At 44.0% G+C, this 288,358-nt stretch overlaps 2 long non-coding RNA genes across 5 annotated transcripts; both read right to left on the bottom strand.

Moving 5' to 3' along the window:
* Positions 1-45,834: 45,834 nt before the first annotated feature.
* Positions 45,835-189,697, bottom strand: LOC137550586 (uncharacterized). Of its 4 annotated transcripts, XR_011026940.1 has the most exons (6): positions 189,448-189,697; positions 187,871-188,654; positions 186,433-186,472; positions 97,571-97,921; positions 77,832-77,966; positions 45,835-45,919 (listed from the first exon to the last, which is right to left on the bottom strand). It is a non-coding gene; the product is annotated as an uncharacterized lncRNA (long non-coding RNA). The 4 variants fall into 4 exon arrangements; XR_011026937.1 differs by lacking the exon at positions 45,835-45,919 and having other exon boundaries at positions 77,768-77,966; XR_011026941.1 differs by lacking the exon at positions 45,835-45,919 and having other exon boundaries at positions 77,768-77,966; positions 189,453-189,697.
* Positions 189,698-234,931: 45,234 nt separating this feature from the next.
* On the bottom strand, positions 234,932-236,119 carry LOC137550560 (uncharacterized). The gene is made up of 2 exons (XR_011026933.1): positions 236,051-236,119; positions 234,932-235,523 (listed from the first exon to the last, which is right to left on the bottom strand). It is a non-coding gene; the product is annotated as an uncharacterized lncRNA (long non-coding RNA).
* Between the last annotated feature and the right edge of the window lie 52,239 nt (positions 236,120-288,358).

Here is a 288,358-nt window from a genome sequence, read left to right as displayed (position 1 = left end):
TTCTATATCTTCTTCTTCTTCTATATCTTCATCTTCTTCTTCTATACCTTCTTCTTCTTCTTCTATATCTTCTTCTTCTATATCTTCTTCTTCTTCTTCTTCTATATCTTCTTCTTCTTCTTCTTCTTCTATATCTTCTTCTTCTTCTATATCTTCTTCTTCTTCTTCTTCTTCTTCTATATCTTCTTCTTCTTCTTCTTCGTCTTCTATATCTTCTTCTTCGTCTTCTTATATATCTTCTTCTTCTTCTTCTATATCTTCTTCATCTTCTTCTTCTATATCTTCTTCTTCTTCTATATCTTCTTCTTCTTCGTCTTCTATATCTTCTTCTTCGTCTTCTTATATATCTTCTTCTTATTCTATATCTTCTTCATCTTCTTCTTATATATCTTCTTCTTCTTTATCTTCTTCTTCTTTCTTCTTCTTCTTCTTCCTCTTCTTCTCTATCATTATATTATGTGTCTTGGTTTTCCTTTCTTTTGTAATATTTTTTTTCCTTTATTTGTGGAAATATTTTATTTTAATAACACCATAGTTATATTTGTGTTGATGGCATAATAGGTAGGTAGTGGCACATTGCAAGCCACAGCGCCTTTTTCTGTGTACCCTGGTGGTGGTAAAACACAGACATCAGCAGGAGGAGGAAGTAGTTGCAAGTTGTAGTGTGGTAATAGCTGGTAGGAGAGTGGGTGGGCAGGTGGCAGGCTGGCAGCAGAAAATAGTTCTTCTTCTGTTCTCCCTGGCAGTGGTAGCAGCACACAGACAGCAGAAGCTCAATGCAGCTACAGGAGGAGGAGTAGTGTGTGTCAGGCAGTGTGATGTGACTGACATAATAGGCCCTGGTTCCTAGCGGTGGTACCAGGGCCATAAATAAACAGCATGAGGTTCCAGACAGCGGTCGTGAAGCCCACATTGTGTCTAATACACAATTGGGACAGCACAGTTTTCAACCCGGACACCTTAAAATAATTACAATTTTTTTTTCAAAATAATGCAGGCAGCTATTTTTGAGCGTAATAGCTGGTGGCGCATGGGCAGCAGCACCTTTTAATGTGTTCCCTGGCAGTGGAGACACAGACAGCAGGAAGAAATACAGCAGCAGGCAGCGTGAGGAGGTTGAGTGTGTGGCAGACTGGCAAGCAGCAGGCAGGAGGGCAGGCAGCGAGACATAATAGGCCCTGGTTCCTAGCGGTGGTACCAGGGCCGTAAATAAACAGCATGAGGTTCCAGACAGCGGTCGTGAAGCCCACATTGTGTCCAATACACAATTGGGACAGCACAGTTTTCAACCCGGACACCTCTAAATTAATTACAATTTTTTTTTCAAAATAATGCAGGCAGCTATTTTTGAGCGTAATAGCTGGTGGCGCATGGGCAGCAGCACCTTTTAATGTGTTCCCTGGCAGTGGAGACACAGACAGCAGGAAGAAATACAGCAGCAGGCAGCGTGAGGAGGTTGAGTGTGTGGCAGACTGGCAGGCAGCAGGCAGGAGGGCAGGCAGCGAGACATAATAGGCCCTGGTTCCTAGCGGTGGTACCAGGGCCGTAAATAAACAGCATGAGGTTCCAGACAGCGGTCGTGAAGCCCACATTGTGTCCAATACACAATTGGGACAGCACAGTTTTCAAGCCGGACACCTCTAAATTAATTACAATTTTTTTTTTCAAAATAATGCAGGCAGCTATTTTTGAGCGTAATAGCTGGTGGTGCATGGGCAGCAGCACCTTTTAATGTGTTCCCTGGCAGTGGAGACACAGACAGCAGGAAGAAATACATCAGCAGCAGCAGGTGTAATGTGTGTGTGGCAGACTGGCATTTGGCAGCAGGCAGGAGGGCAGGCAGCGAGACATAATAGGCCCTGGGTCCTAGCGGTGGTTCCAGGGCCGTAAATAAACAGCATGAGGTTCCAGACAGCGGTCGTGAAGCCCACATTGTGTCCAATACACAATTGGGACAGCACAGTTTTCAACCCGGACACCTCTAAATTAATTACAATTTTTCTTTTTCAAAATAATGCAGGCAGCTATTTTTGAGCGTAATAGCTGGTGGCGCATGGGCAGCAGCACCTTTTAATGTGTTCCCTGGCAGTGGAGACACAGACAGCAGGAAGAAATACAGCAGCAGGCAGCGTGAGGAGGTTGAGTGTGTGGCAGACTGGCAGGCAGCAGGCAGGAGGGCAGGCAGCGAGACATAATAGGCCCTGGTTCCTAGTGGTGGTACCAGGGCCGTAAATAAACAGCATGAGGTTCCAGACAGCGGTCGTGAAGCCCACATTGTGTCCAATACACAATTGGGACAGCACAGTTTTCAAGCCGGACACCTCTAAATTAATTACAATTTTTTTTTTTCAAAATAATGCAGGCAGCTATTTTTGAGCGTAATAGCTGGTGGTGCATGGGCAGCAGCACCTTTTAATGTGTTCCCTGGCAGTGGAGACACAGACAGCAGGAAGAAATACATCAGCAGCAGCAGGTGTAATGTGTGTGTGGCAGACTGGCATTTGGCAGCAGGCAGGAGGGCAGGCAGCGAGACATAATAGGCCCTGGGTCCTAGCGGTGGTTCCAGGGCCGTAAATAAACACCATGAGGTTCCAGACAGCGGTCGTGAAGCCCACATTGTGTCCAATACACAATTGGGACAGCACAGTTTTCAACCCGGACACCTCTAAATTAATTACAATTTTTCTTTTTCAAAATAATGCAGGCAGCTATTTTTGAGCGTAATAGCTGGTGGCGCATGGGCAGCAGCACCTTTTAATGTGTTCCCTGGCAGTGGAGACACAGACAGCAGGAAGAAATACAGCAGCAGGCAGCGTGAGGAGGTTGAGTGTGTGGCAGACTGGCAGGCAGCAGGCAGGAGGGCAGGCAGCGAGACATAATAGGCCCTGGTTCCTAGCGGTGGTACCAGGGCCGTAAATAAACAGCATGAGGTTCCAGACAGCGGTCGTGAAGCCCACATTGTGTCCAATACACAATTGGGACAGCACAGTTTTCAAGCCGGACACCTCTAAATTAATTACAATTTTTTTTTTCAAAATAATGCAGGCAGCTATTTTTGAGCGTAATAGCTGGTGGTGCATGGGCAGCAGCACCTTTTAATGTGTTCCCTGGCAGTGGAGACACAGACAGCAGGAAGAAATACATCAGCAGCAGCAGGTGTAATGTGTGTGTGGCAGACTGGCATTTGGCAGCAGGCAGGAGGGCAGGCAGCGAGACATAATAGGCCCTGGGTCCTAGCGGTGGTTCCAGGGCCGTAAATAAACAGCATGAGGTTCCAGACAGCGGTCGTGAAGCCCACATTGTGTCCAATACACAATTGGGACAGCACAGTTTTCAACCCGGACACCTCTAAATTAATTACAATTTTTCTTTTTCAAAATAATGCAGGCAGCTATTTTTGAGCGTAATAGCTGGTGGTGCATGGGCAGCAGCACCTTTTAATGTGTTCCTTGGCAGTGGAGACACAGACAGCAGGAAGAAATACAGCAGCAGCAGGTGTAATGTGGGTGTGGCAGACTGGCATTTGGCAGCAGGCAGGAGGGCAGGCAGCGAGACATAATAGGCCCTGGGTCCTAGCGGTGGTTCCAGGGCCGTAAATAAACAGCATGAGGTTCCAGACAGCGGTCGTGAAGCCCACATTGTGTCCAATGCACAATTGGGACAGCACAGTTTTCAACCCGGACACCTCTAAATTAATTACAATTTTTTTTTCAAATAGATGTAGCTATTTTTGAGCGTAATAGCTGGTGGCACATTGGCAGCAGCACCTTGTAATGTGTTCCCTGGCAGTGGAGACACAGACAGCAGGAGGAAATACAACAGCAGGCAGCGTGAAGAGGATGAGTGTGTGGCAGACTGGCAGCAGGCAGCAGGAGGGCAGGCAGCGAGACATAATAGGCCCTGGGTCCTAGCGGTGGTTCCAGGGCCGTAAATAAACACCATGAGGTTCCAGACAGCAGTCGTGAAGCCCACATTGTGTCCAATACACAATTGGGACAGCACAGTTTTCAACCCGGACACCTCTAAATTAATTACAATTTTTTATTTTTTTTTCAAAATAATGCAGGCAGCTATTTTTGAGCGTAATAGCTGGTGGTGCATGGGCAGCAGCACCTTTTAATGTGTTCCTTGGCAGTGGAGACACAGACAGCAGGAAAAAATACAGCAGCAGCAGGTGTAATGTGGGTGTGGCAGACTGGCATTTGGCAGCAGGCAGGAGGGCAGACAGCGAGACATAATAGGCCCTGGGTCCTAACGGTGGTTCCAGGGCCGTAAATAAACAGCATGAGGTTCCAGACAGCAGTCGTGAAGCCCACATTGTGTCCAATGCACAATTGGGACAGCACAGTTTTCAACCCGGACACCTCTAAATTAATTACAATTTTTTTTTCAAATAGATGTAGCTATTTTTGAGCGTAATAGCTGGTGGCACATTGGCAGCAGCACCTTGTAATGTGTTCCCTGGCAGTGGAGACACAGAAAGCAGGAGGAAATACAACAGCAGGCAGCGTGAAGAGGATGAGTGTGTGGCAGACTGGCAGCAGGCAGCAGGAGGGCAGGCAGCGAGACATAATAGGCCCTGGGTCCTAGCGGTGGTTCCAGGGCCGTAAATAAACACCATGTGGTTCCAGACAGCAGTCGTGAAGCCCACATTGTGTCCAATACACAATTGGGACAGCACAGTTTTCAACCCGGACACCTCTAAATCAATTACAATTTTTTATTTTTTTTTTCAAAATAATGCAGGCAGCTATTTTTGAGCGTAATAGCTGGTGGTGCATGGGCAGCAGCACCTTTTAATGTGTTCCCTGGCAGTGGAGACACAGACAGCAGGAAGAAATACAGCAGCAGCAGGTGTAATGTGTGTGTGGCAGACTGGCATTTGGCAGCAGGCAGGAGGGCAGGCAGCGAGACATAATAGGCCCTGGGTCCTAGCGGTGGTTCCAGGGCCGTAAATAAACAGCATGAGGTTCCAGACAGCGGTCGTGAAGCCCACATTGTGTCCAATGCACAATTGGGACAGCACAGTTTTCAACCCGGACACCTCTAAATTAATTACAATTTTTTTTTTCAAATTGATGTAGCTATTTTTGAGCATAATAGCTGGTGGCACATGGGCAGCAGCACCTTGTAATGTGTTCCCTGGCAGTGGAGACACAGACAGCAGGAGGAAATACAACAGCAGGCAGCGTGAGGAGGATGAGTGTGTGGCAGACTGGCAGCAGGCAGCAGGAGGGCAGGCAGCGAGACATAATAGGCTCTGGGTCCTAGCGGTGGTTCCAGGGCCGTAAATAAACACCATGAGGTTCCAGACAGCGGTTGTGAAGCCCACATTGTGTCCAATACACAATTGGGACAGCGCAGTTTTCAACCCGGACACCTCTAAATTAATTACAATTTTTTTTTTCAAAATAATGCAGGCAGCTATTTTTGAGCGTAATAGCTGGTGGCGCATGGGCAGCAGCACCTTTTAATGTGTTCCCTGGCAGTGGAGACACAGACAGCAGGATGAAATACAGCAGCAGGCAGCGTGAGGAGGTTGAGTGTGTGGCAGACTGGCAGGCAGCAGGCAGGAGGGCAGGCAGCGAGACATAATAGACCCTGGTTCCTAGCGGTGGTACCAGGGCCGTAAATAAACAGCATGAGGTTCCAGACAGCGGTCGTGAAGCCCACATTGTGTCCAATACACAATTGGGACAGCACAGTTTTCAACCCGGACACCCCTAAATTAATTACAATTTTTTTTTTAAATAATGCAGGCAGCTATTTTTGAGCGTAATAGCTGGTGGTGCATGGGCAGCAGCACCTTTTAATGTGTTCTCTGGCAGTGGAGACACAGACAGCAGGAAGAAATACAGCAGCAGCAGCAGCAGGTGTAATGTGTGTGTGGCAGACTGGCATTTGGCAGCAGGCAGGAGGGCAGGCAGCGAGACATAATAGGCCCTGGGTCCTAGCGGTGGTTCCAGGGCCGTAAATAAACAGCATGAGGTTCCAGACAGCGGTCGTGAAGCCCACATTGTGTCCAATACACAATTGGGACAGCACAGTTTTCAACCCGGACACCTCTAAATTAATTACAATTTTTCTTTTTCAAAATAATGCAGGCAGCTATTTTTGAGCGTAATAGCTGGTGGTGCGTGGGCAGCAGCACCTTTTAATGTGTTCCTTGGCAGTGGAGACACAGACAGCAGGAAGAAATACAGCAGCAGCAGGTGTAATGTGGGTGTGGCAGACTGGCATTTGGCAGCAGGCAGGAGGGCAGACAGCGAGACGTAATAGGCCCTGGGTCCTAACGGTGGTTCTAGGGCCGTAAATAAACAGCATGAGGTTCCAGACAGCGGTCGTGAAGCCCACATTGTGTCCAATGCACAATTGGGACAGCACAGTTTTCAACCCGGACACCTCTAAATTAATTACAATTTTTTTTTCAAATAGATGTAGCTATTTTTGAGCGTAATAGCTAGTGGCACATTGGCAGCAGCACCTTGTAATGTGTTCCCTGGCAGTGGAGACACAGAAAGCAGGAGGAAATACAACAGCAGGCAGTGTGAAGAGGATGAGTGTGTGGCAGACTGGCAGCAGGCAGCAGGAGGGCAGGCAGCGAGACATAATAGGCCCTGGGTCCTAGCGGTGGTTCCAGGGCCGTAAATAAACACCATGAGGTTCCAGACAGCAGTCGTGAAGCCCACATTGTGTCCAATACACAATTGGGACAGCACAGTTTTCAACCCGGACACCTCTAAATTAATTACAATTTTTTATTTTTTTTTCAAAATAATGCAGGCAGCTATTTTTGAGCGTAATAGCTGGTGGTGCATGGGCAGCAGCACCTTTTATTGTGTTCCCTGGCAGTGGAGACACAGACAGCAGGAAGAAATACAGCAGCAGCAGCAGCAGGTGTAATGTGTGTGTGGCAAACTGGCATTTGGCAGCAGGCAGGAGGGCAGGCAGCGAGACATAATAGGCCCTGGGTCCTAGCGGTGGTTCCAGGGCCGTAAATAAACAGCATGAGGTTCCAGACAGCGGTCGTGAAGCCCACATTGTGTCCAATGCACAATTGGGACAGCACAGTTTTCAACCCGGACACCTCTAAATTAATTACAATTTTTTTTTTCAAGTTGATGTAGCTATTTTTGAGCGTAATAGCTGGTGGCACATGGGCAGCAGCACCTTGTAATGTGTTCCCTGGCAGTGGAGACACAGACAGCAGGAGGAAATACAACAGCAGGCAGCGTGAGGAGGATGAGTGTGTGGCAGACTGGCAGCAGGCAGCAGGAGGGCAGGCAGCGAGACATAATAGGCTCTGGGTCCAACCGGTGGTTCCAGGGCCGTAAATAAACACCATGAGGTTCCAGACAGCGGTTGTGAAGCCCACATTGTGTCCAATACACAATTGGGACAGCGCAGTTTTCAACCCGGACACCTCTAAATTAATTACAATTTTTTATTTTTTTTTCAAAATAATGCAGGCAGCTATTTTTGAGCGTAATAGCTGGTGGTGCATGGGCAGCAGCACCTTTTAATGTGTTCCCTGGCAGTGGAGACACAGACAGCAGGAAGAAATACAGCAGCAGCAGGTGTAATGTGTGTGTGGCAAACTGGCATTTGGCAGCAGGCAGGAGCCGTAAATAAACAGCATGAGGTTCCTGACAGCGGTCATGAAGCCCACATTGTGTCCAATACACAATTGGGACAGCACAGTTTTCAACCCGGACACCTCTAAATTAATTACAATTTTTTTTATTTCAAATAGATGTAGCTATTTTTGAGCGTAATAGCTGGTGGCACATTGGCAGCAGCACCTTGTAATGTGTTCCCTGGCAGTGGAGACACAGACAGCAGGAGGAAATACAACAGCAGGCAGCGTGAGGAGGATGAGTGTGTGGCAGACTGGCAGCAGACATAATAGGCCCTGGTTCCTAGCGGTGGTTCCAGGGCCGTAAATAAACAGCATGAGGTTCCAGACAGCGGTCGTGAAGCCCACATTGTGTCCAATACACAATTGGGACAGCGCAGTTTTCAACCCGGACACCTCTAAATTGATTACAATTTTTTATTTTTTTTTCAAAATAATGCAGGAAGCTATTTTTGAGCGTAATAGCTGGTGGTGCATGGGCAGCAGCACCTTTTAATGTGTTCCTTGGCAGTGGAGACACAGACAGCAGGAAGAAATACAGCAGCAGCAGCAGCAGGTGTAACGTGTATGGCAGACTGGCATTTGGCAGCAGGCAAGGCAGCGAGACATAATAGGCCCTGGGTCCTAGCGGTGGTTCCAGGGCCGTAAATAAACAGCATGAGGTTCCAGACAGCGGTCGTGAAGCCCACATTGTGTCCAATACACAATTGGGACAGCACAGTTTTCAACCCGGACACCTCTAAATTAATTACAATTTTTTTTTTCAAAATAATGCAGGTAGCTATTTTTGAGCGTAATAGCTGGTGGCGCATGGGCAGCAGCACCTTTTAATGTGTTCCCAGGCAGTGGAGACACAGACAGCAGGAAGAAATACAGCAGCAGCAGGTGTAATGTGTGTGTGGCAGACTGGCATTTGGCAGCAGGCAGGAGGGCAGACAGCGAGACATAATAGGCCCTGGGTCCTAGCGGTGGTTCCAGGGCCGTAAATAAACAGCATGAGGTTCCAGACAGCGGTCGTGAAGCCCACATTGTGTCCAATGCACAATTGGGACAGCACAGTTTTCAACCCGGACACCTCTAAGTTAATTACAATTTTTTTTATTTCAAATTGATGTAGCTATTTTTGAGCGTAATAGCTGGTGGCACATTGGCAGCAGCACCTTGTAATGTGTTCCCTGGCAGTGGAGACACAGACAGCAGGAGGAAATACAACAGTAGGCAGCGTGAGGAGGATGAGTGTGTGGCAGACTGGCAGCAGGCAGCAGGAGGGCAGGCAGCGAGACATAATAGGCCCTGGGTCCTAGCAGTGGTTCCAGGGCCATAAATAAACACCATGAGGTTCCAGACAGCGGTTGTGAAGCCCACATTGTGTCCAATACACAATTAGGACAGCACAGTTTTCAACCCGGACACCTCTAAAATAATAAAAAAAAATAATTTCAAAATAATGCAGGGCAAGCAGCTATTTTTGAGCATAATAGCTGGTGGCGCATGGGCAGCAGCACCTTGTAATGTGTTCCCTGGCAGTGGAGACACAGACAGCAGGAAAAAATGCAGCAGCAGCAGGTGTAATGTGTGTGCGCCACTTCATGTCCCCCTCTCGGCGACAACAGGGGCCAGGAATTCGCCTTCCACCCAAGCCTGGTTCATTTTGAGAAACGTCAGTCTGTCCACAGACTTGTGAGACAGACGAGATCACTTCTCAGTGACGACTCCACCGGCTGCACTGAAGCAACGCTCTGACAGTACGCTGCAAGGGGGGCAGGAGAGCACTTCCAGGGTGTACTGCGCAAGCTCGCTCCAGATCGGCAGGTGCTTGACCCAATACTCCATGGGATCAACAGGGGCAACGCTGTCAAGCCCGCTGAAGGACCTCATGTAGTCAGCCACCATGCGGGTCAAGCGCTGCCTGTGACTGGAGAAGGATGCTGCTGCAGGCACCTCATCTCTAGTCCTTGGCAGCTCTACACTCATGTAGAGCTCGTTGGTCAGAGACAGCAGGCTGTGGTGCGCGTGCGCTTGCTGCTGGTGGATTCAGGCACCTGCTGCTGCCTCTGTGCTGGCTGGACAGTGGGGGTGGATGTCTGAGGGAAGGCTTCCTCCAAGCGCTCAACAAGGGACAGCTGCAAATCCCTCATTTGTTGCACACGGTCTCCTCCTGCAGGCAGGAACTGGCTGAGCTTCCCCTTCAGACGTGGGTCCAGCATCATGCAGATCCAGATGTCCTCCCTCTGCTTCATCTGGATGACCCTTGGGTCCTTGCGCAGGCACCTCAGCATATGGGGTGCCTTAGGGAAGAGTCTGGCCACGTCTGCTGGCACATCATCGGCAGCCCCAGAACCGACAGTGCTGTCCTCCTCTTCCTCTGCCTCCTCCACCCCCGCACCAGTCCAGCTGTGCTCTGCTGCTCCCCCTCATCAGCAGCAAGGTCAGGGACCTCCACCAACTCCAAGCCCTCCTCCTCAGAGGTGGCCTGTGAAGCTGCCTGCAGCTCCTGCTGGTCCAAGGCTGCCGCTCCCTCTTCCAGCAGTGCATACAGGGCCCTGTCCAGCACACACACCAAGGGGGCCCACTCGCACACCATTGCATGGTCCCTGCTTACCATGTTGGTGGCCTGCAGGAAGGGTGCCAGGACTGAGCACACCTGCTGCATGTGCCCCCAGTCCTCCGTGGAGATGATGGACGGGAGGTTGGTGGCGGCACGCCCAGTTGCAGTGATGGAGGCAACTGTTGCTCGTGCAAGGTACTAGCTGACAGCCTGCCTCTGTTCAACCAGACGCTCCAACATCGCCAGGGTGGAGTTCCAGCGAGTTGGAACATCGATCATGAGCCGGTGCTGTGGCAGGTGCAGTTCCTTCTGCACCTCTTCCAGGCTCGCTGCGGCTGCAGGCGAGTGCCGGAAATGACGCACAACCTTCCTTGCCACCTCAAGGAGTAGGTCCATCCCCTGGTAGGTCCGCAGGAACTTTTGGACTACCAGGTTCAGGACGTGCGCCAGGCAGGGGATGTGCGTCAGGTCTCCCCTGCTGATTGCAGCAACCAGGTTTGCCCCATTGTCGGACACCACCTCTCCGACTCTGAGGCCTCTGGGGGTTAGACAATTCCTCTCCTGCTCTCGCAGTTTGGCCAGGACATGGTTCGCCGTCAGTTTGGTCTTCCCCAGGCTGACCAATTCCAGCAGCGCTTGGCAGTGGCAGGGCTTTACGCTGCTGCTGAGGCGGGGGGTTTGGGCTGGTGTGCCGGAGGATGGAAGCGGATCAGAGGAACCTGCTGCAATTCCGCTGACCCTGCATGGTGGCACCACCCACTGCGTTGTTGCTGCTGCTGCTCTGACAGTGCCCGATGCTGCTCCCCCCTCCTCACCCCCTTCCACCAAGCTGACCCAATGCGCGGTGAAGGACAGATAGCGGCCTGTCCCAAACCGGCTGCTCCACGAGTCCATGGTGACGTGGACCCGATGACCCACCGCGTGATCCAGCCCTCTTCCGACATTGGCCATCACAGAGCGGTGAAGCGCAGGGATGGCCGTGCGTGCAAAATAATGTCGGCTGGGGATTGGCCAATCGGGGGCTGCACACATCAGGAGCGCACACATGTCGCTCCCCTCCTGCACAAGGGAATAAGGCAGGAGTTAGGAGCACATGGCCCATGCGAGCAAGCCGTTCAGCTGACGCACGCGACGGCTGCTGGGAGGCAGAACCCTGACCACCCCCTGGAAGGTGTCGCTGAGCAGGGTCTGGCGACGCCTTTTGCTGGCACGGGAATCACTGGAGGGAGCAGAGGAGGCCACTGAGGACTAGCTGCCAGAACAGGCCTCAGTGTCGGCGGCAGGAGTTGCAGAGGGAGGAGGAGCAGTGGGTTGCTGACGCACTCCTGCTGGTGCTGCTGGAGGAGGTGGAGGAGGGCGGGTGGCTGCTGCCGACGGCTTCGCAGTGGTGGCGGGTCTGCCACTGCCAGCTTCTTTCAACTTCATGAACTCCTCATGCTCATGGAAGTGTTTCCCTGCCAGATGGTTTACCAGAGAGGTGGTTCAGAGAGAGAGGCTCCAGAGAGGCTCCTTCCCTCTGCTGAGCTGCTGGCGGCACTGGTTGCAGGTGGCATACTTGCACTCCACATATGGCAGGGTGAAAAAACTCCAAATTGGGGAGGTGAAGTTGCCCCTTCGGCTGGAAGGTGCTGCTGCCGCTGGTCTCCCTGTGGTGGTTGGGGGGGGTTCTTGGTGCGGCTGGTGGCACTGGCAGAACTCTCCGCCTCCGGATCAGCACCCTGTGTGGCCTGCATTCCACGCCCACTTCTGATCCTGCCTATGCCTGCGATGCTGATCCTTCTAGCAAGGCCCCACAGACGCATCCTCCTCCTCCTCCTCAGAGCTGATGACATCCTCAGGATCTGCCACCCAGTCTCTGTCCTTCACCCTGTCATCATCATCCTCCCCCTCCGCAAACATGCCCTGCTGGGATGACCCCACAAACTCCCCTTCTGCATGCATGGGCTGAGGGACAGTCACCACTGTCTGACTGTCCAAAGCATCATCCCCCAAAGTGCCCATCAGCATTTCTTCCTCCTCCAATTCTGCCGCAACAGCACTCCATAGCCCCGCTGTGCTTGGGGATAACAAGAAGGTGCTGCTGAGTGACAGGGTGCTGGTGTTGCCCGCTGGGGCTGGAGAACTGCACTCCTCCTCCTCCCCCCCAGGCAGTGCTGGGCAGCTGCTGCTGCTCTTGCGAACAGGAGTGGTGGCAGGGGTGGAGGACTCGGTTCCAGAGCTAATGGTGGCCTGCTCATCCACCATCAGTTCCACCACAGAGTCTGCGTCCTTCTCCTCAATAGGACGGCTACGACCTGGCGGTGGGAGGAACATCTGTGGCACACGCTGCTGCTGCTGCTGTGTCTCTGCAGCGTGACTCCCAGCTGTTGGGCGTCCAAGGCGTCCACGGCCAGTGGCTAATGGCGGAATAGTCACTGGGGCAGACGCAGAACTGCGCATGGTGGTGGTGGTGGCGCGGCTGCCACGCTCACGACCTCCTCTCTTGCCGATGCCCTTGCTGCCCCTGCCCAAACTGCGGCTGCCAGTGCCAGACATCGTATATTTTTAATATTATACAAATGAAAAAAAAAAGTTATGTATAGGCGGGTGGGACAAGTGGGGTACTTTAATGGGGTAGTACTGGTGGTGGTGGTGGGTGTGTGAGGTGACGGACAGGTGTACTCTACAGCAGAGATCGGTGTAGCGCTAACGAGAGAGTGCGCAGTACGCACACAAAGACCCTAGCTGACGCTGACTGACGGTGTCCCTATACACAGACTACAGTACAGCACAAGTCAGCGAATACACAATAGAAGTAATATAAACAAATAGGACGGGTGTAGCACTAACGAGAGGGTGCGGACAGCGCAGACGTGCACTGCGCACACAAAGACCCTAGGTAACGCGGTGACGGACGGTCCCTATACACAGACTAGAGTACACTACAGTACTAACTAAACAATAGAAGAATCTAGCTAAATAATAGAACAGGTGTGACTAGATTACAGAGAGCAGATACAGGACAGGTATATAGCAGTAAAGCTGGGCCTTGCTAACTACAAAATAGTACAAATCTATCTAAGGCCTCTTGCACACTGCAAGCAATTCAGATTCAGATTCCGCTTTTTAATCAGTTTTTACCTCCGTTTCAGATTCAGATTTGCAGTGTGCAAGGAGCAAACTGCAAATCTGAATCTGAATCGGAAGTAAAAACAGATTAAAAAGCGGAATCTGAATCTGAATTGCTTGCAGTGTGCAAGAGGCCTAACACAGAAGTAGTACAGTAGAGTAGGACAGGTGAGAGCACAGGTAACTAGAGACTAGAGCACAGAGCAGGGCAGGCTGCCTTGCCTAGGCACAGGGCCTAGCTGCTGGCTGCAGCTGCAGCAGCACCACCAGTGACAGTCTCCCTCCCTAGTCCCTAATCACACAAACTAAACTGCCTAAAATACAATCTATCTACAATACAAAGCAATACAGTTGAATATCAAGTGTTGGAGTGTAAAAACACTTGGTTTAGAACACAATAAATGCACTTGCACACAGACAAAAAGCACTGTAGCAATCTCTCAGTACAGTCAGTCAGTAAGTCGCAAGCAGGACGAGTGAGGCAACATGGCGCCCGATATTTATAGAGGGGGGCTTGGCCAGGCTCCCCCTCTGTGATTGGCTGCAGTCAGAGGGCTGGGAGCCCGCTGATTCGCTTGTGAGGACTCGAGGTGACATCTGACGTGACCCTATCCGAGCTGGTGACGCTATTCGAGCTCGGATAGCTAGGATATCTCTGGATAGCACAGCCCGGATAGCTAATACTATTCGAGCTCGGTATTCGAGCTCGAATAGTGAAAAAAGAGCTAGGATATCCGAGTATCTCAGATATCCTAGCTCGGATGAACACCACTGACAACAACAACAACAAAAGAAATGTTGTTCTTTGTAATTTTAACACATACCTAGTTTTTAAACAAGTTCTAATCTAATCTAGTAAACTAGTAAACTAATCTAGTAAACTAATCTAGTAAACTAGTATCTAAAGCCCCATCTACACCATGGGACATTGAAGCGATCCGGCGGCTCGATTAGCCGCCGGATCGCCTCTTCCGCGTGCCCGCCGCGTCCCCGCTCGCCGCGCGTGCGCCGCATTCGATTCCCCGCTCGTGCCCGCTCGTCCCCGCCGGCGCCGCTTATCTCCCGCACGATTCCCTGCCATTGTCCCCTCGCGGGGATCGAGCAGGGAATCGGCGGTGCGAAGATCCGTCCTGCCGGATCTTATCAATCGAGCCGCATCAGCGGCTCGATTGATAAGGAGCATCGCGGCCGCATCTACGCGTGTAGATGCGGCTTAACATAGTACATGTTTACTAGATTCTCCTTATCCTGTTCTTCATCTGTGCTCCACTGCTCTTCTTTTGTAATATTCTTGTTTGATTAAAGAACTGGTGACCCATTGTCCACACTTGTTGCATTCCCTAATACTACTGATTAGGAAGGCATGAGCTGCATATTTACGTTTCCCACTGAAGTTCCTCCAGACCAATGGACCTGTCAGTTTTTATCTAATCTAAGTGTTTTTCCAGGATTCCTTTGGTTCGTTTCACTGAAAGAGCCCCTTAAGGTAGCCATGCACTGGTCGATTTGCCATCAGATTCGACCAACAGATAGATCCCTCTCTGATCGAATCTGATCAGAGAGGGATTGTATGGCTGCCTTATTACTGCAAACAGATTGTGAACCGATTTCAGCCTGAAACCGTTCACAATCTGTGGTGGTGCTGCCGCCGCCCGCATACATTACCTGTTCCGGCCGGCGCGACTCCAGTCCCCAGGTCTCCGCTGTCTTCTCCGCTCTGGTCTGGTCTCCGGGTCCGGCATGCTTCACTTCTTCCTGCCCGGCAGGAAGTTTAAACAGTAGAGCGCCCTCTACTGTTTAAACTTCCTGCCGGGCTAGAAGAAGTGAAGCATGCCGGACCCGGAGACCAGACCAGAGATGGAGCAGCGGTGACCGGGGTGAGTCGCGCCGGCAGAGCAGGTAATGTATTGCCACTCTATTGCGTCAGTCGTCGGGCACTCAAACGCCGCTAGCGACGCGCTCCCTACCTGCGGGCGATCAACGGTAATTTCCCGTACGGAGCATTGACGGGATCGATTTATTTTGGGACGAAATAGATCGAAATTTAGCGTGTAGCGTGAACGATGTGACAGCAGATTCGATCCCAGTGATCGAATCTGCTGTCGATCGGCGGGGAATCGGCCTAGTGTATGGCCGGCTTTATAGTCATTACCTCCACTAGCCAGCTTTGGTGCACTTTACATGTGGGCCAGGGAGAGTGAGGGATAATGCATTTGTATAGGCATTAGTGTGTGCATGAGCCCTCAGATCCAAAAACATCACATTCATCTGTACACAGCTCCCAACTGTCACTTTTTCGGAGGGGCAGTCCCTTTTTGGGAGCCCTGTCCCTCTGTCCCTCTTTCACCCTCATTTGTCCCTCTTTCTATGTAAATATATATATTTCTCTGCTAAAAATGTGTTTGATTGACTCTAAACTTTATTCCCAACCTTTAAATTGATATATTACTAATTTTAAAATGTTACTATGAAGGAACATGAACCAGGATAGTAAGGACCAGTGTGATTTGAATTATAAAACAACATATGTATCTTATGAAATCTTTATGGTATGCGTGACTAGAGGCATGGTGAGGGTGTGGCAGGGGCGTGGCTTAAGTGTCCCTTTTTTCTCATCTCAAAAAGTTGGGAGGTATGTGTACATACTGTATAGAGCACACCAAATGCAAACACACATACTTTGTGCATATGCATACTTTACACACAGTCAGTATCCCTCACTCACTGTTAGCTCTCCCTGTCCTGCAGAATTCTGAACTCCATTATGCTTTGCTCAGAGCTGTAAACAAGGACATCCGAAAGAAAAAGACCAGGCTATCTCTGCCCTCCTTTTAGCCTGGACCTATCTACACACTAGTGGAATCACATGTACAAATGTTAACAGGGGTTACAAGTGAAGACTTTACATATCTCTGCAAACAGTCTCAACACTGCAGGTGGGGAGCGGGGATAACATGTGTATCTATCTTCTAATCATTAATCACTTCAAACAGGGAAAGGGGGAGGAAGGGAGTCTTTGTGAGAGACAGCACAGCAGGAAAAAGACTGTGTGCTTAATTACACCACCAAGCATCCCCTTAGAACTTGCAGCTCTGGTCAAGTGTCTGATAAGTGCCTTCATATGCAGGGCCGGATTTACAGCTCAGGAGCCTATAGGCACAGAAGTTCTGGCGCCCTAAGCCCCGCCTATCAGCACAGGCCACACCCCTAACTCACGCCCCCTTTTCTTACGCAGGCTAATGTAGATATTACCAAAGGCAATTAGGAAAAACAAAAATTTGCTTTCCTAAAACAGAAAGAATTTGCGATAATTCAGGTTGGAGTGAGCTCGAGATGTCTCCCAGGCACCACTGCTGAATATATGCAAATTAACCATTGTACCCTTAGAAGCTAAACACACCTCCAGAACCGCTGGAATGCAATGATGTGTCAGCTTGTTAAATTGTACAGAGCCATAATAATCCAACATGCATACAGACTCTATGGAGTAGGGCTTGTAAACCGAGAGGTACAGACTAACCAGCAAGCTCATGGTCAATTAGAGAATACTAACAATATGCAGATATTGCCAATGACATGCAGAATTTACCAAATGTATGCTATTACCAACAACAAGCAGATAATACAAATCACAAGGAATTAATACAGATAACATACAGTTTCTAATTACAGGCAGATACTAGTGAGTAGATTTTAGTGATGGGTAGATTCTATTAATAGGAAGGTGGAGGTAGGCAATATGGATGGTCTGTGAGTTGATCCAAATTTGGTGGCAATTAGTCTGCTAGTGGGAAGCAGCTGTGTCCTGCCTCCCGTGGCGTAGCTAAGGAGCTGTGGGCCCCGGTGCAAGTTTTACAATGGGGCCCCCCAAGCACTCTATACATAACAATTGATACGGCACACCAAAACCTGCCAATGGCAACTACAGTGTCAGAGGTGCAAGAAGGGGGTGGGGAACAGCTTGTTACTGATTACCCCCAAGCACTCTATACATAGCAATCCCTGCCAATGGCAACTACAGTGTCAGAGGTGCAAGAAGGGGGTGGGGAACAGCTTGTTACTGATTACCCCCAAGCACTCTATACATAGCAATCCCTGCCAATGGCAACTACAGTGTCAGAGGTGCAAGAAGGGGATGGGGAACAGCTTGTTACTGATTACCCCCCAAGCACTCTATACATAGCAATCCCTGCCAATGGCAACTACAGTGTCAGAGGTGCAAGAAGGGGATGGGGAGCAGCTTGTTACTGATTACCCCCAAGCACTCTATACATAGCAATCCCTGCCAATGGCAACTACAGTGTCAGAGGTGCAAGAAGGGGGTGGGGAACAGCTTGTTACTGATTACCCCCAAGCACTCTATACATAGCAATCCCTGCCAATGGCAACTACAGTGTCAGAGGTGCAAGAAGGGGATGGGGAGCAGCTTGTTACTGATTACCCCCAAGCACTCTATACATAGCAATCCCTGCCAATGGCAACTACAGTGTCAGAGGAGCAAGAAGGGGATGGGGAACAGCTTGTTACTGATTACCCCCCAAGCACTCTATACATAGCAATCCCTGCCAATGGCAACTACAGTGTCAGAGGTGCAAGAAGGGGATGGGGAGCAGCTTGTTACTGATTACCCCCAAGCACTCTATACATAGCAATCCCTGCCAATGGCAACTACAGTGTCAGAGGAGCAAGAAGGGGATGGGGAACAGCTTGTTACTGATTACCCCCCAAGCACTCTATACATAGCAATCCCTGCCAATGACAACTACAGTGTCAGAGGTGCAAGAAGGGGATGGGGAACAGCCTGTTAATGATAACCACTATTCAAAGTATCTATAGAAGTGATTATTATGAGCACAGGACCAATAGAGAGCTAATACTGCAGTTGAGGGAGGGCCCTTCGGGGCCCCTCTGGCCCAAGGGCCCGATGCGGTCGCTACCTCTGCACCCCCTATTGCTACGCCCCTGCCTGCCTCCTCACATAGAAACAGCACACTGTTCAGGTATACCCAAGCGATGTCACACTAAGGACTGAGCTCAATCCATACAGGTGACACTTATTATAATAGGAGCCTCATCAGTCTTCAAAGGATACCTTACTCCTAAACGTATCATCAAATTGGCGCCCCGTGTGTGTGTGTGTGTGTGTGTGTGTGTGTGTGTGTGTGTGTGTGTGTGTGGAGGGGGGGGGGTATGCATGTGCTTACTGTGTTTCCCGTGTCCAAGCGTCTGCGTCCGTTTGCCCGTTATCCTCCCGTTCAGAGTCCTGGTCGGCACCCTGTGCCCCTAACATACTATGCTGTGCACGTGCAGTTTGTCTGACGGGTACATCTTGGTGTGACAGTGCGCATGTAAAGCACTTGGAGGTTCCCAGCAAGTGCGGTCACAAGGCGCCCAAGTGGACATACTGTGCATGCACAGCGTAGTATGTCTGGGTTTAAGGGCTCCAACAGGACCCTTAGAATGGGGAGGAAAATAGGCAAACGGAGGCAGACACCGGCCCACGGGAGGTGCAGTAAGAATATGTACAGCTCCCCTCACACACAGACAATTTGAGGATATGTTTAGGACTAAGATATCGCTAAAAGAAATAGCAGGCATTCGCGAAAATGTGGAAAATGCGATGTACTTACCTGTTGCTTCCTCCAGCCCCGGAAAGCTATGAGTCCCTTGCTACAGTTCCGCTCCCAGCTGGTCTCCAAAGGTCCCCACTGTTGCAGATGCCGACCTGGTAAGGTCGTTATTTTCTGAGCCAGTGTGCGGCTGCTCGCGATCACGTAGCCGGGAGATTTGTGTGCAGGTGCAGTACTTCTGCGCCTGCACAGAACACTCCCGGCTACGTGAGCGTGATCCCGCAGGTGCAGAAGATACCAACATCGCTGGGTTGGCATCTGCAACCGAGGGTACCTTTGGAGACCGGCTGGGAGCAGAGCTGTGGCAACAGACACCTAGCTCTCTGGGGCTGGAAGAAGGAACAGTTAAAGAGAGTCTGAAGCGAGAATAGATCTCGCTTCAGACCTCATAGCTAGCAGGGGCATGCGTGCCCCTGCTAAAACGCCGCTATAGCGCGGCTTAACGGGGATCCCTGTCCCCCCAAACCCCCTCCGTGCAGCGGGGGAGCGCTTCCTGGTTGGGGCAGGGCTAACCGCCGCAGCCCTGCCCCATGCGCGTCTGTCAGACGCGTATCTCCACCTCTCCCCCGCCCCTCTCAGTCTTCCTTCACTGAGAGGGGCGGGGGAGAGGCGGCGATGCGCGTCTGATAGACGCGACTGGAGGCAGGGCTGCAGCCGTTAGCCCTGCCTCCAGGAAGAAGAATACGAGCGACCATTTTCCGACCAACTTTTGCGGGGGGTGGGTTGGGGGTGAAGGGACCCCCGTTAAGCCGCGGGATAGCGGCGTTTTAGCAGGGGCACACGTGCCCCTGCTATATATAAGACCTGAAGCGAGATTTAGTCTCGCTTCAGTGTCTCTTTAAGTAGATTGCATTTTCTTTAAAATACATACTTCGTTTAACCCTCACTGATCTCTAGCTGAGAGACTACATTACTTCCTCCTTCTAAAAGTGTCCCCTTCTGAGGCAATCCTATCAAGTGGTTCCCCTCCCCATTTGACACATAGACCTGGCCTCCAGCAGTGTTTTCACAGAGTGACACCTCAGCACTGACCAGCTGTCACCTGACCGGATCAGAGCAGCAAATACATCTGAATAGGTCAGGTGACATCTGTACAGAGCTGCCTGTCACCCTATGGAAACATCACAGGATTGTCTCAGCAGGGGATACTGTTCAGGGGGGGGGGAGGGGGGAGCATTATAGTCTCAGCTAGGAGGGGGGCGGGGGGAGCATTATAGTCTCAGCTAGGAGGGGGGGGGGAGCGGGGAGCATTATAGTCTCAGCTAGGAGGGGGGGAGCATTATAGTCTCAGCTAGGAGAGGGGGGGGGGGGAGCATTATAGTCTCAGCTAGGAGGGGGGGGAGCATTATAGTCTCAGCTAGGAGGGCAGGGGGGGAGGGGGGAGCATTATAGTCTCAGCTAGGAGGGGGGGGGAGGGGGGAGCATTATAGTCTCAGCTAGGAAGGCGGGGGGGAGGGGGGAGCATTATAGTCTCAGCTAGGAGGGGGGGAGCATTATAGTCTCAGCTAGGAGGGCGGGGGGGAGCATTATAGTCTCAGCTCGGGGGGGAGCATTATAGTCTCAGCTGGGAGGGCGGGGGGCATTATAGTCTCAGCTAGGGGGGGGGGGAGCATTATAGTATCAGCTAGGAGGGCGGGGGGGGGGGGAGCATTATAGTCTCAGCTAGGAGGGGGGGAGGGGGAAATCAAAGGTCCCGAGCCTCTCTGCATTATTGATCAGCCACTTACTGTCCCTGTAACTGGCTGCAGATCTCGCTGGCTGCAATACAGATAGCCTGTGTGAATGCACGCTGGTCCTGTCACTGTAATCATGTGATGGAGCAGGAAGGAATGGCATCTGCAAAAGTCCCGGGCACAGGAACACACTGAACCAATAGACACGGGGAGGGGGGCAGAGCTGTAGCCCATCACACGCTGTGCAGCAATCAATCACAGCATTCCCTGCTGCTCTCCCCACCACTCGCCTGTCACTTTACTGACCCTTTGCCTGCACGTGTGAGATGGAAGGGGAGGCGGAGCTTTATGTACTTAGCCTGGCTCTGCTTTCTCCTCCCCCTCCACAGACTTTGTAGTGACTTCGGTAACTTTCTCCCCGATAGCTCCCGGCGGCTACAGAGTGAACAAATAAAGTCAGCCGGAGGACAGTGTACCCCGCTCTCATCTCCCCGACACCCCCGTCCATGGCAAGGCACTGTGTCACTCCGCCCCCCGCTGCCTATGCACGGCACGCAGCTATTCACGCAGGCATGCGTGCAGGCATGGAAACGGTGGGCGGGGAGAGCGGGGTAATGAATGTGTTGTCACTAGCCGCACGCAGCCCGCCCCTCTCTGTAGTTGCAGCCGCGACCGCCCATTATCATGTAAATAAGGGCGCAAGCGGCCGCTATTGCATCTTCACTCATTCAAATTTAAAGGGGACATGACACAAAGCCGCCCTTTGATCAATCAGGCGCCTGTAGGCACGTGCCTAGCGTGCCTTATGGTAAATCCGGCCCTGTTCATATGCTTCACTTTGTTTTATGGCAGTGGATTCTGGGGCTAAGCTGCCCCAGAATCCAACACAAGTAATACATTGAGAAAGGGAATGGGTTCTTTCAGATCAGATCATTGGGTGCACAGATTGGCACACCTGTGTTAATTAGCAGTAACCCAAGCAGTGAGTTGGGTCCCCGATGTGGCGTGTAGCCGATCTGCTACTACAATTAAGGGTTGTAGCTGCAACTAGCAGTCGTTTGAGCACCGCAGCTAGGAGGTTCGGATTAGGCATGGGGGGGGGGGGGGGGGGTTGTGGGGTGGAGTGGGGTATATGGGTATTAAGGTGAGGCATTAGCTGAGGAAGTCCATTTTAGGCACTAGGAGGGGGAATTGGGTGAGACGTTTCACCTTAGGCACTTAAAGGGGGGATTAGGTTTAGGCATTAGGTGAAGGGTTTCATTTTTTGGCATTAGGAGTGGAGAGTTGAAGTGAGAATGGGTGGTAAGTAGTGCATAGTAGAATAGCAGTAATGTAAATTACCGATCTTTTACTAATAGTGGCACTACCCAGCTCCAAACTCTTACAGCGATATATTTTCGGGTTCTTAGACCTGCTCCTTCACTAGTTGTGGAAGCTGTCGTTTTTTGGAGAGCATATCTTAGATGACTGTAGTAGTCTGTTAAATCATATTCTTTAAAAATGCATGTAATAATAGACTACATGCTGGAGATACATGTAAATCAAATTTAGTAACATAAAAATGTTGGTAGGCTGCCAACCACAATACTTATATTTAACCACTTTCTCCTTTGATACAGTATATTTACGTCAGCTGTGGCTCTCTCCAAGCCACAGCGACGTAGATATACTGACCTGCTTGCAGCCCTGTTGTGCAGGAACAGGTGCGCTTCAGAGCGTACCTCCTGGCACTAACAGCTGCAATACTAATTGGTGAAAGGGAAAATGTTCCCTTGTAGCCAATTAGTGACCAACCACCCCCCCCCCCCCCCCCCCGTGGATGAACGATCACCGCTGTAGCAAACAGCGGTGATCCTTCATCTCTCCCCTCGGTGGCCAGATCTGTAAAAAAAAAAAAGGATTAGAAAGCAGCCTGACTCACCTTTTCCTGTTCCAGCGATCAGCCTGCAGCCCGAGCCTCCGATCGCCGATCGCCGCTCTGCACGCAGCCCTGTGATGCTGAATAGCCGAGTCCCGGCTTGATGACGTCATCAAGCCGGGACCCAATAACCGGCATCACAGGGCTGCGTGCAGAGCGGCGATCGGAGGCTTGGGCTGCAGGCTGATCGCTGGAACGAGATAAGGTGAGTCAGGCTGCTTTCTAATCCTTTTTTTTTAACAGATCTGGCCACCGAGGGGGCTGCCTGGGTGGGGGGTGGGGCATTTGGCTGGCTCCTATGGGGGTGCGTGGACCCCTGGTGGGGGGTGTGGGGTAAAATGTGCAGCTGGGGGGGGACAATAAAGTAAGAGGGGGTACAATTTTATTGTATGTATATAATTTTATACTGGGGGCAGATCTGGCTATAATGGTGGGGGGCCCTAATCCAGGGTGCACCCGCTAATCCTGAGGGCACATCTGGCTATAATGGGGGACCACTATTCCTGGGGACACATAGTGACACATGAGGGGCAGCAATCCTGGGGATACATCTATCTATCTATGCTGGGAGGTGCCAAACACAGAGGACACATCGGTGACTGACATCTGGCTATAAGGGGGGGTCTGATACTTGGGACACATTTTGCTATCTATACTGGGGGACATAATACTGGTGACATGTTTTATCTCCTGTGGTACTTTTTATTTTTAAACCGGAATTGATAAAAAAAATTTTCATTTTCCCCTCTTTTTCCCATTAAAATGCATAGAAAACTTTTTTGGTCTAGGGATAAAATACCCGCCAATGAAAGTCTAGTTTGTCCTGAAAAATAACGATACCTAGATCATTTAGGTGTCATGAGTAAGGATAAAGTTATGGCTGATTAAAAAGGGACACCGCTAAAGTGTCAAAACTGCTCTGGTCAATAAGGGGAAAACAAGGTCTGGATGCGAAGTGGTTAAAAGCAAGGCTAGTACTCTAGGCATTGAAAGCATACAACAAAGTATTTAGCTAAGCACTGAAAGGGAAATTGGTTCTTCAGTGTGGGGTGGTGGTATTAGGTTGCATCACTTAGTGACCTTTGCTATAAAAGTCCATCTCCAGAAAGAAAGAAATGTTTTCAGTTTTGGATAGTGCTAGAGCTGATAGTGATAGAGTGAAATGTAGTATGGATGGCTTTCCCATGTCATAGTTCCCCTTTATTCCCATCCTAAAACAGAAATTGGATAATCTCTCCAACAAGGACAGAAAAAAAATACCTTTTGATGTATTGTTGGAAGGCTTTTATTCCTGCCCATTCCTAGTAAAGCTGTGGTGGACCCTTGTACTGGAAATGATGGAAGATATCTGAGCTGGTGACAGAGATAACAATTAAAACCCTAAAGAGGGTTAGAACGTCTGTCTCATATTACATTTATTTCTCTGAATTTAGGAACCCTAATGGCACTATCTTCCTTTTTGGAGTTCATGGTCCCTTAATCCCACATAACATTAATGAGGGTCACTCCTCCTACATCTATGAAACATTATAGAAAACATAACATGAACAGAGATTGAGAGATATCCAAGAAATGACTAGAAGCTCAGGAAAATACAGTAACTGGTTTGCGAGTTAAAGATTATGTGCAGTTATAATGTGTCAGAAGAAGACATATAATTGTAATTTTATGGCATTCTTCCTCCTCTGCTCCCTATCGCCATGTAATAGTCTGTGGTACTTGGTCTGCTGATCCAGAAACCTCTGATCTAGCAGAGCATAGCAACCAGCTTCTTTGTTTAGGCACTACAGGGTGCAGCTTCTAGATTGCAGGTTGCTTTGTATTTGCCTTCCTGTTTGTCTTCCCATTCATTCTAAAACACAAAGCAGTTTAGCATTCAGCAAAGGGAATCCATGTAAACAGATTGCACTATAAGGGACCAAGCAAGTTCTAAAATCAGGCAGTGTAATCATACTCTGATGCAATTGCAGTTTTCACCCACCAGGGCGGAGAGAAACTCGCTTGGATGATTGTCATTTTTATCTCCACTCAAATTCTTTTCCCCTTAGGGCTCGTTTCCACTAGTGCGGCGTGTGTCTCGTAGACGCACGCCGGCATTGAGCGGGTGGGCGGGATCGCAGGCGAATCCCATGAGCCGTGCCATGCACGGCTATGGGATTCGCAGCCTCCGCCGCAAATTCTGCGGGCGGTTCCGGCCAAATCGCTCCCGCAAGCGATTCCGCCACGGCCCCGTCATCCCCTATGGCAGAGTTTCCCCTTGCGAATCATGTGCGGGGAAACTGCAGAATCGCCGGCGAAATCGCCGAAGTGGAAACGAGACCTTAAGGTACGTACACACGGCCAACTTTTTCAACCAACTTGTCGACCGACTTGACGTTTGAACGACAAGTTGGACCTGTGTACGCGCAGTGTGTGTTCGAGCGACTGATAACAGCCGGTTTGCTCGATCCGCTTGGAGGATCAGTTGGGCCAACTGTTTTCAAACAAATGTCAGGTCCGTACGTGTGTACAAATGACTTCTAGTCGTTTGTCCAACTAATAGACATACAGTCGTTTGATCAGTCGTTTAATCTAGTCCATTGTTCTATCCAGTCCATTATCAAGTTGGTTAAACGACATGTAAATTAGGTAATATAGCATATCAGCCACTTTGTTGTTCAGTGTGTACATGACGTTTGAACAACTTGTTGTTTGCACTTCAAGTCGTTCACACGACCGGTTTAAATGACAATCAGGCATAAAGTTGGACGTGTGTGCACACCTTTATACAACTGCAATTTTCTGTTCCAATATATTTTTATTGAAGTAGAAACATAATGAAGATATAAAGTTACAACATTGTGAGGTTCTATGTACAGCTTAATTCAATTGCCATTACATAAGAATATATAGTAACAATATGTTAAGAGGTACAACCGTAATCGTTTGCGTTGGGGTTGTGGTACAGTGTTGTAGATAGGAAGGTATAAGATGCTTATGACAAGGTAAGATGTTAAGCAGTAAGAAGAGCTTATTTTACTGTGGGTTTTTATCATTGTCAAATCACTTTGTATAGTATAGTAACACAGTACTGTTTGGGGAGAGGTAGTATAGAGAGCATGGGTAGTAGTGTGAAGCGAGAGGTGTAAGAGAAGAGTAGGAGAGGAGTAGAGAAAGTTGAACTTGGGGTAGATCCCGCGGTGGAGGGGATAACATAGCTTTCCCTGTACAATTTTTGAAACCATGATATTCTTAAATTCTATAGATTCTGTATATTCGTGCCAACATGTCCAGGTTTTTGAGAACTTATCAATTTGATCATGTGCCGCTAAGACTATCTCTTCTAGTTCTTCGACTCTCTCAACCCTTTGAAGCTATTGTTTTACTGTGGGAATTGTTTTTGTTTTCCAGAGTGCAGGGATGGTAGCTCTGGCTGCTGAAATCAAGTGGGGGAGTATAGATTTTTTGTATTGAGTTGGCGGCATGGGCGAGTTATGTAGTAAGAATGTGTCTGGCTGGTAGGGGAAAGTTTGTCCTGAGATATGCTGGGTTATTCTGTGGACCTCCCTCCAGAATCCGCTCAGAAGAGGGCAGGTAAAGGCGATGTGAAGTAGATCCCCAGGTCCACTTTCGCATCTCCAGCAAGAGTTAGAAAGGCTGGGTAGAAAGTTGTGGAGCTTTTCTGGGGTTCTATACCATTGAGTTAGAAATTTGTAATTTTGTTCTTTAATTCTAGTGCATCTAGTTGATTTGTGTGCGTTTAGGAAAATTATGGACCATTGGTCATCTGGTAGAGGTGAACCTAATAATTGATTCCAATGTTTTTTTGAGGGCATATCTGAGGTCGGTAAGGCGTCTAGCAAGAGGTTATATAGCCATGAAAGAGCATGTCGTTTTTCCCTCTTTGAAATGCATTTCAGGTCAAATTGTGTTAGGCTTGATTTTACTTCCTGCTTGAGTTGCTTGGTGTTGAGGAAATGATGGATCTGGAGGAACATCCACAGGGGCATTGGTTTTTCTGAGTTAGGATGTTTAATTGCTTCCTAAGGTTTAAGTTTACCTTTTGAGATAAAGTGGTGTGCCCGAGGGAGTTCAGTAACTGCCCAGGTTTTTAGGTATGGTGATTCATTGCCCGGGGGGAGGAGGGGATGCCCTATCAGGGGGGTCATAGGCCCTGTCATTGAAGATATTTTAAATTGGTTGCAGCACATGGTGAAAACTTTCTTAATTGCCATTATGAGGGGGTGATCAGTCTTTGCTTCATTTGGAGGTGGTGTGTCTACCCATGGGAGGGCTCCCGACCTAATTCCGCAGATTTCTTGTTCTATAAGTACCCAGTCTTTCTGTATTGGGTGGGTTGTCCAGTCTAGTATTCTGAGTAAGTGAGACGTGAGGTAGTATGACTTTAAGTTTGGTAGACCAGAGCCCCCTTTATCAATTGGGAGGGAGAGGGTTTTGTTGGAAATTCTGATTTTCTTGTGCTCCCAGATGAATTTGTTGAGGGAGCCTTGTACGGATTTGATGAAGGCCGAGGGTAGGTGAATATGCATGGTCTGAAAGAGGTATAACAACTGTGGCAAGATAGTCATTTTAATAGAAGCCATTGTGCCAAACCAGGATATTCCCTTAAGCTTATTCCAGTCAGTGATTTCCTTTATAATTTTGTCTTTTATGGGGGCATAATTGCAGTCGAATAGATTTTCATATTTGGCAGGAATCTTGATCCCTAGGTATGTGATTGCTTTTTGCTCCCCTTTAAAGGGAAATCTCTCTTTGCATAAGGTTAAATTGGTTGAGTTGAGTGAGAGGTCTAGCGCTCAGGATTTGTCGAAGTTAATTTTTAAGTTAGATATTTTCCCAAAGTCTTGAAGCGACTTTACCAAGTTGGGTAATGTGATCAGGGGTTTCGATAAAAAAAAGAGCATATCGTCAGCAAAGGCCGCAATTTTATACTCTCTTTGAGCGATATGGATACCGTGTATGTTGACGTTGGATCTAATTAAGTTCAAGAACGGTTCTAGGGAGAGTACGTATATTAAGGGAGATAGGGGGCACCCCTGTCTTGTCCTGTTTGAAATGGGGAAACAGTTAGATAGTGAGAGATTTGCCTTTACTTTGGCTGTTGGATTGCTATATAGCAGGCCTATCCATGACAGTAGATGGGGACCCAAACCCAGGCCAGACAGAACTGCCTGAATATAGTCCCACGCCACCCTATCAAAGGCCTTCTCGGCGTCGGTGGAAAGAAAGAAACCCTCCACTCGACGCCGAGAAAGCCAGTGAAGAACCCCCACTGCCTTGGTGGTGTTGTCCCTACCGTCCCTGCCGGGGACAAATCCTGCCTGGTCCTGATGGATAAGTTGAGGGAGTAATGGGTTGATCCTATTCGCCAAGATTTTCGCGAAGATCTTAATGTCACCGTTGAGTAGTGAGATTGGTCTGTAGTTATTACAGAGTTGAGGGTCTTTGCCCTCTTTGTGGATAACTGTCACATGTGCTTCTAGCAGTTGCGTAGATGGCAATGTGTTTGCTGTAACACTATTAACCTTCCTGGCGGTAACCCCGCGCAGGAGGTTTTCTCAGGCCCTGCTGGGCCGATTTACTTAATTTTTTTTTTGCTGGACGCAGCTAGCACTTTGCTAGCTGCGTCAGCACACTGATCGCCGCCACCCCCGCGCTCGATCGCCGCTATCCGTCGCGGCGCGCGGCCCCCCCCCCAGACCCCGTGCGCTGCCTGGCCAATCAGTTCCAGGCAGCGCCGAGGGGTGGATCGGGACTCCCAATGACGTCACGATGTTGCTGACGTCATCCCGCCCTGTCGCCATGGCGACGGGGGAAGCCCTCCAGGAAATCCCGTTCTTTGAACGGGATTTCCTGATCGAAGCGGGCGGGGGGATGCCGCTGAGCAGCGGCTATCATGTAGCGAGCCCTGGGCTCGCTACATGATTTAAAAAAAAAAAACTGCTGCGTTGCCTCCTGGCGGAATTTTTTATACCGCCAGGAGGGTTAAAGGCTTTCGTGAAACAAAGAGCTAGATCTTTGGCGAAAAGCTTATAATATTGGGACGTTAGTCCATCAGGTCCTGGGCTCTTTCCTGATTTTAGGCCTTTAATAACGGTTAAAAACTTTAGTTGGTCAATGGGTTGGTCTAGTTTCAGAATAGTTTCAGTGGGCAGGGGGTGTAGTCTATGTTGTTTTAAGAAGTCTTGGATTTGGGTCTGCTTGCCTGTAAGGTCAGGCTTTTTGGTTAGGGTAGAGGTTATACAGACCCATATAGTAATTTCAGAATGCTTCTAAAATTGCGGGGGTAGTTGTCAGAATTCTAGCGGTTTTATTTATGCAGGAAAAACTGTCATATGTGTATGTATATATAAATATTAATGATCAATACAGTCCTTCTAAAGAAAGGAATAGTTATTGTTAAACCCTATATAATAGAATCTATTACTTTGAATTACATGTAAGCTGTATTCTACCCTTGAAAGATGAGACAGTAAGACATTCTCGTGAGATTGTTATGGTTCTGGAAGAATTGTTGACGTGCTCTAGTCTCAGAAAGCTGATAACACATGATGTTTTGGGAACAAGTTATATAAATATTAAACAAAGAAGGTGTTTTCCCAATTAGTTAAAGATGACAATGATGCCACCTAGTGGTCTCATATTCTTATGAAATCAACATTATTAATAGATTGTTATTTGTTATGAAACGCTGACCTCTGCCGGTGGACATTATATTTATTTTATAAGAAAGACAAAAATATAGACATTGATTTTATATTATTAAGATTTAATGTGCAATTATTCCTTATATGATTCATTGTTTTAAGAAGAATTATATAATAAGCTTTATATTTAAATAAGTATATTAGAAGCCCTGTATGTTTTAATAAGCCTTACATTGCTGAAGGCTCTCACAGGTATGGTTACAGTGTCAACCTGACCAATCTCATGTCTGGGGAAGTACCAAGACATTCCAACATAATTAGCAGCGAACACTTTATCAGAAATGCGTCATGAATGACATTGTTTAGTCTCCATGTCTGGGTCACCCAACAGACAAGATGGCTGTTGACGTCCATTTTTAATTAAGTGTGTCAGAAATGACCCTATATCAAATGTCAAGCACTCCAAATGACGTAAATTCCCACAAGATAAGGTAATTAAGAATTTATAAACAATAATATTGTGACTTAGGTAATCAAAACATGATAAAGCATTGACGCACGAAAGCTTTAGCCAATCAGAGTCTGGGATTCAGGGAAAGTCCAGATTAGGCAGCCATATTGCCTCCAACCCCTATAAAAGTAGGGCCTGAAAGCTCATAGTTTGCAGAAGCCCACCAATCTCCTGAGAAGACACATGAGGCAGAAGCTACCTTCCCACAAGTGGTTCTAGATGCTGAAGAGATGACAGAGAAGGGGTAATATGCTTAATATTCTGGTGATTTACTTTCTGGTGATTTACTTTATTAATTTTTCAGCATTAAGTTCTGTTAAGATGTTAGCAAGAAGTTTTTAGAAGCTATTTTTTATGTTATTTCTTTAAGAAGATTACTACAAGTTTTACACAGCTACTAGATACACAGCTATTGATACAGATGAGACTACTTTTGATCTTATTCTACATAACACCACAGTTATATTCTTTTTTGAATGTACTTAGAAGATTGATGATCGTTTGGCTATAAAGGCCTTGATAAGATGGAATACTGTTATAAGGAAACACTACATGGAACTGTTCATATTTTGTATATATGCTGTATGATAAGCAAATACAATTTTTTATATAAAATTATACACTGAGTGCTCTGATTCATTTCAAGGTATACCGTCAATCTATAATTACTGTTATAGAGGGTTCAGACCCCGCTATGCCGGATTTATATGATGGCAACGCTTTAAGGGCTGGTCCTTTACTGAGTTAGCAATCATGAAAAAGGCAAAAACCGCTCAGGTTTTTGACAGTTGGCGCCCAACCGTTGATGGTTATCTTGATTGTTATCTTGAAGTATACTTTCTATGGTGGAAATATAGACCATAGTTTTCTATCGCGATAAGAGAATAAAAAAGTACTTATATACTCAAATATAGAGTTGGATATGCATATGAAGCATCCAAAATCTGAAGCAAAGAAGGAAGATATTCTTATGCTTTAAAATCTCATAGAAGAGAATTGCTAATGAGCACACTCAGTTTATGGTCTATGAAAAGACTTAGAAGAGAAAATAAATACTTTGGCCTATTGAACCTAAGAAAAGGAATAGCGCTACATGTATTTTTCTGGCAAAATGAAGCAGATTATATTGGAGCAGCATACTGAAGCAGAGTATATAGCTATACGTTGTGAAAACGACTACCTTAGAAGTGCAGAAAACTTTTTGAAACAAGCTCAGTGAAAAAAAAAAGGGAGAGAACAGTTTTTGTCAAAGAAATTTTTTTTTATATATACGTAAGAGATTCTACTATCAAGAAGATTAACATTGTTTTTTTTATACTAGAGAATTGAACATACTTTGTGATGAAAGCAAAAGCTCCTATAAATAACTTTTTTGAAAAAAAAAAAGAGAGAAAAATCCTGTTTTAAAGATGTATGGCTCTTTAACCACTTGCCGACTGCACGCTTATACCGTGCGTCGGCAAAGTGGCAGCTGCAGGACCAGCGACGCAGTACTGCGTCGCCAGCTGCAGGCTGATTAATCAGGAAGCAGCCGCTCGTGCGAGCGGCTGCTTCCTGTCAATTCACGGCGGGGGGCTCCGTGAATAGCCTGCGGGCCGCCGATGGCGGCTCGCAGGCTAAATGTAAACACAAGCGGAAATATTCCGCTTTGTTTACATTTGTACGGCGCTGCTGCGCAGCAGCGCCGTAAGGCAGATCGGCGATCCCCGGCCAATCAGCGGCCGGGGATCGCCGCCATGTGACAGGGGACGTCCTGTCACTGGCTGCACAGGACGGATAGCGTCCTGTGCAGCCCAGATCTCCCGGGGGAGCAGGTAGGAGAGGGAGGGGGGAGAATGTCGCCGCGGGGGGGGGCTTTGAGGTGCCCCCCCCGCAACATGCCTGCAGGTAGGAGCGATCAGACCCCCCCTGCACATCATCCCCCTAGTGGGGAAAAAAGGGGGGCGATCTGATCGCTCTGTGTGGCCGCGGATCTGTGCTGGGGGCTGCAGAGCCCACCCAGCACAGATCCAAACAAACAGCGCTGGTCCTTAAGGGGGGGTAAAGGGTGGGTCCTCAAGTGGTTAAATGTAGAAGACTACAGATACAAGACAAGTTACAGCAAACATAAATGAGATGTAAGAAGATGTTTGCTTTTATTTTTATTTTTGTATTATTTTTATGAGAACAATAATCTTTAGTGTGTGGTTAGCACTAAATGGTAAACACTAAATATGGTCAGGACCCTTGGTGTTTTTAATTCTAGTGATAAGGTTTCTAGCATTTTTCTTTTTGAGTTTTCTAGCAAGAAAAGTACCTATTTTGTTGTCCCATTCATGGAGCACTTTTTCTGAGTGGAGTATGGTGCTTTTAGCTTTTCTGTTGAGTGTTTTTTTGAGCTCCGACCTTTTGTTTTGGAGTTTGCTCAGGATTTCTTCATTGGAGTTTTTCTTGTGTAAAGACTCTAGTTGTGAGATTTCTTTTAGGAGATGTAATAGAACGCGGAAAAGCTGCCGCATGTACTGACAGCAAGGCGGTTGATTCCGCGTCCAGCGCGGCGGTTTGCACGCAGCAGCGTGCGTCTGGTGTGGCTGGGTCTGTTAGTTCATACAGATTGAGGAATACGCGCGCACGTGCTGAGAGGCAGAACCTTTATGACAACCAAGGAGGGATCAGCTGACCAGGTTGGTCAGCTGACCTCAGAGCAAGTGACTATTGGTTGATCACTGATGCGTGGCGCCGGAGAGTGCCGCTCTATATATAGTTACTGCTGGTCAGTCTCAGGTTGTCTGCCGTTGCGAACACTTACGTGGAAGCACTCAGACCTTAGTCAGATCCTACAGTGTGTTAGAACCAGGAGGACCTGGGAATTCACACTGAGCCAGATTACTTCTGTGTATCGTTGTGTTATACTTCAGACTAGTTCCAGGGTGTCGAGACAACGGACCTCACACCCAAGATTATGGACTCTGTATTATCTTTGTGTTATACTCCAGACTAGTTCCAGGGTGTCGAGACCACGGACCTCACACCCAAGACTAGGGATACTGTGTTCCATCATATTATACTCCAGACTAGTTCCAGGGTGTTGAGATCACGGACCTCACACCCAAGACTACGCATTGTTTTGATATCTGTTATGACCTATTGTATTTCTGACTATCCTTCTGCTTTCTGATTCTGTACCTACGCATATCTGATTATCTGTTGCCAACCCTGCCTGCCTTTGGATACCGAATCAGCCTTCTGTCTCTGTACCTTGTCTGTCCGTGTGTTGCCGACCTGGCTTGCCCGACCTTGAGAGCTATCTCTCTCCATTAAGAGATAGTCTCCAGACCTGCTAGTGACATCCACCTTTCAGGTGTCACTCACTTACAGGTCCTTCCTACTTTCAGCCTGGGGCTCCACCCCTTTGGAGGTCTCAGGCTGCTGGAAAGTTTTCGCACTTCCCAGAGGGCGGTATCGATCATACTGCCAAAGACCACCTGCTCCTCGGGTGGTCCAACTCAAAGTCATTACTGTTGCACCAAACACTCACACTATATAGGTCTTGTAGTGTATAGAGGCGCCCCACAAGGATATATAAGTAATCCTCTTCCTTATTCTTTTTGGAGCAACAACCTATGCAGCCGTGTTAAGGATAGCACCCCTTCTCCTCCACAGATACAGTAACACGTTCAATCACAGCGCCAGGGATTACGTTGTCACCATAGGAACTTCAATCCACCTCCAGAGACCCCTCCTGTGTTTTGGGTGCTGTATTGTGTGCTCCCAGCAGCCCAAAAAATCAGAAAAGGAGAAAGTACTCTCAGTGGATATTCATCAGACAAAAAACTTTATTGGAAGTGATAAAAGATATTTTGCAGTAAACACTCACATCATGAGGGTCCTACACCAGTTAGGCTAATTACAACAGAGAAAGAACATGTGTGCATCAACCAAGTGAACCTGACAAATCTGGCTTTGCAAATTTGGCCCATTGGCTAATCACGAGACATTGCTCATGCAAATAAGCATTTGCTTTCGCATGCCTAAATATGCAGGGTCAAAAACCAAAAACCGCAAAACAATCGCCCTGCGGGAATTAGTTCATGCTATATAGCACTATCCAGGGGCGCCACGAGGAGGCTTCCCATTGCCCCCATACAACCGGGGGGCCGCGGGGGTCCCAGGCACTCTCACCGCCTGGAACCCACACAGCGGCACCCCGGAGGTGAAGGCTGGGGGGTGCAGGCGATCTCCACAGCGTGGCCAACGCCGGGAAGAGCCGCCCGCACACACCTCCCAAGATTAAAAACAGGCACTCACCTCAACGTCCATTGCGTTCTGCTATATGCGCATAACCTGGGCGCAACACATAAGGGGCGGACAGGCGCAAATAGCCTGCTCCAGGGCTCTCACCTCCTAAAACAAGCCACTCACTACCTGCCCTCAGAGAAAAGAAATGCAATGCTAATTACAACAGAGAAAGAACATGTGTGCATCAACCAAGTGAACCTGACAAATCTGGCTTTGCAAATTTGGCCCATTGGCTAATCACGAGACATTGCTCATGCAAATAAGCATTTGCTTTCGCATGCCTAAATATGCAGGGTCAAAAACCAAAAACCGCAAAACAATCGCCCTGCGGGAATTAGTTCATGCTTTATAGCACTATCCAGGGGCGCCACGAGGAGGCTTCCCATTGCCCCCATACAACCGGGGGGGCGCGGGGGTCCCAGGCACTCTCACCGCCTGGAACCCACACAGCGGCACCCCGTAGGTGGAGGCTGGGGGGTGCAGGCGATCTCCCCAGCGTGGCCAACGCCAGGAAGAGCCGCCCGCACACACCTCCCAAGATTAAAAACAGGCACTTACCTCAACGTCCATTGCGTTCTGCTATATGCGCATAGCCTGGGCGCGACACATAAGGGGCGGACAGGCGCAAATAGCCTGCTCCAGGGCTCTCACCTCCTAAAACAAGCCACTCACTACCTGCCCTCAGAAAAAAGAAATGCAATGCTAATTACAACAGAGAAAGAACATGTGTGCATCAACCAAGTGAACCTGACAAATCTGGCTTTGCAAATTTGGCCCATTGGCTAATCACGAGACATTGCTCATGTGCCTGGGACCCCCGCGGCCCCCCGGTTGTATGGGGGCAATGGGAAGCCTCCTCGTGGCGCCCCTGGATAGTGCTGTATAGCATGAACTAATTCCCGCAGGGCGATTGTTTTGCGGTTTTTGGTTTTGACCCTGCATATTTAGGCATGCGAAAGCAAATGCTTATTTGCATGAGCAATGTCTCGTGATTAGCCAATAGGCCAAATTTGCAAAGCCAGATTTGTCAGGTTCACTTGGTTGATGCACACATGCTTTTTCTCTGATTATAGTTAGCATTGCATTTCTTTCTTCTGAGGGCAGGTAGTGAGTGGCTTGTTTTAGGAGGTAAGAGCCCTGGAGCAGGCTATTTGCGCCTGTCCGCCCCTTATGTGTCGCGCCCAGGTTATGCGCATATAGCAGAACGCAATGGACTTGAGGTAAGTGCCTGTTTTTAATCCTGGGAGGTGTGTGCGGGCGGCTCTTCCCGGCGCTGGCCACGCTGGGGAGATCGCCTGCACCCCCTGGCCTCCACCTCCGGGGTGCCGCTGTGTGGGTTCCAGGCGGTGAGAGTGCCTGGGACCCCCGCGGCCCCCCGGTTGTATGGGGGCAATGGGAAGCCTCCTCGTGGCGCCCCTGGATAGTGCTGTATAGCATGAACTAATTCCCGCAGGGCGATTGTTTTGCGGTTTTTGGTTTTGACCCTGCATATTTAGGCATGCGAAAGCAAATGCTTATTTGCATGAGCAATGTCTCGTGATTAGCCAATAGGCCAAATTTGCAAAGCCAGATTTGTCAGGTTCACTTGGTTGATGCACACATGCTTTTTCTCTGATTATAGTTAGCATTGCATTTCTTTCTTCTGAGGGCAGGTAGTGAGTGGCTTGTTTTAGGAGGTGAGAGCCCTTGAGCAGGCTATTTGCGCCTGTCCGCCCCTTATGTGTCGCGCCCAGGTTATGCGCATATAGCAGAACGCAATGGACGTTGAGGTAAGTGCCTGTTTTTAATCCTGGGAGGTGTGTGCGGGCGGCTCTTCCCGGCGCTGGCCACGCTGGGGAGATCGCCTGCACCCCCTGGCCTCCACCTCCGGGGTGCCGCTGTGTGGGTTCCAGGCGGTGAGAGTGCCTGGGACCCCCGCGGCCCCCCGGTTGTATGGGGGCAATGGGAAGCCTCCTCGTGGCGCCCCTGGATAGTGCTGTATAGCATGAACTAATTCCCGCAGGGCGATTGTTTTGCGGTTTTTGGTTTTGACCCTGCATATTTAGGCATGCGAAAGCAAATGCTTATTTGCATGAGCAATGTCTCGTGATTAGCCAATAGGCCAAATTTGCAAAGCCAGATTTGTCAGGTTCACTTGGTTGATGCACACATGCTTTTTCTCTGATTATAGTTAGCATTGCATTTCTTTCTTCTGAGGGCAGGTAGTGAGTGGCTTGTTTTAGGAGGTGAGAGCCCTGGAGCAGGCTATTTGCGCCTGTCCGCCCCTTATGTGTCGCGCCCAGGTTATGCGCATATAGCAGAACGCAATGGACGTTGAGGTAAGTGCCTGTTTTTAATCCTGGGAGGTGTGTGCGGGCGGCTCTTCCCGGCGCTGGCCACGCTGGGGAGATCGCCTGCACCCCCTGGCCTCCACCTCCGGGGTGCCGCTGTGTGGGTTCCAGGCGGTGAGAGTGCCTGGGACCCCCGCGGCTCCCCGGTTGTATGGGGGCAATGGGAAGCCTCCTCGTGGCGCCCCTGGATAGTGCTGTATAGCATGAACTAATTCCCGCAGGGCGATTGTTTTGCGGTTTTTGGTTTTGACCCTGCATATTTAGGCATGCGAAAGCAAATGCTTATTTGCATGAGCAATGTCTCGTGATTAGCCAATAGGCCAAATTTGCAAAGCCAGATTTGTCAGGTTCACTTGGTTGATGCACACATGCTTTTTCTCTGATTATAGTTTACACCAGTTAGGACCCTCCGCGGCTAAATCGCTTCCCACCTTGTGGTACTCAGCAACAATGCGATCACAGATGCATGGCCCGCTCTCGTCCCGACTAGTTTCGGCCTCTCGCCGTCATCAGGGGATGATCTCAACATACCCCTACATCCACCACTGGACACCTCTAATGGTAAAACACTGTTCTCCTGCAAAGCAATTAAGAGAATAAAAGAAAAGCTCTCAGACCCTTCTCTGATAGATGTGTGGAGAGCTCTGAATCCCCAAAACAAAGACTTTACGCACTACTTAAACTGTGAAGGATACCCCTGATGACGGCGAGAGGCCGAAACTAGTCGGGACGAGAGCGGGCCATGCATCTGTGATCGCATTGTTGCTGAGTACCACAGGGTGGGAAGCGATTTAGCCGTGGAGGGTCCTAACTGGTGTAGGACCCTCATGATGTGAGTGTTTACTGCAAAATATCTTTTATCACTTCCAATAAAAATTTTTGTCTGATGAATATCCACTGAGAGTACTTTCTCCTTTTCTGATTTTTTGGGCTGCTGGGAGCACACAATACAGCACCCAAAACACAGGAGGGGTCTCTGGAGGTGGATTGAAGTTCCTATGGTGACAACGTAATCCCTGGCGCTGTGGTTGAACGTGTCACACTATATAGGTGTCCAGAGGTTAGTTATACTTGGATTATCGGTGATTCTGAAGATCATCAATAATCAGGTATATATCTGTATTCTTGGTGATACTGCAGATCACCAATAATCAGATTCTCTCTGTGTGCTGACACCGATTGTTACAGGAGAGAAGGGCGAATTTGTCTTTCTTTTTTCTAGCTCCTAATTTGATAAGCTCTCCTCGCAGGACCACCTTGTGAGCTTCCCAGATGGCTAGTGGAGAAGCTTCACAGTTTAAGTTACATTCATGTAGTCTGAAATAAGCTTAGAGATAGAGTGGAAGGCCTCTGGATCCTCCAAAAGCTCTGAGTTCAGTCTCCAATTGAATTGTGAGGTTTTTAGGAAGGGGATTCTTAGTTCTAAAAATACAGGCGCATGATCTGAAAAGGCTATAGAGCCTATGGAGGCTTTTTTAACATATTCTACATCTAATTGAGTAATGAAGAGGTGGTCTATGCGCGAGTATTTTTCGTGAGGAGCAGAGTAGTGCGTAAAGTCTTTGTTTTGGGGATTCAGAGCTCTCCACACATCTATCAGAGAAGGGTCTGAGAGCTTTTCTTTTATTCTCTTAATTGCTTTGCAGGAGAACAGTGTTTTACCATTAGAGGTGTCCAGTGGTGGATGTAGGGGTATGTTGAGATTATCTCCCCAGATAATCATGCCTTTGGCGTAATCTAATAATTTGTTAGTGAGGTAAGTTAGAAATGATTCTTGTTTGTTGTTCGGGGCATATACAGAGACTAAGGTAATGTCCCTATTACCCAATGTACATAGGACAAAAATAAATCTGCCCTCTGGATCTGATAGGTGGCTTTTCACCTGGAGTTCACAGGATTTGTGCAGTAATATTGATACTCCTCTTGTTTTCCCTGCAGGCGAGGTGGAGTGGTAGCCTCTAGTGTAATTTTTATCCCTCAAGTAAGGGGTGTATTTGTTTGAGAAATGCGTTTCTTGGATCATTGCGATCATAACTTTTTGGCTTTGGAGAAGATGTAGTAAGGATGAACGCTTCTCTGGCGTGGTAAAGAGACTCTGAAGCGAGAATAAATCTCGCTTCAGAGCTCATAGTTAGCAGGGGCATGTGTGCCCCTGCTAAACCGCCGTTATCCCACGGCTAAACGGGGGTCCCTTCACCCCCAAACCCACCCCCGCAATAGTTAGTCACAGAGTTGGTCGTGATTTATGTCTTCCTGGAGGCAGGGCTAACGGCTGCAGCCCTGGCTCCAGTCGCGTCTATCAGACGCGCATCGCCGCCTCTCCCTAGCCCCTCTCAGTGAAGGAAGACTGAGAGGGGCGGGGGAGAGGCGGAGATATCCGCTGACAGACGGGCGTGGGGCAGGGCTGCGGCGGTTAGCCCTGCCCCAACCAGGAAGCGCTCCCCCGCTGCACCGAGGGGATTTGGGGGTGAAGGGACCCCCGTTAAGCCGCGGGATAGCTGCGTTTTAGCAGGGGCACACATGCCCCTGCTATCTATGACGTCTGAAGCGAGATTTATTCTCGCTTCAGACTCTCTTTAAGGCCATTGACATTATGTGATGTGACAGTCCAGGAGACTGTGTCTTTATTTTTATGCGTCATTTTGGGTTGAGAGGGTTCACCGCTCCACCAAATCGTTCCTCCACCGCAGGAGAGAGTATGAAAGCAGACAGATAAGAAAAAGAAAGAAAGGAAAGAAAAGAAAAAGCAGAGCGATTGCATAAGTTGGTGTGAGTTTATTCCGGTAAAGATGAGAGAGTAAGAGAGACAAATTCTCTGAAGAGGGATAGAGTAACAACAACGGTGTAGGCGTACCACAAAGTGGGCCGCCTAGTACTTAGACCGAATGGAGGTCAGTGCAATAAACTACACTGTTTGGGGTAGTAAGGTGACAAGAACTCAGTGAGTGGAGCTCGAAGAAATTACTGGTGCTACCCCACATCTTAAACCACGGTTTTGTTTTGCTAAATAAGAGTAGGAAGTCAATACCGTATTTTTCGGACTATAAGACGCTCCGGACCATAAGACGCACCTAGGTTTAGAGGACAAAAACCAGGAAAAAAATATATATACTAAACCTGGGTGCATCCATGGTGCAGGGGCATCTTGTAGACCTTTTCCTCCCCAAGCTCTCCCCACCAGCTACAATAACTAAGCTTCAGTGCCCAGCTACACTAACCCCTGCTGCCCCCACCATTAGAAGTACCCTACACTAAAGCCTGATGCCCCACCAGTAACCTTGCACTACACTACACTACACTACATTACACTAGTCCCCAATTACCACTCCAGTTACTACCCTACACTACACTAACCCACCACTACTGCCCCACCAGTAACAATACACTGCATTAAACTAGCCCCTGCCTCCCCACCAGCTACAAAAACTAAACACTACAACTTTTGATCTCACCTATCCAGCTGTCCATCCATGCACTCCTGTCCTTGATGTCAGCTGTGATGATCTTGACTGGCGGAGGAGCAGCAGCACAATCATGACATCCCTTTATGAGGGTACGATCTCAGTGGGGGCTTCAGGGCTGTCTTCATGTATTGCAGCAGGGGGAGGCAGAACTGGAGCGATCCAGGGCCACTTGCAGCGTTGGTCATCTACCGAAGTTGTTGATCCTCCTCCATGCCATGCTGGTCTCGTGCTGCCGCCGCCATCCTCCTCCTCCATCCATGCTGGTCTCCGCCTCTGGCCAGCTCTCCAATGCACCTCCATGGCTACTTTCCAAGTTCCTGCACGGTGGCGGCAGCGTGGCGTTAGACGGGAGATCGTAGCGGTAGTTATGACTACCGATGCCTCAGTACTTCCTTCCCCAGCATGAGCGTCAGACGTCATTAGGGGGCGCTAGTTAGTAAACCAGGAAGTACTGAGGCATCGGTAGTCATAACTACCACTACGATCTCCTGTCTAATGCCACGCTGCCGCCGCCGTGCAGGAACTTGGAAAGCAGCCATGGAGGTGCATTGGAGAGCTGGCCAGAGGCGGATGATGGCGGCGGCATGGACGTGAGACCCGGATGGAGGAAGATGATGGCGGCGGCGGCATGGACGGGAGACCCGGATGGAGGAAGATGATGGCGGCGGCATGGACGGGAGACCTGGATGGAGGAAGATGATGGTGGCGCCGCCGCCACCATCATCTTCCTCCATCCAGGTCTCCCGTCCATGCCGCCGCCATCATCTTCCTCCATCCGGGTCTCCCGTCCATGCCGCCGCCGCCATCATCTTCCTCCATCCGGGTCTCACGTCCATGCCGCCGCCATCATCCGCCTCTGGCCAGCTCTCCAATGCACCTCCATGGACGGAAGACCAGCTTGGAGGAAGATGATGGCGGTGGCGGCGGCATGGACGGAAGACCAGCATGGAGGAAGATGATGGCGGCGGCGGCATGGAAGGGAGACCAGCATGGAGGAAGATGATGGCAGCGGCATGGATTGAGGACGGGCACAAGGGAAGAATGGCGGCGTTGAGCCAGGCTGCGAGGAGTAGGAAAGGTGATTGATTGCACCGCACAGCACGCAAGCACAGAGAACCCCAAATAGTAAAAAACTTTTTTTTTTCTTTCAACTTCTGTACTATTTTTTTTCTACATTCGGACTATAAGACTTTTGGGGGAGAAAAAGTGCGTCTTATAGTCCGAAAAATATGGTAATTATGAGGTGTAGTGCTAATTTTATATGCAGATAGAGTGAAGCATATCGGTGGACAATTCGGTCCTATGGCCATCTATATTTTGCTATTAGGTGAGCTATCATCTTCCCTCTGCTGAGGAAATGTAGTACTCTTTGTGCAGTGAGATTAACAAAGCATGACTAGGGAGTATTTTATTGACTGTGCAGCTACCTCTTAATTCGGCATAGATGGTGGTTGTTTATGTCTAAGAGGATATATTTAACATTAAGCATTTCTAGTCATATAACTACTACAGCAAAACAGATTGAACGTTAAACTTTGCAGATTATGGCAACTGTCCAATTAAGCGATGAAGCTTATATAAAGATGCTCAATGTCCATTATTAGAAGTTGTATTCGGCACAGTCTATAGTGGAACGGGGATAGTCAGTAGCATATGGTTATAGAAGATACATATGTAGATTGGCTTTTTTTCTTTTTTCTAACTTAGATAACATCAGGATAAATCAAAACTGGGATTAACAGGATGAAGTATTTTCAGAGAGGGAAGTTATAACTGACATGAAAGAAGTTGAGTGGTACAAAGTTCTAATCTAGCAGGCCATAGATAATGTCATTGAGCATAACGGGGACTGTTGCTAAGCCTAGATGAATGGGTTACCGTACATCCCTCAACATGGGGGTGTTCAGGACACAGGATCGTCTTGCGCGATGGATGTCTGTTCGTTGTCGCTGCCTCCTGCTTCTGAGCCATCAGCATTTGGCGATGGGTTCTGTTCACCGAGGTCAGATGATTGGCTTAGGCGTCTTCTGCGAGAGTGTTGTTGGAAGCTCTGTTCGCTTAAAGAGGAACTCCAGTGAAAATAATGTAGTAAAAAAAGTGCTTCATTTTTTACCATAATTATGTATAAATGATTTAGTCAGTGTTTGCTCATTGTAAAATCTTTCCTCTCCCAGATTCACATTCTGACATTTATTACATGGTGACATTGTTACTGTGGGCAATTTATTTAGCTGTTTCTAGCTGCTCTGTCTGTTACAGACAGCTAATAACAGCTATTTCCTGTCTCTGAACATTGTTACATTGTGGCAGTTTGCCAGCAGTACCGCGGTATTCAGAGCCTCTTGTGGGAGGGGTTTCAGCACAAAATCAGTCACACAGCGCCCCCTGATGGTCTGTTTGTGAAAATCATTGTCTTTCTCATGTAAAATGGGGTATCAGCTACTGATTGGGAAAAAGTTCAATTCTTGGTTGGAGTTTCTCTTTAAGGAGCGGTCTCGCCATCTGATTGCTCCCGGGCGCTCCATGGTTGTTAAGGTAGGTGGGCCGTCGTTTGTGGTTAACGGTTGCCAGTCCGGTAGCTCCACTGTAGGTATGTTAAGTGCTCTGCAGAAGTATTCCAGGCCTAGCGGGTGTTTCAGATTGACTGTGTTCGCGCCCTTTGTGGCTTGAAGGCAGAAGAGGAAGCGCCATCAGTACGTTATGGCATTCTCTCTTAACACTTGGAGAAGCGGTCTTAGGGCCCTTCTTGTCTGGAGTGTGATAATGGATAGGTCTTGGTATAGTTGTATTGTGGAGTCATTAAAATGGATCTCATCTTGTTCCCTCGCCTTCTTCATTATCTCTTCTTTAACCACCCTGGCGTTCTGATTAAATCGCCAGGGTGGCTGCGGGAGGGTTTTTTTTAAATAAAAAAAAAACTATTTCATGCAGCCAACTGAAAGTTGGCTGCATGAAAGCCCACTAGAGGGCGCTCCGGAGGCGATCTTCCGATCGCCTCCGGCGCCCAGAATAAACAAGGAAGGCCGCAATGAGCGGCCTTCCTTGTTTTGCTTATATCGTCGCCATAGCGACGAGCGGAGTGACGTCATCGACGTCAGCCGACGTCCTGACGTCAGCCGCCTCCGATCCAGCCCTTAGCGCTGGCCGGAACTTTTTGTTCCGGCTGCGCAGGGCTCAGGCGGCTAGGGGGGCCCTCTTTCGCCGCTGCTCGCGGCGAATCGCCGCAGAGCGGCGGCGATCAGGCAGCACACGCGGCTGGCAAAGTGCCGGCTGCGTGTGCTGCACTTTATTTGATAAAAATCGGCCCAGCAGGGCCTGAGCGGCAGCCTCCGGCGGTGATGGACGAGCTGAGCTCGTCCAGACCGCTCAGGAGGTTAAGTGCAAAGCTGTTCAAGCAGCAGATTATGTCGCGGGGCGGTCCGCCCTCTCTTCCCCTGGGGCGAAGTGCCCGGAGAGCTCGCTCAATCTCTATAAGGGAGTCCTTAGGTCTCTTGAGTAGTTGGTTAAAGATGGCGGAGACTGCAGAGAGAATAAGATCCTGCGACACTGCCTCCGGTAGGCCTCTGATCCTTATATTGTTCCGGCGACCTCTGCTATCGAGGTCTTCTAATTTTTGTTGGAACTCGAACGTCTTGAGGTCATGCTGGTTGGATTTAGCCTGGAGGTCACTTACTTGGGAGCGAGTGCCTTTCTCTTCTTTCTCTAGAGTGTCCAGCCTGGTGTGTATATGCGACACTTCGTCTCTCAGGTCCGCTATAGCGGTGGAAAAAGTTTCTTTGATATCATTCGCTATTTCTTTCATCATGGCGACAGTAGGCATGTTGTTTAACTTTTCCATCACCTTGTGAGGGTCAGAGGATCCTGATGAGAAGTTCTCCGACACACTGGGAGGAGAGGGCGCCATATTAGGCTGGCTGCGACCTGGGCCCGAGTTCTTTTGTGCCCTGAACATCACGGGTACTTGCTTGGAGGGTTGTACAGAGGGGTCTCCCTGAGTTTTGGGGTCCCCTGATGTCTTCTTGTCTTCCTTCATGTTTAGTGTTAAGGCTGGAAACCGGGTTTTAGTGGGTGCACGAGAGGAGCTCTTTCAGCAAGCAGCCATCACAGAGCGGTGCCAAGCCACGCCCCTCACAACTGCAATTTTCATGCTGGGCAAACTTGAAAGCAAATGAGTGAGATCTTATCACTTGCTCGAAGAAGGTTATACTGTATATTCCTATCACTCACTTACTGTAGGCTTGTATGTGTGTGTGTGTTTTCTTCATAAAATTAAAAAAATAAATAAATAAAAAAAACAACTTAGCTCCACAAAGCTTTTACTAACCCTTTGTCCCCCATGCAGGTTAGAGTAGCCAGGATGGCTGAGCTGAGCCGCTTGGGGCTCTGCCATACTAGCTTATACCAGCCCACATAATACATAATAAGCACCCTCAGCTCCGTCGCCGTCCAACCACGCAGCATCAACACCATTGGGACTACTGCCACATTACTGCCCCCTGCTTGTTAATGGCTTTTGATGAGTATAAAGTATATTTTTGAAAAATAAAGAGCATAACGCTGTAAAACATGTTAAGTAAATCTATTTTAATAGGAATTTAAACAAAACAAACAAAAATGTTGATTCTGTAAACATAAACACTCATTCATACCAGATCTGTATCCTCTAGGTTTTGGAAACAGATTTTCTATAGCTGTGGTTTCCCATGTTGGCAGTTTCTGGGGCCATCAGGATAAGCAGGTTTATAGATTGTTGATGTGGGAGCCAATTGTATCAAATAGATCTGGCCACAACGGTGGGTAAGTGGTTAGTGCTCTCATCCTGCTGAGTCCTTAGTTAGCTTCCCTCTAATAAGTCCTAAAATGGTAAAATGTGGTAGGAATATTAGATTGTAAGCCTCTTTGTCGGATATTAGGCGATATTACTGGCTCTTTGGACTCTGTATAGTGCTGTGCACTAAGTCAGCACTGCAAGTCGCATTTCCGATTTCTGATTCCGAGTTGTGATTCTGAATTGTGATTTTCACTGGATGCTAGCAATGCAAGAAGAAGAATAGTTACATAGTTACATAGTTATTTTGGTTGAAAAAAGACATACGTCCATCGAGTTCAACCAGTACAAAGTAGAATGCAGAAAAAAACAGCATGCAAGACCTTTTTTTTAAAAGCATTAAAAAACGTAATCAGAATTGCATGTAAAATCACATTAAAATTGTAAATCGGAATCACATGTAGTGTAAAAGAGCCCTAAAAGAAGCCTGACACAATATAATTTAGACAAATATGTATTTTAGACTGTTGTTCTCTAGTTACCATATATATATGTGGGATAAGCCCTCTTGCGCATATGAAACTCCCCCCCCCCCCCCCCTCACTTTTGGGGCCAAAAGTTATGACTTGTCAAGTGGCTAAAACACCCTCCCCCCACCCCACATGTGCCACGATCGGCCCCTATGCAGAGTTCCGATCTGTAGTGTACCGATGCTTACAATGTGCGCCTACGATCGTGCTTTAGCATGTATAGCTCCTGTCCTTTACTCTGGCTTGCTTCGTCTAGTGTCCACTGCATCTTCTGGACTGGCTACAAGAGCCCCAGGCTCACTGTTATGTGACCGCAGTGAGTCTGGAGCTCTAGTGTCCAGTTCAGAAACCTGCCAGGAGCACTAGAGGAAGCAAGCTGGAGCGAGGACAGGTTAGCTTTCCATGCATCGCAGCACACTCTGCATAAGGGGCCCCTGCACACATCACCAGTGTATAACCCTATGGATCAGCTGACCCCCTCACTTTAATGTAAAAAATGTGGCCTGTCTGTGGTGATAAATGGTACTTGCAAAATATTATAGCCTATCTATGCTTTTATTGTTTTTGTTCCTCTCCTTCACTATACTCACAGGGGCTTTCTTTTTAGTCTGCTTTGGCACCTAGAGGTGGGGCTGAACCGTAGGAGGTAAACAGTGAGGTTGGTTAGAAGGAAGAAAAAGGACGAGTTATACAAAAAAATCATGGACATAGGCCCTAATTGTAATGGTCCGCCAGAACAGCACTACGTTGTATGGTTTCCGTATCCAGCTCCTCTTTTCCATAAACACCTCTTTTAATATTTTCTGTGTGTATTCTTGTTGGGGCCACTAGGAAAGGGGCTGACATTTCCATGTAAGCTTTCCACTGACATCTTCACCCTGCAGGGAAAACAAAATCAGCTGTGAGAGGTTTGTGACTGGCGGTATCAAGCAGTACAAGTAGATACAAGCATTCGCTGAAATGTCAAATGAACTAAAGCACTGTCCATATTAAACAGTAGTCTGTGTTTTTGTGTGTTTTATCAAAGAAGAATTCTAGACTGAATTAAAGAGACATTTGCATACAACAGTGTAACGATCGGTGAAGCACAGAGAGGATCTGATTACCGGTGATCTGCAGTATCACTGGGAATACAGATGTATACCAGATTACAAGTGATCTGCAGTATCACCGATAATCCGATATACCAGCTAACCTCTGTTCACCTGAGTAGAGTGTAGTGTTTTGGTGTAACAGTAACACTTTGAGGACAAGCCTCAGCGCAGTCAGGAGTACTGCACGGATTCCCTCCGCAGACCTGGACTCTCCAAGACGGGGGGAGTCAGGCAGACGGTAGGAAGGATAGTCTGAAAGTAACCCTCTGGAGGAGGTGTCACTAACAGAACGGGGAACCGCCTCTAACAGTAAGGTCGGTTCTCGGGGTCGGACAAGCCAGGTCGTACACACACACGGACAGATAAAGTACAAGATCAGGTGGCAAAGGCGGAGTCTAAGTACAGGCAGGGTTCGGCAACAGGGTATCAGAAATATCGAAGTACAAGATCAGGAGGCAGAAGCAGAGTCTGAGTACAGGCAGGGTTCGGCAACAGGGTATCAGAAATATCGAGGTACAAGATCAGAGTTCAGGAGGGTAGTCAGGCAGGCAAAGGATCATAACAAATAATCGCAATCAAACTAGTACTTTAAGCTATCAACAGAATCTAGCTAAGTGTAGGATTACAGCTCCAGCTGGTCCCGGCACACTTGCGGATCTGACTACGGATCTGGGTGCTCCCACATATGTGATCGCAACGCCAGACACCAGAGAAATGTCCAGCTAGCAGTATATATACACCACCATCTTTTCAGCACCTCCCTAAGTGCTGGACCAATGAGGAGTGTAGCCCGCTGACTCACTTCTGGCTGCAATATATATCCTGCCTCTCCGCGCGCACGCGTGTCCTTCTGAACCTGAAGGGACTACGAGTCCCAGCCACAACAGCCCCGCTCTGCGGAGTCTCCGCAGCGGGGACGCGTGCGCTAACCGCCGTGCCTGACGCGGCGGTTATTCCGCGCTCCGCCATGCCCTGCACGGGGACAGCCGCCTCAGACTGAGTGGAGGCGGCTGCCTCCCCGTGCTTAGCCCCATCGGGCGCGGAAAGAGCCGCCTGCCGCTGACTCCTGGTGGTGGCTCTTCCGCGAATTCTGACAAACAGGCATTCATTGAGTTGTTATACCACTAAATGTAATTAATATCATCAACTTTGGTCTGCCAGTTCTAGGTGAACTTTTTTTTTGGTACCCTGAGCACAATATCCTGGATAACAGTTGTAAAATACATCCCTCTACATACTGTACCTTATTTGTAGAAATAACTGTTGCAATTGCTCAATAGCATACTTCTTTAGAACATGGACTTCTAGGGGCAGCAGACTAAAACAGGACCTTCTTTTCAAGATCCATATGGGTGAATGGACATTTTGGACTGATTCTCTAACACTTTTGAAGGATGTGACACCAGGGGCCATATGCAATTAACTTTTTCACCTGAGTTTTCTCCATGATGATATTTTTAAATTTGTCAATACAATGCATTTTAAGCCATCAGAAAGCAAGAAAATGCTCGAAATAATTTTGATAGTCCTTTTTTATTTACTTTTTGGTACTTTTTTACTTGAAAAGTGCTGGAAAGTTATTTTAATTTGAAGATAAAAAAATATCTCCTAGGAGAAAACTCAGGTGAAAAAGTGAATTGCATATGGGCCCAGGGGCCATATGCATTTCCCTTTTTCACCTGAGTTTTCTCCTAGAAGATATTTTTTCATCTTCAATTTAAAATAACTTTCCAGCACTTTTCAAATTAAAAAGTACCAAAAAGTAGGTGAGAAAGTACTATTAAAATTATTTTGAGTATTTTCTTGCTTGCTGGTGGCTTAAAAGAAATTTTATTAGCATGTTTAAAATTATCACCTAGGAGAAAAGTCAGGTGAAAAAGTGAATTGCATATGGGCCCTTATCAATAAAATATCTCCTAGGACAAAATGTTAATTGCATATGGCCCTGGCCCCACAACTTGTTCTCCTGAGTTTTCTCATAGGAGGTAATTCTCATCTTGTATTTAAAATAATTTTTCAGCACTTTGCAATTGAAAAAGTACCAAAAAGTAGGTGAAAAAGTATCTTAACAATTATTTTGAGTATTCTCTTGCTTGCTGGTGGTATAAAAGTATTTTATTGGCAAGTTGTGAAAATATCACCTAGGACAGGGGTAGGGAACCTATGGCTCAGGAGCCAGATGTGGCTCTTTTGATGGCTGCATCTGGCTCACAGACAAATCAGTAGGGGTTGATTAACTAAGCTACACTGCTCAAGCAGCGCAGCTTAGTGTGGCAGCAAGTAAAACTTTCAAAGTAGTCACGCTACTGCTGTTGCGTGTACTGCTAACTTACTTGCACTCCCCCAAAATGAACAGCTGCTCCAATTGTCCCACTCTTCATCCTGTCAGGTCCAGTGACTTTGTAGGACGAGATCTCCGCACTTTGATTGGCCCAATAGACTGCCTGTCACTTGACAAGCAGCCTATTGGGCCAAAGTGCGGGGATCCCGTCCTACAAAGTGAATCAACCCCCAAGTCAGCTAGCCAATTGTAAAAGCTGTTAGTTGGTATTTCTCTACTGCTGAAACCCAAGAGAAGCTAAAGACGTGTCTGACACTTCCCCTGCCGGGCAGATCAACTGTATACACATCACCATGGCAACAGGGACATGAGCCCTCTGCTGCACAGGTGCACAGTCCCAGTTTGAAACATATTGTATGGCTCTCCCGGAAATACGTTTTAAAATATGTGGTGTTTAGGGCTCTCTCAGTCAAAAAGGTTCCTGACCCCTGACCTAGGAGAAAACTCAGGAAAAGGGTGAATTGCATTTGGGCCTAGGGCCCTTACTCAATTTACTTTTTTTCTAAGAGATACTTTTTCATTTTTTGTTTAACCACTTCACAACTGAGGGGTTTTACCCCTTGAACACCAGAGTAATTTTCACCTTTCAGCGCTCCATCCATTCATTCGTCTATAACTTTATTATTACTTATCGCAATGAAATGAACTATATCTTGTTTTTTTCGCCACCAATTAGGCTTTCTTTAGGTGGGACATTATGCCAAGAATTATTTTATTCTAAATGTGTTTTAATGGGAAAATAGGAAAAAATGTGGGAAAAAAATATTATTTTTCAGTTTTCGGCCATTATAGTTTTTACATAATGCATGCTACTGTAATTAAAACCCATGAAATGTATTTGCCCATTAGTCCCGGTTATAAAACCGTTTACATTTTGTCCCTATCACAATGTTTGGCGCCAATATTTTATGTGGAAATAAAGGTGCATTTTTTCAGTTTTGCGTCCATCCCTAATTACAAGCCCATAGTTTATAAAGTAACAGTGTTATACCCTCTTGACATAAATATTTAAAAAGTTCAGTCCCTAAGGTAACTATTTATGGTTTTTTTTTATTGTATTTTTGTTTTGTTTTTTTAAATTACAAAAAAAAATATTGGGGAGTGTGGTGAGGTAATGAGTTAATTTATTGTGCAAATTTGGACAGAGGCGCCAGGCAGGTTAAAATGATCTAAAAACAACTAAAAAGGAGGAGTACAGGTGGACTTACCTCCTGAAATGATGGACAATCGAGATTGTTCAAATCGCAAATAACAATTTATTTTGGCACTCCGCAACGCGTTTCGCAGGTATAACCCGCTTCATCAGGCAGGGAGTGCAAGCTCAAAAAGGTCCAATAGTGGCAGAGGCGCATTGCCACTATTGGACCTTTTTGAGCTTGCACTCCTTGCCTGATGAAGCGGGTTATACCTGCGAAACGCGTTGCGGAGTGCCAAAATAAATTGTTATTTGCGATTTGAACAATCTCGATTGTCCATCATTTCAGGAGGTAAGTCCACCTGTACTCCTCCTTTTTAGTTGTTTTTAGATCATTTTAACCTGCCTGGCGCCTCTGTCCAAATTTGCACAGTATATAGTCCACCTTGGGTGGAGGGGACTGTCCCCTTCTTTCTATCTACAGAGAGCGACTTCTTAAACCTTAGTGGGGTCAGGTTCTAATATTCCCCACCTGCATTTCAAGTGGTTGCCTATGTGGTAACCCGTGTTTGTGAGTATATCCACATCTGTTAATTATTTCGCCAACAATTGTTAGACTTACTGCACTATATTGGGCTCTCGGTTTTTCTTTTTGTTTCAAGTGCATTAATTTATTGTGTAATCCAATATATTTGTATGTGTACAATGCTTTAGGGTGTAATTTACTATTTGGCCACAAGATGGCCACAGTGAGTCTGTTTACATGCGACCTGTAAGCGTCCGGAAGGACGCTTACAGGAAGCAGTAGGAGGCTGGGAGAATCACAATGATCGCGCTGTTTCTAATAGAAGCAGCGGATCATTGCGGGGGCTTAGATCAACGAACGGGAATGGATTTTCCCGTTCACTGATCTCCGGGCGAGCGGGCGGCAGCGTGCAAGAGCGGCGGGTGCGCGCGCACATGCGGCGGGAGCACGGTCAGCGGCGGTAGCGCGGAAGGTACGGATTTCTCCGTCCCTGGGGGTGAAAGGATGGAAAAAGGGACGGAGAAATTCGTACCGCCGGGGGTAAAGTGGTTAAAATACCTTTTCAAGAGGCACTGGATGCAGTCCCGCTGAGCTCCGTGACTGACCGGGAATCTATCGGCAAATTACTGCACTTCTGGCCGTGCTAGGCTAACCCCTAGTAGCCAAGAGCCTCTGGGATATGTCAGAGCCAAAGAAGAACAAGAAAAAGAACAAATCTGCGCACTCTGAAGGTCCGCTCCCGAAGCTCCTTGCATGCCAGCAGAAAGACAAGGCTTAAGATGGCCGCTGCTTCCTCCTCCCAGGCAAGTAGCGCTCCCCCGGAGGATCTACCCTCCCAGCCTAGCACCTCGCAAGGGGGGCAGAAGTCTGACAACTTGGCTCTACTTAACTCGATCCACAAGCTGCTTAAAAAGGAGTTGAACGCGGCTGTCTCCGCCATCAACACCCATATCCAGGAGCTCGGTGATAGAGTTAATGTGGTGGAGCAGAGGCTGGATTCCTATGCCGACGCCCTGAAGGAAGACAAAAGCAGGCTGGACGCCCATGATGTTCGCATGGACCAGTTTGAAGCCAGGCAAGAAGATCAAGAAAATCGGGCACGCCGCTCCAACATTCGCATTAGAGGGCTGTCTGAAACCTACACGGATCTCTGTGCTGTAGCTCTCAACTTATTCACAGTCATGCTCCCTCAAGTGGACCAGACCCTGTTCTGGCTAGACAGGATACACCGGGCTCTTGGGAAACCTCACTATCCTAATCTGCCTAGAGATGTAGTGCTCCGGGTTCCACTATCATGAAACGAAGGAACAGGTTATGGCTGTCGCCCGCAACCTATCCCCACTCCCCGGGGTGCCGGACGCAGTTCAGCTGTACGCAGACCTCTCCGCTGACACTGCAAAAAAGAAGGTCACTACGTCCGATATCGCAAGCCTTGATCTCCGAGGGTGTCCGTTACTCCTGGGGTTTTCCGTGTGCCCCACTCTTTACCCTGCAAGGAACGAGCCACCGAGTGACCACCGTAGAAGATGGAAAGCAAATCCTCCAAGCTGCCAACATAAGGGTGCAGAGCGAGACTCCCACAGAGACACCCAGAGTCCAACGCCCGGAGAGAGTCTGGCAAACCGTCGGCAGCGGGCGGGGATCGGCCCACAGCTCTCCCTCAGCTTCACCGAGATAAGTACTTTGAAGGGTTTCCCCCCTCTCCTGATTTAATACTCTATTGATTGCTGTGCTAATCCGATTGTGCCGATCTGTGACGTTTTAGGTCTCTGTGAGATACCCGTACTTCTATCCTAGGGATGTGACTTTTTGCTGTATGTTCCCTCTATGAAGTGAGGCCAACCTGCCATGTTTATGACCCATACTTTCCTTTTCCCACAGGCTCTTAAACAAGAGCCCCGACCCACCTTTCTCAGGCTACCAACTCTCATTTTTTAGACTGACATGGTGACCGAGAACCTTCCCTCGTGGTCTCTGGACCTATCTACATCGTTTTGCTGCATGATCAGGCACGTCACTCTCCCATGTTCCATGCGTTGCTCGTTGGCTCACTGCTGAAAGTTGCTACCCTCTCACAAACCTACAGATTGGCACTGTTCATTATGCATAAGCAAAATCACTGCTCTACTCCGATCCTCTGGATGTGCTCGCAGGATGCTCCTACATACCCAAGATGTTTTCAACATGGGGCACTCTACTATGATACAGCATTGGGAGACTGGAAGTGGCTAGTCTATACACTTTAATCCTGCTTCATTAGCAACCACTAAGGTTGCCCACGTGTAGCTGCTTACTATGACTTATATTTGAGATGAATACTATGCACCCCTATGTTGCTTAACCCTTCCTTTCTTTCCTCCCCCCCCTCCCCCCTTCTCTATTCTCCTTCTAACCCCCTCCCCACCCCTATGCATCCCTCTTCTCCCCCTCTTCTCCCCCTTCCTTCCTTAGACCCATCACCCCAGAGCTCAAGCCCAAGCTTTTCCAACTCTGGACGCTTTGGTACGGCTAGAAAATTCAAATCTTCTTGTAGCTGCCGCCTTCCCGGTTAAGTGATTCATGCTGTCCTCACAGTTTGGTGGATTTGTGGGAGGAACTGGTTCTCCTTCCCTCTCACAACTCGACCAGGCCTTCACTGGCTCCACACCCAGTTGTTACACAGAACATTTTATTTCTGTGTTTATTAGAATCTTACTGTTTCTGTTAATGTTGCTGTTGACTTGTTACTTATTTATCTCTGCTCATGTTGGGACACTGCTCATTTCTGCTCCCTTAGTTGACCTCTTTCTCACAATATCATGGACTCCCTGAGGTTAGTTTCCCTTAATATAAGGGGACCCAATTCCCCTGGTAAGCGAAGGAAAACCTTCATAACCCTACTCCGACACAAACCAGATATCATATGTCTGCAGGAGACACATTTTACCGCCACCTCGTGCCCACGTTACTTTCATAAACACTACCTGACCTTTTACCACTCCCAGGCCACTAAAAAGCATAGAGGAACCTCCATCTTTATCAGAAACACACTCCCTCTAGTAGTGGAAACAGTTGATTCAGATCCAGAGGGGCGCTTTTTCTCCATCAAAGGTACCCTAAACAACAAAAATCTCTACTTGATTAATAGCTACCTACCACCTGAAAAGGCCTTTCGCACCTTTTGTGACATACAAAAAAAACTTGAGATTGGCCCCAACACCATCTTTGTTTGGTGTGGGGACTTCAATTTCACACTGAATGAAAAGCTAGACAAGTCCAACCCTTCTACTGATAAACTCTCCAAAAAGCAACGCACTGCTCTTTCCAGGCTATTAGAGAATAATTTCCTTGTCGTTGTCTGACGGGAGCTTTATGACAGCAAAAGGGGATACACCCATTTTTCTGAAATCCACAACACCTATGCTAAAATAGACCACGTTTTAGTGACCTCATCCCTAGTTCTCTCACTACAGTACCTGAGGCATATACCCACTAGCCTTTCAGATCATGACATTCTCCTCTTTAGCATAGATCTTCATACTAAGCCTCTTCAACGTCCTTGGTGGAGGCTTAATGAGTCTTTAGTTGTCAATCAATCTACTAGGCAAGATATAGCTGAGCATCTAAACCATTATTTTTCCTCTAATTGCCCCTAATATGCAACGCGTTTCGCAGGTTTGATCCCGCTTCATCAGGCAATAACAACGGAGCAATAGCATATGTGGTCAGTAGAAGAGCCAGGCACCTCTGCCTGGCTCTTCTACTGACCACATATGCTATTGCTCCATTGTTATTGCCTGATGAAGCGGGATCAAACCTGCAAAACGTGTTGCATATTTGGAGTTCATAAATAAAATATATTGACTGTCTTTACTACAGTCGTTGTGATTCTACTTGGAGGAGGTAAGTCCACCACTACCTCCTCTATTTACCAAGAATTTGGTTTTTAAGCTCATTTAGCTTCCTTTTATCCTTATGGCGCCTCTGTTCTCTTGCATAATATTGAGTCCACCCTGGGTGGAGGGTTGAACCATCTTTTTTCTCATCTACAGAGAGCGACTTCTCATTCCTGAGTGGTGTCAGGAAAATCTCCCCACCTGCCTTTACAGTGGTTGCCTAATGGTAACCCTGGTTTGTGAGTATTACTATTTACTCTATCTAGTAACCATTTACCAGTACATATTACACTATTGGGGCTCTTGGTGTTCCTTGTTTTTATTTTTCCTCTAATGATGTGGATGATAACTCTCCCGTAACCCTCTGGATGGCTCATAAAGCCGTCATTAGGGGCTTCCTGATAAAAACGGCCTGTAACATCAAGAAATGTTCACTTGAAGAGCTTCACAACCTTCGCTTTAAGCTCCTTCGCCTCCAAAATATCCACCAGCAAAATCCTACCCTTTTTATCCTCAAACAAATTAGAGATACCAGGGCCCAGTTAGATGTCCTTTTGGCAAAATCAGCAGAGAAAATGTTAAGATTCACTAAAGCAAGCTATTATAGATATGTTAACAAGCCTGGACTTATGGCTTGCTAGAAAATTACAAAATCAGCAAAGAATTAACACCATACACAAAATTAGGACATTCTCAGGCACTATCACAAGCATCCCGGACTCAATCTATGAAGCTTTTCATAAATACTATACTAATCTCTACAGCAATAAACCCACAGCATCGCGAGGTGACATCCAAGAATTTCTAGCCTCCTTGAATCTACCCACCCTTACTTCAGATGCCTCTAAGTCTCTCAATAAAGCCTTTTCAGAGGAGGAAGTCGAGGATGTTATTAAAAAGCTTAAACTCCATAAATCCCCAGGCCCAGATGGTCTTAGTGCCTTGTACCACAAAAATTTCTCAGCTATTTCAATCCCCTACTTAAAGAGACACTGAAGCGAGACTAAATCTCGCTTCAGGTCTTATATATAGCAGGGGCACGTGTGCCCCTGCTAAAACGCCGCTATCCCGCGGCTTAACGGGGGTCCCTTCACCCCCAACCCACCCCCCCCGCAAAAGTTGGTCGTAAAATGGTCGCTGGTAATCTTCTTCCTGGAGGCAGGGCTAACGGCTGCAGCCCTGCCTCCCAGCGCATCTATCAGACGCGCATCGCCGCCTCTCCCCCGCCCCTCTCAGTGAAGGAAGACTGAGAGGGGCGGGGGAGAGGCGGAGATACGCGTCTGACAGGCGCGCATGGGGCAGGGCTGCGGCGGTTAGCCCTGCCCCAACCAGGAAGCGCTCCCCCGCTGCACGGAGGGGGTTTGGGGGGACAGGGACCCGTGTTAAGCCGCGCTATAGCGGCGTTTTAGCAGGGGCACGCATGCCCCTGCTAGCTATGAGGTCTGAAGCGAGATCTATTCTCGCTTCAGACTCTCTTTAACAAAATGTTTCAATGTACTAAGAACTAAACCCCTAAGCTATCCCGAATTTCTTGATGCTCACATCTCTATCATCCCTAAGGAAGGTCAGGATCCCTTAAATACCAAAAACTACCGGCCCATAGCCCTTCTCAACCAATATTATAAAATTTTAACTAGTATTCTAGCTGTCCGACTCAATGCCCTCTTACCGTCCCTAATTCAGCGAGACCAGGTAGGCTTTATACCACACAGGCAAGCCTCAGACAACGTCCGTAAAACCCTCAGTGTACTCCACCATGCGTCTCAATGGGGTCAGCAATTAGTCACCCTTGCCTTAGACATCGAAAAGGCCTTCAATACAATATCTTGAACATTCTTGCTAGAGGTCTTGGCTAAGGCAGGTATTTCTGGGCCCTTTGCTCACCTCATCAGACAGCTGTACTCCTCCCCCCAAGCTCGTCTAAAGCTACCCAACACCTCATCTACCCCAATAATCATTCAAAGAGGTACGTGTCAAGGCTGTCCCCTGTCACCAGCCATTTTCGCCATGGTTATGGAACCTCTGGCAGTAGCGATACGCCACAACCCCGATATCCAAGGCTATAAAATTGGCAAAACAGAATACAAATTAAGTTTATTTGCCGACGAAGTGCTATTAACCCTCACCAATCATGCTGTTTCCATTCCAAATTTGCTAAAACTACTTAAGCAGTTTAAAACGTTGTCAGGTCTTACACTGAACTATGACAAATCTGAGGCAATGATTAGCAACTTTCCTCGGGGTATGGGTAACTTTATTAGTAGTATCTTCAAATTTAAATACCAACCCCATTACATCAAATATCTAGGGGTCCATATCCCACACGATACATCACAAATTTATAAGTGGAATTACTACCCCTTACTCAAGACTCTCCACAATCTCTTACTTTCCTGGGCCAGTCACAATATTTCTTGGGCAGGTAGGGTTACTGCTGTGAAGATGACCCTTCTACCCAAAATTATGTACTACTTTCACACTCTCCCTATTGATGTTCCCAAGAGATCCCTGGCTCCTCTACAGACTCAGATTTTTAAATTTATTTGAGCCAACAAGAAACCTAGAATTAAACAAAATATGATGCTGCTCCATAAAAAAGAGGGAGGCCTCTCCGTCCCAAATCTCTACAAGTACTACCTTGCAGCACAATTGGCAATACTCCCCTCGCTTTACGCAGGGGCTCATACCCCTCGTTGGGTAGACCTGGAAAATAGCCTATTACACCCCTTAAGTTGGAGAGGGGCTCTATGGTCGAATACCGTGGGTTCTACTTTAGGCAGCTCAGTGTCTCCTTACACCCAGCACTCTCTGAGGATCTGGAAGAGAGTCCGGTTTAAATATCCCCTTCAATCGCGGCCCTCTCGGCTGGTAGAGTTCCTGAGTAACCCAGACTTCCCAGCAGGGCAGGACGTAGCATTATTCAAATGGTGGGCCCCGAGGGATGTAACATGTTTTCACAAGACACTCATGAAAGGTATAGTCCCTACAAAACGAGTGCTTTGTGAGCTTCACAACTTACCTGCTGCTGAACTCTTCAGGGCACATCAGCTTTATCATTTTATTACCTCACTAGCTAGACCTGGGCAAGAAATCAAGGCAACCTCCTTTGAACTCTTATGCCTCACTGACCCGTTACGCAAGGGCACTTTATCTCTATTGTATACTATCTTTAATACTAACCCTCTAAGCTCCAATTTTCGCTTCCAAGAAGACTGGGAAGCAGACATTGGCACACCACTCTCTGACGACCAGTGGGTCCAATGTTTCGATACCTTATCAAAGGGTAGTCTATGTGTAACCGACATGGAGGTTGCCTTGAGAGTATTGCATAGGTCATACCTTGTTCCTCAGAGACTGCATGTGTTTAACCCAGATAGATCAGCTTTATGCTTCAGAGGTTGTACCAACACAGGTTCAATCTACCACATATGGTGGTCCTGTCCCATTGTGGCTAAACTATGGAGGAGAGTAATATGCAAAATCAACTCAACACTCTCACTCCATCTACGAACTGACCCAGCTATATGCCTTCTGGGCTTACAACCTGAAAAGATGCCCCACTCCCAACACAAACTCATACAGTTCATTATGAATGATACCAAAACCTACATTGCTTCGCAGTGGCTCAAGCAGACCCTGTCCTTTCAATGCATACTTACCCGTGTCCATACCACCATGATTAACAAAAAGATTAAAGCCAATCTCTGGGACAGGACTCACCATTTTGAAAAAATCTGGCACCCTTGGATCCAGCTGAGCTCACCCCCTGGGGTCCAGAACGCCTTACAGGCATTATAATTCCTTCTACTTTTGAGCAGTACCTTATTGATACAAAATCCCCTGAGTCCCAATATGAGCAGTGTAATTTTTCTCTTGTTAAAATTTTTGGTTTTATGTCCTGGTTTGCATATCACATAGTTAACAATTCCAGACCTTTTAGCTACATGGGTTGGGAACCCGACTGGCTAACCCCATCGTCAGATGATTTCATCAGCCTTTTCCTGCTACGTCTTTTAGTTAAAATACCGCTATGACATGTTGTAATAGATATTATGTATCATTTGGAGTATCCCAGCCCATCCCTTTAAATGATTATTTCTTCTCTTAGCATGTCTGGAAACTGTTAATTCGGATACTGCTATTTTCGACTATGTGTAACATGTGATTACGTTATCTTTTATTATTTTATGGCTTTATATGTCTCCTTATGACTTTGTTGCTACTTAATAAAAAAGTTTTTGAAACTAAAATACCTTTTCAATACTTGAAAAAGTATCAAAAAGTGGGGAAAAAAGTACTGTGATAATAATTCTGAATATTTCCTTGCTTTTGCTGGAAGTGTAAAAGGCATTTAATAAATGTGTGAAAATATCACATAAGAGAAAACTTCATAGAAAATGTGAATTGAATAAGGGCCCAGGGCCATTATTCAATTCACTTTTCCTCCAAAGTTCTTTCCTATGTGATATTTTTACACCTTATCAATAAAATGCCTTTCAAGCCACCAGCAAACAAGAAAATACGCGTACCAATTTTGACAGAACTTTTCACCTACATTTTACTTTTTCACTTGAAGAGTGCTGCAAATTTTTTTTTAAACAGAAGATTAAACATTATCTGTTAGGAGAAAACTTAGGAGAAAAGGTAAATTGCATATGGCCCCAGGAATGTTAATTAGCTCCTGGTATTGCTCTTTAGTTTACACAAGAAGAACATCTACTAAAAATATGGCATATTGACTTAATACAATTGAGATATTAATAGTATATTGATCGAGAAAAGCTGTTATCTTGCAGTTCACTGTGAACAGACACATAGGAGAATCAGCAAATGTGGTTCTCAAGTGACATTGCCCACAGTCTGGTGCTACATTGAACAGCACACAGCTAGCAATGCCAGTGGTCAGATCGATATTCCATCAGATGTCTGTGGGCATCTGACAGAATATCGAGTGGTCCAAGGTGGTACCCAGGTAATTGGTCAATGTTAGCCAGATATTGAATGTTTATTGGATCTAAAACTCATCTGATGGTGTATGGTGGGAACTAAAGTACATACAGACAACAGATCTCTGCAGTTTTAAATGATCTCTTGTAAATTCTTCAAGTGACAGAACAATGTGAACTAACTAAACAGTGATAGACGAAAAGGGAAAACATTCTACTTTGCTTATACTTTGAGACTTGCAGCGCTATAACCTAAAGAAGAGGGTTGTGTCTTGGGAAACACATTGTTTTCCTGCTTTGTTAAAGATTTGTCTGCTTTAATAAGTACATTGGAAGTAAGTAAATTTTTGCTTGCACTCATTTAACATGTGGATAAAAAAACTATTTCTGATAATGGTGCCCCCTATCTACTCTAGCAGTGATCCAATCTATGTTCTAGAGAGTGTCAAAGAGTATGGAGAGTGTCAAAACAGAAAACACCATCTGCAGCCAAGTGGAGATGAGTGGATTTTCTCTGCAAGCCTGAATAGTGGTTGGCAAAACATTTTTGTGAATATATTTTCAGATACCCTCCCACCGCACCTTCTATTTTATATATAATAATGATACACTTCTGGCGTCTGGTTTTACTGACTTTGACACCTCAAATCCTCTGTATCAAGGTGCTTTGTACCCAGGCATTGGGTCCCGAAATGAAGGTTGGAACAGAGCCTGCTTTTGGCAAATAGATCAGAGTATATGCTCAAAGAAGGGGCCGTGTGACAGTTCTCACACCTTGTGGGATTCACTGTCTGCTGGCATTTCATTGTTTTGGATGAATTGGAAAACATCCACTTGATCAGATGAAAGTGCTTGTGAAGGGAATTTCTCATTTTTCTCTGTACACGAATAGAACAGTAATAGATGTTGAGAATCTCTGAACGCTATTACCATAATTGTAAGAAAGTAATCTTGAATATTTGGAAAAATTTAGACAATGTTAGCTTGTTACAGAATGAAATCAAGCATAAAAAGAAGTCATTGTTAATGTTAATCAGGGCCCCAGAATAAAATATTGACCAAGTTGACTGAAACATCACTATTAGTTTGCCAAGTTACCTTCTGCTGGCTAGATAGTGTACTGGTTAAGGGCCCTTTTCCATTGGCGAAGTGAGGTGAATGCGGCTACCTCGCCACATCGCATCACTTCCGTTTGCCGTGCGAGAATTTTCAGTATGCTGCAGATTCTCGAATCGTCCGCACCGCTCCGCATAACCAGCATGCAATGGCAACTGTTCCATTGCTGTGCATTAGTTTCAGTTCGGCAACGGTGCAATGCGGCTTTGTAGTCACATTGCACCGCATGTAGTGGAAACAGGCCCTAAGGGCTCTGCCTCTGACACAGGAGACCTGGCTTCAAATTTCATCTCTTCCTGTTCAGTAAACCAGCACTTACTTAGTAAGGTGTCCTTGGGAAAGACTCCCTACCACTGATACTGCCTATAGAAAGAGCCCCTAGCGACTGCAGCTCTGGCACTTTGAGTCTGCCAGGAGAAAAGCTCAATACAAATGTTTTATGTCTTGTCTTTCTCTTCTAATGTATGTCATGTAATACCTTCCCATGAAAATGCTGAAAAACAATAAAGCTCCCTGTCTTAAAACACATGGCAAATTATTTAAAGTAACCTTGCATATTTTTTTAAACTCTAAAGCCGTTTTGAGTAAAACCTCACTAACTCCACTTTCCCCTTTAACCAAAACACATTCCAAATTGTGGCAGTATTAAATTTGCTGATTCTGCTCATCCCCATTCTTTTTCATCCTTTTCCAATCTAAGATAAACATTTTGGATGTGTTTTACTTTCAATTCTTAAATAGTTTGTGCTGGAACTACATGTTATATTGACTTTTTTGTTATATACAAAAGAGCTTTCTTTTAGGTTTATATTAATCTACAGTGTGAAGCACAGAAGTACTTCTATACTGCAGACTGTTTATCCATGGTCTGTTGTATAATGGGTTTAGTTATGATATCCAGGGTATCGTCATCATGAAGGATTGGATAAATAAAGCTGTTATTGTTCTGCAAACAAAATTCCAGTAATCCTTATGACTCTGCTTAACAGGGCATGCAGGGACAGTTTGAGGAACACCTTAGCCATTTTATTTGTTTCATCTTTTTGTACTATTGGAATATTTCTCTCTCTTAGAAGAAATAACAGTTTTCTCTCCGCATTTAAGAAAGTTGAAATGTGTTTCTGAAAATGATGGGACAGCCTAACAATGGAGACACAAGAACCCTTGAGCACTGAAATAAAGGGGTTATCTGTCTCCATCAGCACACAGGCACCTCTGAGTGAAAACCTCTGGCCAACAATAAGATGCTTCCATCTGTTGTGACAGTTTCTGTCAGATTTAGTTCTCTTGAAAACCGTGTGTGAAAGATCCACATTTTGGAGGGATTTTTATTCTTTAACAGCATACAGATATCAGAAAGCACACAGTACTGGCATAGGCTTAGTCCAGTTTTTTGTCTTGTTTTGTTATTATTCCGATAATGTTTCTCTCCCCCTTGTGACGAATCCTCCCTCACATCAGTGGCAGCTGTTGGTGCCTGCACAGCACCCACTGACATGGCATAAAATAGGCTGTATCAGTAACTGTCATCTCATACCAAGGGGCATATTTAGGTATTGCTCAAAAAGATGAGAATACGAGTCTCTGTGTGTGTGTGCCTGTTGCCTGATGCTTACCTATTAAGTCTTTATTCACACAAACAGAAATGGCGTTTTCTTGGATAGTCCGCTGCCACCGCATAACACATCAAAACCACCAATCAAGTTTTGTTCTAGCGTTCACCTACCAATCAGAAATGTACTGCAGTTGCAGGAGGTAGGTCAATAGTGAGTGCTGGAAAACCATCAATGACCAGGTAAACACTGGGATCTAGAAGACATTTACTTCCCATGGAACACTGCTTGTTGTGGCAGTCTGGCAGAGTTATGGCTGAAGGGCTTATTCAAAATGAACACTTTGGTGCTTGTTTTCCTATCAGCAAGGTATATGCTTCTCAAGAGTAAAATCACTGGGAATATGAATACTAAAGCACTCATTTGAATAAACCCTAATTTAAGCACTTATGTGGTTTGAGACAGTATATCTAGGTCCTGCAGGACCTCAGCTCCTGCTCAGGGATGTAGGTATTCATCTATTGTGGCAGATGGCCGCCGCTTGCTCTGGTTCCCATTCATTGATCTAAGTCCCCATCTCAATGATCGCGGGCATCAATGAGAAGCTACGTTCATTGTAATAACAGAAGTAACACGTCCATGCATTACATCCTGTTAGCGTAGTTACCTTAGGGACTGAACTTTTTTTAATATGTATGTCAAGAGGGTATATTACTGTTATTTTGTAAAATATGTGCCTGTAAATAGTGATGGATGCAAAACTGAATAAAAATGCACTTTTATTTCCAATTAAAATATTGGCGCCATACATTGTACTAGGGAAATATTTTAAACGTTGCAATAACCGGGACAAATGGGCAAATAAAATGTGTGGGTTTTAACCACTTGCCGACCGCACGCTTATACCGTGCGTCGGCAAAGTGGCAGCTGCAGGACCAGCGACGCAGTTCTGCGTCGCCAGCTGCAGGCTGATTAATCAGGAAGAAGCCGCTCGCGCGAGCGTGCACCCTGATCTGTGCTGGGGGCTGCAGAGCCCACCCAGCACAGATCCCAACAAACAGCGCTGGTCCTTAAGGGGGGTTAAAGGGTGGGTCCTCAAGTGGTTAATTACAGTAGCACGTATTATTTTAAAACTGTTATGGCCAAAAACGGAGAAATAATATTTTTTTTTCCATGTTCTTCTTATTTTTCCCATTAAAATGCATTTAGAATAAAATAATTCTTAGCATAATGTACCACCCAAAGGAAGCCTAATTGGTGGTGATCACCCATCACCACAGGCCCCTCGTTTTGCCATCGCTATGATGGCAGAGCTCTGTGAGCTGTCAGGAGCAGATTTCATTGGCTTCTGAACCCGTGAACACTGTGAGCCAATCTTATTGGGGCCCGACAATTTGTAGATTTGCCACTCGGTTATAAATTCGGTGCCTAGCATGGTGCAAACAAAATGGTTAGTGGTGTTTGTTAAGATGTGTTTAAGGGTATGTTAGGTGAACGTCCATGTTAACGGACCTGAAAACCCCTGAATTACACCCTAGCTGTTTTCTGTTCTCCTGTCTTTTGGAAAAAGAATGTTGCTCACATACATTCATTTTTAAAAAGTGATAACATTATAAGGTCCACAGAAATATTCTTTTTGAAGCTTTAGAAGTTTCATACTTTGAGGTTCTTGACAGAGGCAATGCTCTAAGGTCATTCTGGTCCCCTACAGCCTCCTGTCTCTGTGAACACTGGGAATGAAATGCAGCACAGAATCTTTATCACTGCACTGATAATAACCGGAGCAGCAATAGACATGAAGTAAAAAGAGTAAATGAAGTGATTTGACTGCTTAAAGGAACACTTAATTTATGTGCAGCATTTTGATTTGTTAGAGAATAACTAAGACTACATTTCTGACAATCTGCCCTACAGAAAGTGGCTGGTGAGGGCTTCCTAATTAAGCACTTTAATAATGTTTAGGGCCCTTTTCTACTGGCTGTTTTCAATTTCATTTTTGGATTGCATGCGATTAACATAGTAGTCAATATGCTCCTTTTCTGCTATGCAATTTTACTTTGGGCCAAACGCAAACGCACTTCAAGCCATATTTTTCCTGTGTTTGAGATTTGGTCAAATCTGTTTTTTTTTCTGTCAGAAATCATAAATATAATGGCACAGTCAAATTTTGGACACGTTATAATTGGGTCAACACGTGTGCAACGTAATAACATAGAATTGCAATCACATCGCTTTTGTGATGCTGATTGTGCTTTTTAGTTCAAAAGGATGCGTAATAATGAAGATGCAAAAGCAAAAACTTAAAGTGAACCTTAACTGTCGAGGAAAAAAAAGTTTCACTCACCTGGGGCTTCCCCAAGCCCCCTGCATCCGTCCTGTGCCCTCGCAGCTCTTCGAGCATCCTCCAGTCGCGTCTGGGACTGGAGGACACTCGAGGAACTGCAAGGGCACAGGACGGATGCAGGGGGCTTGGGGAAGCCCCAGGTGAGTGAAACTTTTTTTTCCTCAACAGTTAAGGATCACTTTAAAACAAAACTGAACCTGAGACGCCTGTAACATATAATGCACCCTAATATGGATGAAACAGGGACAGGGTGGAAATACTGAAAATTAACCAAAAGAAAAGCCAACTCTAATGTACCCCTAAACAGTGCCAAAAGAAAAGCCAACTGTAATGTACCCCTAAATAATGATATAACAACATACTTCCTTCATAGAGAAATAAGTAAAATTTTATTTGTGGACGTGTCCATTCATTAAAAAAATATAAAAATAAGATCACTATGGTTTTCTTTTTAATTAATGATTGGATACTAGTTGCTTTTTTCTTTTGGTTAGTAATGATCAAGTTGCTGCTAGACAGGTAAACCCACCTCCACCCTGAGCTCCTACCCAGTAATAAGACAATGTAAGTTCTTGGATGAAATGTTATTGATGTAAATGAACTACTGTGCTCTGTAAAGAACTGCATCAAAAAACCTTTGCTATATAAATAAGTAAAAATAATAATAAGGCTGTGTGTATCGGTGAAATACTGTGTCGGTGAACAATACCCCAACAATGGAAATCTGACTATACATTGGCTGTGATGTGACATGTAAACACACAATGGCAGTGCGTTCATGTTTTATGCAGCTTTTACTCTGTATTATTCAGGGTCAGATAGTTTCTAGGTCAGTTGGGGGCTGTGGGCATTGAAGGGTCTTTAGTTCTACACAGTATAAATCTTTTGCTTCTACCTCAGGGGAGGAGGATGGGGAGAGCATGCCACTTTATATCATGCTGGAAATTTACTGGGTTACGCACAAACGAGCAAAGATGTTCACTGGTCCTTTCTTTTGCTGAATAAGTCAGATCTTTCATCTGTGCAGATTTTGGGGAGGGAAGAAAGTGCTATCATTCTTCACAATCATCCAGTGGAAAATCATAAATGTCAAGTCCAAACATCCTAAAATCATAAATCTGAATATGTTTAAAGAACGTGGAATGAGTTCTTTCATTACAAAAGATTTGGCAAGGCATCCTTTGGCATACCAGCTGTTGCTTAAACACATCTGTCACAGTGCTACTCAGTCTACATGCTTAGGAAGTGAAGTTAATGCTCCCGTGGGGAGTGGCTATAATATATAATGACCCAGAAATCCACTAGTGACATCTTCCTAAATATTGCTGCTTGCATGACTGTGTTGCTGATCCACAGCCTTGGATACTGCCTGTATCTCTAACCTAGGCAAGTATACAAATCAGATGTTCTAACTCCACTAGCTGCATGCTTGTTTGTGACTTGGAAACTACTGAAGCCAAAAGATGAGAATGACACCTGGCAACTGGCATTGGCAGTCCCCATATTTCTGTTTCAAATGTTTTTTTTTCTCATTACTAATCAACCATGACATTGGAAACAAAGAGAAAATAAACATTTTGAATATCAAAACGAAATGTTTTGTACAACCACAAACCCTGAGAAAGCATATTATAACTTTCAATTATTAAGTACATTACTTGTTTATCGTTTAAAAAATCTATGTACGTTACTTGTCTTTTCTGCAAACATGGGGGTTGATTCCCAAGCAGCCTTATGCTGAAACACATGGATTTACATGATATTTTATGCAACTAAACGTTTACACGTGTAAGGTCTTACCGCTCAATATGTAATGCCTGTTAACTATATAAAGCATAGCTGTTGTCACCTTATCGGCTTGCTTGCCTATTATTTTATATAGTTAACTAGCCATTAGGACAGTTATATTAACAGGATATAGGTTGTAGCCTCCCTTTTTTTCTCTGCTGTACTGCACATGCACAGGGCCATGGCCACAGCTCTGTGCATGCACACTATGGCAGCACACATGGACGCAGACACCTGGCCTTTCATTAGGTTGGATATTCTAATAAAGTTTAAGTGGTAAGACTTAACACACATAAACTTTGCCTTGTGTAAATCTATACATTATGGCATAATGCTGCTTTACGAATGAACCCCCTAGTATCATATCATAACACTCCTTTATCTTTACAAGTCACTTATTAAATTAGACTACAGTCATTTGAATATATGCTATGCATTTATGAAAAAAAATCTCCCTTGCTATAGCAATTTGATTTGTGAAATGTATCCAAGGATCTGAAGTCAACAGATGCCGTGTTCAATGTAGTATCAACATCCTTTGAAATGATAAGTAAAAATGTAACTGCTACTTTACATTGACAATTTGCAATTGGTTCAAGTCTCAGATTAAAATGAAAAGCAATCACTTAAAGGACAAAAGACACTTAAAGGAAAACGTAAATGTATGTACAAAAATCATGGGCATTAAGGGTCATTTCACCCAGGAAATGTTAATTGGCAATCCACCCAGCTCACTACTGCCTCCAACCTGGCAGTAAAGTGGTGTGGAGTGTCACAACAACATTCAATATAAATGGATGAAACCATGTGTATAGCCCATCTAAATACTGCTAGGTGGATTGTTTATTAGCTCGCTGCACTGACTGGACCACATTGGTATGGACAGATGTTACTGGGATAGTTGAATATTGTGGACAGTTGTGGTAAGTGGGAAGAGCAGAATAGTGTGCCTTGCTTGGAACCATATCCTGCTTGCTACATTTACTGCATCTAATATTGTCTGGTGTCTGTTCAGTAAAACAATGTTAAATCTTGGCAGGTACCAGCAATCTCCTACCCTGGATACCTGGACCTGAAACCAAATGTACTTATGTGGAGGGATAGAGAAGAAACATAGTTGCCATTAGCTTCAACTACTTATGATGAAGGAAATTAAAGATGCCAGGGACTGGAAAATACAACAACAAAGACTGCAGCCAATGTTTAGTTTGACTCTAGTATACGCAGCTTAGATCAACTTTAAACTGGCACTCTATTCAAAATATTCCGTTTTAAATGCTGGGAATACACGGGTCGATTCTGAGCTGATAAGATGGATTGATAGATAATTTCTGACATGTCCGATCATGGTTCGATCGTTATGCAGCTTGATTCATCATTGAAGTGAATTGAAAAAAAAATAAGAAAAACGAGCGGAAGATAAGAGAATCGAGCAGGCAAAACAATCGGGCGCAGAATCGAGCGCCAGAATGGACCCGTGTATTCCCAGCATAAGATTGGGACATAGTGATGAAAGGGATATCATTTTGGTCACATTATAAATGCTAAATATGTTGGGGAGATTTCCTTTGCTTCACTGTAAAAATAACTACTAGGGGTCAGTGATTAGCTTCAATTACAAATTCCATGCAAAATTCTCTGATCTAAAGATTAACTAATTAAGCCCAGTGACATCTGATTAATTAGCTGGTAGTTGATTAATTAACCAGCTTGATTGGCTCTATTTCAGGTCAGTGGAAAATGCAATTTACAAGGAAAGCCAGAACTGAAGGTCAGTCCTACTTCAGAAACTGTTAGGATAATTCGACAAGGGAAAAAGGTTCTGAACTGCATAGGAACTACTTACCTGTGTACTGATTTGGATTTGTTTGCATAGAGGTGAATTGGGAATTTCAACAAAATTATCCTCAAGTATGGAATTTATCTCATGCAAATCCTGACCAGGATTGGTCATCATCATTTAAAGTTGTGACTCAAGCCAAGCTTCTAAACAAGTCAGGTCTTCTTGGAGCCCGCTAAAACCCACGCAGCGCCTGCTTTGGGCACTGCCATAGACGTAATGTTATTACTATGCTGGAGAAAAAAATGTAACTTGGGTACTGGCAAATTACGACTCCAGAGTACAGGCTAGGTCAGTAATAGGCAAACTTGGCTCTCCAGCTGTTAAGGAACTACAAGTCCAACAATGCATTGCAGGAGTCTGACAGCCACAGTCATGATTCATAAAGGCAAATGCATTGTGGAACTTGTAGTTTCTTAACAGCTGGAGAGCCAAGTTTGCTTATCGCTGGGCTAGGTAATCAGTATGGGAATATATTTGTTATAATCCCCTACTTTGCCTAGCGCAGGGAGAGACGTCTCTCAGCTTCTCCTGTTGCCCAGCGCAAAATGTCATAGCCATAAGTACGCCTTCTGAGTGCAGATTGTACTGACTGTTGGGGTCTGCTTTCTGATATGATAGCTTGCTTGGCACTTCATTGAGCAGCATGTATTGTCCTATTGAAAGAATGGAGAATAAAGATTATAAGTTCTTTTGCTTGAAAATAGAACCATGAGACCCCTTTTACACTTAATCAATTGGTGTGCGTTAGTACGCGTTGGTACGCGTTAGTACGCATTTTTTCCATAGCAGTGCATTGGGAAGGAGATTTCAGTTAAAATGCGTTAAGTGTAAAAGGTGCCATAGGAAAACATGGGCATTAGTTTGAAAATCAGTTTTCTTTCCGTTTTAACTGAGAGCAACTGATTAGCTGCTTGCTGAGCACCGGAAGTCATTCTCTTTGATATTAGTCTACTGTCTGTACTTAGCATAAAGTGTGATCCCCAAAAATATACGGATAGGTTAATTAGTGTCCCCCCCCCCTTTCAAAACAAAGAAAGGCCCTCAACTACAATAGGAACATAAGGCAGTGATTGGCTATGGTTGGGATAAGACTGTGAGCTCCTCTGAGAGACAGTTAGTAACTGCCTATACACACTATGTAAAAGCAATGTAGAAAATGTCTACGCTATATAAAAACACAAAAATTAAATTTATTTATTTATAAGTGTTATACTTATTCTTGAGTGTACTTTAAGTGTCTTACATGGTGACATCACTGACATATTCAGTAAAGCATTATTCAGTTTTTTCATCTTTAGGTGATATCAATTTATAAAGCCTTGTATAAGCTGATAGAAAGTAGCTAAAGGGTGTAATTATCACTGTTTAAAAAATGTGCTTCTAAAATATTTTCTTTTTTATTATGTTTTTGATGCTGAGCGGTTAGGAATAATTAGTCCTACAATACAATCAACAGTGTTTCTCCATTCCTTCTATAATATACTATACATCTATCAGAAAAAACCTCACAGACCCTACAAAGCAATAAGGATGGTAAGAGTTATTAAAAGAAATCAGAGATGAAGATACATACAAGTTTTATACTTACCTTGGGCTTCCTCCAGCTCCATGTGCACGGATCGCTCCCACGCCGCAGTCCTCAGTCTTTTGTATCAAAGGTACTGGGTCCCGTAAGTAAGTCCAGTTTGCGCAGTGGGCTCCCTCCGCCTCTCCGGTGGAGAATAGCACTACTGAATATTATATCAGGGTTTTATACCGCTTTAACCACTTGCCGACCGCCCACAGCCCATGGGCGGCGGCAAAGTGGACGCCTAAAGGACCGCAATACGCCTTCAGGCGGCGCGTCCTTTAGGCATGCCGGGGGAGCGATCGCGTCATTGATGACGCGCGCTTCCCCCGGCAACTGGCTCCGCCCACCTGCCGTAACATCCCGCCGGCCATACGGAAGCGCCGGCGGGATGTTAACCCCGCGATCGCCGCATACAAAGTGTATAATACACTTTGTAATGTATACAAAGTGTATTATACAGGCTGCCTCCTGCCCTGGTGGTCCCAGTGTCCGAGGGACCACCAGGGCAGGCTGCAGCCACCCTAGTCTGCACCCAAACACACTGATCTGCCCCCCCCCGCCCACTGATCGCCCACAGCACCCCTCAGACCCCCCCCTGCCCACCCCTCAGACCCCTGTTTGCACCCAATCACCCCCCTAATAACCCATCAATCACTCCCTGTCACTATCTGTCAACGCTATTTTTTTTTTATATCCCCCCCTGCCCCCTGCCCCCTCCTGATCACCCCCCCCACCCCTCAGATTCTCCCCAGACCCCCCCCCCCAGACCCCCCCCCCTGTGTACTGTATGCATCTATCTTCCCTGATAACCTGTCAATCACCCGTCAATCACCCATCAATCACCCATCAATCACCCATCAATCACCCCCTGTCACTGCCACCCAACAATCAGCCCCTAACCTGCCCCTTGCGGGCAATCTGATCACCCACCCACACCAATAGATCGCCCGCAGATCCGACATCAGATCACCTCCCAAATCCATTGTTTACATCTATTCTCTCCTCTAAACACCCACTAATTACCCATCAATCACCCATCAATCACCCCCTATCACCACCTGTCACTTTTACCTATCAGATCAGACCCTAATCTGCCCCTTGCGGGCACCCAATCACCCGCCAACACGCTCAGATTGCCCTCTGACCCCCCCCTTATCAATTCGCCAGTGCATTAATTACATCTGTTCTTCCCTGTAATAACCCACTGATCACCTGTCAATCACCTGCCAATCACCTATCACCCATCAATCACCCCCTGTCACTGCCACCCATCAATCAGCCCCTAACCTGCCCCTTGCGGGCAATCTGATCTCCCACCCACACCATTAGATCGCCCGCAAACCCGCCGTCAGATTACCTCCCAAATGTATTGTTTACATCTGTTATCTTCTCTAAACACCCACTAATTACCCATCAATCACCCATCAATCACCCCCTATCACCACCTGTCACTGTTACCTATCAGATCAGACCCTAAGCTGCCCCTTGCGGGCACCCAATCACCTGCCCACACGCTCAGATTGCCCTCAGACCCCCCCCCCCCCCCTTATCAATTCACCAGTGCATTAATTACGTCTGTCCTTCCATGTAATAACCCACTGATCACCTGTCAATCACCTGCCAATCACCTATCACCCATCAATCACCCCCTGTCACTGCCACCCAACAATCAGCCCCTAACCTGCCCCTTGCGGGCAAACTGATCACCCACCCACACCAATAGATCGCCCGCAGATCCGACATCAGATCACCACCCAAGCGCAGTGTTTCCATCTATTCTCTCCTCTAAACACTCACTAATTACCCATCAATCACCCATCAATCACCCCCTATCACCACCTGTCACTGTTACCCATCAGATCAGACCCTAATCTGCCCCTTGCGGGCACCCAATCACCCGCCTACACGCTCAGATTGCCCTCAGACCCCCCCTTATCAATTCGCCAGGGCATTATTTACATCTGTCCTTCCCTGTAATAACCCACTGATCACCTGTCAATCACCTGTCAATCACCCATCAATCACCCCCTGTCACTGCCACCCATCAATCACCCCCTGTCACTGCCACCCATCAATCAGCCCCTAACCTGCCCCTTGCGGGCAAACTGATCACCCACCCACACCAATAGATCGCCCGCAGATCCGACGTCCGATCACCTCCCAAGTGCAGTGTTCACATCTGTTCTCTACCCTAAACACCCACTAATTACCCATCAATCACCCCCTGTCACTGCTACCTATCAGATTAGACCCCTATCTGCCCCTAGGGCACTCAATCACCCGCCCACACCCTCAGAATGCCCTCAGACCCCAGCCCTGATCACCTCGCCAGTGCATTGCTTGCATCTATTCCCCCCTCTAATCACACCTTGAGACACCCATCAATCACCTCCTGTCACCCCCTAGCACACCTACCCATCAGATCAGGCCCTAATTTGCCCCGTGTGGGCTCCTGATCACTCGGCTAAACCCTCAGATCCCCCTCAGACCCCCTTCCGATCACCTCCCCAGTGCATTGATTGCATCTATTTTCCCCTCTAACCACCCCCTGAGACACCCATCAATCACCTCCTGTCACCCCCCTAGCACTCCTATCCATCAGATCAGGCCCAATACAACCTGTCATCTAAAAGGCCACCCTGCTTATGACCGGTTCCACAAAATTCGCCCCCTCATAGACCACCTGTCATCAAAATTTGCAGATGCTTATACCCCTGAACAGTCATTTTGAGACATTTGGTTTCCAGACTACTCACGGTTTTGGGCCCGTAAAATGCCAGGGCGGTATAGGAACCCCACAAGTGACCCCATTTTAGAAAAAAAGACACCCCAAGGTATTCTGTTAGGTGTATGACGAGTTCATAGAAGATTTTATTTTTTGTCAAAAGTTAGCGGAAATTGATTTTTATTGGTTTTTTTTCACAAAGTGTCATTTTTCACTAACTTGTGACAAAAAATAAAATCTTCTATGAACTCGCCATACACCTAACGGAATACCTTGGGGTGTCTTCTTTCTAAAATGGGATCACTTGTGGGGTTCCTATACTGCCCTGGCATTTTAGGGGCCCTAAACCGCGAGGAGTAGTCTAGAAAACAAATGCCTCAAAATGACCCGTGAATAGGACGTTGGGCCCCTTAGCGCACCTAGGCTGCAAAAAAGTGTCACACATGTGGTACCGCCGTACTCAGGAAAAGTAGTATAATGTGTTTTGGGGTGTATTTTTACACATACCCATGCTGGGTGGGAGAAATTTCTATGTAAATGGTCAATTGTGTGTAAAACAAATCAAACAATTGTCATTTACAGAGATATTTCTCCCACTTAGCATGGGTATGTGTAAAAATACACCCCAAAACACATTATACTACTTCTCCTGAGTACGGCGGTACCACATGTGTGGCACTTTTTTACACCCTAAGTACGCTAAGGGGCCCAAAGTCCAATGAGTACCTTTAGGATTTCACAGGTCATTTTGCGACATTTGGTTTCAAGACTACTCCTCACGGTTTAGGGCCCCTAAAATGCCAGGGCAGTATAGTAACCCCACAAATGACCCCATTCTAGAAAGAAGACACCCAAAGGTATTCCGTTAGGAGTATGGTGAGTTCATAGAAGATTTTATTTTTTGTCAAAAGTTAGCGGAAAATTGATTTTTGTTTTTTTCACAAAGTGTCATTTTCCACTAACTTGTGACAAAAAATAAAATCTTCTATGAACTCACCATACTCCTAACGGAATACCTTGGGGTGTCTTCTTTCTAAAATGGGGTCATTTGTGGGGTTCCTATACTGAACTGGCATTTTAGGGGCCCTAAACCGTGAGGAGTAGTCTGGAAATCAAATTTCGCAAAATGACCTGTGAAATCCTAAAGGTACTCATTGGACTTTGGGCCCTTTAGCGCAGTTATGGTGCAAAAAAGTGCCACACATGTGGTATTGCCATACTCGGGAGAAGTAGTACAATGTGTTTTGGGGTGTATTTTTACACATACCCATGCTGGGTGGGAGAAATACCTCTGTAAATGACAATCTTTTGATTTTTTTACACACAATTGTCCATTTACAGAGTTATTTCTCCCACCCAGCATGGGTATGTGTAAAAATACACCCCAAAACACATTGTACTACTTCTCCCGAGTACGGCGATACCACATGTGTGGCACTTTTTTGCACCCTAACTGCGCTAAAGGGCCCAAAGTCCAATGAGTACCTTTAGGATTTCACAGGTCATTTTGCGGAATTTGATTTCCAGACTACTCCTCACGGTTTAGGGCCCCTAAAATGCCAGGGCAGTATAGGAACCCCACAAATGACCCCATTTTAGAAAGAAGACACCTCAAGGTATTCCGTTAGGAGTATGGTGAGTTCATAGAAGATTTTATTTTTTGTCACAAGTTAGTGGAAAATGACACTTTGTGAAAAAAACAATAAAAATCAATTTTCCGCTAACTTTTGACAAAAAATAAAATCTTCTATGAACTCACCATACTCCTAATGGAATACCTTGGGGTGTCTTCTTTCTAAAATGGGGTCATTTGTGGGGTTCCTATACTGCCCTGGCATTTTAGGGGCCCTAAACCGTGAGGAGTAGTCTGGAAATCAAATTCCGCAAAATGACTTGTGAAATCCTAAAGGTACTCATTGGACTTTGGGCCCTTTAGCGCAGTTAGGGTGCAAAAAAGTGCCACACATGTGGTATCGCCGTACTCAGGAGAAGTAGTACAATGTGTTTTGGGGTGTATTTTTACACATACCCATGCTGGGTGGGAGAAATAACTCTGTAAATGGACAATTGTGTGTAAAAAAAATTAAAAAATTGTCATTTACAGAGATATTTCTCCCACCCAGCATGGGTATGTGTAAAAATACACCCCAAAACGCATTATACTACTTCTCCTGAGAACGGCAATACCACATGTGTGGCACTTTTTTGCAGCCTAACTGCGCTAAGGGGCCCAAAGTCCAATGAGCACTTTTAGGCTTTACAGGGGTGCTTACAAATTAGCACCCCCCAAAATGCGAGGACAGTAAACACACCCCACAAATGACCCCATTTTGGAAAGTAGACACTTCAAGGTATTCAGAGAGGGGCATGGTGAGTCCGTGGCAGATTTCATTTTTTTTTGTCGCAAGTTAGAAGAAATGGATTCTTTTTTTTTTTCTTTTTTTTTGTCACAAAGTGTCATTTTCCGCTTACTTGTGACAAAAAATAATATCTTCTATGAACTCACTATGCCTCTCAGTGAATACTTTGGGATGTCTTCTTTCCAAAATGGGGTCATTTGGGGGGTATTTATACTATCCTGGAATTCTAGCCCCTCATGAAACATGACAGGGGGTCAGAAAAGTCAGAGATGCTTGAAAATGGGAAAATTCACTTTTTGCACCATAGTTTGTAAACGCTATAACTTTTACCCAAACCAATAAATATACACTGAATGGGTTTTTTTTTATCAAAAACATGTTTGTCCACATTTTTCGCGCTGCATGTATACAGAAATTTTACTTTATTTGAAAATTGTCAGCACAGAAAGTTAAAAAAATCATTTTTTTGCCAAAATTCATGTCTTTTTTGCTGAATATAATAAAAAGTAAAAATCACAGGAGCAATCAAATAGCACCAAAAGAAAGCTTTATTAGTGACAAGAAAAGGAGCCAAAATTCATTTAGGTGGTAGGTTGTATGAGCGAGCAATAAACCGTGAAAGCTGCAGTGGTCTGAGTGGAAAAAAAGTGCCTGGTCCTTAAGGGTTAGAAAGACTGTAGTCCTCAAGTGGTTAAGGACAAACAGGGCCGGATTTCCGCACAGGCCCCCTAGGCCGGTTCCTAGGGCGGAAACCTGCCGACAGGAATGCTGGGGCGACTGTCGCACACTGTACACAAGGCAGCAGATCAGCTGTCCCGTCTCTGCTACGAACTGCACGGAGGAAAGCGCCCCTCCCCTCCTTTCCTCTCTCTGCTCTGACACTGAGGGAGGAGGGGCTGAGCAGCGAAGCCAAGCCGGGAGATTCAGTTTCAGGAAAAAGACGGGCGGCTACTCTCAGCACAGCAAAGGTATCTGTGCATGGTGGCAGTGTTGTGAGAGGGAAGGGAGGGAGGAGAAGTGTCTGCAGAACAGACTAGAAGCACGCTGTGACCAGCTGGGAATGGGATCCCTCTCTCTCCCCCTCCTTCTTCCTTCGCAGGAGCAAGCTGCTAAAACAGGGCTGCCTGGTGGTCCCCTCTGTCCTCCTGTAGCCTGGCTTCATCTCTTCACTCTACGCAGCCTTGTCATTCCTTTCATTGGGTAGAATGATTTCCCTTCTCCTCCCCCCACAGTCATTTGTCTTTGCATGCCCTAGCACAGCTATTCACACTTGCTCCTTTTCTTATTGCACTTTCTGAGATCAGTGGTTCACCCTGTTTTTTAAAGGATATTGAAGTTGATTTATGAAATGCTAATGTGCTAAGCCGCATGGGTTACACCAGTGAACGCACGCTATCAGCGTAGCGAGCGCTCTTGGCTAAGCGTGCTTCTTTGAAGTACAGTGCGATGGTATATAGCATGACCGTCATACTTTACTAATGCGGCTGCTGCTAATGTAGCAGCGGCCGCACTAGTAAAGTATGACGGTCGTGCTACATACCATCGCACTGTACTTCAAAGAAGCACGCTTAGCCAAGAGCGCTCGCTACGCTGATAGCGTGCGTTCACTGGTGTAACCCATGCGGCTTAGCGCATTAGCATTTCATGAATCAACCTAATTATATCTATGTTTGAGCAGCAGCACTTTCTCCCTACAGCTACTTTATATGGATAAAAGCAGTTTTTAAAATTGACTACAAACTTATTACACTTGTTTTTATCTAATTGATGCAGCCTGATTAGTTTGCACTGCTCTTAGTACTTATGGGTTCTTGTTAAGGTGCGTTCACACCTGTTACTGTCACCTGTCCGGAATCAAGACCCAATCCCCTTGGGAAACATCGCTGGGCTGGACCGTACAGATGCGGGTCAGCTGTGTAACTGACAAGGCATTCTGTTGTCATGCAGGGGGGTAGAGGGACAACAAAGCGGCACGTGAGTGACGTCACACAGCAGGCGGGGGAGTGGCATACATCTAATCCTACCATAGTCATAGTCTAATGTCCTACATTATTATTATTATTATGTATTTATATAGTGCTAACATCTTCTGCAGCACTTTACAGAGCACATAGTCATGTCACTGACTGTCCTCAGAGGAGCTCACACTCTAATCCTACCATAGTCATAGTCTAATGTCCTACCATATTATTATGTATTTATAGAGCTCTGACATATAAATGCTCACAATCTAATCACAATCTAATCCTATCATAGTCTAATGTCCTACATTATTATTATTATGCATTTATACAGTGCTAACATTTTCTGCAGCACTTTAAAGGACCACTATCGTGAAAAAACTAGGCAGTTAATATCTGACTGAACCGACAGGTTTTGAGCCAGTCCATCTCCTCGTGGGCGATTCTCAGGGTTTTCTTTGTTTTCAGCAGCATTTCCTGAACAGCAGTTGCAAAGTCTAACTGACAAAATAGTGTGCAAGTCAGTAGGGAGGCTAGCTGATATCTTACTATTTTGGCAGTTAAACTGCTGTTCAGGAAATGCTGTTGAAAACAAAGAAGACCCTGAGAATCTCCCATGAGGAGATGGACTGGCCCAAAACCTGTCGGATTGTAACTGCCTACTTTTTTCGCGATAGTGGTCCCCATACACACACATTGAATTTCTAATTTGATCCCCTGCAGATTTGTTCACTCTGATCAAATCAGATGGAAATCAATTCCTTTATATTTGATTGAATTTGACCAGAAATCGATCTAAAGTATCGATCAAACAGGACGCCTGGGTCAATTGGTGGTGGAGCAGGAGTGGCAGATGATTGATAGGCCATTGCATTGCATTATATCAAACAGTGCAGCGTTGGGGTTCGATCAGTTTTCAATAGATAACCTGCTGGAATCTATGAAAAAGTAATGTGCTGTGCTGTGTGTTGTAGGAATCAATTCCTTCTAAACTGATTCCTTTCAGCCGAAGGAGCCGATCGCTTTGGAACATTGGGTAGAAATCTATAATTGTATGGCCAGCTTTACTCTAACCTGATACTTAATTTTAACCCTTCTCCCATAATGCTATTCTCAAGTTCCTAGCCTCAACCTAAATTGCCAAAAGGCCTAGCTTTTAATCTTTCCTAAGCACTTTTTTTTTGTAAGTACCTAAACCTAATAACCTGATCTATTAGTATTTCTAACCTCCCCCCTTTTCTGTGGCCGATAACCCTATCCTAACCACGTTGTTGTCATGGGGCGGCTGGAGGTAATGGGCCTTGGGCGGTAAAGAGTACAAATCCGGCCCTGAGGACAAAGGGCTCTTCCCCACCTCCAGCTCCCAGGAGGAGGTGGGTAGAATATTATTGGGTGACTTATGGTGCTATTTGGTCATCACTTTACCTGTTATAAAGAAGCAACCAAACTAACCCAAGTAAATAAGTAAAATAAATATTTCTGGCGCTCCAACTATTTAATACAAAGAGAATAATAATAATAATAATAATAGTAATAACAAAGACAAACAGTGTGTTTAAGTACTTTAATAAAATAAATATACATGACTTTAAAGTATTTTTCTTCTATCCAACCTTGTAGTCCATTACTTTTTTCCAGGTACTGTATCTTTTCATCTTCCTTGCTTGATTGGAGAAAGCCAGCCCTCACTGACCTACAGCCCTAGTATATGTGAAGCTGTCGCCAAGGCTTCCCATTTGTCCATTCATCTGCAAGAATGTGATGAAAAAAAACAGAAAAACACAGAATAAAAAAACGGAGAAAATAATAGGAAACAAACAGGGATTATGATCCTTGATTTTAATGAATTCCTTCAATACCAAGTGTGTTTGTTTTAATAAAATATTTTTCGTACAGTGTTTTTTTTTAAATGTGTAACCGTTTTAGAGAAAGTAGGTGCAATATGTTGGGCTGTGTCTTTTGGTAGTTCTGTGCCGGGTTATTTGGGCACTGGTGTTTTCCGGGCACAGCAGTGAAACAATTAGTTTCCCAACAAATCTTGCTTCAAATCCACCACCTAAAATAAAATACTATACTCCCTCCATGTTGTAGCAATGTCTCTATTTGTCTCATTGGTACATAATTCTGCACAAAGCAGGAAGTAAAATGTATTGCTCTCTTTGCACTTTTTTTGCTGGGTTTGTACCAATTACATATTCATTCTAGCTGTCACAATGGCACATAAGTGGATGTTTAGAGGAGAGGTTGGAGCAACCCTAGAATATGTTAAGGTAATGCAGATTGATAAAATAGCTCAAATATATACAGGTCACTTTGAGAGGACTTTTTCTTCAGTAAAGTAAAGAAAAGTCTATAAATTAACAAATAAACTTTAGCAAATAGGTCATTAAGGCTAATTTATAAATAATAATGGTCTAAAAAGGTCACATTACCAATTTAATGAATATTAATTTGAAGTACAGATATGAAGAAAAAATGTTAAGACAGTAAAAGTAGATAAATAATAAAAAAAATGTAATCACTTTTTACAACATATTATTATGTCTTAAAAACTCAGATATGGCAAGTAGATTTATTACAGGGTATGGTTAAAGCCCTAGTTCATGGTTGAATTTTACTAATACTTTTTTTGTATATAAAAGAGAAAAAAAAAAGTTTATTTTACATTTTAAAATGTAAAATACCCAGTGCACTGAGTAATCCATCTTCATTCTCTTTTGTAGTGACATGTCGCAGGCTGCTCACTCCTTCTCCCTACAGGCAGTCAGAGGCGCCCTCTCCCTCACATGACAGGCTGTCTGTAGGGAGGTATATTTTTATAAGACAGAGAATTTAGATCTACTTCATCACTGAGGTCCCCATATGAATAAAAGCACATGTGAAGTGAAAGGGATATGGAGGCTGACATATTTATTTCCATTGAAACATTGCAAATTGCCTGGCAGTCCTACTGATCCTCTGCTTCTAATACTTTTAGCCATAGACTTGTATGAGCATGCCAATCAGATGTTTCTGATTGAAGTATGACTACTTAGCTGCATGCTTGTTTCAGACATTACAGCAGCCAGAGCCATCAGCAGGACTGCTTAGCAACTGGATGTAATTATCTCACCTTACTAGGCTGCTTTCAGGAATGGACAATCGGCTCATGGCAGGCGATTGGCATCTCTGGCATCGCTCTTTTGTGCCCCAGGGGGAATGAGCCGTGTCACACGGCTGTCCCCAGTACGGCGCTGCTGCTGATCGCAGCGCTGTACTATGTAAATAGACGGCGATCACGCCGTCTAACAGTCTCCCGAGCGGCAATAGCTCCATCCCCCGAGAAGGAGATGTGCGCGCACCCTGCGCGCGATCTCCTTCAGTAGCCGGCTCCAGGACCTGATGCCAATTGGCGTTAGGTGGTCCTGGGGCTGCTGCCGCGGCCACGCCCATCGACGTGGAGCGGTCTTCAGGTATTTAAAGAGTTGTACTTTCAACTTCCTAAAGGGAGGGGCAGTGAATAGCCAAGAGATGAAGACCAATGACTCAGAGCCCCATTTTTTAAAAGACAACTGAAGTGCAAGAAATAAGGAGACTGCCATATTTATTTCCTTTTAAACAATACAAATTGCCCAGCTGTCCTGTTGATCCTCTGCCTCTGATACTTTTAGCCATAGACCCTGAACAAGCATGCAGATCAGATGTTTGACTGCATTTGCCGCATGCTTGTTTCAGGTGTGCAGACACTCCTGAATAAATATGGCAACCTCCATATCCCTCTCACGTCAGTTGTCTTTTGAATATAATATTTTTGTATTAATCATTTTTAAGGTAATTTGAAACCATTCTACTTGTTAAAAAGAACAAACAATTAAAACAAATAATCCCTGAACTGTAGATTCCAACTACATAGAATTGCAAGTTACATATTCTAGGTAACGTAGAAATCTGTATTAGTATCAGTTAGTAGGTAGTACCAGGGCCAGGCATAAGCAGAGGCGAGAGAGGCCCGAGCCTCAGGGTGCAGTGTAGGAGGGGGCGCACTCACTCAGCTATCATTCCCCTATTGGGTTTGAAACAGAGAGAAATAAGGAAAGTGGATACATGGCAGTGACTGAAAGCCAGATAACTAGAGATTAAAGTGAGCCTCCAGACTAAAAATCTACTCAGCAGCACTGAAAAGGCTTGGTGTTTCTTTAACAGTGTCACAGCATCAGAACTTTGTTTTTCTTACCAAAGCCTTATTTTTAGCTGTGCAGAAGCTAAGCACTGCCCCATCAAAGAAAACTGCCCAGGCATTTTTCCCCTGACGCTGTGCAAAGCATAATGGGATTGCTGATGTTGTTGTTCTCATTGCCTAGCAACTGGGAGGGGTGATCAGATCACAGGACAGTTGGAACTGTGTCTCATGCTCCCTGTCACCTCCTTTCAACCAAAAAGATGGCTGCCCTCATGAAAAAACAAACATTTGCCTGTTCTTTTAAAACAGGGTGGGTAAGAGATTATACTACCTATCTATTTTAATTAACATAACTAATGTAACTTAATGACAGTCTGTTTGTTTAGGCTGAAGTTCCTCTTTAAGGTGTTGGGGGCCTTGGGGCGCCTCTTAGTCTAATAGCAATCAGTGTGTGACGGCTGGGGTGGGAGGGATGGAGGGGCGCACTTTGGTGTCTCAGCCTTGGGTGCTGGAGGACCTTGTCCCGACTCTGGTAGGTACATGCATCATGATAATGTTTTGGGGTTGCTAACAGTCAAATATTAATTCACGTGGAAAACCTGATTCAAGAGTATTGCACAGAACAGTATGTACTCTACAAGGTCACAGATGATTAACCTCATCTTCAGAATGCGTTGAGTAAGTTTGGAAACGAGACTCACACTGCACACTTTATGTCAAATCACATTGTGATCCCCCTGCCCTCATAAGTAGCATTGTACACTGGGATGGTTTAATTAATACATGTTTAGGGTAGAAGGCAGTACTAACTTTCAAAGCATAAAAGAACATTCATCTCAATAAAATGATTTCATATTTCCCATGGGAGTCTGTATCTCTCACATTCAATATTGCTGCTTCAGGAGTTAATACCAGAGGAGTAGTAAGTATGATGTTTATAAATTCTGAAGTTTCAGTCCAGTATATTTGCAGTTTATGAAAGTATCAAAACATATGCATAAACTCCCCAGGTCGGGAACCACATTTAAAGAAGCTGTAGTTTCCTTTCTAAACATTTACTTTATCGCCGTATTGTGAATTAGATGCAACATCTTGTTCTGTATAATTCGCTCCGTGAATGAAATGACTGTTTTTCACATAAAACCGTCCTATGGTTTCCTAATCATCATATGTAACCCTGGGAAGCTTTTGTTGCCATTTCAGCTTGATTTTATATTCTTGGTGCTCTGTTTTTCTCTAATAAAACACTATAAAATGAAGAGATTAGTCTCTCTACTTAAACAAGTTCTGTGGGGGGTTGCGGAAGAGAAAAACGGACACTTACCTTGGGCTTCTATCAGCCCCGTGCAGCGGTAATGTCCCACGCCGTCCTCCTCCCATCTGCCGTTCTCCGCCGCCGGCCCCGGTCTAAGCGGCATGCGATCCAACTGCGGCTGCGCTACAGTGGCCGCGCACCCGCTCGCTTCCGCCTGCGTCATCGGAAGCTTACTGCGCAAGCGCAGTACAAGGCTCCGTTGTACTGCGCCTGCGCAGTAAGCCTCAGATGACGCGAGCGGAGGCACGGCAACGCGCATTATTCGTCTGTGTGTCAGACGAATAATAGCCCGGTGCCGGCTGCGGGGAATGGCGGATGGGAGCAGGACGGCATAGGACATTGCCGCTGCAGGGGGCTGATAGAAGCCCAAGGTAAGTGGCAGTTTTTCTCTTCAGAAACCCCCACAGAACCCCTTTAAAGCACACTTGAAGTAAGAGGGATATGGAGGCTGATAAATTCATTTACTTTTAAATAATGCACATTGCCTGGCTTTACTACAAAAAAAAATAATTGAAAAACAGCAATGACTGCTAACAAATATTAAGTTTGCAGAAAATGCTTAGGTGAAATTCGGACAATGGTAAATGAGTGTGTGCTTTTAGGTCAGTGTGCACGCTCTAGCCATGCGTACTAAAAAATCCTTCTTTTTTCTGTAGGGTGTCATATGTCAGTAGGAATTTTAGTTACTTTGATAAGTCATTATTGGCTTTTCCAAACTCAAATATGAGTTTAGATACTGAAATGTAAGCATTTTAGGGCATTTCCCAGAGTGCTCTGGGGCAGAAGGCTGCGTGAGATTTTTGCCTAGGCGAAGCATCTCTGAGAGGGTGGGGTTAAATACCAATGTAGAACAATATATAGTTATAGGAAGTGATTCTTATGCTGAAAAACTGAAAAATTACCATAAAAGTGCTTCAGTTGATGATGGAACCAAAATAACATAAAAATGGGTATCTTGACTACTGGTAATTCTTTATGTTCTGCTGTGAGTCGTTACAGGTGCTCTTTAAGTTGAGAGCCCTACTAAAGGATTGTTGTTGCCAAGAATTGCACAATGAAATCTGTTAAATTCTGCAAAATAATTGTCAGCACTGTGTAATGATAGCTGTTATAAATTCCATACAGTGGTATTTCCCTCAGTGTTCCCCTTTATTGTAAAGAGTACTATTTAAAACCACTTAAGGACCGGGGCTGTTCTGAGTGAACTGCGCTGTGTGGGCTCTCCAGCCCGCAGCGCAGATCGTGTGCAAGGCAGGACGATCAGACTTCCCCCCTTTTTTCCCCACTAGGGGATGACCTGCTGGGGGGGTCTGATCACCGCCGCTCCGTGTGACCGAGCAGGAAGGGGGCTCTTCAAAGCCCCCCTCCGCAGCGTTTTCCGCCCTCCCTTCCTCTCCATCCCTCTCCCTCTCCTTCTGATGTGCGCAGGACGGATATCCGTACTGCGGCGGATAGGATAGGCTTCAGCCTATTAAATGACGGCGATCCCCAGCCAATCAGAGGCCGGGGATCGCCGATCTCCGTCACGGCGCTGCTGCGCCATATTGATGTAAACAGCGGGGATTTCTTCCCCGCGTGTTTACATTATGCGTGCGAGCTGCAATCAGTGGCTCGCACACTGTTCACGGAGACACCCTCCATGAACTGGCATGTTTCCATGCAAAACCACAAACGACCAGGCGCCACCTATCGGCGTTAGCTGGTCGTTAAGTGGTTAATGCAAGCTTTCAGTGTTTGTCAAATACATAACACTTATTTTCCTTGTTAAAGTTTCTTATATATACGTATAAAATAAAAATGTAATGCCAATTACCAATCCTTCCATGTAGAGATATAATGCAAAGTATCTGAAATCAGTAAATGTATGATGCCAGCCTCAGTATGAACCTACTATGCACAAAATGTGTGATGGCAGCTTCTGTATGAGTAAATGCACAGCTAGGCCCTGTTGTTTCAATGCAGCCACTGGCTACACATCACATTCATTCCCAATACCATTTCCACACCAATAATCTGTTAGCAGTGACAGAATTGGGTCTAGCTAACCTGGGACCTAAGGAAACCACTTGAGTTGCCTTGTTCCAGAAGAGCAAATGAGGACAGAAACCAATGTAAGTAAACTGTTAATGCTATATAGGAAGCACTGCAACGATTCAAGAGTCATAAGAACCAGACAGGAAGGAACCTATGGTGGCTAGATGTGACAGGAAGGAATATACAATGGGTAGAGTTGAGAATATCTGGGCCTCATATTCTACCAAGCTCAGCAAGAGGTGTTTCTAGAATAATAGCTTACTGTCAGCAAGAGCATTTTAAGCAGTGGGGTGGCCATTTTAATGTGTTTCTTTGTGTGTAGGTGACAGGTAGATATAACCTTCATTAGAATTATGGAAGGCTTGTTCTCATGGCAAGGCATGGGAATTTTGCTGCTAATTATGACAGATTATGATCAATGAAAATTCTTTAGCATGACCTTGTATACATAGGGAATGCATGCCCTCTACAGCCTTGCTGATTCCCTACTGGTAGGGCCTTTAGGTATGTCTTGCTTGCAAGGAACACTACAAAGGTCCTCTAGAAAGGAACCAAGCACCTGTCTTACTCTAACAATAACAAAATTTAGCAGGTAGCAAAGCACAAAACAAATGAAACATTTGCTATAGGCTTGAGTCATTATTATCAGATATAATGTATTGTTAGAATGTCAGCTATAAGTACAATTTATTCAATAGAATACAATGTATTGAACATACAATGTATTCAATACAATAGTATTCAATGCAATTTTATTTATATGTGCAATTTATTTTTCTGAAATTCCCTGAGACTTTATTCGAGAAGAATGTGTAATGATCCGCTCAGCTGGCTGCACAGGCAGACAGCTGTTTGACCATTCCTTATGTCTGGGAGATGCAGGTCTCTGGAAATGAGACCTGGCTTCATCTTGCAACTTTCAGAGTAGCTTTGCTGAGGGATTTGCATACATGCAAATTGCCCAGCTGTCTCCTTTGAGGGCTGGCAGTATAAGAGTCTTTTGCTCCCAGAAGGCTTTGCTGGTCATGATGGTTTGTTAACACACTCCTGGAGTGTCAGCCTTCCCTGTTGGATTGTTATAGTTATCTTAGAGTAATCCTGGGAACTGCACTAGGCAGCTCCTCTAGTGCAGTTAGCCCGCTTATCTGTTTTGTCTATGTTGCCTCTCTGCTGTGATTGTCCTGTCGCCAACGGTGGTCGATAGGAGATCGCCCTGTCTGTCTGTGGGTGCTAACCAGTGCAGCGGTTGCTACTGGTAGCCCCTTCTGTTTCATCTGTCTTACTAGGATCGCACCAGCCTCTAGGGGTAGCGGCTGTGGATCCTTCTGATCTGCTTTCTTGGAGTATAGCTGGAGCAGCGGTTGCCATCAGCTATCTCATCTGCCTGTCTTGCTTGGATCGCACTAGCCCCTAGCGGTAGCGGCTGTGGATCCTTCTGATCTGTGATCCTGTCCCTGAACCCGGATTGCACTCGCTCTGGCGGAAAGAGCAGTGGATCTTTCCTATCCTGTCCCTGAACTTGGATCGCACTCGCTCTGGCGGAAAGAGCAGTGGATCCTGCTAAGCTCTGTTGCTTTACTTGGATCGCACTCGCTCTGGCGGAAAGAGCAGTGGATCTTTCCTATCCTGTTTCCCGTCCGTCTGTCTGTCTTGTCTGATACGAACGCTTGCGGTAGGCTCGGTGAGGTAACCGTTAAGCAAGCGCTCGCGTTCTCTGTTTCATGTTTGGTTGGCGGGGGCTAGTTAGGCGTGCTTGTCTCTGTTGCGCTTAACGTGCGGAGACCGCGCTGTAAACGCATTCGCTGTTGCGAATGAGTGCAGTGTTCGTAGCGTTTTTTATTTTCCTTATCTTCTCATTGTATGATTTGCTGTGCCTTTGCTACTCTTGTGCCCTGTGTTGCTTGCCTTGTGTCACCTCTGGCAATCGCCTCTCTCGCGATTGCGTTCCTACTTCATTTCTGCTGTTGTGTGTGCACCGTTGCAGGTTGGCGACTAGATTGGTGCACACACATACATTCTGTCCCTGTGCTCATTCTCATTCGCAATCGCTTCTCTTGCGATTGTGTTCTCACTTGGTTTCCTCTGTTGTGTGTCCACCGTCGCAGGTTGGCGACTAGATTGGTGGGCATACATACATTCCTCCTATGTGCTTATTCGGTCTTGTGTCGCTGTTAGCAATCGCCATCTCTTGTGATTGCCTTCTCGCCTGATCTTCATGGTTGTGTGTTCATCGTCGCTGGGTGGCGACTAGATTGGTGGACACACATACACTCTGTCGCTTTACTCTTTCTTTAAGGGCTATCTTGCCTTGCGTTTCTTCCCTTCGTACAATTCCTGTCTGGCGTCTGTGGCAGGGCAGAGGATCTGTTCCTCTGCACTCCACAGCTCCATCTGCCGACAGGAATTTTCCTCTACAGGTGCGTTGCACCTTTTGCTGGGTTCTCTCAAATTATACGCTTGTGGAGGATCTCCGCAGTGTCAGCGCGCGTCCTGTGCGCTGACCACGGAGAGAATTCCACAATCGTTACAGTATGACCAGCCAAACCGAAATTCCCAGTGTAGAGGGAATTTCCGATTTGTACAATTTGGTCAAATATGGGTCCTGTATCTTTAAGAGGTTTAAGATACTGGAAACCAGAGATGAGTTCATATCAGAAAGTTCCAGATTCTTGGCAAATCCTGAATTTCAGGCCACCAATATTTCCACTTGGAGTGGTCAGATTGCTTACAATCTTTTCCAAGGGAATCTGTTTGTGTGGGTTGATGAGTATGCCAGACACAAGAATCTGAGGCATAACCCTCGCAGGTTTCGGCTCATGTGTTCTCTCGCAAGCTTAGAATTCCCATGCCAGGCTATTTCTATGAGTTTTCTCCTGCAGTGCAAGATGCTGATCAGATTAGTTTATGCAACACCTCTCAGTCGTTACCATATTCTAATGAGTGGGTGCTTGCAGGCCAGTCTGCTGATTCGGCTTTTCAGCCAAAAAATCCGTTGCCCATAGCAACTATAAATAAGGAGGTTATTTCTGTCAAGTCTGAAATGTGCAAAACCAATTAGTATGACAATCAGTTCAATGTTTCTGTTGCCACTTCAGGTTCTAAGCGGATGCAAGAGAACTGCCTTGATATCTCTCTTGCATTTAAACAGCAGACATGCAAAGTTGCTAAAAAGGAAAAAACTAAAAACCGCAAGCATCTGAATAAAACACTCCCTATAGATGTTGACAATGATGTTGCTCAGTCTCCGGGTTTATTACCCCAATCAAAAGCTTTTGTGGATCCTTTAATAGGCAGAATTATTTTCTACATTAAAGGAGTAAGAAAGTCTATGCATGTTCCTGACCCCAACCCTTATGAGAGCTACTTACCGTATTTTTCGGACTATAAGACGCTCCTGACCATAAGACGCACCTAGGTTTAGAGGACAAAAACCAGGAGAAAAAAAATATACTAAACCTGGTGCATCCATGGTTCAGGGGCATCTTGTGGATCTTCTCCCCTCCATCCCACAGTTATTATGCCCACCCTGTGCCTTCTTTGTATTTCTTGTTATGCTTTGTTCCTCCTGGGTCCTCCTTTGCCCCCAGATGACCTCCTCTGTCCCCCTGATGATTGCCTCTATCCCCCTGTGTCCTGCTTTGCTCCTTGTCCTACTACCGTATGTCACTGTGTCCTCTCTGTTCCTTGCCACTGTCTCCTTTTCTCTGTCTCTGGTGTCCCCAGTGTGCCATCTGCCACCCTGTGCCCTCCTGTCACCCCTGTGTGCCATCTGTCCTCCTGTGTGTGTCCCCTTTGTGCCATCAACCCTCTGTGCCCCCTCTGTCTGGTGTCCAATGTGCCATCTGCCCCCCTCACCTCCTGTGTCCCCAGTGTCCTCCATTGTGTCATCTGCCTCCCTGTGCCCTCCTGTGTCCCCTGTCTGGTGTCCCCAGTGTGCAATCTGCCACCCTGTGCCCTCCTGTCACCCCTCTGTGCCATCTGTCCTCCTGGGTGTGTCCTCTCTGTGCTATCAACCCTCTGTGCCCCCTCTGTCCGGTGTCCCATGAGCCATCTGCCCCCCTCACCTCCTGTGTCCCTAGTGTCCTCCATTTTGTCATCTGCCTCCCTGTGCCCTCCTGTGTCCCCTGTCTGGTGTCCCCAGTGTGCCATCTGCCACCCTGTGCCCTCCTGTCACCCCTCTGTGCCATCTGTACTCCTGTGTGTGTCCCCTCTGTGCCATCAACCCTCTGTGCCTCCTCCATCCAGTGTCCCATGTGCCATCTGCCCCCCTCACCTCCTGTGTCCCCAGTGTCCTCCATTGTGTCATCTGCCTCCATGTGCCCTCCTGTGTCCCCTGTCTGGTGTCCCCAGTGTGCAATCTGCCACCCTGTGCCCTCCTGTCACCCCTCTGTGCCATCTGTCCTCCTGGGGGTGTCCTCTCTGTGCCATCAACCCTCTGTGCCCCCTCTGTCCGGTGTCCCATGAGCCATCTGCCCCCCTCACCTCCTGTGTCCCCAGTGCCCACCATTTTGTCATCTGCCTCCCTGTGCCCTCCTGTGTCCCCTGTCTGGTGTCCCCAGTGTGCCATCTGCCACCCTGTGCCCTCCTGTCACCCCTCTGTGCCATCTGTCCTCCTGTGTGTGTCCCCTCTGTGCCATCAACCCTCTGTGCCTCCTCCATCCAGTGTCCCATGTGCCATCTGCCCCCTCACCTCCTGTGTCCCCAGTGTCCTCCATTGGCGGTCGCTGAAGTGGCCCTGGCTCGGCCTCCCCTAGCTCCATGTCACCCAAGTAGCGGTCAGGTCGCACCACTATCACGGCCGGTAGCGTCCGGAGAAACCGCAGGATACAGGTTTCAAGCATTCAGGTACACACGGCCAATCGAGGGAACGCTGCAAGCTGTTTAACGAGGTCTTCGGGACCTCCGTGCAGCTATCCAGTCCCTCTCGCTGCGGCTCCAGCTGATACTGCCTTGCTATGTGGCGAATCAGGGGGAAGCGCTGTGAGCCAATCACGGGGGAGCCGATGGTTTTGGAGGCGGGACAATGGCTCCGCCACTGGGCCAATCACTGCACTCGCTGCAACTGAGCAAGTGCCATTATTGGCCCAATAATGGAGCCATTGTCCCGCCTCCGAGACCATCGGCTCCCCCGTGATTGGCTTGCAGCGCTTCCCCCTGATTGGCCACATAGCAGGGCAGTATCAGCTGGAGCCGCGGCGAGGGGGACTAAATAGCTGCACGGAGGTCCCGAAGACCTCGTTACACGGCTTGCAGCGCTCCCTCGATTGGCCAAATGGAGGCAGAGACGGCAGGATCAGCTGGAGCTGCAGCGCGGGGGACTGGATGGCTGCATAAAGGTCCGGGAGACATCATTGATCGCACCGGTATATACCATACCAGAAGGGGAGGGGGGGACGTGCGGTGAGAAAAACTAGATTAAGACTAGAAAGACTAGATACACAGAAAGGCAGATGGCACACGGGAAACCAAGGGTAGACTCGGTGAGACACATTGCAAAGTAGAACAGAGGGGGCATTTATGGTACCTTCGGACTATAAGACGCACTGTCTTTTACCCCCCACTTTTTAGGGAAGAAAAAGTGCGTTTTATAGTCCGAAAAATACGGTAGATACCGGGTTGTTTGAGCCCCCATTTGCTCCCTGGGATATTGGAGCTTTGGTTGAGGAATTCGAAATGGATTGGAAGGCGTTTTGCAATTTCTATATCGCAGAAAGCGCAAAGACGCTAAACGCTTGTATAAATTCCGTGTACACTTTGATAGATTCTGATGAGTGTGACAAATGTTTTGTGGATCCAGTGATGTATGTGTGGCAGACGATTTTGGGTGAGTTGCACACACACCAATCAATTGATTCCAATAAAGAGACATCGTTATCGGATGATTGTTCCTGGCTTTCTGGGGTAAAGCATGTGAGTCTAGACATTGTGCGATCTGAAATGAATGGGTGTACCACTGTGGTTGGTTCCTGTGCGAATCCTAAAAGATTCTCTCCTAACTGTGTGCAGTCTGAATCGGTGCCATGTAATGCCTGTTTCTCAGATGTTCCTGCAGATTGTGATCAACATGAATGTGTCAGTTTTCTCAAAGTTATGTGGGATCCCTTGTCATTTAAAAACAGATCTTTAAGATCTTCCATCTATGATCCTGCTATGGGGAAAATTCCTAAACTAGGCAGCATCAAAAGTAAAACGAATATGTCAAATAAAGTTTCTCCGGTTGTTTGCGCAACTTCTTCTGCTACTGAACCTATGTCTCACTCTGTTCACGCCTGTAAGGGCCTGTTGCTTGATGACAGTTGCTCCAGTGTGTCTGTCCTGAACACTTTACAGTCTGGTCTGCAGATTGCGGAGGCTTGCACTATGGAAGCGGCAGTTTCACAACCTAAAGCGATCTTGGATTCGCAAATTTTGCGTTCTGTCTCCTCGGATTCGTCATTGTTAGCCGAGTCTAAGGGTGAGACAGCGCTTTGGTTTTGCGAATCTGTTACTGGGGAATCTTTGCCTTGTCCAGAGAAGATCTCTGGGAGCCTGCTCCGTACCATGAATAAAACTATGATGTACAATCGCACTGACCTTTGTGAGTCCCTTTCTTGCTCAGATGCAGGTGCTAACTCTCCACCCTGTACTCTGGATGAGTCGGTGTTGCCTTGCATGGAATCGCCTGTAGTGACCCTAGAGGCTCGTCTAGGTATTGCTACTATTCTCACCTGTTTTTCTGCCATTTTGGAATTGCAGTCTAGTTTAACTGCTATGCAGAATTCTGTGTACAGTAAGATTAGAGTTAGGGAATCAGTGTGTGTTCCAGTAACTATTCCCGTGCATCCTGTTCATGAAGATAAAATTCAGTCTCAGCGGATTGTAGAACCATCCCTGGGAGATTTGCTCTGTCCGCAAAATGTATCTGATGTTTTGCCCTGTAACATGGATAGTTCAGAATCCGTGAGTTCTGTGTCAGAGAACTTGGAAGACGATGCTCCTGAGCTTTTTTCTGTTGATCTGGGGGTCTCCGACTTGCTCCCAGGGGGTGCAGAATTTTTAGGAGATGCCTCCTGCCCCTCAGATCCGTCTGAGGCTTTGCCCACTTCTGTAGGCATTGCTGTTGTGCTGACTACTTTTGCAGCTCTTGTGGAGTTTCACTCATGTGTAATCAATGATATTACACTCACAGAAATTTCTGAATATAAGTCTGAGTCTTCTTTTGAAAGACCAGTGCCTGTGACCTCCACTCGTGATGATTTTCTGCCTGGTCCTGGTGTTGGTCTTGTCGTATCGGACTCTGAGGTTCGCAGTTCCCCGACGTGTCCTGAGGTTTCTCCTGTGCTGGTGTACCCCGATGTGCTCTGTGACCCAGAAAGCCCCAGTGTGCCTCGGTTACCAGCATGCTCAGATGCTTCCTCGGTGGAGACATGCTCTGATATTGCCTGCCTGCTTGCATGCCCAGAAGTGGTCCCTGAAAGTCCTGATCTTGATGGGTGTCCTGGTAATTCTGAATCCGGAATAATCATAGGCTTCATAGGGGTTCTTGGTAGTTCTCCATGTGAGCCTGGTGAGTGTTCCGGCCTCTTGGGATCTCTGCAGAGCTTCAAAGGGTTCTGGAAGATTCCAGGAGAAATTTTGCTTGGTACCCTGGATAGGATCAACAGTGGCTTTGGTGTTGAAAGGGACACTTCGAACAGGTATTGTGGCAGGTTTGGTATTTTCGGACGCTCCGTGGAAGGTGGTGGGTATTGTCTGGAGGGTGTCGATGGCTTCTTCTCTGGCATTCACAGTCCTGATGGGTGTTACACTGAGACTTGTAGTACTGATGGGCATGTTTCGGTGGCTTCTGCTTCCGATGAGGTCGGTTTCGGGTGGACTGACTCTGAAATTGGGCCTTGTCGGGCTGTCCCGACCTTCATGAGTCTTCAGTTAGAGTTTTGTGGAAATACCAGTTTTGAGGGACATTTGGAATCCGTCCCTAGAGGGGGGGGGGGGGGGGTACTGTAATGATCCGCTCAGCTGACTGCACAGATAGACAGCAGTTTGACCATTCCTTATGTCTGGGAGATGCATGTCTCTGGAAAGGAGACCTGGCTTCATCTTGCAACTTTCAGAGTAGCTTTGCTGAGGGTTTGCATACATGCAAATTGCCCAGCTGTCTCCTTTGAGGGCTGGCAGTATAAGAGTCTTCTGCTCCCAGAAGGCTTTGCTGGTCATGATGGTTTGTTAACACACTCCTGGAGTGTCAGCCTTCCCTGTTGGATTGTTATAGTTATCTTAGAGTAATCCTGGGAACTGCACTAGGCAGCTCCTCTAGTGCAGTTAGCCTGCTTATCTGTTTTGTCTATGTTGCCTCTCTGCTGTGATTGTCCTGTCGCCAACGGTGGTCGATAGGAGATCGCCCTGTCTGTCTGTGGGTGCTAACCAGTGCAGCGGTTGCTACTGGTAGCCCCTTCTGTTTCATCTGTCTTACTAGGATCGCACCAGCAGAGCTGGGACAAGGTCCTCCAGCACCCAAGGCTGAGACACCAAAGTGTGCCCCTTCACCCCTTCCCCCCCAGCCATCACACACTGATTGTTATTAGACTAAGAAGTGCCACAGGGCCCACAACCTCCCCAACACCTTAATATCTAGTTATCTGGCTTGCAGTCACTGCCATGTATCTTATTTCTTTCTGCTTCAAACACAATTAGGAATGACAGCTGAAGGAATTGTGCGCCCCCTCTTACACTGCGCCCTGAGGCTGGAGCCTCTCCAGCCTATGCCTCGGCCCGGCCCTGCGCACCAGCCTCTAGCGGTAGCGGCTGTGGATCCTTCTGATCTGCTTTCTTGGAGTATAGCTGGAGCAGCGGTTGCCATCAGCTATCTCATCTGCCTGTCTTGCTTGGATCGCACTAGCCCCTAGCGGTAGCGGCTGTGGATCCTTCTGATCTGCGATCCTGTCTCTGAACCCGGATCGCACTCGCTCTGGCAGAAAGAGCAGTGGATCTTTCCTATCCTGTCCCTGAACTTGGATCGCACTCGCTCTGGCGGAAAGAGCAGTGGATCCTGCTAAGCTCTGTTGCTTTACTTGGATCGCACTCGCTCTGGCGGAAAGAGCAGTGGATCTTTCCTATCCTGTTTCCCGTCAGTCTGTCTGTCTTGTCTGATACGAACGCTTGCTGTAGGCTCGGTGAGGTAACCGTTAAGCAAGCGCTCGCGTTCTCTGTTTCATGTTTGGTTGGCGGGGGTTAGTTAGGCGTGCTTGTCTCTGTTGCGCTTAACGTGCGGAGATTGCGCTGTAAACGTGTGCGAATGAGTGCAGTGTTCGCATTTAGTTAGCGTTTGTTATTTTCCTTATCTTCTCATTGTATGATTTGCTGTGCCTTTGCTACTCTCGTGCCCTGTCTTGCTTTAGCCTTGTGTCACCTCTGGCAATCGCCTCTCTCGCGATTGCGTTCCTACTTCGTTTATGCTGTTGTGTGTGCACCGTCGCAGGTTGGCGACTAGATTGGTGCACACACATACATTCTGTCCCTGTGCTCATTCGCAATCGCTTCTCTTGCCATTGCGTTCTCACTTGGTTTCCTCTGTTGTGTGTCCACCATTGCAGGTTGGCGACTAGATTGGTGGACATACAGACATTCCTCCTCTGTGCTTATTCGGTCTTGTGTCGCTGTTAGCAATCGCCATCTCTTGCGATTGCCTTCTCACCTGATCTTCATGGTTGTGTGTTCATCGTCGCTGGGTGGCGACTAGATTGGTGGACACACATACACTCTGTCGCTTTATTCTCTCTTTAAAGAGAACCCGAGGTGTGTTTAAAGAATGTTATTTGCATACAGAGGCTGGATCTGCCTATACAGCCCAGCCTCTGTTGCTATCCCAAACCCCACTAAGGTCCCCCTGCACTCTGCAATCCCTCATAAATCACAGCCGTGCTGTGAGGCTGTGTTTACATCTGTAGTGTCAGTCTCAGCTGCTCCCCCGCCTCCTGCATAGCTCCGGTCCCTGCCCCCGTCCCTTCCCTCCAATCAGCAGGGAGGGAAGGGATGCAGGCGGGGACTGGAGTTCTGCAGGAGGCGGGGAGAGCAGCAGACTGACACTATAGAGATAAACACAGCCAGCTCTGACAAGCTGTTTGTCAGCAGCGTGGCTGTGATTTATGAGAGATTGCAGAGTGCAGGGGGACCTTAGGGGGGTTTGGGATAGCAACAGAGGCTGGGCTGTATAGGCAGATCCAGCTTCTGTATGCAGATAATATTCTTCAAACCCACCTCGGGTTCTCTTTAAGGGCTATCTTGCCCTGCGTTTCTTCCCTTCGTACAATTCCTGTCTGGCGTCTGTGGCAGGGCAGAGGAGCTGTTCCTCTGCACTCCACAGCTCCATCTGCCGACAGGAATTTCCCTCTACAGGTGCGTTGCACCTTTTGCTGGGTTCTCTCAAATTATATGCTTGTGGAGGATCTCCGCAGTGTCAGCGCACGCCCTGTGCGCTGACCACGGAGAGAATTCCACAATCGTTACAGAATGTGATTCATTTAATAAGGTGATTGAGTTGTAATTCTCTAATCAGTCTACTGTGATCGCCTAATCACAGCTCATTAATGATTGCTATTTAGGCTGAGGACTTTGTCACACTTTGTGCAGTGCCATCTGCTAACTTTAATGCACTACTCATAGTATGCGATTTGCATGGAGATATGAGAGTCTCTAAACTTTCACATTGTTGATCACACATGCTGTGCATTGTAGTGAGATCTGTTATCACGGTTGCTCTGGGAGCATTCCTCGCATGCACAGTACTTCTGTGCCAGCACAGAAAGCTTCCGGCCACAGGAGTGCGACTGTGAGTGGTGCGACCACGCACTCGCGCAGGCACAGAAGCGGCCAACCTCGCCAGGTCGCCGGCTGCTATGGAGGGGACCCCAGGACATCGGCTGGGAGCAGAGCTGCGGCGAGGGACACATAGGCTGCCAAGGGTTTGAGGAAACCCCAGGTAAGTAGATCTGTTTTTTTTTCTTTAAATGCCTGATATTTCCTTTAAAAATGGGTATCCCTAATAATTTACTACATTGTACTAGATGTCACTATAGTAACGTTTCTTGCTATAGGTATAGCCTAGTACTGTCACAGTTGCGCAATGACAGCTGCAGTTCCAGGGTATAAGGATTAGTGTTAGGGGATAGGGTTACAGGTTAGTGTTAGGGCTCGTTTCCACTATTGCGGTGCAGAATCGCCTGGATTCCACCGCTGTTGAAATTGCATGAAATAGCATGCGGATGCGAATTTTTGCGCGTTTTTTGCCGCGCATAGGTGAGGGTATATGCGAATTTAACCATGTCACTGCCTGTTTGAATTACATTGGTACCTATGCGAATTTGCATGTGAATTCGCATGAAAATTCGCATACCATAGCCGCATGCGAATTTCCTATTAAATACATTAGCGGCGATTCGCATGCATTCCACTCGCAGGCTAATTCGTTGGCTCTTTTGTGCGTTTTTTTACCGCTGAAAAACACGCACCTCAACAACGCTACAGTGGAAACAGGCCCATCCACTTGCATTACATGTGCGAATCCGCATGCATCCAACACATGCGGATTCGCGATAGTGGAAACGAGCCCTAAGGCATAATTATAGAAGGGTTAAGGATATGGTAGGGTCAGGTTAGATTTCATAGTGTTAGGAGGGTGGGGTTAATTTAACATTAGAAGGCAACTGCAACATCCGCAGACAAATTACCGAAGCTAAGCCATTATTAGAATATAGTTAACAATATTCAAAGTAATGGCAGTCCTGGCGCTCAAATTAACAACATGCCCCTATTTTAATTGTATGCAGTACCACCATATATAAATGAGAGCCCAACACCCCTCTAAAAGACTAACCGTAAATAATACAGATGAAAAATGTGACTTTATTGACCACTAGCAAAAAAAATTAACTAATATAGGTGAATTAACTACACATATTATGTAATAAACTTGCACATGAAATAATACAGAGAGCCCCAAACAAACAAAAAAAAACTAAATTCTGCACCCAATGGTTGTGGTAGTTCACAATGACAAATAAGAAATACTGGATAAATATCCATAAGTGTGATCTAAGGTAATGTGTTAAAGCCAATCTGAGATGAAAAACTAACTATAACAAGTAACTTGTCTATATATCTTATCTAAAGTTTACACAGCAAATCTAGCTGCAAACAGCTTCAACAGTTTATGATTATTTCTTCCTGTGATACAATGACAGCAGCCATGTTTTGTTTGTCACATTACACACAGGCAAGCTGATAGAATCTGCAGCCCTCAGCTCAATCCCCTCTCCTCCTCCCTCCTCCCCTCTGCCTCTGAAATCTTTGGCTAGTAACCTCTTCCTCCTGCCCAGACTGAGCTCCCATAAGCCCTTGCTACTGCCAAGGCACTCTGAAAAGCCGTGGGTGAGGCTTGTTTAGTTTATAGGGAATTAGAGTATTAAAACAAAACAAAAAAAAGTATTTGGCTTGAGGAATGCCCTATAAAATATATGTAAGGAACACAATTATGCAATGAGTTAAAGTTTATCTCGGATCCACTTTATGCAATACACACAACCCAGTCACAGATGAGTGACAGAAACAATCAAGGAGCAGTATGAATCCAAATTCCTTGTAAGAGAGATTGACCACTTCAGAAAGACAGCATAAGTTAGGAAGTCATGCAGCACTAAACTGAAGCTACATTCAGAAAACTGCACCCACACATATGAAGCCAAAACACAGCACTAAAATCAATAGGCTGAACCACAGGGGCACAGTGGGGGTTAAAGTGGAACAAATAATATTGGTATCTGATGTAAAATAATTACTTTATTGTGTTTAGATTTTTTTTTCATACCAATCAGGTTCTTTAACTCTCTGACCAAAGAATGACCAGTGAGAGTTACAGAGAAGTAGAGGAAGCAGTGTTGTCACATAATTGCTTGGACCAATCAGAGATCTCTATTACTGGACTTTACATCTGACAACAAACATGGACTTGGGCTGCTATTAGTAGCCCGATCCCAGCTTTATGAAGCAGTGGGTGAGTGTGGGTTTGAAGAAGAACAGGACTTACACCCAAAGGTAGAAGGAATTTGCGATAATTCAGCTTTAAGTGAACATCTGTGGTTACCCACAATGCACCGCTACTGAATATGCAAATCATCTCTTTATGCCTCTGAAGCCAAGCTTGCATCCCGAACCGCTGGTGTCTAGCAAGCCTATAGCTTTAAATTTTACAGAGCTACACCAACCCCACATGCAGACAGCCTGTTTCAGACTTTTGGTCCTCCTCACAGTTTAGCTTAAGCCTCATCTACACGGTACAATTTCCCATAAGATCGGATCTATTCGATAATTTCCAACCAGTCCAATCGGATTGCGTTAGATTTTGCAATAGATTTTGGGTACTTATCAAAGCAAAATCTATCGCAAAATTTATCTGAAACAATTTGGACGTCTACACACGATGCCATCTCTTACTAGATCCATCTAATAGATATGTATATCTGTAGTTTGCAGTAATAAATTCCAGACAACTTATAACAATGTTGTAGTGTCTGCTAAAATGATTGACACATATATTGGCCGGGGGGGGGGGGGGGGCAGGCTTGTTTTTTTCACAAAAAACTTAAGTGGCTACACCTCTTTTATCAGCTTAAGAAGCTGGTTAATCTGATAAATTAGTGTCACCATAGAGATGTTGAACATTTGGGTAAAGTCATAGCTTGGTGAATCAAAACATTCATCAATATTTAGAAATCTTTTTTCTTTTGAATAACTTATGTAAAATATCTATGATATGCTATAATATCTTATCTAACAATGAATTATCTTATAGTATCTTATAATTGTCTTACCTGTGGTATTGTAAACAGATGTGCAGTTGCTTAAAACTATTGTCTACATAAATCCCATGATTTGATGTTTTCTGCCAGTGGCCTTCATGGGCTGCCCGGGATCGCTCCTATGTCACATGATGTCTTGCATACATCTTCTTACCGAATACCTCAATGGTTTGGCATGTTGTGTTTTTGTTCAGGTGGTATCCTTAATTGCATAATATTTTTATTTATCCCCACATTGCCTGGCTTGTTTGATACAATGTAGATTGTTGCAGGCATCTTGTTTGCTTCTTGGCAGTTATTGGCAGCTGATGTTATCAGTGCATTGGGCATCTTCTATGGCTTCTACATGGTGACCACATTCACCTGCAATAAAGAAAATGAACATGATCTTCTGATTACAACTTATAACTTGGTTTTGTACAACACACTTATGATAAATTGGAACTTCAGCTCAAACATGTCAGAAGGCTTAGAATTTCTGTAAGGCTTTTATTGCTGTCTACATTTTAGTTTGGGGAATTTCCTCATACTTCCTGTTACAGTGGCAGATAACTGCTTGCTCTACTTACATAACAGATGTATTGTATTGTCCACGTTTTGATTTCAGTGAATTTTATATAGTAAATAAAGAGAATTCTGTTTCAGGCATCTTGGATTCCCTCTGACTGAAGCCAATACTGATGTAATTTCCTTCCTTACTTTTTTCTCTTATATTCTGCTCTGCCATAGCTAGCTTGCTTTGTAAACATGTGAGCAAAGCAAGATCAGATTTCAGCCTTGTGTCACACTGAACTGCCCTCAGCCAATGAGTGAAGAGCAGGAATGTGGGAGGGGACATGATTAGCTTCCTTCTTGTCGGCAATGTACCAAATAGAGCCAGTCTGACTGAGAGAAGTTTTATTAGAGCAGAAACTTTTCTGATTAGATTGGGATGGTGCAATGCAGGGTAAGTGAGCAAAGAACGATCCGCAACCAGACAAAGGTTGAAGGAAAAGCTGGTATTCTTTATTGGAAACTCCACATGACAAGTGCAGTAAAACCACAGGTTGAACTGACGCGTGTCGGGCCTAAAATCTGTCCTTAGTCATAGTCAACTATAATTTGAATCAGATGCAAGATACTGTGTCTAACCTACGAATCTGTCCACAAAACCTGTCCAACCTACATTTCTGATCTTACTCAGAGGTACACACCTAGCTGCTCACTCCGCTTCTCGAATGAACTTCGCCTGACCGCCCCCCGCATCACCCAGTCCCATGCACACCTCCAGGACGTCTCAAGAACTGCTCCAACACTATAGAACCCCCTACCTGCACCCATTAGGGCAGCCCCCTCCTTCAACATCTTCAAGAAGGCCCCCAAAACTCACCTTTTCACTCTGGCCTACCACCCCTCACAAGTGCTCTAAACCCGCACCTGAACTCTGGTCCCCTACCTTTCGTGTCCCTACCTCTCCCTCTAGATTGTAAGCCTTTGGGCAGGGTCCTCCTCATTTTGTGTCCCACCTGATCATGCACCTCCATTACTGTGCACCCATGCTATGCATTTGAGTGAACTCAACTTGCCTAATCTCCATGCTCCATCCAGTGACTGACTAAGCATTACCTGGTACTCACACTATGGTGTGTGATCTGGTTTTCTTGTATTCCTGTATTGTCATATTGCTGTATGTCGCCCCTAAATATTGTCTGTATCCCAAACTAATGTCCAGCGCTGCGTAATATATTGGCGCTTTATAAATACAATAAATAAATATTGCACTTGTCATGTGGGGATTCCAATAAAGAATAGCAGCTTTTCCTTCAACCTTTGTCTGGTTGCGGATGCTTCTTTGCTCACTTTTGTGGATCGACCTGGCTCACCAGATCCTGCACCAAATGGTATGATTTAAAGGGGGTTGAGCATACATGAACTTTCCCCTCAATGCAGGGTAAGGCTGCAGGCTGCATAATGAACACAGAGCAATGGGTAAATGAAATCATAAAGAGGTAGATATTGTATCGTGCACAGGACAGCCACGTTGTCTCACTGAGGGAGTGCAGTTGCCAAGGCAGTAATCAGATTTCAAAAAGCAGAAGAAAGGGCCTTGCACATCCCTTATAAAACTTCACTTTTAATTATATCAAATAAAAAAGACATACTTTACATATCCAGTAAAATTCAATAAAGAGAGGTACAGGCAGGTAGGGAGGTCGACAGCCGTTTCGCGCCAGCTACATGCTGTGGCGCATCATCAGGACAACCCCCCTTGTGTAGAGTCTCCCCTTATATAGGCACTTACCCCTAAGGATGTGGAGCAGCTGTTCGCAATTGTCCAGAGTCGCGTCCGCCTATGGAGCGCACGCTGTAAACTGAAACGGGCGCCATACCTTGGTGCTTCCGCCCAGTGAGACGCACGGCCCGTACGCGTCACTTCCGAAAGGCCTCTACGAGTCATGCCATGGTATTTCCGCTTGGTGGTACGCATATTCTATACGCGTCACTTCCGGCGGGTTCCTCATGGCATATAGCATCAAACTAATGCGACCAAGTGGCGCATCTGCCCAAAATCCGCGTGAACTCCCAAAAATATCCACCAGAGGGCAAGAAATAGTAATATTGGCTGACAGTTAAACAACCGGATCTCCTCTGCCATCAAGTGGCCAAAAATTAGAATTTAAAGGCTACATATTGATCTATAAACATTACATAGGCAGATGGACATTTCGAACACGCCTGCTCCACATACATGCCACATAATCACATAAGATCGTAAACCAATCAACTAAACCATCCATAATGTCTAATTAATTAAGTACCTTTTTGGATTCAGCTAAAGTCCATCCCCATAGGGGAGAGCTATCTCATCAAATATAAATATTCATTTAGAGAGCAATGGGTAAATGAAATTTGATTTTGTGGCTGACAATCCCTCTTTAAGGAGGGATTGATCTATAAGGTCTATAAGGTCAAATGGAGCACAACCAGAAATTAAACAGTGTTTTAGTGTTAAACAGTGTGCTGAAGTATTTCTGGGGTTTTTACTGCTATTTGTGTCCTTGTTGAGTAGATTGAGAAGATCCAGTGACAGCGACATCAAGAACATGATTTAAAGCAAAGTCTCCACAATAGGGGCATAAGCTATAATACAAATTGAAAGATGTTCTTAACCATGTGTACTTTACCCAAAGCTTAAAACACATATGGTAGTTGACAGAACCAAGCTTATAATCTGTGTGGTGCTTTCAAGGCAAGGAATACCATTACATATCAAAACGAAGTGATCTCTAAATTGGCACACATGAAACCAGTGGACGACACCTACTCCTCAATGACAGATCTATCAGCTGCAACCTGCGTCAAGGTCAGTCTCATTTTGGAGTCTCTATGCAAACAATGGATGCTATCATATCCTGCTCAAACGACGACTGCCTCCACAGTACAACACATACCTGAATGGATTAGAGTCAGGACTTGAGGGTGAATCTACCTGGAGGTTGCCCCCTGGGTAAGATGCCCTAAACCTCTTTGTGTGCAGGTGACAGTAGCTTGGGATGCCCTCAAGACTTACGACCTGAGGAGCTCTTAGGCTGGCCAAGTAAACACATGGAAACTGAAGGTGTTCCCCAGCTGGTACATATGAAGTCAGCGCACAAATCTGTCATCATAGCTCTGCCAGTTTTTCTAAATGTTCCTAAACATTAGCTCCTGCCATTTGATTTACACCATACAGTATATTTGTTGTTGCCAAACTGTCTATATAAATGTCCATGTAGAACCTTGGCCCAGATTAATTGATCTCTACCTCTTGATAAATATCCAGGCATTTACAACTGCATACCCAGCCATTCAGTTACAACAACTTCCTTTATAATACAATCACCTATATACATGTATGCGTTTTCTGATTTGAGTGCCTGTTCTCTGCTTCATTTTTTTATAATGCTATTGTCTTTCCTTTATAATACTGTTGTCATATTGAGAGGGTTCCCAAACTGAGGCGAGTTTATTGTCTTCAGGCTATGGCACGGATGCATTTTTGCACAAGTATGACAAACACAACAAGCAGCTCTGCACAAGGATTTATCTTTGACAGACATGGCAGGAACAGTTCTGTGCCCCCACCTCACCTCCACCCCCACTCCTCCATCCCATCTCATCGTGAGAAAGTGGTGAGGACATGTCATCGGGAAACAAGGCTCTTTTCAAATTCATATTCATTTATCCATGCACTCCGACTGAGCTGCAAGGAACCTAGCGAGGGAGAAAAGGGGGGTCAGCAGAGGCAGCAGAGGGAAGAGAGTGGGGGATGGGGCAAGTGGGGAGAGGTATGAATAGGATCTCAGACACAACAATGACATTCATAGTTGGATTGAGCAGACACAATAAGAGCGTCCTGAGTGTGTTAGGTGGACAAAATGGCTCCATCCCAACCCTTTTTCTCCCCTTCATTATATAATGGACATGCATTGTATGCTGCCTTCTCTAAACAGCGAATGAGCCTCATGTTTGTGTAACTGTTGGGGACAGCGTCAGGAAAGATGCGTCTTTTGCAAACCGTTAGATTGTTCTTTTGGTCACTGCCAGCAACTCAAAAAGAAAAAAAAGACAACAAAAAACTTAATGCATGAAAAAACACCTATAAAATGGTCATTCATGGCCTATGAAACATGGGAGCAATGCCATAGTGATAGAACGAATAGTCTTACTAAATAAGTGTAAAGTCAGTCAGTTGATGAGACGTCATATAAAGTCCAAGAAGGTACCTGTAATTGGATTGTCTGCTATGGGAATGCCACACTGCTCTCTGTCTTAGCTTTTTGTGTTTCATTCCTTTTCAGTAAGCATAAATGGTTAATGTTTGAGTGAGAATATGTGAGTTTATTTGTGTGGATAACATACAGTACATGACCTTGTGTGCATCTATGAAGGTTGTCATTGAATATGCCGCTACATATGAGTGGTCAGGGGTTATCAGTATATTTATACACAGCACAGTGGCTAAGACGGGCCTTTAAGGTTCTAGACTGAAGTCTCAACATAGTTACAACCTGTGTGGATTTTATATATTCTCTTCATGTCTGCCTGTATATGCCACAAACACGTCATGATGTAAAACATTTTGGTAAGGTGATCAATATTTGGACCCATGGCTCCTAGGTTGTGTATGAGAGTGCTTGCATGAGCATAGCAGGGACATCAGATACATTCATTTATTTATTTATGTATTTATTGTATTTATAAAGCACCAACATATTACGCAGCGCTGGACATTAGTTTGGGATACAGACAATATTTAGGGGTGACATACAGCAAAATGACAATACCTGAATACAAGAAAGATCAGATCATGCAGCACAGTATGAGTACAAGGTAATGCTTAGTCAGTCTTTGGATGGGAGTATGGAGATTAGGCAAGTTAGGCTCACTCAGATGTATAGCATGGGTTCACAGTAATGGAGGTGCATGATCAGGTAGGACACAAAATGAGGAGGACCCTGCCCAATGGCTTACAATCTAGAGGGAGAAGTAAGGACACGAAAGGTAGGGGACCAGAGTTCAGCTGTGGGTTTAGAGCACTTGTGAGGGGTAGTAGGCCAGGGTGAAAAGGTGAGTTTTGAGGGCCTTCTTGAAGATGTTGAAGGAGGGGGCTGCCCTAATGGGTGGAGGTAGGGAGTTCCATAGTGTTGGAGCAGCTCTTGAGAAGTCCTGGAGGCTACATTATATTATAAACTTAAAGGCAATATGACACTATGATAAGGAAAGGAAATCATTAAATAAGAATGCCTTGGATTCAGACTCTTGAGCAACTTCAAACTGCATAAATTTGCATACAATGTTTGCATAATCCTGCATAAACTTGGAATTATTTGTATCTCATTGACCATCCCTATTGATAACCAATAGGTAGCTAATTCATTGGTTCTTTTTTCTATTTCTGGGTTATTCAAATATGTTTAAAGGGCTGTAATGAGAGAAATATGGAGGCTGCTATATTTATTTTATTTTAAACAATACCAGTTTCCTGGCTATCCTGCTGATTCTCTGCCTCTAATACTTTTAGCCATAGACACTGAACAAGCAGGCGGCAGATCAGGTGTTTTGACATTTTTGTCGAATCTGACAAGATTAGCTGCATGCTTGTTTCTGGTGTGATTCAGACACTACTGCAGCCAAACAGATCAGCAGGACTGCCAGGCAACTGGTATTGTTTAAACTTTAAAAGGAAATACATTTAGCAGCCACCATATTCTTCTCACTTCAGTTGTCCTTTAAAGTGGTATAAAACTCTGACATAATATTCATTAAAAACATGTTTTCCTACTTTTTATATACCATACGTTTATCATATTTGCTTTTGTCCATAAGTATTATTATTCATTTAGAAATTACAAGTTTCCAAAGTACACTTTTTTTTTGCTCTGAGAGCAGACTTTGCATTTTATTCATAACTGCTTGATTCATCTTCTAATGTAAGCAGAAATGCTTTCTGATTGTCTGACTGTGTTCAGGAGAGTCTGTATTGTCAGAGAAATGTTTACATTCCTCACTTGATACAATTAAGTAAACACAACATAACATTATCTCCAGTTCGGATGTGTCCAGCTTTCCCGGCAGGGAGCTTCTAAGTCCTGTGCTTAACCCTTTGAATACTGTTCTAGTAAAAAAAAATGGTAGTAGTATATAATATACTGTAAATAATCTATTAGAGCAAAGAAGAAATGCTGGGTTTCATTCCGCTTTAAAGTGTACCTGAGACGAATCAAAAGAAAAGTTTTATACATACCTCCAGCCCTCTCCGCACTGACTGTTCCTATGGAGTCTTCCTCCGCCACCTCCTTCTCTCGGTAAAAGCCCCCTAAATTTGGCCAGTTGGGGGCCAGTTGGCTGGGAGCGTTCTGCACCTGCCTAGTCATAGGTGCAGAGCTCTCCTGGCCACGGGAGCGTGGCAGGGTGTGCGCAGTGCTCCCTGACTGGCCACGCTAACGGGGCTTCTAACAAGAGAAGGCAGAGGAAGATGTCATGGGAGCGATCGGTGCAGAGGAGGCTGGAGGAAGCCCCAGGTATGTATAAAACATTTATATCAATTAATATCAGGTTTCCTTTAAGTTAGGTCTGGGGAATAATTATTATAAGTCACTGTATTATTATAAGTCACTGTATTTCACAGTACTTTCCAAAGCAATTTTCCATCCATTCACCATGGACTGAAGACTGCAATGTGTATCACACAGGATGGGGAGGAGCTTTTGCTCCTCAGCCCACCACTTCCCTGCGCTCTTTATCATGTGATGCAGCGTAAGCAATTACATAGCAAGCAAATCCTATATTGGTCATAACCCCGTCAGAACATGAAAGATCAGACATTGTAAAGCCGCAGAGCCTGTGGTCAGCTGACGAAAATCTTTTGAAAATCTAATGCTGGGCACACGGCTCGATTTTGCTGCACGGTTCTCCAGCTCGATCGATTCCCCGCTCGATTCTGCAGGCGATTCTCTTATCTTTCACTTGTGTTTCTTATCTTTTTGCATTGTCTTTTCCATGCGGAATCGAGCAGCGGGAGATTGGACATGTCGGAAATTATCTATCGAGCCATCTAAATGGCTCAGAATTGAGCCGTGTATTCCCAGCATGAGATCTTCTACTAAGATTCCAGAGTCACCAATAGCTAACCAACATAAGACTCGATGCAGTAATATTGTTCAGATGGTAGTATCAGTTTTTCCTGTTATTGTTCAGTAACAGACAGCAGCAAACTTTCACTTTGTAGGTTTATAGCTGGAGCAGAACTATGTCAGGTTTTGTGTGACAAGGCAAAATGCCTCTAAGCGTATTAGTGAATATCCTCAAAACAACTTGCTGTGAATGTCATACTTATAAAATAAATATTACCATTACCATTAGAGGCATCTGAAAACCTGACCTCTTGTTATAGCAGTCCAGTGCTGAAAGGCCCCTGATTCAGTTCTTGAGATGTGGCTGCTTGCTGTGGGTCAGTCAGATAACAGCTATTATGTTCCAGCGTGCCCGTGTTTATGTACTGCATACCCTTCCCAATACTGTGCTTCATAATTATAGGGGCTCTGCTGTGTGCTGGACCACTTTGTGTATTTCACTTTAGCTCCGTTTTAAGTGTTATAAGGATGTGAACTTTGCACAGTGTTCTAGGGTAATGTTAGTCCATTCTTTCTAACAGCTTTTATCCAGATTGTTCAGCTTAGTTGAATGATGTTTATAGACTACTATTTTTCAAAGGTGTCTCTCAAATGCACTGAGAATCTATTATTGTTTCAGCAACCATAGACAATAAACTACGACAGGTACCAGATGATGAAGATGCTGGCTCTGATTCAATAAACAGTTATGGCTTTTCTCACAGGAGAGGTTTCTGCAAATGATCAATGATATACCTTTTTTAAGGTAAATGCCCCCCAAAAGTGCTCAGCATAAATTATCCTGGATTAAATTAACACACTGAAGTAAAAGTTTGCCAGAAACAATGAAAAGTAAAATAGGAATGGCTTATGGTCAGCTACAACCCAGATAGAACATTCTGGCCAACATTCAAGGTATTCACACCTTAACCACTTTATCCACCAGTACAGTATATCTACGTCCTCTGTGACTTCATCTAAGCCACGAGGATGTAGAGATAAGTCTTGTAGCAGAAGCCCAGCTGTGCACGAATAGGCTTGCTCCTGTGCACACCTCTGGCACTGACGCAGCACTAATTGGTGAAAGGGAATATATGTTTCCTGAATCAATAAGATTGATATTTACTATTAAAAATACTTTTATTTTCTCAAATCATAGTGAAAAATGCACCCTGTAGCAATATTTAAAAATCAAATATCTTCAACATAAATTGTGACAGGAACATAATCTAAGTTTTGAGATAAACAGTAGAAAAAGCCAAACAAAATTTGTGTTTTTTATCTACAATAGCCCTTTTTATTTTTATACTGGAATTGGTAAAACTGAGAAATAATTTGTTTTTTCAGTTTTTATCCTCCTTTTCCCATTAAAATGCATAGAAAACAAAATTGTTCAAGGGAAAAAATGACATAAAATGAAAGTCTAGTTTGTCTTGAAAAAAAACCTATTATATATTTAATTTAGGTGTCATAAGTAGGGATGAAGTTATTGCTGATTAAATAGGGACATAGCTAAAATGTAAAGACTGCTCTGGTCCATAAGTGGGAAACAAGGTCTGGATGTGAAGAGGTTAATGAATGCTGTACCCTCAGTAACATAGAGTATGCTGCATGCTGGTTTTCCTCAGTAGGGACTGGGAAATTTGTCAAAACAAAAGAAATTATGAATGATGCAGGAAAGATCTGCAGGAGAACCTGTTCTACTCTTCTTCAAAACGTAGCAACAATTTATTTTGTAACAGGGCAATGCCCCCAGAAACAATGACAAAGTGTGCATCAATTAACTGCAAACAATTAAAAGGTGATTACTAAACAGGCGCATCTGAGAATCTATGGTATTAAGTGAACAAAAACAGCTTAATTTTAATTTTGTATACGATTTTACAAAATCAACATACTTTAAAGGACAGGTCCGAGGTAAAATAAAAAAACAAGATCTACTTACTTGGGGCTTCATCCAGCCCTTGGCAGCTGATCTGTCCCTCTGATGCCGACCTCGCCAAGTTTTCATTAGGTGATATTTTACATTGTATCAGCAAAATGCCTTTCAAGCCACTAGCAAGCAAGACAATAATCAGAATAATTTTGACAGTACCTTTTAGTACTTTTTTAATTGCAAAGTGCTGAAAAGTTATTTTAAACAGAAAATGAATGTAATCTCCTAGGAGAAACTTTGGAGAAAAAGTGAATGGGATCAGGTTCTTTCTTTGCTAAGTTGTTAGAGGATACGGTATATAGGGTTGGACTTCAACATCTTCCATCACACCAATTAGCATTTTTAAAATGGGAATCTAGTAAAAAATATTTCATTTTATGGTTCACAAAGTTTTTGGGAGTCAAAAAGCAAAATATATTGGTGATGGTATGTACATGCTCATGTTGGCCAGCAATGGGTCAGTCTATCAAACAGCAGCTGCAGATTTCTATGGGATTTTAGCCACAGTCTGATTGAAATCTGTCAGAGCTGCAGCACAATGCACTGCCAATCTATACATCATTCACTTGAACTGTCACTAAATCAATCAGGCATTTCCACAGCTTCCTGTCACTCTTTAGATCAACGTACCATCCACAATCAATTGAACTTTATTGATCAGTTCCTGGAGAGTAAAGAGATGTGAAGTAGTGTTGGGCGAACAGTGTTCGCCACTGTTCGGGTTCTGCAGAACATCACCCTGTTCGGGTGATGTTCGAGTTCGGCCGAACACCTGACGGTGCTCGGCCAAACCGTTCGGCCATATGGCCGAACTAAGAGCGCATGGCCGAACGTTCCCCGAACGTTCGGCTAGCGCTGTGATTGGCCGAACGGGTCACGTGGTTCGGACCCGAACGCGCTCTGATTGGCCGAACTGTCACGTGGTTCGGGTAAATAAATACCCGAACCACGTCATATCTCCGCCATTTGTCTGTGGGTTTAGCTTTGGGTAGGCAGGCAGGGTAGTTCGCGCTCCAGCCACGCTAGCCAGGGTCCCCCCCAGTCATTGTGTGTCACTGCTGGGAACAGTAGTACACCGCTCGTTCAGCCACACTATATAGCATTCTGTGTACTGTTCTGTGTCTGCTGGGAACAGTGGTACACCGCTCGTTCAGCCACACTATATAGCATTCTGTGTACTGTTCTGTGTCTGCTGGGAACAGTGGTACACCGCTCGTTCAGCCACACTATATAGCATTCTGTGTACTGTTCTGTGTCTGCTGGGAACAGTAGTACACCGCTCGTTCAGCCACACTATATAGCATTCTGTGTACTGTTCTGTGTCTGCTGGGAACAGTAGTACACCGCTCGTTCAGCCACACTATATAGCATTCTGTGTACTGTTCTGTGTCTGCTGGGAACAGTAGTACACCGCTCGTTCAGCCACACTATATAGCATTCTGTGTACTGTTCTGTGTCTGCTGGGAATAGTGGTACACCGCTCGTTCAGCCACACTATATAGCATTCTGTGTACTGTTCTGTGTCTGCTGGGAACAGTAGTACACCGCTCGTTCAGCCACACTATATAGCATTCTGTGTACTGTTCTGTGTCTGCTGGGAACAGTAGTACACCGCTCGTTCAGCCACACTATATAGCATTCTGTGTACTGTTCTGTGTCTGCTGGGAACAGTAGTACACCGCTCGTTCAGCCACACTATATAGCATTCTGTGTACTGTTCTGTGTCTGCTGGGAACAGTAGTACACCGCTCGTTCAGCCACACTATATAGCATTCTGTGTACTGTTCTGTGTCTGCTGGGAATAGTGGTACACCGCTCGTTCAGCCACACTATATAGCATTCTGTGTACTGTTCTGTGTCTGCTGGGAATAGTGGTACACCGCTCGTTCGCCACTGTATAGCATTGTGCTCTGTGTCGCTGCTGGGAATAGTGGTACACCGCTCACCCGTCACTGTATAGCATTGTGCTCTGTGTCGCTGCTGGGAATAGTGGTACACCGCTCACCCGTCACTGTATAGCATTGTGCTCTGTGTCGCTGCTGGGAATAGTGGTACTGTATAGCATTTCTGTACTGCCACTGTACTGCTGCCAGTCAGCGTGTACTGTAAGGATAAGTGAAATGAGGAAGAAATCCGGTGAAAGAGGGAGGGGCAAGGGAAGAGGTGTTTCCCCTGACGGTTCACGTACAGGCCACAGGGGAGCACCCAAGAAAACCCACTCAATACCGCCCATGTTGTCCAGGACAACAACCCTCACAAATCCAAAAGAACAGGACCAGATAATTACTTGGATGACCTCTCAAGCGTCCAGCAGTGGGTTAAGCAGCACCAGCACATCACGCACGAGGTCCGAGTCCTCAGCCAGTTACAAGGAGCCAGTGGGCACAAAGCTGACACAACCGGCAGCGACACCACGCACACAACTGCCAGATAACCAGTCCGATGAATTACCTCAGGACACAATGGGGTATTCGCAGGAGCTATTCCCAGCCCAACAAACTTCCACCTTTCAAAGGTCAATGGAGGAACAGCCAGAAATGTTGTGCCTGGATTCACAACCGTTAACTGTGGGAAATGCACCGCGCACTGAAATACAAGGCGAGTCCGAAGAGGACTCGGAAACCCAAATCCCAGAGCAATTTGGGCAGGAGGGGTTGCAATTGCAGGAGGTCGGCCGACAAGATCTGGAAGACGACGTTGGAGTGTGCTGCGCAGAGGTTGTTGTGGGGAGCTCTACTCCACGGCGGTGGCCCACAATGACATATGACGAGTTTGAGGAGATGGAAGAGGAGGGTATGGACAATGTGGACAGAGACCCAGATTTTGTTTGTGAACGAGAACATCGCCGTCGTAGCAGCAGCACAGATGAGTCTGTTGAAGAACACACTGCTGCACGAGTTCGCCTTGTGCCACAAGGTAGGCGGCGCGCAATTTCAGGCACCACAAGCGTGGAAGTTCAAGTGAGAGGCAAAAGAGGAGCAAACAGAAATCGCCAGCAAGGAGGCAGGTGCTCCAAAGTCTGGGCTTTCTTTGAAGACTGCACTGAGGATGTTACCATGGCGATTTGCAAGGTGTGCAAGACCCGCCTGAGCAGGGGGAAAAATATTAACAACCTCTCCACCACCAGCATGAGCCGTCACATGCTATCCAAACATCCCACTCTTTGGGCAAACGCGTCAGGACAGGGTACCAGAAACAACACTGCCTCCCTTGGGTTCACCAGACTCACCACCAGACCCGCCTCAGCAGCAGCAGTAGCCCAGCCATTGCGTGGTTCACAACATTCACAAACATCAGACGACGCTGACACTGTCACTTTCCGGAGTAGTGCTCTTGAGGTCTCCCAGTGTTCATCAAACACAACAACCAACAGCCCTTCCGTGTGCAGCGCTACGGTTCAGTTGTCTGTGTCGGAGATGTTTGAGCGCAAGAGGAAATTGCCAGCAAATGACCCCCGGGCCGTGGCAGTAACAGCCAGCATAGCCAAGCTTCTGGCCTGCGAAATGCTGCCATATCGATTGGTGGAGACAAACAGCTTCAAGGGCATGATGTCAGTGGCCATCCCACGTTACGTGGTTCCCAGCCGCTACCACTTTGCACGCTCTGCAGTGCCTGAGTTGCATGAGCACGTGGTCAGCAAAATAACCCGAAGCTTGAAGAATGCCGTTGCCTGCAAGGTTCACCTCACCACTGACACCTGGACGAGTGCGTTCGGCCAGGGTCGATACATCTCCCTTACCGCGCACTGGGTGAACCTTGTGGAGCCTGGCAGCGATTCCTCACCTGCTACGGCACGGGTGTTGCCCACGCCACAAACAGCTGCACCGCCGTCCCTCCCACTGGATAACAGCAGCACCTACCTCTCTGACTCCTTCTCCTCCAACGCATCTCAAAGCTGTACCTCATCCGGAAACGCTAACCCAGCAGCAGTAGGATCGTGGAAGCAGTGCAGCACAGCTGTTGGCATGCGTCAGCAAGCGTTGCTGAAGCTAATCTGCCTTGGGGATAAGCAGCACACAGGGGAGGAAATTTGGAGGGGAATAAAGGAACAGACGGATTTGTGGCTGGCACCGCTGGACCTGAAACCGGGCATGGTTGTGTGTGATAATGGGAGTAATCTCATTCGCGCTTTAAGGTTGGCTAAGCTGACACACATCCCTTGCCTGGCGCACGTGATGAACCTAGTAGTTCAGCGGTTCCTGAGGACATACCCAGGCGTGCCCGATCTGCTGTTGAAGGTGCGTCGAGTGTCCAAACATTGTAGAAATTCCAGTACTGCTTCGGGGGCACTCGCCAAGATGCAGGAGCGCTTCAATCTCCCCCACCATCGCTTGCTGTGTGATGTCCCTACGCGCTGGAATTCTACGCTGCACATGCTAGCCCGCTTTTGCGAGCAGAAGAGTGCAGTGGTCCAGTACATGACGGCGCAGTACCGAGGCGCATCCGGCCAGCTGCCAAGCTTCTGTGGATCCGATTGGGCCAACATGTTGGACCTCTGCCAAGTCCTCCAAAATTTTGAGCAATCCACGTTGCTTGTGAGCAGTGACAACTCTTCAGTCAGCATTACCATACCACTGCTGTGTTTACTGAAGAGGTCGATGTTAAAAATCAAGGAAACAGCTGTCATGATGCAACTGGGGGAATCTGAAGGAGAAAACGATCAGCGTGATGGTACCAACATCAGGCCATCCGCCTCAGGGAACGCTGGCCCCAGCAGCTATGACGAAGAAGAGGAGGAGGAACAGCTGGAGTTGGAGCAGGAATTTCATGCCACCACTGACGAGGGCCAGAGCGGTGCACGTTGGACTTCCACAATTCAACGCGAATGGTCAGCAGAAGCAGACCAGGAGGAAGGTGACGACTATGATGCATCACAACAACTATCACAACGCTCACAAGAGGATGATGAGGATTCTGGTAGGACTCTGGCACACATGGCTCAATTCATGCTAGACTGCATTGAACGTGACCCACGCATTGTGCGCATTCTGGACAACACCAATTACTGGGTTTATACCCTTCTGGATCCACGGTACAAACACAATGTTCCAAAACTGCTTGAAGAAAGAGTCAGACAGGTCAAAATGGAAGAATACCAGCAGGCCCTTGTGGAGACTTTAGAGAGGAGATTGACATCCTCCCCCTCCTCTAGCCAGTTGTACGCAGACAGACTGACTTCCGCAAACCCAGGACGACCAGGAGGGCAGCAAACAACGCAAGCCGCAGCTAGTACCCAAAAGGGAATGGTATCGGCAGTGTCCTTGGAGTGGGAAAATTTTCTGACACCCATGCAGCCGCAGCCCACTGAACAGCAAGCGTGCAGATCCACCTCCAACACCGATCGCCTGGAGAAGATGGTCAAGGACTACATGTCAGATGGCGTAGCTGTGTCGAACCATCCATCTGCACCCTTCAACTATTGGGTATCGAAGCTAGACACCTGGCACGAACTGGCAATGTACGCAATAGAGGTGCTGGCTTGCCCGGCAGCCAGCGTTATGTCGGAACGCTGTTTCAGTGCTGCCGGAGGCATCGTCACAGATCGGCGTATCCGCCTCTCTACAGAAAATGCAGACCGTCTGACTCAAATTAAAATGAATCAATCCTGGATTGGAAATGACTACGCAACACTCCAGGACCCCAACCAAGTAACATGACCAATGAACATCTGGGATGGTGTTGCGTTTCCGGGCCCTGTTTATTGAACCTCTCATCTGTATTACATTTATGACTGCATGGCGGCAAAAAGCATTGCTGCTATATCCGCACGCTTTTTGTCCACATGCAAGGCCTGGGTTGTTGTGTCTCACAAAGCGTGGCCTTCTCCTCCTGCGCCTGCTCCTGTTCCATCACGTCTGCTGCTGCTGGGTTAGCGTTGCCGCGTGGTCCCTGTTTATTGAACCACTTATCTTTATTACATTTATGACTGCATGGCGGTACAAAGCATGCTATCCGCACGCTTCTTGCCCTCATGCAAGGCCGGGGTTGTTGTGTCTCACAAAGCGTGGCCTTCTCCTCCTGCGCCTGCTCCTGTTCCATCACGTCTGCTGCTGCTGGGTTAGCGTTGCCGCGTGGTCCCTGTTTATTGAACCACTTATCTTTATTACATTTATGACTGCATGGCGGTACAAAGCATGCTATCCGCACGCTTCTTGCCCTCATGCAAGGCCTGGGTTGTTGTGTCTCACAAAGCGTGGCCTTCTCCTCCTGCGCCTCCTCCTGTTCCATCACGTCTGCTGCTGCTGGGTTAGCGTTGCCGCGTGGTCCCTGTTTATTGAACCACTTATCTTTATTACATTTATGACTGCATGGCGGTACAAAGCATGCTATCCGCACGCTTCTTGCCCTCATGCAAGGCCTGGGTTGTTGTGTCTCACAAAGCGTGGCCTTCTCCTCCTGCGCCTGCTCCTGTTCCATCACGTCTGCTGCTGCTGGGTTAGCGTTGCCGCGTGGTCCCTGTTTATTGAACCACTTATCTTTATTACATTTATGACTGCATGGCGGTACAAAGCATGCTATCCGCACGCTTCTTGCCCTCATGCAAGGCCGGGGTTGTTGTGTCTCACAAAGCGTGGCCTTCTCCTCCTGCGCCTCCTCCTGTTCCATCACGTCTGCTGCTGCTGGGTTAGCGTTGCCGCGTGGTCCCTGTTTATTGAACCACTTATCTTTATTACATTTATGACTGCATGGCGGTACAAAGCATGCTATCCGCACGCTTCTTGCCCTCATGCAAGGCCTGGGTTGTTGTGTCTCACAAAGCGTGGCCTTCTCCTCCTGCGCCTGCTCCTGTTCCATCACGTCTGCTGCTGCTGGGTTAGCGTTGCCGCGTGGTCCCTGTTTATTGAACCACTTATCTTTATTACATTTATGACTGCATGGCGGTACAAAGCCTGCTATCCGCACGCTTCTTGCCCTCATGCAAGGCCGGGGTTGTTGTGTCTCACAAAGCGTGGCCTTCTTCTCCTCCTGCGCCACCCTCCTCCTGTTCCATCACGTGTGCTGCTGCTGGGTTAGCGTTACCGGTCCCTTTTCCTGGAACCTCTTATATGTATTACATTTATGACTGCATGCCGACAAAAAACATGTTACCTGTGCAAAGAAAACAGACATTTCCCGCATTTAAAAGACAGTTTTCCCTTTGAAACTTTAAAATCGATTTTCTCAAAAACTATAAGCTCTTTTTGCTAATTTTTTTTTCCTCTTGTACCCACTCCCAAGGTGCACATACCCTGTAAATTTGGGGTATGTAGCATGCAAGGAGGCTTTACAAACCACAAAAGTTCGGGTCCCCATTGACTTCCATTATGTTCGGAGTTCGGGTCGAACACCCGAACATCGCGGCCATGTTCGGCCTGTTCGGCCCGAACCCGAACATCTAGATGTTCGCCCAACACTAATGTGAAGTAAAATTAGACGAAACTGATCATTTACAGCATACAGCAATCCCACGGCACAACACTTTGCAAGGTCGCAATATCTTTCTGTATTAGACTGACTAAGAAGATCATAAAACATTTCAATTACCGTATTTTCCGCCGTATAAGACGCACTTTTTCTCCCCAAAAAATGGGGAGAAAAAGTCCCTGCGTCTTATACGGCAAAGGCAGGGAATCCCCGACTTCCAAACCGCAACCCGCCGCCACGTCGGGGATTCCCTGCACTGCCCCGTGTGTGCTCATTGCTCCCCGTGTGGTCCGCAAACACCCGCCGCCGCTTGTGACTATGTTCCCCCTGGGTGGTCCACAACTGCCGCGTATATGTCCGCAAACACCCGCTGCTTGTGTACAATTCCCCCCTCTGTGGTCCGCAACTGCCCGCTTTGCCCTGACATGTGTCGCCGCTGTCCCCGTGTAAATAGCTGGACCCCGCTCATCTTACCGAAGTCAGTGCCTTCTGCGGGGATCGGAGACCCGCTTGTACCATCACTTGTGTCGCCGCTGTCCCCCGGTGTAAATAACTGGACCGCGCTCATCTTACCTAAGTCAGTGCCTTCTGCGGGGATCGGAGACCTGGCTTCACTTCCGCACTTCCACTCTAGTAATTGCTTCTGCTGCGTCATCAGCAGAAGCCTTCACTAGGGGGAGCCGCGTGTGTGAAGCCAGGTCTCCGATCCCCGCAGAAGGCACTGACTTAGGTAAGATGAGCGCGGTCCAGTTATTTACACCGGGGGACAGCGGCGACACAAGTGATGGTACAAGCGGGTCTCCGATCCCCGCAGAAGGCACTGACTTCGGTAAGATGAGCGGGGTCCAGCTATTTACACAGGGGGACAGCGGCGACACATGTCAGGGCAAAGCGGGCAGTTGCGGACCACAGAGGGGGGAATTGTACACAAGCAGCGGGTGTTTGCGGACATATACGCGGCAGTTGTGGACCACCCAGGGGGAACATAGTCACAAGCGGCGGCGGGTGTTTGCGGACCACACGGGGATGTACACGGTAGGCAAAATGGGGACACCTAGGGACAGAATGACACACACTAGGGACATAATGAAGACAGCAGGACACGTACTGGGGACATACAGGGAACACCTGGGGACAGCAGGACATACACTATAGGGACAGCAGTGAACATTCCTGGGACAGCAAGACACACTAGGGACATACTGGGGACAGCAGGGTATATACCAGAGACATACTGGGGACAGCAGAACACACATTGGGGACTTACTGGGGGCAGCAGGGGACATACTGGGGACAGCAGATCACACATTAGGGACTTACTGGGGGCAGCAGGGGACATACTGGGGACAGCAGGACACACACTGACATACTGGGGACAGTAGTACACACACTTGGGACAGAAGGGGACACAGTACGACACCAATTGGGGGAGAACATCAACAAGACGCTCCTGGAACATGGACGCACCAGGTTTAGTATATTTATTTTTTTCCTTGTTTTTTGCCCCCTAAACCTAGGTGCGTCTTATATTCCGAAGCGTCTTATACGGCGCGAAATACGGTAACTGTTTTAACTTTTAACCACTAAGAAAGTTAAATTCTTAAAATAAAATATGTGAAGATTGAAAAAATGTAAAGATGAAAAACAGGAGTCTAGTTTATATTTGCTGCCGACACACTTTAAAGTATTAGTGGCCTAGGTATTTATAAAGTTTGGGGCCAGCAGATAAGTGGAGTAATAACATTATTTTTTGCTGAAATATTGTGATTTCTCAGATTACCTTGTTTGGAAAAAGAGGCATTTAGTTTAAATGAGCGTCAGTGTTATCAGAGTTCCTACTTATCGCTGATTGCCAAATAATAGTAACAATGCTAAAATTTGTATAATGCTTTTCTTCTGTCAGACTCAAAGCGCTTGAGAGCTACAGCCACTAAGAGCACATGCAATAGGCCACTAGCAGTGTAAGGGCCCTTTTACAAGTAATGCGTTGGTTTGCGTTAGTACGCATTGGTATGCGTTTTTTCCATAGCAGTGCATTGTGAAAAAGCTTTCAGTTAAAATGTGTATAGTGAGAACTGCGCCATAGGAAAACATAGGCATTACTTTGAAAATCAGTTTTCTCTGTTATAAATGAGAGCAACTGATTAAGTGTAAAAGGGAGTCTTGCTCAATGACTCCTTCAAACCCTGGTCTCCAGCCACTACTGATCAAGCATATTTATGTTGTGATCACAAGTTTATGGGATGCTGAATGGCATTCACCAGTTTCATTGTAATGAGACTTTAGTTGCGCAGTATGGAGAGCAGGGATGTTTTGTTCAAGCACTCTGTTTGCTACTTTTGTGGCAGATCCACACTTTAATAAATAGTGGTAGCCAGTCACAATGCAAATCACCGGGACACATACAGCTTCTTCTTCTAAAGAGAATTGACAGGAGAGGCTGGCAATCTATCACTCCAGGTTAATTATGGTACTGGCATTCAAGTACAGATTGTCACAATAACTAAAATGTGATCACCTTCATATAGTGCTACAGAAGTAACCATTATATTCATAAATATAGATTTAAAAAGTAGGAATCTGAATTTAGATCTCCTTAGTTTTATAAATAAGACCTTTTGTGCATTTATAATTAAATGTGAATATACAGTTCAAAATAGGAGCATACATTGCATTACTAAAATTTGTTTTTTGTTTAAAATACTGGCACGTACCTCTACATCCCCTATTGCTACGCCACTGGCGGGAGGCATACAAGTGAGGCAGCCAAACACAGTATAGCTCCTTGCTTTAGTGCCAAAGTATATGTATACATGCGGATATATATATATATATATATATATATATATATATACAGGATTGCATTTGTAGAAAAAACTTCTGCTCTTAGGAAAACTTTTGAATCCGTTCTTGTCTAAGTGAGATCAGATTAATGTATGGATTACTGAAAGGTTGGCAAAATAAAATAAAAAGTGTGTAATTGGATTCACATGCGCTGTTCCCACAGCAGGGATCAGTTACTTTTGGCATTGAGGATTTGAGTGCTGCACTTCAACTTGGGGGTGTACAGGTTTTATTTTTGATTGTGCTTTTTGGTTAATGTAGAGGTTAGGGATAGGTGCTGGGTTAATGGAAGTGGGTGGGATCATTTTTATTCTGGGGGGAGGGAGTTTGGAGATAGGGTAGAACATGGAGGGTAAACAGAAATTGGGGAATGATATTTCTAGGGTGGGAGTCTCTAATGTATTGTTGCCAATGTATGCTGATATTCACATTCTATTGCAGTGTGCTGATAGCACCAATGCTGGGAAAATGTGATGCATGTTGTCATAAACTTAACAGTAACAGCTTCAAGCAGTATTTTAGCAGTTTATGGAGGTAACATGAGAATTATCACTGAATGAAAAGGTGGTGGATAGCTTGGAAAATTACAGTATATAGTCAGTATTTTTCTGTGGCAGAGCAGAGACAAATGCACTGCAGTGTTCACATAGTGGCTACTATTGTCAACCAGTGATGCTCACCGACCAGCTAAGACCTGCATCAGTTGCGTCTGTCCTCCTGCAGGCTAAGTACCTCTTTATCAACAGGATTTGGTAATGCTGAATATTTTGTGCAATGTGTACAGGTCAATTTAAAGAGGTACTGCATATTGCATTAAGTGAAAGAATTTCCTAACATATACAGGTTGTTGCATTGCATATAGTATATTTTATCTTGCTTCTAATCAGAAAGATTGCCCCTGTCTCTGTGTGAGTGTGAACAGACTTGGCGCAGGCTTCCTCTGTTCTTCCCAAATTTGTGTACTTTGACAGGAAAATGTTCCCAGTCAGAACCAGTTTATTACATTGCCTCTAAAACCGTCTTTTAAAGCAATAGCAAGGTGGAAAAAAAACCTGATGAGATAAAAAATTGTATTGATTCTCCTCCTAAAAATTACTTTTTAGCTATCCCACAGTTGTATTTTTTATTTAAATATAATATAAATGTATTTTACTATTCCATAGTCTCTGCTCAATGACACAAGAATGCCATTTTATCTCTTCCCTGCTCTCAGAAGCCCTTTTATGCCAGGAAAGTGTTTTATGGCTGTAATTTCTTATTAGTTAGGGCTACGTTATAGTCCGGCCAGGTTCCGACTGGACAGAAACTGTCACTTGCATACCTGATGTTTAACTCTTTCAAGCAGAGAAATAAAAAAAGAAACACAGCCTGGTTATTTGTGTGCTTAGCACTATACATACACTTGTCCCACAAAATTTGGTACTTTGTATGGCGCCACGGAATATGTTGGCACTTTATAAATCAATAATAATAATACACAAAAAGGAAGTTGCAGAGCATGCTGGGTTGTCCTTTTTGCTTCTTTACTTCCCCTCAGACTTAACTAATGCAGCCTGATTGGATGAAGCCTCTTTCCCTCCTGTTTTCCCTTCCCACACCTCTGTTCCTCTCTGGCCAATATTTCTCATGCTGAGACAATGCACTTTCGATAGTGAAGGGTGGGCAAATCAGGCAGAGGAGAGTAGGGCAGGAAATGACCTCTGGATTGGCTTCAAAATAGCCACACTTAAAATGGGAAATGCTAAGAAGGATTTTCTCTTTTTTTACTGTAGAAAAATCACTAAAATGAAAACATGGACAGTGCAATACATATGTTATGTAAGTAGAGCAAGTATTTATTTACTTATATATGTGTTTTTTTCTGAGATAGTACGGCTGACAGATCCTCTTAGAGTGGAACTAAACTTGGAACTTCTGATCTAAAAGATTAGCCACAAGGAAAATATCCTCATTACAATTGATGGAAATCCTAAAAAAATCCCTTAAGTTTTAACTTAGTTTCACTTTGTGGGGAGCACTATAACGGTTATGACTCAGTGTTTACTGTTTTGGGGAGAGCTGCCTAGGCAGAGCTCCTGCAGTCTATTCACAGCTGCAGATAAGAGCTAATTAGATACTTTTATCTGACTAAACAAAAACAGAACACAGAGCAGAACACTCCCAGTGATGTACGCAGTATGCCCCAATTTGTGGAGTTACATGGGAATCTAGTGAAGGATCCAGGTGGCGAAGGAGGACAGTGAGGGACCAATTAAAACGGGGCTGGAGGAAGCCCAGGTATTTATAATTTTTTTATTTTTGTCTCAGGTTTACTTTAAAGACTTAGAGGCTTCCATGGCTCCCTAAGGTTAATATACTTTCAATTACTGTATTTTAACGTTTAATAAAAGTTCATAGTGCATGTATATAGAGTGGGGTATACTGTATTAGCTAGGCCTATTTATAACATTGAGTCTCAAGCAACCAGAAAGCACACTTATCCGGCATCTGCTGATCCCCGTTTAACTTAGACTCTACTGTATTTTTCAAAGTTAATCTGTGTTGGTATGTAATAATATCCAATGCCCACATCCTGACATTGGCCTGCCTGACCCGCCCCGATCCTGTCCTAGGATGGGCCCAGAAAAATCTGGTCACTGTATAGTCAGGTAAGGATGGCAATTCCTTACTAATGTTACACGATGATCTTAAAATCCAGGGCAAGCTTGCTGGATCTCATAATATCTCCACTATTCCTCAATCTCACAGAACCTTAGTGTCCGCTGTGCTGAGGCCACGGCCTGCTCAGTTACACTCCATTTCTCTACTGAAATAATGTTTGAATTTCTAGCACAATGTAGCTGAAAGTGACAAAAGCTCTGGATGTGTGTCCAGAAGCCTTGTGTACAAGCCTTCATTGTGCTCCTCTAAAACTCATGCAAAAGACATACTAGGGAACATAGCAAAATGACTTCCCACCACTCTGTCTTGTACAGACAAAAATGCCTCTCCCACTTCTCAAAAGCAAAGCAAACACAAAAGACTTGTAGTGTGCCAGGCAGGAACAGGAGGAGGGAACTCAGCAGGTTGTAAAGGACGGGACTTTTTAGGGTAAATAGACTAACATCATCATAATTAGTGAGGAGAATTAGAGGCCTACAATAAAGAAAAGCCTGCTAGAGAAATAAGGATTACACTGGGAATTGTCTGCAGTTAATTAACAAAGTCATCTTGTTTAACGCACTACAAAACAACTCTGTTTTTATTACACACTCATTATAAGGTAATCAAATTTACGTACAACCTGTCAGTGAATGGGACTTGGCTGAGGAAGGGAACAGGGCAGTGTTGAAGCCTGGAGCACATGCAGCAGCATTACAGAAAAATACCGCTTCTGCTCAAGTGCTGCTAACCAGTTTAGGTAGTGATGTGCACAGTGCAATTGGGCCTGATATTTATATTATTTTTAAGAAAAATGTGCAGCCAGTATCGTACAGAAAATCCAGATCAGAAAGATTTTTGTGCAAGGTGGCTGTCACAAAAGACCTGTGGTGAAGTGGAAATTAGTGTCACATTTCTTTGGTATATGCATAAAATAAAGCCACGTATCGGCATTGATGGGGACACAGACTGTGTATATATTAGTGATGTGAGCCAGGCTGACCTCAGCGGGGTGAGATGTCGTTTGGGCGTGAGAAAAACTCTGAGACCCTTTTCACAGCTGTTCAGAGCATCCCATTGAAGCTAAGGAGAGCAGAGTTAACCGTCTCCCCTCCCTACCTCTTCCCATTCATTCTGCAAACCCCCTTAGAGAAATCCTTAAAAATACACCTCATTACTCAGCGCCGGTTGTATTCAATATCCCGCAGTGCTCCTGGTATCTTAGTGATTCCCTGCCGCTTCCCTCTGTTTTTTAAATCTATTTTCTGGAGGGGATTGCAGGGATTCATCTAGAAATCCATCATGTGGCCTCTGGTTATGGTTATCTCCTAGTTTAAAGAAGGGTAGACTTCTTATCATGAGAATTAAAAAAGATGACTTTATAATCCTAAAATAGATTGAGGAGCAGATTCTATTAATTACATAACCACAAACAGTGGTTTGGATTTCATGAAAGCTCTTTTGCTGGTGATGTGACATATCGATTGTAAGCTCACTTAGACAGGGTCCTCTCTGTTACTATTGTGTCATGCACTCAGGATTGTTCATGTCTGTTAGTTTGTATTGTACAGCTGCTATTTTTTTTTCCTCCATAAAAATCAGACAATCTTCCTCCACTTTTCCATCCTCGTCCTCATGGCAAAAAGGGGGCTTGGTCACACAGGGTACACACCCCTAATAGGGTACGGCCCAGCTTGTGCGAACATTTCAGTGTTCCTATAGTGCCCCCAAGCTTTTAAGGACCCTCCAATGAGCCTTCCAGTAGTGTCTCCATCTTTCCTGTGCCTCTAGAGGGGTTACAATGTTCTCAGTGCCTCCAATAGAGTACCCTGCCTTCCGGTGTCACAATTAGCACCCCCATCTACCCCAACATTTTGAGGAGCTGTGAGGTAGGTTTAATAAATCCTTCACCGGTGTGGAGTAAAGCTAGAATGATTGCTTCCAGGAACCAATCAGGATCCTTCATCATGGCACCTGCTCTAGTTTTGCATCAGTTTTGCTCTGATTTTTTCCTGCACTGGTTTTGATAAATATTATTTTTTAAGCTTGGTTAAGCTGTCATTTTGTTGAAGACCAAAATGTCAAAATGCAGTCTTCAGTAACATGGCCACAGCTTATAGCTTATGTTCACCTTTTGTGGAAGAACTCTGCATTTTGACATAGTATTTAGCAAAATAGCCACCTTAGCTCATAGCACAATCTATACTCTATACAATAAACAGGGGGCTTAATAACTTGAAAGGAGTGGCAATAAGTTGCCTGTCCAAGTGACACATGGAGGGGAGGCAACCCTTAGCTACATAATATGCTGCAGCGGGATAAGTAAAGAATAGTAATACAAGTAATAATAATTTAGACATATTTTAAGCAAAGCTTTTAATGTTCACCAATGTTTTGTAAACTGACACTGTAGGTTAAAGTTCATCAACACTATTTCTTTACCATCCACCCCTACCTCTCCCAAGGAAGGGTACCTCCCCTTAAAAGTCCCCCAAAGTTTGAGCAATAAAGTAATGTTGGGGCTTTTGAGCAGGTCTTCATTTGCTTGTGCTAGTGGTATGCCATGTCATCACAGCTACCTGACCTCCTGCTGTCACTTCTGGGATGGAGCATGGCATTCATGCAACACACCCTCTTCTTTTGCCACCAATTACTTTTACTTGCCAAGTTCCCCAAGTGTATCAGTTGGCCATGCGGAATGGGGAGGAGGTGTGTGTATGTGGGGGGGGGGGGGGGGGGGGGAGGGCTGATCAAATGGTGCAGTGGGGACTCTGGCAACATTGGATCACTATAAGTGTTTTTGGAATGCAAAGTGGGATGTTTTTGAAGGGAGTGAGGTCAGGACAGTGCAATTGGAACTGAAGTTCCTCCAAGAATTATAGCTGTTCAACCGGTGGGGCCACATGACTCTTGAGGTTGATGGGGGTTTGGAGGTACAATGACAGGAGGTGGAAGGGATTAGTTAAAAAAAAATGGGATAAAAAGTAAAAGTAAACTTTCCAAATCACATTGCAGTTTAAATAATAATTTTCCCTTTGAGCAAAATTTTGAATAAACACTACTCATGTCTGTGGCAGAATCCCTCCCAAAAAGCCACTCATATATCTTGAGCATCTCCAAATAAAGCTTCTAATGTAAAAACGGTAGAGTAGGATCTTCCCAGTTCTCCATCTACAACAGCTGCACAGAGACAAGAGTGAGGAGTGCTTATAGCCTAATGTGACAGGCTATTAATCAGCATGTGCATAAATAGATTTAATAGCAGTGCCCAGCGAACTCCAACGGATATTTGCCCAGTATATTTTACAAAACCGTGGCAGGATTTTAAATATTGTTACTTTCAGCATGGTAGAAGCAGTAGAGTATTGTACTGTGTTAGCCATCAATAAAAGTAAGAAGTTTTGAATCAGGATGAGGTAAATAAAAAGTAAGCTTTTAGCTAATAAGCCTTCTTCAGACTTTGTTCCTGTATAGGCTTATTAGCAGAAAGCTTACTTTTTATTTACCTCTAAGTTAGCCAATAAATCATGATTCAAAACGTTTTGCAAATATTGTTACTGTGAGACTTCTATATGCTAGGTTGCACTAATTTACTCTAGATCTGTTTTAAGTGCTGGTACCAAAAAGTACCTCTAACATTTCTTGACAATCCAAATACTTTCCTGTGCACTCAGTCAGTCCACATTTTTAGATTCATAATGAAATGAAGTTTAGACTATCTGTTTTTGAGATACAGCCCCCTCATCCAGTTGCCCACAAAGGGTTGCGAACATCATTATTCAAAGATGAAGTGCTCTCATTGGATTGTGAGGACAGAGCTCATTTGCCATTGTAGAATTGTCCCTTCTCCCCTCTCCATTGAACAGTACACAATGCTCAGCCATATCGGAGTGACGTGTCTGCACAACACTGGTACCCAGAACTGTTGCCCATAGCGATCTGGCCCTGATTGCTATGTGCAACAGTTATTGTGCATGTGTATGCAGTCGGTAACATCAGACTTATGTGAGACTTATCTCCAAACTCAACTTGAGTGGGTGACTCAACACATTAGAAGGTCAAGATTAAAAAATATGCAAGCAAGTAGTATTTTTAAATGGAACAAAGCAGCTTCTGTAGCTCTCTCTCAACACCAGTCATAGTAGTGAAGACATATAAATAGCCAAATACATTTTCTGCTTCAGCAGTTGAGTAAGGACTGGAATATATAATTATACATAATACATACATACCGTATATACTCGCAAGCAAGCCGACCCGCATGTAAGCCGACCCCCCCACTTTTACCCCAAAAAACAGGAAAAAATGATTGACCCTCATATAAGCCGGTGGTAGGAAACGCTGGCCGCGTGATCCCCCCAGTATGTCCCAGTATAGCTAGTATAGTGCCCAGTATGGGTAGGTAGTGCCTCAGTATAGCTAGTATAGTGCCCAGTATAGCTAGTATAGTGCCCAGTATAGGTAGGTAGTGCTCAGTATAGCTAGTAAAATGCCCCAGTATAGCTAGTATAGTGCTCAGTATAGCTAGTATAGTGCTCAGTATAGTGCTCAGTATAGCTAGTATAGTGCTCAGTATAGCTAGTATAGTGCTCAGTATAGCTAGTGAAGTGCCCCAGTTTAGCTAGTATAGTGCTCAGTATAGCCAGTATAGTGCTCAGTATAGCCAGTATAGTGCTCAGTATAGCCAGTATAGTGCTCAGTATAGCCAGTATAGTGCTCAGTATAGCCAGTATAGTGCTCAGTATAGCCAGTATAGTGCTCAGTATAGCTAGTATAGTGCTCAGTATAGTGCCCCATTATAGCTAGTATAGTGCCCCAGTATAGCTTGTATAGTGCCCCAGTATAGTCAGTATAGTGCCCCAGTTTAGCTTGTATAGTGCCCCAGTATAGCTTGTATAGTGCCCCAGTATAGTCAGTATAGTGCCCCAGTTTAGCTAGTATAGTGCTCAGTATAGCTAGTATAGTGCTCAGTATAGTGCCCCATTATAGCTAGTATAGTGCCCCAGTATAGCTTGTATAGTGCCCCAGTATAGTCAGTATAGTGCCCCAGTATAGCTTGTATAGTGCCCCAGTATTGCTTGTATAGTGCCCAATATAGCTAGCATAGTGCCCCATATAGCTAGCATAGTGCCCCATATAGCTAGCATAGTGCCCCAGTATGGGTAGGTGGGTGGGTAGGTGCTGTCCCTCCCCGCTCCCCCCGCGGCCGCCACTGCTATTAACTTAGGCGGCGCCGCTTCCTCTATCCCCGTCCTCCTCCGGTAACTAATTCACAGCAGCGCGCCCCTCGCTGCTGTGATGACGCAGGAAACCATAGAGAGCGGTTCCCATAGTAACGGCCGCTCTCTATGGTTTCCTCCGTCATCACAGCAGCGAGGGGCGCGCTGCAGTGTGAATTAGTAGTTACCGGAGGAGGACGGGGATAGAGGAAGCGGCGCCGCCTAAGGTAATAGCAGCGGCGGCCGCGGGGGGAGCGGGCCGCCCACTCATGACTCGCAAGCAAGCCGACCCCCCAACTTTTGGCCCACTTTTGGGGGTCAAAAATTCGGCTTGCTTGCGAGTATATACGGTACATTGCTAAACTTGAAATAAAAACTAGTCCTAAGTGACTGCAGACTATTTTGAGTGCCATTCAGACTGTGATATTTGTGTATACTGATGACAGCTTTGCATACTTCTTTGTAGAAACCATTGTAGGTTTTGAATGGTGTCATGACTTGTAATCTAGACGTTACCCTATTTGGGGAATTCAAAAACTTGCATTTTTCATGCAATTGCTATAGTTTCCCCTCAACAGGAGATCCTGGCCCAAATGCAATTAACTTTTTATCTTGAATTTTCTCCTAGGTAATGTTTTAACATCTTTTAGACCACCAGCAAGCAAGAAAATATTCAAAATATTTTGACAGTACTTCTTTCATCTTCTTTCTTGTACTTTTTTGAATTGCAAGTGCCGAATAGTTATTTAAAAGAGAAGATGAAAAATTATCTCCTAGGAAAAAAACTAGGAAAAAAGTGAATTGAATAAGGGCCTCTGTGTCTTTGTCAATCACCAGTGTGCACACACTGTTGAGCAAAGCAAACATTATTATTACTATAAAGCATTTACAGTAGTGACATCTTTTGTAACACTTTAGAGAGTGCATAGTCATGTCAGTAAGTGTCCCCAAAGGAGCTCACATTCTATTTGCTTCCACAGTCATCGTCTAATATCTTTACCGTAGTCTACTGCAAATGTATGGGTGAACCCCATCATGTATTAGCATGTTTTTGGGATGTGGGAGTGCCCAAAGAAAACACATGCAAACATGTACAACATCAAATATCATGCTGAGAGTGTCCATTTGGAGATATGGACCAGGGACTGCAAGGTGCGAGTGCTATCCACCACACTACTGTGACCCCTGGATCCATGTTTGCACAGTTGTTGCTAAGAAGACAGAAACAAAAGTCCAAAAGCGAGTCAGCACCGTCTTAAGTAGAAAAATAGCTCTTTTATTGGTAAAGAATTAGAACAGCATGATGTCAAGCATCTGTCAGCAGCGACAGCTCCGCTGTTTCAATAAAAGAGCTATTTTTCTACTTAAGACAGTGCTGACTCGCTTTTGGACTTTTGCTACATATATGGTCTGATGTGCACAGACCATAGGGGTCATAGCACGTCTGAATCTAATTCCCCTATTGGTGCTTGCCACACACTGTGGATCTAAAAAGACAGAAACATGCGTCAAATTAATCCAAACCAGTGCAAAAAGAATTGATGCAAAATAAGACAGAAGTTCAGATCAAGTCTATTCACCTGCTTTCAGGCATGGTTAAAATGGGGCCCTGGGCAAAAATGAATGTGAGGCTCCTTCAAATTTTAGTGTACTGTAATGACAGTATAATGCTGACCTCCACAGTCTCTGGCATGTGGGGGCCCTAAGGAGCTCAGTCAGTTGGCCAGTTTGACACTATGGAATACTGCCTGCTCTCCACTTTTGCTATACTTTTCTTAAGATCATGGTTGCAGGGCTGATTACACCTTAATGTCTGTACCAGGCTTTCCACCCACAACATATTGCTTAGATTTCAGGAGAGCATTCTACGATGCTGTGACCTTCAGTGACCATGAGTTGCATTTCTTGTTTTTTTGCTGGAACGGTAATGCTCAGTGGATTAGATTGAATCACATTTTCTAAATATTTACAAAGGAAATGTAGAGTTATTTTAGAGAACAAAGAGGAAAAGTGGGAATGTTGCCCAAAGAAAACAGCGAGGTTCTTTCTTTTATTTTCAAACACGTACTAGAATATGGTAAATTGAATATAAGTGGTTGCTGTGGCAACACCTGCACTCTTCCTTTCCTCCTATCTTTTATAAAGTATGCATTTTACACTAAAGCTGGCTCACAAATTGAACCATGTTTGTTTTCATTATACATATGATTTCTTAGTTTAATGCATCAGGAACACTGATGTGTTTGCAAGCCAGCATTTATTTTAACTAGCATTACAAATAGTTTCAGCACTACTGCTGACTGGACAGGGCACAAACTAGAACAGCCCTTTCCTACTGATCTGCAGTTCTCCCTTGACCTTTCCCCGATGCCATGATATATATTTTTTTGACAAAAGCAAGAGGATTACACACCTTTTCATGCTATGTTCTGCAGGGAAGGTTAGGCAGTGTGCCACAAGCCAGTTACTGTCAGGAGGAATTAGGGGGATATAAGTGTTCCCACCCTGGGATCTTTTGTGCATGATTGCATCCAGCAAATAGTTAACACCCCCCTTACTCAGTGTCCCTGTGAACCCCTAATGCTGAGGGAATGTGAAAGGTCTGGAGATATCCACTACTAGAAGATTTAGCCCAACACAGGATAACAAAAAATTGCCGTGTGTATCTTGCATATATAATACACAGTCCTCTGAATCAGTATACAGTCATTTTATCAATAGGGCATGCCTGTTCTTTATTGCATTGGGCAGTTGTGGAGTGCCTGGTTGTGGAGTGAGTGGCATGCAATTAACAGCCATACTATATAGCTTTGTACTGCATTGTGTGGTACAGAGCTAGTATATCAAGTGGTGGAAGGTGATTATACTCTGTAATCAAGATAACAAGGTAAATGTAATAAGATAACGAGTATTGGTTTATTTTATATTGAAGAAGAAAAAAAGAAAAAGTGTTTCTGATTGTGTGAGTCAATGGAGAACTATACATGTATATATATATATATATATATATATATATATATATATATATATATATATATATATATATATATATACATATATATATCCTCATGCTTCAAGCTCCATAATGTGTTGTTTATTTTCTCATCTCCCCACCCAACAATGCTTCAGTGTTCTCCTTCAGATCTCTGTCTGACAGTCTCACGTTTATCTTTTCTTGCTTTGATCCTTTTATCTTTTACAGTTCCGTCCAGATCAATCATTTAAGAGAAAAAAAAATGTGACTAATTTTTTTGCTACCTGCCATCTGCCATCTTAGCATGTGACTAAAGTGTAAGCTCATTAGATCATTCATTCTCCACCCCAGGATCATAAAGAAAGAGCTGCAGTTCACACAGCCGAATATTGTTTGAAATATTTCCCATCCTCCCCTCCCCAGGCCATGCTGAACAGCATTTTATATAAGTGGCATCTATTCATGGACACATTTAGGTACTTAAATGTCAGACTCTGCAAGGCAAACCCATGTTTACCCTGCAAATCATAAAAAAATAAAGATCAACTATATAACATCACACACTATAAAATGAATCACATGCCTTCTGGAAAATTTAAAGCTGAATTTATATACCAGTAAAGTTGTCTTAGTGTAGATAAAATAAGACACTGAAAAAATCCATGTGTTTAAAAATGTAAGATACTTATATAAACCACGCCTCATTAAAAATATGATAAAGTGCCCAGCTAAAATGTGACAGTAAATAATAACCCCATTAGATAGAATCTTGAAATGTGACCTGATTTTGTATCTGCAGACTGAAATGGGAGGTTTAGCGTCTAAAGTTGAAATTAATTTACTATTATGTATGCATGTCTATGCTCTTTGAAATACATCTGTTCTTGCATCTGTCTCATTGTCAGTACTTCAAAATCATTTCTATGGTTCAAGCGGAAATTCAGGATCACGAGTTGAAAAATTATGATCTCAATCTCTTTGAAAGAAAACCTTTATAGTGCAAAGAATAGGGTGGTCCCTATTTATATTGCCTTTTAATTAATACTACTTTCCTGACTGTTGTCCTGATCCTCTGCTTTACAATGCTTTCTATATCACTGATCTATATTGAGAATGAGTAGCAGGAGTTCTTATTTCATTGGCTGCATGCTTATTTCAGTTGTGGCTCCACCAACAGACCCCAGGATGTTAGCATGGCAGCCCTAGCACTATTTAAAAAAGGTAATAACCACGGCAGCCAGGGCGTAACTACAGGGGATCAGCCCCAGCAACTGCAGGGGGCTTAGAGTTGTAAGTGCCCCAACTACTACTCTACTCTCTCGGATGAGGTGTTTTTGTGGCTACACTTATTATGGGTGTGAAGATTATGATGTCCACACTTGTTTTATGTCCCTTGCAAGATGCCCCCCAGACTGTGAGGGTCACCAGTGGTAGGCAATGGTAAGGGTGTGAACATTGGGGGCCACATCACTGTTTTGCTGGGGGATCCAATGATTAGTAGTTATGCCACTGACGGCAGCTTCCGTATTTCTCCAAGTTCAGGCTTTCTTTTAGACACATTGGGCCATATGCAATTCTCTTTTTCACCTGAGTTTTCACCTAGGATATAATTTTTCATCTTTGATTTTAAATAACTTTCCAGTACTTTTCAACTAAAAAAGTACCAAAAAGTTGGTGGAAATGTACTATCAAAATTATTTTAATCATTCTCTTGCCTTCTGGGTGCTTAAAATGCATTTTATTGAAATGTTTAAAGAACTGAAAATTAAAAGTCAAAATAAGCATACACAAGTCATACTTACCTTCCATGTAGTCTACTCCTCAGTGTCTTTCTCCTGTCCTGCTTCCTATTTGTTCACTGTGATCAAAGGAATTTTCCGTCCTCCATTTTGAAAATGGCCATTACCCATAACAGCTTTCTGGTCAGCACACTGTTAAACTGTAACATCGCCCACTTGAGCCATAGGGAAACATGGACATTACCTGGTACATCAGTTTTCTTCTCAGCTGTAACTGACAGCAACTGATATTTTACTGACAGCAACTGATATATTTCAGATCTGACAAAATGTTGTCAGAACTGAAAGGGATTATTGTCAGAAGAAAATGGAGCGCTTCTGAGAGGAACTGATGGCAAGGTAACTATGTAATGTTCATTTGAAGTTACCTCATGTGTTTATTTTAAATATTTTTACTCAGAACAGGTTCTCTTTAAAAATATCACCTAGGAGAAAACGCAGGTGAAAAAGTGAATTGCATATGGTCCATTATATCCCATATCAATTGCATAGTTATGTTAATTCCATTGTGCCAACTCCTGAGACCTGGAGGGAGTGCTCGGGGTTTGAGGACATGTGTGTTGGGAAATCTAGACCAGAGCATGATCTATCAAAAATATATCATATTCTCTTAGAGTTAGTACCCAACCCTTTTAAAAAATATATGTTCCCAATGGGAAATAGATCTGGGAAAATTCTTTCCTGTTTATGAATGGAAAAAGTCATTGAGCCTGACCCACGGGTCCTCTATATCGAGCATAGTCCAAGAGAGGAACTACAGAATATTGACTCGTTGGTTCCGTACTCCAGTTCAAGTTAGAAGATGGCGAGGGGGAAATATGGATGCTTGCTGGAGATGTGGCCAGTGAGGGGGCGATTACCTACATATGTGGTGGCATTGTGATAGGGTGCAAGGACTATGGGAAATGGAGTTTAAGTGGTATGAGGAAATTAATTTGTGCCAAATAGATCATACCCTAGAAATAGCACTATTATCTATGCTTCCAGGAACAATTAAACAAGCAAAGTAGTCAATCCTTGGCCATATCATGGCATCAGTGAGGTACCTAATTGCCAAATATTGGAAGGGGGAGGATGACAGCATGGGGAAAGCAGAGTTGGTAGATGCGGTAAATAATATAATGAGAATGGAGGAATTAGTATTGTCCGCACAAAATAGGGGACAAGAGTTTTCAAGACAATGGTCATCTTGGCTGGAGTATAGGGACAGACTCTGATACACGAAAATCTTAACATTTAGGTTTCTATTGGAATTCGCATAGGGTTGGCCCTTTTTTTCTTTCTTCTCTCTTTCTACTTCTGTCCTGTTTTCTTTGGGGTCTATGGGAGACAGAGGTTTTTAATATAAAGGAAAAATATAGATCTTTGTGGAACATGAGAAGTCCTTTTTGAACAATTAAGGTTATTAATGTGATGAGACCAGGTCATTGTATAGGAAGATATTATTGTATTAACATAATGTTTTCCAGGCTTTTGCTTTAGAAGGATGTACTCATAACTGAAACATGAATGGTTATTGTACAGATACGATTATCATCTAATAAAATAGTGATTTACAAATAAAAATATCTATCCCAAGATGTAAAGGGACAGTCCAAAAATGCAGTGTATTTGAATGACTCTACTAATCATTTTAGATTGTACCGATCAGCAACCACCCCCTCCCCCCCAATAAATAACACTAAGGAGTGCCTTTTGCACTCCAAAACTGACCTCTCTACACCCTCACAGACCTTCAAATTTCCCCCAATTATGTCACATCACTTCCTTCCAGGTCTCCAGCAATGGCACGTCAACGTTAGATTAACCTGGAGGTTTGTGGAATGTGATGCAGGAGTGTGTGCATCAGTACAGTCAGAATTGGAAGTGGCAAGGAGAATTATGGCAATGCGCTGTAAGGGCGGGGTCATGTAGTTCACAGGTGAGTATGGAGGAGGGGTTTGAAGGGTGTACACATGTTATTGAGCTGCTTAGGGACATTGAGGAATAATATATATGATACCTCCAGCAACTACAGCTTTGACTCTCTACTTGGCAATGCTTATGATTCTGTGAGATTGGTCAGTTATATAAGCAAGCTTTGCTAATATTTCATGTGTGCAACTTATAAATTTGGCTCTTATGATTATGTTGAACTGAAAAAGTTACTTTAAGCAGTGATGAAATACTTCATAGAACACAAACTGATACTCACTTGAAAGTATCTTATTTCCTCTAAATGTTATTGTTTATTTATTAGGATTTGTTAGTGGTTTCCTCACTGACCAGCCTCTAGTCAGCAACCGAGGGATGGGAAGCTCAAATTTCGCTGACCACATGCAACAATAAATAAATAAATTAAAGTGGATCTATAGTGACATATGAAAGCTGCTATTGCTGACCTCCTTCTAAAAATGCAAATGAATTAGCTGACATGAGATATTGTCTGCATCCACATATTCCAAGTCACACACCTGCAACAAGCATGCATACAATTTATTTAGGTACAGTTAAGCCAAATGGATGAACCATTTTCTGGATGACTGATTGAGTAAGTATTAAACACTCAGCTTTTAAAATTTCTCATTATACGAACCAACCCTTTCCATCTACAGCAAAGTCCCTGGTATCCAGCACAGGCAGGGATCGGCAGGTGACAGATACATGTGCATACTACTTGCCTGAGCAATCTGCCAAAAAAGCACAAACCTTTCTCCCTGTGCATCTTAAAGAGAAACTGTAACAAGAAAAACTTCCCCTGGGGGGTACTCACCTCGGGAGGGGGTAGCCTTAGGATCCTAATGAGGCTTCCCCCGACCTCCTCTGTCTCACAGGGGTCTCGCTGCATCCCTTTAAAGCCGGCCCGACAAATTCGTCAGCCTGTTCAATATTTACCTTTCCAGGCTCCAGCGGGGCGCCGGAGACTTGTTCCTGCGCAGTAAAAACGGACCCGACTGAGATCGGGTATTTCCGTCTACTTCAGAGCCGAAAGCCGAAACAGCACCCCTGCTGAAGCCTCGACGTCCGAAGGAGCACAGCGGGACCCCCGTGGGACACAGGAGGATGGGGGAAGCCTCGATAGGATCTGGAGGCTTCCCCCTCCCGAGGTGAGTACCCCCCAGGGGCCGTTTTTCTTAGTACAGATTTTCTTTAAAATACAGATTATCCAGCGCCATCTTCCACCCTTCCTGACGCTCCTAGTGGCTTTTCTGGTGTCCTCCGTGCGATGCTCCCGGCGTGTCACCTGACCCTTGTCGGGTTACGTGACACACCAGGAGCCAAGCACGGATGCCAGAAAGCCTCTAGGCTCAGGAAGGTTAGAAGATGGCACTAGACACTCGTTGAGTATTTATAGCATAAAAAATAACCCAAACACAGTCTCCATTATCCCTTCAGAAATGCTGGTTAGATGAGACTTCTGGTTGCCTGAGTTTTTGGATAATGGGGACTTTGCTGTTAATGCCAAGTTCTTGGTGAAATCCTTAGGTAAATAAGTAGTTACTTAACAATTCAGCCTCCATCTTCTGGTGGACTCCAATTTATATGGACACCATAGTCCTGTGCAAGTCACGGTCCTGGGCCCTCTACTTTTACATAAATGGACTACTTTAAAATTAGCATAAGGCATGGCAGGCTAGTTTGTGGATGGAGAGAAAAGAGCTTGTTTGTGTGGTCATAAGATTGCTTGGTCACATTTGAATTTAATCAAGTAGCCAGTGTTTGTTAATTACAAATGCTAATTCTTGTATGGATGGAAGAATTCCTTGGCCCATAACCATTTTGTTTAGAGCTGGGCTTTAAAGTGGGATTGTCACCATAAAAATCAAATTTCAACAGCAACTGGTCTGACTGTATTAAGTGATGAAGATGCTAATCCTGCATTCAAAACTTTCAAAACTTTTTCTGCTGTTATGGTTTGGAGTTATCACATACCTTAGGAGCACTGGCCCTTTAATTGCTATTGCCATTGACTGGCAAAACAGTTGCATGCTGGGGGGTCTTTTTATCTATAATATATTCCTCCTTTCCTTTATTTCCCTCTCCTTCTAATGGCATAAGACAGTTCACTTCCTAGTATATACCTCAGTGGGAGTGTTTGAAGAGTCTGGGAGGAGGGCGGGTAACAAATACAAAATTAGCAAGAGGAGGAAAAAAAAGAGGCAGGAAATTATGTCAGGATTAGCTTCATTCAAAAGTAACCAAGATGGAAACTGTCTAGTATAGGATTCTCTGCTTTTCCTTTACAAAATTCACAGGAATCATAATGTGGACAGTGCAATACATCTGTTATGTAAGTAGCACTAGTATTTATGTACGTATATACGGTATGTGTTTTTTATTTCTAGGTTAGCATGGGTGTCTCTTTTTCTTTAAGGCATGTATTTCTTAACAGGTAGGGAGGACATTTGCACTGAGCAATAACACTTGCTCGGTAGGATTGCACTATATGGATGACAATATTGCTGGAATTACAGATTTTTGCATATGAGTTGTGGGCATTTAGCATTCAGGTAAAGCTTTGCCAAAATATTGTGTGGAAATAGCCCTAAATGTACAGGCAATCATATTTATGAAAAAGTAAGATGTGTTTCTACCTAGAAAATCCCTTGATAAAAAAATCTTTGAGGCTGAAAGGAGCTCATCGATTTCTTTGCAGCATGCTTGATAGTTGGAGAATAGACAGATTTTAAGCCTTTCATTGGATGAAAGATGTATAGTGTGTGTTTGTGACCACAGAAAGCATCTGTCTTGGAAATGTATAATTTTCAGTGGGAAAAAATATAGAATTAAACGAATCATTGATGAATCAATGCATATGCAAAGGGTTCCTTTATAATTATCCATTATTCACATGTTTTGTATAAATTATAGTATATTGCACTTACATTGAAACACACAATAAAACTGAAGAGAGAGTTAAAAGACTGCTTATTAGAGTTTATGAACTACGGTAATAGATCACATAATTGCAAGGCCAGGTAGATCTGTCAATTCTCATCTATATATATAATAGGCTAAGTGCCTCAACCTTCAAGCAAGAAGAAGAAGTAGCGCCCTGCCCCCAGGGCCGGTCCAAGCAAGAAGAAGGGGCCAGTCCAAGCAAGAAGTAGAAGAAGTAGCGCCCTGCCCCCAGGGGCGGTCCTAGACTTGCCGCCGAGCTGGAGGGGGTAGCGTGCAGGAAGGGGGTATTGGGCACAGCGGCGGGGATGGGGGTCAGACCCCCCCCCCCTCCCTCACTTGGGTCCCCCATCTGAGTTTCCCCTCTAGCTTAAGTTCAGCAGCCGCCGGGCGGGGATGACTCACCTCTTCCGCGCTCCAGCGTGCGTTCCACTGTCCTCACTTCCTGCAATGCCGTCCACTTACAATACAGTGGGCGGCATTGCAGGAAGTGAAGACAGTGGAACGCTGAAGAGGTGAGTCATCCCCGCCCGCTGCCTCTTACTAATAGCGGCTGCTGCTGAGCTTAAAGAGAACCTGTACTGAGTAAAAATATTTAAAATAAACACATGAGGTAACTTCAAATGAACATTACATAGTTACCTTGCCATCAGTTCCTCTCAGAAGCTCACTATTTTCTTCTGACAATAATCCCTTCCAGTTCTGACAAGATTTTGTCAGATCTGAAATAGATCAGTTGCTGTCAGTAAAATATCAGTTGCTGTCAGTTAAAGCTGAGAGGAAAACGGATGTACCAGGTAATGTTCATGTTTCTCTATGGCTCAAGTGGGCGATGTTACAGTTTAACTGTGTGCTGACCAGAAAGCTGTTATGGGGTAATGGCTATTTTCAAAATGGAGGACGGAAAATTCCCTTGATCATAGTGAACAAATAGGACGCGGGAGAGGAGAAAGACACTGAGGAGTAGACTACATGGAAGGTAAGTATGACCTGTGTATGGTTATTTTGACTTTTATTTTCAGTACAGGTTTTCTTTAAGCTGGAGGAGGAGTGCAGATGGGGGACCCCGGTGAGGGAGGGGGGTCTGACCCCCCCTCCCTGCTTCTTACTAATAGCGGCGACGGCTGCTGCTGAGCTTAAGCTGAAGGGGGAGTGCAGAGGGGGGAACCAGGGGAGGGAGGGAGGGTCCGACCCCCTCCCCGCCTCTTACTAATAGTAGCGGTGGCAGCTGCTGCTGAGCTTAAGCTGGAAGGGGAGCGCAGATGGGGACCCAGGTGAGGAAGGGGCGGTCCGACCCCCCTCCCCGCCGCTGTGCCCAATAACCTCTTCCTGCCCGCTACCCTCTTATGCAGCGTATTCTACGCCGCGGGTCCGCTAGTATACTATATAGGACTAATCAGATATGTCAGAACAATCCATTCATGATTGAGGCATTTCAGCTAGCGACTGCCAACAACTTGAGCTTAGAGTATGTTTGTTCATCTCTACTGTAGCAATATTTGTTATATTATTTTTTAAAGACTAACTTAAATTGCTGCCTGTTGGGTAAGTAGCTGGAACTTTTACCCCACGGAACTGGAATCCAAAGTTTGAATCCCACCAGGTCAATATGTGCATGGAATTTGTATTATTATTATTATACATTTCTATAGCACAGACATGTTCAGCAGTGTTTTGCATAGTTTATAGTTATGTCACTGTCTTTCACTGCCTACCATAGCCATGTACTAATGGCTCTATCAGAGCCTATGGTCAATTATAGGGGGAACCAGTTACCTTATCAGCATGTTCTGAGGATGTGGGAGGAAACTGGATTTCCTGAAGGAAACCCACATAAACATGGTTAGGTCATACAAACTTCATGCATCTGGTGTCCTGGTTCAGATCTAAACCTTTGACCCCCTATTCACTGCACCATTCTGCTGCTCTATGTATTTTTCCATGCATTTCCTCTGTGTTCCAGTTTTGATAGCCCCAAAACATATTGCTATGTTGAAGGGACTTAGAACTGATCATAAACTGCAGTGAAAGCATCATTGTGTGCTGTGAAAGACGTGTCAGCAACAATATATAAATACAGGGATAATAAAATAAACACACAAACTTACATATAAAAATCATCACAACAGAAGCCAATTTGAAACTAAATGATCTTTTCATTGCAAAGCACTGTAAAGAAGCAACATCAAGGTCTACAAGGGGTTCAACAAGAATTGTGGAAAATTGTGTCTCAAATAGGATACTCGTAGAGTTAACCCCCCCCCCCCCCCCCCCAAAAAAAAAAAAACATATGCACTAGGAGTGTGTTAGACATAAATAGGACCAACTTTAGTATAGACACACTGCAGGTTGTGTGGACATTTGGCAAAAAAGTTCCTTTGCTGTGAGTAGGAGGTCTATAGAGAAATGTCAGGTATAGAGGAAGAGAATCATCCACAACCACAGGCATGGACTGTACTTTCAGCTTTTTTCTGTCACACAAATATCTAAGTTTTGCATACATTGCAGGGCATTTGGCATTCTTTTCAAGTATTCTATTCTTATATATGTGAATGACTGAGCACTACATAAATGACAGCAATATATGTACTAAATGTTAACATTTCTGCTGATATCTTGCGATTGCTTATATGTGACTGTATTTAAAGTAATAACAGATCTTGCGATGTTATAGCTGTGAAGTAATGTTGATTTAAATAGCTGAGATTTAGATAGAGCTCTTCCTAGTTTGTGGATTATAAACATAAACATCCTGCTTCTGTAAAATATTGAGAATAGAAGGGATCACTTTGCATGTACCCTCCTGTATCGCACATGTTCTTAGATGATCCCACTGTTTAATATGCCTGTATTTTACACTAGGGATCATGCCTTTCTCCCGTATACTGCACAGACATTTTTGCCACAGTAGGCATTTTCCCTAGCTAAAGTAGGCTCTGAGGAGAAAATATCAATACTTTCTTGTTTGTGATACAGAATCCAGAAATTAGATTTCCATCAGTGGTGACTGGTGAGAAGACATGCATACTCTTATTTACTAAGGCTAAAGACCAATGCAAAAGTGCAGTAATCTGCAACAAATATTTAGCAATTATCATTCACTGTGCTGGATCTTGTAAACGGATGAGATACAATTTGTCACTGTTGAAGTGGAGTGGATAATTAACGTCTAGTTCCATGGAAACAATTCATGTAGCTTTGCACAGTGTGGCAACAGCTTTTATTTCTGTTGTCCACTAAGAGGACAGAAAGAAGGTAAATCACAGGAAGTGGATACATCTCTCTTATAGGAACAAAGACAAAAGTACATAAAATGTATGAAATGGAAGCCCACGTTTATATCACCCCCAGACACACACATACACACACCATTCCCTGTACCTTGGTCTACAAGGTTTCATACGCAAGCCATAGAAGTCCCAGAGACAGAAAAGGAAGGAAGATATAGCCACTGTGGACACATCTTTAAAACTCAAGAAAGGTTCTAACCTCTTTCCACATTATCCAGAACTAAAATCATTCCACTAGACATCCATCCAATTCAATTCCTAGTTCATATTTTTGCTGATCTGCCCTCTTTTACATTTTTCCTGTGATTTAAATGATTATCTCTTGTGCTCACTTAGTCCACTCACTTCCTTTCCTACATTGAATGCACTGGCAAGCCACTAGTGCAGCCTTTCTCAACCTTTCTACCCTGGACCTGGAGGAACCCTGCAAATAACTTTTGGATCGCAAGGAACCCCTGCAAACATTTTTTTGATCACGAGGAACCCCTGTATTTATTTTGCAGGTGGCATAGTCTTTAAAAGTATGTGTAGCTGTTTATTTCACTGCCCCCTATTACACTGCCCCTCATTATACTGTCTTCTGACCCCCATATTGGTGCTTATTGTTACAGTACCCCCTATTATAGTGAGCTCCATTATACATCCCCACGATGGGGGAAAATGCCAAGGAACCCCTGCAAAGTGCTCAAGGAACCCTGGTTGAGAAAGCCTGCGACTAGTGAATAGAAATAAGCTGTGGCCAATGCATGACACCCACAACACAGCTCTTCCTCTGGCTTTCTGAGCTAATAATAATCTGATAATCTGAACATTTGTATAGCGCTTTTCTCCTGTTGGACTCAAAGCGCTCAAGAGCTGCAGCCACTGGGACGTGCTCAAGAGGCCACCCAGCAGTGTTAGGGAGTCTTGCCTTGAACTCCTTACTGAATAGGTACTGACCCTAGCCAGGATTCGAACTCTGGTCTCCCATGTCAAAGGCAGTGCCCTTAACCAGTACAGAGCTGACAGTGGACATAAGGCTGTCTCATGGTGAAAGAGAATATGCCCCCCCTTCCCCCGCACATGGGCCCAGTTGTTGCTATGTCCCTGTTCTGCTGCGCGTCCCTGACAGGAAGGGTGCCAGTCTACTGTAATCACCTGATTATGCTAAGGTTTTACAGAAAGGACTGGCTTACACAAAAAGAAGTAAAGAGTGGTACACAGTGCTTGGAACAGCTGTTGGACACTTTGGAACATGGAACAGAGTGGCCTGTTCAGTGGAAATCAGTGGGACTCCCCATCTCCACCGCCTCAAAAAGCATCAAATGCTATTTTTTAATGGTTTTGCAGGACTGTAGAGTGGAAGAGGAAATGCAAAACAGTGTGGGTACCACTCTTTACTGCTTTTAGCCAAGACAAGACACAACACATAACATTTATATCATGCTTTTCTCCTGGTGGACAATAGGCGATTTAGAGTTACAGCCACTTACAGCGGCTCCCTGGGCAACTATGATCATTAGGGAGCTGGCCCAAAGACTCTTTACTGGTCTACATACTGGCTTTAGCCAGGATTCAAACCCTGATCAAAGGCTTGAACACTATATCAAAGACAACACCCTTAACCAGTATGCTATTCAGCTGCACCTAGTGTGGAAAGAACTAAAAGTGAGTTATCTGAGCACTTCCATAGTTGTGCAAATTCAACAATCTTAAGAAAGGCTGAACTTCATCAATCTAAAGAAGGTGCCAGGGAGGAGTACATACTTGCTCTGTGAAGACAATCACACATAGAGGGAGATGAGAATTCTAGGAAGTACTGTGCACCAAACAGTGTACTATGTGGTTTGCAAGGAAGCGCAGTTTGCACTTCTCGATAAATATCACAGCTGCGCATTAAGATTAAAATGTATTGTTAACAGTATTAAATTATAATTTGACTTGTATAACACTGATTTATATTGTATATTTTATGTATATTTCACCAAATGCTAATGAAGAAGCTTGTAACTTTAGATTACATATATCACCTTGAGAACACACAGCTGGCTCTGATCTTCCATTGAAAATACATTTGGTAGGAGCATTGCTATTACTTCTTATCTTTTGTGTAATATGGGATATTTGTCAGGATGAAGGGGTGTTCTAGAGGCTGCTCATATTTCTTATTATCTCCTCAGCCCTCCAAAGTCTTCCTGCTGCTGCTGGGGACACAGTATGGCAACCAAAATATAATATTATTTAATAACAGCCCAGAAGACAGCTGCTAATGCTTTGATGAAACGGGCATAACATAAATCCAATGCTTTATACATACTTAACCCTGTCAGATCATTTCATTTCCTATCTTTTGGAGAAGTTTGGGGGAGAAGAAAATCTTAATTTGGAATTTTGCATATGAGAAATTACTAAATGAATTCCTGATGCTTCAATAGATGAATTGTTCCATTGATGACCTGACATAAACAGCATAGATACAGCAGCTTCTATGTTGTACTGTTAGGCTGAAGCATCTGGGACCATCCTTCCAGACAACGTTCACATGCCACAACTGATGCATTTGCTGGAGGCTCTGTCATCATGATTGACTTGTCTGTTCTCACCCATGGATTTGCTTTCAGTATACCAAGATGCCTCAGTTAGAGATAACCGAGATGACCAATGTGACAGACGAAAGATGCCATGCTGTATATCAGCAGCACCATAGTGGAAACAGGGCACGGCTGCTTTTAATTCTATTAAACACGCAATCTTACATCATAGGTCAAATGAGGCATTATTCACATCAGCAACAAAAGAGAGATCAGCTTTTATGAGTTTTTGTATGATCAAGGTTATGAAATCTGATGACTGACTGGCTGCTATCTAAACCGTATACTGTTTTTTTTATCTTATCGATATACACAGCGCAGTCTTTGCATTTATTTAATAAAGCAGTGCAAAGTTCCACAAGCAAATACCCACAGAAGCCAATCAGATTTCATTTCACAGTAGTTTGATGGGAAATAAAGGAAATTGCAAAAATTGCTATGGGTTCAGAGCCGCTGTCTAGTGATGGAGACCGCTATACAGGATGATTGCTGGGAAGAGAGGGACGCTGTGCTTTCTGCATGAGATGGGTGGTGTTGCCCCTCCTAGCAGGAATCTACTGGAGATTGTCCTGCAAAACATATGGCACATGCATGGGATACAAGTCCCAGAATAACAATTACATTTCTAGCTGTCAACCACCGTATCTCTTTTGGCGCAAAGTCTGTTCCTGATACTCAGAGATTAGCCCCCCAAAGTGCTGCATTTCCCAGCTTGCTGGTTTAAGTTGTGACTTAGGGCCATATGCTCCTGAGTTTTCTCCTAGGAGATCATTTTTCATCCTCTATTTAGATTAACTTTTCAGCACTTTGCAATAGAAAAAGTAACAAAAAGTAGGTTAAAAAAGTGCTGTCAAAACGATTTTGATTATTTTGTTTGCTTGCTGGTGGTTTAAAGAGTATTTTATTGACAATTTTGAAAATATCACCTAGGACAGAACTCAGGAGAAAAGGTGAATTGCATATGGCCCTTAGATTCTTCTTCTAATGACATCTCTGCCATTTTGTTTATTGAAGGTTTTGCCAAATCGTTTTTCATTTGTGTGACGTGATGCTGTAATAGATCACTGTACATGTAGCTGGTGTATACTGTACTATGCAGCTTTCCAATCTCAGCAGTGCTGGCTGCAGTTACTGAAATTAACATCTAACCATAGACCTGCTTACCTGACCTCTCCTCTGGCCACTGCCCCATCACTAGGAGGTGAAAGAAGATAAGGAGACTACAAAAAGGGGGTTGCATGGGTGGCAGGGGAACGATAAGGGATGGGCGTTTACATGGCCCTACCTCCATGACGAGAGACCCAACTGAATTTGTGGACCCACTGGGGCTCAGAAGAGTCCTGTTAGTGACAGCAGCCAGCACTGATGAGGTGATGAAGATGCATAGTATTGTAGCCTTTCCTCTAGGTACAAGGTGAGCCACTACATGATGGCTTTTAGTGAACTTCATCAGAAGCAAAACTGGAGCTTGCACGTTTCATTTACTGCATTATGTAGTTACCAGTCATGTCATTTAAGCAGTTGATATTCAAATCGCTGTGAACTGTTTGCTTTACTATTTTGCATGTCTACTTTTCCATCTTAAGAAAATTACATCATATTACACAATATACATGCACATGACTGCATTAACAATAATGGAAAAAAGAGTTACTAAATAAATAATTTAACCATTTGCACCCCTCCCCAAGCTATACCAGCTCTGTCTCCTAATTATATGAACTGGTAATAATGAGAATATCCCCTCAATATCCCTGTTGGGGTTCCCCATATAATACCAGCATGCTATACATATCAGCAGTGGGAGTGTGACCCTAAAACAGAGGGATTATATACCCACCTCCTTCATTCCAGATAACCTAATTGCCTTGATTTTGGGGCATTAGAGTTGCATTATAAGTCCTCACTCTTCTTACAAAGCAATCCACAAGTGAGGAGGTTTAATCAGCAGTGGATACCAGGGCTCTGGAAGGGAGGAGAAGGCTGTGTCATTCCTCAATTTCAGAACCACAACTCCCCTGCTCACAGGAATAACAAGAACGTATATGACTTGGAGGCAGTGGGTGCTGCCTCCAAGTAATATAAGTCAGCTTCAAATTATTATTTTATAAAATTAGCATATAAAATTATTATATTTTTTTTTGGGGGGGGGGGGGGGCACAAAGGGGGCATGATAGCTGGCTGGTGGGGCCCATTTAGGTAATCAAAATCAATGTTTGTATACAAGCCTAGTTTATTGGCTATTTTAAAAGAAAAACATAACACTTTCAGCTTGTAAGGCTTCTTCAGACTCCTGTAGACTGACAATGTTAGAACATACAATCAGAGGGGGGTAAAGAGATTTTTTGCACATAAAAGTGTCATCCAGATATCTTAACTGCAAGGGATCTTGAAAGGATTGTGAGGTATTTATGGCAAATAGATAAGACCCTTGGTTTACTTATTGCCTACATAGACTCAGGCTGACATGGAGAGTTTTTACAAGCCCTAGCCTGGAAACTGTTAACTGTATGTTACTGAGCAGGGAGGGGGGTGCAATCGGATGGGGGGGAAGTGATTCCTGGGGGGGCAGGGCCCCAACGTGCCCAAGTGCAGGCAAGTAGGATCTTCCCTTGTTCATTACTAGCTCCTATAGCCAGGGAAGGATGGGGGGTCGGGTCTGGAATGGTTGGCGCAGTGGATATGTTTAAATGTTCTGTGTCTTGTTTAAATGATGCTTCATACAAAAGCGTGTAAAGCTAAATAATAATAATAATTCCAGTATTTGTATAGTGCTTTTCTCCAGTCAGACTCAAAGCGCTTGCAAGGCAGCCACTAGAGTGCACTTAGTAGGCGGTAGCAGTGTTAGGTAGTCTTGCCTAAGAACTCATTACTAAATAGGTGCAGCTTACTAAACAGGAAGAGCCAAGAATTGAACCCATGTCTCCTGTGTCAGAGACAGAGCCCTTAAAGGGACTCAGAGTTCAGGGTATAAAAAAAATTCATACATACCTGTGGCTTCCTCCAGCCCCATATGCTCTGATCGTCCCCACGCTGCCGTCCTCAGTCTTCTGCGGAGCCGGTACCGGGTCCCCGCAGTTCCCTCAGTCACAGCCAGCCAGCTGCTGGAGAGATATGGCGAGGGCGCACTTCTCTCACGCCAGACTGGCTCTTACTGATGAGTGCAGGGACCCGGTAACGACGCTGCAGAAGACTGAAGATGGCGGCGTGGTAGCAATTGGAGCTTTTGGGGCTAGAGGAAGCCGCAGGTATGTATAAATCTTTTTAATACCCTGAGCTCTGGTACACTTTAACCATTACACTATCCAGCCACTGCTAGTAATGCATAGTAATATACAAGTAATCAACCACGAGGCAGAGATCACATTCGATCACTAGATGTCTCTTAGACAGGAAGTGAGAGGTATTGTCCCCAACAGGAAAACTTTATACACAATATTCTGCTTACTGCAGTTTAGTGAATATATCCCTGTATCCAAAATGTAACAAAATATGTACAGTATAAGGAGTTTCGCTTTAACATACAAACTTCACAAATTATGACAATGAAAATGTATTCAACCAACGATAGTACATTTGACCCTAATGTGAAATAGATATACATTTGGGTATTTGAGTAGGCATTTGGGTATAAAACTGTTTATTTTCAAGAAATCTTTCGTAATCTAAACACTGTAGAATAAACTTGAAGAATCAGAATTTTTAGGAAGCAGGAATTCAAAATACAATGCTATTTTTTAAAACAAATGTTAGTGGTTTACTTTTTTGGTTGACAGGCATATTTGCTTTTTCTTCGTATCAATTTATTTCTTTATAGGATGACTCATTTTAAAAGCACACAGCTTAAAAACATACAAAAAAATAAAAAAAACAACCCCAAAAAACACCTCCGGGATTTTAACAAAGCCAGCTTATTACAGACAGATGGTGTTGCCAGGATACCCTGTTTGGTTATAATGAACTGCAGAAAACTAATGACACTTTTTCTAGCTGCTATTTTAAGCAGGATGCTACAGCCATGTCTGATAAGGAACACATTAGACTGAAGGAGAGATTTTACACACTGTACACATTGTGTTGCGATACCATCACAGTGGTGCTGAAAAGTCTCATTGCGCATTAGACATGGGGTGTGACCATACAAGGAAGCATACTTCACTGCCACTGTAAACGGGCATGTTGTCCAGTAAACGCTCTGCATGGTGTATGTTACTCAGACAGGATAAACCACACAGCACCCTATGTGAACATACCATAGGTATATCATTGCATCGCTTTGGGATGTAATGATATTGTCTGTTGCGACGGAATGCAACTGATTCAGTGTTAATGGACTCTTAAAATGCAGATATTTATCTATTGGATGCAAGAAAACCTAGAAGAATTATGTATCACTTTCACTTTTTTATTTATCACTTTCTTGTAGCTACAATACGGTTAAAAAATAAATAAATGGCATGTGCCTCTTTAGTTAGCATCATTAAAGATAAATTGGTACTGGTTATTATTTTTATTATTAATTTATATAGTGCTCATACATTTCCTTCAGCACTTTACAGAGACCATTGAACAATTCCTGTTGCTAAGTTTCAGTTTCTGCAGTGCTTACAATTTACAGTCCCCAGTACATTTTAGAGATAGGTTTTTTTAGGAACCCTGCCAGTTTATGTTTTGGCTGAGATAGACTGCTGGATGGGACACTAAACAGACCTAAAAATGGAATACTGAAAGTACCTGGGGCCCACCGTTAGCCGGTGAGGTCCCTTTGGTATCCTCTGGGTCCCCTCCGTTCTCCCACTGGCAGCTCCGTTAGCTGTGCAACCCAGGTGAGAGTCATGTACAACTGCACATGCATGGCCTGTCAATGCGCTAGTCTTGTCACGCAACCGTCGCCATTGTTGTGCACATGTGTGGTTCATTATTTTGAGAACTGCGCATGCGTAGGACGTTCATGTCGACAGGCACTTGATCAAGATGGCGCACAGATGTGCATTTGCGCACTACTCCAGGCAGGGTCACGCAGCTAACAGAGACGCCAGCACTATAACACAGGGAACACAGAGGTTGCCAAGGGACCTCACCGGCTACCGGATAGAGGAAGCCCCAGATACGTTCATTTTTTAAGTCTGTTCAGGGTTCCTTTAAGTGTTACAAGGCAAGTCATTTTTTTTACAAACAGCCAACAAAAGGAATTTAATAAAATATGTTTCTCACTACCTTTTTGGCCATAGGTGTAATTTAATATGTGGGTTTATATAGGGGAAACAGTAATGATTGAGCAAGACATTGCCCTTGATTCACTAAGCTTATTTCCTGTCTTTAATAACGTTTCTGAGCTGTTTCTAGAGTTATCACCATGGTGATAAGTAACGCATGTAGTATTCACTAAACAATTTACCTCAGGCAAACCTAAACTTAACTCTTCTGTCTTTAAGTTAAGCAGAGATCTCCTTAAAGTTAATGTTTCAATCCTTAAAATAACTACAGAATTCTAAAGTTAAAGACAGGCTGTTAATTAACTGTATGTGAAAATAACTACAGAGGGGGTAACTTAAAGAGGAACTCCAGTGAAAATAATGTAATAAAAAAGTGCTTCATTTTTACAATAATCATGTATAAATTATTTAGTCAGTGTTTGCCCATTGTAAAATCTTTTAAATCCCTGATTTACATTCTGACATTTATTACATGATGACATTTTTACTGCTGGGAGGTGATGTAGCTGCTGCATGCTTTTTTGGCAGTTGGAAATAGCTGTGAACAGAGTTTCTTGTGGGAGGGGTTTCACCACAATACCAGTCATACAGCGTCCCCTGATGGTCTGTTTGTGAAAAGGAATAGATTTCTCATGCAATAGGGGGTATTAGCTACTGATTGAGATAAAGTTCAATTCTTGGCCGGAGTTTCTCTTTAAGGACTGAAGTGATAAGATAACTCTCTCACTTTGAAAACTTACCTGAATAAGGCAAGATCGATGTGTGGCGGTACGATTTCTCTTGCCTTATTATCACCAGCATGATCTTAGTGAATTGAGGCCTTTGTCATTTGCAAAAATAGTTCTCCCAGTATATTCTAGATAGAAGTGTCTGAAGATGCCCATAGACATGATATCATTGGTAAAAATCAAAGGGTTTCGGCACTGTTGGCAATGCTGTTATACAGTATTCCAGCACAAGAATGCCAGGTTTACTGATGAACTGTCGACTGTCTCATCTATATGAGCCAATCATTGTTATGCTGTGTGAGCATAACTAATGTTCTGTACACTATACTAGAAGATCCATAAGAAAAAGCAAGCAACACTGCACACAGCTGCAATCATATGACATTTAGGGTTGGTTTACTTTGAATGCACGGTGCCAGCACATAAGTTGCCAGGCAGATGTGGTGCCAACATGATGTAATGGCAACACATATGTGGCAGTGCAGGATGCAATGTTGTGCACATTTTCAGTGCACAGTGGATCCATTGCCATTACATTGAGAAAGGCAGGGAATCTGCCCGGCAACAGATGGTCCATCGCATTTACTGTAAACCGTACATGTCTTCCATTGTGTAGCAGTTGTGATAGCTTTCCACTTTCACAGCCACAGGACTAATGACAGATGATTCCACATTACACTATGGGTGAGTTTCTGATTGCATAATAACATGGACAAACATTATCCATACATCTATTAACTTGTTAGACTTGTTAGACTGAATATTAGTTTTTAAAAAAGCAATTCCTACATATCTGTCAGTGGCAAACGGGAACATGCATCTTATCCACCTGGCTCACATATGTAGCCGACTACTAGATGATGAGATTGCTGGTGTGTTTACTTTTAATAAATATGTTAATAATGGTTTCAGTAATGCAGAGGTTCTCCAAGATTTGTGGTGAACAGATGGAGAGGACTTCTGTGCCTGTTTAATCATTCCTCTTTAATTCTAATTAATACTGAATTACAGTTTCAAAAGAGGAAAAAAAAACGTGACTTTCAACATGACTTTTCACATCTTTTCCTTTTGTGGCTTTCTCAGCCAAGACATTGCATCCGAGAAAATTATTGTCTTCACTCTTCACATACTAAAGAGTACCTGAAGTGACATGAAGCTCGCAGAGATAAACTTGCTTGTGCACCTTTTCTCTTTTTTCCACTATAAGACTAGGTTCACAGTGGTCAGTTGCATAACGCACAGGTTATAATGAGTGGGAACTGCAATGGAGACTGGACATAGACGTTAATACAAAGGCAGCATGCAGCAAGTTAGAATAATGCGATCAGTTACAACACAGTACTGTGAACAGGCCCATAGAATTGTATGGGCAGTGAGCTGACATGTAGAATCATTTTGCAATGCAACTGACCACCTGTGAACAGTTATACTGAGAGGCCATAAAACTTGTATGTAGCTGTGAAAAACACTACTTACAGCAGAAAACATAACAATTTCAATAAGTTATCAATACTCTGTATGGAAGCTGAATTAACATAAAGTGTCACAGCAGTGAGACAGTGCAATCATCAAACCTAGTTTTTTAAACCTTAAAACTAAACAAGACTAAGGGACTGACTGACGGCCGCAGTGTTAACCCCCCCTAACGACCAGGCTGTTTTTTGCTGTACTGGTCTGTGCAGGTTTTTTAGCCTCCTGCACAGCCCAGCAATGGAGCCCAGAGATCGGACTCATCTCCTTTTTTGTCCCTAAGGGGACATGCCGCCTGAGGTGTCTGATTGCTGTGGCGATTTTTTTTTTCGTTTTTCTTTCTAGGAGGCTCTCTCTCCCTCCCTCCTCCCTCCTCCACTCCGTCTTCTGAATTGGAACAGGCCGGCGATACGTCCTGTTCCGCCTCTCATAGGCATCAGCCTATGAGAGGATGGCGATCCCCGGCCAATCAGAGGCCGGGGATCGCCGATCTCATACAGCGCTGCCGGGGACCGCAGCGATGTACGGATGTAAACAAAGGGGATTTCTTTCCCCTTTTGTTTACAAACAGGCTGATAGCCGCGACAGGCAGGGAACGATCGCGCATGTGCGCGACCGTTCCCTGGAAAACTGCAGCCCCAGGACTTGACGCCAATTGGTGTTACGCGGTCCTGGGGCTGCCGCCGCGGCCACACCCATCAGCGTTAGGCGGTCCCCAAGAAGTTAAAATTACAGATTTCTATAGACACAATTCCTTTTTTTTTCCGTTTACTTTCACTTTACATTCACTTTAAAGGTCTGTCACAGAAAACACCATTGTATCTGTTAACTTTCTACTAAATGGACATTTACTTTAACTTCTGTCAGATAAGAGAAGCATTGGGGTATATTCATTAACTGCGGTAAGCAGAATTACATGCATAAAATATATCCGTACAATGAATAGAGAGCATAATGCATTGCATTTAATGTATTGCATTCTGCTCTACTCTTGTGTAGTAAGACTTTTCGCGCATTATTCTGCTTACCACAGTTTAGTGAATATTACCTATTGGTTCTTGTAGCTATAATGGATAGAAGAACATTATTATTATTATTATTATTATTAAGTATTTATGTTGCGCCGACATTTTCCACAGCGCTGTACAGAGTATATTGTCTTGTCACTTAACTGTCCCTCAGAGGGGCTCACACTCTAATCCCTACCATAGTCATATGTCTATGTATGTATCATGTAGTGTATGTATCATTGTCTAGGGCTAATTTAGGAGGAATTAACTTATCTGTTTGTTTTTGGAATGTGGGAGGAAACCAGAGTGCCCAGAGGAAACCCACACAGACATGGGGAGAGCATACAAACTGCACGCAGATAGTGCCCTGGCTGGAACTCGAACCGTGGACCAGCGCTGCAAGGCGAGAGCGCTAACCACTACGCCACTATGCTGCCCGTTTAGGGAATATGCTGGCAACTATGGTCACAAAGCAAATATTCTAGTAAATGTTAGACGGAACCAACTGAAGGGTAAAAGTGAACATACACAGAAATGTTCTAACTTTTAGAAAATTGTGCACCTGTACTGAAATTTGCCTTTTAGATACTGTTTCCTTGCATCAGCTAAATAAGCTTAAATCGGACCTGGAATCTTGTACAGGACAGAAGGAAAACATAGAGAAATGCACCCTGTATGTATTTAGAAAGTTTAGCCTGTCTAATTCTGCCTCATCTGTGACTATTCACAACTGTAATTTGATCTTTCAGCGGTGTCAGCTGGCTGCCTTGGCAGAACAGGATGTTAACCCTATGTCTGCTTCCATGAAAGCAGGAAGTAGACACAATGCAGATTTATTGCAGGATTTTTATCAGCTGTAGCAAAGAAATGTTTTTCTTTAACGGTCATTATGCTGCTGTTTAGCTGTTAGAGCAGAGAAGTTCTGAGTTCAGGTCTGCTTTAAAGGGAACCTAAACTGAGAAGAAAAACAAAAATTTGCTTTCCTAAAACAGAAAGAATTTGCGATAATTCAGGTTGGAGTGAGCTCAAGATGTCTCCCAGAGCACCACTGCTGAATATATGCAAATTAACCATTGTTTACAAGCCCTACTCCATAGAGCCAAATTAATCCATACCATGCACTGATGAGGATCAAACAATCCGAAACAGTCTGTATGCATGTTGGATTATTATGGCTCTGTACATTTTAACATGCTGACACATCATTGCATTCCAGCGGTTCTGGAGGTGTGTTTAGCTTCTAAGGGTACAATGGTTAATTTGCATATATTCAGCAGGGATGCACTGGGAGACATCTCAAGCTCACTCCAACCTGAATTATCGCAAATTCTTTCTGTTTTAGGAAAGCAAATTTTTGTTTTTCTTAACATCTTAGTAAGGGGGCTTTTAGGACCATTGTAGTCCCTTACACACTCCAATGAGTTCTGGGTCACCATGAGCTTACTGGTTAGTCTAAACTGAGAAGGATATGGATTTTTCCTTTTACAATAATACCAGTTGCCCGACTCTCCTGCTGATCCTGTGTCTCGAATACTTTTAGCCACAGCCCCTGAACAAGCATGCAGACCAGGTGCTCTGACTGAAGTCAGCCTGGATTATTAAGTAGCCAGAGGAGCCCTCAAGTATTAATTAGTTAGAGGAACCTCAGTACAGTGGCGTAGCAATAGGGGTTGCAGAAGTCTTAACCTCACGGGACCCTCGGGCCAGAGGGGCCATGTAGAGCCCTCCCTCAACTGCAGTATTATCTCTTTATTGGTCCTGTGCTTGTAATAATCACTTCAATGACAATAATCATTAACAAGCTGTTCCCCATCCCCTTCTTGCACCTGACACTATGTTGTCCTTGGCAGGTTTTGGTGTTGTAATGTATAGAGTGCTTGAGGGGGGGAGGGGGCATGTAAAACTCGCACTGGGGCCCATAGCTCCTTAGCTACACCACTGCCTCAGTGTTAAGTAGCTAGAGGTGTCCCTGACTGAAGGGAGATCTCATCAGTGAAATGCCGAGAGCTACCTCACATTTACACTCTCATCAGGACTCTACTTAGGGAAGGAAGGGAGGTGGCACTCGGGGAGGGGAGTGAGGCACCTTTCCATCATCAGGAGCCTTTAGGCATGTGCCTATAGTGCCTTATGGTAAATCTGGCCCTGCAGTCAAACCAAAAGGTGGAGCTCTAAAAATTCTTGAGAAAAAAATTGTGATTTTTGTTTTTTAGTATGATCCTCATTAAAAATCAACATGGCATTTTTCAGTACTAAACATACTGAAAGACACAAAAACAAACAAAAATTCACTGTACATTCCAATGAACTCTCAACTAATTCTAGTGGATGTAAGGAGGGGTCAGTGTATGTCTCTCAGCGTTCTCAGCAAGGTATATATGCATCGTGTCTAGTTGTTTTCTTTTTTTTTTAAATATAGAAATCATTCAAGTTAGTTGTTTCTGCTGAAGTTTCCATTTATAAAAGTATTAGTTGTAACTGATGTGGCTTGCTTGATGAGATCCGTGATGTTGCTCTCCTGCTGGCTTTCTGGTGCAGACAGAATTGGTTCATACGTTCGGTTGTCTAGCTTTATGAAAGGTGTATACTCATACAGCTAGGTAACCAAAGACATAAACCCATTCCAAACCAGGCGACGTCCATGGATCCAAGTCATCCAAGATGTGTGATGCCAAGTGCAGCTCTGAAGATCCTCTGTAACATACATGTTCTTTACTTATTTACCCAGATGTAAATGATTTACTCAGCGCAAACCTGAAGTGAAAATAAACTTATGAGATAAATAATTGTATCGATAGAGCTAATCCAAAAGATAGCTTTCCTGGAATCCCTAATTCTTTGTTGCATTTTAAGGGTTAAAAACCTAGGTCTGAAGTTGCAGCTAAATGTAATGTCACACTAATATGGCTGCTGTCAATTCAGCTCCCACACAGAGAAATGATGGCCTGTTGAACTTTTCCTCACCATCTTAGTATTGCATGTGTTTGCACAGCCATGCAGAGGTTTTATAACTTCTAATTAGTTTTCCACTGCACAGATAATGCACTAGTTTATTAATGCTTGCAATGACAAAATAAAATAACAATTAGAAGGAACTCAGGCAATTACAGTCTTCTTCTTTTACTGTCCACCTTAACTGTAAAATTCACAACCACTGTATGATATTTCCAAAAGGAGAAGCTTTTACAATTAGGATATGCATAAACTCCACCCCCATATGCTTGCGCTTGCACCTTGTGATTGGCTCAGACTCATTGCAGGGTGTGGCTCCTGTTGCACACAACCAGAAAATGGTATGGCAGGTTGCACTAATGACAAGATGTAGGAAGATCAGTAAGTAAGGTATTTGCATGTGTTTTAAAGAAGTCACTTTATTTTTTCTTTTAAATTAAAGGAATACTGTAGGGGGCTCGGGGGAAAATGAGTTGAACTACCTGGGACTTCTAATGGTCCCCCACAGACATCCTGTGCCCGCGCAGCCACTCACCGATGCTCCGGCCCGCCTCCTGTTCACTTCTGGATTTTCAGACTTTAAAGTCTGAAAACCACTGCACCTACGTTGCCGTGTCCTCACTCCCGCTGATGTCACCAGGAGCGTACTGCGCTGGCACAGACTATACTGGGCTTGCGCTATACACTCCTGGTGACGTCAGTGGGAGCGAGGACATGGCAACGCAGGCGCAGTGGTTTTCAGACTTTAAAGTCTGAAATTTCAGAAGTGAACCGGAGGCAGGGCCAGAGCATCAGTGAGTGGCTCCGCGGGCACAGGATGTCTGTGGGGGACCATTAGAAGCTCCAGGTAAGTTCAACTTATTTTCCTCCGACCCCCTAGAGTATTCCTTTAAAGCGGAATATAACCCTGCATTTCAACTTTGCTCTAAAACATTATTTACAGTATATTATATGCAACCAGCATTTTTTTTTTACTAGACCAGCATTGGAAGGATTACACACAGATTTAAAGTTCCTGGAGATTTCTGCAGACGCATCCGAAGCTGACAAAGATACATTTTGTTTACATAAATGTATCTAAGTGTTGAATGTGACTCACTTTCTCAGGAGCTGGAGGACAGCCAAAGAGTGTGTAACATTTCTCAATAGATACATATAACTAAATAGAATGTAAAAATCTGAACTTCTGCATATCTCTCCCGGAACCTTAAACCTGTGTTTAACCCTTCCAATGCTGGTCTAGTAAAAAAAAAAAAATGCTTTTTGCATATAATATGCTGTAAATAATGTTTTAGAGCAAAGTTGAAATGCAGGGTTATATTCCGCTTTAAAGTCCACTTTGAGACTTTCCAAATACTATGTGTTTATTTACTTTGCAGCCCAATGTTTAGCTTTGACATCTATTAATATATAAATGTGTCTTATTGCTGTTGATGGGCAGAACAAACATCCATAGCACACCACCATCCTTTGTTATTGGCAACGTCCATAAAGCTACAGTGGTAGGTTGACATGTTTCAAATGATTTATAATTCGTAAAGCTTCAGCTTTCCACTATGGTTTTACAAATTTGACCTATAAAGAGTATATTCATTGACGGACACTGGTGTGTTGTGGTCTTTTGTTTCTACATCTGATCTGATCATTCACTGCGTGTTCCGCAACACAACTTACTAGCTAGACTGCAGGCTTTCCCTAGTACCTGTATAATTGTCCCCACCCTCCACACTGCTCAACTGTCTTGTGTTCTTCTGCCCAGCCCTTTATCATGGATGACGTCATATCTGGCACTACATCTATAGAACTAGATTCTACTCTGAAATTAGTGAGAGCATTACCCTCCACTATGAAGCTCAATTCACTTGATCCGCCTCATCTATTCCCCATCCTGGGAAGCCCTGAAATAGCATCTAACTTTGCTGTAGTGTTTTGTTTTTTTTCACAACTAGAGGCTGTTATGTCACATAAAGTTTGAGCATGGTGAGATATGACTTCCTGAAAGAGGTATGCATCTGAAGGTAAAATTCCAAGCAGGTTATGAATTAAAAACATACTCATTATTTTGTACTCTGAAAAATGTATTTTGTTGTGAAGCAATAGACTGTTGTATATTGGAATTGATTGTAGTATATGAACAGGAGAGGCAGTCTTATTTACAAGTCCAGATTACCACAATTCGAGAATCCTTAAAAGCTCCTGAGCCCTTGGAAAAATATACTGAGGTAAATTATAAGTTGAAAGACAGTAATGCAGAATGATGCTGCTTTTACACTTGGTGGAGTGCGGTCTATAACGATGACTGGGCCCCCAAGCCTATAAAGACAATGGGCCAAATGCTATTCACTTTTTCACCTGAGATTTATTCTGGGTGATATTTTCACAACTTGTAAATAAAATGCCTTTTAAACAACCAACAAGCAAACAAATACTCAAAATAATTTTGACAGTACTTTTTCACCTACTTTTTAGTACTTTTTCCATTGTAAAGTGCTAAAAAGTTATTTTAAATCGAAGATAAAAAATGATATCCTAGGAGAAAACTCATGGGAGAAAGTGAATTGCATATGGCCCAAAGTATTCACTTTGTCAAAGTGTACAGAAATACCCCCCTCCCATCAAAATTAAAGAGGCACTGTAGTGACGTATAGTAGAATGAAGTAAATTATTCCTGATATCCATTTTTACGCTACTTATCTTTGTCTGAGCATCAGAAAAAGTCCTATATCTATACATTGCTGTATATTGGTTTGTAACGCCCTCCCAGTGGTATTTAGCCTAGGCTGTTTATCTATGCAGATTTCTCCTCCCAGAGCATTCTGGGAGACCAGGTATTTTTTCTACTGACTTCGGAACAAACAGTAAACAAACATTCCTGGAATTTAACTACAAAAACTGACAGTCTCAGGTACACTTAAGGGGCCCATACACCTAACAATTTTCCAGCCGAAATACGGCCGTTTCGATCACAGTGATCGAAACGGCCGTGAAATCACTGTGCACACCGCTGACCGTCCGAAGATTTCCGTCCAAAATCCATCGTTCCCGTCGACTCCCGTCGATCCATCCGTGCGGAAGATTTTTCTAGGGTCGGGAATGCGTCGATAGCGGACTTGGAATGCCTGACGACCGACGCAATACAGCGGAGATACATTACCTGCTCCGCCGGCGCGAGTCACCGCTGTCACCTCCCAGCTCCCGGCTGGCATCTTCTCCCATCACCTTCCGCATCACGGCATCAGTGTATAACTTCCTGTGTCACTGCAGTGACAGCGGAAGTACAAATAGAGGGCGCTCTATTTGAACTTCCGCTGTCACTGGAGTGACAGAAAGTTATGCGCGGATGCCGATGGGAGAAGATGCCAGCCGGGAGCCGATGCGAAGAAGATGCCGGGACCAGGCGGAGAAGAAGACAGCGGTGGACCGGGGGACTCGCGCCGACCGGAACAGGTAATGTATGCAGGGGTAAGGGGGGGGGGGGGGGCGGCAGCAGCGGCAACTCCACAGATTGTGATCGGTTTCAGGCTGAAATCAATTCACAATCTGTTTGCAGTAAGGTGGCCATACGATCCCTCTCTGATCAGATTCCATCAGAGGGATCTATCTTTTGGTCGAATCTGATGGCAAATCGACCAGTGTATGGCCACCTTTAGATTTGTTTCTTACTAGATCCACTGCTCGTTCTGTTAAAATGCAGTGCAGCAGACTGAAAATAGAAAGGTGCAATATGGCAATGATTTTCTATGGGCCTTTTCGCATTAATCCATTTATGGCATGTCCCTCATGTCCTTTCCACAAACCTGATCAGTGACAGTGGACTGCACTGCCATTCATCAGATGAATGGGACCTATCTTCTCTGGAGTGGCATTAGACCTGCAGCAGACACCAGAGAGGAATAGCGCATCCTTAGTCTGGCATCATGTGGACTGAGCCATGATGGACAGCAATTAAAGCTTGTCAGTGATTTTACCTTTTTCATACTCTTCAAAAAAATGTTTGGTTTGTTGCTCTCTTTTCACCTTAAGGCTCATACACACGCTCAACAAAAGTCTTTTAAATGCACAATTATCAAACAAGTTTTGCTGTTGAAACAAACCAAAAAAATTGTTTGCTGTTCTTCAAACAACTAATAAGACGCAGCTCAAGTCAATCCAACTGTTAGATTGATGTTTGTTTAAAAAGATTTTTGTTGAGCGTGTGTATGAGACTTTAGGCCGGTTACACACTCAAAACGTGCAGGAGAACAGCTCCTGCAGGCATTGCGGCGTGTCGTCGGGAATCTGCGGTGCGACACTGAGTAGCAGCGGTAGTAGTTAATTTACCCGAAGGGGAAGCGACGATTCCTGATGATAAAATGCGCCAGGATGCGTCGTACCGCAACGTATCGAAACGCAGCGTCGGGTGTGAAAGGTAAAATGAAAGTCTATGGACTTTCCTTTTACATTGGTTAACGCAAAGTATAGCCTTTGCGTTAAAACGCCGAAAGAGGGCTCTGGTGTAAAAGAGCCCTTAGGAGAGATTTCCATGCTTCTTGTCTGTACAGGAAATGATTGATGTTTTACAGATAGAGGCATAGAACTGCAATAAAATCCACAGGAGTTTTTAGTGCCTTATCACAGAGTTCAGAACTACAATTATTTCCTTTTCCTAGAATTAGGCTTTAAAGAGAACCCGAGGTGAGTTTGAAGAATATTATCTGCATACAGAGGCTGGATCTGCCTATACAGCCCAGCCTCTGTTGCTATCCCAAACCCCCCTAAGATCCCCCTGCACTCTGCAATCCCTCATAAATCACAGCCGCGCTGCTGACAAACAGCTTGTCAGAGCTGGCTGTATTTATCTCTATAGTGTCAGTCTGCTGCTCTCCCCGCCTCCTGCAGAACTCTAGTCCCCGCCTGCATCCCTTCCCTCCCTGCTGATTGGAGGGAAGGGACGGGGGCAGGGACCGGAGCTATGAAGGAGGCGGGGGAGCAGCTGAAACTGACACTACAGATGTAAACACAGCCTCACAGCCTGGCTGTGATTTATGAGGGATTGCAGAGTGCAGGGGGACCTTAGTGGGGTTTGGGATAGCAACAGAGGCTGGGCTGTATAGGCAGATCCAGGTTCTGTATGCAGATAACATTCTTTAAACACACCTCGAGTTCTCTTTAAATTGGGCCTTAAATGACACCTGAAGTGAGAGACATCTGGAGGCTGCCAGTTGTATTTCCTGTTAAGCAATACCAGTTGCCTGGATCTCCTGTTGATCTTCTGGCATCAGTAATGTCCGAGTTACATTCCTGAAACAAGCATGCGGCTAATCCAGTCAGACTTGAGTCAAAGCCTGATCTGCATGCTTGTTCAGGGTCTATGGCTAAAAGTATTAGAAACACAGGACCAGTGGTACAGCCAGGCAACTTCCATTGTTGAAAAGGAAATAACTATGGCAGCCTCCAGAGATCACTCTAACCTCAGTTTCCCTTTAAATGTAAAAATAATGAAAAAAGTGATAATAATTTCTGTTTGTGCAGCTAATTATTAAAGTAGCGAAAAACATGTTTATAACAGTCTACACTAAAACAGAGTACAGTTGCCATGGTTGCAAAGACATTCACTTTCAGTGTGCTGTCAGTTCTGGAATTTTAAGCCTGGCTACTACAAATTGAAATGGAAAGATATTTTTTCATAACATTAAACTACAAAAAGAATTGTGCAGCACTGATATACTGTACATTTATAGCATTTTTTTAATGATAGTTTGCTTTCACTTTAAGCCTGGAACATATATGCCAGGATCAGAAAACACTGCAGTCTTCAGGGATCTGCAGCCAGTGAGTTCTGGTAACTAGGCAATAAACATGAACAGTCTGCCTTTCCAAGCTTGCACATACAATACCGTGAAAGAGGGAGGGGTAAGAGCAAAGAGAAGTGCTTGCTGTAACTTTTGGGAAAACAATAACAAGGCATAACGTTTAGCCAGGCCAGTTATTTTCTTCCCTGAGCAGAGCTGGAACAGATGCTTGAGTGGCAGGGGTTCACCTATCAGATACTTGCCCAGTACATGGTTTGGGCATCTAACAACTTTGCAGAATGTTACTTTTCCTCTCTTCTATCTTCCATAGCAATGAACACACCAACTTGGTCTATTTAATTTTGCCCGTGTATAGCAGAATTGCTATCTGCAGTGCCCTGATCACACTCTACATGTGACACTGAAACTCCAAGAAAGGCGGCCTTGTGCTTCTGAGATACTTCTGATCCTCCCGAAATCCTCCTGCAGATGATCGGCATTTGGCTGGTGGAGTCAGTAATCACAAACCTTCAGCACAGTGTCTGCTTCTTGTTCTACAAGGTCACTTTAAAATAAAGTCGATATGCAGCATTGTGGGAGCTTACACTGCAGTCATGGGTCCAGAGATAGACAATGTCAATGCCGGTAATTTCATTACAGGTGCTACACCATCTACATTTAGCACATGCGTGTCTGAGGACTCTTTTTTTCATCTGACTAGTATACCAAAGCATCCACTCATGTCAAAGGACTACCACCATTTTTTTTCTCATTTAAAAAATAAAACATGATAATCTAAACAGAACTGAACAAGAATCTAGACTGTTGCAGCCACCTTATGCTTTTTCTCACAATGTCCATTCACTGATACATCTTCTCATGCCTCTCAACAATAATAAATGCCTGAGTGCTTCTCATCTCCGTTGAACCCTCATTCATGTCACATTCCTTTCTCTTTTATTTGTCTCAGCATATCCATTCTTTCTTACTAATTCCCAGCTTCCAAAAAATCTATGCCTCAACTGACCTGACCTGCAGACACCGAAACTCTCAATCTCTACCACAGGCTAGTGACATTTATTACATGGCGTAAGATAGATGGATAGATAGATAGATAGATAGATAGATAGATAGATAGATAGATAGATAGATAATATATGGTCATAGCTTGAAAATAAAGCAAACACATATCATCATTTTGTCTTTTGAATTCTACTTCTTTTCCCACAGAACTGTACTATGCAGATATGTTAATATTTTAATTAAAATATTTACTTGCACAACACATTTCATATAGTTCAATATTCAAACATTGCAGTAAATTCTGCCACAGCTGAAACCTATTCACAGGACTTGCATTTACTTCAATAAACCTTTTACATTTTGTGTCGCCCCCCCCCCCCCCCCCCATCGCCCACAAAAAAAAAAAAAAAAAATAATCAGTAAATCCAAACACCAGACAATAATTGTAATACATAGCAAATATGATTAAGTAGAATTATCACAATAATCCACAGAATACTATTTAAGTAAACCCCAAATGATTACTACCCTGCAACATGCACAAGTATAACAGATATATGATGATGAAATTGTATTACTTAAATGGCCCTGTATCAAGCAGACGTTCTCAGACAGCTTATCATTAAATATTATAGGAAATACCTTTTGCAAGTTTTGTTTAAAGTTGTTATCTAAGTTGCAGGCAGAGGCAGATGAGCCGGAGAGGGGTAACACTCCATGACTGAGGCTTCATTTAGGAGACTAGAATGACCCTGGGAAATTATCACTGCTACTCCTTCCCCCACACCCCTAACATTAACATACATCCCAACCCCCTCCTCCTTTCTGTGCATTAGTTCAAGAGAGGGGCATGGCCAATGTGGCCCATTCTGGGCATATCTCCATTCTCCATATAAATGATAAGACTCTTGCTAGAGGATCAGATGAAGGCCTTCTCCCCTTCCATGGTTTTGGGATCTGGGAAAGTCTGGGACTGAAAAGAGGTTTTGGGAATAATGCTGAGCCGAGTCAAACATTTGAAAAGGCCACATCCTGAGAAGGGTAACCCAGACAGGGGCTAGAGGTCATTCCACCAACAGAGTGTCATGATTATACCACACCATGCATGCTTCCCTATTCATCTCAGCCTAGGGATGTGAATGTGGCTGTGGGCTTACTTCCATGTGCATAAAGGAGGTTTGGGAAAGTGTTTATAAGCTGCTCCCTGCACTTTGACTGCATAATCATACTGGTCTAATACATCAGCACTTACAAATATCATGGATTTCATTTACTCAGTGCCCTACTGGGGATATTTACTAGAGGAAACGCAAGCACAATATCAAGTACTTTCCCTGGCAATGTAGATGTACTGCTTGTATTACTTTTGCAATTATACCTATGCTTACTAACTTGGATGACTTACCTCCAAATTCCTGAACCTAGCATCTACCAGGAGATTTATTTCCCTCTATTTTTGGTAAACTGCCTTCTTTTGTACTATATTGTTTCCTGTATGATATTGTGCTGAAGATAGTGATACCGATAATACCAAAAGATTAGAATTGCCAAACAGTATTTAAATGTACATACAATCAAGTGACATAAAAAAACCCTGGCAATAGCACTGTGAAAAAATACTGGATAACTAATTTACAAAAATAAAAAATAGTAGATGCTCAACTACAGATTTTATAGTTCTTTCTATCGCTAGCGTTAGTTTCCTTTTGTTTGAAGTTCCTGATTTTAAGCTGCTACTTGTAGGCAAAATCCTGACTCTAGTCACCATGGTAACAGTCTGGGAATCCTAACAAGTCGAATGCTGACAAATTTTGCATTCTATTGTTCTTGCCTCATTTTGGACCAAATACCAGGGAAAAAAGCATAATAGATGAAAAGATGGTCGTGTCATGCATTACCCATCCCACAGATGTGATGGTAATGCCATAAATAAATGCATTTCTTTACCGCCCTGTAACTCGCAAGCCTCATACAATGAAATTTGAGAAGAATAATCATGATGCCTAGTAAATTATTTCCTTAATATTACAGAAAATACATGTGAAGTTAAATTACTAATAAGTCTTTAGAATTACATTTAAAAGAAAAAAATAACTGCTGTGCTATAAAATACTTGTCGTGGCTCAATAATGACATTTTACTATAAATGTCCTGTAAATCATTATATGGTGAAAACTTGTCTTTATTCAACATTGTAAATTGCCAAATGTAATCCTATATTTGTGTAATGTACGTGTGCACACATGTGTAGCGACACTTGTCTCGCTCAGTGTTCCTTCTGATTTATAGAAGACAGGAAAATATAATCTATAGCACATTCTTATTAGCCCAATGTCAACTCAGGGTAAACTTGATTTAAATAAACAAAAATCACTGATAGCTCTAATTACTATTACCGGTATTATTGCTGCTGTTATTATTGCTACTACTATATGTTATTGTTGTTATTATTACTACTACTGTATGTCTTTTTTCTGATACTGGAGGGATTATTATAAATACATAATGTACTATTCCATTTAGGGGAACAGGGTTGGAGCACATAGGAAACAGCAGAAAAATGTGGAGAATATTGTTGTACAGCACAGTGCAATTTTGGGGTGAATGGAGCAGTCAGGTAAGTTTAATACTAAATGTGAAAATATGTATTTTTTGAATAACAGTATTAAACTGACCTGAATTCAGTTCTATAGGTTGGATATTAGTAAAGACCACAAAACAGAGATAATTATGCATTTCTCTCCAATCATGTAATTAACTGTCAGCGTGTGGAATGATAAAAGTGCCTGGAAGCTCAGCACCAACAGAGATCATATAGTTTTCATTATTTTTTGGTAATTCTATTAATTTCTGCTTCTTGATTTGAACGGACAGATGCCGGTTCTGTTGTTCTTTATATTAGTCTCCCAAAAACAAACCATCACAAGTTTTTATATAGGTGGATAGAATAAAATATTAGCTCCATAAATGTGCAGGCTTGCCAAACAGAATTGAGTAAAACTCATTTTCTCTCCTTTTAAATTAATGGAAATAATTCTCTAAAATGCTCATTTATTTTGAAATTGTTTGAAATAGGAATCAGCTTGTTGTTTAATCAGACACTATCATTGTCATAGATTTACATAGTGCCAGCATATACCATGGTGCTTTACAATGCCAGTGGCATAAACATATGACATAATCAAGGGTAATCCAGACAACATACACATACATGCCGTGGGTGAATTCATTATCACTGCATTGGGTTTATTGTTTAAAACTATAGTGACGCAAGGCAACTAACAACAAAATAAGAAGATCACCAGGTTTAAAAAAATAGCCTGGGTAATATAGAAAAATGGAAATAGGAAAGGAGGAAAGGCAATGCATCAAACTAGCAATTCCCTTTACATTGCCTGGAAGCACACTGTGGGAAGGAGTAGATGTAGCCATCTAAGTAGAATCAGCTCTGTTTCACTGCATCAGTCAGCAATGCATGTCTACTGGATAGAAATGTTCCAGGTCAACATATAATATCTATACAACGTACACTGTACAGACTCCTGGCCAGTATGTTCTGTCACATGAACACAAATGAGATCTGTTACCTAAAGAGGACAATATATAAAGTATCTTCTAAATATGATTTGATGTTATGTGCTTAGGGCTGTATACCCCCTCCTTTACATCAGCAGTATTTCATAGGGGGCCTTACAATACATATGTAGTATACAGAGTGCAGTACATACACCCAGTATACACAATAGTATATAACATTCATGGCACTTACAAAATAAGACAAGATTTTGGAGTGTGTGTATAGCCATTTTTTTCTCATTGCTTATCCTGCCGGTGTATACTGCTGCACAATTTCTCTTTTTGTGCTCTCAGTGGAAGTCTGTTGGGCTTCTCTGTATATCTGAGAACAATGAGCTGTGTATGCAGCCTGCCTTATAGACACATAAGGAATGAATAACAGCGTACAGCACTAGAGGGAACACCTAGCAGAACACCTAGCACACCTGGACTAGGCTTCCAACATTGCCATTAGAGGAAGGAGAACATTAGAAACACATCAACAATTCTTTTCAAAGTAATGGTGTAAAATGTATTGACAATGTGCACTCTAAGGGCCTATTTCCATTTCAAAGTGTAAAACTGTATGTGTTAAAACGCTTACATTTGCCATATGGGTTTTTAAAACGCACACATTTTTTATGTGCCTTTTTTCATGCATTGCATTTTCCCCCCTTACTATAGAGTTCTACATAGGACAATATCCTTCTCCGGGTTTTTCTTCCAAAAAACACATGTGAAAAATACATACACCTAACGATACATGCATTTTCCATTGAAATCCATTATAGACTAATCACACGTGAAATGCAAACGCGTCCAGAAGATTGCTGCATTGATGGGTATCACTTTCATTTAATAAACAGTTTGAGTCTCTCACCAGAAAGTAGATGCCTGGCCAAGAACAACATGGGAACATGGACAGGCAATGCTTTCCATTTCAATGGAGGCTCTCATGGCTCATGTCCTGACTTCCGGAAGGCCACAGGAGACCACTGATTCTGCGCAGTATGGCTGTTTACCACCTGGGCAGAACGTGATGGCATCTAGCCTGGCAACTCAGGCTGCGGCAGACATACTAACCTGAAGAATCACAATTTTCAATCCTTCAGCTTAGTAAATCAGGCACTAACATACAAACAGTGGTATTACATACTGCCAATACCGAACATAACAATTCTAGAAGACTATCCAGATATGGCAAGTGTTCAGTACTACACAATAACAAAGAAACTGGACAAAATAGAATTTGTGGGACAGCAGCAAGATGTAAAACATCACTCCCCAATAGTAACATCGTCATTTAACAGAGTAACCAAGCAGCTCGGGGTGACCCAAACCACTAGGAATGTTTAGGGGGAGAAACGAGACCGAAAAGCCCTCCTACTAATAAGCAATGCTTGGTGAAATGAAATTTGCCTTCCTAAAACAGAAGGAAACTTGTAATAATTCAGCTATAAGTGAACATGTACTGATGAGGGCCAAAAGCCCGAAACAGGCTGTCTACATTTGGGGTTGATGTGGCTGTGTAATATTTAAAGCTATAGGCTTGCTAAACACCAGCGGTTCTGGATGCGAACCTGGCTTACAGGGGCGAAAATATATAATTTGCATATTCAGTAGTGGTGTATTGTGGGTAACACAATGTTCACTTATAGCTGAATTATTGCAAGTTTCCTTCTGTTTTAAGAAGGCACATTTCACCAAGCATGATCATTTTTGTTTTAGCCAGAAAAGTCTCCAACTTCAGCCAACAATCAGTTCATGACACCAAAATAAGAAACACAATATAATATATTAATAAGATTCATAGAGAGCAACAAGGCAGAAACCATTGCTATAGTATGATAATCTATGATCTCCCAACCAAACAAAAAAAGAAAATTCTTGGATGATTCCTCAGCATTCTGCGATAATTTTCTATGGACATGAAAGTCCAAAGTGAAACACTTTGTACAGCAATACAGATTACCCAGCATGCTCATGGTGAACCAGAACTCCTAGGTGTGTGTAAGGGCTACAAAGGACCACACGGCCTCTCACTAAAATGTTATGCAAAACAAAAGTTTGCCTTCCTAAAACAGAAAGTATTTGCTGTTATTCAGATTGGAGTGACCATATGATGTGTCCCACGATGCATCACTGCTGAATATGGAAATCATCCTTTGATTTTGTTTTGTACAACACAGATTCTATTATATCTAGTATAAGGGAAATAAAGCAGACTGCAGTAAGAACACTGCACTAAAAAGTGAACATGGTGACGGTGTGAGGATAATTTGCTGGCTTATTAGGGCATGTAATGTTTGCCGTTATTGATGGGACCCTGAATTTTGTATTTAACCTTTTATTTTTTAATGAGAATGCCTGATTACTTGTCTATAAGCTAAAGCTTGATGCAGATTTATGCTATGCAGCAAGACAATATAATCTAAGATGCTAAAAGTAAAAAAAAGCAAGCATATATCTGAAAGACGGGAGATACAAGGCAAGGCTAAACTTTTGCCCTATTCAAAGTCCTGACTTGACCCCAACAGTGATATTATAGCAGGACTTAAAACAAGCAATTCAGGCAAGAAAGCCTATTATTGTGCCTGAATTAAAGCAGTTCTGCAAAGAAGAATGAGCTAAAATTCCTCAGCTCAAATATAAAAGACTGATATGAGATTATCTTTTTCTTGCACTTCTTGTTGCTAAAGGTTGTGCAATTAGTTACTCAGTTTAAGGAGGCAGTCATTTTTTTCACATTGATGATAGAGTTATTGCAAAATATTGTTCCTCAAATAAATTAATAATGAAAAAAAAAGTGCTGTGTGTTTATTCATGTTTGAAGTCTAGAAACTATTCTGAGTAAAGTAATTTGCAGTGATGGGGAAAATCAGGAGTGGTCCAAATACTTGTTCCCATGCCTGTATGTAGATACGGGGAGATAGTAAAATGGTGTGTAAATTCATGAGAATAGTTTCAAGGGACTCTTTATTGAGAGAAAGGCTGCTTCTCATTCCTTTTAAACAATGCCATTTGCCTGGCTGACCTGCTGACTCACTGCCTCTAATACTTCCAGCCACAGACCCATAATGACTAAGAACATTAGGTAGGTTTTGTGATTAAATTCTGCCCATATTAGCTGCATGCTTGCTTCAGGTGTACGGTTCAGACACTACTAACCAGAAAGATCAGCAGGACCAGGGTCGGACTGGGACACCAAGGGCCCACCGAGGAAGTTTCAGCCTGGGGCCCGCCCGCCCCCTTCTCCTCCCCCCCCCCATTTTGGGCTCACATACACATGTACTCTAGAAATTTTGTATGACTTTATAGTAGGGAATAGATTGTGAGCAATTCTGAGGACAGTCTCCAATAGGGATGTGTCTAAATGCGGCGCACGCAACTAAATGGGTGTCACCACGCACTGGAACATCGGCGTGGTCATGATGAGTCATGGGCAGACTTAAAAAAAAATACAAAACACAAAATAAGTAGCGGTGTTATTCACAGAGATTAGGTCTGACCAGATACATTTTAGATAAAATATTCAAGTAGTTCCATGCCTCATAATTCATCAAGTAGTCAAATGGCAGAAGATACCCCCACAAAATGCAATCAGGTTGGTGGCAGATACCCCCACAAAATGCAATCAGGTTGGTGGCAGATACCCCCCACAAAATGCAATCAGGTTGGCTGCAGATACCCCCACACAAAATGCAATCAGGTTGGCTGCAGATACCCCCACACAATGCAATCAGGTTGGTGGCAGATACCCCCCACAAAATGCAATCAGGTTGGCTGCAGATACCCCCACACAATGCAATCAGGTTGGTAGGAGATACCCCCCACAAAATGCAATCAGGTTGGCTGCAGATACCCCCACAAAATTCAATCAGGTTGGTGGCAGATACCCCCCACAAAATACAATCAGGTTGGCTGCAGATACCCACCACACAATGCAATCAGGTTGGCTGCAGATACCCCCACAAAATGCAATCAGGTTGGCTGCAGATACCCCCACACAATGCAATCAGGTTGGTGGCAGATACCCCCACACAATGCAAGTCCCCCCCAGCTTGGAAGGGGGGGCAGCGGGCACAGATCAGCAGGGAAGCCTCCCCCCCTCCCTCACCTAGGGCCCCCCCTTCCTGCGCAACCCCCTCCTCCAGAAGTGCAGCCAGCAGCGAGCGGAGAATAGCTTACCGAGCTTCAGATGATGCTAGCTCCGCTCCGCTCCGCATGCCGCTGCTGGCCTGCTGGTCTCTGTCTCCTGTAGTGACGCTGTCCAATCACGCTCTCGCAGGAAGTACTGCAAGAGCGTGATTGGACAGCGTCACTACAGCAGACAGTGAGCAGCAGGGCAGCAGCAGCGGCATGCGGAGCGTAGCTAGCATCAGGTTGGTGGCAGATACCCCCACAAAATGCAATCAGGTTGGTGGCAGATACCCCCCACAAAATGCAATCAGGTTGGCTGCAGATACCCCCACACAATGCAATCAGGTTGGTGGCAGATACCCCCCACAAAATGCAATCAGGTTGGCTGCAGATACCCCCACAAAATGCAATCAGGTTGGTGGCAGATATCCCCCACAAAATTCAATCAGGTTGGCTGCAGATACCCCCACACAATGCAATCAGGATGGCTACAGATACCCCCACACAATGCAATCAGGTTGGTGGCAGATACCCCCCACAAAATGCAATCAGGTTGGCTGCAGATACCCCCACACAATGCAATCAGGTTGGTAGGAGATACCCCCCACAAAATGCAATCAGGTTGGCTGCAGATACCCCCACAAAATGCAATCAGGTTGGTGGCAGATACCCCCCACAAAATGCAATCAGGTTGGCTGCAGATACCCCCCACACAATGCAATCAGGTTGGCTGCAGATACCCCCACAAAATGCAATCAGGTTGGCTGCAGATACCCCCACACAATGCAATCAGGTTGGTGGCAGATACCCCCACACAATGCAAGTCCCCCCCAGCTTGGAAGGGGGGGCAGCGGGCACAGATCAGCAGGGAAGCCTCCCCCCCTCCCTCACCTAGGGCCCCCCCTTCCCGCGCAACCCCCTCCTCCAGAAGTGCAGCCAGCAGCGAGCGGAGAATAGCTTACCGAGCTTCAGATGATGCTAGCTCCGCTCCGCATGCCGCTGCTGGCCTGCTGGTCTCTGTCTCCTGTAGTGACGCTGTCCAATCACGCTCTCGCAGGAAGTACTGCGAGAGAGTGATTGGACAGCGTCACTACAGCAGACAGTGAGCAGCAGGGCAGCAGCAGCGGCATGCGGAGCGTAGCTAGCATCATCTGAAGCTCTGTATCTATTCTCCGCTCGCTGCTGGCTGCACTTCTGGAGGAGGGGGGTGCGCGGAAGGGGGGGCCCCTAGGTGAGGGAGGGGGGGACGCTTCCCCCCCTCCCCACCGCTCTGTGCCCAATTCCCCCCCTTCCAAGCTGTGCCCCCCTCCCTCTTAGCTCTGGGGCCCCCAGGAGGCGGGGCAGTCGGGGCCCACCGATGGGACCATCGGTGGTTCGGTGGCTCAGTCTGAGCCTGAGCAGCACTGCCAGGCAAATTGACATTTTTAAGAGGAAAGAAGTATGGAATTATTAACATCTGGTTCTGATCCAGCTCTGAAACATGCCTGAAGAAGAAACTTAAAGTTTCAAGAGCTTGCAAAGACATCTTGTACAGTTAGTCATTAAAGGTATCACCGAAACAACTTTTGTTGTTATGTCCTCAGATTCTCCCTATAACTAACACCAGAGCACACGCAACTGACATGTCATTGAGGACCTCCAATCCAGAAGTAACGGGCATGCACCTTCCCACTGTTACTTTTATTCTATAGCTGATTGCTGCTGCCTAGTATTTTGCCTATATGGAAGCTGCAGTCTTGTTGGTGATGATTATGTACATGAAATGTTCATATCAGTCTGTCAAGCAAAATTATTAAAGGCACCATGGTAAAAATAAAAAAGGGAAAACTGTAAAACAAAATTACACATAAGTTCAGCATTTACATATAATACTGAAAGCTGTGTGTGGTAAATGTGTGCGGTCTGTCACCTACTATGTGGGATTTGAGGACTCTGGCAGGGCTGGTGCTGTAGTTCCTGTCACATTGTGGACTGTTTCATGACTTTGTACTGGTTTCCCATACTGGACCCTTTTTTGTTTTTATAGATCGATCTGTGAGGTAAACCGGGGAAGGAGAGGTACATACTAAACGCTTACGCATGTTTGGAGGGTCCTTACAACTAGAACAGTAATACAGTAAATCCTGGCAAGAACCATGGAAATACCCCTTGAAGCAGGCTAAGTCATGTGGAGATAGAGAAAGAGGATTATTCCTCACACTTGCAGTCTTGCCTACAAGACTCAACTGTGGTAGTACACATGTTATGATAAAGACCACTGCCTCAGGTAACTGAGAGTGCTGCAAGACCATTTGCATTGGTTCCATTGCTCTCCTGCCCCCCCCCCCCCCCCGCCACCTTGAGTTAGATTGATTGAACTTTCTCCTATATGAGAACTAGCTATGGTTTTAAGGAAGAGTCGTGGGATGGTCTTGGGGGAGGATGCCGCCAGAACAGACTATTATATTTTATGATGTCTTGTTAACCTCTTGCCGCCCGCATCACGCCGGGGGGCGTGGCCGCGGCGGCAGCCCCAGGACCACCTAACGCCGATTGGCATAAAGTCCTGGGGCCAGCTAATGTAGGAGATCGCGCAGAAGCCTATGACAGCCGATCGCCGTAATAGGGTGGCTGCGGGGAGGGAGGGAGGGAGGGAAGGGTTTTAAAGAAACAGTTTTTTTTTTTTTAAACACGAACAATAATATTTATTATTAAAAAAATAAACATGGGGGGAGCGATCAAACCCCACCAACAGAGAGCTCTGTTGGTGGGGAGAAAAGGGGGGGGAATCACTTCTGCGCTGTGTTGTGCGGCCCTGCAGCTTGGCATTAAAGCTGCAGTGGCCAATTTTACCAAAAATGGCCTGGTCACTAGGGGGGGGGGGAGGTTTAGCCCTGCAGTCCTCAAGAGGTTAAAGGGGAACTTCAGCCTAAACAAACATACTGTCATTAAGTTACATTAGTTATGTCAATTAAAATAGATAGGTAATATAATCTCTTACCCAGCTTGTTTTAAAAGAACAGGCAAATGTTTGTGATTTCATGGGGGAAGCCATCTTTTTCATGGGGGAAGACATCTTTTTGGTTGAAAGGAGGTGACAGGGAGCACAGAGTTCCAACTGTCCTGTGTCCTGATCACCCCTCCCAGCTGTGCGTCAAATCTAAAATTCAAAATTTAAAAAAACAAATGTGCGCCAAAACAGCAGAAGGCGAACAGCAACATCAGAAATCCCATCATGCTTTGCACAGCCTCAGGGGGAAAATGCCCGGGCAGTTTTCTTCTGTGCAGCTATAAATAAGGCTTGGGTAAGAAAAACAAAGTTCTGATGCTGTGAAACTTTTAAAAAAACACCAAGCCTTTTCAGTGCTGCTGAGTAGATTTTTAGTCTGGAGGTTCACTTTAATGTTATGACAACACTGTTTGGTTGTATTGTATCCCAATGTTGGCAGCGTTGTAACTCATCGACATAATCTCAATAAAATTTAACTTTCAAAAAAAGTATACCTGTTACAAACCTTGGCAAACCAAACTGAACATATAATAAAATACATTAAAGAGCATGTGGACTGAAAGCTGTATGTCAAAAACTGCATTGGGTTCTGAAGGAATAGGCAGTTAGGCACATTTTGACCTTATAGTAAAAAAAAGGCCAACTTGCACCCCACTCCTACTACCAACCATGCCTTATTGTTGGCATTATTGTCAGTTTTCTGCACAATACAGACATTCTGGAACTCCGCATAAGTGTTTTTACATAAACTCTGTGTGTGTTTTTATCATATGATCACTTTTTTTTGCCAAGTATTGTGACAGGTTCACCTTTAGTGCATACAGGATGTTTATATAAATATCTATCCTGCTGAGGTGCACATGCACGGCGGGAGCATGGGTGGACATGCCTGCACATTTATACCCTTCAGCCCATGATATGAAGCTTATCGCAGAGAGACGAATCCCGCATGTCACAGAGTCCAATCGGTCCTTTGCTACTGCTGAAGAGGACCAAGTTACATTGATGAGGATAGAATTCAGCGGCCGTGATAACTCCCATCAATTCCTCCATGTTAACAAGCTTAATATCTACAATATTAAAACTTCTATCTGTAGTTTCTAAATGCCATAAATGAACTCACAGGTCATCAGCAGAAAGGTATTGGTGGTTAAAGGAAATTGATCATACATCAAGAAATATCAAAGTATTGTAGAGCACACTGAAGTAAAGAAATGATTGTTTAACTTGTTCAGCTACACTTGTGCTGAAGGAAATCTGAAGCCTGTAGCTGACATGTTAGAGCTCTAAGGCTGGAACCGCACATGCCCATGTGGAAAATGGGAACATACACACACATGTTTATGTACAAAAAGTAAGTTTTTTTCCTGTATGTTAAAATAACGTTCAAGTGTGAACCATCCCGTTGACTGAAATTTTTTTTCAGTTGTAATGCGATTTTGCATGTGGAAAAAAGCGTGCGATTTTGAGAAGTGTGGTTCAACCCTTAAAGCTTCTTTCCTGTAGGGGTGAGTCACAGAGATTCCCCGCATGCAAATTCAGACAGTGAATCACAGCAAATTTAAGTGTGTGGAAAAAACTGAAGCCTGGAGCAGCTTTTTGGACTATGCATCCAAACCCTTATAGCCAATTAGCCATGTATGGCACGGCGAGAGGGATTCGGATACACAATCACATCAGCACAAGTGCCGATGTCCGTTTCTTAGTGTGGTTCCTCTATTGCTTTCAGCTGATCACATCCAACATCCACTAACGCAGTGCAGCCAGTGGTCATGCATGCGCCACCTAGTGTTAATTAATGGGGAGCTTTGGCCTACAGGAAGCAGAAAAAAGACTATGGTTAGAGCTCCAACATGATAAATAGGCACTCGGCAAGGTAGAACACACACCACTGCACTGTGGGTAACAGCATCTCTGGATAAGACATGAAGTGCAGTAACTAGCACTATGTCTTCTGTATGTTTTTATTTGTAGCCTTTAGTTTATCTTAGTTTTGGTCAGCTGCTCGAGTGATTCTCCCCAGTACTACAGTAGACAGCAAGTCTCCCCTAGTCTGCTACTAGGTTGTTTTTTTTTTTTTTCTAAAACAGAATCACTGAGAAGTAGGCATTTGCAGTAATCTGAATAACCACTGGGAAATTGTGAATGTTTATCCTCCTGGAACAGATCTTTTCCCTGAAAGTAATTATGTTGTCTTCCCACACAGCTCTATGTACTTCATCTGTGTGTGTGACTAAAAGGACCCACGCAGTGGCTGTATTTTGTACTTCCTGACTTCAATGCATCTTATTTATTCCAATTGCACTGATAACTTACATAGAATGTCCTTAGCTTTCTGAGAAGCTAATTAGTCCCTGTAATCAGTTACCTTGTCATCCACTTAATATGGTAGATGGAAATCAGAATCAGAAGCCAGAGAAACAATTTTTCAGATAAAAGGAATGTGATTGGGTAATTTTTTAAATTTTTGACTGAACAGCACTTTTATTACTACAACTACAATCTGAATATGCATCTTTTTTGGCTAGTGTTTGACCAGAAACTATGCAAAATACAAAGCAATTCAAACACTGGACAATGGTCTATGCTGTTTTGCTTGCCAACATTATCAATGCAGGTTTACGGCAATAGATGCATAACATTGAGAATTCAGATTCCAATCTATTCTTTCTTCATGAGGGAGCTTCTTTTAAAGCTATTCTAGGAAATGCTATAAACCCAATGTTTGTTCCAACATTAACTGCATACTCCATATCTTAAAATTCAGCATTCAAACACCACATTTCAGCTCCACCTCACATGCTTTGGAATCACTACATGCAGATGCCTGTGCATACAACCTATACTGTGAGTCTGTGATAGCACTCCTAAAACAATGAGAACTGCAGGGATTGTTGCCACAAAGGCTGTAATGCTGTCTCTCTGCTAGTGCAGACAAATGGCAGCAAAGGTGAACCCCCTGGAGTGTAGGCCATAGTCCATGGAATAATCCTGCAGAAGCTTGCTAGGAAGTAGCAGAGTCTCTGCAAGGGCAGCAACACAGGTCACGGTTCCTCTATGTTGGTGGCAACTCTCCCAGGCTATGAAGGAAACCTCTCCTTCAAAGCAGTTTCTATACTAAAGGATGAGTGATATTAAGAGCAGGGATTTACTAATGGAGATATAACGTAAGGATTTATTTATTATTATTATTATTTATTTAAATAAAATCTGTTCTTATGCGCTTTGAGTCCTATAGGAGAAAAGTGCTATAGAAATGTTATTGTTATTATCTTAACATATACCTCTAAGACATTACATACATTGAAAGTAAAAACGCAATGCATTCTGGTAAATAGGAACACTACAATGAGCTTCTGGCGAACCACAAAACACACAAAATTAAATCCACAAGTGGGAAGGAACAAGCCCATACAGGAACTTCTAATAGCAGTCACATTATAGTTGGGTTACACTGTACATAGCAATGCACATGTTACAAAGGAACTGTAATGAAAATACTATAGTTAATAAAATGTCTCTTTTTAAATTTACAATATTCTGTTATAAATGATTTAGTTAGTGTTTGCCCATAGTAAAATCTTCCCTCACCCTGATTTACATTATGACATTTATAACAGGTGGCAACATCTTTAGTCCTGTCAGGTGCAGCTCTGTGGAATGTTCATTTACTGAAAGTTCCAAAGCCAGTAGAAAATATACCTGGTTACCCAGAATGCTCCAGGATGAGAATTCCACATAGCTAAATAGCCTAAGCTAGGCATCACTGGGAAGGCGGGGTTATACACCAATATACAGCAATATATAGCTATAGGAAGTATTTCTGATGCTCAAACCAGGAAAATGACTGTAAAAGTGGGTATTGTAAATGATGTACTGCATTCTACTATATGTCACTACAGTGCTTCCCTAAAGAGAGACTGTAGTGAAAATAACATAATGAATAAAATTGCTTAGTATTCATTTATTAATTATTTAGTCAGTGTTTGCCCATTGTAAAATGTTTCCTCACCCCAATTCACATTCTGAAATTTATCATGGCATCTTAAGTCCTGCCAGGTCATCTCTGCCGAATGTTTGTTTACTGAGCGTTCTAGGCACAGAAGGAAATACTTGTTGGAAAAAGCTGTTATTTTCCACAATGCAACGAGGTTCACAGATAGGAAACTGTCAGGGCCATGGCCCACAATGTCAGCCATACAGATATCCCGTAGATCTATTTGAGGAAAGGTAAAGATTTCTCATAGGAAAGGGGTATCGCCTACTGAATGGGATGAGGTTCAATCCTGGGTTAAAGTTCCTTTTTAACCCTAAATCACTATGCTAAATAGTCTGGCTTTAACTGAGTATATAAATGTAACCATCAGCATTACTGCTCGTGGTTTGTTTCATTTGACTAAACATTCTTGTCATCTTATCAGCATGCACTATACATTTTAGAAAACATGCTGGACACAGAGAGAGTTTTCTGAAGTTAGGCATATGCAACTTTCACCACAAGCAGCACCTCCCTAATGGGAAACCATTAGGGAGTAGCAATTATTGTATCACCTTCTGCTGCTCAATCTCAATCAGATTTGTGCTGAAATCACTTTGAAAACCAATCAAAGCATTACTACCTATAGCTTTGCATCAATCAGCGCAGTACACAGCTATGTTGCTGCCGATCCCCCGCTGCTCCTCCACGCACTCCACTGATAAAAACAACGGCCAATCAACTGTCAGTCAATATTTTTATCAAAAATGAATCATTTTGAATTTACTTTTGTTAGATTCATGCATATAACAAATTGAGCGTCTAATCAGTGAAAAACATCTCACGTCGCTGCTCCATTGTGTCAGGTTATATGTGCCATATTTTAGCAAAATAGAAATTGTTTTTTCTTACTAAATATAATAAATTCGTGGAACTCAAATGACAATATATGTGTTGATATTAACCGCCCCGCCCTTTTTTACTACTGTTTTTAAGTACAGTCAGTAAGCTGCTGCTGTTATTGACAATTTCTTGGCCACAATATTAAAATCTACATGGGATATAATATTGGTTTTCATATTGCTAAATATGAGAAACGGCGTGTTGGCAGTTGAAGTATGGTTATTTAACAGCTGTATGCTGATGATAGCCTTGTTTTATACAATCTTTATCACCACCATGTCTACAGATGTCTTTGACAATGTCATTTTGGATGTTGATGTTCTTGTCATTTTTTGCATGATCTGCAGCACACATGCCCTCTAGGGGCATTTCTGCACAACACCTTTCTGAAGTCACCATGGAAACGAAGTCATAGTAATAGATTCTTGGAAACAGAAATATTAAAAAAGTTACCATTATTCTGGAAAAATATCCTTTTTGTATTCACATATTTGCAGTAAGCTGTGAAGAATTTCCTAGAATGTGTACCATGTAGTGGATGTATGGCCCATGTCATGTATAAACTGTAATTATAGAAATGTAAACTGCAGGATAAGGTGTTAAGAATGGATTGAACAACATAAAATAGATACGGTAATAAGACATTTATGCCTTTACATTCCTTTTTAGTAAATGTAAAAGACAGAATCTTCCTTTCTCTACATGAAACTACTTTACAAAGCCATTTTAGCTAGCAAACCAGTAGAATTCATAAGTGATACTGAAAAACACATCTTGATTTAGTAAAAATAATAATAAAAGGGTTTACATGAAGCAAGGGATTGTGGACAGTTGACATGGACTCTGGTGCCCAGTAACAAGTCTACGAAGGAGTTAATTTGGATGCCATTGCTTTGATCCAGTGTTGGGGATGAATGTAATGAAAGATGAGTATCGGTTAGGTTTACCAATTAGGGCAAGGAGTCAGTTAGGACAGTTAGTGAATAGGGCTAAGTTAGGGTAGGGGGAGGTTAAAGAGGAACTCCAGTGAAAATAATGTTATAGAAAAAGTGTTTCATTTTTACAATAATTATGTATAAATGATTTAGTCAGTGTTTGCCCATTGTAAAATCTTTTAAGTCCCTGATTTACATTCTGACATTTATTACATGGTGACATTTTTACTGTTGGTAGGTAATGTAGCTGCTGCATGCTTTTTTGGCAGTTGGAGACAGCTGTAAACAGCTATTTCCCACAATGCAACAAGGTTCACAGACAGGAAACTGCCAGGAGTACCACGGTCCTCAGATTTCTTGTGGGAGGGGTTTCACCACAATATCAGTCAATAAGCGTCCCCTGATAGTCTGTTTGTGAAAAGGAATAGATTTTTCATGTAAAAGGGGGTATCAGCTACTGATCGGGATAAAGTTCAATTCTTGGTCGGAGTTTCTCTTTAACTTTAGCCACGGACCCTGAACAAGCATGCAGCCGATCAGATGTTTCTGACATTATTGGCCTCAATTCACTAAGATCATGCAATTCACTAAGATCATGCAATTCACTGAGATCATGCAATTCACTAAGATCATGCACATAATAAGGCAAGAGAAAACTTGCCACCACACAGTGAAAGATTTATCTTATCTCTTCATTCCTTAAAGTGAATGGGAACCGAAATTTAAATAAAAATGTCAGATACTCACTTAAGGAGAGGGAGGCTCTGGGTCCCATAGAGCATTCCCTCTCCTCTCCCGGTCCCCGCTGTTGCGCTGGCTCCACTGTAGTGGTATTCGACGTTTTCAGTCAAATACCGCTGTTTCCCCGCCGAAGGGAGACTTCGGAAATGCTTCAGGAGCCCGAGTGCTCCTGAAGACGGGCCACTCTACACTGCGCACACACGAGTGCCCTCTATGACGCGCTCACACGTGCGCAGTATGGAGCCGCCTGTCTTCGGGAGGACTCGGCTCTAGAAGTCCCCACAGAAGGGATTTGGACGGGGGAGCCAGCACATCAGGAAAGGAGAGAGAAGGCTCATTAGGACCAGAGCCTTCCCTCTCCTTAGGTGAGTATCTGACTTTTTTTTTATTTTGTTATCGATTCCCATTAGCTTTAAGTTACCTCCTCTGTAATTAAGTTACCTCATGTGTAGTTAAGTTACCTCCTCTGTAGTTATTATGTAGAATTTTGGAGTTATTTTAAGGATTGAAGAGTTAACTTTAGAGATCTCACCTTAACTTTAGAGATCTTAACTTAAAGACAGAAGAGTTAACTTTAGGTTTGCCTGAATACTACCTGCCTCCTCACCATGATGATAACTCTAGAAATGTTATTAAAGACAGGAGATAAGCTTAGTGAATTGAGGCCATTGTTAGATATGGCAAGATTAACTGTATACTTGTTTTCAGTGTTATTCAGACACTACTACAGTAAAATAGACCAGCAGGGCTGCAAGGCAACTGGTATTTGTCAAGAGGAAATAATTATGGCAGCCTCCATATCCTTCTCACTACAGTTGTCCTTTAAATCCAAGCTGTACTGAAATGCTAACACTTAAAATCTATCAGCAGGTAATGCAATACATATGTATCAGTTTTTCAAGGTTACCTATAATCTTCAATGATCTTCAGCCTGGAGTTGCTTTGGTAAGCCAAAACAATGATATTCTCCATTCCTTTGACTGTTGTATTCCAGTGTAGTCAGTTATATGCATAATCTCTAAGTGCATAAAGTTCTGTGTTGAACTGAATGCTGTGCCCAGTCTGAGATTCACTGTTATTGGGCTGTTTCAACATGAAAGAAAATTCTGCCACTAACTTGGAACTGGAAGTGCAGATAATAAAACTAGCTTATTATGCTTTACTAGGCCTAAGGCCAGTTTAAAACAGGCGCTAGGCTGTGGCCCACCCCACCACGCTGGTCTCTCTCTTTTAAAATTATCCGCTCACCACGGCACTTGCCCAAGCACTTCATGCACGCACCTGCCCGGCCCCCTTCGGGACCCGTGGGCTTCTGCCGCGCATCATTCCGCCCCAGCTCTCGGCAGTGTCTCTGAGTCCCTCCGTGCACATGCGCAGTGCAAAAAATCACTGACACACAGATATGGGACGCAGGGACACTTGCGTTTTATTGTATAGGATGTTCTACTATTGGAGGGTTTAAAGGATACCAGAGTTGAACATTATACTAAAAACGGGGGGAGCAGGCATGTATCAGGTGCAGTCCACATGCCCACCGCTCCCCCCGTTCTCCTCTGTCCCCTTCCTTTATAGCGTAATTCCTCCGTGGCAGCTGAGTCCAGGTTGCTGGAGTTGGGCGGTATTGTGCAGTGGCCAGGAGTGCTCTGCGCATGCGCATGACGGCACAATGACGTCATTGTGCCGTTGATTCTTAAGTAGTGTGTATATATTAAATACAATCTTTTGTTTCGGTCTGAATCATCTTAACGAAAATATCATTGGCTAAAAATTGTACTATTAATGGGCACCTTTAAACCTATAACTGCTCCACAAGTCTGTACATCTGGTGGATGCAACCATGCTCCACCTGCTGACTGCAAGCGGCCGGTAATATGAATCATTCATAGAAAATAAACTATTATATTAACCTGAATAAAAAAACAAAAGGCCTTTTTGTTTTGTACTCAGTGTCGGACTGGGAGCTGGAAAAGCTGAGAAAATCCACTTGCTGGCCAAACAGCAGTAATTAGGTGTTGCTGCTCACAGTGAAGACTTGCTGCAGGTTTCTATTGGGAGTGACAACACAGGGTTACTGCTGCTTGGCCAACAGGTGGATTTCCACTTCCCAGTACAACACTGTTTGCACTCAACGTTATAAAAAAAAAACTATTGTTTTTTTAAAGACATTTTTTTAAAACAGAATGACTGTCACTGACAGGTGCTTTATTGAGAATGGCATTGCTCAGTAATAGAAGCTTTGTCTTGAGGGACAGTTGCCACTTGATGGCACTATTCTGTTGTAAAGGTGCCCATACATTAGAACGAATATGGGCAGATTCGACCAAGAGACATATTTATCTCTAATCGAATCTGATTAAAGATAAATTTGTCTCTAATCGAATCTGCCCATACACTACAGACCGATTCCCTTCCCATTTCAGCATGAAATCATCAGGGAATCGGCTGAGCCGCCGGTTCCCCCCCCTGCCGCCGCCGCCGCAATGTATAAATGTATGTTGTGTAGTGCATTTATACATTACCCGTCCTGAAGCAGCACGCCAGGTCCATCCGTCCATCTCGCCGGGTAAGCCGCATACACGCCAGCGGCGCATAGCGTCTGACGTCAGCCGCTATGCGTCTTCGTGATATCAGACATAGCGCGGCCGGCGTGTATGCGTAACCCGCTGAGATGGACGGATGGCTGACACCGGACAGGTAATGTATAAATGCACTACACTACATACATCTATACATTGCGGCGGCAGCGGCGGGGGTTTCATAATCTCGTCGCTCGTTCACAATTCGGCCGCCATACCGCAGCGCACCCAACCAACCAACCTCGGCCCGACATTTTCCAACATGCGCGATCAACTGCGCGGCCAATTTCTGTCCCGAAATTGGTCACTTTGTCAGTCGGGCATGCACTTGGCAGCACCAATTTTGATCCAATTCGATTATAATAATCGAATTGGATGGTCGCTTGGTTGGTTGGTCGCCTAGTGTATGGCCCCCTTAAGACTGATCTCTCATCCAACTAGCCTGTGCTGACACTTTCCACTGAGATCAATCAGTTTTAAATCATGATTAGTGCAGGGCTGGTTGTAGACTTTTTGCTGCCTGAGGCAAACTTGTAAGGATGAATACCCCCCCCCCCCCTCCCGATTAGAAATGATTGCACTGCACCCAACAATTTACTCTGCTTTATTTAATGTTCTCACATGACATGCTGCAGCTCAACACAATAGCACACTGGCTGGCTGTGAGTCTGTGACAAACAAACTGCTCACCCTCAGCCACTCCATTCCTCCTCAGGAAGGTACACACAGTACAAAAATGCTGCCCCTGAAATCTCTGCGCCTGATGCAAATGTTTCACCTCACTTCATGATAGAATTGGCCCTCGATTAGTGCAGTGACCTAGGACACTATTGTATACCGTATATTCCGGCGTATAAGATGACTGGGCATATAAGACGACCCCCCAACTTTTAGAGTTAAAATATAGAGTTTGGGATATACTTGCCATATAAGACTTACCCCTCTTCCAACATACACCAAATAAAAATGTCATATACTGGAGCTATGTATGAACAGATACTGTTGTTGTACAGTCTGTGGTACCCAGTATATAGCAGTATATAGTCAATTGACTGGTTGGATTGGTCAACTCTCCCTCTCCCTAAGTGGATTGGTAAGCTCTCTTTGTCTACCTATTTATCTGAGCGGTATGCAAGAATAGATTGCGCTGTGTCCATAAAACACGCCTCTTTCACTTGTCTGGCCCACCCTCGTATCCCATTTATCTCCTTTTTTGCCTCTCAGATCTCACACGTGCGCCTGCGCCGCTTCACTACAGTCCTCAGCAGCAAGATCTGAGAGGTGATAACAGGATAGGACGTATCGTCCGGCATCAATGACACCCGGCGTATAAGACGACCCCCCAACTTTTCAGAAGATTTTCAAGGGTTAAAAAGTAGTCTTATACGCAGGAATATACAGTATTTGTATAGTGCTTTACAGAGTCCATAGTCATGTCAATAAATGTATGTTAGAGGATCCCATAATCCAACCCCTACCACAATCACAGTACAATGTCCCTAACATAGGCTAAAGGCCAATTGTAGGGAACCAATTAAATTACCAGCATGCTTTTGGGAGGAAGTTGGAGTGCCTGGAGGAAACCCATGGAAACAGAAGGAAAAAATACAAACATTGCTGTAAGGTGAGAGTACCATCCACTGTGCCACTGTCCCTCCCACTTACTGCTTTCAATCCCCCAAAAATTAGCCTCAGGGTGGCAATGTTGATGTTTTTTTTCACCATTGTATTTAAATATCTATTTTATAGAATGGTTACATAGAATTGTCCACCATTTACACATTTTATCACATTTTCTACAAAACTGATCAAAATTCAGCAATCCAAAGAAAAGTAGATCATTTCCACAAATACTCAGAAAAGTTAAATGATTTGGTTCTATCATGTATGGCCATCTTTACACTGTGGGGAGAAGATGAGATTGTGAGCCCTCCAATGGACATATAATGACAACAATGCATTGTAGTCTGTAAGGGGCTGCAGAGAATGCCAGCACAATATGAATTATTAGTATAATAATTACAGTCATTCTTAGCATTATTAAATTCAAGATTTATGTCACTGTCATAGTCACCATTATTGTGTGTCATCATGCGCTATGTTGTATATTATCAAAGCAACCAACTATCCTAGAGCATGTAAGAACACCTATCTCTTCTGCAGTCATGGGAAACTGACGCTATGTACATATGCGATTCTATCACACATCACACTTTGTTGCTGTAAACATAAAGCGGCAACATAGTGGCATAGAGTAGAATGCAGTCAAATATTCAGGATGCTGGTTTTAGCATCAGAAACACTTCCTAAATCTATTTATTGCTGTATATTGGTATGTAGCCCTGCCCTTCCAGTGATGCTTAGCCTAAGCTCTTTAGCTATGCAGCATTCTCCTCCCAGAGCATTCTGGGAGAACAGGTATATTTTGTACTGGCTTTAGAACTCTAAGTAACCAAACATACAGCAGAGATCACCTACCAGTACTAAATGTGATAAAGTTTGGAATGTAAACCTGGAAGAATTTTACAATGGTCAAACACTGACTAAATAATTTATAAATTAACATTGTAAAAAATAAGCAATTTAATTAAGTTATTTTCACTACAGTTCCTCTGTAAGCCTTATAATACCCTCAATTCCCATTGCTTTTAACAAATATTAATAGATTTTCGACAGTTTAGGGAATGAGCACTATACATATATGCTGCTTTGCTGTACCCATGGCAGATTGCTATGACATTGTGGGGCTGCTGTGTACATGCTAGATTATCAGCTAATATGGCCCAAAACAGTCACCTCGGCTGAGCTTTCACTAGTGTATGTGCACAGGAGGTTTTACTGAAGAACACAACGAGCAAATGATCTAACAAGTATGTAAAAATACTTCAGTCTCTCTCTTCACATACATACAAACTGAAAAAGAATGGTATATAAAACAGAAGGACAGAATCAACCTATCAGAATCCAAATACCATGGTCAAAGGAAGCCTGGAAGTACACCTACTCACAGCTATGCTATCAGCAGTTACTATAGAGACATGAGCTTTCCGGTGATTGGAAAATTGGACACACCCCCTGCGCTGCAAGCACCTGAAAGGTCCAGACAGTTGTCATGTGAGTGCCTTATGCAAATAACATCCTAGAGTCACTATTTACCTATTAACTAGGCATGCAGGAGTCTAAAGCAGGATCAGCAAGAGATCATAAAAGAATCTCATAACGTCTTATGGTGACTGCTGTAATTTAGCTCTATCTGATATCCATTTTACTACATGCTACTTCCCAAGGCTCCTCCATGTGCTAATTTGATTACACTTTTCTTGCACATACTGTACATGTTATATGTGACAGTTAGGGCTGCCAATAGGATATCACAGGGGGGACATTAGTATGGGGCCTAAGATGAGGGAGATGAGGCTGGGGCCCAAACTGTGTAAGTGCCACATGGGCCCCATCTGCAGTTTGTGATTGGCTGCAGCCAGGATGTGCGCCCGTGGGAGAGGGGGCGGGGGAGTGTGTGTAATGTGAAAGCAGACCAGCAGATCATCAGCGTAGAGTTCATAACTCACCTAACTCCACAGAGTGGGAGTTCTCTCTTTTCTGCATTCCTCTGATCATTCTGCAGATCTCTCTAATGTGGAGGGGGCCACAGACTGTTTCACCCCCCCCCCCTCCACATTAGAATTTAAGGGGGGGGGGGGGGTGTCTGATTAAAGAGAAGCACTGGACAATTTTTGTGTGGAAGAGGGCAGCAGCTTTTCCCAGCATGGGGCCAAGAAATTTCTCATGGCGACTTTGGTGACAATACTGGGTCCAATAGCAGCAGCATGATCTGGCATGGTTTTGGATACGTCCTTGGCGTTAATGTGTTTAGAAATCATGGATTTACAGCTGAATAAATTATCATTCTCAATTTCTTGTGATAGGTGGAAATAATCTTATGCGTGTAGCTTTCTAAAGCCCTACCAAAATATAATGAAAACAGCTATTGCAAGCTCAAAATCTGAATGTAAGATAGAATAATAAAATGTGTTTATCATCAAAACATACAGTCAGAGGTAAGGATATGAACATAATCAGTCATTTTAATTGGAGAAATGTGTGAAATTAAGTGCTTAGGAAAAAAAAAAACATTAGTCCACAGAAAGGCTTGCATCTGACATAAAGCATTTACCGTAATTTCTTTTTTAACTACCACAAACTCAAAAATGCAAGCTAATTGCATTGAAGTTAACACATTTTGCTAACTGGTGTAGAACTTGTCCTGCATGCCAAGTCAAGTCCATAGTCAAGCCCACATCACCAGGATTTGTGGTTTCAACACCTTCAGAAGATTCTTGTATGTGATTGTTATTGCAATCCAAAACTTTAAGACACCACAATAAGAACAGCCAACTAAAATGTAACAATGAACTTTCCCAATGATTTATATATATTATGAATGTCACCCATGACCATGAGATGACAGTTGATGGACCCAGCCATTTTCAGATATATTGGGTAACAATATCATACCTATATAGGCAGAATTACAGTAACTCCTGCAACCTGCTGGCCAATTATGTGGGTTAAAATTAAAAAAACCAAAGCTGCTCTGATCTCTTTTATTCTATCTTGAGATTTTAATGCACTGGTATCATATGTCTTTTGTTTACTGCCCTTCCTTGTTTATAGCTATAAACAGGAATACTGAGCAAGGCCAGGCAGCATTGTTTATGTCAGTGTGCCAGCCAGTAACACTTTTAAATTACGCTAAATTATTTGTATCTCATACAGGCCTGATGTGAGGTAAAACAATAAGCAAGGCCTTTACATGCAAGAGCCAGCTACATACTATTTTTCCTTTTGCTCTATTTCTCCCTATTTTAATACTCATTTTTTCCAGCCTTTTCTCTAGGCAGATTATCATAGAAACGTGTAATAGTGAAATGCTGAGAAACCCTTAGGACCTGTGCACAGTGCTCAGTTGCAATGCAGAATAATTCTGCATGTCAACTCACTGCCCATACAATTCTATGGGCCTGTTCACTGTACTGCATTGTTACAGATCGCGTTATTCTAACTCGCTGCATGCAGGCTTTGTATTAACATCTATGTCCAGTCTCCATTGCAATTCACACTCATTATGATGCGTGCGTTATGCAATGCACCACTGTGAACCTAGCCTCAGGGAATGTAAAAAGGTTGGGTAAAAACGTGATATTCTGTTATACCGACGGCTTTCATTATTGTGATCTTAGAACAACATGAACATGCAATGCAAACCTAGCAGGGCAACAGAACGATAAACAGATAATGATAATAACAGGGGCAACATAATCAAGGCTTGAATTAAATGGCACCTTACATCACTCATCAGTGGTTTTATTTTAGCATTAGCAACATAACTGACACTGTGCATACATTAAATAGCTGAATTCAGGAAATACGGGGGTGAGATTGTGCAGGATTTCCAAGGGCCCTCAGGCTTAGTCCTGGAAATGATGTATTTGTAACATCTCATAATAGCAACTACGTCTCAATCTGAGATATAGCATGGCCAAATCACAACTAGTGCACATAGAATTTGTTCTGAGAATTATTTTTATTTTATTATATCTGTTGCCTTGTATACATTTCTCACAATGTAAACTCAGTCAATTGTATCAGTAGGAATAACCTATATTTTACTTCATTTATGGAAAGCGATCTTTAGATGCAGTAGCCATGCCCACAAAGCTATATGTAAAATTGCTTTAGCTAAAAAAGTAAACAATGGGCTTTGTAGGCTGCCTGAAGATGTACATAGCTTGATGGATAATTCTACAAACTGAGAGTTTAAATGGCTCTATCTATCTATCTATCTATCTATCTATCTATCTATCTATCTATCTATCTTATTGTCAGCTTACTAGACCATTTTTGAAACAGTACAACATTGTGCAAAACATGGAGGTCCAACCAGATCTTTTTAAATTTTTCTCTAAAATCTACAACCATTTCTCTCCCCTAACTTTGACTTTTGTTTTTGTCTTTAACTAAAATGATTCTGAAATCTCTATAAAAAGCAGTGACAGTCACTGAACTAATTTCATGTCTTGAGCTGTCACTGCTGGTCCTCACTCGCATATGCTAATACCAAAATCCAGCTATCATCAAATGTGATGAAATTCTTGCCCAGCGATTGGCTGAACATCACTTGGAAAAGGAAGGAGGGATTGACAGGGCAACCAGGCATTCAACCAGGCAGCAGTGCAGCAAGACAGACCTCTAGTGATACAGGGAGGTATAGAATTAATTGAGTGACCATCAAAGCGATTAGAATAATTTTCGTTAAAAATAGAACTCAAATAGAAAACAATTTATTGCAGTCACTGAACTCAATAAATACTGATCAAGTACATCTTTATATACAGCTAGCATAAGTACGGTACCTGATTTTGTTTTTATATTAGCTTCGTGTAATCCCCATAAGGCAGCTCACAGACAGGGAGGAAGGGGCCTAGCACTGCAAGCCAGTCACTTCTACACTGCACAGTGCTGTTTCTATAGCAGTGGGAGCTTAGTTGTAGGAGGGGCGAGCAGAACGATGACTCATCCATGTGCTGCCTACTTGTGGACCAATCCACAATGTTCTATAATCTAGGAACCAATCAGCAACGTTATTCATTACTTGGACTGCGCTTACAGAAGACGAAATCTAATTGGATACACGGAGTTACTGCACAGCATTACTTAGCACCTTGGTGCTGGCCTTCTTGCACCTGGCTATAAGATGCTTGATTAGAGATATCATTATGGTTATGCGCTGGAATACATGTCCTCGCCTATAATGTTGGTTGTCAGATTGTATATGTTAATAGCTATGTACATATACAAGAAAAAAAAATATCAGTGGACTCATTCACTAAAATATTAATAGAAGCAGCTGGTAAAAGTCATCCTCAGTCACTGAATCAAGTCTGTATAACTCAAGTAAGTGCTGGGTTATTGTATGTACATAGGTAAATACTGATATGTTTACCCACACGGACTCACACAGTATAAAAGGCATGGCACAAGTATATAACACCACAGAAGAATAAATGGGTAGTGCAATTTCCTTATAAAGTTGTACATTGAATTACCGGTACCGAATGCAATCTATTTTTATTGCTCATATATAATTGTTAATCAGGGTTATCTGTGGTTTGTTCACATATTGCAGTACTGTGGTGTGCATCAGATATTTACCCATGTCACGTCAGGTATATATGTGCAAACAGCAGTTATTTACTTGTCTGACAGATGTGCACTGTTACTAACAAACATATTATTTGCTCTCCTTCCCGTACTTTCCATAGGAATCCTTCACCCACATGGCTTTAATAGTACTAATATTAATATAATATTAATAGCAAAGTGCCACTAGAAAATTATACTTTAGTCTTTTAATCTCTCTCTCTCTCTCTCTCTCTCTCTCTCTCTCTCTCTCTCTCTCTCTCTCTCTCTCTCTCTCTATATATATATATATATATATTTACACACAGTACATACATACAGGTAATATACAGTATGTGTAGGTACATGCATGCCACATGGTTCCATTAAATACAGGCCTCTTGTAGTGTAACTTGTAGTACAGTGGATATTGAGATGAGTATTTAGTTGTTTATTCAGTTTTTTTTATGTTGGTAATAATAGAGGGGTCCATTCTTTCCAAACATGTAACTAAAGCCTTACCTTGTGGATCTGGAAATGTCCCAGTGCTTGTGTGCTTGACCTAGGAGAAACCAGACCAAATATTATTTTAATATTTTCCATCAGATCACCATAGGAACATTTGTTTGTGTTACTGTTTTTATTGTTGTTAACCCAACACATTCTTTGTAGTTTCTCAAGAAATAAAACATGTTTCCTTAACCCAGCAGTAAATAAAATATCTGGGCCTTACAATTTACAACAGAATGCCCTCACCTGGAGAAAAAAATAAACATATATTATATATATATTTCATATCTGCTGTATTTGAATATTTAAATTTTTGGATACAAGTCAGGGGGGGGGGGTGGGAGTGAATTGCTAAATAAATATTGTACACATATTGATATAATGATGCTATTAATCGTATGCTATTCTCTAGAAATATATTTCAGTATTATACTACTGACCACATATGAGATCTGTAAAACTGAATAAAAGTATAAGTATTAGTTTCTTGTTTTTTTTTTCTTTACACAATTTAAATAAAACATCATGACCTCTGATTTCCAATGTATTCACTATGTATTGCCTGTTTGTAAAATTCATGAAGATCACATCAAGGCCTTCTAGTTTCATAAAGTCATGTACTTTTCATCCTTTAGAACTTTTAAAGTATAATGGTTATGTGTTATGTTATGTTATGTTCTGTGTAATAATGAATGTCATGTAAAGAGAAATAAACAATCAGACAGCTGGCACCCCCTACGTATCTGTTTATATGCGTATGCTTTAGATAAAATGTGTACTTACTGCAGACACCCAACTAAGAAACTCAATGATGGCTTGAGCCTAGGAATTAGTGCTGGTGTTAAGCTTTAAAAAGTTAAGTCTGGCAATAAAAGAGTCCTTTGTTTCCCCGTTTTTAGCAATTCCTGATTGATTAATTTCACAGTGTAAGCTCTCCATCTTCCCCCTGCAGACAGAGAATCAGCCCAAATAGAAAGGGGGATTCAAAATCAAGTTCAGTTTGTCCAATTAGCATGACAATGATGTCTGAGGGGAGAGAGGTCTCTTGAGGCAGAGGGTCTGCAATGAATAGGCTTTACTGGGGACATTTTCCCAGGCTTTACAACAATCCCACAACTGTTTGTTTTGCATGGTAAACGCTTTATTATGAAGTTTGTCTTTTAAGAACAAGAAGAATTGATCATCGGTATACAGCTTGGGCTGAAAAGACTTACACAGGGAGTAAGCAGGAGGCCAGACTGCAAATGTGAGTAAGTTCAATGATTTAAAAAAATAATAATAATAATAATTAAAAAAATAAATTATATATATATATATATATATATATATATATATATATGTATATATATATATATATATATATATATTTAAAATTGAGAATGCGAGGATGAATAGTTAACACATGGAGTTACTCAGTAAAATAAATCAAATGCGTATTCATAACACTTACTTGCAAAAACAGGTTTCAAGACAGCATCGCTTCATCTTGTAGATATGGACCATAAGACAATATCAATAGAAAACTATTTCATAAAGGATGCTAGCGGGCTATTCACAGACATATCCTCTGTATAGGCAGGGGATGAGTGAGCTGGTCCCCAGCCTGGTGCATGGTGAGATGCTCTGAGTGGGGGGAGGGAGGCAAGCCCCTCTGTTAACTTATTTGTAATAATTTGATGTCTTGCACTTATTTTCTCACGGCTCCCACAAGAGGTGTCTGGGATTCAGAATCAGCCCAAGCTGTTGCAGACGTGTGCAGAAATCCTAAGAGAGGTTCCCATTCATTGTCCAGAGTGCATTGATATCTATTGTGTGGGCTCTGCGTGATCTATTTTGCTTTTTATTCACGCCTTTTAGGTACCCCCCTACTCAAGAGCATAAGAATATCTTATGAGATCCCATTTAACTCCAGGAGACAGCGAGACAGCAATAACAAAATCCCACTACCAGCCTGCGTAGAAGAACATCCATTAAACTTGGAGATGGAGTAGACTTCAGCAGCAGCACAGATCAGACACTGTAGAAGGCATGTCCACGTATATTTTTCATTCGTCTTCTGCTATGGAGGTTTGTAAAAAGACGACAAGCTATTGATCACCCATGCTCCGAACTGCCATAACTTACACCTGGATGAGTGCTCTTTCTTAGGGTGGAATTAAAGTTGGTGGTACTTATCAGGAATGTCCTGGATCCTAGGTGAGGTTTCAGCCGAAGACAGTCTTGCACGGTGCTTCCTGTACAGAAGAGACAGTTGTAAGACGAGGCTAGTGCTGAGAGCCCAGTGAAGTGAGTGCAGAGGACCAAGTAGCTGACAAAGCAGAGAGGTGAGATGTTGACAGTGCATGGAGATGTCATGGTAATGTGGTTGGCTGCTGCCTGTATAAGAAGGTGTTTAGAATGCATTGAAGTAGTGCAAGAAGGTGCAGTGAAGGAAAGCAGTGAGGTACTGGAATTCCAGTGGCATGTTGAGATTGGACAGTGCAGTGTATACAGTGGGGGTGGGGCAGTGAAGCTGAAGATGCAGGTGTTGCAAGTGAACTGGCAGGTTGAGAATGAAGTAATGAGTTGAGAGTGCTGTGGGTTGGAGAGGAGAATGCTGACAGTGCAAGGAAATGGAGTGAATACAGGGAGAGAGAATGCCAGACTACATAGGAATTAGGAAAAAAGAACAGAGCTGTAGACATCATTGTCTGGTTTACTAGTGCTATGAATGGTCTGTGAATGCTGTCAGATGTAGATAGTGGAAAGATGAATGAGCAAGCTTATTTGCATGCCACGAGTTTGGCACTGGCAGTGAATGAAGTGATGGAAATGAAGATGCTGCCTTTCCATGTGCATTGAGGTGCCTGCTTTCTCTCGTGCAGGGTGCTAGCTTGATCAGGGGACACGAGTGCTGTTGGCAGTGTGCTGAATGCTCGGAGCTGATAGCTGCAATGTACAATGCAGTGACATGGATGAGCACACAGATACGATGTGTAGTGTGTAGATGCAGTTTGATAATGCTACAGACAAGAGATGCTCGCTGACCGTACGATAAAGCGAGAAGGATGCTGGAGGATGTATCCAGTGCGATGGGATGCTAGAGGATGCGAGCAGTGGACTGAGATCTCATCAACACAGGCGATCTAGCAGCTGAACCCTTTTAACCCTCTCTCAGCCGCATGCATTACCCCCATGTCTTGGAAGACCAGAATGTTGGGCTCCCTGCCCTACAGCCGCTCTCTCTCTGCCGAACTCCTGAAGCCTCACACCTCATTGGGATCATCCGAACATCCATTTTGGAAATGGAGAAGAACACAAGAAAAAATTCCCCCTTTTTTGGTTTCTCCTACTTGCCTACACGCAGTGCTGTGTCCTGACGTCAAACCCCAGGATAGGTCAGCTGGATACACATTTTAATGCATTTTACTTCTCACAGGGAGGGGGCATCCTCATTAACCCGCGGACTGTGTGTGTTTCACTGGAAAGAGGATAAATGGGCACTTATAGAGATATTTTCCCAAATCACCATGCAGTAGTATACTGTAGTAAATTCCACTGCTTTTTACTGGTAAATGTGAGTTTTCAACATATAAATGAATAGAAATATGTACACACTCACACCCACGCATACACATACACACTAGCATACACATACACACTAGCATACACACACACACACACACACACACACACACACACACACGTACGTACACACACACACACACACACACACACACACACACACACGTACGTACACACACACACACGTACACACACACACACACCTAGGCTATTTTAAATATACAGTGGATGTTTAGTCAAACAAAGTTTTCCTCCTGACCAAGTAAGGTGCCCACTACTAATGATACAATCTTATTAAATCTATGTAGTAGAAGGGTTACCAGAGTGAATGCATTTTGAATAAATAAGTCTCTTAAGTTATATAAAAGTGGTAAGTGAGCACCTTTATTCTAGGCGAGCACTGGACTAACATCACTTTGTAATGCTTAGTATATGTTGCAGTTCTTGAAATGAACACAGCTGCACAGACCTAAGTGAAAAACCTTTAGCAAATCACTTCACAGCACATACACACACAGGTATGCATATATCACATGTGCCTATACCCATAGACATATCAGTACACCAGCACACACACACACACTCACCTCCCTTTGTACGTCTTACATATATTACCCATAATACTTTATGTATGTGTACCTCATTACATATCATTACATATAACATGTCTGTGTACCTTTACACATCACTATACTTCAATTGTGTTTGCACCTATACCCACATAATTCACTCATCATACATTATATATGTGCACCTCATTATATCTCACTTGTTTATGCACTTACACACACTCACACTCCTGTACTTCACACCTCTTCATGTCTCATATGCATGGGTACCTCAGTATGCCCCTACACACACGCACGCACGCACGCACGCACGCACACACACACACACACACACACACACGCACGCACGCACACACACACACACACACCTGTACTTCACACCTTTTGTGCCTCATGTATATGTGTAACTCATTATATATCACTTGTCCATACACACACACACACACACACACACACACACACACACACACACACACACACACACACACACACGCATCGGAACTTCACAATTTGTTATGCCTCATATACTGTATGTTTGTGTTCCTCATTATGTATTGGTATCTCACAATATCTGTACCTCTTTTATCTGTCACTATACCTCACATGCCTGTGCACCCATACACACATAAACATATAAGCATGCACACAGATGCATGGGAGCACACTCACACAAACACACACACACCTTAATGTGTTTCATACCTCATTACACCATCTTTATGTATACCTCAATATATATCATACCATTATACCTCAGTCGTCTGTGTACATCAAGTCCCATTACACAACTCTATGCCTTATACCTAATTATCATATACGTCAGTGCTCTATGGAGCTCAATTTGTCTCATTATATTGCACAATCACTGTGCTTTATATTCCATCAGCCAACTATTACATATACTTCTTGACTTGTTATTACCATAATATCATCAGAAACACCAAGTGAGTAAATACTTTGCAGAGGGGCATGGGGCAATGTGGAATGGAACATCTCTAGATTTTTACCTGCACTGATTTTCGTTACACAACCAAAACCCATATAGGCAGAAACAGCTCAATTCAACTGATATGATTATATTACATCCCTATGTGTAGGTGTAATGTTTACAAGGTTGTTCTGGTCTTCTTTTACATGTCCTGTCCATGTGTTCTCTGTATAGTGAATAGCACCACTAAATGCCTTCCATATGTTAGACTACAGATGTGTCTTCTCTGTAAATTAGGGGGATTTTGAGGATTTACCTATCTATTGATCTATCTATCTATCTATCTATCTATCTATCTATCTATCTATCTATCTATCTGTCTATCACCTGTCAATCATTTCGCAAGTCTATCTACATATTTTTGTGTGTGTTTGTATGTACATATTATTAAAATTACATTTTCCCTTAAATTATGTTTTATGCTTTATTACTGAGGTGAAATATTTACATTTTGCAAATGACAATATTTACAGTAAGAACAAACAATACATATAAAGTAATAATAATTTGAAAACAGTGTGAGGGTTGTTTCAGTACCTCATACAATGGCCATTTTAGTGATTATATATTTATTCAAATTTCCTGGCTATGTGTTGGAGAAGGTTATTGACTAAACTCTCTCAGTATTGTGTGTGTTTGGCTAAGAGGTGCCACCCTGCCAACTCTACATGAGCCCCTCCCCCTTCCCACAGTCCCTTTGATGTGTCCTCTTGGCAATTACTTGGCTCTGCTGCTGACACATGCCATAGGGATGGGATTTTTCCAAGTATTTCTTTGAGAGAATAGGATTTTAAAAAAGACATCTATCTTCTCACTGGGCAACATATCACTGAGTCAATTTTGCTGCTGCTAAAACAAATGTATATTTTTTTAATCATAATAATATGCTATAAAATATAAAAATTAAGATATATATCAACTTGATCAACCTTGTATTGGCGTGCCTTGCATTCTCTATAGGTTCCACTAAAGCACTATCCACAGAAATTACAGTAAAATAATCATGTGTTAGATCACATTATTTACAATGCAGGGGTCTAATTTATCCTTGCAGGCTATCTTGTTCAAAAACTCCAGTCTAACCTTCTCCATCTCCCTCACAGTCTGATGTATCAAATATGATGAATAATGAGGAATAAACCTACTTTACTATTCAAAAGCCATCAGAAGAGTATTTTGATATTCATTGAAGTTGAATCAGTGTTAAAAATGACTGTAGAGTGTAATGACATTAATGAATAGTAAACTGTGGAAGTTTAACCCAATGTTGACAGGTTTATACTAACTGGTAGATACAGCCCTAAACACTCAAATACATAATTATAGAAAGGCTTATTCATAAGAAAACACTTTTAAGCATGTGTGTGTTCATGCAAATTACATTTAAGGGATCCTTAGTAAATACACGCATGAGTGTAGCTAGTATGGTTATATATACAGAATGGAAAGTATTTTTTTTTTTTAAAGAAGTGTGGTGAAGGGTAGTTTTTCTGCATCAGAAGCAACTGACAGTCCACTGAGGAAGACTTTGGGATACCATAGCTAGTACAAATGGTAATATGCCCTATATTTAGGGTTACACTATTAGCAGCTATACCCATTTTGCTGCCAAGAAATTATAATAATGATAATAATAAAGGAAATACCTTGAATATGTCTATATTTATACATTTTACAAATAACACATAAAAAACAATGAAGCTGATTCACTTACAATAAGTACAGTGAATTTAAGGTGTTTGCTTGAAGCAGTGAATCATGTAGGCGAAATTATAACAAAAAACAACAATGGCTGCACATAATTGGATATGTGCCACTTGTATATGAGTATAATGGCATTCAAAAAATGTAATATACAGTATAGCACAGTAGTTAAGATCTACTAAAGTCTTGCCCAATGCAATCAGTCAGTACTAGACTTTACTGGGTATCTTATATGGCACAGGAGGTTCCTTGATCAGGTAAACCTGTAATCTTATAGAAATCACCCTTATTTTTTTAATTAGTAAACAAATAACATTTTACACAGTGGAACATATAAATAAACCTTATTTGCTCTGTTTGATTTTATTATTGACACATGTAAAGAATACATAGAAAATAAACTGAATTATGAAATATAAAAATAAATATAAAGCAGCTGTCAATTTTTTTACGTAATTGACCAAAAATAAAAACTTGCTCATAAGTGTATACATTTACCATATATTGTAAAAAAAAACATATATCAAAATTAAAGATATTGAATCAGTCTATATCTGTCTGCAAGGTAACTAATGTATTTAATATGAAATAAATGTTTCTTCATACTGTATGTGTAAGTTCTACACGTTTGTTTTAGATCAGTAGAAATACATCACTGAATATACAACAATGTACAGTTATAATTATTAGAAAGGAATGAGAGGCTGAATAACTAGTTGGGTTACTAGTTGGAATAATCAGCATTATTGTGAGTATTTATTGTATGTATTCATTTATATATTAAAAAGGACAGGTTCCGGGTTATGGGATGCTAGACATCAGTGTCTGAGCTCTGCCAGTAAATGCTGCATTGTGTGCTTGGTTCAGAGGTGCCAGCTTGCCAGCCCTGTAGGACTCCCTCCCCCTTGCCCCACTTCCCTGCAAATCCCCTCTTGGCAATTACTTGGTCCTATTGTCGGCACATGACATACTGATGTGGCATGCAGTTATTATCTACCTCACATTGCTGAATTTTTTTCAAGTACTTCTATCAGTAGATGGATATTAGATAAAAAATGCATATATCTTCTGAACAACATAGAATCTATAAATGATGGTCTAGCAATAACATATATATTTTATTAGTCATTAACATGTCTAACATTTGTATCATTCTTGCACTGGTGTACCTTGCTTGCTATATAGATTGCTAAAGCAATATATGGATTCTATGAAGTCATTGCTCATCAACATTAATACTTACAAAATGATCCGATCAAACACATTTTGCCAATAGCTTCCCAATAACTCCCATCTCACTTTGAATCAGGTAAGCACAGGTTAATCTTATCATCTATGACACTGTAAGTGTGCAATCCAAATGAAAACTAAAAATATTGCTTTATGTATTACTGTTTTATTTATCTGATTTATAAGAAACTGTTGTAAAGATGAATACATGAATACAAAATTATCAATAAAACATTAAAATGTAAGCTTTATTTCCATGAATTCCAGTATGTATCTTAAAACATGTAAGCCTAAAAAAACATATAATTATGTAAAACCTAATTCAGAAGAAAATATAAGTAAATCATTCTAGTATTTGTTGAAGACCTGTTTTTACATTTACACTATAAATGGTCTGCCTTGCTAACAAACAAAATAAAAATAATCATTTAAAGTGACATTTGTAAGAAGTAAAATCAAACAGTGTAGAGCGGTCAATTCTAGCTATGTTAGCTTGAGGCATTTGATAATAGAGGAAATGTTTAAAAAAATATTTAATGCTTGTCACTTATAAACAATATATTATTATTATTATTTCCAACTATGGGACATGTAAAACAGAAAAAATATTAGTTGTGCATAAAACTTAAAAAAGCGTATTTTACAGTAAATAATGTGCTAAAATCTTGCTCGATTTATCCAGAAATAGAAATTACTATCTGTAAAGGCTTGGTACATTTATCCAGTACTAAAAATGTTTTGGTTATCTTTTTCAAAATCAAGCCTACCTACAACAAGCATATCACCTGAATTAATGTAATCACTGTGAATATCATTTTACAGAGTGTGATACAGCTGTTTATCTGTGTATGTTGAATGAAACCTTTATTTTCATTTTAACTTTTTAGTTACCTTGGAGATATATAGCGTAGCCGTATGCACATATATATTGCCATGTTAAATGACATTCTTACATAGATGTACTTCTAAACAAATTGTTATTTATCATCAATGGTTTTTTTAATTTCTAATGATATTGTGCTTGGATTGGATCATTTTGTTGACCCAGCAGCAAAAAAGGACAAACAGCTATGAGTTTAAATTATTATAAGTTGCTGCATCTTTATGAATTGTTTATAAAAAGGGCAATGATTAGTTGTATCTTTTTTCAATGGAGCTGTGAAAAACCTGTACATTTGCATGTTCCAGAAAATACATGAACTTCTTTTTTCAGCTTTTATTTCTGAACTACACATGTTATAATGGTTAGGTGCTGGTTTACTTAGATATTTAGCCATGTAGCATCCTGCCTTCCCACTGTAAATATGAACAAAATTATCTATCTACCGGTATCTATCTATCTATCTATCTATTTATTTATCTATCTATCTATCTATCTATCTATCTATCTATCTATTTATCTCTCTATCTATCTATCTATCTATCTATCTCTCTATCCATCTATCTATCATTAGTATTTATATAGTGCCAACATCTTCAGCAGTGCATTACAGTGTATATATAGACTTGTTACTAACTGTCCCTCAGAGGAGCTAAACAATCTAAATGCCTACCATAGTGTTATGTCCATCCACCAATTTTAGGGGGAAGCCAATTAACTTATCTATATGTTTTTGGGATGTGGGAGGAAAACAGAGTACCCAGAGGAAACCTATGCAGACACGGGGAGAGCATACAAACTCTGCGCAGATAGTGCCCTGGCTGGGATTTGAACCGGGGACCCAGTGCTGCAAAGTGAGAGCCCTATCCACTACACCACTATCTATCTATCTATCTATCTATCTATCTATCTATCTATCTATCTATCTATCCACCTACTTAGCTATCTGTAGGCATGTATAGCAAAACTACCAGTCACATACCTGTTCCCTACATGATGTTATATTGCATATTGCCCATATGTAAATAAGTGATATTTTTATGATATCATTTAAACTGAATAACTGGGCAGTTAACAGACCTACAGACATAATAAATATGAAAGGGGCAGATTCCAATGCAATGTGCCGCTATCAGTCTTTTTTATATACTTATTTTATTCATTTATTTATAAAAATGGTCAGTTTCTTGGCAAGTTATTCATGGCTATGTGAAGCTACTTATCAGTGACTGAACTCTGCCAGCATTGTGTGTTTGGCTAAGAGGTGCCAGCATGCCAACTCTGCATGAGCTCCCCTCCCCCTTTCCTCACTCTCCTGCAAATCCTCTCCTGGTAATCACTAGTCTTATTGCCGACACATGCCATAATGGGAATACTCTCATTACTTTACCCCAAATCTGTGGAAGGTGGAGCAGATTTTCAGAAATAAAATGCAGACTTATCTGCTCTGAGCAATATATGGTCCTTCTCAATTTCTTCTTGGTTTTTTGGTTATTATTTTCTGACATATACAATAAAGTACACAAATGATGATGAAAAATGCCTTGCTTTCTGTATTTTGTATTAAAGCAACATATGACATGTCATGTCATTGCTAATTAAATAAATACTTATAAAGTGAATGAGCATCTCATCAGATATTTCATGTGTTCACTGTTTATGTATACTTTTAGCCTTCCAAGCGATGTCCTCCGATAGTTGCTGCTGCACTCTGTATCTTGTCTAGCCACCTCCCAGTCAAGGTGGGCAATGGTTAATCTTATCAGCTATGACATGCAAATTGCTCAGACTGCTGCTTGTCTGGCTGACTGCACCATGTGACTTTATTATACAAGGAGCTCCACTTGATTTGCATAGATATTCTGTATCGTATAAATTATTCAGCAGGATTGGCTAGATTTCCCTCATTAGGGTCTAAGGAGGATGCTGCACACTACAGTTAAAAAAACAACAACAGTAAAGCAAGTGGGTTTCATCCCCAAAAAATGTGTTGTCTATATAATGCTTTCTGTTATACCAAACGTAAAACAAAACAAAAAAACAACAATAAAAAATGTATATGTCTAAATATGTACAGTATAGTAATACACATTTGTAAAGTAGAGATTGCTTCTTATGTTTTACAGTCTTCACTGCTCTGTTATGGATTTTACCCTTCTGATGTAAGAGACTGGCTGGCTTGCATGCTTACCATGTATCAGTACAGGACATATTACAGAATGTAAGGTTCACTAAACATTTGTGAGCCATATAGTCTTCTGAATGCAGCTTCCGTCAGTAGGGCAAATATTCATGACGATAACATTTTGCCAGTACAACTGACTAAATAAAATTAGTAGAAGCAAATGAATACATAACAAATCCAGTATGTCTAGAGTTAAAACTAACGTATATGGTTTTTTACTCTTAAGGCGAAGAGGGAAGAAACAAAACTGTCATTAATTATGCTACCTCCCCTCCCCCCTAATAAAATAATACTCCCAGCATCATTCTTAAATATTGTATTACGAATGCAGTAATACCTACAGTAACGTGATTCATGGGATAATAGTTTTCTGTATATTTGTGTGTCCTACTTGTGTGTATTTGTTCACTATATGTATTCATGTGTGTAAGAATGTTTATACATTTATGTTGGGGTTTTATCCTTTTATTTATTTATTTATTTTATATTTTTATGCTATCTTTAGAAGACACAAGTACCCTGTATTTGACAGTATACACTTTATTGAGATGTTAAGAGTCTAATTAGACCTCTGATGTCCTTACAATGCTCAGCCTCTGCCCCCCTACCAGCAGTTTTGGAGACACAGGTGTGGAGGAGGCACAACTATGAATTTTCTAGAAGTGACTGGGTGACTAGAAATCATGTCTGCATAAGTAAACTTGGCACTAATAGAATAAAACAAGCTTGTTTTTAACATTTTGGTTGCCATTAAATATTGTAAACATCCTTTATCAGGGATAGGATTTGGTTATTTCAGAAAATATTATCTGCAGATGTGTGATAATTACAGTATTGTTCCTTCACGGCTGACAAGGCAGCACCAGTTTAACCCACACTGTATACATTTGGAGTTTTGTGACTATCAATGAGTGAAAGCTGTAAGTGAAAAATGATGCTAGACTTGAAGCCTCTATCCTGCCTTTAAAAAAATATTCTGAAAACACATTACACTCTACTGTGCCCAGTCTGGTATAGTAACCTTATACTGTAAATCACATATGACACAAATAAGGTTTTTACATGTGCGTTTTACAGAACTCGTGTTTTATATGTTATTCACGTAGGAACACAATTGTTATTTTTATATTCAGACACAAGATGGCAAAAAGGTGAAATATACTTTAAGTCTGCAGGAAAGTACTGGCTAATGCAGTGAGGAATAGTATGAAATTCTATATTTTACTACTGAAAACATAGACATTCCTGTTAGACCGTGCATGTATGTATGAAGCCCCTTTATAAAGTGTAAACAGACTCTACATCGTGAGATAATGGTATAATCCCAAGTTCTTATACTCACATTAGAGGTTTGTCTCACACATATATAGTACACACACTTTTTCATCCTGTTCTATGCTACATACCTATAGGGAGATACATAGCTGAGCTCTGTCACCCAAGGGATTGGACACTGACCCCTGCCAGGCAACAGTGCAGCCATGATGCTGTACATACGTGACAATGTGTGTGCTGCTATGCGGTGTACACAGCCATGATGCTGTAAATACCGCTGACAATGTATGTGCTGCTATGCGGTAAGGTGGGGGCGCAATGACCACGTGCGACAGAGCAGTTTCCGGGGGATGGGGTATTGGCAAGAACAATGGCATCATGCAGTGTCATGACATGGTGGATCTTCGGAAATTGCCATAGAATAGTTGCAATGGAGCTGCAGTCCACATTTCGACTAAAGGCCCATATCCATGTTAAGGTTGGTGGAACAACAAAATCAGTGATAATAAACAACAAATGACGTATCGTTCTGATTTTGGCGGATGTGTACAGTCACTACGTCATTTGTTGTTTATTATCACTGATTTTGTTGTTCCACCAACCTTAACATGGATATGGGCCTTTAGTCGAAATGTGGACTGCAGCTCCATTGCAACTATTCTACTCCATAGAACTATAGTTTAGAATTACTATATCCAGTAACAGAGAAACTGAGTAAAACCCTCGGTCAAAGGTTCAGTGTATAAAAATAATAGGCTGGGAGTTCATCCCAGCCTTTAATTGGTTGCTTGTTGTGATAATGTGGTACAGTATAAGCAAAATGTGAGCAACCAAGGGTGGGAAATAGCAGACTGCTACAAATAATCTACATGTTATTTTGATATTTTCTGGTAAAGTTACCACTTAAATGAAACAAAATGCTACATAAAACTGGATAGAGGATACATCCATCAGGACTCTATTTTGGTAGACACACAACTACTTAAATGTGCCGCTGTTTAATTTGCTACTTAAAGGGATACTGTAGGGGGGTTGGGGGAAAATGAGTTGAACTTACCCGGGGCTTCTAATGTTCCCCCACAGGCATCCTGTGCCCGTGCAGCCACTTACCGATGCTCCGGCCCCGCCTCCGGTTCACTTCTGAAATTTCAAACTTTAAAGTCTGAAAACCACTGCGCTTGCGTTGCTGTGTCCTCTCTTCCCCTGATGTCACCAGGAGCGCAGACACAGACCATACTGAGCTTGTGCTATACACTCCTGGTGACGTCAGCGGGAGTGAGGACACTGCAACGCAGGCACAGTGGTTTTCAGACTTCAGTTTGCGGACACACGATGTCTGTGGGGGACCATTAGAAACCCCGTGTAACTTCAACTCATTTTCCCCTGAACCCCCTACAGTGTCCCTTTAAATGTGCCCATTGTGCCACTGTTAGTCCCAGTAAAGTCACGGGAGTGTGCATTCCCAATCGCACTTCCTGGCTAAGAGCATTCTGTGCATGTGCCATTTGATATGACTGTAACTGCACTAGTGCAGAATCCTCCTTGCTGATCAGGGGTTGTGTGGCTGCGTGGATTGCGGATGCCACTGCACTGCAATGGAGGGGCCCAGACCAGCACGTGGGAGCTAACAGACTAAATAGGATTGAAGGAAGCCCCAGGTAAGTGTAAATCATAGCTTTGTTTCCAGTTTACTTGAAGTGCAGGGCACCCAGTTCCCTACACCATTCTCCTCTGTAGTCTACCAACAAGCTGACTGGTACCATTCCAATGCTTATAGTTCTGTTGCTCAACTCATCCACCTCTCCACTTGCTCCTCAGGTGTAACTTGTTTGCCAATCCTTCCACGGACTCCAGGGCATTCAGAGAATCCAGATCTATCTTCTAACTCTTCTCTATTAAGCTCTCTACAATCTTTCCTGTCTATATATTTCCTTATTATTGACATTGTCACTTAACCGTCCCTCAGAGAGGCGCACAATCTAATCCCTACCATAGTTATATGTCTATATATATATATATTGTGTAGAGTATGTATTGTAGTCTAGGGCTAATTTAGGGAGAAGCCAATTAACTCATCTGTATGTTTTTGTGTGTGGGAGGAAACCAGAGTACCCGGGGGAACCCGCGCAGACACAGGGGGAACATACAAACTCTGTGCAGATAGTGCCCTTGCTGGGATTTGAATCGGGAAACCAGCACTGCAAAGCGCTTGTGATAATACAAATCTATACCATCATGGTAGGTGTATGCTAGTATACTTTTTTATTATTTTGTTTTCTGATATATATTTATAATACATTTTAAATGTTAAATTGATATATACAGCCTAAGGTATCATCTTTAAAAGTGTTAGATGGTGTACAGATTTGGACTCTGTTAAGTCCAGTCAATGTCTTCCACATCAGGCTCAGTAAAGCATTTCTTTATGGGCCATGTTTTGAACAGAAAGGTATTGTCTTGCTGAAGCAGTAAAGGAATAGGACATTCATTATGATGGAGTAAGTAACGCACAATGAAGAGGCCAGATGCAGTAAAGCTGTTTGAACATTGCAGTTTTACTGCATATGAGCACCATCTCCATATTAGTGGTGAACAGTACAAAAAAATAAATAAAATGTGCAAAGGGTGCCATTTTGTGCAATAGTTGAAGTCAATGCAGTTTGCATTTTAAACTTCACTGCTTCACAAACATATGGGGGTTGATTCTTTAAACCGTGCTATGACAAATAGCACGCCTTATCAGAGATAGCACGCCTTATCAAAGTTAACACGTATTATCAAAGTTAACATGCCTTATCAGAGTAGCATAGCGCTACAAACGTATGCATGCTAATTGGCAATGGCACCCGTCCTGCCCAGAGCCCCTGCAGGTTCGTAGCGTTTGCTATACTACTCTGATAAGGTGTGTTAACTTTGATAAGGTGTTTTATATTTGATAAGGTGTGTTAACTCTGATAAGGCGTGCTATTTGTCATGGCATGGTTTCGTGAATAAACCCCATGGAGTAATCCAAAGGGTAAAGAGGAACTCCAGTGAAAATAATGTAATAAAAAAAGTGCTTTGTTTTTACAATAATTATGTATAAATGATTTAGTCAGTGTTTGCCCATTGTAAAATATTTTAAATCCCTGATTTATATTCTGACATTTATTACATGGTGACATTTTTACTGCTGGCAAGTGATGTAGCTGCTGCTTGCTGTTTTGGCAGTTGGAAACAGCTGTAAACAGCTATTTCCCACAATGTAACAGGGTTCACAGACAGAAAACTGTCAGATGTACCTCGGTACTCAGAGCTTCTTGTGGGAGGAGTTCACCACAATATCAGTCATACAGCGCCCCCTGATGGTCTGTTTGTGAAAAGGAATAGATTGGTCATGTAAAAGGGGGTATCAGCTACTGATTGGGATAAAGTTCAATTCTTGGTCGCAGTTTCTCTTTAAAGATACATAATTTTAATTTGTTACCGAGTATTCCTATTAGCCCAATGAACCAAAAGGTATGCTCAGCCTCACATAAAATGTTGAATTTTTCCGCTGATTTCTTGTTGATCTATGATGTGAAACACTAATTTGCCCGCTGACACGGCTTCTGATCTATTATTAAGAAAACAGAAGGGTAAAAGAAAAGATGGAAAGAACACAGAAGATCAGAAAAGAAGAGAATTGGTATTCAGCTGAAAATGCACAAAGAAGACAGATGTATACAGAAAAAGGAGGTGTCACAATATATACTGTACGTATACAGAAGATGGATATAATAATACAGAAGGATATAATAATGCAGAAGAAGAAAGAATAATACAGTTAAAAACAATAGCGTAGCAATAAAAATAGATTTAACAATAGTCTAATACTTGATGTAATAATAATATTTTTTCGTTCTTTTCTCTTAAAGAACAAGTGACACCCAAACTAACCTAGAAATAAAAAACACATATATAAGTAGATAAATACTACTTCTACTTACATAACAGATGTATTGTGCTATCCACGTAATGATTCCTGTAAATTTTACAAAGTAAAAGCAGAAAACCCTATTCTAGGCAGTGGCCATCTTGCCAAGCTAATGTTGACATCATATCCTCCCTGACTCTTGTTTTCCCCCCTTCTCTTGCTCATTGTGTACACATTAGCTGCCCTCCTCCCAGAGTCTTTTTTTTATTTACACATCCAATCACTGAGTCACCTCAGCCTTGCTTGTAAACAAAAAGTGATCAGCTAGGCAGGGAAATAAATGGAAGAGGAGGAATATATTATAGATAAAAAGAATTCCCAGCATTCAAAAGAACTCCCAGCATTCAACTCTTTGGCACTGTTTGGCACTAGGGCCAGTGCTCCTAAAGTATGTGATAACTACAAACCATAACAGCAGAAAAAGTTTTGCAAGTTTTGAATGCAGGATTAGCATATTTATCACTTAATACACTCAGACCAGTTTCTGTTGAAATTTGATTTTTATGGTCTCCTGTCTCGCTCCTCCCCTTTGCTTCTAAACTGCTGGAACGTCACATCCATTCAGAATTGTCTGCCTTTCTCTCTACCAACTCCGTACTTGACCCCTTTCAATCTGGATTCCGCACACACCATTCCACTGAAACTGCCCTCACGAAAGTTGCTAATGACCTACTGGTAGCTAAATCCAAAGGCCAGTTCTCCATTCTAATACTCCTTGACCTTTCCTCTGCCTTTGACACGGTTGATCATGCTCTGCTTCTGCAGACACTGTCATCTTTAGGAATCAAGGGACAAGCACATTCCTGGATCTCCTCTTATCTCTCTGGACGCTCTTACACTGTCTCCTTCTCTAACACCAAGTCCTCTCCACACCCACTGTCTGTTGGTGTACCTCAAGGCTCTGTTCTTGGGCCACTTCTTTTCTCAATCTACACCCGTGGCCTGGGACAACTAATTAACTCTTTTGGCTTCCAGTATCACCTTTATGCGGATGACACCCAAATCTATCTCTCAGCTCCTGACCTGTCCTCACTACTATCCAGAGTCCCCGACTGTCTACGTGCCGTTTCTGCATTCATGTCCTCCCGCTTCCTCAAACTCAACATGACTAAAACGGAAATTGTGATTTTTCCACCATTGCTATCTACACCCCCACCAATTGCAACCATAACGGTAGACAACACCCCAATAACCTCAACCACTAAGGCCCGCTGCTTGGGGGTTATACTTGACTCAGAGCTCTCCTTTAAACCTCACATTGCCTCATTAACCACCACCTGCTATTTCCAGCTCAAAAATATATTCCGTATCCGTCCCTTCCTCACACAAGAGGCCACCAAAATGCTTGTTCATGCCTTAATCATCTCCCGCCTAGACTACTGCAACACCCTGCTCTGTGGCCTACCAAAAAACAGGCTAGCTCCTCTCCAATCCCTTCTAAATGCAGCGGCCCGCCTCATTCACCTTTCCACACGCTCTTCTGATGCAGCCCCACTGTGCCATTCTCTCCACTGGTTACCCATTACCCAGAGGATCCAGTTCAAACTCCTGACTCTAACATACAAAGCCCTCCATGAGTTGTCTCCTCCATACATCTCCTCACTAATCTCAAGATATTGTCCCTCCCGCAACCTTCGCTCCTCCCAAGAAATTCTCCTGGCCTCTAAGCTGATCACCTCCTCTCATGCTCGCATCCAGGACTTTACACGAGCATCAGCCCTTATCTGGAACTCTCTTCCACAGCCTGTACGTCATGCTCCAAACCTGGACATCTTCAAACGCACTCTTAAAACACACCTTTTCAGACAAGCTTATAACATTCTATAGCCCTTTATTTACTTATTTGTCACAATGTAATCAGAGGCAAAGAATCACTGCCTCATCCATCCTCCACCCCCTTACCTAGTGTGTCCCCCACTACCCATTAGATTGTAAGCTCGCAAGGGCAGGGTCATCCTCCTAATGTTTACTGTTTTTGTAACAATATTTGTGCTGCTTGGAACTCTGCTGTATATTTGTTAGTTGTATCTATGTTCCCCTTGTCGTCTTATTGTGCTTTGTAAAGCGCTGCGGAATATGTTGGCGCTATATAAATAAAAAATAATAATAATAATAATATGGTGACAATACCGCTTTAAAGAGAACCCGAGGTGTGTTTAAAGAATGTTATCTGCATACAGAGGCTAGATCTGCCTATACAGCCCAGCCTCTGTTGCTATCCCAAACCCCACTAAGGTCCCCCTGCACTATGCAATCCCTCATAAATCACAGCCATGCTGTGAGGCTGTGTTTACATCTGTAGTGTCAGTCTCAGCTGCTCCCCCGCCTCCTGCATAGCTCCGGTCCCTGCCCCCGTCCCTTCCCTCCAATCAGCAGGGAGGAAAGGGATGCAGGCGGGGACTGGAGTTCTGCAGGAGGCGGGGAGAGCAGCAGACTGACACTATAGAGATAAACACAGCCAGCTCTGACAAGCTGTTTGTCAGCAGCGTGGCTGTGATTTATGAGGGGTTGCAAAGTGCAGGGGGACCTTAGGGGGGTTTGAGATAGCAACAGAGGCTGGGCTGTATAGGCAGATCCAGCCTCTGTATGCATATAATATTCTTCAAACCCACCTCGGGTTCTCTTTAAGAGACTCAAAGAGCTGTATAAAAACATTATGAAATATCATAGTTTCCAGAAACGAAATGGGTTACAAATATTTTTTTTGAACACATCCAAGGATGGAGCCTTTAAGACTGTGACAGTGAGTTCCATAGGGTTGGGACTGCATGTGATAAAAGCCTGTGTACTTGTATATGTCTTTAAAGAGAATCTGTAAGAAAAACACCCCCGCCCCCTGGGAGGGGGAAACCTCTGGATTTTAATGAGGCTTCCCACATCTTCCTAAGCCTCAGGAATCCAGTGCTGGCTCCCTCGAGAATACAGCTGACAAGGATGCTGGCTGGGGCACAGAAGCGCCTGCACCTTCCCCAGCTTTAGTGCAGGCACAGAAGCAGCTTTCCGATTGGGCTCAGGCAATAATAGTCGAGCCCGATCAGTCTGTTCTACTGCGCAGGTTCTGCAAGTTGCCTGTGCAGGAGAGTGGACCCGATCGGGCTCGGCTATTTTTGCCTGACCACGAATGGAAAGCCACTACTGCGCCTACACTGGATCACAGTAGGCAAATATTTACCTCCCCCAGGTATCTTGAACCCAGGTTATTCAATGCTTTAAAAGTTAGCAGACCAATTTGAAAATAGATTCTACATTAATGGGAGCCAGTGGCAGTGGAGAGTTTTCAAAACTAGAGTGATGTTTACAGCATTGGTGAGAAAATCTGGGAAGTGAGAAATGTATGAGCTGCTTTATACAGAAATTAGGTTCTATTGCTCACCTCTGAATGCTTTTATATTCTTCAACTACAGGATCTTCTCAAAAAATTAGCATATTGTGATAAAGTTCATTATTTTCTGTAATGTACTGATAAACATTAGACTATCAGGAGATTTTGGAGCACTTCATGCTTCCATCTGCTGAAAAGCTTTATGGAGATGATGATTTCATTTTTCAGCATGACCTGGCACCTGCTCACAGTGCCAAAACCGCTGGTAAATGGTTTACTGACCATGGTATTACTGTGCTCAATTGGCCTGCCAACTCTCCTGACCTGAACCCCATAGAGAATCTGTGAGATATTGTGAAGAGAAAGTTCAGAGACGCAAGACCCAACACTCTGGATGAGCTTAAGGCCGCTATTGAAGCATCCTGGGCCTCCATAACACCTGAGCAGTGCCATGGGCTGATTGCCTCCATGCCACGCCACATTGAAGCAGTAATTTCTGCAAAAGGATTCCCGACCAAGTATTGCGTGCATAACTGAACATAATTATTTGAAGGTTGACTTTTTTTGTTTTAAAAACACTTTTCTTTTATTGGTCGGATGAAATATGCTAATTTTTTGAAATAGGAAATTTGGGTTTTCATGAGCTGTATGCCAAAATCATCAATATTAAAACAATAAAAGGCTTGAACTACTTCAGTTGTGTGTATTTGAATCTAAAATATATGAAAGTCTAATGTTTATCAGTACATTACAAAAAATAATGAACTTTATCACAATATGCTAATTTTTTGAGAAGATCCTGTATATTAGATAATTAAAAAAAGAAGAGAGCATAGTGTAGCGTACATGGCTGAACTGAACGGCATAAGGCTCTGCCATACAGAATTATGTAACTATGTGCCCCCAGACATCACAATTAAGTAGTCTGGTGCCCTCAGAAACTAATGTTAAGTAGTCTGGTATCCTCATAACAGAATTAAGTAGCTTGGTGCTCTAATAAGAAAAATAAGTAGCTTGCTACCCCAGAACATAATTACGATAAGTAGTCTGGTTCCCTCATAACAAAATAAAGTAGCCTGGTGACTTTCCTAAATAACAGAATGAAGTGGCCTGGTACCCCCCTAAAAGTAATAAAATAATTAAGTGGCATGATGCTGCCCCACATAAAACTATAATGTTGACTGGTGCTGCATAACTGCAACCCCTTCCCCAATAGAAGAATAAAGTACCCTGGTGCTACCCAACCCTTCCACCACAAAAGAAACATGAAACGAGAGGGATATGAAGACTGTCATATTTATTTCCTTTACAATACCAGTTGCCTGTCTACCTTGCTGATCATTCTGACAACAGGCATGTGGCCAATCTTGTTAGATTTTTGTCAGAAGCACCTGGCCTTCATGCTTGTTCTGAGTCTATGGCTTAAAGTATTAGAAGCAAAGTATCAGCAGGACTGCCAGGCAGTTTGTATTGTTTAAAATAAATAAATATGTCAGCCTCCATATCCTTCTCACTTTAGGTTCACTTTAAAGTAAAGAAAACACAAAAACACCAGTATACGCTGTTCAACTGCTGATTATTATTATCTCAAACTTGTACAAAGTTTGTAGTGCTTTCTTCTCATCTTCTTGTCCAAGGCACCCCTGGCCTGCCCCAAAAAGCTGCTTAGACATGATCTATGTCAGTCAGTCCCTGTCATTGTTATGCTTTTTACAACCTCTATATGTACAACTGCTCAGAAGCTGATGCCACTATATAAAATAATAATAATTTTCATATCTCTGCTTCTGCCAGAGGTTCAGAGGTCTGGACAAAGCAGAAAGTAAAATTGTACTCATTCCATTCAAGCCCTACAATTATTATTAGTTTTATTGCAATATATGTAAAATATCTCAGCTGGGCATCTTTTAGGTGAACTCCAAAGTGTCAAATCTCCTAAGAGTTGCTGCTATAACTCTGTGATGTGACGGTGAATCATAGACAGAGGCGTAGCTATGGGGGGCAAGGGGGGACATATGTCCCTGGGCGCAGCACTGTGAGGGCACTCAGCCCGTCTACCGCACCCCTACGTGCATGAGAGTTTGCATATCGGCCGCCCGAAGTGCACCCGCTTCTCCCCCTCCTTCCCTCTGCAAATGAGCAAGGAAACATTGATAATGGCAGATGACTCACCGGCTCCAACGTCATCTCTCCTTTGCAGTGGCATCATGTGACAAGAGACGCCGCTGTTACCAAGGAGATTATGCTGGGTGCGCTGCAGAGGAAAGATGATGTCATTGCCGGAACGTTGAAACCGGTGAGTCTCTTGCTGTTATTAACCCAGCTGGCTATCTAAAGGGGGAGGGGTACGTCTGGCTATCTATAGTGGGGCACATCTGGCTATCTGAATGGGGTAAAGGGTCCCAGTTAGCTATCTAAACGGGGGGGGGGGGAGGAGGAACCTCTGGCTATTTGAACAGGGGAAGGAGGCACATTTGGCTATCAAAATCCATGTTTTGCGCAGGACTGTCAGAAGGAGGCTGCAAAAACGGTCTCCCTGGGTGCTGAAAACCCTAGCTAGGCCTCTGATCAGCAATAATAGCCTAACCAAAGTTCTAGACCTTCACCACTTTGTTTAAAATTAAAGGATAATCTTCTTTGACTTCCACGTTAATGTATGTGGTGACTCAGTCACCCCATCTGCGCATTAGTGCTGTGATCCATTTTTTTCAAGCTACAGTAAATTGTGTGTCAGAAAACAAAAGGCACACGGTTACAAAAACAAAAGGTTCATGTATACACTGCTAGCATAAAAGCCATATGCTGCAGAAAACCCACAAAAGACACAGTAGGAAGTACTGCTTTTCGCCTACTTCCAAAAGCAGCTACAATTACTTCAGCCCTCTATAGCTACTTATATACAGCTTTCCATTTTCTTAGCATTACAAGAACCCATGCCTGGATCCTTTAACTCTCCATGAACTTAGTGGGAAGTAATGATTAAAGTCCATAACTATCAGTTCTTTGCTATCTGCACAGTGATGTTTCAGAAACTAGGATGTGTGTTTGGACCTTCTAAGCATGTTTTGATGAAATATTTATTATAAAGGGAGATCTTCTTGTGAGTTTGAGAATAGAAAAGGCATTCTTGAGGTGAACGGTGGTTTGCCAATCAGAATACAAAAAAAGCACTTACTCATGCAAGAGTACAGAAACAATGGAAATATGTGGAGTTCATGTCTATGTATGCTGTTCTGCCTGGTGATACAATTCTGTATGCTATTAGCAGGCCTGAACAGGGCAGTTTCTAGGCTAAATTGCACCCAGGGCGAGGGTGTATAAATTGCTCCCCTCTCCCCCCGTGGCCCTTGGACTCGTGAACCCATACTACGCCCCCAGTATAGGTAGTCAAGCATGGGTGCCCCCAGTATAGGTAGCCAGGCATAGGTGTCCCCAGTATAGGTAGCTCGCTATAGGTGCTCCTAGTATAGGTTAGCTAGGTATAGGTGCAGCCAGTATAGGTCAGCTAGGTATAGGTGCCTTCAGTATAGGTCAGCTAGGTACAGGTGCCTTCAGTATCTGTAGCTAGGTATAGGTGCAGTCAGTATAGGTTAGCTAGATATAAGTGCCTTCAGTATAGGTAGCTAGGTATAGATGCCTTCAGTATAGGTAGGTAGGTATAGGTGCCTTCAGTATAGATAGCTAGGTATAGTTGCAACCAGTATAGATAGCTAAGTATAAGTGCCTTCAGTATAGGTAGCTAGGTATAGGTGCAACCAGTATAGGTTAGCTAGGTACAGGTGCCCCCCCTTATAGGTGATAGTAGGAGGAGCCACGGCCAGACTGAGACTCAGCTTCATGGAGAGGAGTCCAACTTCTCCCTCCCTCTCCCCAGGGCCCACCTCTGTGCTTCCCCTTTTTGCAGAGTAAACGCAGCGGGAAGCCTCTTATGCTCAACTCACCTCCCTGCCCATTCCAATCGCTGCTCACTTGCCGCTGATCTCTGTCTGCATAGCCGCTGATACACTCTCTACTTCCTGCTAATCAGGAAGTAGAGAATGTATCAGCGGCCATACAGACGGAGATCCGCGGCAAGTGAGCAGTGATTGGAACAGGCAGGGAGTTGTGCATTTAAGGCTTCCTTCTGCGCTTACTCTGCAAAGAGAGGGGAGCTCGGGGAGGGGGGGGGGATCGGGGAGAGAGAGGGAGAAATCGGGCTCCCCTCCACGCGGCTGAGTCTCAGTGTGGCCGCGACTCTCCCCTCCATCACTGTGCTCTCTTCCCTCACCGTGCTCGGGGTGGTCGCATGCCTGGCCCGGCCATAGAAACGGTGCTGGGTCTGAATTATTAAAGATGAGTTCACACTGTCAGCAGCATTGATGATCTCTCCAACAGAGTCCTGCACACCTGCTTGTGCATCTTTGTACAGGTTCACATGGGCAGACATGACTATGTCCTGTGGACGTGGTCTGCTTACTATTATTATTATTATGTATTTATGATTCGAGATCATCAGTGGGATGCTAATAATTCCAGCTTGCAAGCAAACGTATCCTATTTAGGACCAGAGACTCTGGTCCTTTAAGGATCAGAGGTTTTTTTTATAATTTTTACACTGAGCCAATCACAGCGATCAGTGGATCAGGAGCCAATGAAAACGTCTCCTAAACGATGCACGGAGCTCTGCTGTCTGGATGGTCCAAAGAATTCCCTGGTCTTCCAAAGCCCCTCCATTACTGCACTGGGACCTCTTTTGCTGTCTTTGACGTTAAAGCAAAAGAGCGCTTGCGGCAGTGCTCCCCTTCATTGACGCAAGTGCACATTACAGCCTGCACCTGCTCAGCATCATAGAGCCACTTGTACACAGCTTTTTTCTCCATGCATGAGGAGCTCCATGCTACTGCGCAGGTGCGGCCATCTGTGCACTGTAGGCACGCTTGTACATGGAGGGGAGTGTGGCCACAAAAAAGGTTGTGGTCAGCAACAGAGGGGTTGTGGACATCAAGGAAGTCTCTGGAGCATCCAAATGCTTCCCCAACTGAGGTAAGTATACAACTTTTTTTCCTTTAAAGAGACTCCGTAACAAAAATTGCATCCTGTTTTTTATCATCCTACAAGTTCCAAAAGCTATTCTAATGTGTTCTGGCTTACTGCAGCACTTTATACTATCACTGTCTCTGTAATAAATCAATGTATCTTTCCCCTGTCAGACTTGTCGGCCTGTGTCTGGAAGGCTGCCAAGTTCTTCAGTGTTGTGGTTCTGCTATGAACTCCCCCTTCCAGGCCCCTTTATGCACACTGCCTGTGTATTATTTAGGATTAGAGCAGCTTCTCTCTTCGTTCTTAACTTTTACAAGCTGGATAAATCGTCCTCTGAGCTAGCTGGGCTTTCACATACTGAGGGAATTCAGACAAGGGCAAAGCTGTTTGCAGGAAGAAAAGAGCAGTCTGAAACTTCAGTGCATGAGAGATGCAGGGGGAAAAAAACACACAAATGATCTCTTGAAATTCAAAAGGAAGGGTGTATACAGCCTGCTTGTGTATGGATGTATTTTCTATGTGTGGACATACTGTACATCAGCCTACTTCCTGTTTTGGTGGCCATTTTGTTTGTTTATAAACAAACTTTTTAAAACTGTTTTTAACCACTTTTAATGCGGCGGGGAGCGGCGAAATTGTGACAGAGGGTAATAGGAGATGTCCCCTAACGCACTGGTATGTTTACTTTTGTGCGATTTTAACAATACAGATTCGCTTTAAGCTTCAGATTTATTTTAATGTATTGTGTATGCAGCTTGGTCCATTAAAGCATGGCAGGAAGTAAACTGGATTTGCCCAGCTCCAAAGCCCTCGCACAATTTGCATGCAAGCCAAAATTATTTGCATCACTAGTCTAAAGTCTATTTTGTTGGTGGAACCAATTAGCTTATCACTAAGTGTGCAGAAGGAAACTGGAGTACCCAAAGGAAGGCCACACAAACACAGGGAGCACATACAAACTCCATGCAGTGTACTGGTTAAAGCGGACCCAAACCAAACATTTTTTTAATTCAAAATATTTAGTTGCACCACTCTGACACATACAAAGTTAAATAAACACTCCTTCAAGCCTATGATCATTTCAGTGCATGCTTTTCACCCTTCTCTTTTTATAACTAGGGTTATACAGGTGGCAGTCATTAGCAATTCCTCCATTGCCGGACACTATCTACTCCACCAGTTTGCCGGATTCTGTCCCAGCAATATGAAAGGAAGGGAGGGGATTCTCCAATAAATGTAAAATATTTTATATTTGTCATCATGCAGCTGAAAAAAGGCTGCTATTTATTAATATAATTTAGAAAATAGATTTTATTTCTGAAATCTTGTATTTTTAATTTGGGTCCACTTTAAGAATAGAACCTGGGACATTGCAAGTTTGGAAGGGGGAGCTTTCGCCCTCTCCTTGGCAATGGATTGTTCAGATAAACGACACTCTCAAACTTGAGAAAATGATATAAACTCATAGGCTCTGCCCACAGAAATTCGAGAAACTACACATCTGGTTAGACATGCCTTAAACTGGTCAGAAGTAGGATTGGTTTATAATGTCTTATATGTTAATTATTTGGTTTATGTTATTGTTTTGTCTTTCTTATGCAAGATTAATGATAATTATAGTCAGGGCCATCAGGGCTACTACATAATATACTGTATCTCATGTTATCACATTCACTCGGTTCTGGTGCTATATATGACAAAGATTCATGCAAGTGCATTTCCTCTTTATTGTTTTTCATCTTGTAGTACATTGCAAGGTTCAAGTTGCTGATTAAAGGGAACCTAAACTGAGAAGGATATGGATTTTTCCCTTTAAAATAATACCAGTTGCCTGACTCTCCTGCTGATCCTGTGCCTCTAATACTTTCAGACACAGCCCCTGAACAAGCATGCAGATCAGGTTCTCTGACTGAGGCTAGGTGCACACATAGCAAAAACGCTAACTTTGCAGAAAACGCTGCGTTTTTGCCACTAATGGAAGTCTATGGGACGCAGGTACAAACGCATATAAAAAACGCATATGTGTTTTATATGCATGTGTTTTCAAAAACGCTGGTTTTGTTGCATAATATGCAAAAACGCATAAAAAAACACACATAATGAAAGTCAATAGGAACGCAATGGTATGCGTTTTTCATGTGTTTTCCATGCGTTTTTATATACGTTTTAAAAAAAATTGGTTTTGTGCTGTGTTTCCACTTCCTGTTGTCTTCCTATTGATTTGCATATATGGAAATATAAAAGCGCATGAAAAATGCATGTATATGCGAACCGCAAATGCATTAAAACACATGCAAAATTTTTGAAAAACGCATCTGCGGTAAAAAACGCAAAGGCAGCAAAAATGCACAAAAACGCACACAACAAAAAATGAAAACATGACAAAACGCAGCCTTTATATATACTATATATACTACATATACCTATATACTGGCAAGGCCACAAACGCATCTGCTGATCTAAATTGGTCGGCCATATGATCTGGTTTTAATGTTTTATGAAGGTGTTATGAAGAGTTTATCGTCAAGGAAACTGTAAGGGACTTTGATATTAATGTGAACGGGAGACTTTATATTGTTTTAAGATTTGGGGTAGTGTGAAGCACTACCTTTTGAAATTGTGTTGTTGAGCGCCATGCCATTTTCATATTAATAATAGGCAGACAACTAGCATTTTTATATGTATGCCAGCAATAGCTGCCACCATCATTTCTCAGTATAGGTATTTTTAGTGTTTATATTGTATACATTGCTGGGACTTTTAGGTATATTATAATATGCATTTTGTTCTGATAAGATCTTTGCAGCATGGTACACAGAAAAGACAAGCAATTTTTATTACCTTAAATCTCTTGTTTTTATTTTAATTGCTGACTATGACCAACTGCACCACTGCCCCCCTCTCTGTGTATTCTTGCATACATTTATTAGCAAGGGAAAGGATGCAGATAGAGTGTGCTGTAACTCATTACAGCAGTGCATGAAAAGGTCTATATTTAATGTGTCTGCAGTTTATAATTGCATACTAATTACTATGCAAATGAGATAGCCGCATTTCCATTATTCATGACAAGACTGGAGGATGAAAATAAAATGCCCTGATGTGAAGGAGGTGGGAAACCAGTGGAACATGCTAAACTTCCCCACTCCTGGGATATTTCCTAGCCATTTCATTTTATATGGCGCAGTGGTGGCCAGTGATCCCTGACATCTTGTTTACTCAGCCTTTGCATAAGAAATATCCATTCGTCATACATCTGTGTCAATGTTAAAATGCCCTTGACCAGGTAAAGGGATGCAAAGTGTGAAGCTACCTTTGAAAAGTCATTTCCCGTGCCTCTTATGCTGGATACACACCATGAGTTTCCGCGTCGCATCCGGCCGTCGATACGCGTCGATTCGATTATTTCCGAACATTTCCGAACGAATTTCGATGATTTTTAGATTGAATGCCATGTAAAGTATGGCAAATCGACCTAACGATCCATCGAAGCTTGAATCAGACATGTCGGAAATAATCGAATCGACGCGTATCGACGGCCGCATCGAACGTGGAAACGCATGGTGTGTATCCAGCATAAGACAGGAAATTGTAGACAGAGCACAGCCTTTTTTGCTGCATTACAACAAAAGCTGAATTTATGGAATGAAAGTAGACATAGGAACCATTCATCACCACGCTTCAGAATCAGAGTTATAGCTAATTCCTTCTGAAACACAGTTCATGAACCAGAGTCAAGTGATATCTCATAAATATAAGATGGCAAGTGCTTTTCCACCCTAACTTTCTCATCTGATTAGTGAATTGATCTACAGTATTTATCAAATGGACTATTAAATGGGAACTTTTGGGACTCATGTACATTTGTGGAACCTTTGCTCTGTCAGCTGTCAACAGCCGGTTTGGACCAACAGCAACCCAACTCTGATTGGATGCAACAGAACAATTCTGACTGGCCACATAGCTGGCAATCAGTTATTTAAAAGCACCCAATCAGAGAAGGTTCACTGGCACTCATAGTCAGCTGCTACTGTAGAATATAATGTGTGTTTACTATGTATACTACTAATTATTATTATTACATTATATTATTATATTGTAACTTACAATTATGAAGTATTACTTCTCCTTATTTACCCCCAAGAACTAGGCAAAACAATACCATCCCAGATCCCTGGCAGATACTAAAATTCTCTGCATCCTTGCTAAGGGCTATTTACCACTTCCTGACTCCCACACTGTTAACACTCCACTGTCCAGCCATGGTCATCATTGTCATGTTCTGGTGGGAAGGGTCCTCATTTTATAGCTGTGGAGGAAGAATTTCCTGTCCTTGTGCTACATGGGATTATCACTCGACGGTCCCAGGCAACATGAACCTTATATACTCTATACAGCCATATCTAACCTTATATACTCTATACAGCCATATCTTGCCTCATAGTTGCTTTATATATGCACATAACTGCACTAGTGGCACTAGCACTGTGCATTCTACTTCCTGTAAGCCTACTAAAGCACTTCTCCTTTGCTACTACCAGCTCACAGAATGGGAAACAGTTCTGACAAACCTTATTCCAGCTTTCTTCTGCTCTGTGGCACTCAACTTGAAGACGTATTTCAGAGAATTTGACTAGATGAACTGGAAAATAATTCCATGGCTTGAAGGTGTTTTTATTTGTGTAACATCATCTAGTAAAGTACCTCTTCACGAAGGGGTCAGCGATTCCTGGTTGCTGAGCCAGCTTTGTAGCACTTACATTGTAGTGAGTTCATGTGAGCTCACTGAAACTATCCTGAATATCTTAGGAAAATGCAGCAACAAAAGAAAACAAGTTTTAATCAAAGATAAGCTATATTTAGCAAGGAATATGTGAAAATGTTAAAAGCTTAAAGGGGTTCTTTCACGAAAAAAGTAGGCAGTTAAAAAATGTGACAGATGACAGGTTTTGGGCCAGTCCATATTTTTAAGGGGGATTCTCAGGCTTTCTTTGTTTTCAACAGCATTTCCTGAATAACAGTTGCAAAATTTAACTGACATAATAGTGTGCAAGTGATTAGGGAGGCCGGCTGGTATCTTGCTATATTGGCAGTTAAACTGTTGTTCAGGAAATGCTGTTGAAAGCAAAGAAAGCCCTGAGAATCCCCCTTAAAAAGATGGACTGGCCCAAAACCTGTCATCTGTCACATTTTTTAACTGCCTACTTTTTTCGCGAAAGAACCCCTTTAATATCTGCGTTGAATTCTGATATGACAATGCAGACATGAACTTGTTCCTTTGGCACATAGTCATTTCTCTGTAGAGTCCCATTTTCTGTGTTTTTGTAGCTCACTTGAAATTGATGATTGTTATGACAGGCAAGAGTTTAGAATTGGGAAAGCCAATACCCACCTAGTGATTTTTCGGATGATTTTCCCGACGAATGGCATTTTTCTCTGTGAATTCCTGACGTGGGTATAAGCGCGTGATCACGCAAATGGCGCCGCTCCCCCGCCTCCTCTATATCCAGTCAACGGGATGGAAGAGACGCGGGCGGGGAGCGGCAATATAGAGGAGGTGGGGGAGCGGCGCTGAATGGCACCACAAAGGTAAACAGTGTGCTAGCGACAAGGTGCATGTCGCTAGCACGGCGGTTTTTATTACGGGGGACAGCAGAGAGCAGGGGGGGCCTGGGGGCACACTATACGGTAACAGAGGCTGGAGATAGTATGCACAACCAGCCTCTGTGCCCTACTAACATTATTAAATCCCACCTCGGGTTGTCTTTAAGTGAAGCCCCCAGAATTCGACTTCCCCAGAATCCCCACCACCGAAGATTGCAACGTTGATACCGAGAACACTGTGTTCTCAGTAGTGGCAGGTGTTAGGCAACCAGGTATGCCCCTAGATATTAGTTTTCGATAGTCAGAAGTGCCCCCAATAGTATTAGGTGGCCAGATGTGCCCAACAGTATCTTCTAAAAACACACAAGTTTATAAAAACAAAAGATTCTCCTCAGTCAGCAATCAGAGTAACCACCAGTTCTCAGATGTGCTGCATTAAGCAGGGCTCTAGCCACCTTATGTTAGGCTCGGTTCACATTTGTTTTAAAAACATATCCTTGGCTCCATTTTGTGGCCTGGACCAAAACCAGAGCCATGGATACAATTGTTAAAAATAGCGTCCGTCTTCACCCACTTCAAAAACGGATCCGTAGGCGATCTGGGGGATCCGGGTTGAAAAACTGAACGGAGAGTCCGTTTTTTCACGGACCCTGGATTCACGGAGGGGTAGTAAAAACCAATGCAAAAACAGATCAGCTTCGGACACAAAAACAGATCCGTTTCCAGTGTCCCAGCCCTGTCTGTGGGTGGGGAGTGGGCTGCCATGCTGGAGGGGGTAGCAGGCAGGAATGGGGCAGCGGGCACAGCGGTGGGGAGGGGGGTCGGCCCCCCCTCACCTGGGTCCCTCCTTCCCCACTCCCCTCCAGCTAGTTTCTTTTAAAATCAATCCAGTAGCAAACAGTGACCGGGGAACTTACGCACTTCTATGCATTCCACTGCTCGCCACGTCACTTCCTGCAAGCCGCCCTCTGTACCTGGGCGGCATTGCAGGAAGTGACGCGGCGAGCGGGGAACAAGGAAGTGAGTGAGTTTCCTGCTCGCTGCTGGATTGATTTTAAAAGAAACTAGCTGGAGGGGCAGCGTGGAAGGGGGACCCAGGTGAGGGGAGAGTCCGACCCCCTCCCCACCGCTGTGTCCACTGGCCCCCTTCCTAACTGCTACCCCCTCCAGTTCGGCATTCCCCCACCCACAGGCAGGGCTGGATCCGGACTGAAAACGTATGCTGCAAAAGGGCAGCATTTTGAAATATGCATCTATTTGCGTTCCGTTTTTTTTGAAAACCGGACACGGATCCACGGGTTCCGTTCTGCAAACGGACAAGTGTGGCCCAAGCCTTACTGTTCCTCAAATATATATCCCGAGAGACAAGTAATAGTGCAAATTACAAGTTTACATACATCTCCAGCAAGTTCTCCATGTGTAATTTCAGCATGTTTGACTGGTTAATTAAACGACAACTGAGAAAAACAAAGAATTGTCCGCAGGGATGGAGCCGGACTTTCCTAGCGCTTTAATTTCTTCAGTATCCTGTCAGCCTGCATATTAAGTAACATAACTGAATAAATATACCTTAGATTCCAAGATGTTTTCATTTCATAGGCTCCCAGAACAGAAACTGAACTCATATGACGGTGGCCATTATAATGCTTTTTACTCAGTTATACATTTAATTTTTTTTTCATAAATTATCTCATGTAGACATTAGATGTCTTGTTATATACCATTTGAATTATTTTGAATTAAAAAAGCTTTATCTTATGAAAGATATTTAACGGTGAATAACTATGATGCTCAGTTAGAAAGGTTGTTTGGCTTATATTAAAATTACACCCAAAATAATATATCCCCTTTAAAGTGGGACTGAACTCATGCACAGGACACAAGGAAAACAGAGAGAAATGCACCCTGTGTGTTGTTAGAGAGAAGAGCCTGTCTAATGCCCCTCATCTGTGACTAAGCACAAGTGTAATTTGATCTCTCAACTGTGTCAGCGGAGAAATTCGGCAGTCTTCAACAGATACAGCTAATATGTAAACACAGGATGTTAACCCTTTGTCTGCTTCCATGAAAGCAGGAAGTAGACACAGTGCAGATTTATTGCAGGAGAAGCTGTAAGCTGTAACAAAGAAATGTTTTTCTATAAAGGGATCCCGAGGTGAGAGGGATATGGTGGCTGACGTGTTTTTTCCTTTTAAACAATACCAGTTGCGTGGCAGCCCTGCTGATGCTGTGTCTTTAACCACTTGAGGACCCACCCTTTACCCCCCCTTAAGGACCAGCGCCGTTTGATGGGATCTGTGCTGGGTGGGCTCTGCAGCCCCCAGCACAGATCAGAGGGCACGCAGAGCGATCAGATCGCCCCCCTTTTTTCCCCCCTATGGGGATGATGTGCAGGGGACATCGCCGATCTGCCTTACGGCGCTGCTGCGCAGCAGCACCGTACAATGTAAACAAAGCGGATTATTTCCGCTTGTGTTTACATTTAGCCTGCGAGCCGCCATCGGCGGCCCGCAGGCTATTCACGGAGCCCCCCGCCGTGATTTGACAGGAAGCAGCCGCTCGCGCGAGCGGCTGCTTCCTAATTAATCAGCCTGCAGCTGGCGACGCAGTACTGCGTCGCTGGTCCTGCAGCTGCCACTTTGCCGCCGCACGGTATAAGCGTGCGGTCGGCAAGTGGTTAATACTTGTAGCCATAGACATTGTTTATAAGGGAAAAAATATGGCAGCCTCCATATCCCTCTCACCTTTGGCTCCCTTTAAAGGTTATTATACTCTTGCTTATCTTTTAGAGCAGAGATCAAGTTCTGAATTCAGGTCCGCTTAACGCAAGTGATTTCTTGTGTTGTATTGTCACATAAAAAAACATATTACAGATGAAAACATGATACATGTGCAACGTTTGAGTTTGACAGGCAGACATTGTAAAGTAGAAGAAAAGCCTTGTTTTGCTGTAGTGCAGTGCATCAGAGACTAGCTCAGTGTTTCCCAAGCTTGTGTTCAGGTCATGTAAGAGTCTTATCTATGATGATGGTAAAGTGACACACAAAACTTTACTGGATTGAGGTGTGAATGGAGCACAGATCTCTAGTATCCATATTGTTTCATATTTGTCTAAAGAAAAAAAAGAAGTTGTTGAGTTATGAAATTACTATTTTGGAAGAAACTGACCAGAGAAAATGATAGATTCCCAGTAAAACCTAATTCTGCAGGGTGAATGTAGCCACGAGTGTGCGGGGGACTTCAGGGTGGAGGAGAAAGGACAAGAGCTGAAGTCGAAAAATCAATTTTCATTAAAACATTGATAAACCAGATTATAACAACTTCATGGTCAATTTATAAATAGGTGTTAATGCTGCTAAAAGTTATCAGTGGCGTAGCAATATGGGATGCAGAGTGTGCGACCACACCAGGGCCCTTGGGCCAGAGGAGTCCACTTGGGACCCTTCCTCAACTGCAGTATTAGCATTTCAATGGTGCTATGCTGGTAATGATCACTCCTATTTATGCTTTGAATAGTGATAATCATTAACAAACTGTTCCCCTCCTCTGCTTACACCTCTCATGTGATGTCCATGGCAGGTTTTGTTGTACCATATGAATTGTTAAATATAGAATACTTGGGGGACCAAGTGTAAAACTTGCACTGGGGCCCAACGCTCCTTATCTATGCCACTGCGTTTCATTATGATTAACCGCTTGAGGACCACAGGCTTACACCCCCTAATGACCAGGCTATTTTTGCAGTTTAGCACACTACAGCTTTAACAGTTCAGGGCCACACAACTTAGCACACAAAAGAAACTTGTCTCCTTTTCTTTCCACCAACAGAGCTTTCTGTTGGTGGCATCAGATTGCTGTTGTGATTGTCATTTTTTTTTCAATTATTTTATTGTTGTTGTTTTTTTTTTAAATAAATTTTATTTTTTTCTCCCTCTTTCCCTCCGTTCCCCCCCGAAATCCAATCAGCATAAGAGGGATCGGTTTGTGAGCCACTCGATGGGACAGCTCAGTGACAGAGCTGTCCCCCGTACAGCGCTGCAGTAGATCGCAGCGATGTACATGTAAATGACAGCTTACCAACCACGATCGTTCCATGTCTCGGCAGGTAACAATCGCACATGCGTGCACGCATTCCCTGCTAATCTCCGCCCCCAGGACTTGATGCCAATCGGTGTTAGGCGGTCCTGGGGGAGCCACTCTGCAGCCGCCAATTGGCGTGAGGTTGTCGCAGAGTGGTTAATAACTAGCTGTGATTTCTACAAAACCTGGCAAGGGATTACAAGGTGTGCCTTTTGTGGCCTTGTTGTCAGCATATTATGTACAGGCCTATAATTCAGGTATACAGCAGGGATCCTTTTATCTATACTGTTCAAGGGTATGGTAAACTGGAGGGTTGCTAGGGAGGGTATGTGTAGTTTTGGTACTGTTCATTTAGGTTGTGGTTTGTAAACCATTAGCTTTATTGCAAGATGTAAATATGGAGGATATTCATGCGCTCAGGTCGGGGATCAGTCAGATATCGCTGTTGCTATTGGCCAAGACATCTTGGCTAAGTGTCATCTAGCATGTGTACGGTAGATTGATGGTCAGATAACTTACTGATTTTACAGATAGCTTCCAAGCATTACCACTGCTTACACATCAGTCACATTACTGTGGGATTAGCTTGCTTTGGTAATCCCTAGATATATTTCTATTGCTTGTTTCCATCACTTCAGATACCCATACTTGAGAAAAGCACTTGGGGAAGCAGAAAAACTCCATTAATTGCTGCACTGGAATGTTGTGGGGTGAAGTTTGGTGGCTAAATAAAGGATCAGTGGAGAAACAATAATACATTGTGATGTACCAGCATAGGTACCTGCTGAATAAGGAGGAAAAGTCATAGTTGGAAATTTGACCATACGTATATACTTTACATCGTTATAACAGAAAACTGTTTTAAGAAGCTGGGCTATTTCTAAGCCTCTTACCACCAGAAGTTTATGCAGGGGTGTTTTTAGGCATAGGCATTCCAGGCCTCTGCCTGGAGTGCCATTGATTTTTGAGGGGGACATGCACCTGATTAAGCCCCACCCCCACATTAAGCCCTACCCAAACTAAGCCACACCACAAACAAAGCCACGCCCCCATGGTTGCTGATGCCTCCTTCTGTCCCTCTTTGTGCCTCCTTCTGTCGCATTGTGCCTCCATCAGTCCCAAGTGCCACCTCTGCCCCCTTATGTGTCCCTCTGTCCCCCTGTGCCTGCTTCTATCTCCTTTTGCAACCTTCAGTCTCCCTTTCCCACCTCTTTCCCCCTGAGCATCTAGAGATTTATTAAGGTGAAATGTTGCCTTAGGCAAGCAACAACTTTGGGCCTATTCTTGATAGCCACCTAGCTTTTTTGGCAATATGTGTTGGGGGCTAGCATAAACCAGGACCCTAGACTCTCTTCAGGCCCTAGGCACATGCCTAAGTTGCCTTGTGAACGATCTGGCTCTGTGTGCATCCCTCTGTGCCTCCCTCTGTCCCACTCTACCTCCTTCTATCCCCCTTGTCCCCTTGTCCCACTATCGGTTCCTGCCCCCATCCTGCGCTCCTCCAGTCCAGTGTGTAAAGGCAGAATATAGTGCAGCAGAAGCTGTGCTCTAACCTCCCCTCTGGAGACCAGTGCTGTGCCTGTGGGCCCATCCTGTCTGTTTTCTGCTCTCTCTAGTGCTGGCACCTCACTCTCCTCTCCTCATGTAGCATGTAACAACACTACGTGCAGTAGGTGATACTGGGCACTAGGACGAGTGGTGAGCAGACAGGCGGAAGCACAGCACTGGACTTCAGCGGAGAGGTGAGAGCACAGCTTGTGCTGCACTATACTCTGCATTTACACACTAAGCTGGGGTAGTGCAGAAAGGCAGTGTGCAATGAAATGTATCTCGGGGACTCCCAGTATTGTACATCCACCCTATACGCAGGGCCGCCATCAGAAATTTTGGGGCCTCTCACACATCATCAGGCCTGCACCCCACCTCCCTGGGCCCACCCACTGGTTGCTGTGCCCGCCCACTAGCCACCCCACCCCGTGTCCATGCGCGCAGTGCGCTGCGACGAAAAATGTGCATGGCTCAGACACTGAATAAAGCAGCATGCACAGTGTGAGCAGCAAAAAGTGGGCGTGTCCATTGCATGTTGTGTGTGAAGCCACATACAAGCAAAATACAAGTAGTCCCCTGTTAACAAAGGAGATAGGGACTTGTAGGTCCGTTCTTATCCTTTATCCATTCTCTTTTGTCCCCCTCTTTTCTTCCTGTGCCTCTTTTGTCCCCCTCTGTCTCACCTCAGTTTGTGCCTCTTTTGTGTCCCTCTGTGTGACCTCATGTTCCAGTCTCATCTCTTTTCTCCCTGTGCCTCTGTTGTCTGCTTCTGTCCTCCCAGGGCCTCTTTTATCCCCCTGTGTTACCTCTTGTCCCCTTCTGTCTCAGCTCGACCCCCTGCCCTAGCCAGGTATAGGTGCCCCCAGTATAGGTATCCAGGCATAGGTGCCCCCAGTATAGGTAGCCATGTATAGGTTCCCCTAGTATAAGTAGCCAGCTATAGGTGGTGCCCCAGTATAGGTAGCCTGGTGAAGATGCCCCCAGTATAGGTAGTCTGGTATAGCTGGTGCCCCAGCATAGGCCAGCAAGATACAGGTGCCCCCAGTATAGGGGCTAGATTCGAAAAGCCATGATAACTGTTATCACGGCTGTGAAAAAGTGCTTTGCATGCCTCTTAGTGCGTTTTCACGTGAAAAAGGTTATTGCGCGCAAAAATTGCGTGACTGTGGACTGTTCACGCGCAAAAAATTTGTTATCGTGTGAATGCGAATTTTTGCGCGCGATAACCATTTTCACGCTAAAACTCGCACAAAGCACTTTTCACAGCGTGATAACACGGCTTTGCGAATCAAGCCCTAGGTATTGAACAATAGGTGGTGCCCCGGTATAGGTAGCCTGGTATAGTTGCCCCCAGTATAGGTAGCCTGGTATGGGTGGTGCACCAGTATAGATTAGCCAGGTACAGGTACCCCCAGTATAGGTAGCAAGCTATAGGTGCCCCCAGTATAAGTAACCAAGTATAGGTGGTGCCCCAGTATAGGTAGCCAGGTACAGGTGGTGCCCTCAGTATAGCTAGCCAAGTATAGGTGGTGCCCCAGTATAGGCAGCCAGGTATAGGTGGTGCCCCAGTATAGGTAGCCAGGTACAGGTGGTTCCAGCCCCAGTATAGGTAGCCAGGTATAGGTGGTGGCCCAGTATAGGTAGCCTGTAGCCAGATATACAGTAGGTGGTGGCCCAGTATAGAAAGTCTGCTGTAGCGGGCTCACTCATCTGCTCCCCATGTTGAAGCGCTGATGTCACTCTTCTCTCAGTGCTGGAACGTGGTGTGCTGGTTAGTGAGCCACAGGCCCGCAGCCAGCACATGCGGCCCTTCCAGCATTTTGGGGGGGCCCAGGGCCCCCAGAAGCCCTGGGCCCCTCACTGTAGTATCAGTTGCCCCCCCCCCCCCCCCCCCCCTCCCTGATGGCTGCTGCCTATACGGCACATTTATATAAATGTGTGTGTTTTTTGGTGGGGAGGTGGTGACACAGGACTTCTTGCCTGGAGTGACAAAAAGTCTCGAAATGCCCCTGTGTTTATGAAAAGGTCTAGTTCCGGCCCTCACTTTTCCATCGCATTCTTGAACAGAGAAGTCACATGAGGGTTTTTACATTTTGAGTACATACAAATATATGATTGGATGTACAGTGTGTATGATGTGGGGGTTATTCCTTTAGCCTGCATTTAAAAACAGCGGCAAGCAAGCACCTACAGGAGGGCATTAAAAATTGTAGATGTGCTTTGACCCATATGTATCCCTGCATGTCAAAAACTGAAGCTTGATTGGACTTACGCCTACATTAGGCATAGCTGAGATCTTTAGACTCGTTCATGATATGTATTTTACAATGCTATCTAAAACACCATGCTATAGCATGTCTACAACTGCTACTAGAAAAAATTATAAAAACAACCAATCTGATTTAATATAATAAAAGTGCTTAGTGACTATTTGCATGTTCACAGAGAAGTAGACATCATTTCCATCATTTCATTTCCTATTCTAGTGAAGTGAACCAACTTTAGGGATAAGAAATTCCATAACTGAGTATTTTATCTCTTGTGACCACTATGCGTGTGTATTATCTCTGTAGGTTGGTAAAAGGGTTAATAATCAGTTTGGGGGAAGGGTGACGGAATTATTTAGTCTCATCAATCAAATTCTCGCCTCTTTCATAGCACTCCTGTAGCCAGACATGAGACAGATGTTCCCATGTTGTACTGAAGAGTGTCTAGACCCTATTAGAATTTCTGTACAATGGGGATCCAAGAAGTGTGTCTCACCCTAAACAAAGAGAGGGCAGAGGCCAGCCTGTCCAGCAAGCTTGGAATATTTCATGATAGTCTTTCTATTAAACATCACCATCCACGGCCACTAGAGTAATATTTACAGTGATAAATCATGTGACTCTGTCCACCGTCACTGAGCTGCAGCACAAGCATTACTCTACAGTACAGAGCATTCCTCCAGTATGTCTGTTCATTTACTCAATCAGCTGTCCGAATGGTCATGCTCACCGTTATACAGAACGGGCTCATTTCCCAGACAGTCTACAGGGAGTGCAGAATTATTAGGCAAGTTGTATTTTTGAGGAATAATTTTATTATTGAACAACAACCATGTTCTCAATGAACCCAAAAAACTCATTAATATCAAAGCTGAATATTTTTGAAAGTAGTTTTTAGTTTGTTTTTAGTTTTAGCTATTTTAGGGGGATATCCGTGTGTGCAGGTGACTATTACTGTGCATAATTATTAGGCAACTTAACAAAAAAAAATATATACCCATTTCAATTATTTATTTTTACCAGTGAAACCAATATAACATCTCAACATTCACAAATATACATTTCTGACATTCAAAAACAAAACAAAAACAAATCAGTGAACAATATAGCCACTTTTCTTGGCAAAGACACTCAAAAGCCTGCCATCCATGGATTCTGTCAGTGTTTTGATCTGTTCACCATTGCGTGCAGCAGCAACCACAGCCTCCCAGACACTGTTCAGAGAGGTGTACTGTTTTCCCTCCTTGTAAATCTCACATTTTATGATGGACCACAGGTTCTCAATGGGGTTCAGATCAGGTGAACAGGGAGGCCATGTCATTAGTTTTTCTTCTTTTATACCCTTTCTTGCCAGCCAAGCTGTGGAGTACTTGGACGCGTGTGATGGAGCATTGTCCTGCATGAAAATCATGTTTTTCTTGAAGGATGCAGACTTCTTCCTGTACCACTGCTTGAAGAAGGTGTCTTCCAGAAACTGGCAGTAAGACTGGGAGTTGAGCTTGACTCCATCCTCAACCCGAAAATGCCCCACAAGCTCATCTTTGATGATACCAGCCCAAACCAGTACTCCACCTCCACCTTGCTGGCATCTGAGTCGGACTGGAGCTCTCTGCCCTTTACCAATCCAGCCACGGGCCCATCCATCTGGCCCATCAAGACTCACTTTCATTTCATCAGTCCATAAAACCTTAGAAAAATCAGTCTTGAGATATTTCTTGGCCCAGTCTTGACGTTTCAGCTTGTGTGTCTTGTTCAGTGGTGGTCGTCTTTCAGCCTTTCTTACCTTGGCCATGTCTCTGAGTATTGCACACCTTGTGTTTTTGGGCACTCCAGTGATGTTGCAGCTCTGAAATATGGCCAAACTAGTGGCAAGTCGCATCTTGGCAGCTGCATGCTTGACTTTTCTCAGTTCATGGGCAGTTATTTTGCGCCTTGGTTTTTCCACACGCTTCTTGCGACCTTGTTGACTATTTTTAATGAAACGCTTGATTGTTCGATGATCACACTTCAGAAGCTTTGCAATTTTAAGAGTGCTGCATCCCTCTGCAAGATATCTCACTATTTTTGACTTTTCTGAGCCTGTCAAGTCCTTCTTTTGACCCATTTTGCCAAAGGAAAGGAAGTTGCCTAATAATTATGCACACCTGATATAGGGTGTGGATGTCATTAGACCACACACCTTCTCATTACAGAGATGCACATCACCTAATATGCTTAATTGGTAGTAGGCTTTCGAGCCTATACAGCTTGGAGTAAGACAACATGCATAAAGAGGATGATGTGGTCATAATACTCATTTGCCTAATAATTCTGCACTCCCTGTATATAAGTACAACCTAGTTAAAATATGTTTTTTGTCCAATCTGTTAGCGATCGACAATGGGATCGATCAAGAGCAGTGTGGATACAGATAATAATTAGGACAGCTGACATTGGGAATGAAGGGAAAATTGAAGCATTCACACCGCAGGGGTACAGGACTGTACTCACACCTGGCTCTGTGCTCTGTTAAGTTCCACAGAGATGCTTCATGCTCTGTACACACACTGCTGCTACAACTAAAGTCAACTGTGGCTGGGAAAGAAAGGGGGCAGTATTGTGAGCTGCAGCATATACCTGCAGATATTCTGGTGTCTCAACTTGTGCATGGCCCCAGATACTGCACTGGCCCTGGTCTGAGGGGGGATTCTTGGCAGCTGTAACCCCCCCCCCCCCCCCCCTTGCGTTTGCCTATGTGCTAGCCATACAGACATACATAAGCAGGGCCGGTTCTAGACTTTTTGCTGCGTGAGGCTGACGATGCGTCCCCACCCCCGATTTGGAATGATTGCACAGCACCCAACAACTTACTCTGCTTCATTTAATGTTCTCCCATGACATGTAGTGGCGTAGCTATGGAGCTATGGGCCCTGGTGCGAGTTTTACATGGGGCCCCCCTAAGCACTCTATACCTAACACTTGATACGGCACAACAAAACCTGCCAACGTCATCCACAGTATTAGAGGTGCAAGAAGGGGATGGGAAACAGTTTGTTAATGATTACTACTATTCAAAGCATCTATAGAAGTGATTATTACCACCACAGGACCAATAAACAGGTAATACTTTGGTTGAGGAAGGGCCCTATGGGGCCCCTCTGGCCCAAGGCCCCTGATGCGGTTGCTACCTCTGCAACGCCTATTGCTACGCCACTGATGACATGGTGCAGCTCAACACAATAGCACACGGGCTAGCTGTGAGTCTGTGACAAACAAACTGCTCAACCTCAGCCACTCTATTCCTCCTCAATCAGGATAGCAGTGCCACCTCCTCCTTTCTGCTGTGCAAGTCAAATAAGACACTACTGCTCTCCCCCTCCCCCCTCCTCACTCACTGTCAGACTCCTCACAGAGCACAGCAAGCTGCTTTTCCCCGATGATGACCTCTTCACCTCACTCTCATCTCGCTTCTCCTCTGACTCTGACTGCATGCTGTAAGTGTAAACATAGTACAAACATGCCTGTAATCTCTGCACCTGATGCAAATGTTTCACCTTGCTTCATGAGAGAACCGGCCCTGTACATAAGCAAGCACAGTCACCTGATTGGACAAACAATCCATATCTCCCTGTCGGTATTCGTTTCACTGCTTTGCAACACTTAGTTTCACACAGAGGATTTTGACCTGTATGAAAAACAATGCAGCTACGGATATCTTTGTACTGATCAATGTAATAGAAAAGCGATGTAACCAGTGGGGTAACTACTACAGCACTTGAGACCCCCATGACGGCAGGGGAGCCTGCAGCAGAAGACTCATACCTGCACCAGCAGTGCTGCTGGAGCCTCTCATCCTCTCTTCAATGCAGCCTGTCAGTGTGTAGCAGCATTCCTCCGTAGGCTCCCGATGTCACATTACTTGCATTCAAGAGCTTATGGGGGAGATGCTACCACACACTGACAGGCTGCATTGAAGAGGGGACAAGATGATCCCGCACTGCTGGTGCAGGTATAAGTGTTGCACTGCACATCTCTACATGTTGTTCAGTAGGGAAAGACAATCATGCATCATGCGACTAAATCCCCCCACCCCTTTGCATTGATGATAATAGGGGGTAGCGGTGGAATACTAGTCAAGCCACACTTGCTTGGGGATGGGGGGATATTTATACACTTACCACACATTCAGAGGGAGGGAGTTTAGGGGATTTGACTTTACAAATGTAACATAACAATATCAAATCATGGAGCTGAACAGTGTGTAAAAGGTTATAACTTTATTGCTGCAAACCTTCATACAAACAGAAGCCCCCACATGGAATTGCGGCTAGCGCTCCCCCGTGTCCCCATCCTATAAAAACAGAAATCAACAAACACTGCTATACTGAAACAATTCCAGATTTCTCTAAATCTGTCCTCAGACCAGGTGGCTTAAAGTGCACCTGTATGGAAAAAGTGCCCCAATTGGTATTTTAATACACATAATCCAGAGGATTCTACCGTCCTCCTTCACTGGCCTGTCCCAGCGATGTGTCCTCCAGAACACCGTCAATAAACCCTTATTGACGGCTTGCGCATGTGCTGTAGCACAAACCTGATCGGGCTTGGCTTGAAGCCCAAGCTGGTCCGTGCTCCTGCGCAATGTGCGATAGAGGAGTGCTCACTATTGCAGCACTCCTCTATCGCAGATTGTGCAAGTGACTGCACCAGCCTGCAGAGGCTCTATTCTTGTACTGTTCTTTGGAACTATGGATATTTGTCACTAATAAACTTATCTGATCAAGTGGTGTGATGGCTGATAGCTGCAGAAATATGTTGAGCAAGAGAGGTTGCTTTCTCAGCAATTGCATTTGACAGAGGAAGCCATGCAGGAACAATTGCCAGGTGAGTGAATAGGGTGGCCTGTCAGTCCTCATCTAGGCCCGGATTTACCACACAGGAGCCTATAGGCACAGATGTCTTGGCACCTTTGACTTCACCCTCCATGAACCTATAAACCCCCACCAGACTGCACCAGACGTGTGCTGGCTGTCCCAGCTGTCACTTCTCCCTTGCACATCATAGGTAGCTACAGGTATTAGGTAGCCAGAAGTACCCTCAACAGTAAGTAGCTAGAGGTGCCCCCAAGTATTAGGTAGTTAGAGGAACCTCAGTATTAAGCAGAGGTGCCCCTGACTGATCTTATCAGTGGAATGCCAAGAGCAGGGTCAGTAACCTCTCATTTACACTCTTATCAGGACTCATAGGAAAGGAGGGAGGGAGGCGTTTGGGAAGGGGAGTGAGCCGCCTTTCCATCATAAGGCGCCTGTAGGCATGTGCCTACATTGCCTTATGGTAAATCCAGCCCTGTCCTCATCAGAGCCCTTAATCTTAAAGCATTTACAGGGTTGCCCCCATCTTGGCAAGCAGTCATAAGGGGCCTCTCAGTCTCTGTTAGCAGGCATGGGTGATTTTGACTCAGCTCTCCGGTCTCCACCGACGATCTACCTTCTCCATACGTCCTTGTCTCTCTGTATGATTACAGCACCCTCTCTCGTCAAGTAAACCACATGACGAGAGAGGGCACTGTGGTCATAATTACGAGGACACTAGGAGGAAGGTAGATTGTTGATTTGGCCCCAGAAAGGTGAGTCACTGCTCTGGTGCTCTGCATGGTACTCTGCACTTTAGAAGCTGGCACTCCGTGGCCAAGGAAACCATTGAGCCCCTCTGTGGCTACAATACCCATAGCATCTGCCATGGTGATCCTTACACCACAGCAAAAGATGTAGGTGGCCCCCAATATCTGCCAGCAGGCATAGGTGGCTCCCGATATCTGCCAGCAGTCACAGCTGGGTCCCATTGCCAGCCAGCAGTTATAGCTGTCGCCTGCCGCCCCAATATCTGTCAGCATACATAGCTGGGTTCCAATATCACTTATTTGTAGGTAGCCCCCAATATCTGTCAGACTTCTCCCAGCACCTAACTATGCCATTCATAGCAGCACCCATAGTGACCTCCCACCCCCTGCACCCATACTGACCTCTACCTTCTGGGACCCACAGTGATCTCCCCCAAAGGACACACAGTGACCTCCCTTTCCTCCAGCACCCATACTGACCTCTACCTTCCACAGCACCCATAGTTACTTCTCCCACCAGCACCCACAGTGACCTACCTTTCCCCCAGCAACCACACTGACCTCTACCTCCCCTAGCAGCAACTATGCTATTCATAGCAGTACCCACAGTGATCTCCCACCCCCTGCACCCACAGCAATCCCACCAATATTCAGCACCCACATTACACTCAACCAGTAACCCCCACTATAACAAGCACCCAGTACTTGCACTAAGCACCCTGCATCCAATACTCACATCCAGCCTCAATATGGCACTTAGTACTTGCATCAAACAGCCACATGACACCCAGTACCTGCACCCCTTCACCCTATAGCTGGCACATAGTACTCACACCCACATGGCACAGTACTTGCACCCAGTCCCAACATGGCACTCACTACTCACACCTGCACACCACCTTCACATGGCACCCACTATCTGCACTCACATAACTAGTACTAGCACCCAAAGTACCTGCACTCAGAACCCACATGACACACAATGCCCACCCATAGCTAGTACCCAGTGCAGGCATGGCACCAAGTATTTGCACCTATGTGATACCCAGTACCTGCACCCAAGACCCACATGTTTCATCTGCAGTAGTTCCAGTTGCACTAAGCCTCCACTTGGTGCCCAGCACCCACACCAAACACTCACATATGACATCCAGTACTTGCACCCATAACTCACAAGGGACTGAGTACCTGCAATCAACACCTACATGATGGTTGATACACACCCATACAGCCAGAATCCACATGACACCCTGTGCCAGCACCCAGAACCCACATGGCACCCAGCATCTGCCTTTAGCACCCACATGACAACTAATACCCCACTAGCCACTAGCCAGCACCCATCACCCATATGTCACCATGTACTCACTCCTAGTATCCACTTGGCACTCAGTATTTGCACCTAAGACCCACATACCCCCATAATCAACACCCACATGGCACAGTACTCACACGTCACCAAGTTCCAAAGCCATTATATGTGCCTAGTACCAGTCCATGGCCAGCACCCAAATAGCTCCTTGGTCTGAACCCGTATGAGACTCAGTACTCTCCCATGGCACACATCCAGACCACACATGGCACTCCCTACTCACATGGATCCCTGTACCGAATAGCAATCACATGGCACCCACTATTGTTTATCACCATCTGCTACTCATTCAGCACCCAATACTGCACAGCACCCACTGCAAATAAACACACAATACAAACTGGACCTTGGTACCCAAAGCAGCTTGACACAGACTTTACTTTGGCATCTCGGCACCCACTGCAACTTAGCACAAAGTGAACTTTTGCGTCTTACCATCTACTGCATCTGGGCACCCACTGCACCTTGGCACTTACTGCAGTTTTGCATCTACTAATGCTTAGCAACCACTGCATATTAGTAACCACTTATTTGCCTGAAAAGAGGATTGGGTGCTGATCAAGAGGGACAGAGGTCCCAGTAATGAAAGGCGAGTCTGTGCCTCCAGTGTGGGCTCCACTGTGCCCACTCTAACCCACTAACAGTGGGCACCTATCACTGCTGATTTGAGGGTGGCAGCACCAAAAGAGTTGGTTGGAAGGAGACACAAAGTCTGCCTGATACTGCTATAAAGGTGTGTGTGTGTGTGTGTGTGTGTGTGGGGGGGGGGGGGGGGGTGTTAAGACTGCCTTATGCTTTCTGGAGAGGGGGTATTACATACACAATTTAGCACGATCTTTCGATTTCAAATTTGAGCACCACACCCTTGAGGATCCTCTGCACGGCCCTGCCCCTTCCTGCAGCACCCACACTGACCTCTACTTTTCCCATCAGCCACCCCTTCCCCTCATAGCTGACACCCAGTACTCACACTCACATGACACCAAGTATCTGCACCCAGGCCTAAAATTGCACCCAGTACTCACACCTGCACACAGCTTCCACATGGCCCCCACTATCTGCACCAAGCACCTACTTAACACGTACCCGCACCCAAAGTATCTGCATTCAAAACCCATGTGATGCCCAAAGCCCACTCATAGCCAGTACCCACTACAGGCATGGCGCCAAGTATTCGCACCCATGTCACACCCAGTACCTGCACCTAGCACCCATATGACATCCAGTACATGCACCCAGATCTTACATGGCACCCATCATCTGCATTCAGCAGCATGACAATCAATACCCCCCTAGCCAGAAATGATGCGGGGGAGGGGGGGGGAGCATGTGGGGGAAGGCATTGCCAGGCCCCTTTTTTAAATTTGAGCACCCCCCACTTAAGGACCCTCTGCACGGCCCTGGATGTCATAACCGGCCCTTAATATCTCCCAGCAGTCATCGATGACCCTAACTTTTGTTCAACAGTCATAGGTGACTCCTAATAGCATTCAGCAGTCATAGGTTCATAAGGTGACTCCCAATATGTGTCAGCATTCATAAGTTACCCCCAATATCATCCAGCAGTCATAGGTAACTCCAAATATCAGTCAGCAGTCATAGGTGGCTCCAAATATCTGTCAGAATTCATAGATGGCTCCCAATTTCAGCCAGCAAACAATTAATATCCAAGGCAACCCCTACCTCTGTCAGTAGTTAGCAAGCTGTAACACATTCTGGGGGAGTTAAGATACAACAGGGCACTGGAAAGCAGGGAGATTTGGGGTACTTTGGTTGTGTTAACTACCCCCCCCCCCCCCCCCGGCCAAATAGTTCCAGTCCTCCCCTGCAAGGTCTGTGCTAGGCTGACAAACAAGGTCATTCAAATTTGTGTTGGTAAAGACTACTGTTGATTTAAGTTATAGTAAGTAGCTCAGCTAGTGGCAAGGTTTTTCTTCACGTTTTGTTACCTGATTTTCTGTAAGCATTGTAGACAGTCTGGAATAGTCTGTACAGCACACAATACAACTGGTGATGGCGAATCACAGGACTGCCTTCAGATGTGTTTGGTACTGTGCCGGTCCCAGAAGGCAAAGAGGCAAACAGTACCCGATACCTATTCCAAAACGTTACTGGGGTTAGAGCTAGAGACCTACGTGGTCTAAATGTATAGGCCTTTACCTGACTGACACCTACAAAGCCATTACCTCCATCTGACTCACCACCCTTTTTTTGGTGGGATTCGTGCCCTCCAGTATTTAGACCAACAGCCCAACCTCATCTCACTTTAACCATTTCCCTGTAAAGTTCCCACTATAAGGTTGTTAAAAAGGATAAAGGTAAAACTTTTTGTACATGAACAATGCCAAATAGAGGTGTACATTTTTATCGTATTTATTTTTTTACATTCACCACACTTATCAGTGATGGAAAATCGTATAATGTCTGTGTTACTGCTGAGGAGAATGTTACTTATTTCTTGTCCTTGTAACTTCAAGGTCTCTGAGTGAATTATAATGTAAGGCCATAGTATCATACTAAAAGGAAGGGAGAGACAGTAACATACACAGCTTAGTATGCAAAGCTGTTACATGTATGACAATGTGAAATGAATTTAAAGTGGCTGCTTGCATGCAGTTACTCACAGAGTGGTGTATTTCTGACAGGAAACAACACCTGTAGTTCAGTACATGGGCCCTTCAACATTTTGTTTGGGTGTATGCAAGACATATACCTGACACAAGAAGGTCTGTTTCCCTAATGAGGAGGACCCTAAGAGATCCGGGGCACTTATGGGCACTCCAGCCAGAAAATGGGTGTGGCCATACACCATAATGTGGGTGTGGTCATGGTTGGAGCCAAATTACATGAACTTAACAGCGGTCTAAGTAGGCCTGCTCAGCAAAATATTGGATGAAGCCCCCTTCTCCATTGATAATAAAAATTGCACCACAACTTCCCAGCATGCTCCCATAGAAGAACCACAGCTCCCTGCATGCCCCCATAAAGGCATCACAGCACCGAGCATGGCATCACAACACCCAATATGCCCACATAGAGGCACCATAGCACCCAGCATAACCCCCATTGCTGTGTTGCCATACTGGGTGCTATGGTGCCTCTATGGGGCACGCTGGGTTCTGTAATGCCATGCTGGGTGCTGTGTAGTGCCATGCTGGATGTTGTGGTGCCTCTGTGGGACATGCTGGGTGCTCTGTGGTGCCATGCTGGGTACTGTGGTGCCTCTAATCTGCCTGGGGGAGATCCGGGGCACCCCAGAATATATAAGGTGCACGTGCCACTAATCTTTTGGGCTAGCAACGCCTCTGCTGGTGATGCTGCTGTTTTGTTTGAAATCAAGACTCTGGACATTTTTTAGGGGTAACTTTGACCCAGATTTAATTTTACATGCCTGACAAGACATAACATACATAGAAAAAGGATGCTGTGGAAACTAACTCTGTTCTTCAGCATGTCGCTTTTCTTCTTTATTGCCTTATAGATGCTTCCATGGAAGATTATTAGCGACACATAATATATTCGTTGGCAAGGTTATCACCACATTTCCAGCACATTGATCTCAGCACACAGCAACATATAAGGAGGAACACTACAAAGATTCCAGCTCCTATTATTGCCCATTTTGCTGTACTGAAGGATCCATTCTGGGATGGGACAAGCTTCTGGAGTTTTGTCTTTTCATCATTGCTACCTTTTTTGAGCACTGGTCTAGCAAAGATTTTCATGGTCAACAGCACTATAATCAGCCAGATGATTGCTTTGTACATCTTATGTAAGCTTCTTTAGAAATAACTCAATGACGAAAGCCTTCTCTGGTCCTGCTTTGGCAAGGGATGGCGAATACTGGTGGTAAAGGATCTGCAACTGGATGATGTACTTTATTTAATTTTTATGGTCCTGCCATTAATATCATGTTCCATAAGCAAGTATTCCCCATGCTACCTGTATGATAATTTAAGAGAAATGGAGCCGTGTAAATGATATTGATTATTACAGAACACAACACAATCTTTAACAAGGAGCTGAAGGTACTTATGTATCGAGGGAGAGGCCAGCCTTAGTATTTACACATCTGCAATTCTTCTGGGAGGGGGGCGTGGCTGGATGGTGAAGACCACAGAGTAGCCGTGACAGGGGGCTCTGGGCACAGATGGAGCAAGGTGTATGCTCCTGGGGGAGGATGAGGAAGAATTTCAATGGGCTGTCCACAGCAGGGTAATGTTGTTTTCTAGGCTTCTCGCTATATATACTGGAAAAGTCTGTTAATACCTGGAACATCTAGCTGAGGACTCTATCATGGAGGATGACAGGCTGGAAAGCTGGAATGCGGTGCACTGCACACTAATGTGTTCAAGGAATCAGAGCTGTAAAAGCTGACAACACAGTGAATGGTTGATGAGTTGATACATAAGTACCAAGCTGAAACTTAATACTGCATATCAGCTGAAAACAGATATTTGTACACTTACCAGTAGTTTACCCTGCAGTTGACTAAGATTGGCAGAAGCAACTGTAGCTCTGAGGAGAGTCACATGATGATGCACAACAGTAGTAAATGGAAAAATGGAAGAGGGAGGGGCCAGGCAATGAAAATTTGATTTAAAGAGGAACTGTAACTAAAATAACACACTACCTAATACAACCGCTGGTTTCTGTGTCCATGGGCTGCATCTATGTCAGCCTGAGTGCACAGGCACCAAGTCGTAGCCATAGCCGCGCATGCATTAGGACTTTGGCACGCGTGCACATGGGTGGACGTTGGCGAATGTGTGCTTGTGGACGTGGGTCAGCTTGTGTGAAAGCGCGCGCACTGGCATACATTCTAGCACTTTTAGTTTTAGAAACGTGTCTAATTGTCTGCTAATGGATAAAATTGCTTACTGCTTTACAATATTGATTTATAAATATATTTAGTCAGTGTCAGTACCCATTGTTTTCCCCTCTTTTGGGACTGATGCACAGATCTATGTAAATATATGTATTTATCTACTGGAAAATATGTTTTAAATGACTAACTAAACTTTATTCCCCTTCTCTAAATTAATATAATTGTGATTATTTTTGTGTGTGTGCAGCCCCCTCTATGTGTCTGTTGGGTACCCTCCACTCTCCTGATGTCAGCCCCACGCACGACAGCCTTGACCACACACCTCCTTGATCGAGCTCCCACTGGCAGGAGAGTTCTGCACCTGCACAGTTAGTTAAGACTTGTAACTACGCAGGCTACCCGGCTATGGGAGAGCGACCAAGGAGGCACGCAGCTAGGGCCACACATGCACAATAGTTAGGGGATGGCTTTAGTGGCACAGAGAGATTTGTCTTAAACATGCCACCTGCAACTGCACTTCAAGCAATGCAGTGGTGTTGGGGGGTGGGGGAGATTTTCGAAGGGTTAATTCAAACATTTTGCAGGGGAGGCCAGTGATTTCTAGTTACACACACAATACATACAGAATGTGTGAAATACATAAATGTGCTTGATGAATAAAGGCAGTTTAAATTTGTCATCACTAAAATAAAAATGAATTTGTTTTGGATCCCTGAGTCCTTAGGTAATCTTACTAATCTAGTCTGTGCTGAGACACAATGGACCTGATGCACTAACTTTGGTAAAATTGCGGTGTACAGGCAGTGCATGGCAATTTTACTGTTATGAACGCCAGGGTAGTAGCAAGCTTTACGCAATTAGCACAATCCACATTACCTGTGTAATGCTTGGGTCGGTATGGTAACGCACGCTATACTACTTACGCAAGTAGCTTACAGCAGGTTACCATAACAACTCACACATTACTCAGGTAATGCGAGTTGTGCTAATTGGGCACTGTGCGCTGCTCCTCGGGCATTAGTACTGGTAGAACTGCCTGCGCATGGCAACTTTACTAAACGTTAGTGCATCAGGCCCACGATCACTAAACATGCAGGACTAAATCTTAAAACATAGCCTTTGTTATAAATTTGTAAATTATTAGCATGGTTACAGAATAGTTAATATTAACCACTTGAGGACCTAGGGCTTTCTACCCCTTAAGGACCGGCCACTTTTTTTTCCATTCAGACCACTGCAGCTTTCACGGTTTATTGCTCGCTCATACAACCTACCACCTAAATGAATTTTGGCTCCTTTTCTTGTCACTAATACAGCTTTCTTTTGGTGCTATTTGATTGCTCCTGCGATTTTTACTTTTTATTATATTCATCAAAAAAGACATGAATTTTGGCAAAAAAAATGATTTTTTTAACTTTCTGTGCTGACATTTTTCAAATAAAGTAAAATTTCTGTATACATGCAGCGCGAAAAATGTGGACAAACATGTTTTTGATAAAAAAAAACCCATTCAGTGTCTATTTATTGGTTTGGGTAAAAGTTATAGCGTTTACAAACTATGGTGCAAAAAGTGAATTTTCTCATTTTCAAGCATCTATGACTTTTCTGACCCCCTGTCATGTTTCATGAGGTGCTAGAATTCCAGGATAGTATAAATACCCCCCAAATTACCCCATTTTGGAAAGAAGACATCCCAAAGTATTCACTGAGAGGCATAGTGAGTTCATAGAAGATATTATTTTTTGTCACAAGTAAGCGGAAAATGACACTTTGTGAGAAAAAAAAAAAAAAAAAAAGTTTCCATTTCTTCTAACTTGCGACAAAAAAAAAAAATGAAATCTGCCACGGACTCACCATGCCCCTCTCTGAATACCTTGAAGGGTCTACTTTCCAAAATGGGGTCATTTGTGGGGTGTGTTTACTGTCCTGACATTTTGGGGGGTGCTAATTTGTAAGCACCCCTGTAAAGCCTAAAGGTGCTCATTGGACTTTGGACCCCTTAGCGCAGTTAGGCTGCAAAAAAGTGCCACACATGTGGTATTGCCGTACTCAGGAGAAGTAGTATAATGTGTTTTGGGGTGTATTTTTACACATACCCATGCTGGGTGGGAGAAATATCTCTGTAAATGACAATTTGTTAATTTTTTTTACACACAATTGTCCATTTACAGAGATCTTTCTCCCACTCAGCATGGGTATGTGTAAAAATACACCACAAAACACATTATACTACTTCTCCTGAGTACGGCGATACCACATGTGTGGCACTTTTTTGCACCCTAACTGCGCTAAAGGGCCCAAAGTCCAATGAGTACCTTTAGGATTTCACAGGTCATTTTGAGAAATTTCGTTTCAAGACTACTCCTCACGGTTTAGGGCCCCTAAAATGCCAGGGCAGTATAGGAACCCCACAAATGACCCCATTTTAGAAAGAAGACACCCCAAGGTATTCCGTTAGGAGTATGGTGAGTTCATAGAAGATTTTATTTTTTGTCAAAAGTTAGCGGAAAATGACACTTTGTGAAAAAACACAATTAAAATCAATTTCCGCTAACTTGTGACACAAAAAATAAAATCTTCTATGAACTCGCCATACTACTAACAAAATACCTTGGGGTGTCTTCTTTCTAAAATGGGGTCATTTGTGGGGTTCCTATACTGCCCTGGCATTTTAGGGGCCCTAAACCGTGAGGAGTAGTCTTGAAACGAAATTTCTCAAAATGACCTGTGAAATCCTAAAGGTACTCATTGGACTTTGGGCCCTTTAGCGCAGTTAGGGTGCAAAAAAGTGCCACACATGTGGTATCGCCATACTCGGGAGAAGTAGTACAATGTGTTTTGGGGTGTATTTTTACACATACCCATGCTGGGGGGGAGAAATACCTCTGTAAATGGACAATTGTGTGTAAAAAAATCAAAAAATTGTCATTTACAGAAATATTTCTCCCACCCAGCATGGGTATGTGTAAAAATACACCCCAAAACACATTATACTACTTCTCCCGAGTACGGCGATACCACATGTGTGGCACTTTTTTGCACCCTAACTGCACTAAGGGGCCCAAAGTCCAATGAGTACCTTTAGGATTTCACAGGTCATTTTTGTATCAAGACTACTCCTCACGGTTTAGGGCCCCTAAAATGCCAGGGCAGTATAGGAACCCCACTAATGACCCCATTTTAGAAAGAAGACACCCCAAGGTATTCCGTTAGGAGTATGGTGAGTTCATAGAAGTTTTTATTTTTTTGTCACAAGTTAGCGGAAATTAATTTTAATTGTTTTTTTTCACAAAGTGTCATTTTCCGCTAACTTGTGACAAAAAATAAAATCTTCTATGAACTCACCATACTCCGTACGGAATACCTTTGGGTGTCTTCTTTCTAGAATGGGGTCATTTGTGGGGTTCCTATACTGCCCTGGCATTTTAGGGGCCCTAAACCGTGAGGAGTAGTCTTGAAACCAAATGTCGCAAAATGACCTGCAAAATCCTAAAGGTACTCATTGGACTTTGGGCCCCTTAGCGTACTTAGGGTGTAAAAAAAAGTGCCACACATGTGGTACCGCCGTACTCAGGAGAAGTAGTATAATGCGTTTTGGGGTGTATTTTTACACATACCCATGCTAAGTGGGAGAAATATCTCTGTAAATGACAATTGTTTGATTTTTTTACACACAATTGTCCATTTACATAGAAATTTCTCCCACCCAGCATGGGTATGTGTAAAAATACACCCCAAAACACATTATACTACTTTTCCTGAGTACGGCGGTACCACATGTGTGACACTTTTTTGCAGCCTAGGTGCGCTAAGGGGCCCAACGTCCTATTCACAGGTCATTTTGAGGCATTTGTTTTCTAGACTACTCCTCGCGGTTTAGGGCCCCTAAAATGCAAGGGCAGTATAGGAACCCCACAAGTGACCCCATTTTAGAAAGAAGACACCCCAAGGTATTCCGTTAGGTGTATGGCGAGTTCATAGAAGATTTTATTTTTTGTCACAAGTTAGTGAAAAATGACACTTTGTGAAAAAAACCCAATAAAAATCAATTTCCGCTAACTTTTGACAAAAAATAAAATCTTCTATGAACTCGTCATACACCTAACAGAATACCTTGGGGTGTCTTTTTTTGCTAAAATGGGGTCACTTGTGGGGTTCCTATACCGCCCTGGCATTTTACAGGCCCAAAACCGTGAGTAGTCTATGAGGGGGCGAATTTTGTGGAACCGGTCATAAGCAGGGTGGCCTTTTAGATGACAGGTTGTATTGGGCCTGATCTGATGGATAGGAGTGCTAGGGGGGTGACAGGAGGTGATTGATGGGTGTCTCAGGGGGTGGTTAGAGGGGAAAATAGATGCAATCAATGCACTGGGGAGGTGATCGGAAGGGGGTCTGAGGGGGATCTGAGGGTTTGGCCGAGTGATCAGGAGCCCACACGGGGCAAATTGGGGCCTGATCTGATGGGTAGGTGTGCTAGAGGGTGACAGGAGGTGATTGATGGGTGTCTCAAGGTGTGATTAGAGGGGGGAATAGATGCAAGCAATGCACTGGCGAGGTGATCAGGGCTGGGGTCTGAGGGCATTCTGAGGGTGTGGGCGGGTGATTGAGTGCCCTAGGGGCAGATAGGGGTCTAATCTGATAGGTAGCAGTGACAGGGGGTGATTGATGGGTAATTAGTGGGTGTTTAGGGTAGAGAACAGATGTAAACACTGCACTTGGGAGGTGATCGGACGTCGGATCTGCGGGCGATCTATTGGTGTGGGTGGGTGATCAGATTGCCCGCAAGGGGCAGGTTAGGGGCTGATTGATGGGTGGCAGTGACAGCGGGTGATTGATGGGCGGCAATGACAGGGGGTGATTGGTGGGTGGCAGTGACAGGGGGTGATTGATGGGTGATTGATAGGTGATTGACAGGTAATCAGTGGGTTATTACAGGGGAGAACAGATGTAAATATTGCACTGGCGAATTGATAAGGGGGGGTCTGAGGGCAATCTGAGCGTGTAGGCGGGCGATTGGGTGCCCGCAAGGGGCAGATTAGGGTCTGATCTGATGGGTAACAGTAACAGGTGGTGATAGGGGGTGATTGATGGGTGATTGATGGGTAATTAGTGGGTGTTTAGAGGAGAGAATAGATGGAAACACTGCGCTTGGGTGGTGATCTGATGTCGGATCTGCGGGCGATCTATTGGTGTGGGTGGGTGATCAGTTTGCCCGCAAGGGGCAGGTTAGGGGCTGATTGTTGGGTGGCAGTGACAGGGGGTGATTGATGGGTGATAGGTGATTGGCAGGTGATTGACAGGTGATCAGTGGGTTATTACAGGGAAGGCCAGATGTAATTAATGCACTGGCGAATTTATAAGGGAGGGGGGGTCTGAGGGCAATCTGAGCGTGTGGGCGGGTGATTGGGTGCCCGCAAGGGGCAGATTAGGGTCTGATCTGATAGGTAACAGTGACGGTTGGTGATAGGGGGTGATTGATGGGTGATTGATGGGTAATTAGTGGGTGTTTAGAGAAGATAACAGATGTAAACAATACATTTGGGAGGTAATCTGACGGCGGGTTTGCGGGCGATCTAATGGTGTGGGTGGGTGATCAGATTGCCCGCAAGGGGCAGGTTAGGGGCTGATTGATGGGTGGCAGTGACAGGGGGTGACAGGGGGTGATTGATGGGTGATAGGTGATTGGCAGGTGATTGACAGGTGATCAGTGGGTTATTACAGGGAAGAACAGATGTAATTAATGCACTGGTGAATTGATAAGGGGGGGTCAGAGGGCAATCTGAGCGTGTGGGCGGGTGATTGGGTGCCCGCAAGGGGCAGATTAGGGTCTGATCTGATAGGTAACAGTGACGGTTGGTGATAGGGGGTGATTGATGGGTGATTGATGGGTAATTAGTGGGTGTTTAGAGGAGAGAATAGATGTAAACAATGGATTTGGGAGGCGATCTGATGTCGGATCTGCGGGCGATCTATTGGTGTGGGCGGGTGATCAGATTGCCCGCAAGGGGCAGGTTAGGGGCTGATTGATGGGTGGCAGTGACAGGGGGTGATTGACGGGTGATTGACGGGTGATTGACAGGTGATGGACAGGTGATTGACAGGTGATCAGGGGGATAGATGCATACAGTACATGGGGGGGGGTCTGGAGGGGGGTCTGGGGAGAATCTGAGGGGTGGGGGGGGGGTGATCAGGAGGGAGCGGGGGGCAGGGGGGGGATAAAAAAAAAAATAGCGTTGACAGATAGTGACAGGGAGTGATTGATGGGTGATTAGGGGGGTGATTGGGTGCAAACAGGGGTCTGGGGGGTGGGCAGGGGGGGGTCTGATGGGTGCTGTGGGCGATCTGGGGCAGGGGGGGGGGGGAAAATCAGTGTGCTTGGTGCAGACTAGGGTGGCTGCAGCCTGCCCTGGTGGTCCCTCGGACATTGGGACCACCAGGGCAGGAGGCAGCCTGTATAATACACTTTGTAAACATTACAAAGTGTATTATACACTTTGTATGCAGCGATCGTCGGGTTAACATCCCGCCGGCGCTTCCTCCAAACTGCATTGCAAGTGTGCTGGCTGTCCCAGCTACAACTTCTCCCTTACTTCCCATGCCCATCATAGGTAGCTACAGGTGGCCCTTAGTATTAGGTAGCCAGAAGTACCCACAACATTAAGTAGCTAGAGGTGCCCCGAAATATTGGGTAGCTAGAGGAACCTCCATATTAAGTAGCTAGAGGTGCTCCCGACTGAAGGGAGATCTTGTCAGTGGCATGCTGAGCGCTGGGTGAGTAAACTTTATATTACACACTGCCCAGGACCCTGCATAGGGAAGGAGGTAGAGAGGCACTCAGGGAGGGGAGTGAGCTGTCTTTCCATAATCAGGTGAATGTAGGCATGTGCCTACATTGCCTTATGGTACGTCCAGCCCTATATCTATGGATGATTCAAATTAATTAGTCTCCACAGAAATAGAAGGCTTGAGGAGGAGGGGGTAAAAGACAACCATTAATTAGCGCAGCCAATCATTATGACTGATTTCCTGGTTAAAAAAAACCCAGAATGCATCAATGTGACATGCATTCATGTAGAATGGCTTTTCTAGCTGTCCTTTTGTTCCAGGAATGTTCTTACATGTTCTGGTAGACAGAAGCACATGCACAAGTCATATGCCGGACCAATCAAAGTTCACAAGAACGTTGAATTGCAAATCAACCAATAATGCCATTGTCTATTGCTCGTTATTGATCAGTCTGCAAGAGAATTCACTTTGCTTGTAGTTTAAGAGTAAATATTGGTAATGTGTACCAGCCTTAACCATGAAGAAAAAGGTACAAAGGCGTTTTTCGCTTGCTGGAACTCAGTATACAATTACTCCTGTTTTATTGCCTGATGAAGCGGGTTGAAGCCCGTGAAATGCGTTGCAGCACTTTGTTTGAGTGTTATAATTACAGAACTTTTGTACTACTGAATATTGACTATTTGAGTGATTTTCGGGGAGGTAAGTCATATTGTTCCATCCATCCTTTTTCCTTCTATGGAGAGCAACCTTCTAACCCGAGTGGGGTCGAGTCTAATCTCCCCACCTGCGGTTACAGTGGTAGCCTGTGTGGTAACCCACCTTTGTGAGTAACTTTTTAATTCATACAAGTTTCAACCCAATATGTTAAAAGTGCTATTTTTGGGCTCTTGATTTGTCTTTTAGTGTCTTCTTAAAAGCATTGGTGTTTTCTCTAACCGTCTGTGTTCTAGGTTGCTGTGTGATTGAATAGTGGAGTGATAATGGATAATATTGGTTTGCTGTTAGAGAGGAGCTGTTAGGTATAATGTCTCAGAGAAAAAAAACACATATATCAGTAGCTAAATATTGGCTGTACTTAAATTACATATGCATTTCACTGTCCACGTTTGGATTTCACAGAATTTTTATAAAGTATTTGCAGAGATTGATGCTCCTGACAGCTCATGGCAGGTTCCATGTTTTACTGTCTTGTATGAAGCCAATGGTGATGTAATATCCTCCCTTACCTTGCTTCCTGATGATTCCACTCACAAAAAAGATCAGGATCAAAGATCCTAATGGTTCATGATTCGGACAACACTACTGTGCAGTGAATATTAATTAGCCATGTGGCTAGGAACAATACCGGACTCCTGCAGTATACTCTAACGGAATATGTGCCCTGTGAACAGCACATTGATTTTTCAGTGCTGTGAGCTGGGCTGCATGATACAAGCTGCTGTAACATGAGCCTATAACTTCTCACTGCGAAAGCAGCCTTAGGGCGGGATAGGAAAATGAAGGGGAGGACCAAGGGAGTTCAGTGGGGAAAAGAAGCAGCCCCAGAATGCTTTGCAGTATCTGTTATGCAGCCTGCGGCCTCCTTAGGAGCTTGGGAATATAGAGGCTTGCTGTTCAGCAAACATCAAAGTAAGAGAGATTTTTAACCTTCAGTATTGCCTTTTTGGCTTCCTTCTCAACTGTTTAACACAGGAGAATAAAGGTTTAAATTAGCTTTTGCAGCCTGACAGTTACTCTTTAATTTTGAACACCTCCCTTCAGCACCTGCCCATGTCTATTCTTGCAAGATAAGCACAGATGCACGTTTGAGTGTGAGCATTTATTTCAAAACCATGTTTCCTGGTCTTGGTACTTTAGGATGCAGTGCACTCAATCCATGTTTTTGATGCATGAAACTCTGCTTGCGTTTCTGAATAACACAGCACAGGCACTGTTTGGTGACATAAACAGTGTTATAGTTCCCTGTGTTTTTCTTCATAATTTATAATAATCCTTTCCTTCTAACTGGACTCCTGAAGAAGTGATCCAGATTCACAAAACACATCCAGTTACTCACAGCTATCTATACCTTCAAGATTTAGCTATTTATTATTTTTTTATTTTATTTTAAATTGACTTGTTACAAGAAAATTATTTTTCCCTTTAATGTTCAAAAAAGGGGACTTAATTCTTATTCACATATTATTATATTAATTTATGATCATTTTGGTCCCTAGTCCTGTGTCTATATTTGGCTTCAGGACCTCATAGTTAAAATTTGTGCACATACAGATTGTTGTTTTTATATTGTTTTGCTTCTGTTTAACACTTTATATAATACTTTTTAAAGCCCCTACTAGAACTGTTTATATGTTACGGCCAGAACCTAAAATCTGGCCTCTTCGGGTTCTGGCTGGCCAATACAGGAAATGCCTGGCTGATGTGGCCAATACAGGAAATACTGACTTTTTTTCAGTCTTTGGCCGGCCAAAATGCAAAATGACTACATGTGGCCGGCCGAGTCCCAAAGTGCCTTCCCCCCTGCTTTTTACAGCTGCCTACTGCTCCCCTCTGCCTTTTACATATTCCTTCTGCTCCCCGGGCTCTGCCAAATCAAGCTGTAGGCTCTGCAGTATAACGAAAAGGCTGCAGCCGGTTAACTGTGAAGGCATCTCCACATCGTCCTGTGTGGCAGAATGGAGAAGCAGCACAGGAAGCTACAGCCGGCAGCTGAAGATCCTGTGTGTGCACAGCGTGGGAGCGTTTGCAGTGCGGTCCAATGTATCCGCTGACAATAACACAATAACACAATGCAAACAGTGAGTTGCTGCATCATAACATACACGTTAACATTTGCAGTGAAGCATACTTTCTATGTACCGCAGAGCTGGGACAAGATCCTCCAGCACCCAAGGCTGAGACACCAAAGTGTGCCCCTCTATCCCTCCCACCCCAACCATCACGCACTGATTGCTATTAGACTAAGAGGCACCCTAGGTCCCCCAACCTCCCCAATACCTTAATCTCTAGTTATCTGGCTTGCAGTCACTGCCATGTATACCCTTTTCTTATTTCTCTCTGCTTCAAACACAATAGGGGAATGATAGCTGAGTGAGTTGTGTGCCCCCTCCTACACTGCGCCCTGAGGCTGGAGCCTCTCTCACCTCTGATGTACTGTGTGTTGCATGTCTAATGCACAATGTGACTTTTCCATTCCGTAGCAATCCCGTTTTTACAGGGTACCTAACGCAATGTCCCAGCATGAACCTTACCTCTGTGTAAGTTTAGGATGCAGCAATGTGTCTCTGTTCAATAGAGAATAGGGACTCTCTTTGGTAAATCATCGTCATGTAATACACTTTCATTCAGAGACCTGGTGCTCATGGCAAAATTGGGGGTTACTATGTATTTAAACAGCAAATTAACCATTTATACAAGATGAGATATTGCAAAGTAAAAGAAGTGGAGGAATAGTTGTATTCTTCTAAAACACTATCTTCTTATTATTATTTATTGTATTTATAAAGCGTCAACATATTACACAGCGCTGGACATTAATTTAGGTTACAGACAATATTTAGGGGTGACAAACAGCTATTTAACAATACAGGAATACAAGGAAACCAGATCACACAGCACAGTATGAGTACAAGGTAATGCTTAGTCACTGGATGGAGCATGGAGATTAGGCAAGCTAGGTTCACTCAAATGCATAGCATGGGTTCACAGTAATGGTTTACAATCTAGAGGATTATCTTATATAATAAAGTGAAAACTACAAGGCATTTCAATACTGCCCATAATTGATACGCAGTATATACAATACATATACCGTACTTTTGTAAATGATGATGCATGATTAAAAAGTGCAGACAAGCAATTGTCCCAGGGCCCATGAGTGCTGCTGGGCCTCCCCTGTTCTGCTGGACCTCCCCAGGTTTTGCCTCTTGGCCCCCTGCACCATTTGTGGCTGGGGGTCTGGCAGCGTTCGGGGACCCTGAGGAAATAATTTTCTGGAGGATGTGGGGGTAGATGCACCCCCGGTTACCTTTGCCCCTGGGTCCCATTGGTGCTTAAACCGACCTTGCAGACAAACATACAGGAAACATTTCTAGGGTTTATTGGTTTTTATTATTGCATAGCTGACACCTATTCCAGGCACATGGAGAGAAGTTTGGGTGTGTATATGCTTTCTCAACTGAACAATTACATTTCTGTTTTAGAGTCATTGGACAACTGACAATGCTCAAGTTCAATGACACAACTTGTATTACCATGTCAAATTAGCGTGCAGGAAACGCCCAACAAGCAAAAAAGGACCAAAAATAAGACAAATTTAATCTGAAAGATAAATGAAAAAGTTGATTAAATCAAGAACAACTTATTTTGAATTAATTTTTGTTTGGGAAGAGCAAATAATTATTTTACAGAAAATGTTTTTGATTTGTGAATTCACCCCAATGTGATTTAAAGTGGACCTGTAAACCCCAAAATAAATAAATAATTAGACTGCAATCCAGGATCTCTGCAGCTTTAAAGAGAGTCTGAAGTGAGAATAAAACTCGCTTTTTCCCTTATATTCAGCAGGGGCATGTTTGCCCCTGCTAAAACGCCGCTATCCCGCGGCAGAACGAGGGTCTTTTACCCCTCAAAACCCCTCCGTGCTGTGCGGGGAGCGCTTCCTGCTTGAGGCAGGGCTAACGGAAGCAGCCCTGCCTCTCAGCGTGTCTATCAGCGCTGATCGCCACCTCTCCCCACCCCTCTCAGTCTTCCTTCACTGAGAGGGGCGGGGAGGAGGCGGAGATCCGCCGCTGATAGACGCGCATGGGGCAGAGCTACAGCTCATAGCTCTGCCTCCATGAGCAGCAAAATCTACGACCAAGTTGGTAGTGGATTTTGCAGGGGGGGGGGGATTTGGGGGGTAAAGGACCCCGGTTCTGCCGCGGGATAGCGGCGTTTTAGCAGGGGCAAACATGCCCCTGCTGAATATAAGGGAGAAAGCGAGTTTTATTCTCACTTCAGAGTCTCTTTAAAGTGGGATGGAGCTGGTAAGGGAAAACACTTGTACTAACTATTGCTAGGTACAAGAGTGTTAGTGCAACATTTTCCCCTTCCACCACTTTGTGTTATAAATAGGTAATTTTACACAATTATCTGTGCCCTATTGCTAGGTACAAGAGTGTGCATAGAAACACACGAGGCAGAATCGCACATGCGTTTTCCATATGCGATTCTGCCTAGTGTGTTCCTACCCTGTGGGTATATAGTATTCAGGCACTGGGAAGTTTGGTGCAGGGAGCCGAATGACGGCTCTCCCTGCTGCCGCTTAACTCCCTGGTGGCGTTACGTTAAATACTATTCCCTCCCTAAGTTGCAGCAACCCATAGGGAAATGTCATTTAGGGCCCGATTTCCGAATTACCCTTACACGGGGCGGGCAGCATAGCATTACTGCTATGACGGTGCCGAGCTTCGGTGCTCAGCGCTCAGCACCGGAATGAATTGCTTCGCAAGAGTGTTAGTGCGACATTTTCCCCTCCCACCACTTTGTGTTATAGATAGATAATTTTACACAATTACCTGTGTCCTGGTGGGGCGTGTACAGGATCTTCTAAAAAATTAGCATATTATGATAAAGTTCATTATTTTCTGTAATGTACTGATAAATATTAGACTTTCATATATTTTAGATTCATTACACACAACTGAAGTAGTTCAAGCCTTTTATTGTTTTTCTTATTGATGATTTTGGCATACAGCTCATGAAAACCCAAAATTCCTATCTCAAAAAATTAACATATTTCATCCGACCAATAAAATAAAAGTGTTTTTAAAACAAAAAAAGTCAACCTTCAAATAATTATGTTCAGTTATGCACTCAATACTTGGTCGGGAATCCTTTTTGCAGAAATGACTTGACTGCTTCAATGCGGCGTGGCATGGAGGCAATCAGACTGTGGCACTGGTCAGGTGTTATGAAGGCCCAGGATGCTTCGATGGCCTTAAACTCATCCAGGGTGTTGGGTCTTGCGTCTCTCAACTTTCTCTTCACAATATCCCACAGACTCTCTATGGGGTTCAAGTCAGGAGAGTTGGCAGGGAAATTGAGCACAGTAATACCATAGTCAGTAAACCATTTACCAGTGGTTTTGGCACTGTGAGCAGGTGCCAGGTCGTGCTGAAAAATGAAATCTTCATCTCCATAAGGCTTTTCAGCAGATGGAAGGACCCTTTAGGTTCCTGTTTGAAGATGCAAGAGTAGCAAGTGGGGATATCACCTAAGCATGGTGTTTTTAATGTTTCTTGGCGTTTATCTAAGCTGTGGCAATAAAATAAAATGTTAAGAAAGACTAATGGACCGATTCAGAGGGAGCACAGGTACTATAGCAAACATGTACATTCTAAAGGGATATTGGGGATGCCTTTTACTATTGAAATGCCGTCACTGCATGGAACAACATGTAACAAAACAGAGACAGCTCCGCAGTCTTCTGCTGTTACCAAAAAGGTTTCTGTGAATTGAAACCCATTTTTTCGGTAAATTACCGAACCTGTGAAAATCTTTGTAAATAGGAAAAAAGTCTAAAATACCGAATGTGGTATTTTACCGAGCTGATTTTTTTTTAGCGATCAGCCCTTTGTGAATGTTGCCCAATGTGCATTTTCCCCACGTGTCTGTTGGCAATGGGAATTGCACGCAGTGTGGGAAAAGTAGTGCAGACTGGAAAGTTTTTCTCCTGTATGCGGGAACCTCACTAATGTGAGCCAGCACATTAATTAACATGGGCTGCCACATCTGATTCAATTTTGCATGCAGGAAAACTGCATGCGATTCCACCAAGTGTGACCCCTGCTTTGAATTGTATTAACAAACAGTTAGTGGGCAATTATTTATGCTCTTCTGGCACCTAGTGGCTGAGCAAGTAATTGCAGCAGAGGAAAACTAGCGTATTTCTAACAAATAAGAAAAAAAAATAAAGTTACATATTAAAGGATTTTTTTTCATTCACGTACAAACATCTAAAAATGGCAATGAAACCCTTTGGAGTCTTTCTAGGGGGTCTAGTTTATCCCAGTGCTGATAAGTGGGATGAAGAATAGGATATAAAACTGCAAATGTTAGTGAAGGCTCAATAATATGACAAAAATGTACATGATGCAATAACATCCCAAACTTTTATTTATAAAAAAATCAAATACAATGAATAAACAGAGAAGTAACAGTACAAGAACCCTATTTTTTGTATCATCAATCCATGGATCAGCTGAAATATATAAGAATTTGCTTTCCTAAAAAACAGAAAGAATTTGCGATAATTCAGGTTGGAGTGAGCTTGAGATGTCTCCCAGAGCAACACTGCTGAATATATGCAAATTAACCATTGTACCCTTGGAAACTAAACACACCTCCAGAACCGCTGGAATGCAATGATGTGTCAGCTTGTTAATTTGTACAGAGCCATAATAATCCAACATGCATACAGACTGTTTCGGATTGTTTGATCCTCATCAGTGCATGGCATGGATTAATTTGGCTATATTCAGCAGTGTTGCTCTGGGAGACATCTCAAGCTCACTCCAACCTGAATTATCGCAAATTCTTTCTGTTTTAGGAAAGCAAACTTTTGCTTTTCTTAACATCTTAGTAAGGGGGCTTTTAGGACCATTGTAGTCCCTTACACACTCCAATGAGTTCTGGGTCACCATGAGCTTGCTGGTTAGTCTGTGCCCCTGAAATATATAAAAGGTATATTTGTGACGTTCTTCTGACACCTACTGGTCAAACAAGTAATTGCAATCACGGTAGGCCAAATGAGGAAAATTAAAAAATGTTTAATGTATAATTTTAAATACTATACGGTTTCTCAGCCTACCATAGTAATTCACTTATAGATACTGGGAAGATGTCTAGCAACATAAGAAATGTCTATCAAACAGATGAAATTGCTAATTAAGACATGGGTCCTTAACCACTTGAGGACCGCGGTGTTAAACCCCCCTAGTGACCAGGCCATTTTTACTTAATTGGGCCACTGCAGCTTTAAGGTAAAGCTGCAGGGCCGCACAACACAGCACACAAGTGATTCCGCCTCCTTTTCCCACCACCAACAGAGCTCTCTGTTGGTGGGGTCTGATCGCCCCCACATTGTTTATTTTTTTTAATCAATATTTATTTCATGTATTTTTAAATAAATTTTACTATTTTTTTCCCATTCCTGTCCCTCCCTCCCTCCCTCCCCCCCCTCCCTCCCCCCAGCCAGCCAATCACGCGATCGTTTGTCATAGGCTTCAGCCTATGAGAGCCGATCGCTCTCCTGTGGGCCAGGGGGACAGCCGTGTCACATGGCTGTCCCCAGTACAACACTGCTGCAGATTACAGCGCTGTACAAAGTAATTACATGGCAATCGCTGCTCGGAGACTGAAGGCGGGGCGGAGCTCCGCCCCCCAAGCAGGAGATGCACACGCAGCCTGCGCACGATCTCCTGCTAGCCCCATAGAAGACCGTTCACGCCAATCAGCGTGGAGCGTTCCTGGGGCTGCCGCACTGCTCACCCAATTGGCGTCGAGCAGTCGGCAAGTAGTTAAAGAGAACCCGAGGTGGATTTGAAGAATCCTATTAGGACACAGAGGCTGGTTCTGCATACTATCACCAGCCTCTGTGTCTGTACAGTGTCCCCCCAGCCCCCCCCCCCCCCCCCCCCCCGTGCTCTGCTGTCCCCATTAAAAAAAAACGCCATGCTAGCTGTGACTCACTCATGTATGAGCAGTCACTCACCAATTCCTATTCCCTTTGCTGCAGTTCACCATAAAGCCTCAGACCCTGAGGGAATCCTGAAGGCAGTCAGCACTGCAGGCAAAGTAACCTTTTAGATTGGTTGGTGAGTCCACACACAGTCCTATTTTATTTGTATATACAATCGATACAATCTGGGATCTCATATAGAGGCTAGGTCACTGCCACCAATCCGCAAAAAAGCGTACGGATGGGCTAAGTCTAACTCTAGCTAAATCCTGTAGGAAAAAGGGCTAATACACAACCTTTTTAGAGATAGAAAAATAACAATATTAATATCAACACTGTTATGGTAACGTGTCTCTCTCTAAGGAGAGGTGAATCCTTGTTGCAGAGATTTTTCAGAACAGCACTTAGACAAGCAGTTTTTAATCGTTTATTTAAAGAAATAATGCAGAACTAAATATAGCAAATGAAACAAATTGATACAGAAATAATAAGGATTAAATGTAAAAATAGCTATTGATAATCTGAGCAGTTTGCCAAGTTACCGTATGTCCTTTTGCGGTAATAAGTCCAACAGAAGATATTAAGTCCAGTTCTGGAAAGTTCTGTGGAATGGATATAAGTTCTTAACATAGCCAATCCGTGATGGTATAGATGGCTGCAGCAGGACTCTCTCCCAGCCTGAGTGTCCAGTCAGTTTTTAACCCTTTCTCTGCCAGAGGGTGTGGATGGTAACAAGAGACGTTTCCCCACCCTTAGCAATCTGACCTAAGGCTGCTAAAGTCCTATTGTTCGAGGGACCGAATTGGCGTTTTCTCCAATTATGCCATAACTCAGCGGATATCTGACATATCATATAAAAACCAACATTTTATATTCCGTCATCATGCGCTGAACCAATCAATATCAAACTCGTTTGGAGTGACATCTTCCCTGACTAGGGAGTCGATATCTCAGCCCTAGAAGGTGGCAGATCAATGCTTTGTGGACCAGATACTTCCAGCTCAGGGTTGAGGCATCTCTGATCATTTTGATATGCTTGCCATCTACGGAACATTGAATAATTTAGTAAAATGTCTGAATGACTATTCCAAGGTGAATTAAAAGTCATGTCTCTACTCTGGTCAGGCTACATGCAGGAATGTGAATGGGTCCTAATGATTTTATGACCCGGTCTGTTTGTCCAGGCATAGGTAGTATCACCTTTGAAGTAGGAACCAGTGACTCTGCCATCATGGTTTATGGACCCCTAGCTAGGTAGAATAAACACCACACCATTTCCTCTAATGTGTGGCTGGCTTGGACATGCAGAATAAGTTCTTGTCCATGTATCTTCTTATCAAAACCTTTGAAGTACGGCACATCTGATTCTTGAGCTATGTGAATGGCTCTGGTTTTAGGATTTTATTGGGGCTCTCAGGAAGCATAACAAACACCCACATCCCCCAGTGCAGGGGTGGAGAGATGGAAGAGCACTGATTTTTCTAAAAGTAGGCTAAGGAATTTAAAGGGGCACTCCAGATCATATTTAACCTCTCAATGGCGCCCACGTGTGCAGCCTCGGTCACATCGGCTCCCAGCTTAGTTTAGTAAATAGTGTTAGCGTCTTTTTCCTTTGTTTTCTTTTTGTTTCTTTGTAGTGCTATATGTTAGGGTAGTGTAATCTAACCTTTTTTGGTGTGTAGCTTAGCGTAGGGGCTGCCTGGCTACGTGCTCAAGCTCCCTCGTTCTGCCGAGGACCCGCTCTTGCCCTGCTCAGGCCCTCCGGCACTCGGAGGAGCCTCCGCAACAGCCAAACAGAGAAGGAGGAACACGCTGCCCCGGAGGTCCTGCGGCTAGGCCACCTACGCCATCCATCCTGGTTCCCGTCGGAGGACCAGCGCCGCCTCATCTCGCAGCTGGAGGTGGATCACCGCTGCCCCCGCAGCCCCGGAGGTCCTGCTGGCTGCTGCTAGGCCTCCCACGTGGCCGCCACATCCCCGTAGCTGTAGGTGGATCACCGCTGCCCCGCAGCCCCGGAGGTCCTGCTGCTAAGCCACCCACGTGACGTCGGAGGACCAGCGCCGCCACATCCCGCAGCTGGAGGTGGATCGCCGCTGCCCCCGCAGCCCCGGAGGTCCTGCTGCCAGGCCACCCACGTGGCGACGGAGGATCAGCGCCGCCACATCCCCGCAGCTGATCCACGCTGCCCCCGCAGACCTGCTCTTCCACCCTGCTCCTTCTTCAGGCCCTCCAGCACCAGGAGGTGCTCAAACAGACGTGGAGGAACACCGCAGCCCCGGAGGTCCTGCTGCTAGGCCACCCACGTGGCATCCATCCCAGTCCCAGGATCAGCGTCTCTGCCAGTCTCTGCAGAACTGTCACAAGGTGTGTACACTGTATAATCTATAATCTAAGCACGTACCACTTGCTGCACAACTTCAGCACTATGTGCAGTCCCTGTGAGGGACACTTATAGCAAATACTGAGCCGCACTAGGACATTCTGTTGAAGCTGGGCTGACTAGCCATCTTGAGGTGGCTTATACAAGTGGAACTGGCCACTGACAATTAACGTATATCTTGCTGTCTTGCTACATCTCGGAATTGCTGTGACCTGAACTGTACTTGTGCCCCTTTGCCCCATCTGCTCTGCACACCTTGCTGTCTGCATTCCTTGCTGGTCCTGCTTTACAAGCTGCCTGCCACACCGCTGGACTGTTACGGCTGCACCCTGCTGGTCCTGCTTCGCCAGCCGCCTGCCACCAGCCGCCTGCCTGCCACAGTGACCGCTTAGTCTGTCTTTGCCTGCTACCTGTCTGTTTGCCTGTTACCTGCACGTGCCATCTATTGCTCCATATACCGCAGCGGCTCCATGACCCTGAAGCCGCCGCACTCCCCTAGCACGACGTGCATCATCACACACACCAGAGAGGAACTCCTGCTATGGGAGGCCTGCAGTGCAGCATCCGATGCATCTCTGTGGGACACAGTATGGGCACACATCGGGCTACTTACCAGGAGGGCCAGCAGGATATACCGCCCCAGGGGAAAGAGAGCAGGAGCACAAGTGAAGCTAAAAGGAAAGGGCCTGCGGTCACCCATCCCAGCCATTCTCCTGGCCAACGTCTGCTCCCTCCCAAATAAGCTTGATGAACTGCTCATAGTACTAGGACGCAATCGTTCAATGGGCGCGAACACCCCAGTCCTCTGCTTCACTGAAACGTGGCTGAACGACACCATCCCGGACAACTCCCTCCAACTACCTGGCTTCAACCTCTTCCGTGCGGACCGTGATAGCACACTCTCCGGGAAACAGAGGGGGGGTGGCATCTGCTTCTATATCAAGGCCACCTGGTGCACAAACACATCCATCATGGACAGACACTGCTCCCCTGATATTGAGCTCCTACTCATAAATTGCAAACCTCAATACTCACCAAGAGAATTCTCCTCCTACATTCTTGTAGGAGTATATATCCCCCCCAGTGCCAACACCAAGGTCGCTCAGCGCACACTCAGCGACGCCATCTCACGGTGGGAGACATCCCTCCCAGACTCCCTCTTCATCGTCTGCGGGGACTTCAACAGCGCTAACCTCCGCATAGAGATGCCTCGCTACAAACAGCACATTACTTGCCCCACCAGGAATCAGAACACCCTGGATCATTGTTACACGGTCCTCAAGGATGCGTACAAACCTATTCGACAGGCTCCCCTAGGAAACTCAGACCACTGCCTAATCCATCTAATTCCCACCTACAGAAGGCACCTTGAATCATCCAAGCCAGTCCTCAGGACTGTGAGAAAGTGGACAGAAGAGGCTAAGCTACAACTACAGGCCTGCTTTGACTGCACCGACTGGGCAACCCTCGAGTCAGCCTGCCTGGAGGAATGGTCGGAGAACGTCACCTCCTACATCAGCTTCTGCGAGGAGCTGTGCATCCCCACAAAAACTTTCAGGGTCTACCCTAACAACAAGCCCTGGTTTAACGGCAAGTTACGCCGGCTCCGGAAAATCAAGGAAGAAGCGCACAAGTCTGGAACACCAGAGGAGTTCAAGGCAGCCAGGTACTCCCTCAAGCGCGAACTTAGCGTCGCAAAAAGGGCCTACTCCAACAAGCTGGGGCTCCGCCTACGCTCAAACAACACACGGGAGGTCTGGCAAGGGCTTAGGGCAGCCACAAATTTCAAACCCTCTCCTCAACAAGCACCCCCGAGTCTCGAACTAGCAGAAAAACTCAACGAATTCTATGGCAGGTTCGAACATCAACCCACCCATGTAGGGGACCCGAAGGCCACCCACTGGGCACCCCCCATATCCACCTCTCCTAGTACTGGCAGTGCCCTCCCAGAACCAGTAGTAGTCCAGGGGACAGACATACTCAGGCACCTCCAGAGACTAAACCCTAGGAAAGCCTCTGGCCCGGACGGCGTGTCATCCATGTGCCTGAGATCATGCGCCAGCCAGCTAGCCCCGGTACTGACCTCTATTTTTCAGAACTCCCTGTCGGCTGGCAAAGTACCATCCTGCTTTAAAAGGTCCACTATCATACCGGTACCCAAAAAACCAGGTGCTACGGATCTCAACAACTACAGACCCGTGGCCCTTACCTCAACTGTCATGAAGATCTTTGAAAAACTAGTCCTTACCCATCTGAAAAACTCCACAAACGCCCTCCTAGATCCACTTCAGTTTGCATACAGGGCAAACAGGTCCATAGAGGATGCCATCAACATCAGTCTGGCATACATTATGGAACATCTGGACAGACCCAACACCTACGCCAGGATCCTTTTCCTGGATTTTAGCTCTGCCTTCAATACGATCTGCCCGAACATCCTGTATAACAACTTAGCACAAATAGGGCTTGACGTAAACCTCTGCAACTGGATCAAGGACTTCCTCACAAACAGGACACAACAGGTTAAACTTGGCAGCTGCCTCTCCCAATTGAGGACCACAAATACTGGCGCCCCCCAAGGCTGTGTTCTGTCTCCGATCCTGTTTTCCCTGTATACAAACAGATGCACCTCCACTGCCGACTGCGTTAAGGTAATTAAATTTGCGGATGACACCACCATCCTTGGTCTCATCAGTGAGGAGGACGAACGCATTTACCGCAGCGAGATCGAGCGGATCTGCAACTGGTGTAAAGACAACATGCTTGTCCTAAACGCTGCTAAGACTGTCGAGTTGGTTATCGACTTCAGGAAATGCCCCCCCCCACTCAGCCCGGTACTCATTGAAGGCACGGAAGTCACCAGAGTACCTAGCGTTCGGTTTCTGGGCACTACTATCACCAACGACTTGAGATGGAGTGAAAACACCACTAAATGCCAAAAGAAGGCGCAGCAACGGCTGTTCTTCCTAAGACAACTCAGGAAGTTTGGTATGCCGCAGGAGCTGCTGTCTAGCTTCTACACTGCCACCATAGAGTCAATCCTGTGCTCCTCCATCATCGTGTGGTATGGTGGAGCCACGTCTAGCGACCGGTACAGACTGCAAAGAGTAATAAATACAGCGGAAAAAATAATTGGTTCCCCCCTGCCACCTCTGGACCTCCTCCACGCATCCAGACTGAGAACAAGGGCAGACAGGATCACGAATGACCGGCTCCATCCCGGCAGCCGCTTCTTCAACCGCATGCGCTCAGAATACCGTTACAGGGCTATTTCCACCAAAACCTCCAGGCACAGGAACTCCTTTTTCCCCCAAGCAGTGTGCCTTCTGAACTCAAATCTCACACACAGAATAACTAAATAGCACATCTGTGACCCAGGCCTAAATAAATATGTACTTATCCTGTGGATTACCGCAGGTAGTTTTTGCTCTAACATACCTTAATTCTTCTGAACTGCACATGTTTTTTGCACTACCTCGTTTAATGTCTTTGTCTGCTCGTCATTGCATGCTTTGATGTACTATGCTCTATGCTGATGTGTACCACAAACAATTCCGAGTGTGGCAACTGCTGCACTTGGCGATAATAAAATCTGATTCTGATTCTGATTCTGATATTTTGTGCGCATTTTGTATGATTGCGCAGATGGCGTGATTCTGCTGGTGGACCCGACCGTCACACTAGCGACATGCAGCTTATCGCTAGCTGGCTGTGTACCTGAATGCTGTCACTCTGCGCCACTCCCCCGCCTCCTCTATAGCGTGGCTCCCCCGCCTGCGATCCTTCCCTCCCCACCTCCGTAAGCTTTCTCCAATTGGCTTACGGTGGTCCGGAGGGAAGGGACATAGGTGGGGAGCCGCAATATAGAGGAGGCAGGGGAGTGGCGCAGAGTAACAACATTCAGGTACACAGCCAGCTAGCGACAAGCGGGGGAGTGGCGCAGAGTAACAGCATTTAGGTACACAGCCAGCTAGCGACAAGCTGCATGTCACTAGTATGACTTTTTTTTTTTAATGGGGGATAGCAGAGCGCAGGGGGGGGGGGGGGGGGGGGGCTGGGGGGACACTGTACAGACTCAGAAGCTGGTATGCTGAACCAGCCTCTGTGTCCTAATAAGATTCTTCTCTTTAAAACGGACCTAAACCCAGTACTTCGTCTCTGCTCTAAAAGAGAAGCAACAGCATAATATCCTTTACAGAAAAACATTTCTTTGTTACTGTTTACAGATCTCCTCAGAGATGGTGCTGATCTGTTACTTCCTGCTTTGCTGGGAGCACATACAGGGTTAAACCTCCTGTGTTTACATACAGGATCTTCTCAAAAAATTAGCATATTGTGATAAAGTTCATTATTTTCTGTAATGTATTGATAAACAGACTTTCATATATTTTAGATTCAAATACACACAACTGAAGTAGCCTTTTATTGTTTTAATATTGATGATTTTGGCATACAGCTCATGAAAACCCAAATTTCCTATCTCAAAAAATTAGCATATTTCATCCGACCAATAAACGAAAAGTGTTTTTAAAACAAAAAAAGTCAACCTTCAAATAATTATGTTCAGTTATGCACTCAATACTTGTTCAGGAATCCTTTTGCAGAAATGACTGCTTCAATGCGGCGTGGCATGTAGGCAATCAGCCTGTGGCACTGCTGAGGTGTTATGGAGGCCCAGAATGCTTCGATAGCGGCCTTAAGCTCATCCAGAGTGTTGGGTCTTGCGTCTTTCAACTTTCTCTTCACAATATTCCACAGATTCTCTATGGGGTTCACGTCAGGAGAGTTGGCAGGCCAATTGAGCACAGTAATACCATGGTCAGTAAACCATTTACCAGTGGTTTTGGCACTGTGAGCAGGTGCCAGGTCATGCTGAAAAATGAAATCTTCATCTCCATAAAGCTTTTCAGCAGATGGAAGCATGAAGTGCTCCAAAATCTCCTGATAGCTAGCTGCATTGACCCTGCCCTTGATAAAACACAGTGGACCAACACCAGCAGCTGACATGGCACCCCAGACCATCACTGACTGTGGGTACTTGACACTGGACTTCAGGCATTTTGGCATTTCCCTCTCCCCAGTCTTCCTCCAGACTCTGGCACCTTGATTTCCGAATGACATGTAAAAGTTGCTTTTATCCGAAAAAAGTTCTTTGGACCACTGAGCAACAGTCCAGTGCTGCTTCTCTGTAGCCCGGGTCAAGCGCTTCTGCCGCTGTTTCTGGTTCAAAAGTGGGTTCATGCTTCCATCTGCTGAAAAGCTTTATGGAGATGAAGATTTCATTTTTCAGCATGACCTGGCACCTGCCCACAGTGCCAAAACCACTGGTAAATGGTTTACTGACCATGGTATTACTGTGCTCAATTGGCCTGCCAACTCTCCTGACCTGAACCCCATAGAGAATCTGTGAGATATTGTGAAGAGAAAGTTCAGAGACGCAAGACCCAACACTCTGGATGAGATTAAGGCCGCTATCGAAGCATCCTGGGCCTCCATAACACCTGAGCAGTGCCATGGGCTGATTGCCTCCATGCCACGCCACATTGAAGCAGTAATTTCTGCAAAAGGATTCCCGACCAAGTATTGCGTGCATAACTGAACATAATTATTTGAAGGTTGACTTTTTTTGTTTTAAAAACACTTTTCTTTTATTGGTCGGATGAAATATGCTAATTTTTTGAAATAGGAAATTTGGGTTTTCATGAGCTGTATGCCAAAATCATCAATAAGAAAAACAATAAAAGGCTTGAACTACTTCAGTTGTGTGTATTTGAATCTAAAATATATGAAAGTCTGTTTATCAGTACATTACAGAAAATAATGAACTTTATCACAATATGCTAATTTTTTTTAGAAGATCCTGTATAGCCCCTGAAAGGCACAGACTACGGCACATACACACAGTCTGATTTTTCCAAACGACCGGTAGTTTGGACTGGTTGTTTGGAGGTCAAATCGGGCGTGTGTACAAACGGTCGTTCGGCTGATAAGGCTGACCAGGAAAAAATATATAAATGCACCCTGTATGCATTTAGAGAGTTTAGCCTGTCTAATTCCCCCTCATTTTAGTCTAATTATTATTATTTAATATTTATATAGCGCAACATCTTCTGCAGCGCTGTACAGAGTATATTGTCTTGTCACTTAGCCGTCCCTCAGAGGGGCTCACAATCTAATCCCTACCATAGTCATGTGTCCTCCATCATATATGTATTTTGTAGCGTATGTATCTAGGGCCAATTTTAGGGGGAAGCCAATTAACTTATCTGTATGTTTTTAGAATGTGGGAGGAAACCGGAATGCCCGGAGGAAACCCATTAAGACACGGGGAGAACATACAAACTCTGTGCAGATAGTGCCCTGGATGGCAATTGAACCAGGGACCCAGCGCTGCAACCACTACGCCACTGGGCTGCCCACAAGTTGTAATTTGATCTCTCACCGTGTCACCTGACTGCCATGTCAGATAAGCTCATTTAAAACCACAGTATGTCAGCTTCCATGAAAGTAGGAAGTAGAAACACTGCAGATTTATTGCAGGATTTGTATCAGCTGTAACGAATAAATGTTATTCTTTAAAGGTTATTATGCTGTTGCTTATCTTTTAGAGCAGAGAGGAAGTTCTGAGTTCAGGTCTGCTTTAAGGGAAACCTAAAGTGATTTAAAAAAAACCCAAGTCTAACTTATCTTGGGCTTCTACCGGCCCCCTCCCTGCAGCCGCCCCAGGTCCGACTCACACTGCGCGATGACAAACCGATCCTCTGGGCCCCGCAGCTCCCCACTTTCGGTTCCGGAGACTCAGCGAGTCAATAGGCCACTGCGCCTGTGCGGCCAGACAGGGCCTGCGCATAACACTCCACATCACGTGCCAATGATTGACAGCGGCGCTCATGCAGGCGCAGTAGAGGACGACCTCACGAGATTGACCTCTGCACCAGCGGGACCCCAGTCCGGCGGCTGGGACCAAAGCTGCTGCGAGGGACATGTCAGCTGCAAGAAGCTGGATGAGGCCCCAGGTAAGTAAATGTCAATTTTTTCCTCTCTGGATATTTCCTTTAAAGTAGTAGTTCTGCGCCTGCACAGTAAGCCGCGGACAAACAATGCAACTACAGTCTGTAACACTGTGTATGTGTGTGTTTTTGTCTCCTGATTTTATTGAGCTGGGACTGACTTCCTAGTAGTCTGTGTGACTTTGTCATATGAAGTGCATAGTGGCAGCATGTGCTTCATGGCATACAGAGCTGGATCATCCACAAGGCAAACCGAGGGCCAGGAGAGGGTCTAGAGCAGGCTTTTTCAACCTTTCCACTAATTGTACCACTTTTATCGCCTGAAAACTTTCAAGTACCACCAGTGTGCCTGCGCAGTAGATTGGATGCAATCGGGCTTGGCTGTTTCTGCTGGAGCCTGAATGGAGAGCAGCTACTGCGCATGTGCACACACCGATGAGGAGAACTATGGGGCTCCCAGCACTGGATCCCATCTGCTGAGGAGGAAGGGGGAAACCTCTTTAGGATACAAAGGCCTCCCCTGCCCTGAGGTAAGTACCCCCGTGGGCACTTTTTTCTTACAAGGTACACTTTAGGAAAAAAAGGCATTTGGGAGGGGAAAAGTAGGAGGCATTGGGGGGGAAAAAAACTACTAGATTGCTAGCCTACATATTGTCAGTATTGGCAATCTAGAGGTAGATTGCCAATATAGGTAGCCATACAAGTTCCACCCCCACTCCCCCGCTTAATTATAGGTAGCCTGGCCCCACCACCTGAAAGCTAGGCAGTGACTCACCACAAAATTCGGATCCTCCCTTGCTCACTCCTTGCTGTGCTGCCCTGCGGAATAGTTCACACCTCAGATCATTGGTAAGCCAGTCGCAGAGAAGAGACAGCCAGGCAAGCGGTGCACAGTGACGGCGTGTATACTTCAAATGAGCAGTGATGTCACTTTCTGTATGTGCGCCATCACTGTGCACCGTTGGCCTAGCTGTCTCCTCCACACTGATTTGAGGTCTGAAGTATGACACAGAGAAAGCATTTGAAAAACTGTTAATGGCTTATCTGAAATCTATCACAGATCCCCTGCTGGACTCTCTGCAATTTGCCTACAGGCCTAATAGATCCGCAGATGATGCCGTGAACATGTGTATGCATTATGTACTACAGCATCTAGACACCCCAGGAACCTACACCAGGATTTTATTTATAGATTACAGCTCTGCATTTAATACCATAATGCCATATCTGCTACACAGCAAGCTCTCCCAGCTACACATACCTGAATCCATTTGCAAATGGATAACCTAACCGATTGGAGACTTGGCAAACACACATCAAGCTCTCTGACCGTCAGTACTGGTGCACCCCAGGGCTGTGTGCTTTCCCCACTGCTCTACTCACTGTACACCAATGACTGCATCTCCACAGATCCATCTGTTAAGGTTCTGAAGTTTGCAGATGACACAACAGTAGTTGGTCTCATACAAAACGGGGATGAGTCTGCATACAGGCATGTGGTGGGACAGCTTTCCTCCTGGTGCAGCAGCAACAACTTGGAACTAAATGCTCTCAAAACCATGGAGATGATAATAGACTTTAGGAGATCTCCCCCCCAGCACCTCCCCTTAACCATAAATGTATCCACAATAACCCAGGTAGAGTCATTCAAGTTTCTTGGGTCCATGATCTCACACAACCTAAAATGGGATAACAATACGGCCACTATTGTCAAGAAAGCGCAACAGAGGATGTACCATCTACGGCAGCTGAAAAAGTTTGGCCTACCTCAAAATTTAATGGTGCAGTTCTACACTGCAATTATTGAATCCACCATAACATCATCTATGACTGTATGGTTCAGCTCCTGCTCAGCATTAGAAAAGGGGAGGCTGCAGCGCATCATCCGAACAGCGGAAAGGATAATTGGCTGTAGCTTACCTTCCCTGCAGGATCTTTACGCTAGCAGGTGCAGAAAGAGAGCAACCAATATTGCCTCTTACCCCTCTCACCTAGCTCACTCCATCTTCCAGCGTATGCCTTCAGGAGTAAGATTCTGGTCAATCGCTACCAAAACCTCCAGACAAAGGAACAGCTTTTTTCCTCAAGCGGTAGCCATACTTAATGCTGAACCACGTTAGAGCTGCTAGGACTTGATAGTAATCAGCACAGAACTGTAAATGAACAATTCTCACATTGCTTACTGCCACTATACTTGCATAAATGTCCTTGACTTGTAATATACACACTGTCTGTCCTTGTATTGTTTTTGTTTGTGTTTGTTAAGCAACTGCCAAGACAAATTCCTTGTAGGTGCAAACTTACTTGGCGAAATAAAATTGATTCTGATTCTGATTCTGAGAAGCACAGCAAGGAGCGAGGGAGGGGGAGCCAAATTTTGTGGAGGCAGGACAGGACCAGGAAAAGTGGCAGGTGGACAAAAAAGTGACAGGCAAATCTGGTGTGTACCACCTAGCCAATGGCAAAGTACCACCGGTGGCAAGCGTACCACAGGTGCAAAGCCCTGGTCTAGAGAGATTAGCCTGTCTAATTAGGCCTTATCAACAAGTAAAAAGCAAGTGTAAATTAGGGCTGTCAGGTGTGCCACTCTATGCCATAGTTTGGTCTAATATATAAACACAGGAGGTTAACCCTTTTGTGTTCCTAGGACACCAGAAAGTAAACACTGCAGGGTTTTTGTAAGATTTCTGTAAGTTGTAACAAAGAAATGTTTTTTTTTAAAGTTATGATGCTGTTGCTTATCTCCTTAGAGCAGAGAGGAAGCTCTTAGTTTAGGTCCGCTTCAAAAGCTGACAGAACCAACAGGTTTTGGACTAGTCCATCTCCTCACGATGGAGTCTCAGGGTTTCCCTTTGTTTTCAAAAGCATTTGCTGAACGGCCATTGTTAAATCTGACTGCCAAAATAGAGTCCGAGTAGGGACGCTGGCTGGTCCTATTTTGGCAGTTACATGGTTACATAGTTATTTTGGTTGAAAAAAGACATACGTCCATCGAGTTCAACCAGTACAAAGTACAACTCCAGCCTGCTCCCTCACATATCCCTGTTGATCCAGAGGAAGGCGGAAAAACCCCCCACAAGGCATGGTCCAATTAGCCCCAAAAGGGAAAAATTCCTTCCCGACTCCAGATGGCATTCAGATAAAATCCCTGGATCAACATCATTAGGCATTACCTAGTAATTTTAGCCTAGACTTAGCAACTAGACTTAGTTAGACTTAGCAACTGCCATTTAGGAAATTATTTTAAAAAACAAAGAAAACCCTTTGTATCCCCAATGAGGAACTCGACTAGTCCAAAACATGTTGGTTCTGAAAGCTTACTTTTTCACTGTAATGGTCCTTTAGGTTGGTAATTTGATAACAACCGTGAAGGTCAGGATGTACTGCTGCATTGCTGAGCTTATTTCAGTGATGTGTTACAGACTCTCATGTGCTGTGCTGTGTTCTGACAATGAGCTGCTGCATGCATCTCTGTGCCAACACAGTGCTGTCTCATTTCAATTAATACTGCCATGCAGAGCAAAACACGTGCCATACATTTTTGTAAAGAGAAGTAAATGGTTGACACTCCAAAAAATTGGTACAGAAAGATCTGTAATTCATTCTGTAATTAAGATAATCCAAAATTCCAAAGCAACAAAGTACCTCTTTATAAATAAAAAAACAGTGCAAGTTAATCTGAAAAACAACTCTGCAACAATAAATCACCATAATGCACAATAAATAAATACATTTGAAGTAGCCCAAGAAAAAGAGGGTCACCATCGTGGAGGAACACCAGTACCAAGCACTAAGGTAAGAGACTGTGTGGACAAGTTTCAAAGGTGGCTAAAAGTGCTGCTAGCCTGGAAAGTGAGCCACTATGAAAGTTGAAGCCAATACATGAGTCATTAGACTGGGAGCAAGATAAGAAGATAAAAAGACAACATAGGCTTTTTCCTCCACTCCCTCTCTACAGTTATCCATATAATAATTCCTTTTTTTGTATAGCGCTTCTCTCCTGTCGGACTCAAAGCGCTTGTGAGGCAGCCACTAGAGCGCACTCAGTAGGCAGTAGCAGTGTTAAGGAGTCTTGCCCAAAGAACTCCTTACGGAATAGGTGCTGGCTTACTGAATAGCAAGAGCCAAGATTTGAACCTAGGTCTCCTACGTCAGAGGCAAAGCCCATAACCAGTACACTATCCAGCCACCATATCTGACACCTGTCACTGTTAGAGATAGCCAGTTTTAAATTGTGCAAATCGTGATGCAAATGTAGCCCCCAAAACACAAAATGAGGTGGCAAATTAACATTCAACATTGAGGATCTCAAGGGTTGTGGTTGCGAAATAAATTAATAGGAAAGGAAGAAGAAAACAATTAGAAAAGGATAGTCGAAAAATGGAAGTTGAAAAATGACAGTTTGAAAATAATGGCAGTCGAAAAACAGTTGAAATTTGGCTGTTGGAAAATGAAAGTTGAGAAATGGCAGTTTAAAAATGACAGTTGAAAAAAACAGTTAAAATTTGGCAGTTGTAAAATGATAGTTGTAAAATGACAGGTGGAAAATGGCAGTTGGAAAATGACAGTTGTAAAATGGCAATTAAAATTTGACAGTTGGAAAATGGCAGTTAAAAAACAACAGTTGAAAAATGACAGTTGGAAAATGGCAGTTAAAATTTGACAGTTGGAAAATGACAGTTGAAAAATGACAGTTGAAAAATGACAGTTAAAATTTGACAGTTGAAAAATGACAGTTAGAAAATGGCAGTTGGAAAATAACAGTTGGAAAAAAGCAGTTGAAAAATTACAGTTGGAAAATGGCAGTTGGAAAATGGCAGTTGGGAAATGACAGTTGGAAAATGGCAGTTGAAAAATGACAGTTGGAAAATGGCAGTTAAAACTTGACAGTTGAAAAATAACAGTTGAAAAATGACAGTTGGAAAATGGCAGTTGAAAAATGACAGTTGGAAAATGGCAGTTAAAATGTGACAGTTGAAAAATGACAGTTGGAAAATGGCAGTTAAAATTTGACAGTTGGAAAATGGCAGTTAGAAAATGGCAGTAGGAAAATGGCAGTTAAAATTTGACAGTTGGAAAATGGCAGTTAGAAAATGGCAGTTAGAAAATGGCAGTTGGAAAATGGCAGTTAAAATTTGACAGTTGAAAAATGGCAGTTAAAAACAGTTGAAAAATGATAGTTAGAAAATGGCAGTTGGAAAATGACAGTTGGAAAATGGCAGTTGAAAAATGACCGTTGGAAAATGGCAGTTGAAAAATGACAGTTGGAAAATGGCATTTGGAAAATAGCAGTTGAAAAATGACAGTTGGAAAATGACAGTTCAACTTTTAACTGCCATTTTCCAACTGTCATTTTTCAACTGCCATTTTCCAACTGTCAAATTTTAACTGCCATTTTCCAAATGTCAAATTTTATCTGCCATTTTCCAACTGTAATTTTCCAACTGTCAAATTTCAACTGCTATTTTCCAACTGTCATTTTTCAACTGCCATTTTCCAACTGTCATTTTCCAACTGTAATTTTCCAACTGCCATTTTTAACTGTCAAATTTTAACTGCCATTTTCCAACTGGCATTTTCCAACTGGAATTCTCTAACTCTCATTTTCCAACTGCCATTTTCCAACTGTAATTTTTCAACTGCCATTTTCCAACTGTCATTTTCCAACTGCCATTTTTCAACTGCCAAATTTCAACTGCCCTTTTCTAACTGTCTTATTTAAACTGTCATTTTCCAACAACTGTCAAATTTCAACTGTTTAAAGGACCACTACAGTGAAAAAAGTGAGCAGTTGAAGGAGAAATTGAGTGAGAGGCATATTGAGGCTGCCATATTTATTTCCTTTTAAGCAATGCCAGTTACCTGCCTATCATGCTGATCCTCTGCCTCTAATACTTTTAGCCACAGCTCCTGAACAAGCACATGCAGATCAGGTTCTGTTGTCAGATCTGACAAGGTTAGCTGCATGCTTGTTTCTGGTGTGATTCAGACACTTCTGCAGAGACATAGATCAGCAGGGCTGCCAGTCAACTCATATAGTTTAAAAGGAAATTAATATAGCAGCCGCCGTATTCCTCTCACTTAAAAGGAGTTCTTTTGCATCCTAAGATTCAAACAAGCTGACACTTACTTGGGGCGTCTATCAGCCCCCTGCAGCGGTAATGTCCCACGCCGTCCTCTTCCGATGCTCTGTTCCCTGCCGCCGGTCCCAGTGTAATCACACGAGTTATTACAATGCGGCTGTGCATTAAGCTTCCGATGACGCGAGCAGGAGCTAACATTATTCGTCTGTTTAGACGAATATTAAACCGGGACCGGTGGCGGGAAACGGAGCATCGTAGGAGGACAGCGCGGGACATTAGAGCTTCAGGGGGCCGATAGAAGCCCCAGATAAGTGTCAGCTTGTTTGATTGATTTTTAGAATCCCACAGAACCTCTTTAAAGAAGACCTAAACTCAAGCACTGCAGTCAAGGAAAACAAATTATACTGCGCATGCGCACACACCGACAAGGAGAACTTTGGGGCTCCCAGAGCTGGATCCCTTCTACTGTGGAGGAAGGGGGAAACCTCTTTAGGATACAAAGGCCTCCCCTTCCCTGAGGTAAGTACCCCCCAGGGCACTTTTTTCTTACAGGTACACTTTAAGAAAAGAAGAGGGCATATGGGAGGGGGTAAGTAGGAGGCATTGGTGGGGAAAACGACTACAATTAGATTGCAAGCCTACATATTGTCAGTATTGTCAATCTGTAGGTAGATTGCCAATATAGGTAGCCTTGAAAGTTCCTCTCTTTCCCCTCCCTCGCATACATATGAACTGCCCGCCGGGAGACTTGGCCGCGGGAATTCAGTGGTGCTCACCGCCAGGTCGTGATCACGCTTACGCGTGGATTCACGACCATTTTGACGCATTCCGCCTCGGACACGCTAAGCCGTGAATAGATTTTCAACCACGAAAATCTGCTTCGGCTTCGCGTGAATGCAGACAGAAATCCGCATTCACGCTTGTGAAACCCGGCGCTGAAGTCGTGGTTAGCGGAAATGCGTCAAACTATGCGGAAGTGACACATTGCAGGCCAATTAGAGGGCCCCAGCCAGGCCCTAGCAACCAATCACAGGAGGGGAGCTATGCCCTCCCCTCCTGAATATATGCTAGACTGTGGTGCTGAGAGGATTATCTCCAGGCCATTGTTGTTTGAGCAAGTGCATTTATTGTGTTAAAAACAAAGCTTTTTTTTTGCTAACACTGCTCTTATACTGTACACAGTTAGCTAGTCAGTGAGTGATTGCTGTAGTTAGTTGTAGTCAGTGTAGTGTAGTGGGAGTGTGGGAGTCTAGTGATTATTTAACTGTGTGTAGTGCAGGCAGGTTCAGTGCTGCAGTGTAGTCAGTGTAGTGGGAGTGGGGATTATCTGTGTGTAGTGCAGGCAGGCAGGTTAGTGCAGCTGCAGTGTTCACTTGTATATTCCAGTGACAGTTATACACTTGTACTATTTGCAGGCAGCCAGTCACACCGCCGGCGCCGCCACTCTCTGCCAGCGCTGTTCATTCATTCTGTCAGTGACCTTGTGCCGTGCCCAGTGCCCACTGCTCGCTCGCTGGCATATAAGCATCTCATTACACAGTGTGACATCCTTGTGTGCCCACTGCATCCTTCAGTGACCTTGTACTGTGCCCACTGCATCCTTCAGTGACCTAGTTGTATATCCAGTGCCCACTGCTGTGCCCACTGCATCCTTCAGTGACCTTGTACTGTGCCCACTGCATCCTTCAGTGACCTAGTTGTATATCCAGTGCCCACTGCTGTGCCCACTGCATCCTTCAGTGACCTTGTACTGTGCCCACTGCATCCTTCAGTGACCTAGTTGTATATCCAGTGCCCACTGCTGTGCCCACTGCATCCTTCAGTGACCTTGTACTGTGCCCACTGCATCCTTCAGTGCCGTTGTACTGTGCCTGGTGCATCCTTCAGTGACCTTGTACTGTGCCCACTGCATCCAGTGATTCATTACTAGCAACATGTCTGGCAGGGTTTCGCGGGGTGAGAGGAAAGGGAGTTCAATTGCCTCAGCCACTTCTGGGACTGCTCCACGTCTGCCCGCATTGTCCTCCTCCTCGCTTCCACCAATGTACTCTGTCTGCGTTCACACTGCCCGGGTCACCGGGTGCATTTAATTTTTTGGCCAGCACTATGACGCTGTGCTGCTACTACTACTACCAGTATGTTGCCGTGGTCCTTCTGTGCTGCTGATCTGACCGCCCGCATAGTCCTTCTCCTGACTCAGTCGCTACCACCACTGCACTCTGCGTTCACACTGCCCGTGTCCACTGCCAACTCTGCTGCGATGTCATTGCTAATTGCTGCAAAAAAAAAAAAAAAAACAAATTACAAAAACCTCTCTGGGGCCTTTTTGGCGTCAGCCACTCATCCTCCTCCAGCGGTACCTTCGCCGCCAAGTGCCATTGGAACTCGCCTTCACCTCTTTGATTGCTTAACGCGTATATCCCTTTTTAAAACCACTTATAAGTTATTACCAATTAATAACCCCATTTAAAGTGTTGATTTCAGTTTAAAATCCATTTTCTCTAGATAAAAAAAATGTTGGGGAATTTTTTATGTAGAAGTTATGTTGCCCCTTATCACCTCGATAATCCATGCAATTTGGGGGATTGTAGCATGTATGGGGTGCTTTGTTATTAACGTTAAAAGAAAATCCGCCTCAGGGCGGGAATCCACGCGTGATTACGCCATTCACGGCAAAAAATCCGCGTGGTTGCGTGGACGCGGACGAAAATCCGCATGCGGCGGGGCCGAATGCGGATTTTTTTTTGCAACCACGCGGATTGCCAAATTCGTGAATGAGGCACATCCGAGCATCCCTGCGCGGGATACAGCTGGTATACGGCTATTGCTGGAAGCCGAATTGCAGTGTTTTAAAAGCAACTTCAGCACTGTCTTGCGATGGCGCCGAAGTTACTGACTGTGCGCCGCTATAGCCGTAATTCCTATTTAGGCCTATGATGGCGCCGGCTGCACCCGAATATCCTGCACTATTATTACAGTGCTCGCCCCCCACCCCTGCATAATTATAGGTAGCCTGGTCCCACCATCAGAGAGCTGAGAGCTGGGCAGTGACTCACCACAAAGTTCGGCTCCCCCCTTGCTCTCTCCTTGCTGTGCTGCCCTGTGGAATAGTTCACACCTCAGATCATCGGTAAGCCAGCCGCAGAGAAGTGACAGTCAGGCAAACGGTGCATGGTGACGGCGCGTATACTTCAAATACAGGAAGTGAGCAGTGATGTCACTTTCTGTATCTGCGCCATTACTGTGCACTATTTGCCTGGCTGACTCTTCCCCACTGATCTGAGGTCTGAAGTATGCTGCATAGCTGCACAGCAAGGAGCGAGGGAGAAGGAGCCAAACTTTGTGGAGGCAGGACAGGACCAGGACAAGTGACATGCGGGCAATAAAGTGGCAGGCAAACCTGGTGTGTACCACCTGGCCAACAGCAAAGTACCACCGGTGGTACGCGTACCACAGGTTGAAAAGCCTTGACCTAGACATTACATCGGAGGCACTGCAGGAGTCATCTGGACAGCTCCAGCTGATGGCCCACGTGACTCGAAGATAAACACCGAAACAACCTGCGCAGCCTGTGCACGCTGGAGGAGAAACGATGCATGCTGCACAGAAGGTGGAAGCAGGATGCAGGACTCAGAGCCTGCGGCTGGATAGGTGAAGCCGGGCTTCTGATACATCCTGCAACTGCTTGTGGGGAACATTTGGCTGCGCATTCGGAATATATGACGCACAGAAATGATCTCCTTTTTGGGGAGAAAAAGTGCATCTTATATTCTGCAAAATCTTGGACTAAAATTAATTTCAATTTTTGAATCTTCACTGTTACTGAAATGTCTTAGAAACCCTTTATTCTGCTAGTTTCTCTGGTTCATTTTCATATTTCAGATTATGTACATCCAAACATTTCTGTGCGACCAGGAATTATCAATCAAGTTTATACAAAGGTACCATCAATTAAGTTTACCTCCATTCCTGAGAAAACCTTACTTCACATGTGATTGCAATACTAGCTTATCAGTAAATTCAAAGGGATGATATAGTGTAAATGGTGTGTAATATGATGCATGGAATATGTGCTATGAATGTTCTAATGTTATCAATAGTAATAAGAGGGTGTTTTCCTACACCGCAAGTCCCCTTAAGCCCATGTCCTCCCTCCTTTTCCCACTAATAAGGTAATATATGACCACATTTAAACAAATAAGCAAAAAATACTGGAATCTAAAGATTGGATCAGCCTCTCATTTTAAATCCATTTGATATAACATTTACATTTATTAGGTATGTATGTTTTATGCATTTCACATCGGCGCTTTTTGAAATAAATATATTTAAAGGTACGTATACACGTCTGATATTTCTGAACGTCTTGTCATTCAAACCGGTTGTTTGAACGTAGAGATGAGCGTAATGGAGTAATTACGATTTCGCGAAATTTCGCGTAATTAGTGTAATTACGTTTATGGCCGTAAGTACATAATCGTAATGAAGAAGGATTTCGCGAAATTTCGCGTAAGCGTAATTTTCGCATTGCAACGGCTATTACGAAATTAATGCGTATGGTCATGCTCCCAAAGCGGAAAAGTTGACGCATGTATCAATATTAGGTAGCCGCCGACTTTAAGGGTTAATAGCAAAGCCCCCTTAAATGCTAAGAGCCTCAAATTTGGAGAATATATTAAGGAGATCAGGAGGAATAAGAAGACCTTATAGTTTTTGAGAAAATCGATGTTAAAGTTTCAAAGGAAAAATGTAAACATTTAAAAACCCACCGACTTTAACGGTTAATAGCAAAGCCTGCTTAAAGTTTAGGAACACCAAATTCCCAGGGTATATTAAGGGGAACAGTGGGAATAAGAGGAAATTTTTTTTTTCAAAAAGACCTTATAGTTTTTGAGAAAATCGATTTTTAAGTTTCAAGGGCGAAAATGTCTTTTAAATGCAGAAAATGTCAGTTTTTTTTGCACAGGTAACAATAGTGTATTAATTTCATAGATTCCCCCAAGTGGGAAGAGTTTTACTTACTTCGTTCTGAGTGTGGGAAATATTAAAAAAAAAACGACGTGGGGTCCCCCCTCCCAGACCTCTTTAACCCCTTGTCCCCCATGCAGGCTGGGATAGCCAGAATGCGGAGCACCGGCCGCGTGGGGCTCCGCACCCTGACTATACCAGCCCGCATGGTCCATGGATTGGGGGGTCTCGGAAGGGGAGGGGCAGTCAAGCTTTCCCCTCCCCCTCCGAGCCCTTGTCCAATCCAAGGACAAGGGGCTCTTCTCCACCTCCGATGGGCGGTGGAGGTGGAGGCCGCGATTTCCTGGGGGGGAGGTTCATGGTGGAATCTGGGAGTCCCCTTTAAAAAGGGGTCCCCCAGATGCCCACCCCCCCTCCCAGGAGAAATGAGTATAGAGGTAGTTGTACCCCTTACCCATTTCCTTTAAGAGTTAAAAGTAAATAAACACACAAACACTTAGAAAAAGTATTTTAATTGAACAAAAAACATAACCACGAAAAAAGTCCTTTAATATTCTTAATTAACCATTAATACTTACCTGTCCCTTTAAATAAATGATCCCTCGAAATAGCCTCGGAAATGTTCTATCAGTTACAATGTAACAAAGTTATTACAATGTAACAACTTTGTTACATTGTAACTACGCCGCACCCGACGTCACTCGCCGCCGCCGCATACGCGTCTGCGCTGCACACATTCCCGACAGAGCTCTGAGCTATATAGCTCAGAGCTCTGAGAAGCATCTTTGTATTTTGGCTCCAAGGAGCCCCATTGGTCCTTAGCAGACCAATGGGCTTCCTTCAAATCAAAAGGAACCCCATTGGTCTGCTAAGGACCAATGGGGCTCCTTGGAGCCCAAATACAAAGATGCTTCTCAGAGCTCTGAGCTATATAGCTCAGAGCTCTGTCGGGTCCGTGCAGGACGCTAAGTCCCCGCCGGCTCCGCTGCCCTCCCCGCCTCTCCCACATGTCACCCACATGTCACCCACATGTGGGTGACATGTGGGTGACAGATGTGGGCGGGGTGGACAGCGGGAGCTGCGGGGACTTAGCCTCCTGCACGGACCCGACAGAGCTCTGAGCTATATAGCTCAGAGCTCTGAGAAGCATCTTTGTATTTGGGCTCCAAGGAGCCCCATTGGTCCTTAGCAGACCAATGGGGTTCCTTTTGATTTGAAGGAACCCCATTGGTCTGCTAAGGACCAATGGGGCTCCTTGGAGCCAAAATACAAAGATGCTTCTCAGAGCTCTGAGCTATATAGCTCAGAGCTCTGTCGGGAATGTGTGCAGCGCAGACGCGTATGCGGCGGCGGCGAGTGACGTCGGGTGCGGCGTAGTTACAATGTAACAAAGTTGTTACATTGTAATAACTTTGTTACATTGTAACTGATAGAACATTTCCGAGGCTATTTCGAGGGATCATTTATTTAAAGGGACAGGTAAGTATTAATGGTTAATTAAGAATATTAAAGGACTTTTTTCTTGGTTATGTTTTTTGTTCAATTAAAATACTTTTTCTAAGTGTTTGTGTGTTTATTTACTTTTAACTCTTAAAGGAAATGGGTAAGGGGTACAACTACCTCTATACTCATTTCTCCTGGGAGGGGGGGGTGGGCATCTGGGGGACCCCTTTTTAAAGGGGACTCCCAGATTCCACCATGAACCTCCCCCCCAGGAAATCGCGGCCTCCACCTCGACCGCCCATCGGAGGTGGAGAAGAGCCCCTTGTCCTTGGATTGGACAAGGGCTCGGAGGGGGAGGGGAAAGCTTGGCTGCCCCTCCCCTTCCGAGACCCCCCAATCCATGGACCATGCGGGCTGGTATAGTCAGGGTGCGGAGCCCCACGCGGCCGGTGCTCCGCATTCTGGCTATCCCAGCCTGCATGGGGGACAAGGGGTTAAAGAGGTCTGGGAGGGGGGACCCCACGTCGTTTTTTTTTAATATTTCCCACACTCAGAACAAAGTAAGTAAAACTCTTCCCACTTGGGGGAATCTATGAAAATAATACACTATTGTTACCTGTGCAAAAAAACCTGACATTTTCTGCATTTAAAAGACATTTTCGCCCTTGAAACTTAAAAATCGATTTTCTCAAAAACTATAAGGTCTTTTTGAAAAAAAAAATTTTCCTCTTATTCCCACTGATCCCCTTAATATACCCTGGGAATTTGGTGTTCCTAAACTTTAAGCAGGCTTTGCTATTAACCGTTAAAGTCGGCGGGTTTTTAAATGTTTACATTTTTCCTTTGAAACTTTAACATCGATTTTCTCAAAAACTATAATGTCTTTTTGAAAAAAAATTTTTCCTCTTATTCCTCCTGATCTCCTTAATATATTCTCCAAATTTGAGGCTCTTAGCATTTAAGGGGGCTTTGCTATTAACCCTTAAAGTCGGCGGCTTTTTTATATTATACGGAGCGTTACGGTTTAACGCGAAATTACGGTAGCGTTTAATGCGAAATTACGGCATGAACGAAACGCGAAATTACGCGTTGAAAATTACGCTTACGGTATTTTCAATTACGATTTTAATGGCAATTACGCTACTGTAATTTCGCATCGTAATCGCAAATTTCGCATGCGTAATTTTAGTAATGCGAAATTACGAAAATTTCAGCTCAACTCTATTTGAACGACAGTTTGGCATGCGTACGAGCGATCATTAGACTGATAGCAGCAGTTTTGACTGATCCGCTTGGCAGATGCATGGACTAACTTTCGTTAGACCCCACCAACAGGAAGCTCTGGGGAAAGGAATCACTTGTGTGCTGAGTTGCACGACCTGCAGCTGTGCCTTAAAGCTGCAGTGGTCAATTAAGTAAAACATGGCCTGGTCTTTAGGGAGGTTTAACACTGTGGTCCTCAAGTGGTTAAATTACATGGCTGATTTCCAAAAGGCCAGAATGCGGTAGTGTTTAAATATTGGGTTACATCTGATATCACTCTGTTGCTCTGTATATATTGGTAAATTGATGTGTATTAATACAGCAACAACTCCAGGATACTCCCCCCCCCCCCCCCCCCACACACACACACCCTCCAAGAATACTTTTGAAAACACTAGCTCCTACATTATGTCTATTCTTTGGCTAAAGCGACCCAGGAGATCAAGACAACCTCATTTGAAATTATCTTGTCAGTAATGCTTGGTACACACAATACAACTTTCTGTTAGATTTACCTGCCAGATCGATTTTTTCCAACATGTCCGATCTTAAGCACTATTGATTTTACAATCGATTTTCCGATCGATTTCCGTTCACCTCTATGGAAATCGATCAGAAAAAAGATCGGAAAATTGATCGAAATTAAGATCGTGCATGTTGGAAAAAATCAATCTGGCAGGTAAATCTAACAGAAAATTGTATCGTGTGTACCAAGCATTAGATCCTTTAGGAAGAGGAGTGTTGTCTTGTTTATATTACTCCGTGAATTTTAGTCCATCAACAGATAGACATCATTTCCAGATAGATTGGGAAAGAGACTGCGGGACGGACATAAGTATGGAGAGCGGCCACATGGAAGATGCAATAGAAAGAGCACCACAACCACTGACAATAAGTTCACTGGTTTCCAGTGGCCTCCACAGTCACAAGATCTCAATTCAATAGAGCATCTTTTTGATGTGGTGGAATGGGAGATTCACATTTTGGATGTATAGCTAACAAATCTGCAGCAACTGCATGATGTTATCAAGTAAGTCCCAGTAGAGCAGCTGTTTATGAAATACTCAGCCCAGCCCTTTTGGGACTAACAACCATGCCACATTCAAAGTCACTGAAATCCCCTTTCTTCCCAATTCTGATGCTCTGTTTGAACTTCAGCAAATTGTCTTCCCCACGTGTAGATGCCTAAATGCATTGAATTGCTGCCATGTGATTGTAGTAGGCCTGGGCCTAGTACAGAAAACACTGATCAGGCTTCTGATGATGAAGCAGTACACTGCAAAAATAAGGACAGCAAAAAAGTCCATCTTTATAACGATAGCTACCTATCACTAGGATTTACTAAGATTGGTCTTGTTTCATGGTGCATAGTCTGTGGCAAAAAAAACTTGCCACTACTGCAATGGTCCCAGCAAAACTGACAAGGCACTTAAAGTGTAACTGTCGGGCATAAAATCAAAAATCAATTCTTTATTTTTATCTGGTAAACAAGTAATAAGCATGCTAACCAGGCAATCCAAAAGTTAACAATCACTATTACTTTTCTTGTTGATACCTGACTCTTATTTAGTACATTCCCGCACAATTGAAGTTGCAGGGCATGCTGGGTTGTTTTATTTGCTTATTTACTTTCCTCTCAGACTTAAAGAGACACTGAAGCGGAAAAAAAATTATAATATAATGATTTGTATGTGTAGTACAGCTAAGAAATAAAACATTAGGAACATTGACATAGTCTAATATTGTTTCCAGTACAGGAAGGGTTAAGAAACTCCAGTTGTTATCTATGCAAAAGAGCCATTGAGCTCCATGACTTTCAAAGTCGCAGAGAGCTCTGTCTTCTGAAGCTCATTATCCTAAGTGTCTGACACTGTGTTGTTTTTTTCCCTGCAGTTCAAAAGTTCATTAGGCTGCTCTGCAAAATCATTTAGAATGCTGAGTAGTGTGCTGAGTTAAATAATCGTACTCAATGCCAAGCCGCTGCAGCTAAAGCGAACAAAATTTTGGGATGCATTAAAAGGGAAATAAAAACTCGATATGCTAGCATAATATTGCCCCTGTTTAACTCTCTAGTAAGGCCACATCTGGAATATGGAATTCAGTTCTGGGCACCACATTACAAAAAAGATATTGCAGTTTAAGAGCAGGTGCAGAGACGAGCTACAAAATTGATACGTGGGATGCAAGGTCTCGCTTACCAAGAAAGGTTAGATAAACTGGGTTTATTTAGTCTAGAGAAAAGACGCCTTAGAGTGGATCTAATTAACATGTATAAATATATCTGAGGGCAATATAATAGCTTGGCGGATGAGCTTTTTGTCCCTAGGCCTTCTCAAAGGGCTAGAGGACATGATCTGCGCATGGAGGAAAACGTTTTAGCCATTTATTTAGGAAAGGGTTCTTTACAGTAAGAGTGATTAAGATGTGGAATGCATTGCCACAGGAAGTCGTTATGGCAAACTCTATACCTGCATTTAAAGGGGGCTTAGATGCTTTCCTTGCATTGAAAGACATCCATGGCTACAATTACTAGGTTATGCCTAATGATGTTGATCCAGGGATTTTATCTGATTGCCATATGGAGTCAGGAAGGAATTTTTCCCTTTTGGGGCTAATTGGACCATGCCTTGTGGGGTTTTTTTTCGCCTTCCTCTGGATCAAAAGGGGTATGTGGGGGACGGGCTGGTGTTGTACTTTGTACTGGTTGAACTCGATGGACGTATATGTCTTTTTTCAACCAAAATAACTATGTAACTATGTAACTGTGTGTAAACTCCAAACATTAGAGAATGATGCAATGTTATAAAAACACTATATAACTGAAAATAAAAATATGAGAATATTTTCCTTGCTACTAATGGTCTAGTAATTCGTACCACACAACAAATTCATTATATCATAATTTTTTTTTCGCTTCAGTGTCTCTTTAACCACACATTACAGCTATTTGACACGCAAAGGTGCTGCATATATTAAGCGGCTATTGGAATGTCAAAGCAAGCAGAGTCAAGCCTTTGTAAAGAAAGTCACAGTGAGTGAAAAGGCTCAGGATGCAAGTTATTTAGTGGCAGAACTTATTGCCCAGAAAAGGAAAAGTCACACAATTGCAGAGAACCTCATAATGCCTGTGTTTAAAATGATAGTGCGTAAAATGCTTGGTGAAGATGCTACATAATAAATTGGCAAGGCTCTACTCTCAGACAGCAGGATAAGTCACTGTATCAATGACATGATGCTGAAGAGGTGTTGTGTAATCAGCTGAATAATGACAGCTTTGCTATCCAGGTAGATGAGTCCATGGATATCACCAATAAGTGCCGTATTATGTCATTTGTTAGGTTTGTGTTTTTTTCTGCTGTAAAGAGCCTGAAACAAATACAAGCCAAGATACATTTAATATTTTATATAGTAATCTTATCCACAAGAAAAAGGTCTGTCTTGGGCAAACTGTGTTGGAATCTGTAGTGACGGTGCACCATCAATGATTGGCTCAATGAGAGGGTTGGCATCACTTGGCAGGAAAGAAAATCTGGATGTTTGAAGAACAAAATGAAATGAGCGCTGGTACTCCCAGGAGAACCAGAGACGGTTTTATATGTGTAAGGTGCATGTAACTTTACTGTCTGTGCAGAAACCTTATCGGCAAATGTATGCAGTCAGGGTCCAGTTTGCATGGACCCGCAATGTAAGTTGTATATTTTAACCTACAGGGAGTGCAGAATTATTAGGCAAGTTGTATTTTTGAGGAATAATTTTATTATTGAACAACAACCATGTTCTCAATGAATCCAAAAAACTCATTAATATCAAAGCTGAATATTTTTGAAAGTAGTTTTTAGTTTGTTTTTAGTTTTAGCTATTTTAGGGGGATATCTGTGTGTGCAGGTGACTATTACTGTGCATAATTATTAGGCAACTTAACAAAAAACAAATATATACCCATTTCAATTATTTATTTTTACCAGTGAAACCAATATAACATCTTAACATTCACAAATATACATTTCTGACATTCAAAAACAAAACAAAAACAAATCAGTGACCAATATAGCCACCTTTCTTTGCAAGGACACTCAAAAGACTGCCATCCATGCATTCTGTCAGTGTTTTGATCTGTTCACCATCAACATTGCGTGCAGCAGCAACCACAGCCTCCCAGACACTGTTCAGAGAGGTGTACTGTTTTCCCTCCTTGTAAATCTCACATTTTATGATGGACCACAGGTTCTCAATGGGGTTCAGATCAGGTGAAGAAGGAGGCCATGTCATTAGTTTTTCTTCTTTTATACCCTTTCTTGCCAGCCACGCTGTGGGGTACTTGGACGCGTGTGATGGAACATTGTCCTGCATGAAAATCATGTTTTTCTTGAAGGATGCAGACTTCTTCCTGTACCACTGCTTGAAGAAGGTGTCTTCCAAACCCGCTTTTTACCCCGGCCTATGAAAGCCCAGCTGCGTTACGCTGGTAGTCCTCTAAAAATGTGCTCCTGGTTCGGGACTTGGTTAAAAACTCTAAGATTATTTCTTGGTCTGATCTTCAAGAACTATATCAGATCCCGAATTCTGAGTATTTTAGATACCTCCAGCTGAAGCATTGGATTAATTCTTTACTAGTAAATCATCAGGATCAGGATATTAATCTCTCCTGCTTTGAAAGAGCGTGCATACAGAATCCAGGAGGCCGCAGCCTAATTAGCACCTTTTATTCTGTCTTAAATAGCCCTCCAGATGGTTTTGTTCATACATATGTTAAGAAATGGGAGCAGGATCTACGGTGTACTAAACCTATAGAGGATTGGAGGATGTCTTGGGACACTATTAACCATATATCTATCAACATTAACCTTATTAAATCTTCCTTAAAAGTTCTAATTTGATGGTATTGGGTGCCAGTTAGATTGGCTCATTTAGGGGATTCTGGCAATTGTTTTCGGGGTTGTACTGTTAAAGGCGATCTGCTACATACCTTTTGGAGATGTCCCATGATAACCTGCTTTTGGACCAAGGTCTATAAGCTAATACAAGCAGTTTTTCATATCTCTTTGCAGAAAGACCCCTGGTCTGCCCTACTACTTCTTTTTCTGTATAGACTCCCTCTCCAAGCATCAAAGGGCTTTGGTGCATTTCATCTTTGTTGCCGCAAAACAAACAATTGCCAGAGCCTGGAAGCAGCAATTAGTTCCATTTGAGGAAGTTAAAAACAGACTAACTAACTTTATGATCCAGGAAAAGCTAGCAGGTATTCTTCTAGACAAGTTACCCAAGGTTGACAAGATTTGGCAACCATGGAAAGATTATTTGGTCATAATAGGGAGAGGCTAGTATTATTTGGGAGAATGATGTCCTCCTAACTCCAGGGGTGGGTGGTATTTGATCTCTCGTCTAGGTCCACTTTATTCTTCCCCTTTCCTTTAACTTTCTTCTTTTCTTTCCTCTTTCTTTTCTTCCTCTTCTCTGTCTTTCCCCTCTTCTCCACCATAGTATGGTGGAGGGGACGGGAATGGGGTTTGGGAGGGGAGCTAAAGGGGGTGGGATCCGGAGGGGGGGGGGAGGGAAGTGAAGGGGGTTAAGTGAACAATGAGCAAGGGATTATCGGACTCACACTCTGTGGGGATTCCGGCCAGCCTAGGTCGTGTCTCCCTGCTAGTTATTTTAAGGTTACGCCCTTGGCGTATCCACTCTACTGTTGAAATTGTTCTTCATGACAACATTAGCCTTGTGTAAATGTTAAGAATTTCTCTTTCGTGTTCTTATTGTCATGTGGTCCAGTTCTGGGTTAAAGTTGATCCCTGACTGGTGTTGTACACTTCTTTTAATGAAAACCTTCAATAAAAATTTTGAAACAGAAGAAGGTGTCTTCCAGAAACTGGCAGTAGGACTGGGAGTTGAGCTTGACTCCATCCTCAACCCGAAAAGGCCCCAATAGCTCATCTTTGATGATACCAGCCCAAACCAGTACTCCACCTCCACCTTGCTGGCGTCTAAGTCGGACTGGAGCTCTCTGCCCTTTACCAATCCAGCCACGGGCCCATCTATCTGGCCCATCAAGACTCACTCTCATTTCATCAGTCCATAAAACCTTAGAAAAATCAGTCTTGAGATATTTCTTGTCCCAGTCTTGACTTTCAGCTTGTGTGTCTTGTTCAGTGTTGGTCGTCTTTCAGCCTTTCTTTCCTTGGCCATGTCTCTTAGTATTGCATACCTTGTGCTTTTGGGCACTCCAGTGATGTTGCAGCTCTGAAATATGGCCAAACTGGTGGCAAGTGGCATCTTGGCAGCTGCACGCTTCACTTTTCTCAGTTCATGGGCAGTTATTTGCTCCTTGGTTTTTCCACACGCTTCTTGCGACCCTGTTGACTATTTTGAATGAAACGCTGATTGTTCGATGATCACGCTTCAGAAGCTTTGCAATTTTAAGAGTGCTGCTTCCCTCTGCAAGATATCTCACTATTTTTGAATTTTCTGAGCCTGTCAAGTCCTTCTTTTGACCCATTTTGCCAAAGGAAAGGAAGTTGCCTAATAATTATGCACACCTGATATAGGGTGTTGATGTCATTAGACCACACCCCTTCTCATTACAGAGATGCACATCACCTAATATGCTTAATTGGTAGTAGGCTTTCAAGCCTATACAGCTTGGAGTAAGACAACATGCATAAAGAGGATGATGTGGTCAAAATACTAATTTGCCTAATAATTCTGCACTCCCTGTATGTCCAGTTGTTTTAATGAAGTGTAAATCCCCTGTTGCATCTGAGCTGAGCCTGTGTTGTGGTTTTTACCCTTGGTGGTGGCCAAATCTTGTGTTTGATCACTGGGTGACTATAGGCAGCAACAGTGGTGGATTTAAAGAGACAGCACCAAGGATTATACTTACCAAAATCTGGATGTTGTGACAACACACTGATTTTTTTCAGAAAGGTAGAGAGAGACTGCACTGTATTGTGTTACAGTTCAGTGCCATATTAAATGCTCAAATTGTTCATTGCTACCTTTGTTAAATTGCATTGTGTGTGGTTCCCATAGTTTTGGCCTAAAGCCTGTGGCGGACCCAAGATACCTGAACGAGCCTAAGTCCATGCAGCTCTACAGCAGTGCATAAAATTTTCATAATTGCCATAGACAGGGCCAGATCTCCTCCAGTACAGGAATCCGTGTGTGTATGGTGTCTAGCAGTATGGTCCCAGAAGACTGCTAGTGGTGGAGTCTTCCAAAGTGCATAGTAGACGAATGTCCAGTGCTCTCTCCAAATTAAATACAGTGCATAACACACACAGCAGACCAGAGATGGATTAAGATGTAATGAGGGCCTAGGCATAATGTGTAAACAAAATGGATTCCACATGAGGATGCACAAGATGGCCTCCATGTCCTGTATGCCATCACACCATGTATTTCATTACAGTATGCCATCGCACTGTGTATATACACTGGATATGTCCCAAAAATGGTTACCTTTATAAAACAAAGACCACATCATTCAATAATGTTTAAAAAAAAGTGTGAAGATATGGACAAAAAACATACAAATCTCTTGCTTCATACTGAAATAAGGTGGCTGAGCAGAGGAAGAGTTCTCAACCGGGTACTTGAGCTTAAAAAGGAATTGCAAGAATACTAATTAGCAACCCACATTTTGCAGGATGTCTTGAGGATGGAAAGTGGATTCAAAAACTAGCCTACTTGGCAGACATTTTTCCGCACCTGGACCACTTGAACAAGTCCCTTCAAGGGCCAAAGGAAAGCGTTCTTTCAAATGACAAAATTCTTGGCTTTCAAAGAAAAGACTTTGGAAAAATCATGTTGCTAATGAAAATCTTAAAATGTTTCCACTTCTGCTTGCACTTGAAAGCGAGGAAGGTTATCATCAAGTTTCTAATCTTATTCAAACACATGTGGAAGACTTGCAGAATAAATTACACATTACGTTCCTTCACTCTCAACACAATAGTATGACTTGGTGGGAGACCCCTTTTCTGAAGTTTTTGTTCATCCTGTAAACTTTTCTTTGAGAAAAGAGGAGGAACTTTGTGAGTTACAGTATGATCTTACACCAAAGGTGAGATTCACTGAGCTGCCACTTGGCAAGTTCTGGATTTCTATAAGAGTATCCTGCAATTTTATACAAAGGCAATGAACATTTTGCTTCCAGGTTCGACCAAGAATTGATGCTTTGTGCAGAAAAAGGCAAGCACAGGTGTCACATTAGTATGGTAAGGTAATTATATATATATATATATATATATATATATATATATATATATATATATATATATATACTGTATATCATTGGTTGTTACGATAAAACATGTCAGTTAAATATATCATATAGGAGACACACACAGTGATATTTGAGAAGTGAAATTAAGTTTATTGAATTTACAGCAATTGCGCAATAATTGTTTAAACAAAATTAGGCAGGTGCATAAATTTGCGCACCACAAAAAAGAAATGAAATCAATATTTAGTAGATCCTCCTTTTGCAGAAATTACCTGTAGGTTTTGAAGAAATTACCTGTAGGTTCCAATGAGAGTCTGGATGATGGTTGAAGGTATTTTGGACCATTCCTCTTTACAAAACATCTCTAGTTCATTCAGGTTTGATGGCTTGAGAGCATGGACAGCTCTCTTTAACTCACACCACAGATTTTCAATTATATTCAAGTCTGGTGACTGAGATGGCCATTCCAGAACATTGTACTTGTTCCTCTGCATGAAAGCCTTAGTTTATTTTGAGCAGTGTTTAGGGTCGTTGTCTTGTTTTGTTGAAAGATCCAGCCCCGTCGCAGCTTCAGCTTTGTCACTGATTCCTCGACATTGGTCTTCAGAATCTGCTGAAACTGAGTGGAATCCATGCGTCCCTCAACTTTAACAAGATTCCCTGGTTCCTGCAATGGCCATACAGCCCCACAGCATGATGGAACCACCACCAAATTTTACTGTAGGTAGCAGATGTTTTTCTTGGAATGCTGTGTTGTTTTTCCTCCATGCATAACGCCCCTTGTTATGTCCAAATAACTAAATTTTAGTTTCATCAGTTCACAGCACCTTATTCCAAAATGAAGCTGGCTTGTCCAAATGTGCTTTAGCATACCTCAAGTGGCTCTGTTTGTGCTGTGGGCAGAGAAAAGGCTTCCTCTGCATCACTCTCGCATGTTGCATCTCCTTGTGTAAAGTGCACTGAATGGTTGAACGATTCACAGTGACTCCATCTGCAGCAAGATGATGTTATAGGTCTTTAGTGCTGGTCTGTGGGTTGACTCTGACTGTCCTCACCATTTGTCACTTCTGTTTATCCAAGATTTGTCTTGATCTGCCACTTCGAGCCTTAACTTGAACTGAGCCTGTGATCTTCCATTTCCTCAGTCTGTTCCTAACTGTGGAAACAGACAGCTGAAATCTCTGAGACAGCTTTCCGTATCCTTCCTCTAAACCATGATGGTGAACAATCTTTGTTTTCAGGTCATTTGAGAGTTGTTTTGAGACCCCCATGTTGCTGCTCTTCAGAGAGAATTAAAAGAAGAGGGAAACTTACAGTTGACTACCTTAAATATTCTTTCTTATAATTAGATTCACCTGTGTATGTATGTCAGGGGTCACTGAGCTTACCAAGCCAATTTGAGTTCCAATAATTAGTTCTAAAGGTTTTGGAATCAATAAAATGACAACAGTTCCCAAATTTATGCACCTGCCTAATTTTGTTTAAACAATTCTTGCGCACTTTCTGTAAATCCAATAAACTTCATTTCACTTCTCAAATATCACTGTGTGTGTCTCATATATGATATATTTAACTGACACAATTGTTGATTATAACAACCAACAATTTATACAGGTAAATCATGGCGATTAACAAGGTTGCCCAAACTTTCACATCCCATTGTATATATATATTTTGTACATGATACATGACATTGACATGTAGATATAGAATTATATTTATATATAATTAGTAAGCTTTTCAAGCTTGAAGTGGCGATGTTTATTGTGTTGGTGTTCTAGGGGTTCCTCAGACAAAAAAAGGTTGAAAAGGGCTCCGTCTAGAATCAAGCGGTTGGAAGAAGGAGAAAGCTCAGCCTTTGGAAAGGTGATTTAAAGTGTGTATTTCCCCTGCATGTGTTGTAATAAGAAAGTACATTGCCACTCAAATATGTACACGCACGCATGCACACACACACCACCTTTAAAGTAAACCTGAAAAAAATGAAAGTATTTATGCCTACCTGGGGCTTTCTCCAGCCCCCTGTAGTCCATTAGTTCCCTCCATGCTGGGCCCCTCCATTCTCCCGCAGTGGAGTCTGCAATCCAGTCAGGTTGCATGCTATGCTATGGCACATGCATGATCACAGCTGTTTGCTCTCCCATTACGATCCCATACCTGGGAGCGTTTGCGCAAGCGCAACTGCCATCTTTGTTATCTTTGCATTCACAGAGTGCTTCCGGCAACAGGAGCATGATTGAAGGGTGTGCACATCTAGGACCACAAAAGCCTGACAGTGGCAACACTGACGGAGATGGGAGGACAGCAACGGAGCTAAGGGACTACAGGGTGCTGGATGGAAGAAGCCCCAGATAAGTATAAACCCTTGTGGTTGTTTTGTCTCAGGTACTGTTTAAAGGGAACCTAAACTGAGAAGGATATGGATTTTTCCTTTTAAAATAATACCAGTTGCCTGGCAGTCTTGCTGATCCTCTGCCTCTAATACTTTTCGCCACAGCCCCTTAACAAGCAGATGCTCTGACTGGAGTCAGACTGGATTAGCTACATGCTTGTTTCAGGTGTGTGATTCAGCCACTGCTACAGCTAGAGGTCAGCAGGACTGCCAGGCAGCTGGTATTGTTTAACCACTTCACAACTGAGGGGTTTTATCCCTTCAGCATTCGAGCAATTTTTACCTTTCAGCTCTCCTTCCATTCATTCGCCTATAACTTTGTCATTACTTATCACAATAAAAAGAACTATATCTTGTTTTTTTCGCCACCAATTAGGCTTTTTTTAGGTGGGACATTGTGCCTAGAATTATTTTATTCTAAATGTGTTTTAATGGGAAAATAGGAAAACATTTGGAAAAAAAATCATTATTTTTCAGTTTTCGGCCATTATAGTTTTAAATAATGCATGCTACTGTAATTAAAATCCATGTAACTTATTTGCCCATTTGTCTTGGTTATTACATCATTTAAATTATGTCCCTATCACAATGTTTGGCGCCAATATTTTATTTGCAAATAAAGGTGCATTTTTTCAGTTTTGCGTCCATCCCTAATTACAAGTCCATAATTTATAAAGTAACAGTGTTATACCCTCTTGAAATAAATATTTAAAGAGTTCAGTCCCTAAGGTAACTATTTATGTTTTTTTATTGTAATTTTTTTAAATTTTTTTTATTAAAAAAAAAAAAAATTGGTAGCAATTGGGGAATGTGGGAGTTAATGAGTATTTGTATATGAAAAATGTTTTTGACTGTAGTTTTACTTTTTGGCCACAAGATGGCCACAGTAATTTTTTGTAAATTAATAATAAATGCGTCCTGTAAGCGTAGGAAGTACGCTTACAGGAAGTTCAGTGAGGCTAGGAAACTTTTTTTTTTCCCAATAATCATGCTGCTTCTCATAGAAGCAGCTGATCATTGCTGGGGGGCTTAGATCCAGGAACGGGAACGGTTTTTCCCATTCATTGATATCCAGGCGAGCGGGAGCGCGCACGAGCAAGCGGGAGCACGGACAGCGGCGGGGGTGCGTATATCTAATTAAGTTAAAAGGGGCGTATATCTACTGTACCTGGGCGGCGAAGTGGTTAAAAGGAAAAATCCATATTCTTCTCAGTTTAGGTTCCCTTTAAGCAAGCCTACTGCAAACAAAAATATATTATTTATACATAGATAATCTCATAGTGGGACACCTCTAGATAATGCTGAGGTTTGCCATAACATGCTATAATTGTCGCCCGTTAGGGATCATGAAACAATCTCTCAGGCAACAAATCAGGGACTGATGCTGTACAGGGGCATCACTAGCCTTTAGGCTAGCGATGCATTCTGTTGCTATGGAAGGGGGTGGAGTGATGATGACCAACACACGACAGAGCAGATTCCTGTGTGTGCAGTGCTGAGGGGTAACTGGTAAGGATATTGTTTGTTGGGGGGGGGGGGGTGTCAGTGACAGCAGGCCTTGGACAGCAAAAGATACAAAACTGGCTCTGTCCCTGGTAAAGTTCATCCTAAAGTTATTTGATGATGAAAGCCCTTTAGCTTGTATGTGCTATTGCTGACTCTGAAAAACACTCAGCAATTTTTACTGATAAAGATGAAAGACCTGCAATGATGTGAAAAGAGCCTGACAGCTGGCCAGAAAGTGAAATCAAATACTCGCCAATGCATTCCTTTGTCACTGCAAGAGCCTGAAGAAAAGGAAGACTTATTCCAGCCTCGTAGTGCTTTGCGGAGTAAATACTGTACAAAAGGAGATCAGACTGATCACATGTTTCAGGACCCAAAGAGGCACAACATCTTGATACATTGCATTCAGCCTTTATGCCAAATCAAAATTGGATGGTTATTATCCAATGTAGAAAAGACCTATCAAAATTAAAAAAACACATTGATGTTGCAACTCTAGTAGGAAATGCGCAAAAAATACATCCATACAGTGTTGTAATCCCCTATTTGTCACAGGCCACCTCCCCGTCTCTCTCATCATGTGAGCAGTGCCACATTTGTGTATAAGGATGCTGTCTGAATTATCGAGGTCTCATCTGGAATATTAAATACGGTTGTGTGCATCACTTTACAAGTAGGACACTAAAGTTTTAGAACAAATACAAAAATGGGCAATAAGTGGATCTCACTTACCAAGAAGATGTAAATGAACAGGGCTTATTTTGTTTGGAAAAATGAAAAATGAGAGGTTATCAAATTTCAAATTAACTAGCAAATTAACTTTTCATCCAAACAACTGTACAAAGGAAAAAGGGACATGAACTTCAGATGAAGAAAAGGAGATTTTTACCATCTGCTTACAATGGGTTTCTTCACTGTAAGGCCAGGGACCCACTAGGAATCACTGCAGAGCTTTTAAAGAGGAACTCCAGTGAAAATGACGTAATGAAAAAAAAGTGTTTAATTTTTACAATTATTATTTATAAATGATTTTGTCAGTGTTTGCCCATTGAAAAATCTTTCCTCTCCCTGGTTTACATTCTGACATATACCACGTCGACATTTTTACTGTTGGCAGGTGATGTCTGTGGAAAGAGATGATGCATTTGTGGCAGTTGGAAACAGCTGTTATTTCC

Source organism: Hyperolius riggenbachi, chromosome 1 (genome assembly GCF_040937935.1).
Source record: "Hyperolius riggenbachi isolate aHypRig1 chromosome 1, aHypRig1.pri, whole genome shotgun sequence".
NCBI lineage: Eukaryota > Metazoa > Chordata > Amphibia > Anura > Hyperoliidae > Hyperolius > Hyperolius riggenbachi.
This window is presented reverse-complemented; position numbering and strand designations above follow the sequence as displayed.